Raw genomic sequence first — 264,313 nt, 5'->3', positions numbered from 1 at the left:
CGAAGGCAGAGACAAGACCAGAATACTTTCAGAGGATGGTTAAGTGGGGAAAGAGACATATAGAGTGCAGGGAAGTGGATACAATACAAAATCATAAACTTCTGTATAAAAAACTGGTGAGGAATGCTAACTACAACCAGGGGATAGTGAGTTCGGAAGTTTGGGAATACGCACAGGATAAGAGTTATAAGAATGTTTTGAAAGATTTTAATTGGATGCACCTACATAGGAAATTACCTGTAAGGACTACGATGTATGCACATAATTTGGGGAAGTTAAAAGAATGTCCGAGGGATAATTGCACAGAGGAAGAAACGATTGAACACGTCCTATGGGGGTGCAAATATGCAAAAAAGGTATGGGCTGGAATGAAGAGGAGGTATAAGGGACTAGAGGCTTTGACATATGAGGAAATAACTTATCTTAGGCCTAAGGATAAAAAGAAGGAGGAAAATAAAATACGTTGTATGTTGTTATCAATTACAAAACTTAAGATATGGAGGGCAAGACAGGGGTATATAAGGGGGGGGTATGAATGGAAAGAGATGGGAACAATAAAGGATATAGAGAGGGAATTTGAGGGGATATATCGGCATGAATTACAAAGATGGGGAATAGACACGATTAAGGACAGGTGGAAGGATTATTATGAATGATGTAAAAGATGCTTTTGTGAAATATGAAAAGTATTCAATGGAATGTTGAGCAAATGGAAATGTAAGATGGTGTTGTAAGTAAAAATAAAAAAGAAAAAAAAATCTGTTCTTATCAAGGCGAGAAGCAATGCAGGATGGCGGCGGCGTCGGCCAATTTTCATGAGAGAAATACATGGATGCAAGGTACAAGAAATACTTTGAGATTCGAGTTGATGGAGAAAGAGGACGAGATTCATGACAGAATTAACTTCGGACGAAGGATCCTTTACGAGGCTTTAAAGATAAAGCCTGAGGAAATCTACTGCCTCCAGCAGAGTACGGCAAGTAAACATTATGATGTAACCCTTTGCACGGGAGAATGTGCGGAGGAGGTGAGAAGGAGATTTCACGGAGAAGAAAACGAAGAACTAAAGAAATATACGGTAACTCCTTTGTACAGAAATGATTATAGGATTTTAACGATCCATATGTATAACCCTTGGGTTTCGGAAGAGACAATTAAGTACTTCTTAGGAAGGTACGTCACAGTACTACCAGGAGTGCGCAAAATAAAGGATGGCTTAGGACTATGGACCGGAAAAAGACAATTCCGAGTCAAATTAAATGTGGATACGTCTACCGAGGACGGATATTGCCATCCACCCGCGGTATTCTCCATAGGAGCAGATAGGGGTTTCCTAGTGTATGCTGGGCAGCCCCAAGCGTGCAGAAAATGTGGCAGTACCGGACATAATGCGGACAGGTGTGAACAAATGAGGTGCAGGAGTTGCGGGAAGATAGGCCACATAACTAAAGACTGTAAGGAACCTAGAAAATGTCATTTGTGCGATTCAGAGACCCATATGGCAAGAGACTGTACTAGGCCAAGGTCATATTCTGAAGCGGCAGGAAATGAACATTATAGAAAATCGGATGCAGAAGCTGATATCGGAAAAAGAACACAGGAGGCGTCAACGGCTGCCGAAGATCACCTTAATGAGGAGAGAGCTGGGAGCAAGGAAGGCGGAGTAGAGCAGAGGAATAAGGAGGAAGGAACATTACGTGAATCGGACGCCGAGAGAGAGAAACAAGCAGAGGACGGACAGGTGTGGGCAGTAGTAGCGAAGCCGCGGAGAAAATCAGCAAAGAGGCGGAGAAAGGTGAGCTCAGGTGCTTCTCCAGAAGAGACAAAAACGGAAAATAAAGAGGATAGGGAGGAACGGATCGAGCAGGTGGAAAATACGGAGGGACATGTTTTGAGGGGTACACAGACTGAATGCATGCATACCCCCTTAAGTGACTTCACTAGTGATGGGGATACGGGGGAAGAGGCTGAAAGCGAAGAAAAATCGGAAGATTCCTTTATTAAGAACTTATTGGCGCAGGTTAATATGAAGAGTTAAAAATGGGGATACTGAAATAAAACTCCTATGGTTTTGATTTGTTTTGGTTTTGTTTTTGAGACCCCTTTTTTTTTAATTTGATTTATGTTTTAAGACATGGGAAACTTTCGAATAATAACATTAAATGTAAGGGGACTTAGGAATGCTCGGAAAAGAAAAATGGTTTATGAATTTTTGTTGTATTATAATTTTGATGTCTGCTTGTTGCAGGAAGTACATTTAAAAGATGAGGGGGATGTTGACCTCTTTACGAAGGAATGGAGAGGAGGTGAATCGGTCTGGAGTATAGGGGGAGTACATGGGACTGGGGTAGGAGTGTTATGTGGGAATAAAAGTATACGAATAAAGGACAGTTATACTTTAATACAGGGAAGGGTTATGGTTGTAGATGTGGAAAAAAGTGGGACACAAAACCGTATAATAAATGTGTATGCATATGTGGATCCCAAATTAAGAAGAGAACTTCTTTCAAAAATGGACACTTGTTTTATGACAAGGAAAAATATTTTTGTGGGAGGGGATTTCAATTGTTCACTGGAGAAAATAAAAACTTCGCTCCCTTTTAAGACCTTTATAAAAAAAATACGGTTTAATAGATGTAATGGCCACACTACAAGGGAAAAGAGTGGGGTACACATGGAAGAACACAAGAGGGATGGAAAGTAGATTAGATTACATCTTGATAGAGAAAAAGTGTAAAATAAAACAAGGGAAAATAATACCGGCTTTGTTCACAGATCATCAAATGATAGTGGTGGATTTGGAGATAGAAGGAATAGATTATGGAAAAGGATACTGGAAACTGAATAACGAAGTACTTATGGAAAAAGAATATAAGGAAAGGTTTGCAGAGCTCTTCCCTTTATGGGAGGAGATGGAAAGCTTATATATAAATAAATTGGATTGGTGGGAGGATGTAAAAAACAAAATAAAAAAGTTCACGGTGGATTATTGTACGGAAAGGTCCAGTGTAAGGAAAGAGGAATTTCGTATATTGCAAAAAGAAATAGAATATACTTATACACTACAAAATGAAAAAGGAAACAACAAAAACATGGACGAGAAAATGGAAAGTTTAAGATTGAAGCAGGAAGAACTACTTGAAAGGAAGGCAAGGGCTGAAACATATAAGATAAAGCAGGAGGAGTATGAGGAGAACGAGAAATGTTCGGCCTTTTTCTTTAAAAAGATGAAAAGTAAGGAAAAAAAGGGAGTTATAATAAAATTAGAGAAGGATGGGAAAATGATAGAAGGGAAGGAAAATATGCTTAAAACGGCGAAGGAGTATTATGAGGTCTTGTTTAGAAAAGAAAAATTAGAGGGAGAAAAAGGGGGTTTTTTCTTAAAGAAAATAAAAAAGAGATTAACGGGAGAAGAAAGCGACAGTTTAGAAGGGGAAGTTACAATAGGGGAGGCATATAAAGTATTAAAAGGAATGAAGGCAAACAAAGTGCCAGGGATAGATGGATTAACAAAGGAATTTTACGAAACTTTCTGGGGAATGGTGGGGATACATTTGTTGGGAGTTTTTAAGGAAATCATGGAGGGAAAGGAGATGACAGAGAGTATGAAGACGGGTGTGGTTTCTATTCTATTCAAGAAAGGTAACCCACAACAACTTGATAATTATAGACCGTTAACTATGCTATGTGTGGATTATAAGATCCTGAGTAGGATATTGGCAAATAGACTCGCGGGAGTAATGATGCAAATAGTGGAGAAGGATCAGACGTGTGGGGTTAGGGGGAGGCAAATGTCTTGGAACGTGCAACTACACAGAGACATACTCACATACGTTAGAGATAGAAATTTGCCAGCACTATGTGTGAGCCTAGATCAACAAAAGGCCTTTGATAGGGTAGATTATGATTTTTTGTGGAGGGTAATGCAGTGTATGGGCTTGGGAGAGAAATTTAAAAAATGGGTAAAAAATTTATACAACGGCATAAGTCTGAAAATAAAAGTAAATGGATTCCTTATGAAGAAAATATAATCTGATCAAACATTATTCAGCTTTAAATATTGTTCAGCTTTAAAGTTACTGTGCAACTGTGTAATAAAAATGTGCTCACGACTTTGGCCTTGAGAGCGATAAGAAGCGATCGCCTCATCCTGCAGGTGAAAGATATCTGCAAGCGAAGAGACTAGAACACCCAAGGCCGATTTCCTTTTATGGAGTTGTTTTTCTGCTAATGCAGCACTTTCCTCACAACCCCCTCCTGTAAGTTTTAGAGAATATATACCCATCCTCACAGCAAATATTTGGAATCTCTTGATGTGAGCTGATTTGAGAAGTTGTCTCTGCCTCAATAAAAGTTCACTGATTCCCCATCTGCAGCAGGTGTCCGGTTGTCTTCATTCTCCGCCAGCCTGGTTAAGTCAATTCCTCCTTAACATCTAAAAGAACCTATTTAATGAAGGAAGACGGGTTCACTTTGTGTTTAATATTATTCTATTGCTGTTGTTGTTTTTTTTATATCCTTCAATTGGCGTCACGAACAGGATCCGCTCCAGGTCAAACTGGAACGGGAGGGAGGACATCGGCCGTGGTCTGAGTGAACGGAGTTTGGACAAAAGCTGTGTACACACAAAAAACAAGGTAAGCAGACCTTTTATTTCTGCTATATTGAACATTATAAAAATACTTAGTGTCCAAACTCCTAGTAATTCATAACCAAAATTGTCTGGCTTACTTAAGGCTTGTTGAGAATCAGACAAGTGAATAAGAGATAAGTGAATAAGAAATAAGTGAATAAGTGAATAAAGATAAGAGTGAACTGAGGTCTGACCACGGTTGCAGCCGACGGGTTTGCTCTCCGGTGTCGGATACATACCTCAGCAGGTCTGGGACCTTGAAAGGGTTTATTAGTAACGCCTTTCTAAACAAATTAAAAGGTTAAAGGCCTTGAGAATATTTTTTAGTAATATTCTCTAAACTACAGAAGGGTTAGGAAGGCCCAGAGGACTTTATTAGAAAAGATCCTCTAAAACTTAAAAAAGAGAAGTACTGGTTGGAGTCCATAGGAGGGGTCCCTTTGATCAATAGGAGAAAACGGATCTCTTCTTAAAACCCCGATGATTTTAGTGTTTTAAATGTTTTGATGTTCTGTTTGATATTGGACACACATAAATACACGCTGAATGCTTGCTGTGGAACACTGGGCAGGACAGTTTGGTTCTCCGTTGTTCACAGATTACACAATTAAAGGAACTAGGTTCCTCTTTTGGTTAAAATAATACACCACACATAGAATTTTTTTTTTTTACACATTTATTACATACATAAGGAGGGTAATGAGTGACTGCAGGTAATGTATGAAGTGTGAATGAGACGTGTGAACAAGGTGACAACCAACTAGCACCCCTATCAGGAAGCTCTAGGCAAGGTTACCCGCCAGACTCCGGTTTGGTAGAAGCTTGGTAACACCTGAAGGGATATTTCAGTGCTGACTCACCTTTAAAGCAGCGCCCCAGCTGATTAGTGCCTAACAGAGACAGAAACCCAGCTGGCCCAAATTCTCCTTTAAAATCAATAAAAGAACACTCCTCCATTGACAGTAAAATGGATGGAGAATTAGATCGAGAAACTAATGATGATGGTTGGGGTCCCGGTGTTATTCTTAGCACATTGGGAGAACAATTAACATGTGTTGAGACAGTCATCAACTCCACACACCAGCCTAAAGAAGCAAAAAGCAGAAAGAGTCATTGAGGAAAACAGCTGAAAGGTTAATGAAAGAAAAGGGAAAGGACGAGGGGAGTAGTGGTAACTGGGGAATAATTTGGCAGAATAAGGCTATGCAGGCAAAAGAGAAAGAGGAAGAAGCCAACTCAGCAGCAGCAGGTGCAGGTGTGATGAGCGGGGTGAGACACAGAAAGGAAGCAGTTTTAAAGTACTAGAACTTAGTAATGAGGCCGTTTTCAAGGCGGCGTACTTGAAACGGTAATTGATCAGCAAGGCTAGGCCTGGGCTATAGGTGCTTTTAAATTAGTCAAAAAGTTAGGGGTAACCTCTTCTGGCATATGTCTATGCGGGCCCGTGTGTAAATAGAACATAAATTACCGGTGTGTGTAAATAAAGTGTAAAATAGTGGTATAAACTGTCTGTTGAATTTCTCCTGAGTGTTGAAAAAAGGAAAAACTCTTTTCTGCTCTCTCTGAGAGAGGGGCTGTGTGTGTGAGACAGGAAGTGTGCATGCCCATAGAAGGAAAGAGATGAGGTAAACTCTGTGCAGATAGACCGAAGTAAAAAAAAAAAAAAAGGAAAAGGGTCTCTCTCTGTCTCTGTGAGAGAAAAAGGTGGGGGCCGAGTGAGCCCGCGGGGCCGAGCGGGTCCGCGGGAGCGAGCGTGTATGCTGTATGAGGAAGAAGGGAGTGAGAAGGAGCGAGTGAAAAGAGTAATCGAGTATTTGGTGATTTTTTTATTATTTCAGAGGCACTGGGTAAGAGTTTTGACTTTAGCTGTGAGAGTTGTGAAAAGGGCAGGTTTTTCTTTTGTGGTAGACTGTGAGTAATCGGTGTTTTTCTGCCTATTGTGCTGCGTGGAAGACACAGAAGTGTAGAAATGTTTGTGGTTTATCTTTGTTTGACGTTTTATATAGAGTTGGTTGATTCAGGGTGATTTCTCCCGTTTAAGGGAGGAGTTGCATTGTGGTTATGTTAAAGCTTTGCTGTAGGGGTATGTGTGTGATTTTGTGCTGGCTTCGCATGTTTAAATGGATGCATAGAAGTTTGTCAGTGAGAAATTGTTATGGTGGGGTTTTAAAGTTAGTAAAGAGTCAAACAACGCCCACTGTTTTAAAAAGGCCCAAAACATGATAAAAGACACCTAACATCCTGGCCACTCCCTGTTCGAACTGTTGCCCTAAGGCAGACGGTACAGGGCAATCAGAGCAAGGACTAATAGACTCAAACACAGCTGTTATCCAACTGCAATAACACATCTGAATACTACAAAAATGTCCACCATGCCACTCTTGTGTTAATCTATGCACGGTCTGAAGCATGACGGTGGGAATACTTAGTATTTTAAGTATTCTATCTATTTTATTGATTGAATTTTATTGTTTTTTATATTTGATATTACTAGGGATGATGCAATGATCGGGGACCATTCTTAATGTCGTCGGTCTCATGACGATGACAATAAAGTTTTTGATTTTGATTCTGATTCTGAAATACACCCTCCTCAAGAGTTCAATGATTTAGGCAGTTATGTTTATACAAATACTAAATGTATGTTTAGTGTCTTCATACAGGTGTTTTTTCTTAACCTGGAAGCCTGAGTACGGCAGCAGAAGACAGGCCAAGCTTTGGCTAAAATTCACGGCTGGACACCAGAGTTGTCCTCACCCCTCCCGGTAAAACAAAAAAGAGAGAATGTAGTTTGAGGCGGGTTTTTCTCGCTGAACTGCTCTGGGTGCTGTGTCCCTGAATCTCACCAGTGTTAACCTCTGGCGGAAGACATGGAGAAAAGGAAAAGATGTTCCTGGTAAATCACTGAAACAAATAAAACCACACACAACCAGAGAAAGATATGAGAAGGGTGAGGAACAGACACATGTGCGTGTTAGAGAAATGCCTCGTTTGAGAAAAACTTAAAGTAACCCATATACAGACGCACCCATACATGCAATGAAGAAACAGCTTACATACATGTGCACGTACATGCAAGGTTAAAGTAGCGACACTTAACATACACCTGTTTTTAAATGATATAGTTTATACATTACTGACAATTAAACGCTTTGGGTTGCAGGACAACAACGTAACGTCAAAAGACAAAGACACTGGTCTGAGGATTAAGTGAGGACACGACAAATTTAGTGGTTAAAAGGGTCGACTTGGGACATGTTTTTGTTGATTGTTTAAGACAAATGACTACTGAATGATAGGAAATTCCTTTTTAGGTTTCTAAACAGGATCTTAAGAATTTTAACACGTACCTGTGTTGTCCTGTCAACTTGAGGGGTTATGAGTTGATTATATGGTGAAAAAAAAAAAAAAAAAAAAAACAAAAACAAAAAAGGGGGGAGACGAGATCTCGTTGTTTCTCCCCTCTCGGGATAACACAGCCAACACAGCACAGCCAACACAACATCATTTTCCTGTTCGCCTGTTTTGTTTTGTTTTTGTTTTTTCTGAGAGCCGAAGCTGACCTGGACTCCTACCCTCCCCTCTACCATCGTTGCCCTCTCCGCGACCATCTTTGACCCTTTGACCCCTGAAGGCCACAGCAGCTGGACTCACAACAACAACTTGAGGATGTCAACAGTGCTGCAAAAGAGTGATCTCATGCAGCAGAGACGGAGAGCACTAAACCTAAAGCCCGTTTCACTACACGGGGGAAATTCCCAGGCTGCGTCAGCTGACAGAGCTGTGACGAGACGCGCATTAAGCCCGGAGGAAAAGGGACGGTGAGCAGAAGGATGCTGACCTCTGAGAAGAGCCGAACAGCAGAGCTGCAGAAGGCCGTGGAGCAAAGTAAGGACAACATAAACAGACCCAAAGAGGAGGGGAGGACCCTAGGCCATGCGTCAGGCCGCTGGTTTACCTAAACTACAGAACAGGAAGGTGATGAACACAAACATATACCAACACACGAACACACACTTCTGCATGCGCCTACTTAGAATGAAGGGAAACACACACATGAACACTTATGCACTTGTTGAGGGAGTAAAAACTGATACATACCCATGCACTAAAATCAAAATGTTGATTTAATTTACTAAGAAGTGACACACAATGCTCCAGCTGCTGCAATGAAGAATGCTTTACTGACAAAGGCTCAATGCTGCACACAACAAAGTCAAATACAGAATTTGCTATAATAATAAGCCCAGAGGGCATTTGTGTGGTCTGGGGAGCAGAGTCCGGAGCGGTTTGGTTATGAAAATGATGCCCGTGCGAGATATCTGGGGCTTAAGGCCTCGACTTAATTGTTTACTCTACACTAAAAAGAAAAGAAAACACTCTGAGCAGTGGTGCAGAGTGAAAACGAGGAATTAACAGTGTGAGTTTTATTTCAGAGCGCCACGTCATTGTGATGGAGATTTAATAAAGGAGGAACACACGGACAAAGAAGAAGAGAAGGGGGGGCAGCCCTTGAACGCGATTGCCTGAGGCATTAAAGTTCTGTACTAAATTCTGGTTTCCAGTGTGAGAAAAGTCACGCAGTGCCAGTAGTAGAGCTAGGTTGAGTGATGATTCTAAATTACTGTAAGTAAATCATCGTACACCGTTCAAGTTTCATGAAAACGGGGATCTAGACTTTGTTGAACCCTAGGCAATTTGAACAGGTAAAAGTCGAGTGACCAAGTAGCAGTTGAATAAAAGTCATTGAATAAGTGTTGAAATAAACTGGCAGAATTAAGAGAATTAAAACATTTCAAGAGCTCAACTTACTTAATGGTTCAATTTTGTTGCACGAACGCAAAACATATAGGTTTATGAATATGAAAAGGTTGAGGTGGTGTTGATTTGACTCTGTGTAGGTTTAGGTTGGTATTTTTATTGATGGGAAGAATATTCAGTGACAAGTCCTAAGACCCGGGCGTCTGCATTTTGTTTTTGTTATTTTTCATTTTATTTTGTTTTATATTTACTGATTTTTGTTGGTGAATCTTTTCTTTAAGCAGATCTGCACATCGGAAATTACAAGCATTACACGTCGGCGAGAAAATTGTTGTAAGTGAGTTTCTCCGCATTGAAATGGGTTCTGGAGGAAACACTTGTGGGGACAATTAGAAACGAGAGTCCCTGTTTAAAAAAGGATTCAGCGAGGTAATCCAAACTCAAGTTCTTGTTTCTTTTTGAGATGACGTCATTTTGCTGAGTGTGGAAACTAAATGCGACGACAGGTTTCACTATCAGCAAAGAACGGATGAATGGATGAAAGACTGGGAATAAAAACAAACGGACTGACTGGTAAAAGATGACAAGACTTGACCATGACTCAAGGTTAACCACCTCCACCTAGATAGGATAAAAGGGTGGATGAATTTATGTGGGTTTCTTTTACAGGAGTAGAAGGATGACAAAATATTCGAGGATGAGTGAACCTGTAAATGCCATTTTTGTGTCTTGTGTTGCTTACAGAGGTAACTGCGCAGCGTTACCATTTACATTTTCTTCCCTACAGGGTTACAGTTTTAATGTTTTTCTATTACAGGATTTCTGGGCGGATGTGTGAAGAAACGGTGTTTATGGGTTAGGAGTTGGGGATGCTATTACACTGTATTCTGGTGAGAGTGTTGGGGGAGACACACCCTGTCTTGAAAACTGTGATTCTTTTACAGGAAATGTTTTATAGCACCTATGGAATGAGGATGCCTGACTACGGTCAATGTGCTGCTAATGTTTGCTTTGCTTTGGTGAGAGGGGTGCAGTAGAAAACAGACAAGTGACATGAAAACAAGTAATAATAACAAATAACAAATTTGGGGACAGTTTGACCTAGAGCCCACTAACTGGCCATTAGGGGCTCTCGCTCTCTCTCTCTCTCGCTCTCTCTCTCTCTCTCTCTCTCTCTCTCTCTCTCTCTCTCTCTCTCTCTCTCTTGGAATAACATTGCCCAAAGGGTGAATAAAGCTAATTGTGGCAATAATAGTGATTTAATGATTGGAGAAACCTGAACATGATACTTGTCTGTTGAGCTGAATCGTTTATTACTCTTATGATTTTCCGGTGGGACTATGAAGATTTTTTGGTACAGATTGCAGGTTGTTGCTCTTTAACTCCTAGAACACGCCCTTGGCGAGGTGGGGGGAACTGGACCACCTTTCTCTGCCCCATCATCCTCTATTAGACGACATCCAAGCTAAGTAAACATGTCTTGGCCCTTTCCCCCTGAAATGACAGGCAGGCAAAGATGTTGCGTCTTTGTTTGCTTCCTGGCCCTGGGTCTCATTCCCATTGGCATAATCCTGATCTGTGAAGGGCCCCCGACACTTCTGACACCTTCAAGTTCAAAAGCTTCGCCCCCTTCTGACAGTCCCAATCTGACAAATGTAGCCCCTAGGGTCTTGCCCACCACTTCCTCTCCAGTTTTACCATATTCACTTTTGAATGTCCTTAGCAGTTACCGTTCTGAGTTTATTTTACGGTTGATTTATTCTTTCACATTTTCACGTTTATATCTCTCATTATTATAGTATACTCTGTACTCTCCACATTTTTATCATTACTTATGCTTTTTGGTTGCTGAGTTACAGGAACTGTTAATTTTGTGTCACTACCCTGGTTGCACTAACTCGTTGTACCCTTGTGTGCAGGACAGCTGTTACTGCTTTCATCGGGAACCGAGACTGCTTGCAGCCGACCCCTGGGCAGGGTGGTGCCTGGACTCTTTTCTCCTCATCTGCAATGACAGATAAAGACAAATGAAAAGACCCGAGGAGTTTTTCGAGCCAGGCTTCGACACGTCTCTGTGTTCCTTTGATTGTTACTTATTTTTGTGTGTTGACCCATTTAAGATGGGTCAAAAGGGGGATTTGAAGAAAATATAATCTGATCAAACATTATTCAGCTTTAAATATTGTTCAGCTTTAAAGTTACTGTGCAACTGTGTAATAAAAATGTGCTCACGACTTTGGCCTTGAGAGCGATAAGAAGCGATCGCCTCATCCTGCAGGTGAAAGATATCTGCAAGCGAAGAGACTAGAACACCCAAGGCCGATTTCCTTTTATGGAGTTGTTTTTCTGCTAATGCAGCACTTTCCTCACAACCCCCTCCTGTAAGTTTTAGAGAATATATACCCATCCTCACAGCAAATATTTGGAATCTCTTGATGTGAGCTGATTTGAGAAGTTGTCTCTGCCTCAATAAAAGTTCACTGATTCCCCATCTGCAGCAGGTGTCCGGTTGTCTTCATTCTCCGCCAGCCTGGTTAAGTCAATTCCTCCTTAACATCTAAAAGAACCTATTTAATGAAGGAAGACGGGTTCACTTTGTGTTTAATATTATTCTATTGCTGTTGTTGTTTTTTTTATATCCTTCACTTACAGAAAAAGTGTATCAAACAAAGGGTTTGAGGCAAGGATGTCCATTATCTGTTGTTCTTTATGTACTGTATGTTGAACCTTTGGCTTGCGCAATAAGGGAAAGCCAGAGAGTAAAAGGGATTCCGATGCCGCGGGGGGAAGTTTTAAAGATATCGCAGTATGCGGACGATACAGTATTATATCTGGCAGATGATGATAGTTTAAAGGGTGCGATAGAAATTTTAGATATTTATGAAAAAGCGACTGGATCAAAGATAAATAAAGAGAAGTCGATGTATAAATATTTGGGGACATGGGAGGGTAGAAGAGATAATATCTGTGATTTTACTTTGTGCCAAGGCCCAATGAATATTTTAGGAATCACCTTTGGAAATAAGGAAGGAGATGAGCTTAGCAATTGGAAAAAAAGGTTAAGTGCGGTAGAAAAGAAGCTAGGCCTTTGGAAAGCAAGGAAATTAACAATTACGGGGAAGGTTCTGATTATAAAGAGTGAGGTGGTGCCGAAGTTATTACATCTGGCCTATGTGTTTCCGATGCCTCAGATCTACAGAGCGCAAATAACCAGAGCGATATTTAAATTTATTTGGGGGGGTTATGAGTATGTCAAAAGAACGCAAATGTATCAAGAAATTGAAGATGGTGGGAAAGGGGTACCAAATGTCCCTTTGAAGTTAGATACAATGTTTTATGCAAATGTATGCAAGCTATTGAAACAGAACTATGTCCATAAATGTCAAATATTGTTATGGTTTTGGTTAGCGATTCCATACCGTTTTTTGATAGGGTGGGAAAATAAGGGACCAAAGGCGGAAACTAGACCAAAATATTTTCAGAGGATGCTGGGATGGGGAAAGAAACATGCTGAATGTAAAGAGGTGGATACCGTACTAAACCATAAACTTTTATATAAGAAAATGGTATGGAAAGCTAATTATAACCAGGTACCGGTGAGTCCAGAAGTGTGGAAATGTGCACAGGATAAGACCTTTAAAAATGTTTTGAAGGATTTTAATTGGATGCATTTACACAAAAGGTTACCCGTGAGGATCATCATGTATGCACATAACTTGGGAAAACAGAAAAAAGTGTCCGAGGGACAACTGCGTAGAAGAGGAAACAATAGAACACGTACTTTGGGGATGCGAATACGCAAAAAAGGTATGGGAAAGGGTAAAGGGGAAGTATAAAGGTTTGGGCACGGTGACTTATGAAGAGATTACCCTTTTCAGGGCTAACAGCATAGAAAAAGAGAGATACAAAATACGTTGTATGTTGTTAACAATTGTAAAAATGAAATTGTGGAAGGCAAGACAGAGTTGTATAACGGGAGGATATAAAGAGGGGGAAATAGGTACGACTAAAGCTGTAGAGAGGGAATTTGAAAAGACATACTGGCATGAACTACAAAAATGGGGAATAGACACGATCAAGGATAGATGGAAAGATTTCCCTTCCTTCTTTACTGCGAAGGCACCTAAAAAGTGGTGGTAGGTAAAGAGTAAGGAAGGGAGAAAGGGAAAAGGAGCAATGAAAAGCAATAAGTTATATGAATATGTTACATGAAAATGATTGGTTTGCGATGAATGAATGTGGGAAAGAAATGAAATGTAAATATGTCTTTGTAATGGAAATGGAAAAAGTTTTTTGAATTGTTGTGGAAAGAAAATAAAAGAAGTAAAAAAAAAAAAAAAATCTGTTCTTATCAGTGATAAGGCGAGAAGCAATGCAGGATGGCGGCATCATCGGCCAACTTCCATGAGAGGAATGCATGGATGCAAGGTACAAGAAATACTTTGAGATTCGAGCTGATGGAGAAAGATGAGGAAATCCATGACAGAATTAATTTTGGACGGAGGATCCTATACGAGGCTTTAAAGATACAGCCTGAGGAAATCTACTGCCTTCAGCAGAGCACGGCAAGTAAACATTACGATGTAACCTTTTGCACGGGAGAATGCGCGGAGGAGGTGAGAAGGAAGTGTATTGGAGAAGAAAACGAAGAATTGAGAAAATACATGGTAACCCCTATGTACAGAAATGATTATAGGATCCTAACTGTTCATATGTACAACCCATGGGTTTCTGAAGAGACTATTAAGTATTTCTTGGGAAGGTACGTTACAGTACTACCAGGAGTGCGGAAAATAAAGGATGGCTTAGGCCTATGGACCGGAAAAAGACAATTTCGAGTCAAATTAAATGTGGATATGGCCACCGAAGACGGGTATTGCCACCCGCCCGCGGTGTTCTCTATTGGAGCGGATAGGGGCTTCCTAGTGTATGCCGGGCAGCCCCAAGCGTGCAGAAAATGTGGTAGCACCGGACACAATGCGGACAGTTGCGAACAAATGAGGTGCAGGAGTTGCGGAAAGATAGGCCATATAACAAAAGACTGCAAGGAGCCTAGAAAATGTCACTTGTGTGATTCGGAGACGCACATGGCAAGAGACTGTACTAGGCCAAGGTCATATTCTGAAGCGGCAAAATCTGGAACTAAAGACGGATATCATAGAAAAATGGACACAGAAACTGATACTGAAAGGAGAGCACAGGAGGCGCCAACGGCTGACGAAGATCAGACTAATGAGGAGAGAGATGGGAGCAAGGAAGGTGGAGCAGAGCAGAGAAAGGAGGAGGGAGGAAATCCACGCGAACTGGATGCCGAGAGAGAGAAACAAGGGGAGGACGGACAGGTGTGGGAAGTAGTAGCGAAGCCTCGGAGAAAATCAGCTAAGAGGCGGAGAAAGGTGAGCTCGGGCGCTTCTTCAGAAGAGACTAAAATGAAAAGTAGAGAGGACAGAGAGGAACGGACCGAGGAGGTGGAAAATGTGGAGGGACATGTTCTGAGAGGTACACAGACTGAATGTATGCATACGCCTTTAAGTGACTTAACTAGTGATGGGGATACGGGGGAAGAGGCCGAAAGTGAAGAAAAGTCGGAAGATTCCTTTATAAAAAACTTGCTGGCGCAAGTTAATATGGAGAGTTAAAAATGGGGATTTCGGAATAAAAGAAGATTTTTTAGGTTACTTAATGCAGTTATTTAATTTTTTTTTCCTCCGGACTTTAATTATAAACGTATTCCCATGGTTTTGTTTGGTAATGATTTGGTTTTGTTGTTAAGATATGGGAAAATTCCGAATAATTACTTTAAATGTAAGGGGGCTTAAAAACGCCCGAAAGAGGAAAATGGTTTATGAATTTTTGTTACATTATAATTTTGATGTTTGCCTACTGCAAGAAGTACATCTAAAGGATGAGGGGGATATTGACCTTTTTACGGAGGAATGGAGAGGAGGTGAATCGGCTTGGAGTATAGGGGGGGTACACGGGACTGGGGTCGGAGTGTTATGTGGAAACAAAAGTATAAGGATAAAGGAAAGTTACACGTTAATACAGGGAAGGGTGATGGTTGTAGATGTGGAAAAAAGTGGAATGCAAAACCGGATAATAAACGTGTACGCACATGTGGATCCAAAGTTGAGAAGAGAACTACTCTTAAAAATGGATACCTGTTTTATGACAAAAAATATATATATATTCTGGTGGGAGGGGATTTCAACTGCACCTTGGAGAAGGAAAAATCCTCCCTCCCCTTCAAGACTTTCATAAAAAAATATGGTTTGATAGATGCAATGGCTACACTACAGGGGAAACAAGTGGGGCACACATGGAAGAATACAAGAGGGGTGGAAAGTAGATTAGATTATATATTGGTAGACAAAAAGTGCAAAATAAAGCAAGGAAAACTAATACCGGCACTGTTCACGGATCATCAAATGGTAGAGGTGGAAGTGGAGATAAAAGGAACAGATTATGGGAAAGGTTACTGGAAACTAAATAATGAAGTACTTATGGAAAAAGAATATAAGAAAAAAATTTGCAGAGCTCTTCCCCTTATGGGCAGAGACGGAGAAGTTATACATGAATAAACTGGATTGGTGGGAGGATGTAAAAAATAAAATAAAAAAGTTCACAGTGGATTATTGTACGGAAAGGTCAAGAGCTAGGAATGAGGAATTCCGCACGCTGCAAAAAGAAATAGAATATACTTACGCACTACAAACAAAAGAAAAAAATAAAAATAAGGACGAGAAAATAGAAATTTTAAGATCGAAACAGGAAGAATTACTTGAGAGGAAGGCAAGGGCTGAAACATATAAATTAAAACAGGAGGAGTATGAGGAGAACGAGAAATGTTCCGCTTTTTTCTTTAAAAAGATGAAAAGTAGGGAAAAAAGGGGAGTCATAACAAAATTGGAGAAGGATGGGAAAATGACGGAAGGGAAAGAAGATATGTTAAAGGTGGCGAAGGAATATTATGAGGAGCTGTTCAGCAAAGAAAATCTAGAGGGAGGGAAAGGGGATTTCTTCTTGCAGAAAATAAAGAAGAGACTAACGGGAGAAGAAAGGGAAAGGCTAGAGGGGGAAGTGACAATAGAGGAGGCATATAAAGTAATAAAAGGAATGAAGGCAAATAAAGTGCCGGGAATAGATGGTTTAACAAAGGAATTTTACGAAACCCTTTGGGGGGTGGTGGGGATACATTTGGTGGGAGTTTTTAAGGAAATCATGGAGGGAGAGGCGATGACAGAGAGTATGAAGATGGGTGTGGTTTCCGTATTATTTAAGAAAGGCAACCCACATCAACTTGATAACTATAGACCGTTAACCATGTTATGTGTGGATTATAAGATCTTGAGTAGGATATTTGCAAATAGACTTGCAGGAGTAATGTCGCACATAGTGGAGAAGGATCAAACGTGTGGGGTACGGGGGAGGCAAATTACCTGGAATGTGCAACTACACAGAGATATACTTACATATGTGAGGGATAGAAACTTGGCAGCAATATGTGTGAGCTTGGATCAGCAAAAGGCCTTTGATAGGGTAGATCACGAATTTTTGTGGAGGGTAATGGAGTATATGGGGCTGGGAGGGACCTTTATAAAATGGGTAAAGAATTTATATAAGGGCATAAACTCGAAAATAAAATTAAATGGATTTCTTACAGAAAAGGTGTACCAAACAAGGGGTTTGAGACAAGGATGTCCATTATCTGTTGTGCTTTATGTACTTTATGTTGAACCTTTGGCCTGTGCAATAAGGGAAAGCCAAAGAGTGAAAGGGATAATGATGCCACGGGGGGAATGTTTAAAAATATCACAATACGCGGACGACACGATATTATATTTGGCAGATGATGATAGTCTAAGGGATGTGATAGAAATTTTAAATGCTTATGAAAAAGCGACGGGATCTAGGATAAATAAAGAGAAGACAAAGTATAAATATTTGGGGATATGGGAGGGTAGAAGAGATAACATCTGTGATTTTACTTTGTGTGAAGGTCCAATGGATATTTTAGGAATCTCTTTTGGAAACAAGGAAGGCGATGAGCTTTGTAATTGGAGAGAAAAGATGAACGCGGTGGAAAAGAAGTTGGGTCTTTGGAAAGTAAGAAAATTATCAATCTCGGGGAAAGTTTTGGTTATAAAGAGTGAGGTAGTGCCGAAATTACTACATTTGGCCTACGTGTTCCCGATGCCACAGATATATAGAGCACAAATAATGAGGGGGATATTTAAATTCATATGGGGGGGTTACGAGTATGTAAAAAGACTACAAATGTATCAAGAAATAGAAGATGGTGGGAAGGGGGTACCAAATGTCCCGTTGAAGTTAGATACAATGTTTTATACAAATGTGTGTACATTATTGAAACAGACTTATGTGCATAAATGTCAAATATTGCTATGGTTTTGGTTGGCGATACCATACCGTTTTTTGATAGGGTGGGAAAATAAGGGACCTAAGGCGGAGTTTAGACCAAAATATTTTCAGAGGATGGTGGGATGGGGAAAGAAACATCCGGAATGCAAAGAGGTGGATACAGTATTAAACCATAAACTTCTATACAAGAAAATGGTACGGAAAGCCAACCAAAATCAGGTACCGGTGAGTCCAGAAGTGTGGAAACTCACACAGGATAAGAGTTTTAAAAATGTCATAAAGGATTTTAATTGGATGCATTTACATAAAAGGCTACCCGTGAGGGTTACTATGTACGCACATAATTTGGGAAAACAGAAAAAGTGTCCGAGGGACAATTGTGTAAAAGAAGAAACAATTGAACATGTACTATGGGGATGCGAATACGCAAAAAAGGTATGGGAAGGGGTAAAGGGGAAGTATAAAGGTTTGGGGACGGTGACTTATGAAGAGATCACCTTCTTTGGGACTAAAGGTACAGAAAAAGAGAGATATAAAATACGTTGCATGTTGTTATCAATTGTTAAACTTAAGTTGTGGAGGGCAAGACAGAGTTGTATAATGGGGGGATACAAAGAGGGGGAAATTGGGACGATCAAGGCTATAGAAAGGGAATTTGAAAAGATATATTGGCATGAACTACAAAAATGGGGAATAGACACAATTAAGGACAGATGGAAAGATTTCTCTCCTTTTTTTGCTCTGAAGGTACCCAAAAGGTGGTGGTAGGTAAAGTGTAAGGAAAGGAGGAAGGGAAAAGGAGTAATGATAAGCTATACGTCAATGAAAATGTCATATGAAAATGTTAATCAGTTTGTCATGAACGAATGTGGGGAAAAATGGAAATGTAAACTTGTCATTGTAAAGGAAATGGTAAAATGTTTTTGAATGATTGTGGAAAGAAAATAAAAAAAAAAGGAAAAAAAAAATCTGTTCTTATCAGTTTGGGCGAGAAGCAATGAAGGATGGCGGCATCGTCGGCCAATTTCTCTGAGAGGAACGCATGGACGTATGGAACAAGAAATACTTTGAGATTCGAACTTATGGAGAAAGATACGCAATTTCATGACAGAATAACCTTCGGACGAAGAATCCTTTTTGAAGCCCTAAAGATACAGCCGGAGGAGATCTTCTGCCTTCAACAGAGTGCTGCAAGCAAGCACTATGATGTGACCTTTTGTACTGGAGAGTATGCGGAAGAAGTGAGAAAGAAGAGTATCGTGGAAGAAGATGAGGAACTGCGGAAATATACGGTGACCCCTTTGTATCGGAACGATTATAGAATTTTAACGATACATATGTATAATCCTTGGGTCACGGAAGAGACTATCAAGTACTTCCTGGGGAGATACGTTACTGTCCTCCCAGGAGTACGGAAAATAAAGGACGGCCTCGGCCTATGGACTGGAAAGAGACAATTTCGCATCAAATTGAATGCGGATATGGACAGCGAGGATGGATATTGCCATCCGCCTGCAGTATTTTCCATTGGAGCGGATAGAGGCTTCCTAGTTTACGCAGGGCAGCCTCAAGCATGTAGGAAATGCGGAAGTACTGGACATAACGCGGACAAATGTGACCAGGTGAGGTGTAGGAGTTGTGGCAAGCTTGGTCATATAACAAAGGACTGTAAGGAGCCCAGAAGATGCCACCTATGTGACTCAGACGCACATATGGCGAGAGACTGCACTAAGCCCCGGCCATATTCGGCCGTGGTGAAGACTGGACTCGTTGAGGAAGATCGCAGCGAAGTGGAAATAGACTCTGACACCGGAGAAAGGCCACAGGAGCCGCCACCAGCTGCTGGAAATCAGGCAAACGAGGATAAAGCGGGGAGCGCGGAGGAGGGGACGGAGCGGCGAGAGGAGAAGGGGGAGAGGAGTCCCGAGCAAGACGGTGAGAAAGAGAAGCAGGGGGAGGATCCCCATTTGTGGGAAGTGGTCGCAAAGCCACGGAGAAAATCTGCAAAGAGGAGGAGAAAGGTGAGCCCGGCCGCCTCCTCGGAAGAGGTTAAGATAAGAGACCAGGAAGTTAGGGAGGAGGTTTTGGAGGAAGGTGGGAACGTGGAGGGGTATGTATGGAGAGGAACACAGACTGAGTGTATGCATACCCCGTTAAGTGACGGGGACATGGAAGAGGAAGGTGAGAGTGAAGAAAAGTCAGAGGACTCCTTTATAAAAAACTTATTGTTACATGTTAACATGGATAGATAAAGACTATGGGAGAAGAGCAAAAATTTATCAAGTGACTTATCGCAACCCTTTTTCTTTGTTTTTTTCTTCTTTTTTTTCTCATTCTTTTTTTGTTTAATCCTGCTCTTAGTGCTCTACTTGCCCTTCTGTTTATGGTATGGGGAAAATACGAATAATTACTTTGAATGTTAGGGGGCTAAAAAAACGCCCGAAAGAGGAAAATGGTCTACGAATTTTTACTATGTTATAATTTTGATATTTGTTTGGTACAAGAAGCCCATCTAAAGGATGAGGGGGATGTTGTTGTGTTTACTGAGGAATGGAGGGGAGGGGAAGCCTCTTGGAGCATCGGGGGGGGGGGGGTACAAGGAAGGGTAATGGTGGTGGATGTTGAAAAAAATGGGACCCAATGCCGGATAATAAATGTGTACGCACAGGTGGAGCACGGGCTACGTAGGGACCTCTTCCAAAAATTGGACACCTGTTTCTTGACTAAAAAGGACATTATTGTGGGAGGGGACTTTAACTGCTCTCTGGAAAAGGAAAAGTGCTCCCTCCCCTTTAAGACCTTTATTAAAAAATATGAATTAATAGATGTAATGGGGAAACTACAGGGAAAGCAGGTGGGGTACACATGGAAGAACTCAAGGGGGGCGAAAAGTAGGCTAGATTATATTCTTGTAGGAAAAAAAGTGTAAAATAATAAACGGAAAAACTATACCGGCTCTTTTTACAGACCACCAAGCTGTGGATGTGGAGCTTGAGATAGAAGGGCCTGACTTTGGAAAAGGGTACTGGAAGTTTAACAACGATGTGCTTGCTGAAAAATCCTACAGGGAAGGTTTTATAAAAATCTTCCCTTTATGGGTAGAGATGAAAAGCTTATACAGCAATGTTGTGTTTTGGTGGGAGGACAAAGAAAAAAATAAAAAAGTTCACGGTCGATTATTGCTCAGAGAGAGCAAAGTTTAGAAAGAAGGAGTTTGACATACTACAAAAAGAGATAGAACATATTTATGTTACGCAAAATAAGGGAAAGGAAAAAATAAAGGAAGGGTATTTGGAAAATTTAAAAATAAGACAGGAAGAATTGCTCGAGAGGAAAGCAAGGGCTGTAATATATAAACTAAAGCAGGAAGAGTATGAGGAAAATGAGAAATGCTCCTCATATTTTTTCAGAAAGATGAAGATAAGAGATAAGAGGGGGGTTATAAGGAAATTGGAGAAGGATGGAAATGTGATTAGGGGGAAGGAAAACATGTTAAAAATGGTGAAAGAATATTATGGAGAATTGTTCAAGAAGGAGAACTTGGATGAGGGAAAGGGGGAGTTTTTTATAAGATCCCTAAAGAGAAGGTTACTGGAAGATGAAAGAGGCAAGTTGGGGGGGGAATTGACAGTAGAAGAGGCACACAATGTGATAAAGGCAATGAAGGCTAATAAGGTGCCTGGTATAGACGGCCTAACAAAAGAATTTTATGTGGCTTTCTGGGATATGGTGGGGATACACCTTTTAGGGGTTTTTAAGGAAATCGTGGAGGGAGAAGAGATGTCAGATAGTATGAAAACGGGAGTGGTGTCCATACTGTTTAAGAAAGGAAATCCAAACCATCTAGATAATTATAGACCATTAACTATGTTGTGCGTGGACTATAAAATCTTGAGTAAGATTTTGGCAAACAGGCTAGCAGGAGTCATGTCACACATAGTAGAGATGGATCAAACTTGCGGGGTACAGGGGAGGCAGATCACATGGAACTTACATCTACATAGGGATGTACTCACATATGTAAAGGAGAGAAACATAGCGGCAATATGCGTTAGTTTGGACCAGCAAAAAGCGTTTGATAGAGTAGACCACGCTTTTTTGTGGAAGGTAATGGACGGATTGGGCCTAGGAGGGGTTTTTACAAAATGGGTAAAAGTCCTATATAAGGGCATAAATTCAAAAATAAAAATTAATGGTTACCTCACGGACAAAGTACAACAAACAAGAGGTTTGAGGCAAGGGTGTCCACTATCGGTGGTGCTCTTCGTGCTTTACGCTGAACCCCTGGCTTGTGCAATAAGGGAGAGTCTAGTCGTAAAGGGGATAACGCTGCCACGGGGCGAGAGCTTAAAAATATCTCAATACGCGGACGATACGATATTATACCTGGCAGACGACGAAAGTTTAAGGGGAGTGATAGAAATCTTAAATGATTACGAAAAAGCAACAGGATCGAAAATAAACAAAGAGAAGACGATGTATAAATATCTTGGGAAGTGGGAAGGGAGAAAGGATAACATTTGTGATTTTATGTTGTGTGAAGGTGCTATGGACATATTAGGAATTTCTTTTGGGAACAAGGAGGGAGACGCCTTATGCAACTGGAAAAAGAAGATGACTGCAGTAGATAGAAATTTGGGATTATGGAAAACAAGAAAACTCTCAATTTCAGGGAAAGCGTTGGTCATAAAGGCTGAGGTGTTGCCAAAGTTGCTACACTTGGCCTATGTTTTTCCGATGCCGCAGAAGTATAGAGCTCAATTAATGAGGGGGATATTTAAATTCATATGGGGGGGTTATGAATACGTAAAAAGGGTGCAAATGTACCAAGAAATAGCAGATGGTGGGAAGGGGGTGACAAACGTCCCATTGAAGTTGGATGCAATATTCTATGCAAGTGTTTGTACACTATTGAAAAAGATATATATGCACAAATGTCAAATCCTGTTATGGTTCTGGTTGTCGATACCATATCGGTTCTTAATAGGGTGGGACAACAAAGGCCCTAAAGCGGAGACTAGGCCGGAGTATTTCCAGCGAATGGTAAAGTGGGGGAGGAGACATACGGAATGTAATGAGGTGGATACAATTGTAAATCACAAGCTACTATACAAAAAATTGGTACAGAAATCTAATGTCAACTTAGTAATGGTGAGCTCAGAAGTGTGGGAACGGGCTCAGGATAAGAGTTTTAAGAACGGATTAAAGGATTTTAATTGGTTGCACCTGCATAGAAGACTACCAGTAAGAGTCACAATGTCAAGCTCTCTAAGTTTGTGCAGCTTCCCCGCTTGAAAGGGATTGATGCATCTACCACAGGTGTTTAACTGGGTTTCACTCAATGACCAGGCAGATCTTTTGTTTTCCTTTTCTTCAATCTTCTTTTCGGCCACAGTCAGCCATAGGTGAAAAACCTTTAAATACAAACCAAAAAACCAAAATACAAATTATGTTTGTTATCACACATCTGCAAATATTGTAAACAATCCCAAACACATTTTCTTTTTTAAACACATCAATGCAGTGCGCAAGCTTTGTAGTACAATATTTACTTGAGTATTTTTAAATGCTCAAATTATGTAATTCACTAGCAATTGTACATACACCTTGAGAAATACTGCTTTCTATTAAAGTGCTAAATTAAATAATCAATCTGCATTAGAACTTGAGCAATAACAATAGTATTTATAACCAGCTTCTCTTAACCATATGCAAGCATTAACAGTCTTCCATATGCAGACCAACAATAAACAATGGTGCTGCTCGTAAACAGGCGACCAACTCACGGCACAGTGCTAATGCTACGTAAGCTAGCGGCAGCCGCGATTCTTTAGCAACTCGCTTCAAAGTCTTTTACCATAGTCAGCAACCATTCCCTTACCGGCTGCCTCCCTGGCTTTGTAGATACTTCAGTTCCACACAATATTCATGTTGGCAACAACTTATTGAAAGAATTATGCTGGGCTTTTCCCGAAAGTGGCAACTTCCTGTTGCTCCCCAGTTCGCCTTCTTTTCCTTCCCGACAGAAACCCAGACACAAGATTAGTTCCGCCCTCCAGTCTGTCACGTTTACTTTTTTTCCTCAGGGCTCTCCACCTCCTACTCGGTTTGACTTGCCACCTCCCACTCGATCTTCCCTTGGAACACAGGAGATCGCCAAGTTCACAAGCAAACCGCAGTTTAACTCATCCCATTTAAGCATGACACTGACGACTTGGTCCCATTTTGCTCCTCCACAGGTAACAGAACAACTAGACGTCTGACGTCTCTATGAAGGATGGTAGCTTGAGCCACTGGAGTCGCTCCTCTTGAACTAGAGCTTAAGTCCTCCGCCCTCAAGGACTTAGCCACAGAACCACTGTAACTTGGGCATACCCGGACATTGACGTCCCTCACAATACCCTTTTTGTCTGGATTAGTGCTGACAACTATGCCCATTTTGAAGTGCCCTCTCAGCGCATTCTGATCACTTAACCAGACGACATCTCCAACAGTGACATTTCTGTGTGCAGTGTGCCACTTGCTCCTTACAAACAAATTAGGGCCAGCAAGTTGGCTCCAGGACCTCCAAAACTTGCTCACTTCTGCCTGGATTGCTTGAAGTCTCTTATAGGGGTAAACGGAAAAGTCAAACACCTTGAAGTCCCCACTTTGAGATGCTCGACCAAGCAAAAGACTGTTGGGTGTGACGTAATGAATGCAACCTTCCCGACTCTGTACTCTGGCATCAATCGGGCGCTCATTTGCAAGGTTAGCTGCCACATGAAGAGCTGTCTGGAACTCACTGTAACTTAGCCCAGACTCCCTTCCAAGACTCTGGAGTGCTCTCTTCACAATGCGCACAGCAGCCTCAGCAGCTCCATTTCTATGTGGGGAATCAGCCGGATTTACTTTCCACATCCACTCTGTTCCATTCTTTGCTGCAGTCTCCTCCAAGACAAACTTATTCTGACTTTCCAAGAATCCGTAAAGTTCCTTCAAGACAGACTTTGCTCCTACGAAATTAGTACCTGGGTCTGACCAGATCTTTCTTGGATGTCCTCTAATTGCTGTAAATCTCTGGTAAGCCATTAAGAAGCCTTCAGTCGACAAGGAATTTACTAACTCCGTGTGAATCGCTCTGCTGGCCATACAACAGAATACAACCCCCCAAACCTTTATCATGACTCTTTTCTTGATGTCATCCTTCACTTGGTAGGGTCCAAAGAGATCCACTGTTGTGAACTCAAAAGGTAAAGCAGGTTGAGTTCTTTCCGGAGGTAAGTCGCCCATTATTTGCCGGCAACTCTGTGCTTTTGCTTTCCGGCAAACCACACAACCATCCACAACTTTTTGAGCAATCCTTCTCCCTCTTATGACCCACACTTTCTTCCTCATTCTGAGCAGGGTCCCAGCAACTCCCTCATGACTCTCATTGTGGGCCTCCCGAGCCAACAGTGTAGAGATCCAAGCATCATAAGCCAAGATGGGAACACTAACCTGGTCTTTCTTAAAAGCTTGCACTCGGCCGCCACAAACAAAGAGCCCAGAGCTTGGGTTTTTGTATACAACCAGTCTATCTGTAGTAGTGCTTGGGAAGACAGCGCTGTCTTGTGCTGCAAGGAAGATGTCTCTTAGGGCATCTTCACGTTCCTTCACCGAAATTACTCCTGCCAACGGGACTGCCTCCCACTTTGGGTCATTTGCAGATGGATGTCCCCCAAGAAACTTTCTAGCTGCTCTCCAAGTCCAAGCAACTGATCTAACTAATCGAGTTAGGTCACTGAACCGCTTGACATCTAAAAGGTTCTTGATGACCGACCCTGCAGGTGGTCTTCGCTGCTCTCCCTGGGCCTCAGCAGCCCGACTTCGCTTTTCTTCTTGCCCTTTTATCTCGGCCCTTGTCAAGGCAGCGACAAACGCCTTTCTTTGCAGCTTATTGACGTTTTCTTTGGCAGTGGCGGCTAACTCTTTAGCTGACCTGACTGGCCACTCGCACACCGGCAAACTCAAGAACTTTGGACCATTTTGCCATTCTGAGTCTTCATCTAGATCCCTGGGACTAGCTCCTCTTGTGACTACATCCGCAATGTTCTGAGGGCCAGGAACCCACCACCAATCTTGAATCCTTGTGCTGCTCTGTATTTCTCCAATCCTATTTGCAAAAAAGGTCTGGTACCCATAGCTCTCCCGCTGTATTGCCCCAATGACGGTTTGGCTATCGACAAAGTGATACCACCTCTCAACCTGAATCCGGCTTTGCGCCTCAAAGTATTTCTTTAGGCGTGAGCCAAACACTGCCCCACACAACATCCCCTTTGTGGTCCAATGGTGTTAACTTAGCTTTGGACTCCACCAACCTGATGATTGGGCCCTGATCTGAATTCCACCTTAAGTACAACACTGCCCCATAGGCTTGCTCACTTCCATCGGAGAAAGTAATTGCCCAGGGTTCTTCGGTGAAGCACGGGGGAGTTAGCGCCCTTGCAAATGTGACTTTGCTGAGCTGGGCATACTCCTCAAAAAGCCTAATGGCGTCCTCCCTCAGGGCATCTGAGAGCGCCATATCCCAAGTGTCCTTGACCAAGCAGCTTTCTACTTTTGTCTCTTGGAATGCCCTGCGAACTAAGATTGCTCCTTTTTGCTTTGCAGGAGTGACCAAACCGACTGGGTCATACAACCCTGACACTTGGCTGAGAAGCTCTCTTCGCGTCAGTGGGTTTGGCGTGTGGGTCTTAATCTGCTCCTGGGCAAGGTCTTGGCCAACTCGCATCTTTTTCTTCCTCTTGGAGAAGTTGATTGCTACCATGACATGAAGCTTGTCTTCTTCCACTATGTAACCCAGACCAAGAGCTTTGTTTTCTTCGTCACGCATTTGGTTTGGTAGGACAATGGTTTTCATTCTTGTTTTCTCACCCTCGTCATTGCGCTTCCTCCTCCCACTTTGACCAGACAAGACCCAAGGTTTCAGCTCAAATCCTCCAGCCTTTAGGATCTGCTCAATGTTCTCCGTAATGACTTTTAGTTGGTTCATGTCATTGTGAGAGGTAAGGATGTCGTCGACATAGCTGTCTTGCTGGAGTACACGACGTTCCTCCTTGAGGTGGGAAAAGGTAGAAAGGCTGGCAGTTTCACGCATTGCCAGCTGTGCAATGCATCCTGCCGGTTTATCTCCAATGTTCACCCTTGTGATGGCATATTCCTCTAGCTCGTCATCCTCAGAGTCCCGCCAGAGGAACCTATGCAGATGCATCTCTTTGTCCTCTAACCAAACTGAATTGTACATCTTTTTTATGTCACCAAGGGCTCCGTACACTCCGCCCCTGAATCTGAGGAGAACTGCTCGAATCTGGTTGAGGACATCTGGACCCTTTATTAGCAGGTCGTTCAAGCTCACACCTCTAAACCTCTGGCTGCTATTCCACACAAGCCTCACTGGAGTTGTAACAGAGTGGGGATTCGGAGCAATGACGTGGCTCACGTACCACACTGGCCCATCCCAGTTACTGATCATGTCCTTGGACAACTTGACTGCGGCTCCACGCTCCACCATGTCATGCACCTGAGCGGCATAAGCAGCTTTCCATTCAGGCTCCTTGGCCAATTGTTTCTCTGTCCGGAGGAATGTGCTCTCAACTCCTTTTTTGTTATCTGGTAAGGATACTGAATCTTCAGCCCAAGGGTATCTGGTATGCCAGTGTGGCTCGTCGCTGTGGCCATCACCCGTGACATAGGTGAGTCCTTCTCTTATTATTCCAAGCTCTCTCTCCTCGGCCAGTGTCATTTCTTTCCCACCTGGCTGGCAATTTCCGCAACGACAACCCCCACACTTTGGCTCACATGCAGCACCAATACTATCCCACTTCCACCACTCTAAGAATCCTCGACTGGTGGTTGAGGTACTTGACCTCTGAAGCTTAGCAGGAACATGCTTCCTTGTTGAAGACTGGTCCGAGGCCTCGCCAATGAGCTCCTCATACTTGACAGCTGCTGCTCTCATTGACCTGGCAAAGTGTGTCTTGGACATGTGGGCAGAGACAGTAAGCTCCTCGAAGAGCTCAGGGTGAGTTCCCCCAACTGTCTTTCCAAGTGGCCCATCCCATAACACAAGGTCACCGATGACTCTGCTCCTCTGAGGCGCTAGCCGACCTTCTTTATGACTTATAAGCAGATGAATGTCTTTCGGTCTTACAAGATCGTTGAGTGGTATATCCGGAAAGAACCTTTGTAGCTGACTCGGTGTGACATGTTTGTGGACTTCTGCTATGCTGTCGAGTCCATAGCAGACCAGTTGGTGTGACCTAAGGGTGCCTCTAGGCGTTCTGACTCGGATCTTTAAAAGATACCGCCTTGTTCTCACGTGCGTTTTCATTGCCCCTACTCCATGAACAACCAGAGTGATTTCTTCACTTCTTAGGTTAAGACTGCTTGCAGCCCTGTGGGTTATATAGTTGGTGTCAGAAGCCAGGTCAATTAATGTCCCAATCTTTTGCCCAGCATTAGCTGTGACCTCAAGGAGCATCATGATTACTGGCAGCTCTCGAAGCCCACCTCCAAATAGGAGGCTTGGCTGCTCCTTGGTGGTGCTGCATGCCCTAGATGCAGTGTTTGAGAACGCATCCCTGCATTCTCTTTCCAGTTCAGGTGACAGTTTTCTGAGGAACTCCTCCTGATCCTCCGTACATTTCCTGCTGACCTTTCCTCCCTCTGGATCAGATCTATTTTGCTTCCCTGCTGCACTTCCCTTCCTCACCTCAGCATTAGGGCATAGGTAGTAATGGTGCTCCGCAGCGTGTGCTTCTTTGCAGCCTGGGTTTTTGCACAGATAAGTGGGTTTGCAGTATGACCCTTTGTCATGAACGTCGAGACAACTCCAGCATGCGCCTAGTTTCTTAATTGCGGCCTTCTTTTCTGCAAGCTTTAATGTCTTAAATTGCCTGCAGAAGTAGAGTTTCTTTTTATGCTTTCCATCACCGCAGACCACACACCCTTCATCACTACCTGATTTGGTGAATTTGGTTCTGGAATGTTTCAGCTCCACTCTTTCTCGCTTACTTGGCTCTTCCTCTCTCAGATGATCAAGCTGTTCATATATGGTTTCTTGCTCTTTGAGGAATTCCAGAAGACTATCAAATCGTTTTTCTGGGGTGACCGTGTTTCTACTGTCAGCAACATAAATAAGCCACTCCTTTTTGAGTGTTTCCGGAAGTTTACTTTCGATTGACTTTGTCACCAGTGGGTTTTTTATGGCCCCCGTGTCACCAAGGTCAACCAGGTCTTGAAGTGCCTTCTCCACAGCTTGAATTAATTCCACTATTTTTCTTGGCTGGTGGCTCTTGACAGCTGGCATTCTCTGTAACTCCTCCACTATTTCAATAGCAATTGATGTTTGATTGCCGAACCGATTCTCCAAAACACGAAAGATGTCGTCTGCAGTGTTGTAAGTGGTGAGTCGAAGTTCTCTCGTTATTTTCTCATCCACACTATCAAGTAGCTGAAACTTTTTGATCTCTTTCGAACCAGATGGCTCCGCCTGCCCCTGAAGAACCTCCCATTCCTTCTTCCATCTGTGGAAGTCTCGTTTATTTCCAAGAAACTTAGGAAGTGCTGTTGGTTTCAGCTTGATGATTGGCATGGGGCAGCTGGAGGTAACTGGCAATGATGACAGGTGATCAGCATCCTCCTTTATTCTCATCTCCAGAAAGTCAGCTTTTCTGGAAACCAGCCTGGGGACACAGAGTTCCAGCTTCTGTATATTGCTTTGAAGATCTCTCCGAATACCTGATGGGATCCAATGCTTCCACTTGCTATACCTCTCCTTTGCCACTCCCACCAGTTCTTTCAGGTGGCCAAGAATGAAATCATACACTTCATAATTACCGTCAGGCGCAATGGCAGCAACATGTTCACACTCAGCCTCTGCTGCCTGTAGTGCTGTGGACAATTCTGCACTTCCAAAGTTGGCCCAGAGAGCCTCTCTGACTAGGGTTTTTATTTCCTTCAGTTTTAACTCACATTCACTTGCAGTCTTTGCTAAGTCGGCTCTCGGCTGTTCTGTCAGCACAGCTGCTTCACTTGTGTCAGGCTTTGCCTCTAGCTCCGTGATGAAACCGGCCTCTAGATCATCATTGGCCTCCATGACTTTCTCTGCTTCCATTGTCAGTCTATTGAAACTGTCTTTGAGTTCTTCTTCAGTCATATCCTCATGCGTCCTCGTAATGCTATTAACCAGACGAGAGAATGATCTCTTGGCTGTTGCCCTCACTCCTTTGAGTTGTTCAACTGACTTTCCAGCAGCTTGGTCTGCCATTTTTGTGTGCTCAGCTTGAACTGGGGTTTATTTACTAATGGGAATGGCACATGCAACTTGAGGGATTCTCCGAATTTCCTCTTTGCACTAATTATTCCCTTATCCCAGGACTAAAGGTCATTTTTCCCAGATTTGATTTCCCGGTTTTTCACTGTCAAGCTCTCTAAGTTTGTGCAGCTTCCCCGCTTGAAAGGGATTGATGCATCTACCACAGGTGTTTAACTGGGTTTCACTCAATGACCAGGCAGATCTTTTGTTTTCCTTTTCTTTAATCTTCTTTTCGGCCACAGTCAGCCATAGGTGAAAAACCTTTAAATACAAACCAAAAAACCAAAATACAAATTATGTTTGTTATCACACATCTGCAAATATTGTAAACAATCCCAAACACATTTTCTTTTTTAAACACATCAATGCAGTGCGCAAGCTTTGTAGTACAATATTTACTTGAGTATTTTTAAATGCTCAAATTATGTAATTCACTAGCAATTGTACATACACCTTGAGAAATACTGCTTTCTATTAAAGTGCTAAATTAAATAATCAATCTGCATTAGAACTTGAGCAATAACAATAGTATTTATAACCAGCTTCTCTTAACCATATGCAAGCATTAACAGTCTTCCATATGCAGACCAACAATAAACAATGGTGCCGCTCGTAAACAGGCGACCAACTCACGGCACAGTGCTAATGCTACGTAAGCTAGCGGCAGCCGCGATTCTTTAGCAACTCGCTTCAAAGTCTTTTACCATAGTCAGCAACCATTCCCTTACCGGCTGCCTCCCTGGCTTTGTAGATACTTCAGTTCCACACAATATTCATGTTGGCAACAACTTATTGAAAGAATTATGCTGGGCTTTTCCCGAAAGTGGCAACTTCCTGTTGCTCCCCAGTTCGCCTTCTTTTCCTTCCCGACAGAAACCCAGACACAAGATTAGTTCCGCCCTCCAGTCTGTCACGTTTACTTTTTTTCCTCAGGGCTCTCCACCTCCTACTCGGTTTGACTTGACACACAATGTATGCCCACGATTTGGGGAAACAAAAAGTTTGTCCAAGGGAAAATTGTAAGGAAGATGAAACGATTGAACATGTATTATGGGGATGTGAATATGCAAAAAAGTGTGGGACGGGGTAAAAGGGAGTTATAAGTGCTTGGAAAACGTGACATATGATGAAATCACCTCGTTCGGGGTTAAGGGAGTGGGAAAAGAGCAATATAAAGTACTTTGTATGCTGTTATCAATTGTAAAGCTTAAATTATGGAAAGCAAGACAGGGTTTCATAACGGGGGTGTATAAATGGGGAGAAATTGGAACAGTTAAGGCAATAGAGAAAGAATTTGAAGGTATATATTGGCACGAACTAGAAAAGTGGGGAAGTGACACAATTAAGGATAGGTGGAAAGCTTTTTTCTTAAACCCACCCAAAAGAAGGTGGTAAGTGACAGGGAGCGAGATAGTAGGTATGTGTTGGTTGTTATTGTTTATCAAAATGTTCTTTGCTTCGTGTGTTGGAAATCGGATTTAGCTCGGGAGAATGCTCTTTGGGATGAAAAGAAATGAAGAAATGTAAATGTTGTGAAAAAAAAAAAAAAAGATGTTTGAGCTATTTGGAATATGAATGTAAAGTGTGGAGATACTTTGAAAAGAAAATAAAAAAAGGAAAAAAAAAATCTGTTCTTATCAGTTTAATATCTGATACGTCCCCTACCCGGGGACCATATATTAAATTGATTTTTGGAGCAGGGAGATGGAATAGGGGCTTGCTCCGTCCACTCCACACATCGACCTGGTATTGCAGTATTTCTAGGAATGGTGCACCCCCTGAAGCTGTGAAAAACAAATGTCATTTGACTCAACAGTTTGTGCAAAGAAATTTCTTATACGCTAGATATATGCGTGCGTCTGCATATCTGGACATTGTCTTCGTGTAATCTTCCAAGGTTAGTCAGACTGAAATGTTGCGACTTAATATTTGTGAATGAGTTACATTTAACTATTACCAGAATTACTAAATCCTGCCACTTGGACTGACACGTGGCTGGACACACACTTTCTATGGGAAATCAAAAAAATATGTCGTTTTGAACTGCAGTTACACTATTCTGGCTCCAATCCTGCAGTTACCTCTGTTGTCCACTAGAGACCAATAGAAGTCTTTAAAAACCGGAGGCTGCCATCTACAAGGACTCATGTTGATTATAGGTTTAACTCTTCTCTTTCTCTACATACTGCAGCTTTCTGTCCTCTGTGGCTGTAAATTACATCGTTTGAAGAAAAAAAAACACACAATTTTTTCTTGGCTTTTTAGCTAAGATCGTATTGTCTGTTGTTTCCATTTGTGGATGGTTAATAGTGCAGAAGATTGTTTTTCTGTTTTCAGGATTACATGAAAACATTTTGGAACAGATCATTTTTGTATATAATAAATCTTAGGATAGTATTGGTTTTGATGATTTATAAAACAGCTGTGTGCCGTAGCCCTGGTAGTTTGGATCCTTAGTGTGTAAAGAGTAGATATCTCATGTAATATGTGTGAATGAAAATCCATGGACTTTATAAGAGTCCTCCATTTATGGCTATGATCCTAACAAACAAGATTAATACGTTTCTTTCTCCTACCAATCTTCCTGTTTCCTAAAGGAACACGCATGCCGAGTGGTTAAGGCGTTGGACTTAAGCTCTAATGAGCGCATCCTCTCGTGGGTTCAAACCCCACTCCTGGTATAATTTGGAGCCTCATGACTGGTAAACTGGATGGAATCTATGAGAGCAACAGATGTGATTTTTAGGCATTTGATGTGAGCAATATCTTTCCCACAAAAAAGCTGTGATGCTGAACCCAAAGGGAAAATTGTTAAATGGTTAATGGAAAAACTCCAAGCTTTTGGATTAATTAGTAAAATTAATGGCTATAAAAAGAAGCTCACTGTTAATAAAATGAATACATTAAAATTGGGAGGGGTCACCTCTCTGAAAGGCAGTTACACTCTTTTCAACATAACATTGCAAAGAATTTGGGTATTTCATTATGTGTGTGTATGGAATTAAACAGAAAAAGACTAAATCAATTCTTACAAAGCAGCTTGAACTCAGCCGGGCTTGTTTTTGTTAGCTGGCTTGACAAATCCTAAAACTCAGTCAGAAGTGGTTCCTCAACGTTCTTTTTAAACAGTTTTCCTGCTTCCCACTCAGTGCACAATCAGAGGGGTTTTTCTGTATGTTTCGGGGTGCAATGTATAACTAATGTAGAGAAACTTAGCTTGCGTTAATGATACTAAATAAATCTAGTTACTTCATCCAGTCACATTACAAAGAAAGAAAAATAAAGATGCCACATAGTGATAAAAGAGACTATTTACCCTCAAATTATTTTCAATTTAAAATGCTTTAAAAGGGATTATATGACCTTCAATACACAATTGTATTATTTTGATTTACATTAGAAACAACATCCCAAAATTTTCAGAAGACAGTTTTAAATATTTTTAGACCAACTTTAATCCAAATATGGAAAAAAAAACCCTCAAAGTCACTGTTAAACAGCAAGCAGCTGTCAATTTATTTAACTTCGGATCCTTGCTCCTTTCATATCAATTATTAATAAGGGGGGGGAAAAAATGCTGCTGCCAACACGGTAGCTTTGATCTGCAATTTAAAGAAGGCAAAGAAAAAGAAAACATATTCTGGAACCTGTTATTAAAATGTATTTAAACTCCTTGAGCATTTTCACAGTAATCCACTGTAGTCTGCAGTTAAAACACTGCAAACATTTATCCAGAGATCATGAGCAGTCCATGGCCAAAAAGTAGCACTTCTCCTGACAGTTTGCGTTTATTTCTGTGTGATGGGGAATGAATTCTGGTCCATCAACTCTCCAACTCTCTCCTGGAGTGTTTGAACCACCTCTGCAAGAATGAACACGTGCGTGTCGTCAAGATCCTTGAGGATGAATTTCTTTCCCAAGGCCATCGTTTCATCCAGGTACAGGAGAAATTGTTTCATGGCAGGATCACTGCAGGAAGAGAAAGTTAAAGTTTCGGCTACTTAAAAACAGATTTCTGTGAAGCTAACTACAAATATTTCTTGGCAAAGTTACAACCTTACCATTCAACAAGGACACCTTTGTGCACGTTGACCATATTGACAGGTGCAGAGAAATGGACAGTCGAAGCTGATTAAAGAGCTGAACACCTGCAGCACAGTAAACAAACCGACAGCTGAAGGCCTCAGGTAGAAGCAGCTTTACGGCAGCTAAACCATTATTAAGCCACCAAACAGTCAGATAAACGCGTCACATGTTTTCGGACATTTTAATAATACTTTTATTACCATTACAACAAAGAAAATACTTGTAAACGTTCCAGTACAGCGTATGCTAGCTCTTTGTTTTAGCACCGGTTAGCATTTTGCTGCTACCACTAGCTCAAAATAGCATGGCCACAGGCATGTTCTGCTACATACCACGATCTTAAATATCTAAAAGAGCAAACTTCATGTACATACCTGTCTACAGTTAAGCGAAGGATTAACATAAAGCAACAAACAGCCGTTTATCTACCCGAGATCTCCAGCTGTTCCTGTTAAGTTTTCAAGGCATTGATGGGTTATGTAAGGTGTGCGCCAAGGGACAATCTTCTGATGTCCAAATATCGCGTTAGCGTGTTTTAAAAGTTTTTGCTGCTTCTGTGCTGCTTTTCTGTGCTTGGTAAAAGGTATCATATCAATACCGTGGGTTTAAAAAACTACGCTGTGTATAGATGAGTGAGTATTATGAAAAAAATAATGCAACATTCGTACCCAAGTGCATAAAATCCATTACAAAAACTGCATCATGACATTGATGCAAAATGTAAGTTAAGATCCAGTATAAAATACAGTACTGTGCCATTTCCCTCCTTCTGTCACTAACAGGAAAACTATGACAACTTGATACATATATATATATATATATATATATATATATATATATATATATATATATATATATATATATATATATATATATATATATTACACAAACACTCAGAACCACTTATAAGGTACAACTGCTCTGCTGCTCCTTAAGGCAAATATCCAATCAGCCAGTCACGTGAAGTATTTTAGTGCACTTAAGCGTGTAGACATGACAACCAAGATGACCTGCTGAGGTTTAAACTGAGCATCAGAATGGAGAAGAAAGGTGATTTAGGTGACTTTGAATGTGGGCTGATTGTCGAGTACTTCAGAAATTGCTGGTCACTTGAGCTACAACCATCTCTAGGATTTATAGAGACTGATCCAAAAAGAGAGAAAATATCCAGTGAGCAGGAGTTCTCTGGGTAAAAATGCCTCAGAGGAGAATGGTCAGACTGTTTTGAGCTGACAGGAAGACAACAGTAACTCAGATAATCACTTTTTTATATTCAATGTATGCAGAAGAGCATCTATGACTGAACAAAACTTTGAACCTTGAAGCAGATGGGCTACAGCAGCAGAAGAATAAGGTAAGAATAGGAAACTAAGGTTTCCGAGGCTGGTTTAATGGTGTAGGAAATGTTTTCCTGGCACAATTTAGGCCCCTTAGTTCAACCCATTTATTGTTCTGGACCATGTCCATCCTTTTATGATAACAGTGTACCCATCTTGTGATGGCCACTTCCAGCAGGATAAGACATCATGTCACAAAGCTCATATCATGTCATACTGGTTTCTTGTAGGTGGCAATGAGTTCACTGAACTCAAATGACCTCCAGTGACCAGATGTTAATCCTCTTGAGCACCTTTGGGATGTGGTATATTCCTATCATGGATATTCAGCTGACAAATCTGCAGCACCTGTGTGATGGTATCATGTCAATATGGGCCAAAATCCCAGAGGAATGTTTCAAGTACTTTGTTGTATTTTGTACTTTGTATATAGAAATGCATAGACTCATAAACCCTCAAACGTTACACATTTATTCATTTCATTGCCAGCATTTAGGACTGCTAGTGGCAGTGGGGGCTGCAAACACATGTATTAAAATTAATTTGCTTGATCGGTCCCATACAACTGCATGTGCAATCTGAACTAAATGTATGAACTCAGGTCCACTTGAGGTAAGGCTTGGGAAAGAGTATGTTTTGGCACATAAGATGATAATCACACTATAGTTAGAGTAAAACAAATACATATAAAAATAAAGTCTTAAACCTTTGCTCTGGTCAAAAGTCGAGTTGCATGAGTAGCAACAAAATGTCAGTGCATTTTTAAGTAAATACAGTAGATAATGAGCATTGTGTATCCCATGATTAGCTGGTAATAAATCTAAAATAAAAGGAAATCTAGATAAAATTTCAATGTGCTTAATTTACTTGTAAACATAAGTTATTTTCTTTATAACTTAGCTGATGTAGCATTAAGAGACCTATCTCAGTGGATGACTTAAAAAACCCCAACAACAAAAAACGCACCCTGCTATCGTTATCACAACTGACAGGTTTCCACAAATTAGCTATACTGCAATCGCATTTGTGGTGCTTTATGTGAATGTGCAGTTATTTCTCTGTTTGGTTTGGAGTGTAGTATACATTTCAAGTATACAGCAGGTGGTCTCAGTGTCATTGTTTTCATAGATTTCTGTCAGTGGGCGATGTAGCTCTGCAGAGCGTCCAGGATGAACTGGAGGCTGCGTTTGTATAGAAACGAGTCCTTCCTCTCTGGTTTGCAGATGTTTAGGTGATCTACGTCCACTTCAATGAGCTCACCAATCCCGAGATCTGAAACCACAACACGATGAGACGCAAGACACTGCTTCAACTATGTGTTGTTTTTTTTTTAATATTTAAGCTGTACATTTCAGACATTACAGTATTTGGAGTTACATACTTGCTGACTGCGTTGGTACCACAAGTATCTTGATCATGGGTCCAATGTTTGTCGGTAGAGTCTCTGCAAAGCTCAGCACCTTGAAATCCTTTTCTTTGGCCAGGTTCAAGAAGTTGTCATTCAGGCTGCGCAGAGCTGGTGAATCTTAAAACACACACATCAATTCACATTAGATGCTGAAAGAGTTCCATAGACCGCAGAATTCATCATATTCACTGACCTTTACAGAGTTCTCTGACTTCTATGGAGGGGAAGAGAAGATATCTAACATTGACAGAGTACTCTGCCATGAAGGTGCCGTAGTGAGGAACACTATAAAACATAATCCCTTTGGTGTTCTGTAATAACCCATGCATGTCTGGGTCCTGTAAGGCATCCAGCAGCATTTTCTTTACAAGCAGTCCTGCAAGAGAAACCAAATGCAAGAGGATAGATTAGTAATTTTTGTTTTTCAAATTGGATTCAAGGGATCTGCATAAAAGTCCGACATGCTTGTGGAAGGAAAGATGTGGGAGAAATACCTCCCATACTGTGGGCTACCCAGACCACAGGCCTTTCTCCAACTCCCGCCAGCTTTAACTTCTTTAGCAGCTCCTGACTTCTGTAGGCTAGAGACTTCCTGGAGAGACAGATAGTCAACCCTTTTTAATCTGTTGGAGTAATTAATCCAAGGGTACCCGACTTTGCAAAAATATTCTATTTTACCAAGAATAGCACCTTAATCACATGTAGACCTATAAAGAAACTACAGACTTATAGTTGTTGTTTTTTTTACCTCTGATTCTCAGCAGGACACTGGGCCATCCAGTCACTTAGATGACTGTCATACTCCACCGACAGCACTCTAAGATTTGGACAGTCAGCAGCCAACCATGACTGACAATAAACAGTGATAAAACAACACGGAAGAACACTGAGATAAATCTTAAGCTGTGTGAGACCTCAGAAACACTGGAAAACACTGAAACAATCCATTAATGTAATGAGAGGAATTAGGTGCCTTTGTTACCTTTGGCCAGCACTCTGTATAGTCATCTTCGCGTTTGGCTGCCTCCTCTTCCTCTAATGCATTGCGGTCCTTCTGCCTCCACGTCTTAAAAGCTGCCCCTAGAATCCCGTGGATGAACAGCACGTCTGCTTTGATTGGCTGACTGGAAATTGAAAACATTGTCAAAGATGACGGTTGGGTTATAACAATAAAATAATATGACGTTAATGCATTATGTAATAACTGAATTTGTTTTCCTACTTGCTACGTGTTTGTGGGTGCAGGATATAGACGCCATCTGGGTATTTCTCTTTTACTGTCTCCCTGTCCAGGTTTGCAAGAGCGCGAGCTGCGTGAGACGCCTGCATGATGTGAGGGCACTGCATCATCTCAGCCAGGACAGACACCCAGCCTGCAAGTGTTTTATGGGTAAAGTAGGGGGAAAAAAACAGGAAAGTGTGAGGAGTACGATAAAATTTATAAGTTGGGGTGGATAACTATAAAAGTAAACACATTTTTTGTGATGGTGAAAATCGAATCTCTAATTGAAACAAGCACAACATATATTTTAGACCTTACTTTCATAACATCTTTAGCGCACCCAGTCAGGATTACACATAATCAGAGCTGTCTCCAGTTTATTCAGATTAGTTACAGACTTACCGGACTGGGCTATGGCCTGATGGGCACCTTCATTGAGAGCCAGGTTTCCGATGATGCGAACAATGTTCCTCTGAATCTTCATAGAGTCTGTTCTGAGCTGATAAACCCTCTGGAGAAGCTGTAGACCTCCGTTGGCAACTATGTGGTCACAGTGGCTCCTTACCTGCAGATCACAAAGTATTAACCACAAGGCAACATCCAGACAGCGGGCGCATAGAATTGACCTTAATACACTGCTACAATGACCACAATGAGTAGTAAGTAAATAATCAAGCCACCGACTCCAGACTAAATCACCTTTGGATGCACAATGATGATGATTACCTTTGAGTGCTGTACCAGTGCCTGCAGACAGAAGGACTCCACCTTCTCAGAAGGAACAGAGGTAAGGCTCTGGGCATAAGGCAGCCCATTGCCACCAAAACTCCACAGACCACCCTGAACAATGAAGCGCACGTGTTAATGACAGGATATAGAAACTAGCTTCTTCTTTTTTTCTTTATCACATCCCAGTGACTGTTTTTAGTTTTAGACCTGGCCTTCCTAATGACTGTACATGTATGTGTACATCTGTGATTGTTACCCTTTGTGCTGCCAAGGACTGAGTGCTCTCTCTCAGGGCCAGTGAGGTAAAGTACCGAACACATTTGTCCACCTCAGTTTGAGGCAGAGATGCCAAAAGCTGCCTCAGTCCGTCCTCCGCTGACAAACCCTGAGAAGATCACAGCACATCTGTGAGGTAGGCATTCAAATGGTAACTATCCTAAAAAGTAGATTTGAGTACCTCCTCCAAATCAGGCAGTGCAGGTGGGTGACGGAAAAACCTCAGGTCTACCTGAGGCATCCGGGCCAAGCCCACTGCTGTCCGATGGTCTATAACCTGGGCTGCCGTCTGGTACTGGTAATCTGGATTATTCAAAACAGGTGTGATCTAAGACCAGAGCAGGTCTCTGTTGTGTATCAAATTAACGTGACAGGAAACTTTTAGGGTCCTTTACCATGCCAGTGGTGATTGTCTGCAAGCTCCTGAACAGCCTCTAGTCTGATGGCTTTGTTAGCTGACTGTGTCTTCTTCAGCAGGACCCACAATGCCACCTCATGTGGGTCAGCATCCACATGACTGAAGTGCTCTAAGACACAAAATTACGGAACAAACTGACCGTCTGAACATTTACAAAATAAAAGTGGAGACGTGTTCTACTAATTCCTCTAACTGGACCTTTTAGCAATTCTAACTACAACTAAAAGGTTAACTACTAGTGTCTACTGCACCACCTTTTAGATTACTACAAGAGCTAATGAGCTACAGTACAAACCTTGCAGGAGTGAAACTTGTGTCATCAATTTGGCAGCTATTAATTTGTAAAAGGTTAAAGTAAACAAAAGTGAATGTAACTTTTTGTCTGCGGATTTAAAACTACAGGTGGCTAAAAGCAAAACAAAAAATCTCAGACTTGTTTATTCCACTCACTTTTACAAGATCCACACCACTGTAAAAGCTATGTGGCATTCAAAACAGGATGTGCATGTGCAAAGGCAGGTGTTTCCTTTGGTCTCTGTGCACATATGTCACATAAAATTGACTAAATGACTACAGTTTTCTGAGCATAAACACTTGCCCTGCTATTGGCAATAATACTTTTCAGTTCAAGAAATATTAGGGGCATTATCGTGTATCTGTCTATGTTATTGGTGAATTGGTGTTTGTTAGTTTCTTACCATCGAGTGATTGCAGTAAAAGCCTCGAGGATATTTCCACAAACCGTCTTGCTGCTTTATGAAGTTCCCTCCTTGCTTTGTGTGTAAGTCCTGGAAGAGATGCAGAAAAAAACAACTAGCCACTACTCTCTTGACAAAATTTAGAACTGCATTTCTATAACATTATAAAGACAACAGAAACCATTTAGAAATGCTTCCCTGTAGAGGTGGCTAATTAATCAAATTTGAGTCAGATTAATTTATATTTCCATTTTTATAATAAAGATTCTGTTTTTTATCTTTCACTATAAATCCATCTCATCCTTATAGCATTTGCACCTCCCCGAAAGCCTAAACACATTCCCTGCTATACTGTTGTGTGTTAAGTTCACATGTATTTATTTTAAGTTAAAAGTGAAGTAGCGCATTATGAGTGATTACTGCTTAAAATGATCATGATCATATGTTTCGGCATAGTCAAGCCGCTTATATTTGAGTTTATAAGTTGATTGTGAAAGCTTCCACTAAAAAGGTCGAGGAAGTAAAATCACCCAACACCAAATGGCCCAAAGTCCTGGCAGGAAAGGGAAGACAGGAAGAATGAAGGCAGATGTCACTGCCCCACTGAACATAAAAAACTCAACAACACTTTCTCATACAAGAACAAAATGGGGCCACTCAGCATATTTGTCAGATAATGCCCTCCCACAGTAGGGAAGAAGGAACATGTCCAAAACCCAGTAAATTTAAATTAAAAATCTAAACAGGTCTTACTACATTTATAGGCTAGTGGAAATATATAAATAATTTATACAGCAAAAGAGGTTAAAATGACAGATTTAGTACAAGAAGAAATACTGCAATGCCAAATGGGAGATGCTACATTTGACCTTGTGTATTTTCACAACAAAACGTGTAATTCGTCCCAAAATACGTCCGACACTAGATGGAGGTATGTAGAAACAGAATGTGAATATTTTGATGCAGTGAGAAAATGTAGAACTACAAACACAGTCGTACAACAGGCAAAAACATCAAATATGAGACTCTGTGATGCATTTATAAATGTACTGTTTATTCTGGGATTGTCCTACAAACACCAGCCAGGGTTTGGTGAAAAGTTGTGACTGAGTCCAGCAACAAAAGATATATAATGTGTCATGTTACCCATGAGGTTGTTTAGGATAGCATTAATTACCTCCAGTTAGGTTGTCTTTTTCATCTGAAGGAGTGGCCCTCAGATAGATGTACGACTTGTTCTTCTCCTGAAGAATTGCACTAGTGTCAATGGTCACAGCTCTATCCAAGGCTATCACCTCATAAGTAATAAAAAGACAGCCCCTGCAGAAAGGAGCATGTTTAATAAGCTATGGGACAGAGATCATTCTTCTCTCACACGCTGCATAAATCATTCTTTTAATAATGTAACTTACCCCAAGACAACTGCGCCAGTTACTTTAGCAACTTTCCCTAAATGCCAGCGAAGAGGAAGATCTTTATTTTCAACGTGTTTATTGAAATTTATTGTACAAGATTGCTGATTTGTCTAATAACTTACTTAAATCTTTCCACTGAAGCACTTTCTTCACACTAGGCGGCCCAGCTGTGCTCAGCCTCCGACAACGGATCCAGCGCAGAGCGGCTGCGGACATCCTTCCCCTGTGTGCCCTCCCAGATGTGCGTGTGTTAACCAGACTGCTGTCCAACCTATCTGACCAAGTCACAGACGTGAGGACAGTGTCTGATAAGGCACATAACGGTATGTCAACGCAAAAACGACCCGATAATTACATTTAATGTTATCATGTCAGTTTAAACACTTAGCAGTGCTAACATTTAACTCGTGACAGTGCTAATGGTGAACTAATCTAAAGCATTAATATAATCAAAGACCATTAGCTAAACGTTAGCTAGCCACACAGATGGGTGTAACTGACAGCTGGGCTAAAATTACTTGAGTAAATAACATAAACACCGGTAAGTCTCCGCCATAAAGCCAAAGCTGGCATGAACACCCAAACGTAATCCGGGTGAAGCTAAATGAAGCCTTAGCTGCCACTAACTTGGTGGAGATTAGTTAGCATTTGGCTATGATTGTTCTAGCTCTGTGCAAGGCACCCAAACGGCTAATGGAGTAACCCGGTGGACATGTAGTGGATTAATGTCCATTTCTGATAAGCGAGTTTACCGTATTTATCGATGGACACGTTTTAAAAGAACTACGATAACGTCCTCCAAGACTGCAGCCGGTGTAAATAAACACAACATAAATTTGTCCCACAAATAATACGTCATCCACTGCAACAGTTTTTTTTTTATTGACCGCTTTAGAGGTTCGGTGTGTGAACTGCAAGATTACGCAAAAACGACAGTGTAAAAAGTAAATATGTCACGGGGGGAAAGAGGAGGGGCGAGAGTAAGAGAGGCATCAAATAAAGACGGTAATACTGTTACAATGCGATATTATAAAATCAAAAATGTTTATAGCCTTCTTGTTGCGGGAAGGATAAATTGTGGTCACATAAAGTTTAATTTCCATTCATGAAAATAGGGAAATGTGGCTTCTTATTGGAGAACTGCAATTTATGGATGTGAAATTTGGCAATATCAGCAAACTGATAAGAATAGATGGGTTAGAGGAGGGGTGTCAAATATAAGGCACAGGGGCCAGAAATAAGCTGATGAACACTCCAATCGGGCCTCACTGGACAGCTTTAGGAAATGCGAAGAGAGTCTGTTTTAGTTTGACTTTTAATATAATTTTGTATCACAGATTTATCTTTACTGCTAAATACCTCCTATGTGGCCACACCTAAGTAATTAGGTAACAGATAATAAAAAAAATATATCAGAAAAGTTCCTTTTCTTCACTACAGAAATTAATGGGTTTTTTTTAACAATGGATACAAATAAAGGACGTGTTCTGTGAATAAACAAAAACTTTGTGTTTTGTAATCACAGGATTGACAAAGATATAGCTACCAGAACCTTTTCTGTAATTTTACACGTTTATTTCTTACAATTTAATTCTCATACATATAGATTTCTTTCATTCACTACAGCAGTGGATGAATCTTTATTATGTAGAAAAAAACTGAGATGTTCTGTTGAAATTGTGCTTCTTTGTCAAATATTAAGATAATATTCAATAATCGAATAACCCATTATGAACGGACAGAAAGAAGAGTTTCATTGGTCTGGCCCACTTAAGATCAAAGTGTGCTGTATCTGGCTCACAGTTTAAAATGAGTTTGACCTCCTTTCTCTTTCTCAGTCAAATATGTACCAGATTTATTTAAAGTGAAAATTTGACAAAATGTTATTAGAACTAAAACCAGTAATGTCTTTTCTACAACTCTTTTCCATAAGTACAAGACAAAAATATATATAGGAGGACATCTGTGGGAAGGTCTGACAAAAAGAGCAAAATATATCTATCTAAACAGAAGTGTATTTTTTACATGCAGTAACATATTTGTTATTACATGTTTTTTACATTTTATTTGCATTTTTAACATATCATAAAACTTTTAAAAACTTAAACACAACTCAAAACATTGTTCTTTCTTCTCAAAACTGATTTCTTTAACCAAAACAACACGCACATACCTTTACATTCCTACAGAACATCAAAAACCAAATTCAGAAATTCAGGAAACTACTATAAAAATTATTTGTGTATTTTTGGCCATGAAGCTACATATTTAAATCCATGCAAATGTGTAAGAGTAAGTTTATTTTTTCTTGTTCTGGTGAAGTGTAGGGAGTTTTGTCCAAATATAGCATTTACAGTTCTACATATATCTCAACACCAGTGTTACCTGTTTCATGTAGTATATGGCAAAACTCAGTAATTCCACCATGTAATGTTAGTACAGTGAGAAACATTGCCAAGAAAATCAGTGCAGAGATACAAAAAGGTAACAAAAGAAGTATTTATTGGTTACTATAATACAAAATGTCCCACTGAGCAGCTGCACACATTTCACTGGAAATATTGGCATGGCTGAGCCTTCCTCTTCCTCCTCGTCCACGATGGCCTCCGCTGCCTGCTAGTCTTCCTCTTCTACACTTGAGGCCTCTTTTATACTCTGACACATGACTGAATTGTTCTTCTAGTTGAGTTTGAGGAGGTGCATGACGAGTGAGAGGAACTGGTAATGATTGTGTTGCCTTTTGAAGGCCAGTGTTTTGTAGGTGAAAAAAGCGTGTTGAATAATGGATTTGTGTGTCAGAAATGTGCAAATCTTGGATTTATAATGATATTTGAGTGAGACCAGTAAAATTGTGCTAAGAGTTTGGCATTTTGGAGTCATGTTTTTAGATTTGGTTGTATAGTTCTTTTTTGTGTGTATTAAATGTGGTAAACTAATTAATTTAGTTTCCATAGTAGGTTTGTTTGTTTCGGTTTAGTTTTTAGTTTGCATTGTTTAAAAATTTTAAGTTTTAGGTTAGCTTTTATTATTATTTTTCTGTCTGGCTTTAGTCAGCTGTAAATACCTTAGCGATTATGTGTTTTGCCATTACGAGTGCTGCTCATCGTTTGGTCCTGTAAAGTTTAAGAGCTCTGTAGGGATTGTGTCCTTCACCTTTCAAACTTTACTGTTGTACACAAGTTCCTTCTTCAGGAAACAACAGTTAGGACAGTAATAAAAATGACAGCACAGCTGCACTGTAAATATAGCAGTCTAACACAGCTATTACTATTATTGTATTCTGGCTTTTTTTTGCTCTAGAGTGCATTACTGTGGAACAACACTATAGTCTTGAACTGTTGGTAGCTCATATTTGAGTGAGTGCTAGGTTGAACTGCATTGTAAGGTGACTACCTTGACTTTTATGAAGTGTGCTGGAGAGGTTTCATGAAAATCAACATAGTAGCAGTTCATAGTACAATGGTTCAGACATTTGCTTGCCATGCAAAAGGTCACTGGTTCAGTTTTAGCTGGAGATTAAAAGCCCATTTGTGCTTGTACCAAGGGAGCAGCTGAAAGTAGCTATAGGTGGAGTGGTAAAGGACAGAACCCATTACATTTTGAGATTGCTCAGTATCCTTTCTTTATACCCAGAGGCCTTATTGGAAGAATTATTCACTTTTTTTTATATATTTTGTGTCAGCTTATGTGAAGAAATGGTTGTCCTGCCGAGTCCCTCCAGACCTGTTGCAGACCAAAATGTCTGCACTGAAAAGCCTTTTTGAGTCTTGCTTTATTGCATTAACTTAAGAGCAGAGTCCAGTAAAATACATTCAAAACATACAGAACAAAAATTCTTATACCTAATGCCCACATTTTCTCACATGTCACATTCGCAAGTGCTGTTCATGCAAACACATAAACAAAATCATCTTGAATATGTGATTCAGAAAATAAAAAACATCAGGTCCATTTAACCAAGTTTTCATCATGAATTTGATAAAACATCAAATAGTCTAATGCACTTTATTAACTACAGGCTTACACACACTTTTTATTTATCTTTTAAGCTTCACGTGTACAATCATTACATCTTTTCTTGCATAGTTATTATACGACCTGCACGGAGAAAGCATATGTCTTGCCTTACATTATAAATAATCACCATTGACAGGATGCAACACCATTCAAATAACTTTTTACAATTTCTTTTTTTGTATAAAAGTATCTAATGATGAAAGGCAAATATGTTTATAAATATATAGCAGATTTGCTAAAAATTATGTAATTTCAGGAAGTTATTGTGTTAAGCAGGGCACTTAGCTGAGCTTGGCCTCTTTGTTTTCTCCACTCCAGCTCCACCTGATCATAAAAATCATTATAGATTTAGTCCAGTTTGGAAATCCATTCATCTCCCAATTAGTATCAGCCAGTGCTGCTTTCACTCCTCTTAGGTTCGGGTTTCCTGATAAGCTCTGATTATGCTCTCATAAGCTGGAGGTGGGGTCTGCGTAGCATGAAGACCTCTGACACTGTTCCCCCAAAATGACTCTGGTCTTGGTGGGGTGGCAGCTGGCTGGGCTACGCTTTGAGCTGATCCAGTTGATGTAGTCAGAGGTGGTGTACGTGGCAGTGTGGTTTGGCTCCCCTCCTCTGCCTCTCTTGCAATTTGGCTGCACTGGAGGAGCGGGTGGAAGGTGGAGCCCCTGAAGCTGGATTTATGCGCCATTGCGTCAAAGTGATCTTGAGAGGAAGTCTGGCGGTGAAAGGTGAAAGCAGCTGTCACTAAGCTGTTGTTGCTTCGCCGGTCATAGCTGCTGCTGCGGTTAAAGCCTGGACGATGGCGGGAAGAAGTGTGCGAGCGGCGATGCGGGCGGCGGGTGATGCTGGCAGAGCCTGCTTTGTGTCGGGAAAACCAAGTAAGCATCACATAAACTAGGGCGCCCAAGAGAAGGCCCACTGCCACAGAAGCACAGAAAGCTATAATCAGGTGGTCTGTGAAGAGAGAAGCATACCATTTAAAAAAGGATCATTATAAAATGATCTGTGCTGTAGTATCTTTTTTATATCGCAAATATTCCCATTACAAGTCTGTGAAAAAGTGTTTGCTCCCTTTCCTGCTTTCTTCTTTGTTTATATGCTTTAAATCATTAAATGAAATTGTAATATTAGACAAAGATAACCTGAGTAAGTATAAAATGCAGTTTTAAATTATGGTTTAATTTATTAAACCATCATTTTGTTATTAATCAGTTAATTCATGATTCCCTGTGTGAAATCATGAATGAACTGTGATTAGCCAAATTTTTTCAGAAGTTCACTTCAGTTTCACAAGCCACTCTTAGGTTTGATTACTGCCAGACCTGTTGTATCAAAGAATTACTTAAATAGAACCTGCCTGACAAAGTGAAGCAGGCTAAAAGATTTCAGAAGACAGCACATCGTGCCAAGATCTAAAGAAACAGCTGAGAATCAAAGTCATTGATATCTATCAGTCTGGAAAGGGTTATAAAGCCATTTCTAAAGCTTTAAGGCTGGGAATCTGAACTTGGAACAGCGGTGAACCTTCCTATGAGTGTCCGGCCTACCGAAATTAGTCCAAGCGCACATACATAACTTATGGAAGGAGGTCAGAAAATAACCAGGACAAAATCTAAAGAGCTGCAGGGTTCACATGTCTCAGTTACACTTAGAATTCATGACTTGGCAAAAATGGCATCCAAGAGAGAGTTCCAAGGAGAAAACCACTGGTGACCAAAAAGAACACAAAGGCTTGTCTTGCACTGCCAAAAAACATCTTGGTGATCCCCAAGATTTCTTGAAGGCTTGAGTACCTTTACATCTGGCATACAACTAACACATCATTTCATAAAAAGATCACCACACCAACAGTAAAATAAAATTCTAAAGGAGAATGTCTGGCCATCAGTTCATGCCCTAAAGCTCAAGTACACTTGGGCTATGCAGCAGAACAGTGATCTAAAACACATCAGCAGGCCCACCTCTGAACAGACAAAAACAAAAATGTAGGCTTTGGAGTGGCCTGGTCAAAGTCTTGACTTAAATCCCATTGAGTCTTTTTTGACATGACCTTAAAAAGGCCATTGATGCTGGAAAATCCTCCACTGTGGCTGAATTAAAACAATTCTGCAAAGAAGAGTTTGCCAAAATTCCACCACAGTGATGTGAAAGACTGATTACCAGGTATCACAAATACTTGCTTGCAGTTCTGTGTGGCAAGTGTGGAACAACCAGTTAATATTTCTACAAATGCATATAAAATTGACAAAAAGATACATTTAGATACATTTTTTGATGCTCTCAATACAACATCAGAAATTAATTTGGATCTAAATATCCTTCTGGATCCACACAGTCAATTAATGCACAGGTTGGAGGGTTTTTCAGCTTTGGTGAAGTTATACATCCTCACTGCTCTTATGCACATGCAGTGCATCTAAATATCCGTTATGGTCTTTTTTTTAATAATCCACTGTGAATGCAAGGGATTTAATGTGTGCTAGGAAGAAACTGAGAATTGCCAGACGTGTCTTGAAATATGGTGGCCCTTGACAAAATAATAATAGGCTTTCCTCTGCCTGTGTTTAACAGATTGAGCGTCTTGGAGAAAACAAACCAACTGAGTTTCATTTCCACACACGCACACACAGACAAAAAATGAAAAGCTGTTGACATATTCTTGCTCTGTGCTACTTTGCCTTGGATAAAGCCAACTGAGCATGCTTGAGAGAAGGAAGAGAATGTAGCAGATGAGACAAATACCACTGGACTTATGCCAGGAAAAGAAATCGGGTTCCCCTCAATAAAATGTTCAAAAAGTTTGAACCTGCTTTGTTACTAGACCACATTTCCACAAGTTTTTTTTCTCTAATTTTGGAAAATGGAGGGCAGACGCTAGTAAAAAGTCATCTGGAAATACCATTAGGGAAAACTGAAAAAAAGAAAACATCAGCAGCAAGTATGTCTGTGTAGGTTCTCAGTCATCCAGGTTATGGTAATCTAAGGAGCTTAGAAAGAAAAGTGACTGGATTGACATTAACATTGATTCAGTAGGTCACATGATAGGGTGAGGTTTCACCTTAAAACTCAGATAATGACCTACACCTTTGTTCATTTGATGAGGCACCTGATCAATAGTGGGTCAAGTACCCTCTTAAGGGAAAACTCCCACTAGGGCTTAAATACCTGGGACTCTCCACCATTTGGTTTTAGAACAGAAGAAGATTCTCGGATGAAAGGTGAAACGTCCTCAAGAAACTTAAAGAAGTCCAGTCGCTTTTCTTTCCACGCTCCTTAGATGAGCACCAAACAGATCGAGCATTCTTAGAAGTCTGAAAAGGTTTCTTTGAATATTCAAATTTGGATGATAAAGCTTGGTTCAAAAAGGCACCAGGCCCGCATATTACATCTATTCTAGGAGGCGATCCAAGCTTGAATTCCTGAAGGCACCAATCAGAGCAACCACATGAAACACACCAGCTAAAAGAGAAAGAAAACTCAGAAAACTCAGAAAACTCACCAACGTCGGCAGGCTGAAGCATTTCCAGAAGGAAATTTGTGTTGTTCGCAGCCATGACTTAATCTGCTTTGTCAAAGGAGAGGAAGAGAGACTGAAGCTCAGTTCAGTCTGTCTGTTCCTCGTCTTCTCCCTTCTCTCCTGTCAATTCTTTCCTGTCCTTTTTTATGATGGGTTTTCCTGTCTTTCTGTCCCGTCTCTTTTCCTGTTCCCCCTACTTTCTCCCTCTTCTCCTTTGCTCACTTTCCCTGTCAGTAACGTCCGACTTCCTCAAAAGGAGACTCAGCCCAGACGCTCGCAGGGCTGGCAGCTAACTCTGACAGTCAGCTTGTTTATGGAAGCGGAAAACTACACTGTCACATTTCCTGCTTTTCTGCTGGAAATTAGCAACAGGAGGGGCTTATCTACTCAGGACAGAGATCCTGGAGGTATAGAGACGGGGTGTTTCTGTAATCACTTCCTCTCTCATCATTTCCTTCAGGTTGATTAAAGTAGAAGAAGGATCACCACCGCAGGAGTTAGTCCTTCAGCTGTTACCATATGAGAGTCTATTACAATCACAAATATTTTTCTTCCTTTCAGAAATGATAAATATTTCAATCTCTTCTTTTTTTTCTTCCGTCACAGAGACCCCAGGCGACAAGCCACCACCTTGCACCAGAAGTTACATTTCTGGGGCTGTAAGGGGCATTGAAAGGCAAATCTCCAACTGAAAATGGTGATTGTAATTTTGCACGTGTCTTTAACTGCAGCATTTGTATTGGTAAACTCAGTGTTTCTTCGGTGCCTCTCTCTCTATCAAAACCAAAGTTGCCTGAATTTGAGAGATTCATTAAAAAAATGTAATTTGATAAGAAAGAAGAGCTGCTCAGCTGCTCTTTTGATACACCAACATTTTTATTTCAAGTTCTTTTTTACCGCCTTCTCTCAACAAATCAGGATATAATGCACTGAAATGAATCTCTGTGTTTTTGATCCCACGCTAAACTAAGGAAAAAGAATAGCAGTCAAATCTGCTGCAAATTCATCAATTCAGTCAGGAAGAACGATGCCAGTAGTCACATTGGTATGCCTCTGAGGTAGACCGGCCCCTTTGCTCCAACAGCAGCTTTTTATTTTACTTCTCCGAGTTGACCCCTGATCTCAGCTTTCTCTAAACATTCACTGAGTCAATGGTTTTTTGTTTTTGTTTTTAAAATACACAATTATGAGCATTTTACTCAAAAATCTCTGAGAGTTTATTGTGTTAAGAGAGCTTTAACCTTCTTACTGGCAAAGAGAGAGTAAGGGAGAGAGACTATCCCAACCAAAGCTTGAACTTCCTTTAATTGTTGGCTCGGCTGTATGACCTGTTGAAAATAGTATGTCAGGCCATTGTTTTCTGATATAGAGAAGCTGAAGGCCAATAAACCAATATGTTGATATGTGGCGGAGACATTCTTTAAGCTTTTATAGCTTTTGTTCATGGCATTTATCAAGTGTAGCAGGGCGGAGTGGTGGGAAATAACTGTGCAGTCCTTAATGTCTTAATGTCTAAAGTAAAGAAATACACATCCAGAAGTACTTCAAAGATTTAGGTAGCAAGGAAAAATGCAGATTTTACAGATTTTTAAAAATTAATATTTTATAAACCTTCAAAGCTGTGGCTTGTATCAATGTGCTTTTCTGGAGCATGTATAAAATTAGTAAAATAAAAATAAACAGGTGATACTGTTTTGTTTTAAAGACATTGCATTGGTTAGAAATTAATGCACCAGGGAGCTACTCTCTGTGTTTCTTCTGTCCCCGCTTTGATCAGTAGATGGAGCAATACTCCAGGGTAACTTCATATCTCTTTATGTGATCTGAAAGTCAGAGAGCATGTCTGCTGCCACCCTGTAAACATTAAACATCTGTAAACATTAAACATCAGTCAAAATGGGGGGAAAGAGTTAGAAAAACATCTCTGTTAGCTAATTAGCAGACACAAATGATAAAAGGGCTGAGGTTATTTATCTTTAATATTTGCACTGTACTTTTGAATGTGTGATGCAGTCTGTTTGCAGACCTCCACATAATGATTATTCAACAGTATTGCACTCAAAAAAAGCCATGCTTTCTGCATCTTAATTAATAATGGGTGGCAGCCCTTTAAGGCAAGTACATTTTTACACAATTTTCATGAATTAATTACATAAATAATTGTGTCCTTTTTGCTACAGAAAAACATGTAAAAGGCTTCTGAGTTGAATACATAACATACATCAGTATAACTGGAAAGATTCACTCATGTTTCAAACATGTTTCGTGGTAAACAACTTTTCAGATACAATAATTCAGGACCCATAATAGATTTGCAGAACAGCGTTTCTCTCTTAGCATGTTGATTTTTGCCATGCATACAGCAAACTTTCTAATGAGATTTCAGAAAACTGCTGACTATGCATGAAAGAGATTACCATGCTAGCAGTCTTGCTCCCAGCTCTCTGGCTGTGCAATGATTAGATAAGAAAACGGATCTTAAAAGGGTTACTCTTGGATGGTTTCCTATTGACCTGAGTGTTTTGTCTCTGCTCTCCTCTGCTGCAGCATTGTCGACTTTCTCTTTCGCTGAATCTGTTTTGGTCCACAGGGGCGCTGAACGGTAGAGGTCACCTCGAGCTGAGCTATGTAAAAATGTAGGAATCAGCAGTCCATTCCTGCTGCAGAGCAGCCGGCCAATCCAGCGAAATCCCACAACATTTCAGTGCACTGACGAGTCAAACGGCTGATTCTGACACATGTACATTTATTGGGAAGGAGTTCCTGTATAGCTGATACTGAATTCACCAAGGTAAATCTTTTGCCCCATATTTTCTATGGCAGTAGCAATGGCAGGCCTGTAATTTGAATGGATTTTTGTTTTGTTTTTGCCTTGTCTTACACTGTGGTTTAGAACATTTTTTAGTAGGTTTACCAGTAAAACACCAATTCATCTTGTTTGGGGGAGTTATTTTGAGGATTTCATGTTCTTCCACATCTTCTCTCCACAGCTTTTTGGCTGAAAGACAAATATTTCCCCCCAGTAAATATTATTTTTACACAGTCACTGCAGAAAACAAACAAAACAACAGCACGCAACAAAAGCTTCAAAAAGGCTGCCGAGATGTTGCAGAAATCTAGACATCCAGACCTGCAGATATACTGTGGAAGGCAAATCCTCATCCTTAAAATCAGCCCTTTTCACCTGCTGCCAATCATTTAGTGAAATCAAAGAAGCTTCAGTCGATCATTTATTAGTTTTTCTGTTTTCAAGGCGTCCTCATCTGTGTCTGCCTTTGTGGAATGACGCTCTGGACGGAGCTCTGTAGCTCCCTCTTTTAGTTTTCTAAGAGCTCTCCTGAGATGATGATGAAAGGACTTGTCTAATGGGATTACACATCGCAATAAGTGCTCAGAGCCCAGTGGTTCATCGCACCTCCCTCTTGCATTTCAAAGAGTGGCATTGATCTGTTGTTGGGTAGTATATCTTGGACATTGTGTTTTAAGGGAGATGCTTTATTGCTTGATTCACAGAGGTTTGTTCTTAATGTTCTTTGTCATTCCAGCCCCAAAATATATGTGTGATTCCTTTAAAACTACACTTAAAATGAAATGTCCTTTGGTTAGGATCCAGCTCGCTTATTTTCAAGGATTTGATCTGCAAAAGACACCAATCCCCCCCACCGCCACCCGCACCCCATCCAACCTTTAACCTGAGCACACTGTAAAGGTGATGTCATGGGATAATTCACAAAGCAATGAATTAAGTAGCAACTGAAACTTCTAGTTTATATTGAAATCAAGCAGCATTATGTCATACTTTTGCACACGTGTGCACATGTTCTCTGTATGCTTATGTATATTTAGATTTTATCACGCTAGAGATGGTCTACCTCTATTAATACCAGTGAAATAACAATTTTTCTGTTAGGAAAAATGATTAATAACAGGGTTCCAGTGTATTCCTTTAAGTAAGGAGAAAAATATAGACAATATATGATCATCTAGTCATTGTATTATTTTATTTATTACAATGACTTCATATTAAAAAACTGTATTTTTAAGGTGCAACCCAACCCAAATGTGATTTATACAACAGGTTGGAGCTTGAAATTCTTTCCTTAACCATCAAACAAAGCCAACAAATTATTATACTTTCTGGATTTTTAAGTGGTAGAGCCATTTAGCTCATTTTCAAAACAACATGCTTTCAAATATGTAAGTGATTTTGTTTTCTATGCATCATTAACGCTAATTGTTTTAATCCATTTTGCTTCCATTTTATCTTCAGTAATTTAAGAGCAGTTAATCTTGGTAAATAGCATCCATTTTCCACCACTAATAAAGCAAATACATCAGTCCTTCTGTCTGGCTGAAGGCGTAGTTATCACTCTGGAGTGAGTGCACAAGTTTGGCTTTAACCATTTCAACAAATTAATGCTCAAACCAATATTACCCTCAAATTGAGTCTGATAAATTTTCAGTATCCTTAACATGTATTGGTGCTGACAGGTTTGATTCTTTAATGTCAGCCCTTTTTAAAGTGGGATTTATCTTCCATCGCACATTTTCTGTGACTCATTCTGTTTTTTCTTGTTTCTTTCTTTTGCCACTCTGCAGACACGCACATTTGCCCAGCTGAAGCCAACTTCCCATGTGGAAGAACCAGAAGGCAGGAGAAGAAGCCCTATCCTGAGGTCTGAGATGGAAGCGTATTCCTTTTGGTTGGACAGCAGGTGGCAGTACATGCAGACCACAAAGCTATACAGTCTGCAGGAGTAAAAGGCTCAGGGAAGGGAGGGGGGCCTCTAAGATGTTCAGTGCACAGACACACATGCATGCATGCTCGCATACACATCCAGTTTGCACTTACATCATCATTACCAGGGGAGGAGCTCTGCAGAATGTGAGGATTGCAGACAGCTACTGTAACAGGGATGACTTCAAAAGAAACAGCAACATTGGCATGATTCAGTCTTGACACACTGCGGTCAGTGTGAAGACTCTAAACTGCTGCAGTCCTGGTCAGAGCATGAGGATCTTGCCAGGGTGATTCACAGGAGCTGGGACGTGACTTTAGTGACCTCAGCACAGCAGCATGGCATCACCCAGGCACTACGGACACTCTGCTCGGGATATTACCAACGTGATGCAGAAGCTGCAAGGTAGGAGCCAAATGCTTACTCACAATGCTCTAACTTGGTTTTGCAGAGTGTTTAGAGGTGACCTAGAGCTTGGTATGACACAGCAGAGCAGAATGAGGTAGAGACAGCGTGGAAAAAATCTGTCTTCCATCTCATCCTCATGACATGAATGTCCTGATGTGTAATGCTGGAATTCAAGTTCATATGGCTGATAAATGTTTGGTATGAGAAGGGCATAAATCAGTGGAATGTGCAATGTCACTGCATGCAGTGTAAGAAGTACAGTAGAAATTTGGGGTTATAATCAGTTCTGTTTTATCTCACCTTCAGGCCCTATCAGTGCTTTGGTTTATTTTAAATGCTCTGAATCTTTTTTTTAAATCAAGATGGAGAAACCTGCAGCAGTTAGAGCTTATTATTTGACATATAATTTTTCTTTTTCATTGGGAAAAAAACTTGATCAAATGGTAATGAGTAAATGTGTGAGAGACAGCATTATTGCCCCATTCTTGTTTGTGTTTTGTGTTTGTTTTAATTGCCTGCTTGCTCGCTGTGTGTTTGGTCTATCTGTGTTAGTGATTGCACACATGGAGTGCAGTGTGTGTGTGTGTTTGTGTGTATATATATGTTTCTGTATGTTGATTGACAGGGAAGCAGACAATAGCAAAGCTAATCCTCAGAGAAGCTGACAGGATGAAGTCTATTCCTCAGCCTAACTCGGCTGTAGTAGCAGGACTCCTCATAATGGACAGTTATATCCTCAGCTTGCTGGCACAGTTACATCCAACCTGGCTAATTTAAAATAATCAGCTTAAAGTATTTTTTTTAAATCTTCTCTAACCTCTAACTTTTATTTCTTCTTTAAAATTTTATTCTCTATTCTTTAAAATTTTATTTTATTGTATTTTTTGGAGCAGATAACTAGCATTTATTCCCATTTGCTAATAATGAAACAGCATGGCTTTAACAGTTTCACAAGCTTCCAGTGGGAAACGGTGTATCTCAGTGTGCCGGGATCATGTATCCTTTGCTGACAGGATCAGATTGATGACGCTTGCAAAGTAGTCAGGTGACACTAGAGCTGAGATCCAATATGGCTGCTCACTGTAAGGCTTCTGAGGTGGCAGTTTCTGTGAAAGCCGAGAACAGCATCAGCAGCCACGTGGTTCCCCTGCATCACTGTGTGCAGGTGTGGATGCACACTTTGAATCTCAATTGTACGCTGATGGATCTAATTTTAGAAGCCTCCCCTCGAGCCGTCTCTCCAGTGCAAAGACGGATTGATGCAGACATGCATTGAGTGCGCATTTAACCATTTGCAACAATGAAAGGGTGTCATATGATCCCATTATTTATTCATACTTCTTAGAATTAAAACAAATTAATCCGCAGGGAGACACCCCGATTTCAAAGAGGTGGATAATGTTTCATCGGCATCTAAATGGTGGTGTTTCTAGATATCTGGCAAGCTTCTACTACTTATAGGTATAGGATTCTTATTGAATGCTGTAAGGATGTAAATAACATGACAGTGGTTTGTTCCAGCCACAGACTTCTGACTGGATCCTACTTTTTTTGGCAGTGTGTCAGCTCCAGTTAGTGAAACTTTTATCTCATTTTAGCAAACGGCCCTTTTACCAACTGTTGCTTTAATGGTTTCACAAATTGTAAGCATTTCAGATAAAATTGTTTCTGTTGCTGTGGGTGTCTTTACAAATGGAAAGACTGAGGGTTTGTGGGAACAATGCTGCTCTAATGTAGCCGCAGTAGCCGTTACCACAAAAATACAACGCGTAGATCATCTTTGATTCTGCTGAATTTAGTATGTGCCTATTATATTCGAGTCTGATATATTGCCTGTGGTTGGAATATGCATCGTTCTTACTAAATGTGTTGAAAAAGCAAAATCTGTACTTGATCTACATTCACCGGCCACTTTATTAGCTACACCTGTTCAGCTGCTTAACATAAATGTCTAATTTATCAAACATGGCGGCAACTAAAAGGATTTAGGCATGCAGACATGATCAGAACGACTTGCTAATGTTTAAACTGAGGATCAGAATGGGAAAGAACGGTGATTTGAGTATCTTTGAACGCAGCATGGTTGTTGGTGGCTGATTAAAAAATGGCTGATCTGAGTTCTTCAGAAAATGCTGACCTACTGAGAATTTCCCCACAAAACCATCTCAGGGGCTTACAGAGACTGGTCCAAAAAAATAGAAACTATCCAATGACTAGCAGGAGAAAATATCTTGCTGATGGCAGAGGTCAGAGGAGAAGACAGTAACTGAATACAAACAAGATATGCAGAAGAGGATTTCTGAACACCACGTTGAAGCACATGGGCTACAGCCACAGAAGAACCCAAGAGAAGCTGCTCCTATCAGCTAAGAACAGGAAGTTAAGGCAACAATTCAAACAGGCTCACTAGAATTAGACAACATATGATTGGAAAACATTACCTAGTGTGATGAACTCTGATTTCTGCTGTGATATTCAGAGGGTAGGGTCAGAATTTGGAGAAACAACACGATAGCATGGCTCCATCCTGCCTTTTACCACTGATTCAAAGTACTCTTAATATTATAATAGTGTTGGGGGATATTTTCTTGGCACTCTTTGGGGCCCTTAGTACCAACACAGAATTGTTTGAATGCTACAGCCTACCTGAGTATTGATCCGGATCATGTCTATGCCTTTATGTGTACACATCTTCTCATGCACCGTGTCACACTGCTCGATCACATCAAGTTAGTTTCTTGAATATAACAATGAGTACAATGTACTCAAATGGCCTCCACGGTCACATTTTCTCTATCAAGATGAGGGCCTTTACTGTGTGGTGGAACATACACATGCACATGCTTGCATGTGCAGCACACATATCTGCAGCAACTGTGTGATAATCAATTCAATATGGACCAAAATCTCTCAATACTAGCAAGGTATACCTAATGAAGTGGCCGGTCCCCTTTACAGTTGCCTCTGTACATGTACTTTCTCCAGATATTTAGGTTTAGTCCAAATTTAAATCAGGAGTATTGTCTTTCCTTTATAATGGGTTGAGTCATGGAACTTTTTGATTGTACTCTGTAGTTTTTTTTATTCTTTCTTTTTTCATAACATGTAGCTCTCATGTATCTCATATGTTCTCGCCTCTGAGTACAGCATCAAATTAGCTTGTTGACAGCGGGCAAGCAGAATCTAATTTCATTTGTTTGATGTGTTCTGGTTGCCGTTCATCTCCTGGGAGGCGAGAGCTAAACCTGTGATAATATAATCAAGATGTTTTGTAGGAATCAAAGAGGAGCACTTTTCTTTTTTTTTCATTAATCTGCAGATGAAAGTGAAACACAACATAAAAATGTGTTCTTTCCAGTATTATATAGTTCTGAGCTTGTACCCTAAGACAGCTGTAGATGAAATGTATGGAGCCTTTGTTCATGACAATGTGACTCTACTGGGATAATTGTTATGTTCACATGTGTTTGAGGGAAGAAAACTCGGTTAGTTGTATAAATATATCTAATCTAATGTCACTTGCATATCTTGTAAACCGCGATTAGTTTAACATATTTCCTCATCATCTCGAGGGAATATAACAATCTTAAATCGCCATGTTTTAAACCGTTCTCCCTCAAGGCTCAATTTGGCGACCGCTTGAGAAGAAAGAAACGGCTCAATGCAACATCAAAACAATCAAAACTTTTGCCCCAGTTTTGGGCTTGTGTTTTTCTCCCTTTAACCAGCTCTTTTGGTGCACCTCTCTGTCGCATACAAAAGGGAAAAAACCCCAAAAACATCGCAATTAGTGACACCATATGGCAGAGAACGGCAAGGCCGCTTTGAACACCTCCCAGCCTGAACTCATCCATATGCTGTGGAATTTGCCTGTTTGTTGTCTCTCATTAACGAGAAAAGCGATGCGCTGTTTTTGCTATTACAATTTCTCACCTGTTTTCTCTGTCGTGGGCGGAAGAGGGGTACGTCCACGCTGCCGTCTGCCGGCCCATCAAGTGGACAAGTTTGCTAAATCTCATTGAGGTGGGTGTGCACACCTGCATGAGTTTTCTCTGCATTGTGTAATTTTGGTAAAGGAAGATGCTTAGCAGGGGGAAAAAAGGCTGAGAGGGTAAAGTGCATAGGCAACAGAGAGGCAGCACATCTGGAAGATATGAGCCCCATACTGAGAGTTTCAGATGGATGAAATGGGAATGAGAGCGACAGCGGGAAAAGCAGGAAAATGAGGACTGGACCAGCAGAGTTGTTGGGGGGGGGGGGGGGGGGGGGGGGTGGAGAGAGAGAGCGAGCCCACACACCAGCTTTTAAGCTCCTAGTTGCTAGTGGGCCTGGCACAGATCCTTGGGTTGGCACAGGGCCAGCTTGACATCCTGTTGCCAGGGGCGACATTATGATGCGGCCGCAGCCAAGGAAGGCCCGAGCAGACGGTCACCTTGAGCCATGCCAGCCTCCTGTTTAGCTGTGACACCACTATTTGTCGTCTGTGGCTCTGCACACCGTGGCTTCACACACACACACACACGTGTCCACATTTACATAGACACCGAAATAATCGCTGTGTTAAAAATAGCTCTAGTGCAACGTTTTATTTTTGTAATTTTTTATAAGACTGGGTGTCAGCAGTTTAACTGAGCGGTTAAACAGACCCAGAGGAAGTCTTCAAGGCCACCAGAGCAGAACTGTGGCAGAGCGTCTGCTCGGGAACAACGCTGTAGCGTGAGTTGTTGTTTGTTCTGCTGCTTCTTCTTCTCCTTGTACTTCCAGATTGTGTTTGTGACTCGTTGCCATAAACGGCAGTCGCATGACAGCCAGCACAGGGCTTTTTTTTCTCTTTTTCACCCTGTGGGCTTATGGGGCATGTCTGGTTCAGGCTCTGCTTCTGTAACAGCACGTTATGCTTGATAAAAAGGTGTGTGTGTATGTTTGTCCCTGCACTAATGGGTATCTGTGTTCAGACCATGCAAGCTTCCCAGTGGCAGCTTCTATTGCAGATCAGATCATAATCTCTTTTAACCTGACAGTCAGTGAGGTTTTGAGTGACGTATCACAAGATTAGGTCACTGAGGGTCCCTCCTGTACAATATGTACGGTGGGTCACACTCATCCACTCTAGACGCTCTTTTAAATGTCACTCTTTCACGAAGGTCAGAGTGTATTCCTGCGTTATTTAAGTGAAGAAGAAGAATTACAATATAAAAATCTTTCTCTAACTCTAACATTTTATGCAACACAGGCAGCATTAAGTGACTCTAAAGATATAATGAAAGGAGTATTTATGTTATCTCAAACTATTAGGTGCTGTAGCATGGGGCAAAATCACAGCTTTAGGCCACACCGATTCCACGATACAGTATCTTCTTTGATGCTGTCTGTCAGATTGAAGCTTCAGATAGTTTTGATGGACGTGCCAAACAATGTCTTAACAGATAAAATCCTGACACCTGAGCTTTTGACCCCGAGACACATTCAGCCTCTTTCTGTAATACTCTAAGTCTCATGCAGGCTCTTATCTCTCACCCACAGACACCTCTGTCCCCCTTTTCCCTCCATCTCATTGTGATTGGATAGTAGAAACTTTTGCCTCTGGCGGTAAATTTAGCGCTTTTAAATAGAGGTCAGATAGTGAATCCTTGACCTAGTAAAGGTCAGTCAGGCAGATAATGTGGTAATAAGTAAGTAATTTCCAAGTTTTCCTGTTTTCTGTGTCGCTCACAGAAAATTATGAAAATAAAAACACCTCAGTTTGTTTTTAAGAAACAGACGCAACTCTGCCATCTGACACAACAAGCCCTTTTTGCCTGTTGCAAGAATGCGTAATAAGGAAAAAAAACAACAAAATTCAGGTGAAAGTAGAAGGAAATTAAATGTAATACCTTTACAGATATGCACTGTGAATGGGACAGATGGTTTTAGTGAAGTAAAAGGCGCTCGGACATCTGCCAGATGCAAAAAAGAATTGGTTTAGGTTCACTTTTAATAACAAAGAAAATTTGCCCAGCTGGATGGGCATAAATGCGCTCAAGTGGATATGTGCAACAGGATTTTGCAGATGATTCTGGCTCTGTGCCAGGCAGCATTTTTATTTCACAGCAAAGACGAGCATTATAACTGAATTTACTGCTCTGGCCACAGTGATTTATTTAGTGTGCTGACGCTAGTCCTTTCACTTTACTCGTCCCTGTAATGTGCGGCGAGCCACTGAACCTGGATAAAGAGCTTAGACTGTCTGACCCACTCCCGCACTCTCACACACACACACACACACACACACACACACACACACACACACACACACACACACACACACACACACACACACACACACACAATCATCACATACATTCATGGAGAGCAGCAGAGAAACATCAAGCAGAAAATATTTTTTCAAAGCCAAATTGAGTCTTTCTAATGCTCTTAGTGCTGCTGAATGGTGTTTTGATACGACCCCCTGTGCCTCCAGTGGAATAGATGCTTTGTATTAGCCGCTTGTTTAGTCTGATTGTGTGTGTGATGTTAAAATTTTGTTGTGTTCACCTAAATGTATTTCGCTGTGATAAAGGCCTTGATAAAACAAGACAGAAGGCTGTAGCTCACGGACTAACACTGATTCGCTGCAGGATGTGTCTGATATTTTGCAGCTCCTCTGTCAGAAATGAATCAAATTAATATCTGAAACAAATATACTGTCTACGCTAAGAGAGATGACCTGTTTAGACTTTTTTGTCTCATTTGATTTTTACATATTTCTTTTTTAAATTCCTTTAGTTTGTTTTGCTGTATTGCATTTGCATTCTGATCTGCCTTCATTGCTGTTGTGTGTGTGTGTGTATGTGTGTGCGTCAGTACCGCAGGTGCTAAAATTGCTGAAATTACTGTATCAGTGGCCTGGCTTTAATGAACACTGTGATATTTGGACATTTTTGTCAAACGACAAAGTGCCTTCTCTGCACATCTGCTACTGAAAAGGGAGTGATGGTGCTTGAAAGAGGCAAGGGGTTGTTTTGATAATCACTTTGACTTGTTCCCCCCTTCTTAGTCCTTTTAATGTGGTATCATTATTACTGAAATGTAATTAGGTATGCTAATTGGCTGACATTTGGACTTCCGTCTCAGCACTTACGTCGAGTCTGGTAAAAATGTGTTGTAAATGAAGTGGGATGGCGAATGGAGAGGCTGAATGGACGTGAGGGTTGAGTGGAGGTGCTGAGAGCGTGATAGATGGTGTTATTGAGTGCTCGGGCTGAAGTACTCCAGCGGAAGTGCAGAGAAGGTTTTTTTTTTTTTTTTTATAAATTAGGAATTGTTGGGGTGAAAGAGAAGAGCTGGAGTCAGGAAGTGGATAAATAAGCTGTTGGAAGAAGCAGGGGTAGAAAAGCCTCTAAACCCTGTGAAATCAGTGCAGTGGGATGGGTGTGCGTGCAAGTGTTGCAAAATAGGTTGTGTGTGTGTGAGAAAGAGTGTGTGAAGCAATTATAGGGTACCTCTGCGGCGTACAACAAAGCCATCCATTTAGTGCACGATGGTGTTCACAGGCACGATCCATTAATGTTGTGCTGCAAGACGCACTATTTTCAGAAATCTAAAAAAGCCTCATCATATACACACACATTCATAGTGACTGTCGTTTAAGCAATTAATCCAGGTTGGTATGCAGCTGTTAGATGAATTTAAATGTCCACCAGCTTGAATAATATGAAGATAATATGATTAAATCAATGTATTACTACATTAATACTTGACATCAGAGTGTGTGACCTTGTACAGTAAGTATGTGGAGTGCCCGTCCATATGTGATCGGCCATAATCATGGCTGGTGAGTTGTGGAGTCATTAATAGATTAAAAGAGATCAGAAATGCTTTGAGTGCAGAGCGGGGTCATCTGAGAGGCTGAGGTTTAAAGCTGAGCTTGTTCTTTCTGTCCTCTTCTCTTGCTTTCTTTTGTCTGTACGTTGCCTTTTGGGTAATATGCATTCATAAGAAAAAAAACCCCATCAACTTCAAATACCTAAAGCTTTACTTATCCACAAGGTGGCGCTGTGTCTCTGTACAGTCATGAAGGGCTAAATAAGAAGTCTTGTTTGCTCAGAGAGAAAACCCAAATATCCTTAGGGTGAATGCATTATATGATGAGCAGACACGGCGTTATTCCACCTTCCAGGGGGGCGTTTGTTTTTCCTTTAATGGCTGAAAAGAGACGGTTCCTCCTCTCCTCAGGAAGCAGCGCACCCTGCAGGCATACCTGTGTGAGCGCTGGGCGCTGACCCACGTCCAACCTCCACAACCTCAGTGAAGGATCTGGTATTTTCTGGGGCTGCCAGGGGCTCCAACAGGGATCCAGACCAGCTGAGGTTCAGGCTGTTTCAACCCCCCCACTATCATCTTTTTTTTTTCCTCTTGGAAAGACTGAAACACTCCTGAGATCTGCAGCCTAAAGGAGTCTGTTGGTTTATTCTTGTACATACAGTATATGTGAAAGTGATTGTCTCCATTCAGCTTATTCTGTTCAACATGTGTGTGTGAGCCTGTGTGCACCTGCTCACCCTGTGGTTCTCTCAGCTCCCGTGGTGAAGTCTAATAAGTCCCATGAATCCTCACCATGTTGTTTTGGTTTTTGCCCTGGGGTTGTTTTTCTTAACAGTTTAGTTCACCAGAGAAGTTCTGCTTCCACATTTTTCACTGTTAAAAAGGAAGAATTATCTAAAAAAAACAAAACAAAACAAAAAAAACTAGAAATACTGAGCTCAAAAGACTTGGACTTTCAGCGTGGCTATAGCTGGTCATTATTTAGTGCTGGCTCTTTGTAAATTTACTGCTTTAAAGTGGATTAAAAATTGCATTAATTCTCGTTGATTGATTCTTTTTGGCGGGTTCAGCACCTCGGATAGTTCCCTCACACTTCTGAGTTCGGGTGTAGCTGTTTAGCAGCACCTTGAACTTGGCATAGAGGCTGGAGTAAATGGAAACACACTGTGCATCGGTCAATATATTCTGTTTTATTATTTACATCATTGATAATGCGTGGGCTCTCTAGAACAATAGATCTTTGCCTGGTTGCAGCGCAGCATGGGCCAAAGGATTTTCTTGCAGTAATGTTATTGAATTGGGATTGCGAGTTTGTGCAGAGTGAAACCCCCAATGGATTTTGCTTTCCACTGGCATAAATCATCTTTTCATAGTTTAGAGAAAGCTGGTAAAGGCAATGCAAATGTAAATATGAAAAAAAAAAAAACAGGACTGCATGAATATTTCTTTGAACTGTCGTTTGAGCTAAAATGCCTGCACAGTCCGTCACACATACACAGCTCTCCAACTGTATGTTCAGAAATGTAAAGCGCGGCTTGACAGACACTCGTTTCAAAGAGTCATCCAGAGGGATAGGCTCACGTTATGACGGCCAGTTCCAGGGCTGTTAGAGGGAGGAGTGTCAGCGGTGTGATTATCAGCAGACAGATAGCGGATGACAGCTGCCATCGGTTATTGATGACTTTTTTAATTAAAATCCCTTATGGGGGGAACCCAAAGAACAAAAAGGGAAAATCATACAAATGATGAATGGTCCTTTCATCTTTAAGGCTGATATAAGATGCACCGGGCTCTTCAGCATGAATATTGCTTTCCAGGAAACTCTCTGAATATGGTTTCAAAAGGAGCTCTGCAATTTTAATTTTGCCAGAGCTCACACTGGCTGTATGTTTTTGTGTCTGTGTGTGCGCGTGTATGCCTGTGGTTGTTGGAGGAGATGGGGAACAAACAGAAAAGGCTGAATGCAGGAGAGCAGAGGTCAGGCAGAAACTGAGATAGGAATCAGAGTGTGAAAGAAGAAGGGGTCAACATACACTGGGGACATGCACACCCAGCTTTATGCAACATCATGAGAAGATGTTAAACCATAGGGAATGGCACAAGTTAGCTTTTTGTTTAATTCCCAGTATCGTCTTGGGATTTCTCGCACTCAGGGAACATGCCTTTGTAAAATGAACTCTCAGTAGTTGGACAAACAGTGCACCCATTGTCTAATGTTTTCTTGTTGCCTTGTTTAGCAGTAAAAGTTTTACCAGCAGCAGCAGCAGTGCAGTTTCCACAGCATGACTGAATCAGAATGAAAGTGGTGGTCTTCTTTGTTCTGGACTTCGCTATATTGTTCTTGTCCGAGACGCTTTGTGGACTGTGTACATTTCATGTTGTATGACAATCCAAACCTCGTCCCAGATATTACATCCTCCTGTATTGTTTTCCACTCCTGTTCGGTAGTCGCTTACCCAGAGAGAAAACAAACAGACTGTTTGTGACTGTGGTTGAGATGAAAGTGGCTCTTTTCTTTTTTTCTTTTTTTGAAGGGAGTACAGTAGGAGATCAGACAGGATGACTGTCAGTGATAGTCTGCTCCCCTGAAGGCTCTATGGAGTAAAGAAGCAGCGTGCCTCAGAGCACCGCATGGTATCTGTATGGATGACAGAGGGGAGAGCGAGGAGGGGAATTAAGAGTGCCAGCAGCACATAGGGAATTCCTGCACGTCTGTCCCCGCGTTGCTTTAGTGTTTGTGTGTTTGTGTGTGTGGTGCTGTCACAGAAGAGCTCCCGCTTTTCCCCTGCTAACCTGCTAAATGGTCTCCTTTAACCCACCCACCACCGCTAAGTCCTCCCTTTCCACATGCGGATGGGGCTACTGTGACATCACTCATTCCCACGCACTCTGATTGGCTAGCCATTGGAGGGAAGTAATTTTTTTTCCTGCAGCCTATAGCAAAAAATTGAGAGAGAGAGAGAGAAAACGTGGGAGGGAAGGACACAGGTAGAGAGGATATGAGAGGGGAAGAGAGAGAGGGAGACTAAGCAAAAAAATATTGATGCTGAGGCAAGCCGGCACTGCGCAGCACTCTCTCACACACATACACACACAAACAGTCATTGCATCACGCGTACTCTCGCATCACACTCCCAAGCTGCTTAACAGGCAGGAAAACCACTGAGTCTGACTGAGTCTGCAGCCCGCTACTGCAGGACAGGACAGAGGACGGCAAAACGTAAAGGGCGACAGGCGAAACAAGAGGGTGGTTCTTTCCTCCCTGTTTTACCTCAGCGCAACAGTTCCACTGCTGTCATCCCAGGAGGTCCGGTGCTTCAGGGAGCTCTTTAAAGACACCTCCCCCCGAAAAAAAGGGGGGTGGGCAACAAGGGCAGGAGCAAGGGCAAGTGTTACCTCTCCCAGAGGTGGTCGTTGATGTCCTCTCAGTGCCCCCATGAAACAAGCACAAATTGAGGCATAATCTGGGTTACAAGATGGCACGGCAAGTAGGGGGCGAAGCCTCCCCGAAAAAGAACACATCCCTCAACCTGGTGGCGGGCTTCTACCAATACCTCCGGGGTAAGTGGGGCAGTTTGTGTGCGCGGCTGTGTGCATGTGTGTGTCCTGCTGAGACAGATAGAGACTCCAAAAAGAAAGCAAGTGCACAAAATGTGTATTTTTGCATGTGTGTAGGGTGTGTGATTTAGAACGGCACTGCAGCATGGACCGTACGTGCCTGCTGGACATATGTGTATGTGTGTGTGCATAACTATGAATGATTGTGTGCATTTTGCAGTGCAGTTTTCTTCCAAAGAGTTCCCTGAAGGATGCTTTTGTTTTTTTGTCAAAGCTGTGAGTGTGTGAATAAAGTGAAATGGGCAGACGTCTGAAGGGGGCGTTTCCACACTGGCGGAGTCAGCGAGTGAGCCTGTGTGTGTGTGTGTGTGTGTGTGTGTGTGTGTGTGTGTGTGTGTGTGTGTGTGTGTGTGTGTGTGTGTGTGTGTGTGTGTGTGGAGGTCTACAGCTGGTGAAACAAGCATACCCAGCAGACAAGTAACAACTCACTGCAGGTGTCACAGCACAGAGGGCTGACTGTCAAAATGCTTGATTCCTTATCTCTCTGTCTGACCCTGTGGCTATCTGCCTCTCTGCTCATTTGGATATCACATATTCAGCATTCTGTCTGCCAGCTTGTCTCTGGATAAATCACATTATCAGTCTATACTGTTGAGAAGAAAGGAAATACTCTGAGATGTCTGACAACTGGTCTCTTTGTTTGCACCAAGTTTGCATTCTTTTCCTTGACTATATCAATGATAATTTGTTAAGGTGATCTTCGCTGTGAGAAATCAGGGACTGTGTATGAGACAAGTGATACAGAAGGTAATCAAGTGTGTTAAAATGCTGCTGCAAAGGATGGCTGTTTCCCATTGTTATATTGAAAGAAGATGAGCGTGTGTGCTTAAGAGTGACTGCGTTTGTGCGGCAGGTTCAAAGTCACCTCGTCCCTGAGACTGAGAGGCTGGCACCACGCACATGCAGGCCTGTTCTCCGTCACGCATGTTCCTGCTCAAGAATGTGGAGGGAGGGAACATCTTTCCCCATTCTCATCCAATATTACCGCCCATCAATATTTGATTACTCTTGGACCCAATCAAAAGATTAATTTGTAGAGCAGGAAGCTGCTCAGTGGCACGTATGACTATGTGTGAGTGTATATGCATTATGTATGAAAGGTACCTTCCCTCAGACACAGACACACCTCTTCCCTTTAGCGTCTGTCCACAGCACCCAGTGACACACTAACCAACTTGAGTGCAATCAAGGCGTCAGCATATTTCATTAAGGTAGAGGAAGGCACTGTGTCAGACGTCCTTTCTCGCTGATAACGTGCTTATCTCAAGGATATTGCTCTGCAGCAAAGACGGGACACACAAAAACATCAGTTGCATGCGCGTGATGGGATGCTTTGAATCCCAGGTAGTGTGGTTTTGTACACTCTAATGGTATAAGTGTAGCAGCTGCACATTAATTTCTCTGAGATAACCTCATTCATGTTCAATTTTTTTAATACATGGGTTGCACATAACATTGAATTTTGCTGACACAAGATATCACGAAGAATAAACTATACATTAGTTGGTAAAAATCCAGCAGAACACACACACTTTCATACTATAAATGCACAGAAAATTGTATATATGCTTGATTTATTAGGTTTTCTCATTCAGGTTAAGTGCCTTTTTAGGGGACATTGTCAGCAGACATGTATACTATTGATTGGGTCTTTCCAAAAGGGCCTTCATTACGTTAGCTGCCATAAACAAGACCAATGCATTTGGGGTAATGTCGCGTTTGTGTATTTTGATCACAGCCCTGAACAGAGCACCAGATTTCATGTTTAAACTGTACTCAGAAATGACTAGAACATGGCAGATAAGAGGGAGAACCACCGGCCTCCTATCATTTAAAGGGCATTTTCGAGAGCACAATTTTCTGTCCTCAGCAAGAGGAGTTCAGATAATGAAAATGCCATCTGTAAATGTCAAATGCCTTCTCTTTGTACATTAGTGTAAGGTATGATTTGGTGTGACTGACACATTAGAGAGACAGGAAGATTATCAGAGATAACAAGAGGCAGCCATCCAGCATCAGAAACCCAAGCGACTCTCACAATAAACAATGAGAAGATTGTGTTTTTAATCCTTTCTTTGTTTATTATTGCGCGTGACTAATAGTGATGCTCTGTGCTCTGATTTACAGATGAGCAGGAAGCAGTGCAGAAAAGGACATTCACAAAATGGATCAACTCCCACTTGGCAAAGGTAAGAAAGTCTGGTTGTGTTTCCCTGCTAGTGCCAGCATTGTGTTATCTATTTACACAAAAGCTGGTGCTGGTGTTTGTTTTAAAACTCCCCGATCTCCATGTTTTTCCACTGTGAGTGACTTTACTACATCCTGTGTGCATGCGCTGACATTTTCCAAGAGCTGGTCATGGGACTGCTTGTTCCAGCTCAGACCACACACGGTCCTTCATTCTTGCATGATTTTTTTGCTCCTTGTTATTCTGTCAGTTTCATATAGCTACTAGCAAGGATTTACTCTCACTCTAATTATCTATTTCATATTACAGCATTTAATACACTGTATGTCTTTTTCCCCTGCAAGCTAGAGTCATTAATTTACATTTTAGTAATCTCGCTATCTCAATATGGGCCAATTTAGATTGTTTAGGATAAGAGTTTTTCATTAAAGCATGCTCTTCATTTGTCCACTCAGTGGACAATATGTCTTTGCCTTATAGTAAACAAACACATTTGATGCTACTGCATGCTGAGGGGCCTGTAATTATTGCATTATACTACGTTAGGCTCATCAGTTTCGCTCATTAATGCTTAAATGGTATGTCAGGAATGGGCAGACAAGGCAAATATGGCACAGTGCAACACAATTAAGTGTTACTCCAATCAGTGACGCTCCTCTCAAGGTTCCCTATTTGATTACGACAGCTGTGGAGTTCTTGAACTGCGGTGACGTGGAGCTGAAAATTCATTTGAAGAGCACTCAGAAGGGAATAAACCGTGACGTAATATTAAATAAGCACGTCTCAGGACTGTGCCAGCAGAAAATTACACACACACAGCCCAATATTTAAATGCTGTGAATTTTTTATAAGATTCAAGGTATAACCACATACTTTATTTATCAAGCCTGCAGTTGACCAGAGCTGCAGTCCCTTTGTTATTTCATTGTGATTGAACATTTTGGAGAGGCATTCCCACGAAGCTTTGAGGGGGTAGTTCAACATTTTTTTGGTCAGATGAGTAAATTGAGAAAATGAACACATATCCCACATTTGCATTATAAATATGTAGATGAGTAGATCTAGTAGCTTATCTTCTTTTTTGGCTTCTCCTTTTATGGATCACCACAGATCATCTATCCTTTTTATCCTTTTCTGCCACACCAACCCTCTGCATGTCCTCCTTTACTATATCCATGAACTTTCTCTGAGGTTCCTCTTTTCCTCTTCTCTGCCAGCTCCATTCTCAGCATCCTTTGCTCAATATATCCACTATCCCTCCTCTTCAGACAGTAAAAAAAGTCCAGATATGTATCGATTCAGGGATGTGAAGCCTAGGAGACAGTGCCAAAGCAGCCAGTGTCTTAATTTTAATACATTTACAAACACAGTTAAACCAGGTGGTTTCTAAAATAAATAAATAAGTGGACGTAAAAAAAAAAACCTTAGCTGTCTAAAGCTGACCATTTTTAACACAGGAGTCCAGGGAGACTGACCTCTTTTTGCAGTTTCAAGTGGCCATTCACAGGGCTGTAATTTTTGACACTTCAGCAATGGGCTCATTTTTCATCCCCGAGGTTGTTGCTTTGTCCTACTTCTATATTTACTCTAAGAGCCAAAGATTGGCATTTATTTCCTCACATAGCTTTCAGCAAGAAGGCCGGATGTCTAACTAATCTTTTAACCTAAAGTGGAAAAAGATCATTTTTGCTATATCAACACTCATGCACTAAAAACTCAATGAACTGGTCCAACAAAGATCCCGGAGACTTCATTAAAATTCCATTTAAATTTGCCTTAATTAATGGATTCGGGTAATTAATAGATTAGTCATACCATCACACTTCCACTGGAAGAGAAAACCATATTTGTTCCTCATGCTTTTCCCTCTGCCGACTTGATCAAATTACGTATGTGATGTTCTCCTCGCTCATCACGAAGCTGCTTACACTTCCACCTGATGCCTGACGTTACCATAGTGATACTGATTGGCCTATATTTGTCTTAAAAATGTCTTGGCTGTCATAGCGGCTTGGTGAATTTTCAAAGAGCGTTGTGATGAGCAGGGGGTAAAGGTTCACCAACTTAAAGGTGGTGCAAAAAATAAAGAGAGCCATTTCTGGAAGTCATCATTCTGCAGACTAGTAGAGATTATGTGGTATCTTATGGACTCACTATCACAAGAATAGCTAATCATACGCAAAAAGTAGTGTGAAAGTGAGACAGGAGGATAGAAGACAGAGAAGCTTTAACAGTTGGTTTAGCTTTACTCTCACAGGGATAAATCCTGCCCTTGGCTATGCAGATGATTAGGCCACTCCAGTTATCACAGGTCTTTAATTCACCGCCTAAAGGTATGTGATTAATCGTTAGGTGAGTTGAGCCATAGCATGAGGGCTTCCTTTTGCTATCACCGCCCTCCCCCTCACTTTACTACTCCACAGGTATAACAAAAGAAGTCTTACGGGCTCCGACAAAGACTTTCTATGAGAGGGGATGTATTGGAGCTGGTAATTTATACAGAAGATGAATGACTCTCATTAGTTCACCAGATTAACTCGCCAAAGATATGAACTATAAGAGAGCTGCAAGGTAGTATTTTTCCAGGGGGTGCATTTCATTTAGATAAAGGTTGATGTCGTTTAGACCCACACAGCAGTCACACTCAACTTGCAAAATTGCTCTCCTCACAGTGTATTTTATGTTGCACCCGGTCGTGGAGTGACACATGTGGAGGGGTTTCAGTCAGCGGACCCCAAATTTCCACTCTGACAAATCCTTTCTGAGAAGGTTAAAGCTTAATTACAGAGTGGCCAGTGTGAACTGCGGAGGTCTCGCCGTCTTTCAGGCGTTTTCCCGGGAAAACAGCTTTAGTTCAGCCATCAGTGAAGCAAGTGTTCTTTGAGATTAAAGAAGGAAGAGAAATGAAGCTCCCAGCTCCTCTCTTGGTGTTTACTCTCGGGTTAGAGCGAGGGGAGAGGGTGATACATCCCGTGCACATGAAGTTCAGAGACAGCAAATCATGGCATGTGGCATGTGCTTCAGCTAACTAAGCTGCTGTTATGTTTTTCAAAGTATTAAAAATTTCAATCAGCTAACTCTGCTTGTGGTGTCCTCTTAAATTGTTAAGTTGTGTTTATTTTTATTTTTTTAACGGCAGTGTTGCTTTCTTTCATTTCATTTCATTTCATACTTGTGTTTAGGAGTCATACAAGCTTGTTTTACATTGTGGACCACATACAACCCATTTTGATTTTAAGTGGGTCAGACAGGTAAAAAAAACAACAACAATTTGTATCAGTGTAAAGATGTTTAACTACACATTTAATCCCTGAGATGTCTCAATATAAAAAAGTGTTATTTCAACAGTATCTCTGTTTTTCTTCATGATAAAGAAAACTGTTGTATTAAATGCAGGAAATGTGCCAGCATGACTCTTTGGGCTTAAACTCTAAGAAGTAAATATGTAAAATTACAGAAAAATTCTGGTAACTTATTGCCTAAATTGCCCTGTAATTATAAAGTGAATCGTTTTTATTATTTATTTTTCTGTTAACACATTAAAAAAACTCCAGGCATTTAAATTAAAAAGAGACATTAATTGTTTGTCTATTACATATTAGTATGAATGGTGAAGGATGAGGTCTTTATCTGCTCGACAAGTTGTAAATTCATGAAAATATATTTAAAAGTCCAAAATGTATGTTAGTCCTTCTTTTTAGTTGTCCCACTTCCTGTTTTATTTTTAGAGCTGTCCTTTGCTTAGTTTGTTTCCATCGTCTCGTCTACTGCGATTTAGTACAGCTGTGTCCCCAGCTGTTTCCACTTCCCCGATTGCTCTTCTGTGTGTATATAGACGCTCTCTCTCCTTGTCTTTGATCAGTGTCTGTTCTCCTTGCCCCAGTGTTGGTTCAACCTTTTGTTTCTGTAGTTTATTTTTTTGATGTTCCCCTTTTTGGATTATTGCAACCAGCCAATAAACAGTTCATTTAAGATTGCTCGGTTTGCCTCCACATTTCTGCATCCTGTAAGACTCCACATGGTCAGCAGCACAGTTGATAATGACAACAAGAAAGGCCCCAGCCAATGTATTTAGACCCACAACCCCGTCGCTGTGAGATGACAGTGCTGACTTTGCACAAGTCCTGCATGATTTTAATTGAAATGTTTCTACATGAGTGATTTTATGTGCCAATAATTCCCTGTCAGAATACCATCATCCTAAAAAGACTTTGCCAATAGGCTTCAAGTTTTTATTGTCCCTTCAAACTGGATGTATTGCAGCTCAAACTGAAACCTCTAAGTGTTCTCTTTGTTTCTGCCCCCTTCTGTGTCTTTCATGCTGTTGATCTTTTGGGATCCAGTCAAATGTACCAGGGGAATAACAAGAGAGCACAGACAGACGCACATCCTCAAACTCCTCTGCTCACAATCAATTACGACCCAGACGCTCATGTGTAATTAGCTCATTAAGTTCGTGATTTATTTTTTTTACCGCATGTTGCCGAGCAAAGGGAATGAATATTACTTTCTTTTTTTGTAATTAGTCTGAAATTTCCTCATTAGCTTTGGGATTATAATGAACAAATAGGTAAATTTGGCTTCAATTAGCTCATGGTATAATTTATCCCTCTGAATGGGATCTTTTTTAAGTGCTTCTTCTGTCAGGCTATGATACGGGCACAAGTGCTGTCTGAAAACCCTAATATCCAAAGCCATGAAACGACGTTAGAAGAGGAATTAGTGAGAAGCGCTGCTGCGTTTGCTAATTAAATTTGAAAGACGTGAGGTTAGTGTCCTGTCTCTCTCTGCCTCTGTCATGTTTTTCACTGCCACTCCTTCTACTCAATTAAACCCCTCTCTCATTTTCACTTTGTTGGGGTTGTACATATATTTTCACTCTGGCTGCACACACACTCTTGCGCACATCTCTACTTTTTGCCTTCCCTCTCTTCACTCACTCCCTTTGCTGCTAATCTCCCTGTGAATGGTTCGCTCGTCTGAAAGCTCCCCCTCCCCTCTAAAGCTCTCCTCAGCCCCAGCATGTGACTGTGCTTTAAGAGAAATCCTTGATGTGGCGGCGGCGAAAAACTGAGATATGTGGATTTCCTCAAGTCTGGAAGTCTGTGTCAGGTCAGGGAGGAAGTCAATGGGAAGGATACAGTTTGAAATCATCAGCATATTTTAGGATTTGAAGAAGCCGTTCAGAGTCCTCTGAGCCGGCGCTTATGGATGAATCCAGCTGTCAGTAATACACGGCACCACCAGACTCTGTTTGGGCTCCTAGCACAGTTTTTTTATGAAGATTTCCTTTATCCATGTCCCACAAGTTTAAATGAATGTCTTACAGTTTAACATATGTATTATGTTAGGGCTATGTATGCACTATGCAGCTTTGTGGGGGATAATGTGCAGAAAAATACTTCTTACCTCAAAGTTTTCTGTACATTGCTAGACCTATTAGCTCTGTAATCCTGACTCTTTGCATTCCAAGAAAACTGGGAAAGCTTTGTGTGACATGAAACACTTATGTAAACAGTGATCCCCCCCCCCCCCCCCTCTTTTTTTTTTTTTTTTTTTTGCACAAACAGTTACATAAATTCAGTCGCTTGTTTAGAAATATCTTGCCTGGAAAAATTGTGTTATTATAAAGTATGCACCTGCCTTCAGACGAGTGTTTTCAAGTCTTTCTCAATGTTAAAAACCACAATGTTTCTAGTTTAAGCATTGCACTTAAGTTTACTTATTTCATATGATGTGTGTGTTTTCTTCTGTAGCATGTCCCTCCCCTGGTGATGACCGATCTCTTTGAGGACATAAAAGATGGTGTGATGCTGCTGGCCTTGCTGGAAGTCCTTTCAGGACAAAAGCTGGTGAGCCTGTGGGTCATTTCTACATCATGGGATTTGGCTACAAGCTTCAAACACGTCCTCTCCTCTGATCTCTCTGGATTATATTTTCTACTTTCTCACACTGAACCGGCTCAGGCTGATGCAATAAAAGAGAAATACAATAATTTTTGAATGTTTGTTTGTCCAGTGGGCTGCAGACTTAATGCAGTGAATGTGAAATGAGCCAGAATTATATGGAAATGCCTATTGACTGACTTTTATTAGGATGTTTGAATTGAGTGGGAAAGCCCAGATTAACAAGGACAGATCAGAGTTCACAAACACAGACAAAGACACACACGGCTTGAGGATTACATTTGACCAATACTGCCTAAGGTCTAATCTGCCTCTGTCCTATTGATCCGTTTGTTTATAGTCTTTGATTGGAATTCTGAGTCTCATTATTTCAAAAACGTTTATGCTATATTTTTTTCATCTATGCTTTATTGTCTGTTTAAACTGTGCTAATTTCTTATACATGTACTGATACATTTTACCCTCCCGTTTTCTTTCCCTCTCAATATCTCTCTTGCTTCCTTTCCATATCCATTGTTCTCCCTTCTCCTTCCAGCCATGTGAACAGGGCAAGAAGCTAAAAAGGATCCACTGGGTCGCCAACATTGGTACAGCTCTTAAATTCCTTGAGGGTAGAAAGGTAAGAGTTCACCGCCTTCTTTTTATGTGTTTTTTTCTCTCTTTTTTTCTTAACCTTCCTGCTCCTCTCCCTGCTCATCTGGAGCCTTGTGGGCGCAAATATTGAATCTTGACCTCGTGTGACCCGCTTCTCTTTCCTTCTCGCCTCTCATTGTCTTCACATTCCCACATCCTTTGGGTATTCTGAAATTAGTAGATTCTCTCGATTTATATTTCCACAAAGACTTTGTTTGTTAAATGTAATTCTGTCTTAACTACTTCATTACATTTAATTGTTTGGCTCCCTCTAAGAGATGGAGAAGAATGTCTCTCTCTCTTCAGCTGATTACCACTACACCTACTGCACTCCATGTTATTAGCACTTAGCAAATTCCTTTTCTCTGCTTCATTGGCAGAATTGCATCAGAAAAAACGCTCAATATGGTTTTGAATGTAATCATCTAAATGCATCAACTGCCCCTCCATGAGATTAGTAAAACGTTCTCAAAGTGTCGCCTGGCTCGTCCTTGGATATACATAAATAAAGCCATGAGTATGAGCTGACGTCTGCGGGGACACTGACTTGTCTTCCTCGAGTGTGACAGGGTTAAAACTGTAAATCCTAAACCAGTAATCTGCTGTCTGGAGATGAGACATCAGTGGGCACTCTGCTGCGTAAATCGGAGAGATGAAAATTAAACGTAAATATGCTCTCTGTGTGGGAAGCTGATGTACACACAGAGCATATTTACATTTTGCTTTAGATTGCCCATGTCTGCTCCGCGATTGTGTCTCGTGTCTGTGTCATAGAAAGTAAGTGTTTGCTGGTGTAATGATGTTTACTGATGTTTGGAAACTGTTGAAACCCTGTGATGTAAAGCCTCCCTTCTGGGAAAGTAGAGAAGCTGTCTAAAATGTAAATGAAAACTGGATGCAAAATCAGACCCCAATCATCGGTGATGACCCTGAACCTATGACGATATTCCCTTCACTTCTTTTAAAACATTGTTCTTGACAGTCAGGGATAAAAAAACATATTTCTAACTGACACAGATTAGGCATTCAGATCATGTGATTAGGGTTAGTTAATAAAGTCTCTGGTTAGGGTTTAGTCATTGAAAGCTGTGGTTATGGTTAGGGAAAACGACTGGGTTGGGTTGCCAGATCCTGAAATTGTTATGTCGGCTGTAACTGTACATAGTACATACCACAGCCTGTAAGAAACTCTGAGATAGTTGCACAAGTCAGTGCATGACTCCCTTAAATTGAATTGTTAGAATGAAGAGTTAGGGTTTGGGGTCATCACTGATGGTGTAGTAAACACCACCATGGTCATTTTCTCATTTTGATTTCGATCCCAGCAACAAGTTTCACAAAACCTTGGACTGTGGCAACAAAATGCACATAGAAATAAGATTCTTAAAAAAATGTAGTAATAAATTATTATTTTAATGAGTAATAATTGGATGTAAACGAGTGCCACGGAGAGATTGAGACTTTCTAAAGTACAGACGGCGAGGAGTAAAAAAACTGAGTGTCAAATATTTAAACAATAAAAGAAGAACTCATAGTCAAATTATTAAAAAAATGGTTGAATTTGGTTTTCATGATTTAACATGTTGCCTTTGACGTGTTATTAATATAATAAATTTAGATGATTGGTTACCTGTGATGGACAGGTCACCGCTCCAGTGTTTACCCCACCTTGAATGCAAACATCTGGGGTAGGTTCCAGTTTACCTGACCCTGAACTGGATAAGCAACTTAGAAAATGGATGGATAGTTTGTTAGCGTTTTACGCAGCTTCACAACTTTTTAGTTTTGCTATTTAGAGTTTAGTACAATTTATCCAAAGAAACACAACTACTGCTACTGTATATGCTTACTGCTGTCATTTTATACTGGTGTGTTTTCAGTGTGGTCACGCTATACCTCTGTTAACCACTCCAGCCTTGCATTACTGTTTTGATTTGCCAGGATAACCTGCTGTGTTTTTTAATATAACACCATGTATTGCATATGTTCTTATCAGTCACTATCCCACGGTTCCCCACGTTGCCCTCGTCTGCCCCCAATCTCGTTTTTCATGCTTGTTCACATGTGTGGAGTGGCAGGTATTACCATTAGATGACCTGTTGTGCTGCGGCGCCTCAGTAATACAACCCTCTATGTGATAATATACAATACTTCATCATATCACAAGATACAGCCTCCTCTCTCTCTCGTTTCTTGCTCCACTCGGCCCCTTTCTCCCTTTCTCTGTGTCCATCTCTGCTGGATATAATCCCTGTTGCCTGTGTAGTAGTGATAGATCTCTCCTCTCAGCCAACCACTCAAGTTATCTCACCTCAGAGATGCTACAGTATCTGCCTTTTCACAGTCAATCAGGCGTTTGCTTTCAATCATCTCCAGTACTTATGAATTATCTTTCTCCCCCTCCTCCTCTTCCTGTTCCACCTCCATCTGCCTCCAGTCTGCGTACAGAGGATCTCCGGTCAGTATTCATAACATTGCTCTACTTTTTTCTTTGTGATGTTGATAAATTGTGTCAGAAACATCTGCATGCAGGAGTTCTGATGATTACATGTGATTTCTCTTAAAGATGCACTGAAATTAGCTTGAACCTGTGGCTGTTTTGTTCTCAATCTGGATGTTAAGTTCACCTGCTTTAATGTGTGTAACGTTAGTATTCGTGCAGCTTTTTATCTTTTACATCACTCTATTGAAAAAGAGATTCTCAATCGCAGTAGGACTTGAACATACTGCCTGGCCAAAAAGTCACGTGCTCTTTTATTTCATTTGACTTAATTGCTGTGGTATGGTTTAGATAATCTTATGAATGTCCTAATATTTATTTTTGTCCATAAATCCATTATGTTTGTGCCACGATCTTGTATTGATGTTAGAAGAGTCTGATCAGTTCTCCAGCACATCCCAAAGATTCTCAATGGGGTTAAGGTTTAAAGTGATCAACCCATGTGTGAAAATGATGCTCCCTGGACAACTCTTTCACACTGGTGCCCTCTTTGAATCCTGCCATTTTGATCTTTAAAAACATTTATCTGGTCATTAAGTAGATTCTGCTGACCCCATGTATTTTTTGGCCACATAACATTCCTGAACCAGACCAACTAAAGCAACCCCAAATCATAATACTTTTTCCATTGTTCCAGAGTTCAACCCGTTTGCTCCCAACTAAACTAAAGCTACTGATAAGTGGTTTTCTTTACCCTGCACAATTGTTTAGTCCTAATCCCATCAGTTTCCTTCACATTGTGTATAAGGAAAATCTTCTACTTTCACTAGTAGACTTATTTATTCATTATATTTGATTTCACCAAATATTTAAGTGATCTCTGACCACAAACAAGATTTTTTCCAGCTACATAATTTCTTTCTTGAGGATGAATGTTTAAGTCATGAGATAGGATATCGTTGTTTATGAAACAAGAAGCTAGTCGTAGCATCAGTTACACCCGAGCAATTGGACAGCAGAGAAAGAATGTAATTGTACAGAGAAATGCTTTTTCTTGGTACACATGACAATAAACGCTTTGAATCTTCTTAAATCCTATGGATGGCGCTTACTTTTTCGGTTGGTTAAATCCAGATGTTGAGCTTTTTTTTTTTGCTTTTTTTTTGGCTGGGCAGTGTTTGTACATTACACTCTTTATTGTTAACTTTCTGAATAAAATTAGCTTATTGGGGTAATAGTAAAAAATGATAGATTAGTCTGCGATCTGGAAATATCTAGACCTTCTAATAGTGTAGTTTAATGCTGCTGCGTTTGGACACAGATCAAGTTGGTGAACATCAACTCAACAGACATCGTGGATGGACGGCCATCTATTGTCCTGGGGTTGGTGTGGACCATCATTCTCTATTTCCAGGTAACTTTTTGCAGCATTAGTGCGATTAGATCATCAGATTCAATGCACATAATTCAGCATTATTTTTTGAAAAACAGTGAGAAGAAAAACATGATGTGAATATTACTACTTGCTCACCACAAGAACCTTAACCTGACAGCTAACATGGCTGAGAATATCCAGTTTGCAGAGAGAGCAGATGTGTATTTTTCTAGTTATATATATAAAAAAATGAGCAATTTAAGCTTAAGGGACATAAAAAATAAGTTGATCTTTAAAAGTACTTACACTCAAAATAAACAGCATCTGCCTCAGGTAATTCAGACATGCAGAGAATAAATCAGAACTTAATACTCCACTCTGGTAGCAGCATCAGTACACATAAATGCCTGCTACTCCATCAGACATAAGGATATTCAATAAAGGAAATGTAGTGCACTAGTAAATGTACACTTTCACTTACTGACATATTGATTTGTTTTATTTATGGATTTTCTGAGTCTGCTGACTTTAGGGAACAGAAACTGTGGCTCATCCGCAGGCCTGATAGGATATTATCAGACTGAGCTCCCAATATAATAATTTACATGCTTGCTTAAATATGTCCGTTGACTCTATTCGTACAGATTCACAATTTTTGCTTTGTTCAATAAATAAAGTATGATATAATGATACCACAGATAAAAAATAATATTTAAGTAAAATGCGGCTGATGTATACAAGGATTAAAGCCACAGCTAATTTGCAGACACGATTCCTTATAAGGTTGTTAGGAAAAGATTCTCACTCACAAGATCTAATAATTAAGCAAACAACTTGGAGCACACCTAAACTGGGAAAAACTAAGAACCAAAGTAACAAACCTGAAGGAGCCGGAGAGCAGAGCAACACAGGGCATGATAAACAGGGAGAAACGCAGTTGAATCACTAACTGTGGCTAAGCCTGACTTTAGTTGGTATTCTGTTGCTTCCAGATTGAGGAGTTAACCAGTAGCCTACCAGCACTCCATACCGTGTCCAGCAGCACCTCCTCACTGGACAGCTCCACCAGCAGCACTGAGATCACCAGCCCACCCGTCAAAAAGAAGACTCTTCCTCCTCTGCAGGGTGGAGCCAGAAAGGCATTACTGAGATGGGTCCAGCAGACAGCCACCAAGTATGAAGTCTGATTTGATGGTCAAGTGTTGCTGCAGGTTGTAGGTTATGTTTTGTTTTTTCTCTGCTGTGACCTTGTAATTTTCTGTCCTTTCTAGAAGTCTGAGCCTTGAGGTGAGGGACTTTGGCCCCAGCTGGCGTACTGGTTTAGCATTCTTCGCGGTAATCAATGCTCTCCGGCCTAATCTTGTCGACATGGAGCGAGTATGGGGAAGGCCCAATCGGGAAAATCTTCATGAAGCCTTCTTGTTGGCCGAGACTGAGCTAGGGATTCCACAGCTTCTTGAGCCAGAGGGTAAATAACATTTCCAGTAGCATTTCAGAGTGACTCTGTCATTAAGTTTATCAAAAGCAAACTTGAGCCTGACCAGCAACAAACCTACAAGTAGGAATAAAATTACTATGTATTTTATTTCTTTTTATTGTCTTAACAGGGCTCTAGACTAACTTTTTGCCATGGTTGCACTGGTGCGCCTACATTTTTTTCTTAGGCGCACCAGTGCAAAAGTTAGGCACACCCAAATTTTTCAACCGCTTCACTTAACACCGCAGTTTCACATGTGCACTTTTTTGGGGGGGGGGGCGGGATTGCTGTCCATACAGACAATATTGATTTGTAAATGATTAACTAATAATCTTGTGCTTGTGCTTAAAGTGCTTTGGCACTCTTTGGCAATATTGTAGACAATGTTAAACTTAATCATCACATCGGCCTCCTCTGACGACCAGCACCTGTTTGCTGCTGCCTGCCGCTGAAAGGCAATGGGGAGAGGGGACACTTGGGCAGTGCATTTATCACGATTTGAGATGGAAAACTGTTCTTGAAGTACATAGAGAGAGAGAGAGAGAGCTGTGCATGAAGTGTGATTTTTTTTTTATCGTGGTAGAGCAAAAAATAGCAAAAGTAAGAGAGAATTCATGACGATGTTTATCAAATGTGAAGCGTAGTTTGTTGATTCTTTTGCTGCTGGTTCAGTGAATTTTGGTTGGAGAGAGGCCGCTCAGAATCTAGTGCAGAAAAGACATAAACACAGCGCAGACCTGACACATCAGAATCAGTGAGCTGTCGGCTTTCAGCCCCGATGCCGTGTGGAGTCCGTTAACCTGCTCTCATTTGCTGTTTGGTGGTTGTTGAAATAGTTTTGTGAGCTTTAACCTGAGAAAATTACCTGGAAAAAGACATTTATATTTAAAAGTCGATTCAGGATTTAATGAATCGATATCGCTTTATTCAAGCTACTCACCTCTCTCTATCCACCTGCCCTGCACTTTCAAACATACACACGGACTACATGAATATCTGGACCACGATCAATCAGAGAGGTCCCGCCCCTGACTATCTTTGATTGGTTTAGACCACGATAGGGGCATAATGTGTGTCTGCTGTTGACCACACGGAGACGTTCGGAGTTGCAGAGTATTTATTTATTTTTTTGTTACTCAAACAGTTGGTCGCACCGGTGCAACCTAATATGTTTTTTAGTCGCACCATTAAAAAATTTGGTCGCGACCTAAAATAATATTTTAGGTCGCTGACTGGATTCTCTCTGCTACAAAATACAGATTAATGCAGTAAAGAGGCAGATAGGCAGTCCACTGAAGCCATGGTGCATTATACACCTACATATACCAAACACATCCTAAGCTGAAAAATGTCTTGTTTCTTCCTCTAACATGCTTCTTCCTCTGCTGCGTGGTGTTTCAATGTCACCACCACCCCGGCTTTCACCAGTACAAGGGGATGTTTACTCATTAAACCCAAATTTCTGTTACGATTTGCAGGAGAAGGACCCAAAAGTAGTCCTCCCCAAATGTCTAAAATATAAAACATATTCCTAAAAAGCTTCTTGAAAACAGACAGGGGGAACAGAAGGACAGGTAAACAAATGTTATGACAAAGACTAAGAAACCATACAGGACTATTTATACGCATGAAGGTAATCAAGGAGAGTAGAAACAGAAGGATACCAAAATACAGCTCAGTTAAATCAAGATGACGAGATAACAAGGGGGAAGTTAAACTAGACACAAGACTGAGGAGACAGTTGCCTACCATGGGGCATGAATACTGTCGGAAATGTTTGCAAGGCAAGTTTTAGAGAATAGAAATACTGTACAGTACTGGGTCAGTCCTTGCATCAGATGTGCATCTCACTTTCACTGCCAGACACCATCTGTTCCCCTTCATGCCTGCCCTTCAAAATGTACTCCAGCAAATCAAGCTTGACATCAGCATAATTAAGGTGCATTAGGCCATGAGATCCAGCATGGCGGAACCCCCAAACAAAACTTGGACACTGATCTGAAATGGTGAAAATTGATTTTATTTGAGATGCCCGCTTGTCTCCTTCAGTCAAGCTGATTCTTATCAGCGGCTGATATTTTTCTCTATGAGAAAACTTGAAGAATTTACAGCCAGCTTATTTGACTTCTGATTTTATTTATTTGGTTCCCGTCTCAGATGTCGACGTAGAAAAGCCAGATGAGAAATCTGTCATGACATATGTAGCCCAATTCCTGAAGCATCTTCCAGAACGAAAGCAGAGCGGCTCCGAGGGACAGCTACAAGTAGAGGTAACCGGCTGTCTCGGTCTCGATAGCCTGTCATTGTGATCATCTTCTCTCTTTCTGCATAGTGAATGTTTGTCTTTTGTATATGTATTTGTATGTTTGTATGTGTATTATTTATAATCATTTTGAGCTATCAAAGTGCAATGTTCAAGGTTCAGGGGGAAAAGAAAAATCTGCTTGTCTAATTTTATATTTAATTGATTCAGAATTTAGTTAAAATCTCTTATTTAATGACTTGAAGCTATCTAGTTTTTAAAGTAGGTTGAAACGAGCTGCTGCAGTGTCTTGTCTGTTCTGTGTTTCGTTTTTGTACATCTTTCTCTCTTTGTGTTGCTCTTTGTCTTCTTCTCTGGTGCGTTTGTATGGTGACTGCTTTCCTGTGGTTGTTGTGCTGGACTCTGTTCTGCAGCATGATCTTGCACCTCGGGATATAGAGGAAATGTTGGAGGTAGGTTATTTAGCCACTTCGGTTCCCAGGGGAGAGTTTTCAATAATTTCCTCCAACACAATGCAATTACCACCCATGATCATTCATGGTTTCCATATAAATTTGATTAAAGCACATTTTTCTGCCTCCTCTATTGGATTGCTGTATCAGTCCCTACTGTACTTTGTAAGAATGGGATTAAACACTGATTTTTCATGTCAAAATAAAGCCTGTATCCTAATATTGGCTCTTTATCTAACCTGATGTGATATTCGGGCCGCGGGGTTTCTAAGCCATGATAACGGAAGGAAGTCCAATATAATAAGATGTGATATTACCATTTATGAATGCTACCACTGAGCGCTTTGGCTCTCGGTCCCATTAGCATGACAATGAAGGCCTCTGGCATCGGCAGTGTGCACTGATACAGCATATTTGATGGAAAGCTTGTGAATAGAGGTTGGCCTTTTTTATTGTTTGCTGTGTCCAGATGTATGTCACACCGTGTTTTGCTGTTTTACAGCACCGATAGGGTTTTTTGTTCTTCCTTACTGCCTGGTGTTTGCACGGGAGATTAATTAGCTGTGACAAAGCGTGAATTTAAAAAATAAACAGAAGCATAAACACTTGGGTAGAAAATATTTAGAGAATGATGGTGAGTAAAATATGGCAGACTGTTTCCTTTTAGAATTAACTTGATCTACTTCCATGTTCTGAGCTGTCATAGAGAATAAAGTTGGGGCTTCCTTCAGGAGGGGTGGTACAAGTGAATAGATTCAGACTGAACAGCTCTCAAACGGAATGGTCTATCGCACAAGCTTTTTAGCAGCATCGCATTATCGTCATGCTTATTTAAAATCCAATGAAATGTTCGTAGGGGGTCTTAGACAAAGTACCCTGTCTAAGCTGAGTGTTGTTGGCAGCTGTGGGTTTTTGACGTTTTGTCCTGCAGGGAGACACAGAGGATTAGGGGAACACATGTTTAACCGTGCATGCTCTGCTTTCTTGTTCCCTTCTTTCCTCTTTTCATCCCGGTCAATCACTTTTTCCACTCTGTCTTCTTTTCTTTCCTCCTTTTTTTGGGTGCACTGTCCTCTTTTCTTTTATTTCCCAATCTCCTACTCGTTCACTCTGCCACTCCTGCATGATCCCGGCCACCTAGAGAGAGCAGCGAAAGAGCCTGAGGGAGCTCAGGATGTGGCTCGACCAGCTGGAGAGAGATGCAATACAGGCTCAGGAGACTGAGGGCAGTCTTGCTCAGCAGTACCAGGTTAGTGTGAGTGTGTGTGTGTCTGTGGCGGGGTGTGTTTAAACTGGGCACACTGGGCACAGACGCTCCTATTATTAGCTTAATCAGTGGTATTAGACTGTGGGGATCAGGCAGCAGCCGTCATATTTTCAGTCAATCTGGCTTATTCCACCAAGCCTCGGGATACATTCCATATTCAGCAGCATGTGGGATATCCTCATTGTCATTGCATAGCTCGGAAAGTCTAAAGCCAGATAGAGGGACAGTTTTTAAAGGTAGAACATATGAGGATCTGATAAGATGCAAATGGGAAAAGGGTATGACCTGTGAGGGAGAGAACACTCATTATCATCCTTTTATCGAGGATAAAGAGCTGTGAGTCAATGATTTTTGCTTTTCAGCTGTTCAAAAGTCTGCGTGTCCAGTTGGAGATGAGGAGGAAGCAGGTGGAGGGAGCTTTGCAGTCTACTCAGAGGGATGGGATGTTGACTGTGGATCAGGCTCTGGTCAAACAGGCCTGGGAAAGGATCTCCAAAAGGGTGAGAGCAGCGGGATTACCCACTCGCCTCCTGTTCAGAATTGTACACAGAGCATTTTTTTTCCATTCAGAAAAAGTGATATCTAAAGATATTTAAAGCTACTCCTGGAGGTCGATGGAGTGTTTACAATGTTCTAATTCATACATAAGGACTTCAGAAGGCATAATTTGAATTTATTTTGTGCTTTGCCAGCAACTCTGAGAATCAGCCATTTTTTAAGCTTGTATGATGATTTATCGTTTAAGGTTATTTCCTTTTACCTTATTTGGGCTAACACAAGTTGTGTTTTTTATAAAGAGCTGATGACTTAGTGTCTCCTTCTTTTTTTTTATAGAAATTAAAAATTAAATTATTTGTGTGATGAGGTCATTATTTCAGGAGACATCGTCTGTTTTTATCCATCTTAGTTACTGGACTGGCATCTTCAGCTGGATAGGTCTCTGCCAGCTCCTCTGGACACAGTGGGAGCATGGCTGCATGAGGCCGAGGAAGCTCTGCGGCAGGAGATAACCATCCAGCAGGCACATGATATCACAGCCAGCACTGTGCATAGAGCTCTGGAGCAGCACAAGGTTAGTGCAGAGCCATACATAGCACAATAGAGTGTGAGAATCAAACATACTATTAGAATGAACACAGAATGTATAAATACATTTTTATGTCTGTTTTCATATCTTTACTCGGTGTACTCTGCACAGGATGTGTTGAAGAGCCTGGAAAGTCACCAGCAGGTCTTTCAGAGAATCCATAAAGACAGAAGTGTTGATGGAGTGCCTGTTCCCCCAGACCAGCTCCAAGACATGGCTGAGAGGTAAACAAAACTCCTGCTAGTCTCTCTTGAAAGTGCAGAATACAAAATTAATGTTCTTCGTGGTAATGTTTTTCTGATAAGAACAGATTATTTGAAAGAAATTTGGCACCTCAGTCGGTGTGTTTTTTTTCCACAACCTTGCTTTTTGGGAAAGCAGCAGTATGAGAAGGTCGAGGTATAGGTCTGATGTCCCTGTATGAACTGTGTCTTTTTTAGGATGAACTTTATCTCTACATCTTCTAGCATCCACTTAGCAAAAATGGAATTTCTGGAGAACAAACATCACATGCAGGCCTTCCTCAGTCTGGCTGAGTCCAAACTAAAGTCCTGGATCATCAAATATGGTCAACAGGAATCTGTGGAACTGATGCTTCACAGCTATATCGTAAGCTCAGTCTCTGATTTGTGTAGTTTGATCTTCAGGGTTCACCTGCATGCTTATGTGGAAAGGATTTTTAATTTTGAATTAATTTTTGTATATTGTATAATAATTATTGGTTGATGAAGGATAGTTACCATTACATAGCACATGTATAAGATATTTAGTTCTGTTTCTGTGTATCTGTTAAGATGCTTTTCACATCTAATAACATTTTCTTTTGGAATCTGTCTTCATCAGTCATTTGTGGAGAAGCAGCGTTTCTTTGAAAACTATGAGATGTTGTTCCAGTCTCTGAAACTGTCTGCAGAGGCCTATGTGAGTGCTGACAGCTCAGGTGAGTAGCTCAAGGTGTAATATTTACTATATGTATATATAAGCATTTATTATCCTATCACTTTCTTATAATAAAGTAATTCAGTAATTCTCCCGGGAAGTCTGGGAAATGTTTATCAATATCCTGCCAGACAGTAATCTGAAAGGCGCTTTATTGCGATGATGTCAGAATCACATAAAATGTCCAACAATGCATTAAAGCAGTCCTGCTCATTGATTGGGAACATCATTATTATGTCACATTTCCAATGCATTCTCATCCTTTTAATGGAACTTTAATCTGAAATTGATCTGATACTTCCAGTGTATCCTGGCTGAGATCAGTATCTCTCAATTGTTCACTATATTTCAACTTTATTTCCCTTTTCAACAACTCACTAACCAATGAGGCTTTCCCTGCCAGCAGCTCAGTTTGCCCCTGACTGGTTTCACAATTTGATAGAGGAGGAGAGTCTGCAGGCTACAGCTAAATGAGGTTCCTCCACTCTCTGCTCTCAGTGGGGAATACGACCCCATTTGCTAGTTGGGGGGCTGCTCCACTTCTGCAGGTCTCTGGGCGCAAACTGAGCTAGCTTGCTGGTTTCATTAGGTTTCAGGGTTGCATTGCTTTAGGGTATGCAGAGCAGAGAAGTGAGGTGTGGTGAGAAATCAGGACATCTGAGGTTTGATTGGTCGACCCCACAAATGAAATGCAGCAGGTCCTGCTGGTACTGTAGTTAGCATCGTGGTTTCTGATTGGCTGCCTGAGAAAAATAAGGAAAAGGGTTAGGGTACTGATCTGTTTTTTGTCTCCCATTTTAGAAGCATTGCGTTTATCTGATGTGCGTCTTTATGCCATTGTTTTGCACATACTCTAACAACTAGAGAGTTTGCATCTAAGAATGTAGCACAAGCACAGATGATACATCTCCTTGTAGTGAGTTTTTGGGGTCAGGGAGTTTTCTGCAAAAGCGTGTGCCTCCTTTTGCTTTATCGAGTGTTCCCCTGCCTTTGCCAAAGTGTGGTGATGTGAAACAAAGCAGTGAAAGTCATCAGGCACACACAGACATAAAAGGTACAGCTGCAGCTTCAAAACAGCTGCTTCAGTGCTTCATTTTCCATTTGACTCTTGTGAATAAGTGACATTATTAGCGGCAGCAGAATCAGAGGTAATGGTGGTGTTATCGGTAGCTGTCATTCTTGTTAAACTTTACCTCTCTTCCAGTGGATGAAGGCGAGATGGGAGTGCGCAGGTTTATGCGGGAGGTGGTGACTCAGTGGAGGAGTCTGTCCATGGAAGTGCGCAGCGTGAGGAGCATGCTGGAGGAAGTGCTGTCCAACTGGGAGAGGTACACCTCCACTGTGGCCTCTTTGCAGGCCTGGCTGGAAGATGCAGAGGAAGCCCTGAGCCAGCCAGAAAACACAAAACGGGTATGAGATTAGATCTTAATACTGTCTGAGCCTTTGATTTTTTTACTTTATTTTTTCTGTGAACAGATTAGGAGCCTGTTCATACACCCATTTATTTGATGGACTCAGATTTAATTGTAGCAATCAAGCCATTTTGAAGAATTTAGTTTTTTTATGTGGAAGCTTATTAGGAGTCTCCACTCAAGTATCAAATGATCCTTCAACAAGCCGCTGAGGATATTCCTGTTGTTGCATTGCCATGGTTACACAGACTCACATCTCCGTCTAGGATTAGACATCTAATTACCCCACTTTTTTATTGTCCTTCCTTTGTTTCTTTCTTTGAATCACTTTCTTTGTTCCTTTTTTGATTAGCTTTCTTCATCTCTTTCTTTGACACTCGCTCTTTGTTTCTCTTAATTTCTTTGTCTTCCAGGAGTTTTTCAGGGATCTCAGCCACTGGATGGATCAGCATGCGGCCATGAACGATGCAGGGAATTTTCTTATTGAAACGTGTGACGAGACAGTGTCACTTGATCTCAAGCAGCAGCTACTCATTTTAAACGGGCGATGGAGAGACCTCTTCCTCAAAGTCAAACAAGTAATGAATGAAAACATCTAAAAATACTGCCTGTCAGACAAAGACAGAATTGGGTCAAAACATATGTGCTGGCTCTGTTTGATTCATTTCTCAGTGTAAAGTGTAATTAGCTTCTTTTTTGCTGCAGTATGCCCATTCAGATGAGTTGGAGAAGTGGAGAAAAGAACACTTGAAGGCTATTTGGGCCCTGAAAGAGCTGCTGGACACTGCCGAAGCCAAACTCAATGCTCCTGTTCAAGTCTCTTTCCTCAGTGTTAGGGCTTTTCTTCAGGATGTGGAGGTGAGGAAAGCAAACTGTCAGTTTAACTATCAAATGTAAAAGATAATATAGCCTGACAGTAAAAATACAACCTGTCAGTAATGTTTTTTTAAGCTGGTGGCATTGCAGCATCATGATACTTTAGATTTTCAATGGGCACCTACACTTACATACATACAGTGGGGCAAAAAAGTATTTAGTCAGCCACCGATTGTGCAAATTCCCCCACTTAAAATGATGACAGAGGTCAGTAATTTGCACCAGAGGTACACTTCAACTGTGAGAGACAGAATGTGGAAAAAAAAATCCATGAATTCACATGGTAGGATTTGTAAACAATTTATTCGTAAATTAGGGTGGAAAATAAGTATTTGGTCACCTCAAACAAGGAAAATCTCTGGCTCTCACAGACCTGTAACGTCTTCTGTAAGAGGCTTTTCTGTCCCCCACTCGTTACCTGTATGAATGGCACCTGTTTGAACTCATCATCTGTATAAAAGACACCTGTCCACAGCCTCAAACAGTCAGACTCCAAACTCTGCCATGGCCAAGACCAAAGAGCTTTCGAAGGACACCAGGAAAAGTATTGTAGACCTGCACCAGACTGGGAAGAGTGAATCTACAATAGGCAAGCAGCTTGGTGTGAAAAAATCAACTGTGGGAGCAATCATCAGAAAATGGAAGACATACAAGACCACTGATAATCTCCCTCGATCTGGGGCTCCACGCAAGATCTCATCCTGTGGGGTCAAAATGATCATGAAAACGGTGAGCAAAGATCCCAGAACCACACGGGGGGACCTGGTGAATGACCTGCAGAGAGCTGGGACCAAAGTAACAAAGGTCACCATCAGTAACACACTACAACGGCAGGGAATCAAATCCTGCAGTGCCAGACGTGTTCCGCTGCTGAAGCCAGTGCATGTCCAGGCCCGTCTGAAGTTTGCCAGAGAGCACATGGATGATACAGCAGAGGATTGGGAGAATGTCATGTGGTCAGATGAAACCAAAGTAGAACTTTTTGGTATAAACTCAACTCGTCGTGTTTGGAGGAAGAAGAATACTGAGTTGCATCCCAAGAACACCATACCTACTGTGAAGCATGGGGGTGGAAACATCATGCTATGGGGCTGTTTTTCTGCCAAGGGGACAGGACGACTGATCCGTGTTAAGGACAGAATGAATGGGGCCATGTATCGTGAGATTTTGAGCCAAAACTTCCTTCCATCAGTGAGAACTTTGAAGATGAAACGAGGCTGGGTCTTCCAACATGACAATGATCCAAAACACACCGCCCGGGCAACAAAGGAGTGGCTCCGTAAGAAGCATTTGAAAGTCCTGGAGTGGCCTAGCCAGTCTCCAGACCTCAACCCCATAGAAAATCTGTGGCGGGAGTTGAAAGTCCGTGTTGCTCGGCGACAGCCCCAAAACATCACTGCTCTCGAGAAGATCTGCATGGAGGAATGGGCCAAAATACCAGCTACTGTGTGTGCAAACCTGGTAAAGACCTATAGTAAACGTTTGACCTCTGTTATTGCCAACAAAGGTTATTTTACAAAGTATTGAGTTGTATTTTTGTTATTGACCAAATACTTATTTTCCACCCTGATTTACGAATAAATTCTTTACAAATCCTACCATGTGGATTCATGGATTTTTTTTTCACATTCTGTCTCTCACAGTTGAAGTGTACCTCTGGTGCAAATTACTGACCTCTGTCATCATTTTAAGTGGGGGAACTTGCACAATCGGTGGCTGACTAAATACTTTTTTGCCCCACTGTACTTTATATTAGACCATCCCTGATCACATCGCTTAGAGTTTGTTTCAAATCTGTTCTTTCTTAAGCTGGTCGAGAATGACAAGCCTGACTCTGAAGTGGACCTAATATGCATTTTCTTTTCTTTCTTTCTTTTCCTGTTGTGTTTATTTGCTGTTACTCATGGTGGATACTCATGTTAAACATGGCCAAAGTTTCAAATATGGAACTAGATGGAGTTTTTTTTTTTTACTCTTAGCTTTATGTGATTTCAAAGAGAATGGTCATCACAGCTCTTTTTAGGAACACAGCTGCCCCACACACCAACAGCAGGTGAAACGTAACTGTTTCAAGTCCTTCCAAGCCATTTTCAGACATGTAAACTCTCTTTTCCATGTTAAAGAGGGACTTTTAACAGGACTCTGTGTCATCCTGTTATAAGCTAACTTTAGCAGCAATAAATTGAAGTAATTGTTTGTGGTGTGTATTTGTCGGTACACCTTTTAAGGTCCCAACACGGCATTTCAGTGGGGTTGTGTTCTGTTCCTTGGGCCATTAGAACAGTTTCTTTTTCAGTCCTTTTATTTTAGATTTGTTGCTGTGCTTGGGGATCATTGTCCTGTTGCATGAGCCAAGAATGTGTTACTCAGAGGAATTCAGGGTTGACTTAATGGCTATAAGGTGCCCAGATCCTGTGGCTGTAAAATGCACGCCCAAATCATTCCTCTTCCACCACACTTAATAGCTGGTGTCAGGTGTTTTGCTTGCAAATAAGCTGTGTTTTATGACAAACTATCTCCACTCTGGTCTCATCTGTCCAAAGCACATTGTTCATATGTAACTTTGCAAGCCTAAGCGATCCCGCCATGTTCTTTTTTAAAAGAGAACAAGCTTTCCCCTGGCAACCCATGCAAACTTGTTCATTCTCTTTCTAACTGTACTGTCATGAACTTTAACGTTTCACATGCTAACTGAAGCTTGTAGAGACTTAGAAGCTGCTCTTGAGTTTTTCCTGTTGATATTCTTCCTTTTTGACATGACTGTATTTCAGACTTTGTCTGAGAATTAGTTACATACAACAGACCATAGTCTATTTTAGATGCATTCCCACTATGCTGGCAATGCTGTCCTTGGTCTTGGCAATGGTACTATCTGGGTAGAGCATACAGAAGTAAGCTTGTGTGACGCCCACTCACTGCGAAATTCGGATAATTTTCTTCTCTGTACTCTAATGCATGGCACCAGATATCTGTCAGACTTTGTGGTGGTTAAAGGCAGCTAAAGATCTGATCTGAGAGCGTCCAGAATTTATGTCCCATAAATGCAGTTTCATCAGTTAATGCTTAGAAATGTTCATGACTGCAGTAAATAATGTCACTGGCTCAGGTCAACATGAATTGAAGCTCGAGCTCTCTTCCTCGCCTGAGACAAATCAGATAAAGTCACGCTTGAATCACGATAAAGTGAGATTTCACATCTGCACTCAATGTGCGAAAACGGCTTTACTCTCATACGTTTTTGATAAGGTGTTACTAAAAGCTGCAAGTCACTGCTTTATTGATGTCAACATTTTTATTACTAAAACAGCTTTGATGGCAGTGCATTCACTTTAAGAACGTATGAAATGACCCTTTACCCTTGCACGTCACATCGCAGAATACCAAGCAAAAGGTTGTCGCTATGGAGACACAATACAAGTTGGCTGCCCGCAGCGCTCAGCTCCTTGCCAAGGATGCTCCACAGGATGAGGCAACCAGGGTCATGGCAACTATGGCAACAGTCAAAGGTCAACTAAGCAAGGTGAGTCTCATTTGAGGGTAAACACAAAGCCTTTTAAGTTAATACATTTTTTCACTGTTAAGCGGTCCGTTTTGTATCTGTTCAGGTGAGAGAGCGGTGCCCATCTCTGATGCGGGAGTGTCATGCCTTTCTGCCGCTGTTGGAGGAGATGGAGAAACACATCAACACTTTTTACCAGGCCTTGGAGCGAGCGAGTCGCATCACTTCTGCTGCGAGAGACCCAGAGTCACAGGCACAAGCCCAGCAAAAATACAAGTGGCAGGTCAGACACGAACACGTTAAATTTACAATAAGTGCTTACTAGATATGTTTTTATTCTTTTTTCAGTTTATTTTTATTTTTTCACAGTTATTATGGATATGAGCTGCCAGCTCCATAAGCAGTGATCTGCATTTATAACACTATAGTCCTGTTGCTGTATCTTTTATGTATTATTGTTCCCTTCTTTTATATTCAAATCTGATGCACGCTGACAGAAAATAATAACTCCCCTCAAACGTCTTCAAAGCAATGAGCCTCTTATGAAAATTCAAGGAGTAGAAAGAAGAGATATTTGTGTTGAAATGTTGCTTACTTAAAATATGTGCTTACTTTACTCTGAGGAGCATTATTGTGTCATTTCTAGATGCAGTTTTCTGCAGTGAACCACTTCCCATCTTTACTTCTGGGGAACTCTGCATCTCTAAGATGCTCTTTCTATACTCAGTAATGTTACTGACCTGTTTCCAGTTAACCTAATTATAGCAAAGTGTTTCTCCAGCTGTTTCTTTTTTAACACCACTTACTTTTGTCACCCCCTTTCCCAACTTTTTTGAGATGCGTTGCTGCCATCAAATTAAAATGAGCTCATATTTTTCATGGAATGATAACATTATCTCAGGTTAAACTAATATTTTCTGTGTCCCATTGTGAATAAAATATGAGTCTATGACATTTGCAAGTCATTGCATTTTGTTTTTATTTACAATTTACACTGTGTCCAAACTTGTAAAAGTCTATCCATCCGTTTTCTTCCACTCATCCAGTTCAGGGACTGTCGGCTTGTCCAGTGTGCACGCTGCCTCGCTAAATTGGATAGCTAGATAAGAAAATGGATGGACAGATGGATGGATATTGGAAACACAAGTAATTTTTTTAAACTTCTTGTCTCCCCTTTTGTGACAGGATTTGTTAAACCATCAGCAAAGCTGTAAACGATGTTTATCGGTGATTGAGAGGAACCACCACTCTCTGCAGAGGGCGCTCTCCACCAGTAAGGTGCTCAGGAACTTCGACATATCGTTGCTGCAAAAGAGAGTTGTTGAAATTCAGGGCTCGGCACAGGTTAGTATTACAGTTATGCATTACATGCATTTGCATACCAGAATGCCAGTCAGAAACCACAATACTGATTATACTATAGAGATTACACAGACATCAGAAAAACACAAGGGATTCGTGCAGATTAGATTTACCCACCATGTGTGTTACTGTTCATTTGTTTGTAGGACAAATAATGTAATTACACTGTATTACTACTATCTAACCTCTCAGGCTTTGCTAAAGGAGGTTGGAGAATGGAGAAGGCAGGAAGAGGCCAACAACTCCCTGAGGAGGAGATTTGAGGAATCACGACAAGAGCTGGAGAGAGTGCTGAAGAAAGCTCAGGGCTGCTTGAGAGAGACTGGAGATGCTGAGGAATTATTAAAGAAACACACTGTAAGATTAAATCTCTAACCTCTAAGCATGTCTGTGAAAGCTGCGGCTAATCTGCAGAGGCATTTCTATTTTCTAATTACATTTTTAAGTGGAAACGGGTAGAGTGTTAACATTCTTGACTTAACTTTTACTCTGTCTTGTGTCGTGTTTACTCTTATTTTATTTTACATTACAGGATTTCTTTGGACAACTGGACCAGCGGGTGCTGAGCGTGTTTTTGAAAGCGTGTGATGAGCTCACGGACATCCTGCCACAGGAGGAGCAACAGGGGCTGCAGGAAACTGTCCGCAGGCTGCACAAACTCTGGAAGGTCAGAGGTCACCATGGTTTACCACTCTCACTAATTACTGTACACCTCTTGAGGCGCATAAGCACTACTTCATTAACTTAACCAGGAAAACCTTTGGCTTCAATAGAGTCCCTCCAGTCTGGTTCCAATTAACCTGGTTAGATAAAAATGCAACCCTCTCTGTGTTTATTTGCAGCCACTCCAGGGAACTTTTGATCAGTGACAGATACAATGTGACACTTAAGGGTAGCTTTCAGGTCTGCTATGTTTTGTCTCATCTCCATCTTTTTTACAGGACATGCAGAGCGAGGTACCATCTCACCTACTCCGTCTCAAGGTGGATGTGGAGCGAAGCCGAGTTGCTGTGATCCTGCAAGACTGCAGAGCAGAGCTGCACAGAGAAATGCAAGCCCTGTCTGGCACCTGCACCAGCGAGCGAGTGATCAAAGAGCACAGAGTGAGTCTCGGATTTAGTGGAAAATTGAAACAGATAGAACTGAAAATCAGAGAAAGACAAAATCACTTAATGTTGTTATCACTGACATTCGGGAGCCTCTCATATCTTAATTTTCTTTTTTTTTCTTCTTCCTCAGACTTTCTTCAGGGAACGCAAACCTTTAATTCAGAGCGAGAGGAGGATTAGAAACATGGAGGATCTGTGTTACAAGTTGCCTGACAACGACCAAGCTTATCGAATGCTTGACTGCACTAGAAGGGCCGTAGAAGAGGTTACAGAGCAGATAAAGAGCACCCACCTCAAGCTGGAGCAGCACCCTGATAAATGGAAAGAGTGGAATGAGAGGTAAAGATGGGCAAAAAGCACAGATTTAAAGTGATTTAAAGCAAATGCAGAACTCAGTGGTCCATTTTTATTTTAGGTTCTGCGAGCTTTCTGATTGGCTCTCATCTCAAAAAAGGCAAATGAGGCTCTTAAGAGGAACAGCAATAACTTCCCGTCATCAGGAGCAACTTGATGCTGCTGTTCAGGTGAGCTAGTGGGCTACATTTGCTGCTTTAGGCACTGAGATTAGGCTATACTTCAACTTCAGTTAACATCTAGTGCTTCCATCAATTCCAGGCACTACAGGAAGCAGTGGATACTCGAGAGGAGAGTCTGCTGTGGCTCAAGAGCCGCCTTGCTGTGCTGTCTGAAGTTAGCTCTGAAGTGGAAGTCCAAAGGCAAAGAGCAGCCTTGGCTAAACTCTCAACTGACCTGCGGGCAGTTTACTCTTCACTCTGTCAGGTATTCCAGGATAAGTGCTGAATATTCTCTTCCGTACTGAAAATTTTCATCAAAAAATAATCCAATGACCTTTTTGCCACAGCTGGGTGATGAGGGCTCTGCCATGTTCCAGTATGAGGAGCTGAGGGACGAGATTCATGGTGCTCTGGAGGAGGTTCTGAGGGCCCGAAAAGAGGCTGAGGAGCAGATAGGCAGAATCCTGGATGCTGAGGGTTTGGAGGAAGCCAAACAACTTTACCTTATTCACCAGGTATTTGTTTAGTACAAATGCACTTGTAACAACTTGGTTTCCATGTTTGAAAGTCTCTTTTGTATTTAATTTAACTGTTTAACAGTTTACATTATGAATGGTTTGAGCAAGGCAAAGCAAAATCAAGGTTGCTCACAAAATAGCATGTTGTTTTTGTGTCTGTGTGTTATAGCAACACCTAAAGCACCTGCATGCTAACAGGAGAGAGGCAGAGCTTCTGGTGTCCCACTGCCGCCAGCTGCAGAAAGGGGAGGGGCTCAGTCAATCTCTACGGGAGCTGGAAGGAGCTTTCAGTGAGGCTGACCACAAATCAGGGGCAAAGGAGCAAAGTCTGCAGGTAGGCAGAGCCAAGATTTTTCTCATGTCGGCGCCCTGGTGTTTGCACGTGTGAGTGTCATTGATCATCCACACACATTCCCGCTGTGATAATTGATTAGCCTATTGCTGACTGTTATCCTGCACGTTAATTTTGTTTGTTACTTTGTGATTTCTTTGTACACTTGTCGTTATCCGTGAATTGATCAGAAAATTAAAAGTAAATGTCGGTGTATTTTAAGACAGCAGATCATCTGCTGTCGTAAAATACCCTATGCTTACAGATGAAATCAGGAGAATGGCAGTAAATATTACAGTGCCCATCTCCTTTGTGTAAATAGTGCATGTTATCATCAGGTCTGAATTTGTACCTACTAACGTTACTCTTTCATTTCTTTGTCACTTCAAGGCAACGCTGAGCTCCTGGGAAAGTTTCGAAGCAGAAAGAGAAACAGTTTGGAGGTTCATCAGCAATACTGACAATGAATTGCACAAGGAACTCCTTTTCAACTGCTTGGACAGCCTGAAAATTGAACTGAAGCATAACAAGGTGTGTATGTGCAAAACGTGCATGCATTCATATTCTGATTTATTAGCCTGTATTTGGTCATGTTGTGTAACTGCTTGTTTTTCGGTCTATAGGAACTCTTCACGGAGGTCGAGGAGTACTCTATACGAGCAGATCTCCTCTCAGAGAAAGCAGAAGACATTCAGCTTGGTCCGAAGACTCAGACTCTTCTCCTGCAGCAGGCGCAGTCCACCAGAGAAGCAATCGCACAACTTCAAGACCACCTCAACAAGAAGTATGTCTGACTATTTTCTTCTATTACATGCAATAAAGATCTGAAATGTGGTACGGGCCTTAACCGGCAGTTTTACGAGTGCCCAATAATGAGCTTTAAGTGTAAAAACTAACTTGTGATATTAGTCTGAAAAAACCTAAAGTATCAAAATGTGAAATTGTATTTTGCCAACATATGATGTCTGTCTGGCATTCACCTGCAAATTGCATCCATGCTATTGTCTGGTTGTTTGTTTTCATTCCAATATTCTGACCTTGGGCTGTTGCCTAATCTCATGTGTCCCAGTGTTGTCCAGCTGGAGATGATATTTGTGTGGTGGGAGCGCTTCAGCAGTGAATCAGCGGCCTTCTTTCTTTGGATCAATCAGAAACAGAAGGAGCTGGACGCTGTCAACATTTTCTCCTCCTCTGATCCTTTAGACAAACACATCAGCGCTGTAGAGGTTTGTGCAGGTCTATATTTCTATCACAGCATTACATTGTATACCTGATCACAAGGTTTCCAATTGGAGGTCAGTCAAAGGTGAGGCAGTTCACTGCACACTTTTTACACAACTCCTTAAATATTTTTTATATCTTCACAAGTAAATACTCATCATATTTTTTGGTTGCTTCAGTTAAACTGGAGTCACATTGCTGTCTGGTCTTGTGTCTGTAGTTTACAGTATCACTGTGGCCCAAAATGATTAAGATTATGATGAAATGAGATTAAATTTTAATCTAACCCCAAGGGAAATTGGGTCAGTGCTGTAGCAGAGGCTGGAATTTAAAGGAAATAAATTGATCATATTTAATAAAATATAATCTTGGCATGCCTAATCCCAGACTTGTCACTCTCATGATGGTTTTTAGAAAAAAAAAAAAGGATACTGCCATCATCTGCCTTTTTTTTCTTCTCAGTTTGAAAATAAATTTCTTCTTGAAAGAGCGATCTTTTATCGTCGTAATTTCCTGTATGCTTTCCCTCGTTGAATTCCTCTCTTATTGCATCTCTCCAGGCCGTGGGGGAAGCTTTAGAGGAGAGAAAGGCGGTTCTTGTCCTCATGGAGGCCGACTGCGAGGCTCTGTCCAGGTTTGTGACTTCTGGAGAGGCCGGTAGCATCCGGGCGCAACTTAACCAGACGAGACAATACTGGGAAGAGCTGAAGGGGAGAGCAGAGCAGCTTGGCGTGCAGCTCAACCAGAGCGCCTCCTACAGGCAGAGATGCAATGATAACCTTGAACAGGTTTAGAGCATCACACAATTTATGACTTTTATTAAAGGTATTTTATTACACAATACAAACAGACTTTTTTATTTTTATTATCAGGTTAAGAAAACAGTTAGTGATCTGAATGAAAAACTGGACTGTCTGATCACATGCTGCGTATCATCATTAGAGACCTACAAAGCCCTCCAGGATCACATTGTAAGAGCACAACTTGGCACCTCTTTGATACATGAATAAGTATCACTGGCTTCCTTTTCAGAGTGGCACCATGTTATTATGTTGTATTTTCAAGGGTTTACTTAATGTGCAGTTGATAACAAGTATTTTTGTGTTTATCCCAGGAGGTCTGCCAGACTGTTGAGCTTCTGAAGCCCAGGCTTATGGCCCTGTGTTCGGCCACAAAAAGGCTTGGAGAGGGCAGCCAGCTGGAGGAAGAAGTGGCTAACCTCCAGAAGCAGCAGAGAGAGTTAATGGAAAAGGCTTCAGAAAAGAAATCTATGTTAGAGAGCCTTCTAGCTCTGTGGCAGAGGTACAATAAACTGCAAAATGTGGTTGCTTTTGTCCTAGACCAGGGATGTCAAGCTCATTTTGTCTGGAGGGCCACATCAACTTTGTGTTAGTGTAAAGTTGATTAACTACACATTTATTTCCCTTTTATATATTAATAAAAGATAAAGAAGTGCAATTTCAACAGCATATCTTAGTTTTTCTACACGATAAAGTTTTCTGTCATTTGCTTGTTTATCTATTACTGAATATGAATGGTAATAAAAATCACTGTGGGGAGGTCTTTAACAGCAGGAAAAGCTGCAAAACATCTAAAAATACAGTTAAAAGTCTAAAAATATATCATCTCCTTCATGTTTTCCAAAGCTGTCCCAGCAGGCCAGATTGGAGAAATTGCCGGGCCAATTCTGGCCCCGGGCTCTTATGTTGATACCAGTGTCCTAGACCTTTTGGAAAAATAGCATTAGTACAGGAAAAAGTCAGTGTTTGTCTGGGATAGAAGAGACAAATGCTAGACAATGAGAAAATAGTGTTAATTGTTAAACTGAAGGCATGAGTCACTGTTCACTGTAATGTGTGAAGATTTATCCATTTAGTTTAGTGTTTAGAGTTTATTGTGCTTTGGTATGGCCCAAAGCAGGGTTTCGGGTGTATGTGTCCCTTCAACACTTTTGTATTACTGTAGGGTCTTTACATTACAATATAAAGCGCCTTGAGGCAACTGTTGTCGTGATTTGGTGCCGTATAGATAAACACCTACAACAGGCCTGTTTGAATATTTCAGATTTTGCCACATTGAAAAAAAAAACCATAAAATCAAAAAGTACATTTATAAAAATGGAGAAATATGTTATAAGTCATTTTTTGAGAAACATCTGTAGTCTCCATTAGCACACACCTGCAGTTGAATAAGCAAATGCCATTTTCCCTTCTATTGTGCATGTGCTGTTTCTGCTTCTCTCTGTGCCAGTTTCCTCTTTATTCCTCTGAATCTGTCTCTCATCTTAGTGTGATGTGGAAGAGCGAGATCTTGTCTGTCCCCCTGTCAGCCAGTGCATTTCTATTCTAATTATATGCTTTCTTATCGCTTTCTTTTGTCACACAATAGTCCTTCACCGGAGTGATTGTTTCTTTTCTGTTTAAGCGTGAGGAGAAAATAATGATCTAGCCACATGCTGGCTGTTTAAATTGCCCAAGCTTTAGCGCTTCCTTTTATTTACCCAGCCGGTGACTCTTTTTGAAATGAACTCAATTATGTTTTTGCCACTAAACTTCAGCAGAGTTTATGTGTGTCTGTTTGTGTGTGTGTTCGGCTTAGTGTCTCTGCAGTTAGCCTCATCCTGTATCCTGCAGGTATATGTATAAGGGATTACTTCCAGCACTGGGTGCACTGGGAAGATATGGTTGCCCCATTATGACCTTGTCACTGATACTAGGGTTTGGTCAGATTTAAGAAAAAAAAAAAGTGAACTTGTAATTGTGTGTGTCCTAAGGGGATGCAACTTATATTTTCCTTGATTTTAATACATGCAACATCTGCATCTACAGATATGAAAAGGAAAATTTGTCCATGAAAAGCTGGCTGGACAGGTGTGAGTCTGTGTGCTGCCCAGACACCGAACTGCTCTCTGCAGATAAAGTAAAGCTTAGGAATGAATTACAAAATGTGCAGGTAAAATCTTTTTACTTTTCTGTATTTGTTTCTACAAGAAAGTTTTGTTATTTTATCTAATTTGCATTGATGATATGCCTATCCAGGAAATGCAGGTAGAGACGGTGTCACACGAGACTCTCCTTCAGGGTCTCGTGAATCTCGGCCTTTGCTTGTACCCCACGGCACCCGAAGCTCGTATCCAGGAGCTCAGTGATGATCTCACACAACTACAGGAGAGATGCGCTTCTGTGAAGAACAGCATATTACGCAGGTATTTTTTAGGGTGATTGATTATGATATAGCTTATTTACATCTGGGTTACAGTATGTGAATGGATCCTAGCATTTTTTTTAAATTTACATTTAAAACAGTCACTTCCATATTCTCAGTCCATGCTTTTCCCACCCTCACTTTTAGGATAAAGCGGTTGAAGCTGCAGTTGGAGCACTTGGAGCAGTTTGATCAGGCACTGCTGCCCCTTACCCAGTGGAGTGAAAACTTCCTGTCTCTCTTGAGAAGCTCTTCCCAGGTTGATATTGCTGATCTTGAGGCTGTGTTTATTAAGCTGAAGGTGAGAGATCAATAACTTGCTGTCAGCACTGATGTCCTTTATAGGCTGTATGTATATTGGAGCAGTTTTAGTAAACAAGTTTGCATCAATTGCTGTTGGAGCTCACATAAATGTGTCTAATTGAACAATCGTGTTGCAGGAGCATGAGGCACAGCTACAGGAGAATGCATCACTGAGAGAGACTCTCCATAAAAAAGAGTCCTTCCTGCTTTGCTCTTCCACCCCAGAGGCCCAAGAGCAGCTCCAGGCATGGAGAGAGGACTGCCTGCAACCTCTCAGTGAATCCCAACGTCTCCTGCTGCTTCGTAAAGAGTGCCTGACCGAGTTAAACACTTTCCTCGAGAAGCATAAAATGGCTGCTAAGGCCGTGCGTCGCCTTCATGAGGCTGTGGAGGGCAGAGGGAGCTGGGACCCTTCCAAAGCTGAAGAGCTGCATCGCGAAATAGGAGAGGTGGCTAAAGAAGTGGCCCGACTAGAGGCTGAAGCTGTCGGGTTAGATGGGCAGCTGAGCAAAGCACATCTGCACCTGTGTGGAGCAGAGTGGAGGGGATCTAAAGATGCCAGCCATCCTCAGGGAAGAACATCTTGCAGAGGACAGGCGGTGGCCCTGACAATGGCTCTGGAGGAGGTGCAGAGGGGTGTGGGGTGGAGACAAAGTGAAGCGGATGCTTTAGGGGCTTTGTGGAGCTCCTTCAGAGAGAGAAGAGAAGAAGTGATGAAGAATTTGAAGAAACTGTTGGACGATGCAAGACAGGAGGGCATCAGAGAGAGCTCTGTACAGGCCTTTCACAACAGGTTTGTTCATTTTAATTTTGACACTTCAGCCCAGTAAATATATCAGTATTCATAGTATCAGCACAGTTGGTAATGTCGGCTTTCAGTAGTAATAATGCTGTCAGTCCTTGCTTCATTCCTACTTTTTGCATTTCTACTGCCTACTATGAACCTTTGATTCAAAGATCTACTGTATGCCAGAGTCTATTGTCTATTACAGAAGCCAACATACAGGCAGACAAATTTAATCTCCTGGAAATTGAGATGTAATATGTTGGAAGCAGGCTACTAATCTCCATTGTTTTCTTCTGCATCTATTCTCCCAGGATGCGTTTCTTTGTCCAGCTGGAGGATGAGCTCCAGTCCCTGCAGCACTCGCAACGGTGGTTAGAAGAAAAGGGAAACCAGCTGGCCCAGAGAGACAGTGAGCTGGCAGGAGAAGCACTCAGGGAGGTAGCTCTGGTGAAGACAGCCTGGGATAACGTCAGGACGCTAATCATCAACAGGTAAGAGATTAATTTTCTCTCACCCATCTGTTTTTTTTTTTTCATCTTTTACCACCTGCTTTAAAAAAAATAATATATTTGACGTTTTCTGATTTGTTTTAACATGCAGTCAGGAACACAGTGGAGTTGTGTTAGATCTTCTTCGCCAGTTCCACCACCTGAAGTCGATCCTCACCACACTCATGGAGAGCGCTCAGGCCGTCGCTCACAATCTGCCCGACCACAACCACAGTGCTCAGGAAGCCAAAAGGACTTTCACGCAAGTCAGTAGTTTATGTTTATTCTCAGAAAAGTATTGAATTATTACATTTCTGTGCATCAGACTAAAAAAAATGACCATCACAGAATTGCTTGGGGAAAAATATACAAGGAAAAGTAATTTCTCTAAATAAATACAAAAGAAATAATTCAAGGGATGAGGGACATTTAAAAAATCCACTAACTAGAAAACTACTTGACCCAGGTGCTTCAATTTTTTATAGGTCTACCAATCTACTTTGTGATTAGGGATAGTTGCAAAGGCACCCAGCACACATGCTCTCTTCTTGGCCAGAAAAAAACTTGGCTGTGAAGGGTGGATAAATTGAATGAAAACATCTTGCTCTGCTTTCAAAACAGTCTTTGGCTGCTATACATAAAAATGAGTGCCTTATAAAACTCATAATGACAAAATGTGAAAAATGATCATCAGAAATTTGGGATATAATATATAATATTAAGAGAAATCTGCTTCTTCTAATTAAGTGAGTTTATATTTTGTACATGGTGTCATGGCTGAAGAAATTATACTGAAGTTGGGTCTAAATGTGGGTTTTTGTTTTGTGGTAGGGGTTTCATATTCGATCTGTAATCTCTGTAAAACCTTTCACCTGATTTGGACTGGGTTTTTTTTATTTTAAAAGATGTGCCCTGTATATGAGAAATTATCAACAAACATCAGTTCATCAACTCAAAATTATGATTTCCACAGATCTGGCATCGGGGATTGGAGTTACATCATTGTATGTTAGCTTAAGTTATCCTCATGTTCATAGAGCCATACTACCAGATACTTAATAACAATTGAATGCCATGCTTAAGTAGTTTTTTAATAGCACGATTTTTAAAAGGGCTACTAGGAAAAGCATTTGAAAAGATGTTTTTGAGAAGATCTATTGATTGGTGTGAGGGATTTGATGAGCTAACATGAAATGAACCTATTGTTAATTTTAAAGAATTTATACAGTAGTAATTTATATAGCAATCAAATTGGTAACTTTAATTGTGAGCCTTGTTATGGAGTCAAAAAGGACAGTATCCATTCCTCTCAAAGATTTTTTTTTTTCATTGTTATGACTTGTTGGAACTTTTGATGGTCGAAAGTGTTTATTCATTGTGATTTTACCTACTATAATGAGTTAAAATATCTACTACTGTTAAAACCGGATATGATAGATCCAAGTATGATTTTATTTTTTGTATGAAAACTTATGTAATAATGTTTTTATGAGCTAAGAAGAAAAATCAGCTTTAGTGTCATTTTCTGGTAATTCAATGAGTTTTAAGTGAGTAATAATCTGTTTTCATCAAGGAAATTAGTCTGAAAAGTTTCACAGCTTTCTCTGTGGTTTGACTGTTTTTATTGTATATTAGAAAAAAACAGGAGGTGGAGGAAGAAGAAACTTGTCTTATATTTATTTAGCAAACCAAATCTCAGAAACTTACCTCCCCACTGAACAGTATCTCTCCCTCCTGTTGCCATTTCCCTTGCTGTGTTCTCTTCAGCATAAAGCCATAAAAGATGAACTGAGAGAAAAACAGGAAGACATGGACCAGCTCATCAGGACGGTCGAGGACCTGCAGAGGGAGCTGGAGAAGGTTCCCAACTGTGAAATGTCCTCCATCCAGAGAGACACAGAGACACTTAGAGAGCAGTGGCTGGCGGTGAGTAGTCTTTAGTAAAGATAAATGCACAATACTGACTTTCTGTTATTTCAGGTGTTTTGAAGTGAAATATTTTTGTAACATCAAAAAGTTTCCCAGAATTTTCCACATCTAAATAAAAAACTGAAAAAAAATCCATAAACTATAAATGGTGTTTTCCCCGAGTCTGGGCCTGAAGTACAATAATAACTATGAAGGGTATGAACAAATCTGTGTGAGTATAAAAAAACATTCATCTCTGCTGAACACCTGCACCGTCACTTTTTTCAATTATATTTTTTCTCTGCTTTTTCTTTTCTTTTATCTACATTTTCTCCTCTTTTGAGTTGTTGTTGTCTGCTCAGCTGTCGAAATGAGACAGAGAAATAAATAAGTCTAGACAGGTTATCTGCATCTCTGTCTCTCTCTCTCGCTTCTCACTTGCACATCTGTCAGACTAATTAGGCAGCGATTTTCTTCCATCTCCCTGTAAAGCATACATCCCCTGTTACAGAGAGAAAGCCAAACACAAAGGAGGTGGGCCTTCCTCTCCTCTTGATTGAGATGCATTATTCTCTTACATACCTCACATAGTGTCCTGGTCTCTCTTTTTCTCTTTTAAGATCGCAGAGAAAATACAAACCAATACAGAAAGATTAGGCTACTGTGTGAAACTCTGGGATGACCTCAAGGCCGCAGAGCATGACATCAACCAGTGGACCAGTGGATCCATCGCTGATCTAACTGACGCTGTCGCCAGTCTCAGTGACAAGGAGAAGACAGAGGCCCAGCTTGCGTCCTTTCAGGTCAGAGTACGCTGCGTGAAAGTGTGCGCAAATGAATGTTTGCTCAGATGACGGTGAATGTTATTTCATTGTCTTGCACTTTGATTCATAGGAGGAGGTTGAAAAGAGGGAGCACATGCTGGATGTTTTGGAGGAGAGAGTGGCAGATTTGAAGGCTCGAGCCAAACTGCAGGAAATCCCATTACAAATGCAGGTAAATGTATAGGAGAAGAGAAAAATAATGCAAGGTATTATTCATCAAAGATTAAAACCACAATATGTGGAACCCAGACTTCTTCTCTGATCATGTGCAGATTTCGCGTATAGAATAAGTAGACACTGAAACATCCAGTGCTGACAACCTTTTTTTTGCGCCTTGGTTCAGTCTTCCTGCATCCAGTAACCCTCCTCCTCTCATCTACACCTGTTGCCACTGCTGTTGTGCTCTTGTTGTGTTACCAGTAAGAGCTTCAGAGGGACATTTGAGAGTGCTAAGCAGTTATAAACGTTAGACGGTGTGCAGAAGCTCAGTGCATTAATGTACATGCAGCAAAACCGGCAGGATTATGTGACAGAGACACATCAGGAGGATTAGGTGACAGCCGTGGCAGATAAAAGGAGGGGCCATTTAATTGCTGTAGCTAAGGGGCAGTACTAGTGTGTCAGTCAAGCTCTGCTGTGTGTGTTTAGAACATGTTTTGTAGTGGTGTAAACAGCATATTTACACCCATGTACGTTACAACACAATTTATTGACTTACCTATTTATTTTTAGCTTATGACACCTGTGGTTAAAATATTTTTTTTCTCAGTTTTTTCTTGTTTATAAATAACCGTTCTATTAATTCGGGGTCTCTTTCGTGGCCGTCTCTCCTTACCATAGTACAGCACATTACAGAAGCCACATTTATCTTCATTATTCTTCCAATTAATTTGCTATGCTATACTGCCTCTCCCTTCCACTTCCCTCAGTCCTCTGCAGGAGTACTAATTCCCCCTGTTGCTGGCTGCCTGGAAGAGTGCATCAGTTTTTTTCCCCATTTATAGGGCCAGGGCTTTGAACAAACAAAATAGTGATAAATCCCTCTGTGATCTTGGACAAAGCCATGGTCCTTGATCCCTGTGTAATTTACTTTCATCTGATTTATGTGGTTCATGCTTTACTCCTAGAATTTCTGCTCCAAATTGCCTCTTGATTGACTTAAACTTTACAAATAAGCGCTCTCAGTTGAGCTGAAGACAAATAAAGTATCTGTACCTTCTACTCAGGAGGAACTTATAGTCACAAATCTATGAAACCATAAATCAAATCTATGAAACCGTACTGGACCAATAATTAAACATACTCTTGTGTTGTTTAAATGTGACTAAAACTGATTCTCACACGTCAGGTCCTGCAATCAGATCTGAGGAAGAAAATGGCCCATGCTGAGGAGGTGTACAATCAGGCCAAGCACACTCTGACCTACTTCAGTTTCCAGAAAGAGCGACTGGAGGACCTCATGTCCCAGATGGCCCAGCGGCTGGAGGCAGTCGAGGGTTCCTTATCGGACCTCACCGAAACTACTTCCCCTGAAGACATTGGCACTGTTAAGGTATGGCATTATCAGTTCCTTCAGTAAGACAGAAAAACTCACAAAAAACTGTACAAAGTTTATTTTATTTACACACCTACAACTAGCTTATTACCTAATTAGTTAGAGGAACTAATCATAATGTGCTAATTATTGTTATTCTAGCAGGAAACTCCTCAAAAGTATTTCCCTAATAAAAATCTGAGCACCATAGGCGGTGTAGTAGGTGTTCTTTCCTTTAAGAAGGAAAGAAATGTTTACATCATAGAATTTTGATTCCTGAAGGAAAACGCCTGTCCTGATTAGTGATGCTTTTCTGGAGGACAGATGTCAAACCAGCAACCGATCAGCATCTGTTCTGCTAGAAGAGACTGTTGCCTTAGGACACATTTGCAGGATAGACACAGTACAACACATACAGAGCACATAGCTATAAACGTGCAGAATTATTTGCATAATTTCTCACTGTGGTCCATTTCCAGGACCTGCAGAGTGTCGTGCAGCAGCAGAGGGCAGACATGGACTCGGCTAGAGATGCCCTGACTGCTCTGTGCAGATCGCATCCCTCTGAGGAGCTGTCACGCCTCTCGTCTGATCTCACCTCCATTGCCAAACGAACCGAGACCGTTTCCCAACGCTGTGCCAAGACCAGAGGAAACCTGCAGGACGGTCTGCAGCTCCATTTCAACGGTAAGCGATCATCAGTTTTGCTCAGATTTTGTTTGTGGCGTTGATGATGTATCAGCTAATTTACAAAAGGTGCTTAATTCTTCTTCATTCTGATGCACCGAGCGATCTTATCTATCAGTAATAGTAAGTAGCCGCAATAACTTATTCCCTGATGAGGACAAATTAAAATTTTTAATAACACTTAAAATGCCATAATCACCCAATCAAACATTGCACTGTTACACGAAGCAGAGCCATTTGTTCGTGTTAGTAGTGCAACAGATTTGCTGTTGATTATCCTACATTTTCCCCAGAGCGCACTCAATCCGCCCACTACAGCCCACACTCCATTGACACACATGCTGTCAGGTACACTGGTGCACTCTCACTGCGCCGACACACACCTGTGCCTCGGAGAGTAATGTCGCTCTCGTCATATCTGCTCTCGAGGGACTCATTTTGGGCTTGTTGCCAAGGCAACCTAGCACTCCATAGCGTGGACACGCCCACACTTTCCATCTGCCTTAACACACTGCCTGCTCTCACACTTCTTCTTCAGGTTTCTTCACTTTAAAATGTTTTTTCTGCCATAATCTGCAACACATCCGTCTTCCTCGACTTGTCGCTGTATGTTTCTTCAGCTTTTAACTCATCTCTTCTTCCTGTTCCCTCAATCAGAGCTTGTCCAAGACTTCAAATCCTGGCTAGCGATTCTCAAGTTGGAGCTGAAAGAATGCTCTAACCCGTCAGGAGATGTTGTCCTCCTAGGAGCCAAGTTACAAAGGTTAAAGGTACGTTACTTGTTGCTCTTTTTCTCTGTGCAGATGTAAGGGCTATGAAGTGCATATTCCACTTAAAAGTTCTAAGGAGGTTGACTTTTTGATATGAGCATGCTACAGTATAAACAATTTGTATTTTTAGAAACATATATCTGTACCTTCCACATAATTTATTAGTATAAGTCATAAGTTACACTGGGCTTGTAAATAATAAACACTTTGAGTTGTTTAAATGGATGAAAACACACAAAAAAGTCCCGATCTGAAGATTTTGGCTCTTTATTTAGAGACGCATCCTATGTTCACAGGTATCACTTCAGCGGATTTCAGAGGGTGAGGAACGCCTCTCTCAGGTTTCTAAAGAGGCTGGGAAACTCCAGCTCCACCTACCTAAAGCTGGAGCAGTGCAGGTTCAAGAGAACCTCTCTGCCTGCCAGCGAGAGTGGAGGAGCTTTCTGGATGGTTGTTATCAGAGCAAGCTGGACTTGGAGGAGAGCGTTGGCCTTCTGAAAAAGTAACACCCTCATTTATGGTTATTTCTTGCTTTTATACAAACGAATTTGAATCAAATAGAAATATGGCTCTCATTAATTCTTTTTTTTTCTTCCTTCCCCTCTTTTCCCATAGTTTTGACGACTGCATGCAGGGTATAAGAGACTGGCTGAAGCAGATGGATCTCAGTCTTAAGGCTGAGCCAGTTCTTGGGGGAGAAAGCCAGCAAGGTGCCCCAGACACCACAGAAGAGCTGGAGAGGATGGAGCAACTCCATAAGGAACTGACAGAAAGAAGGTTTGTATATGAGGGTGTCTGTGGCCATATGCTATATATGTCACAGCATAAGTTACTGAATATTCAGAACAATAATATATCAATTTCTTTTGTAAGGGAATCTATTGAGCAACTCTGCCAGGAAGCCCAGGCTCTATCTGAGGCAGGCCGCGGGTCAGGAGGAGAGGTCAGAGTAACAGGCCAGCTACAGATGGAGCACCAGGCCCTACTGAAGGCAGCCAGGGAGAGGCTCAGAGGCTGCCAGGAGAGCCAGGCTTTTGGAGACACTCTCCAGGGGGTTTGGGCCTGGCTGGAGGAGATCCAGGAGCGACTGGGTACAGTCGACAGCACGATGGGGACCAAAGAGCAGTTAGAGCAAAGGCTGGAGACGGTGCAGGTGAGAGGACAACAAGACTACATCTGCATGTATTCTTTATTTAGGTAATTCACCTTTATTACAATCTAGTTTTTCCAGTGAACACAAGAGGGGGCTGTTTGCTTAAGATATATTTATATATTTTTTATTTTTATTTTTTACTCTGAATGTCTGTTTGCACAGGATATCCTGCTTTTGAAGGGAGAGGGTGAGGTCAAGTTAAATATGGCAATGGGTAAAGGTGAGCTCGCCCTGCGCAGCTATGGCGCCGCCGGACAGGAAGTGGTTCGCTCTCAGCTGCAGGAACTGGAGGACGCATGGGCTACACTGCTTGTGACAGCCATGAGTTGCCACAGGTACAACTACTCACTTTAACTATCACCTGCAATTTGTTATAAACTACAAATGATAATCTAATGAGTAAAGAAGCATTCCTACCTTTAACAAATTTTGCATGCAGTTATAGAATACATGTATGCTTTTGGATAAAGCACTTTGGTTAGCACGGTCACCTAACATCAAGAAGTTTCCACGTTTGAACCCTAACCGGGGCTTTTCTGTGTGGAGTTTGCATGTTCTCTCTGTGCGTGGGTGGGTTTCCTCTGAGTACTCCTCAAGGTATGCAAAAATATGCATGTTAGGCTAATTCCTGGTTCTAAATTGGCCATGGATGTGATGCAGATAAAGTGCTTAAAATTCAAAAAGCACTGTATGGATGTGTGGATAAATTTGGCTTGTAGAGTGAAGCACTTTGACTGGTCAGTGAGACTAGATGAGCTCAATATAAATGCCAGTCAATCCCCATTTCTCTGCCACTGAAACATTTGCCCATGAACATTTAAGAGAGGATGTTTCTGTTTGCCAAAAAAAAAAATTCTCTCTTAGGAACAGGTTATTTTCATCACCACAGATTGATGTGTCGGTGCTGTTAATTACCATTAGGTTAAATAAATAATGAGAAGTATGTGTCTCATTTTCCAACTGTGACTGATGTGTCTTAGTATGTGCTCTCGGGTGTGTTTGTGTGCGTGCGTGACGGCATGCATGTGCATCAGTTTGTGTGTGTATGTCTAATTGACCAATTATGGCCCCTCCTAGAAAAAAAATTGATCCCATTAGGGACTAAATGGTGGATGGCAAACAGTGGGTCACACGTGCGGTGTGTTTGTGTTGAAAGGGGAGAGGGATAACAGGAGGCGAGGGGTAGCAGGTGAATTAGAGGTGTGTGTGAGTATGTGGATATTGGCACTATTTGCACAGGCAGGGGTAACAGATGGCAAGGAAAATTATGGGTGTGTGTCTGTGTCCTTGTGTGTTTTGAACCTCCTGATAAAAGGGGAGAAAGGCTATAAGCCAGTATTACGCCAGTTTGTGCTTCTTCTGCAATGCTGCAAATGTACAGGAGAGTAAAAAGGTGAAAAGATTTTTATGCACCAAGATTTAAATTAAGCAGTCTACACATGTAGTTATAAAAGATTTCATGTGTTTGTTTTTTTCTTTTCTTTTTTTTTTTTTTTTTGCACCATTTGTAAAAGTGTATGAGAGATCTACTGTTCTGTCTCCAGTCGATTAGAGTGGACTGTGTCTCAGTGGGGAGGATACCTTGAGAGTGCCGCCCAACTGCGCTGCTGGATGGAGGTTGTGGAGCGGGAGGTGTGTGCCCCTCTCACCCCTCAGCCAGGACCTAGAGAAAAAGCTTCACAGCTGGAGAGACTCCGTGCTCTGCTGGCTGATCTAGAAGACCACCAGATGGCGCTGTCCACACTGGAGGAAAAAGCCAGAGAACTCTTCAAGAAGACTGGTGATGCCAGCTTTAACCATGGTGCTCGCACCCAGCTGCAGGTGCAGTTTGACAACCTCACAGCTTTGGTGGAGGTACAAAACATCTGCCTTTATTTATTAATTTACAATGTAGATGACCATCAACCTCTTTCACCTTGATCAAGGCTTTCGGTAATATAACGTGTACACATTTTGTGTTTCTTCTATAGGAGAGAGTACGTCTGGCACAGGCAGTGGTGTTGGAGCACCAGAACTACCTGGAGGCCGTTAGAGAGCTCACTGATTGGCTAATGACTGCAGGGGAGGAGCTACAGCACTGGTCTGACACATCAGGAGACTCCACATCCATCAAAAAGAAACTGTCAGAAGTTAGGGTAAGGAAGACAAACATTTGTTAGTCACCTCAAGCATTTCCATTCTGTGCTTACGGCCCTTTTTCGGGGACAAATCATAAAGAGTTGCAGATTATTTCAGCCCACATAAATTAAGTGATAAAACTGTAGGGAAAACACAAGTACACGGATGCTAAAACAGTATCAGCTAAACAATCTAAAATTTATTTGACATAATCTGAAATCTCTTGAGCCACTCCATGTTAACAGCATGCGGTACATGTTGGTTAAATTGTCTTTTAGTTATAAACTTAGATTATTTGAGAATTAAAACTTGGCTGGACATCTTGTAGGAATTTGTTGGGATAATTGATGTGTAACAGGCACTAATTACACATCTATTAAAGAAGGATTAACTCTTTAAACCCAATATAGACATAATGATTCTCAGTGCAGTATCAGCGACTCTTGTGTGGAAGCAATGTTTAACTTATTTAAGAATACTTTGTCTTTGGCTCTTCTGCATGCTTGAAATGTGTGTGCTGTTCTTTGTTTTGTTTTGTTTTTTTTAATCCACACCCAATTCTTGCGAAGATAACTGATTGCTGAATTATCTGAACCCATTTGATGAATACATTCTCACTATGAAGGAGAGCAAATTATGCGGGGAATTGGAATTGGTTCTCAGCTTGTTCCCATATCAGAGCCAAATATCTCAATCTCTCATGATGCATTTTACTGCCAATGCAGTATAATATGGTTTATGGTTGTGTGTAAAAGGAAAAAAGAAAAGGAGCAATGAATTTAATGCTAAATCTTTCCCTGCTCGATAACTCTGTGATTACAGAGGAGAGAAAATATGTGAGGAAAAATTGATTTGCATTTAAATTTTACACATGGGTACTAATTATCACATTATAAATGTGTGTCAGCAGAGCTATGCTGTGTGAAGCATTACAGTAGAAGAGGAGATATGATGTCTTGTGTACACAAGCTAGTTTTCATTTTTTATTTAGTGTCAAGGTTGATCTTCATAGCCATCTTCTCCCTTTTTAATCCCTCTATCAGCTCACTGCTATCGCATCACACTCAAGTGTTTTTCACATCATCTGCCTGGCTTTCCCTTAGAGAGTAAGAGGTGAAGATGGAAGGAGAGGGAAAAAAAATCACTAACAGAGCGATATTACTGATATGGAAATTAAAAATACAGCAAATCAGAATAACTGGTGCACTGACAGAATCAAAGAAGTAGATATAAACATGTAAGGTGATGAAGCAGGGGACATCTGATGAAAACACTATACGGCAGCTTTAAATAGACACCAGCACAGCCAGAGATTGCGGTTTCCTTAGCCACAGTTTCCGTAGCAACTTTGTCTCTTACCTACCTACCCTCTTTATCTCTCCAGGAGCGTGTGGAGTGTCGACTTCTGGAGGGCCGCGACCGCCTCAGCCGGGTACGTCGCAGCGCGGCGTCCACAGCGGAGCACACGGCAGCGGGAGGCTGCGAGGCCATGGATCGACAGCTGGGGGCGCTGTCCCACGCTCTGGAGCAATGGGAAGGGGCCGCTCTGAGGGCCCGGGATAGCTTGGAGGGGGCCCTGTCCGCTGCCGCGGCTTCCGAAGAGGAATATAACCGTCTGACCGCCCAGTTGGAGGAAGAGTTAAAAGTGTTTGATGGACGTCTGAGGGGGTGGAGCCAGGAGCTGGTTAAAGCTGAAGGGCAGAGTAACGGCGAGGAGGCCGTGGAGGGATGGCAGCTGGCTAAGGTACTATAGAATTTAAATAAACATAATGACAAGAGAGCCTGAATTATTATCTGTTCATTTTCTCACAATGGTGCATTTAAAAAAACAGCATCAATAATAAAAACTCGCTGGGGTGGGTGAAAGCTGACAGCGGCTATGCTGCCGTCCTATGATTAGCATTGTTTAATACAAAGTACACACACAGACACACACAGGACCCTCTGCAATTAGCCCTGCTTTCTCTGTCAGTAATTATCCATTCTATTTGTAAATCCTAAAAACAGATTAGTTTGTAAATCAGCTTTACTGGAATGATGAACAAGTGACAGCCACAATCCCATCACTTCCCCTGGTTTCCTGCTCATTCTGTCTTCCGTGCTGTCCCCTCTACCCCTCCCCGCTTTGTCTTTTTTAACCATTATTTTCCACTATCTCTCCCTCCCAAACATTCCCTCATTGTTTCTCCTGCCTATACTCCAACTTGGTTGAACTGAAGTGTGCTGAGATGTCCTTCTTGGCTGCAGGGGTTCTTTCTTAGATGCTTGTGCTCCTCACCTCCCCTGCTGCTCTGTTTCTAACCTCCACAGGATGTTTACAGTGTGACAATTTCTCTGTATTGTCAAGGCCGTGCCAACACGTTCAGCCCTATATTTCCCCTCCGGGCTTCTTCAGCCATGCCTTTCTCCGGTTTTCCTCAATTTGGGGCTGTTAAAGAACAGAGGAGGAGTTGGGTTTTTTTTCTTTCCCCTCCTCCGCTTCTCGTTCTCCTCCTTCTCCAGCCTGTTTCCTGTGTCCGGCCTTGTTTTCGTTACGCGCTTGTTTGTGTGCGTTTGAACCAATTCTACATCTGTGAGGGCTGACAGCTGAATTCCACAGGGAGAGAGCGTGAGAGAGTCATCGGGAGGAAAAATGTGTGCGAGGGAATAAGTGGAGGGAGTGGGAGGAGGGAGAGAGAAAGAGGAGAGAGCGAGAGAGTGGGCTAGAGAAAGAAGTAGAACCGCCGTAGGAGGAGGGAGCGAGGAAAGGAAAGGAGAAGAGGGAGACGGGAGCAGCGAGTCCACAGGAGCAGGGAGGGAGGGTTGTTTTAATCGTCATACGTCAGAGAGTGAGTGAGAGTCACACAGCGAGAGAGAGAGAGCTTGTACATATTTCATGGGACAGGATTTCATGACTGTGTGAGTGCAGAATGTGAGGCACGCTGAGGCGAGCTGGAGACCGTTATCCACAGCTCCTTCCTGCCACACTCCGCCAGGAACAGCAATGCTTTTGTACAGGCAGCACTGTGAGTATGTGTTTGAGCGTCTGTGTGCGCGGTTTGAATGTGAGAAGAGCGAAAACGACTGAGGCAGGGTGTGAATAGGAATGCGAGCGGACTTATTGGAGGGTGTCATGCAGATCCGTTGGGTGCTTGTGTTTCCTTGTCACACACACACTGAGCTGGTGTCTGATTTGTGCCGTTTAGGATATACTGGAGGGCTTGCAGAGCGCCGAGCCGATGGCGGAGAAGTTGAAAGGCCAACTGAATGACCTGGTGCGATACTCCAGAGACCTCGGCTCACAGTCAGACCGGGTCACGGCGCTAATCAAACAGCACAACAGGTGAGAGGAACATTTCTGCTGTAGTGATGTGATGTGGGTGAGCGAGAATTACTCCTTGGAGTGTTTGTGGATGTAAAACGAAACACTGACTGATTAACTATAGTTTATTCATGATGCCTTTTGCTTCAAGTCTGTATGATGAGGCCAAAAGCTGCTTTTTTCAAATGTAGATAGAAATGGCCCCAACTTGAACTTCCTAACCTAAAAGCCAACAAAGTTATCCAAACAAATGCTCAAGGAAAGGAAATTCAGAGTCACACTGGAGATGAAGTAAAAGGTTTTCTCAAAAGGGAAGACGTTATCACACAGATTATATGAAAACTGTGGTTTAATATAGAACAAAAATATAAATTAGAGGAAGAACCTGGAGATACTTTGGACCAGAGATGAGAAACAATGGATACCAAATTTAATAACAGCACTGTGTACAGTAAAAAAAGATGGGAATTTTATGAGTTTTCAGGAGATGGAACAAAATTTAACATTATGCAACCATTCTCCAACCATAGTAGGAATCTACAATTTAAAGAAATATAGAGTAATATCTGCATAGTACCAACAGAGGAAAGGAAATACAGCACATTATGTTAAAGCGAAATGGGCAAAAAAGAACTAGGTGTGTATATTTCTCAAGATAAATGGCTGCCTGTATGGAGAACACAGCAATCTACTACATCATCATGTAGCTTGAGAGAAAACTGTTGGAAGGGTTGAATAAAATTCTCTGTCACCCCCAATATTAAACATAAATTTCTAGTGTTCTCTAACAAAGCCATATTGAAGCCAATGTGATAAATGTAAACCATTCTCATGTCTTTTGGATCTGCCCTGGCATTGTGCAGTTTTGGGAGAGTGTTCATTTATTTATTGTTAAAATATATACAGGATCATCTCTGGTGTTGCATTTTGGTGATATAGCAGGAAATATTGTGTTGAGAGAAGACAGATGTTTGTTTAAAATCTTGGTAGGAGCCTGTGAAAAAGCCTTCCTGGAGAGATGGTACGACCCAGACCCACTATAACAAGACGAATGGCTGTAAATAGTGAGTGTAATATATGTTATGGAGTAACCGACTCATAAGATCAGACAGTGTTGAGAGATATGGACCATGTTTACACATCAATGACAGGGTGAGGACTGAAATATTAATGTCACAGGAACAAACTAGAGACAATCATTTCGGGATTTTTGTTATTTTGCTTTGTTTCACTTCTTTCTTTTGTGTATACCTGAAATGGAAAGGTGGTAACAATGTGTTTAAAAGTTAACTGATCAAAAAAAAAATGTTTTTGGAGGTTTTTTTTCAGCTAGGATGTTCAAATCAACCTCTATTGACCAATATGCTATATACATTTTAAGTAAAAAAAAATAAAATAACATAAGACAAACAAATAAACAGGAAATAATCGAAATATGTTGAGGAAATTGAATAAAAATGAATTTCATTTGTTTAATTATAGTATGCTAAAAGCAATAAGTGCAAACAAAGGCCATTGAAAAGGCATACTCTCCTTGACCCACTTGGATAGTGGAACAGTTAAAAGCAGTTGTTTTGGGGATCTGAGACCTACTGCTTGGGTAGAGGACATTAGGTTCTGAAAATCAATCTGACAGGTGGCCAGTACAGGGATTTTAGTACTGGTGTAATGTGTTTTCATTATCTGCTACCAGTTAGTCTCACTGCAGGATTCTGCAACTGCTGCATGATGAGATGAGGGCTGGTGCAGTAAAGGGTCAAAAATCCATCCTCGAGGAGAATAAACTGTTTGTAACACTCTTTATATGAGTGAGAGAAGGGATGCTTAGCTATGTCTGTCTGCCTAGTTTGCCTTTATGGGTAGCTCCCTGTGTACATAACAGACCTGGTGAGACCTTATTCAAGCAGTTGGCCTCTCTAATCATCTGATCCGAGTTTTTTGATAGACATGGCCACACTTTTTAAGCTCTTGAACTTTAGAACTACGTTCTGCAGTGGAGGCATGCATGTATGATTACGTTGAGTAAAACCAAGACACTTCCAATGTTAAAGAAATTGTGTTTTGCCTAAAAAGTCTGCATTTTCTTCTGTAGCTATCTGTTTATAGAGAACGGAAGTGAATTAATTCGATTTAGGTTTAAGTGCAAGGTCAAAGGTGATACCAAGACTTTTGCTATGGGCTTAAAGGTTTAGTGCTAATGGTCCTAAATGGCTAGCTAAAAATGATCACAGCTGTCTGTGTGTCATTTAGATGAAGACAGTTTTTCTGTAGAAATACACATCCTAAAATATTTGTGTGACATTGGATTATCATTTGAAAGATGCATTGTACTTGTGAAAAATAAAGCCTAACGGACACATAATGCAAAAAGGGACCTAAAATCAAATCCTGAGGTACTCCATAATTGATTGAGGCATTGGAGAAAGAGAAGCTTTATTAGCTATTAGTCAACAACCTAGCCAACCTTATCCTTTAGACAGTTTTTATTAAAAGCCTGTGATTAATACAGATGATCAAGTGATTATGATGCAACGTGCAACATAACGTATAAACAAGTTATTTGCTATTTATTACTGTACAAGTATGTGATTCTGCAGATACCTGACATACTTTTTAACTGGCATATTATATAAAAATGTGTCATTTTAATGATTCAATTAAACCTGTCCTCATAATTATTGTTGATGTCACACATTATTCCATATAACAGTCTTAAAAACAGCTGTTCCATAACACAATAACAAGAGCGGGAAAGGAAATTTCTCCTTAATTACAGCTCAAAAGCCAGGGCTATGTTTTATAAGCTCTTTTGTGTGTGTGTGTGTGTGTGTGTGTGTGTGTGTGTGTGTGTGTGTGTGTGTGTGTGTGTGTGTGTGTGTGTGTGTGTGTGTGTGTAATAACACACAGAGGTCTGACGTCCGTATCAGCCAGGTGAAGGTGGAAAGGTGACGGACAACAACAGAGTCACCAGTTGCTAAGCGACATTTAACCGTCTTCCCTCACTTCCACTTATTGACTATGTTTGTGTCCTTCCCCAGTTTAATTTTATGCAACGCCGAGTGTAATTTTTTAGGGAAATTACAATTTTTTGGAAGGTCTTTTTCTTCACACTGATACCCACTTTAGTCTCTTTACTGAGCTCTAATTGCCTGCTTTAAACCCTCAAGTGAGCCCGTGTTCAATGAGCACCACTTGTTTGTGAACGCACCGTGCAGTGCCTTTTCAAAAGAACAACAGTGCATACAAAAGAGCATGCACACACACAGCCATGCACATTCAACGCATTCATGTACAAGTATAAACTTCTACCGTAGCGCAAATGATCTCCTTTATTTGCTGCTTCTCTGAAGATTTACTGGCAGACAATCTAAGTGAGGTCAGCTTTTTGGAAATGCTTTGGCAGCTAATTGGCGTAGACTGCTGATTGGCAAAACACCACCTTTCCTTATTCGTTTGGCTGTTTAGTCTGTAATAGACTTGGCCTGTGCGCTCTTTGCACCTGTCCTGCATTTAAGCGCTGCAGAAAGAAGAGTGCACAGACAGAATGAAAAAAAAAAAGGAGTCAGAGGAGAGGAGGAAAAGGCAATAACTCCCCTCCGCCCCACCTCCTCTTTATACCGCATGCCAGATTTTGTCTGTCACAGCAGAAAAAGTGCTTCTTTTACACCCGTGCTATCCCCACTGTGTTACCCTTTCATGCCCTCATCACACCGTTAAAGCTCAAGAGTGTCTGTGCCTGACTTTAATGCGTGTTTCAGTGCATTGAGATGCTACATGAGGACAATGTGTTTTTTGCCATGTTTTTCATACCTCTATTTCTGATAAGTAACCTTATTTCCCTGCTGTCATCCACGTCTCCCCCTTCCTCCTTTAACCTTCACACACTCCCCACAATGTGTGAAATCCAGTAATTGTTTTTCTTTTTTTTGTCTTACATCATGTTTAAATCTATTTTGAATGAAACTACATGTACATAGATTTTTTTTCTTTATCCCAGAGTTGAAAGAAAATAATTCTGCTGGTTGTACATATAGCTTATCCATATATGAACTTGTATCTATGTTGGTCATAACACACCTCACAATTTGGTTATGTAAATTTAGTGCCAGGGAGCACTGAGCAGAAGTGTGTGAAGGAGTATGGAGGTCAAGAAGACGGGTGGTTGTGTAGTGCGTCATGCTGGAGATTTGAATCTGAAATAAATTTTTTGTTGTTGCCATTTTATACTTTTAAATTGCCTAATATGGTAAAATACCTGAATTGTGTCTGGTTATAAAAACACATAACTGATTGTTGGTCTCATGATGTACTCAAAGCACCATTAACAAATTTAAAAAAATAAAAAATCTCATTGCCGATCATTTTGTAGCTGACAGCTGGTCTCCCACCCCCTCATGTGCCAATCAACAACATCCGCTCCCACTGGGCTGGTACTTTTGCTGCTGGGTCTTTTCTACTCTAAATCAACACACCAAGGCTCATTCACACATTCATAAAGATCTTTATTTTGTACCCTTAAGTGCTTTCTGACTATCATGCACACACTTAGACTGCAGTCGATGGATTGGGAGAAATTTTGGGGTTCAGTATCTTGCCCGTGGACACTTAAGCACAATTACTACAGGGGCTAGGGATCAAACCACCAACCTTCCAGTTAGTAGACGACCCAATCTACCTCCTGAGCTGCTGTAAATTTATTATCACGCTCCGTAAAGTTAGGAGTTGTCATTAAATTTCGCTGACATTTTCATTTTGTGTGTTCTGTTTGTGCATCCCTTTAGATTATTATGGTTTCTTGTGTTTTTAGCTATCCTTTAAAGCTTCAAATCTCAGTCTCATTCAACAAGTGATTTTATTATGCTTCAGTTACATACCTGCTGTACCTTGTGGTTAATATATTAATAGCAGAAAAATTCCTCTGGATGAAAAGCTTCATTCTCCTAAAATCCAAATTTGAAAGTGTACCTTTGATATTCTGTCAAGCCTCGCTGTGACCGCTTCCTCACATATCTCCTCCATCTCATCTCTTTCTTATAGCATCAAGCTGTCGTGCCTCGTTCCCTCCATCTTGTCACCCATGTGAACTCTTGCCCCAGTCATATGTTGCCTCTCAACCCCCCTCCCACACAGTGCCCCTTAGCGCCATCCCCCCGCTCTCCCTCTTTGCCCCAGCGCTCATTCCTTCCACTTCACCCACTTTGCCATTTCTCCACCTTCTCCCTGGCTCATCCTCCATGACGTGAGTACAGTCTGGACAGTATCAGAGCATCAGCACGTGTCTCCTTTGTTTTGATGGACACATGGGCAGTAAACACTTCCTCTGTTTGTAGCTTCGTTCTTTCTTTGTTCATTTCTCACGGGAGATTTCAACCCATGAACAACAACTTAAATGAGGCCTTTTCTTTCTTTTCTTCTTCTTTCCTGCAGTCTGAGTCTTCGTGCATCCAGGGAATGTCAAAATAAGGAGCGCTTGTTGGAGCAAAGGTTTCGTGCAGCCCTTAGAGACTTCCAGCAGTGGCTGGTCAATGCCAAAATCAGCACTGCCAAATGCTTTGATGTGCCACAGACTGTCACAGAGGCCTCCTCTGCTTTGCAAAGGATTCAGGTAAGGGATATAATTTGCAAAACCCTTATGTACAGCTAAAAAAAAAATTATTCTTCCTGTGTGTGTGTGTGTGTGTGTGTGTATGCGCATGTGTTTTTTAAGGGGACATATAACTGTAGTAAAATTGAAGTTCATTGTCTTCTTTGCACAGGTGTTTTTCCAAGACAGACTTACCTGATGCAGGAATTAATCACAGATTTAATCACATTTTTGTCATATTATTCCAGGGCAGACTGAAGTAATACCAGCATATCAAGCAGTTTTTTGGAGATGGAAACGTAACTAAATATTACTGTAGTCAAGTCTTTTGAGAAATAACATTTTCAATAACTTGTTTTGTGCTCATTCATATTGATGTCTCGGAGCTGCCAGCCAGTGTGGCCGTATGATATTTTTTCTACAGGCAGATTGCTTCTGTGAGTGTCTGTTGATAGTAGAGGTAGGGAGTGTCATTTATTCACTTACATAAACCAGACTTTTCCTGCCTCTCGGGGTGATGATATTAACAAGCTTCTTGTCATAAAAGCCATTTGTCTGCTCCTTGAGAAGCTGCAACCTTGCATCAGTTTGAGTCCACTTAAATCCACTCTTGCTAATTACAGACTGGTTCTCGCTTTTTATTTTGTTTCCATAGAGGCAGGCTAAGCAACAATATGGTACTACAAAGAAAAGCAAAAGATGTAGTAGTTAAACAATCAATCCTCTTTCATTGGATGTTTGCTCAAAGGGAAGCGTGTGTGAACATGCCCACTGTTGAGTGTCTGCTGGTGGGCTTGTTGGAGTGATGGGACCTGCAGTAGCCTGGATAAGCTAGAAATGGGCTCATAGCCAAAAGAGATAAGAGAAAGCTCCACAGTGGGGTCTCTCAGCCTTTCTCTTCAAAATATCTGTGTGTCTCTCTTTCTGAGAAGTCTCTGAAATTCTGGCAGGTCTGGCAGCCTCTTCAGAGCACCGCAGGGTTCTGGCTAATAGTCAGCTGCTTGTCTGTGAAGGTGGACATCCCCACATCCATGCACCGCATTACTATCAAGCAATGTGCTATTATTTCTAAACTCTGCATTCTCAGACCATATTTTGGAGCTCTTAGATGATCGACGAAGCAGTGAATCAACAGTTAGGTGGTCAGGGAGAGTGAGTTCAAAATGGCAAAGCAACGTGTGGTTATTTGACAAAATAATTTGCTGGAAATCCTCTGCAGGGGTTTAGCAAAGTCTGCTCCTTTAGAAGTTTCTAGTTTTTTGGATGAGAGGGATTTTCATACTTTCTGACTAGAGAGGCAATCATGTTTTATTTATTATTGACTTGGTGAGGAATGTGGAACAATGTTTCCACATGGCTGACCTCCAGGAGGGCTAGCGTGGGAGGGGCTGGGGTATCCATTGTGTCATGCTTAATTGGTGGTATACGGTTACACTGGCAGGGTGAGAAAGACAGCAAGTGTGGAAAAGAAAAAGAGCGAGCAAGTAAATGAATGTAGAACACAGAGAGCGAAACGGTGAGAGACGCAGACTTTCTTTTCTTGAGTGTGCCTTTTACTTTACCAAGTGTGTGTGTGTGTGTGTGTGTGTGTGTGTGTGTGTGTGTGTGTTTTGAGGAGGCTGAAGCTAGATAGTGTGTGTAAGTGATGTGCTGACTGCACAGATGGTGGAGTGGTCCCTGCTGCGCTACTGTCATCGGCTCAGCTCAGAGGGAGGGGTGTCTGTGTGTGTGCATGCTGCATATGCGTGTTTATCCTAATATGTGTGTGTACATTGCCGGTGGGTGTGTATGAAGGCGCTTTGTAAAAAAGAAAAAAAAAAGCAGACACATTTCAGGCTCATTGACTTCCCTTATCTGTTATTGCGTCTGTGGGTCAGGCCACTTCTTCATATGCATGTAGAATTAGTAATGACTTCATCTAATGTAATTACTGCTTTTCACAATGTAGGGTCACATTCTGGGACCTTGAGAGAAAATTTGTTGACAATGTAGAGAATGGCTTTGTTACCCGTCAGGCACTGCAGCAAAAGGCAAAAAAAGAAGAAGTTTGGGATAGTCATTCAGTCTTTTTTTCCCCTCCTTTCACACCCTTCTCCCTTTGTGTGCGTGCTTCAGTTAAATAGTCACTGCTCCTTTGTCTTTGTCTGTGTACTGTATCCCCTTAGGAGTTCTTGAGTGACAGGGAGAATGGCCAGGCCAGGCTTAGTACAGTAGGAGCCAGTGGGGAGCTGCTGATGGCTGTAGTGTCCAAGGACAGGGTGGAGGGAATCAAGGCCAAGGTGGCAAATGCGAGAGAAGACTGGAAGAGCCTGATGAATAACCTGCAAATGAGAGAAGATGCTCTCAAGGTTGGTGCATTGTTTTCCGTGCTTAGCAGATGGCTGCAAAATTACATCAATGTGTATTTAATGTGCAAGAAAGCAAGCAATCATTAGTTTCATTTTTTTATCAGAGTGCTCACTTTCTCTGATATTTGTACAGTTTGTGCAAATTCAGAACCTCAAAAGGTGTATTTAACAAGTTACTTCACATTTGCAGAACCTGCAGGCCCAGATGACAGAGTTTGAGGCCAGTGCTGAGCCTCTGCAGGAATGGCTGAACAGCACAGAGGTCAGAGTTCAGGAGAGCAGTGCTCGCCTACATGACCTTCCAGCCAAGAAGCAGGAGCTCAGCAAACTACAGGTACTGTGAAGCCCACAGTCGTGCTCATGATTCTCCCTGGACATTACAGTCCTCTTACAATGACATTACTTCTGCGGTTATTGTGGCTGATGAAGGGTCAATCTGTTAGTCCACCCCTGTAGCAGTACATCAGGACATTTTAATCAATACTGTAGGGTCCATTTACTGTTAAATTGCATTACGTTAGTGAGGCTGCCCCTTTTACATTTCTCTTCTCAGCTGCTCTCACTGATGTTTTCTAATTTCCTCTCTTCACTCAAATAAACCTTGTCATTACACCGCAAATTGAATATTAAGTAGATTTTCCAAGGATACTAAATAGTCAGCTCTCCATCAGATATGGATCCCTGAAGTACAATTTCAATTCACTGGGGAGAAGAGAAGGACCTAATTACATTTTTCGAGCACCACTGGATCAAAATAGAGCTGCGTCTTGACACAATAGTCAGAAGAAAAGTCCAGAAATCTAATTAATTCTCCTTCTGTCAAAGCTGAAGCACTGCGTGGCTAAAAGGCCTTTTTCAGGATGCGATAACAGCCTCTGCCACGTCTGGCAGAGACAAAAAGGGAAGACAGGCATGAAGCGTTAAAAAAGATAAAACTGACAAAGGAAAAAAAAAAAATCAAACCCATCTCAAAGCTCTGCTCGTATCATTGTTGCTATTTTTATATTTATTCTGTCCCCCACTGTAGCACTTCTCGTCATTGCCTTTTGTCTGGTCCCTGCAAGCAATTACATTTCTTCCCACAGCACCTGAAGTACAATAAAACACACAGGCTTCAGTCTCTGAACTCATGTAGGGAAAATCCTCCTTACCCTTTAACATGTATACAACCCGTCTTTGGATTACGTTATCAGCCGTGTCTCCTGTGCCTCTTCTTTGCTGTGGTGTCTAACCTAATAACAGCATTTATATGTAAAAGTGAACATCAGGAGAAATACTGCTGATGCTCGTGTTCCTCTGTTTTTATCCATGTATTTTGATGTGCTCTAGTGTGTACTTGTGACATGTTAATCCCATATCCCTCCTCCTCTGCGCTTCTTGTGCCTCGTGTCTCTGCTGTCATGAAAAATGTTATGTTTTCTGTTGTTTCATTTTCACCTCTAATGGTGCTCACACACAACCATACTTTCCAACCCATCACTTTTTCTGTACCCTGCGCTCACCAACATCCAATTGCTCCGTCTCTGTTTTTCCACCACTTGCCTGCTTCACATCGGCTTAGTGTGTGCTGGAGGAGATGGCGTGTCAGGAGGTAGAGCTGGGCAGGCTGAGGGAAAGAGCTCATCGACTCTGGGAGGGACAAGCAGCCGGAAAGGGCTTCGTCCACAGAGTATCTCAGCTGTCAGCACAATACCTAGCCCTCAGCAACTTAACCAAGGTAACACCGCTCACGCCTTGTAACCTTATTTCTAGCCTTTCCTCTCTTTATGCTCTGCTTCTATCACAGACTGCTACAGTGTGCTGAAATGTGCCTTGCTTAACCCATGTGCTCTTGATAAACACTAAAGAGCTTTCTGTCCAGCTGTGGTGTTCGCTGTTTTGTTGTATGATCTGCCGTGTCATGGACTGCTGCCCCCTTGCACATTAGTCATGTCTCCAAGGGAAGACCTGGTTCCCAGAGTAATTTACCTGAGCTCAGTAATCTCTCTTACCTCTAAAACGCCCTTGTGCTTGCAGCCTCATCAGCATAAAAGGGCCAAGACTGTGCAGCGTACCTTTATCCACTAAAGCACTTCTGAAATGTCACAGCTGAAATGTGTCACTGCTTGAGAAGCTGACCTTTGTGGAGCTCTCATTAAAGTGGTCGCACTCGTATGATTAATTTGATACATCACAGAACAAAATATTACGCTGACCACAGAGCACCATTCTGTTACCTCGGGACAATGAGAGTACCCCGGCGATGATGAATGGGATTTATTTACTTTGCTGGCCAGCCAGTGAAGTGCTATTTTTAGGTCCTCTTCCATCCTAGACGTGGAAACAGGAATGAAAACACTTCAAAAATTGCCACCAGTTATTGAAGCTTTTACTTTCTGCGCTTTGCAGATCCACAGATGTTGCAGATGTATGAGTGATGACTGAAAACACAATGCGTTTTTTTTTCTTGTGCTATAACATGTGGGTGGGAGAGTCTCTAGAGATGTCTATCTGGGAAAACAAGGCTGTAATTTCAAACACGAACACAGAAAAATATGAAGAAACTGTTGTTGTTCACTGGAAACACGTGTAATGTTAAACTCTTTGGTAAGGAAAGACTTGAGGAATATAGTCACATTACTCTACTTTAATATCTAACAGGACAAGGCATCCAGGATTGAGCGCATTGTAGGGGAACACCGCCTTTTCTCTGAAGGACTGAAAGAGCTCCAGGACTGGGTGTGTGAGGCTCAGCGGGTCCTCAACACCTGCATCTCCACCACTACAGACAAGGGCTTGTTGGAGGACCGGATGTTACAACTTGAAGTAAGGAAGGAAGACATGGATGGAGTTCTTTAAAGGGATACACAAAAAGTCCATTCATGCACATTTTCCTAGCAAGACTTTTCTTTGCTGGCCGCTAGGAACAAAAATGAGTATTCCCTATTAAGTTGGCGTGTGGTTGCTGTAGCTTGATTAAATTTGTTGCGGAGAGCTGTACAGATTGCTGTGGTCCCCTGCATGTTGCACACAAGATACCAAATTACCAGCAAACAGCTGCAACCAACAACCAAGCAGCAGTGTAATTAAAAAAAAAACAATAAGCCGTGAAAGTAATGCCTTACCGTTGAAACCAAGACAAGGTTCTCCATTTCTTGTTTGCGTCACAGACTTCACAATTTCACAGCCACCTACCAAGAAGTTGTAGAGTGCTGGCAGATAAGTCAGTTTCCATGCAAGAAACGGAGGATTGCAGCAATCTGTTAGTGACCAAAGCAATCACAAGAAGGTTATCAGTCAGCACCGTCTTTACAAGTGATTTCACCCAGCGACAGCAGGAAACCTCCAGCTTCCACCGACTAGAATAGAGACTGGTGTTGCCCTGTTGCCGACCAGTCTCTAGGCCTGTGTGACTGAGCCCTCCCTGTAACTGAGATATTGTGTTTAAAATTTTCAGAAGTAAACATTACACAGGCTTATTTTACAAACCATACAACTGCAGATTTCTGACTTGACACAAGTTTTATCTGTAGATATGTTGCATCTATTTTAATGGTTTAGAAAGAAACAGGGCGAGATGCATTTTACCCTTTAGAGAGTTATTTTCTGTCTGTGTGTTCACCTCTATCTGTAGGCCTTACTAACTGCCCGTCAGGAGAGGGAGATCCAGCTAAAAATGCTCTTGACGCGGGGAGAGGCAGTCCAGAGGAACACTTCAGCTGAGGGAGTCCCGGTGATTCGCAAACAGATCCAAGACCTCAAAGACTCGTGGGACTCACTGCTGTCTGCCTCAATCCAGTGTAAAAGGTGAGCATGGGGCAATTAATCTGTCAGTCTTTGATAAATGGGACTGGGAACTGCCTAGTTTCCCTTGATGGATTTCTGCTAGTTGAAAGGTTAAAGGGATTATTAGATTTAGCTGTTCAGAATCTTGTTTGTTCCCTCTGTGCTAACTTTGCCTTATTTATGGTCACAGTCAGCTGGAAGGTGCTCTGTCGCAGTGGACCAGCTATCAAGAGGATGTGGGTCAGTTTATGCAGTGGATGGATCGGGTTGAAGAGACGCTTAGCTGCTCAGACAGACAGTACTCTGAGATGAGAGACAAGACTGCTAACCTGGGAAAGACCAAGGTATCAAATGCCACTGTAGACTATCCAAACTCTGTATTTAGATTAGCCTGACTGTAATTTTAATTTAATTAAAATTTTAGCCATTTATCCGCTTTAGATTCATGCAGTTACATTTATACCTCAGAGCATCCCAGTTGCAATGATCTATGGGTTCTCCTTTCTTTCCAGCTTCTCTATGAGGAAGTACTGAGTCATAGCAGTCCTCTGGAGACTATTGCCACAAAGGGTTCCAATATGACTGAACACCACACGACACAGCAGGAGGTGCAGCAGCTGCAGTGTAGATACAACTCCCTCAAAGAAAAGGCTAAGGTGCTTACTCAGAACATACGGCTTCATTTTTTCCTCTGCAGGCATTTGAATAATAACCGAATAGTTTGAGTGTATTTCTTTAAAAGCTTGCTTCATGCTTTTTCAGAAATTAATTATTATTAATTATATTCCCCAAAATACTGAAGGGCATGAACTTGTTGAAAATTTTACTGACTTGCCTAATAATTATTGTAAAATCATTACACATATTTCTCTTTGAGCTTGAACTGCTTTCATCCATTAATGTTTGCGTCTTGTTTATTTTTTGCAGAATGCAGTCAGCAAGGCCAAGGAGCTGGTGCTGGTGCATCAAGAGTATCAAAGGGGGTTACATGTGTTTGAGGACTGGCTGGAGAAGGAGCAGGCCTCTCTGGCCTCATTGTCCCATCCAGAGGGAAACGTGGATACACTTGAGAATACACTGCAGCAGCTACAGGTAGAAACACTGTGGAGTTTTATGTCAACTCTATATGGTTATGATCAGAGAAGAGAATAGCTGCAAACTTTTAACCCTGCCTACGCATAGTCGTATTTTTCAAAAGTAAAGCACCTAACACCTAACCCTTTCTAAATGTTTTAAGTCTTCAGTGACCTCCAGTATTTACTTTGTTCTTGACTCTTCATTTTCTTCACAGAACCTGCAGGAGCACTGTTCAAATGGCCAAGCCTTACTCTCCGCTGTGCTCACCAGCAGAGAGAGAGTAATCCCCTGGGGTATACCTCAGATCGAGGACCGAGCCCTGGACACCGCTCAGCGAGAGTGGGCGGCCTATCAGAGCCGTCTAAAGGAGACTCAAGGCCAGCTGCACTCAATGCTGACCCGACTGAGGCAGATGGGACATAAATTCCTGAGCCTGGCACAGTGGCTGGAGGAGATGGAGAGGGTAGCTAATATCAGAAGTAATCGGAGGTCAGACGCAACCACCAAGCAGATTCAGCTGAAGAAACTCCAGGTGAGAAAGAGGCCTGATTGCTGCAGTCCATATAAGATACAGGCCCTTGATATTTCATGCAACTGTCAACACTGTAAAGCTCAAAAGGGAACAACATACTGTCTTATTAGAAGAATTTATTTTTGGGGGCCAGGATGTAGAGACTTCAGGAAGCTACTTCCCCCAGCCAGGAAATTGTTTAGCGATACCCATCCATCTATTTTCTTCTGCTAATCCAATTCAGGGTCGCTGGAGGGGCTGGAGCCCATCCCAGCCACCATATGGAATACCATAGTTTAATAATATTTCAACAAATGTTTTTTTTTATTTCACTGGTCACTTCAGTCAGAGGTACCTTCTGGTTATACTGAAAACCAAACAGAAGAATATCAAGCTCACAGTTTCGTGATTTACATTTCAGGACACAGAAGAAGCAAACTAACCTAAAAACACAGCCACACATGCAGTAAGCTGTGAAGCATTGTGTCACTTTATACTACAGCGCATCACTTTGTCATGTTTCAAATAAAACAGCAGTATTTCCCATACTTGGTCTCCTCCCTCTGGAGCATGCTTCCTGCCACTGTCAGGATGCCAAAGAGTCTCAGTATTTTCCTTCCTTGCATTTACACACACACACACACACACACACACACACACACACACACACACACACACACACACACACACACACACACACACACACACACGTTGGGGATTCATATCTTGTGGGACATAATGCTTTCCCTAGCCACTTACCCTAACCATCAAAAAAGAAAGTCTAAACCTAACTCTTACCCTAAACCTGACCTTAACCCAATTGCAACCCTGACACTAAGTGTCCACTAACTCCATTTTTGAGTCTCAAAAATGCCTTCAAAGTTGTGGGGACTGGGATTTTGGTCCCCATAAGGGCTGTCGGTCCCCACAAGTGTAGTAAAATTCCAATTTTTGGTCCCCATACACACACACACACACACCCTTCTGTCCTTCTAGGCCCTATATTGTTTTGCTTGTAATGCGTTTTCTGACACCTGGCTTTTAAATGAACTTTGCTGACATATAAATCATCTATAGCTTTGGCAGTATGTAACTAAAATATTAAAACTTATGTGTCCCTTGTGATCAGGGGTGTCTGGAGGCAGTGCTCACACGGCAGAGTGAAGTCGATGGACTTTCATCTTTAGCCCAGGAGGTTCTGGAGGAAACTTACATCAGCAGTCGTATCAGTGTTACGGCCACTCAGCTCACTGCCCGCTACCACTCCCTGCTGCTCAACATACAGGTTTGGCGCTCTTGATTATCTGCAGTTTAATATAATAATATTGCCTTTATATTCAGTTAATGGTGCTTTGCATTTTCAGAGATCCTTTATCTATTTAACAGTGAGCCACATGAGGGGTTTGTTGTGGTGTTTTCAGCATTTGTGGTGTTGCTAACCCAGTTGTTCCTCTGTTGCTCCAAATGTACTCAGGAACAGTGTGATGTCACAGTTGTTTGTTTGTTTTTATTTAACACCATTTCACAAACACAGTCCCCTCAAGATGTTTTATATTGTAATGTAAAGGCCCTACATTCCTGCATGTATTTATATTTCTGCCTTTGGGCGCACTTTGCCAGTTCATGCATTTCTTCACTCACAGATTCTGCTTCCATCTCGGTTTCACCTGATTTACCCCGACCACTTAAGCTCCCAGCACGGTACTGCTTTTGTAGCGTGCAGGTGTTACACTGAGCTTTGCAACCCACATCAGTATGTTGTAGATGTGTGCTGTCACTTGAGGGCAGTGTAGAAAAATCAGCGTACTACAATGTGGACTGCTTTTGTTCATGTTTGTGCTAAAGTTGTTCCTTCAGTGTCGCCCTTGCAGCCATGAAATCAGAAGTCATAATAGTCAAAGAAGTTCTTTGCAGTGAACTAAAACTGAGCATCAGAAGCAACCATTGTCTGTGCTTCCATTCAGATGTTTATTACTCTGGGTTTATTATTATCACTGCCTTTCCTGTTCAAGCAGAGTTTGAACCAATCAGCATTCTGTCTACACATAGCTTCATTACCGCTGCAGAAGTATAAATCACAAATGTCTCACCTGTTCCTGTTTTCCTTATTTGTTCAATATTCATAAAGGCTCAATTTCAGCTGCTCTTTTCTCAGAGCCACCATGCCTGGTGACTGTATCTGTTACATTGCTTACCTCTAATTCTCCATTGTCATCACAGCTTTTTAAAACACTTCACCAGATTTTCTTACCTGCTTCTTTGGATCCACCCTATTGCCTACACTGCCAGCCTTGATATGTAAATGTGTAAACAAGACCTAGGTGTCATTGTGAGTTTAATAAATAAAAAGAATTAAAAACAAGCTGGCTGCAGGTTAAAAAAAAATTTGCGTTACCATCTCAATCATATATTTTAGAAAATGTGAATTTTTCATGCATTGCCTCTGGGGTCTCTTCCCACAGTGTGTTTTTCACACATGATTGTTCTCCCTCACTGTGGAATTTACTCCTGGGAGAGTTTTGACTTTGTTTCTGTAACACCCCATTGAAGTAGCTTTGAGAGTTATCCGTGTTACCCCTGCCGGGGTTGTTCTGTATACTCAGATCCAGCCTCTCTATTTGTCTTCTCCTCTGGGTTGAGGGGGGGGGGGACTAAAGGAAAATCAATGGGGCTCTGCTGGTCTGGAGCTAAGGCTGTAATTAAACGCTACAGAAAGCAATCTCACACCCTGCACCAGGAGTGGAAAAGCTTTGCCTGCACTGCATTGATTTTTTTTTACACCTTCAGTAACACATCTGAGTGTGCGTATGTGCGCATTTGTCCCCCTTTACTCCCTCACTTTTGTTTCTCCACCTCCGTACAGCCCACACCCTTCCTTTCCTGCTAAAATTGTCTCACATATGCATATACTTTACAGTCGTGCCTACACACATATGCAAACACATAACATCCCTCTCAAACTGTGGATGCCTGTAATTATACCGTGTGAAGTGTGGGCCATATGGGCTTGAGGTGGGAAGCTGTTACCTCTGGCTAGTCAGAAAAGGTGTGCACTCAGCACTATCAGCTAATTGGAGCTCCTCACCACAGGATTTGCAAGTTGAGTGAATAATGTGTCAAAACCTGCAAGAAACCCTCTCCATCCTCACGGTGTTATCGACTCAGAATATCAGTCAAGTGGATAATGCGTCAAAAGCATAAAAACCCACTCCTCCTTGTAGTGAAGCTATTGACACTGAGCAGATGAAAGAGTAGAGGGGAAACGGATATTTTCTGTTTTGATGGCTGATCAGAGAGCTTGTGGTCCTTGGTGACTAATGTTAGACTGCTGCTGGGGCAAAAATCACACCTTCAAAAGGAAAGGATACAGGCAGTGTTTTCTAGAATTACCCCAAAGAAATATAATGTTAGACTTTGAAGAGTCTCACCAATAATTCTGACATATGAAACACGAAATCTGTTTTGTTTGTGTTTTTGTCATTTATCCTCAATTTATATTTGACCTACAGCAGTCGACTTAATATTTCCGGGAAGGACTAATGTTGTTTATGAAAGAAAGGGAGGTTTAAGACATTTATATGAAGAAAATGGGTGGTTTTAGCCTGTTGCTTGCCATGTATAATTCAACTTTTTGGGATATAAATTAGATGTTCCAATAGGATGCTTTCATAAGGTTTTAAGTCAATAAAGACTAAAAAACAGGTAATTAAAAGCCATCCATAATTCACCTTTTGTGGATATAGGGTAGATGCTGTGGTAAAAAAAAGAAAGAAGAAGAAACATACTTTAACATAACGTTATAGGTGCATGAATGGAAAAAATAGGTATTTTTAGCCCATTGCTAGGCAACATGATGGATATCATAGTATCTGATTTCGATAAGTCCCTTCAGGGGTTTCAGATCTATGTGTGTGCCAAGTTTGGTTGCTCATCTCCTGATCGTCTAGACAGAGTTTTCAGGCAGACAGAGCTTTTATGTATCATAGTAAGATATTTATCCTCCTTAAAAATCCAAACTTAACATTTCTGGAACTTTTTTCTTCTGACCTTCGATTTAATCTACTTTCAGGACACCATCAAACAGCTACAAGAGGAGCTGAGGAGCATTGAAGAGACAGAGAATCTTTGCAAGTCCTTCACCGAGTGGCTTGGCTCGACTCTGAAAAGCTTCACAGCATTAACTGACACTTCTGAACCTCTAGACCAGGCGGCCATGGAGAAGAAGATGAAAAAACTAGAGGTATGTTTATTTAGTTTCACTGTTACATTTCTAAACCTCCACGGTTTAGACCCAAAGTGATGCATTTGGATAGAAGGTGCAGCGGTGCACCTAATGCACCTCCCTGAACTGTTTATGTCAAAGAATTTGAGCACAAACTCATATGAATCCAATTTCACAAGCCAGCAAACAAATCCTTTGTGCAGTTTTCTTTGGCAGCTGCAAAATGGCCGGTAAAATATGCATAGGCTTCCTGTAAAACTTGAAAAGCGTTCATTGTTCGTATAATATTTGGACAGCGCTCTCACCTAAGAGAAAATGACTGCAGCACTTTCTCTTATGTTCATTTCATCAAATTGGCTTTTGAGGGAGGTAGCCCTGCTCAGAAATGCACACACTGTAAAAAGAGAATCACCACTATAGTTTGCCTGGCATAGTTCAAATCGAGTGTGTAGAGGATTGGGTGAGAATGTGTGTATCGATCGGCTCTTTATGAAGACAAAGCGGGTGCTGCTTTAGAGGAAGCGTGGTAGCAGGGGGAGACCTCCCACTGTGTGTAAGAGGATGAAGAAGCGCCGGTGTCAGGAGCCTGCTGGCACAGACACTGTAATTGATGCAGTGCCCTTACTGCTTCAATACACACACACACACACACACACACACACACACACACACACACACACACTTCTCTCCTCAAACACTCGTTTCATATCATAAAACCCATCCAAAGTGCTAACTAACAAGCTGCAGCAAACCTATGAGTCCTCGCGCATTTTTTTTACTTCTCCATCGCTATATCTCATTTCTCTTTGTCTTCTTCACATACATCCAGAACAGCCTTAACACACACACACACCCGCACACCAAACATAGATGTTTACAATAGATCATCTGGTGCAGTCTTTGCAGTAATCCGTGTCTGGGATCGATGCTCTGTCTCTGCGTATGCACTGAAGACATGCTGCCACCACATGTGTCCTTCCAGCACTGCATATAACACACGAGCGCTTGCTCATCTCCTGCAGTGAGAGCTACAGGGCTGTTCAGTGAGCAGGGATGATTATGCATCGACACAAAGACCAGTAATCAATAGTTGTGTCAAGGGCCATTAGTTGGATTTGGACTTTATTTGATACTGTCAAAGTGTGAGTCATACAGTAATGATGGACTACCTCAGTTGTAAATGTGCTGTGAATTCATTGTACATATCGTGATCATGTAGAATGTAACATATAATTTAATTTGTCCCCTTCAACTGAAGCGTCTCTGTAGTTTTCTTTGACAAGATTTATTTTGAAATGACTGGCTCGTACAAACATGTAAACAAGGCAAAATGCAAAATAGAAAAGGGTTGGTTCTCATTAATAAGCACCCCCCCCCCCCCCTTTCTCCTCCCTCCATAATTTTTAATTTCATTCGCATTTCATAAATGTTCAAGGTCATATCCTCCCCAGAGTCCCTGATGGTTTCTGATGCACACAGTCAGAGTTTTTTCCCCAAAGGTAAAGGTAAATCGCCCCATTTTTTAATTCCATATTTGTAACTGGGAATAATGAATGCATTTAGTTTAGCACAGAAATTGACATATGCTTCTTAATTAATTTGAACAAAATTTTGAGCTATGCAGAATTAAACATGCTCCTTCTGTTCTGTGGTTTCGCTGCTTTTCATGCACTGACGGCAGAGACTGCTAAACTGCTTAAAGGGTCATTTTTGTAATGTCCTTCCCCTTCTAGTAGGTAATGTAACTGCTAAACATGGTTGGCAGATCCATAGTAGATGCAGTGCAGTAGATAAAAGAGCCCAGGCACTGATGCAGAATCACCAGTTACAGCAGGTGGACAAGGAACTTGACTGGGATAATTGGGTTGACGTGCTATAAGACAGCTACAGCAGAAAGGGCATGATGTCTTTAAGACCTGATATACATTGTTCACAAGACTGTACTGCCTTATGCTATATGGAAGCCGTAGAATTATTAAATTATATGAGCCTATGCAAGTTTAAAACCTTACGCTGATAACTTATTTGATGCAAAGACAGATTGTGAGCACCAAATTCTGATCATTCTCTTAAGTGAAGTCACTGATTATTTCAGATTCTGGAAGAACAAAATCTTGCAACTTTAATTCAACATGTAAACAACCACCGCTGCTGCTAAGATGGAAAACTGATATCAGGTGTGAGATGAAGAGGCAATAATGAGTTTTTCAGCACTAAAACTAAAGTGCTGTAACTGCAATTACTGCAGATTTCTTCTTTTAGCTCTTGGTAAACACAGAGAACTATATGAAATTGAAATGTAGTCAGTGTCGCTCATTAAAGCCATAAAGCGTGAACGCCATTACTCGAGTGACGAGCGAGCCTGGAGCATCACATTAAGCGGGAAGCATGGACGTGTGCAGACAGACGCGGCTCTTGTTATATTATATTACCAACAGCCATAGCTGGAGATCCGGGATTGCTGAAGTGAAGGCAATAACAGACTGATGATGAAAGCTAGATGGCATCCCATAGAGTGGAGGTGTGAGTGTGTGTGTGTGTGGCATGTTATGGTTGCCCTGGAAACCCTGCAGCTACTTGTGCCTGTTAAGGGCCTGTTATAATTGGGTCCTCCTTTCATATTATTCACTGTGGTTTCTCCCCAACATGACCTCCCAGTCCTCTCCACATCGCACCATGCAGGTGTCAGCCTACCCGATGAGTTCAAAGCTTTTCAAATGCACTGTAAGGCTTGTCTGGGTGACTGGGACAGCACCGGAGGTGAAGGACAAGGGAATCAGTGATCTTGTATTGAATGCCAGCCTCAAAGTCAGTGAAGCTATGATATAAATCTATTTTATCCAAGAGGATGATTTACTCTTTTCTTTCATTCAGTAGTGTGTAAACTGCCTTGGCTGAAGGTCAGTTAGTAACAAGCAATGGTGATAACACAGTAGCAGGACCCATGGTGAGCTCTATTCATGCTTTCTCTTTCTCCCAGAGTCTCCAGTCTGAGCTCCAGCACGGTCACAGCTTCCTGAAATCACTTAGGGAGCGAGCAGAACAGGCGGCAGGCTTCCTGAATGAATCTGCAGCTGAAAGTTTAGGAGGAGAAGTAGAGGCGCGTCTTTCCCAGCTGGAGGAGTTAGCCGGAGGCCTCAGGCAGGAGCGCAGCTTCCTTGAGCGGGCATTACTGCTAGCTAAGGAGTTCCAGGACCGGTACAAGGCTCAGGCTCAGTGGCTGGTGGAAACCAAGGCTTTGCTTCGTACGCCAGTGGAGCCCAAGGCTGAGCTGTATCAACGCAGAGCACAGCTGACTAAGTATAAGGTATAGTATAAAAAAAGTGAGGGGGACATCTGGATTAATTTTACACTAAGTGATTTTTTTCTCTTTGGCGAATTCAGCAAGACTAATATTAGCATAATGAACCACATGAGTGACCTTGCATGTCTGAAAATTAACTTTAAAAGTAGATTTGCTTTAAATAATTGCTGACCATTTTCCAGAGTCATAATGACAGATGCTTATTGGCTGCTTTAACAGCAGTTGGCATTAATAAGTAAACCCTATTAATAGTAAACTAGATTAAAAAAAAAGCTTAACATCTAACGCCACATAGCATACCCTATTGTGCGGAAGATACTGAAGATAAAGCTTGTCTGTTTGTGTGTTTTAGGCTCTGTTGCAGATGGTTCAGTCCCATGATGGAGCCATCAAGTCAGTGCTGGAAAAGGGCGACGCTCTACTTTCCTCTGTCCACTACCCCTCCATTCGAGATAAAATAAGCAAACTACAAAAGGACTACACTGGACTTTGTAATACTGCCTTGGTGAGAAGCTGTACACAGATGACAGTAGTTCTTTTTGAAAAAGAGGACAAACTAATGTACTTTCCATGCAGGCAGAGCAGCAACTTTGGAATCAGCTTCACATAAATTAAGTGCATGTGGATGTTTCTAAAAAGTTGTGTAAAACTAGCTTCTGATAAAAAACAAAACACTGTTGCTTCTCAGTGTCAAAGAAGCTTTCCTGCCCAGCTGTTGCATATGCATTGTCATCAGTATAGTTTGTCTGTGAACTGTGTGGCCCAGGCTCATGTGGAGAATTTGGAAGGCCAGGTGAAGGAACAGGAAGCTTACCACAACGAACTCCAGGAAGTGGAGCGCTGGTTGCTGCAGATGTCCAGCAGGATGGTGACCCCTGATCCCAGTATTAGCGGCAGCCTGGAGGCAGCCACTCAACAGCTGGCCAGACACAAGGTACCCAAATAAAATATTTCACTTTTGCTGTTTTTGGATTTATTGGTTGTATTTAATGACAAATCGCCTTAATTGGGGGACAAAAATGATCCCCTGTGGCCTGTACTACTACTTGATGTTTGTTTTATTTGATGTTAGTGTCATCATCATTTGAAAGGGTTTTGTTGCATATAGGATGCCAGGGTTACTGTCTTCTCAATAAATTTTACTTATGCCTCTTTTACACATGGGCACATACATATACATATACATATATATATAATTCCCTTCTTACCCCAGCGGGCAGTCTTTATCCTTGAAGCTTGGGTCCTCTGCCAGAGGCCTGGGAGCTTGAGGTTCCTAGGTCTGCGCTCTTCTGGACAGAGATCTCAGACGTTGTTCCTGGGATCTGCTCAAGCCGCTTGCCTAGCTTGGAAATCACTGCACCTAGTGCTCCAATTACCACTGGGACCACTGTTGCTTTCCCCCCTACACATCTGGTCCCTTCTGGGGATCCTTGGGGTTCCCCGGATGGGACTAGTCCCTTCTGGGGAACGTCCGGCTATCCCAGTGTCTCCCATCGATATACTGCTCAGACCTCATTTTGCTGGGCATAAGTGATTGGCATGGTGTTTGGGTTTGGCAATAATAGTGAATTTTACGACAATTAATTTGGAAAAATATCAGACTTTTGCTTTGGACATGAAACCATAAGTAATATATTAATAATGAAATGTTTTCTTTTAGTAGGTTCAGTCTAAATGTTTAACAGATGCTGGATTTAGTCATCATTTAATCCAGACAGTTTAATAGCTCTTTGTGGTCACTCTGCTCAAATCACAAATGTACAAGCTCATCTGCTATTATATCTCCACTGGAGATTCTCTCATAAAATCCTACGTGGTTACTTTATCCTCCACAGGCCATCATGGAGGAAATTGCAGGGTTTGAGGATCGCTTGGCAGGCCTGAAAGAGCGAGGAGACCACCTGATGGAAGGCTGCAGTGACCGTGTGCAGAGCAGGCTGAGACAGCAGGTCCAGGCACACCAGCAAGGCACCAGAGACAGCTACTCTGCCATCTGCAGCACAGCGCAGAGAGTGAGTGAGGAGGAGATGGAGAGATGGAGGGAGGGAGGGAGGGAACGTGGAGGAGAAGGGAGGGAGTTGTGGGAAGCTGAGAAAGACAGATAGTCTGTCTGTCTATGGAGCAGTGAAATGGTTAATACACATTCATGAAGTAATTCTTGGATGTCCTTTGGACGAGACGTGCATGCACAGAAACGCATGGTTTAGATATCAGTTCCGTTAATATTCCAACAGATTAGACAGCAACTTAATCCTAAATCATTCTGACACTTAAACCCATCTCTTAAGACAGCCCTTTACTGCCAGCGTAGAGGGCACAACCAATTAGGGCTGCCAAAGTGGAGCTCAACAGCAGCCGTATGCGGACAGACCCCACCGGCCAAAATCACTAACTCAATCTCGCCATATTAATCTCCGTGTATCCCCTGTCAGCTCCACTTTTTCATGCTTGAGCCAAAAATGATCACACACCACCATTCAGCGAATCTGGCGAGCCCCCATAATCCAGCCCCACTCTGTCATTTTGGCATCGTCTGTTCTGTCATCATAGCTCACCTCCCAAGACACTACCTCTACCACCACTCACACATCCAATCTGGCATTGTGTGATCCAGCCACACTTTATCACTACACTGCTGGCTTCTCTACAACTGCGCCTCAAGTGTTACGATGGCTGCCAACTGTGTCCCAGCGCAGCACAGCTCTAATATCCTGCCTGCCACTTGCCACCATGCCAGCCTTCTAGCCTTTGCCAAATACATTGGGCATTTTGCCAGTAGTTGCCCCCCGTTATTCCTCTCTTTCGGGTTCTCATATTAACACTGTCAATCAGACCTTGCTGTTCCGCTCTCCCCTGGAAGGCATGGACGCCTCCACATTCAACACCTGTTAAATATAACAATGAAAAACTGCCTAATCATTTGGGTTTTAATCTGTCATTGTGTTTGGCCATAGGTTTTGACTTCAAAGCATTGTAGCACTGTGTCGTCTACCAACAGTTCGTTGTTTTCACTCCGTGTTCTTGCATGTGTTTATTCTGCTACTGTTGGTAAAACAGAAAACATTTAAATGGTTTGCCATGCAGAGGTGCGTCAATAGGAGCACTTATATTTAGCTTCTTCTGTATTACAGGTGTATCAGAGTCTGGATCATGAGTTACAGAGACATGTGAGTCTGCAGGACACACTGCAGCAGTGCCAGACGTGGTTGAACTCTGTGTCAGAAGAGCCAGAGCCTCCTACACATCCTTCTTTCAGCCTCGAGGAGGCTTTACAGCAGGTTAGTAACCATACATACATAAAGTAAGTATTAGGGATGGGTATTGATAAGATTTTCACGATTTCGATTCCATCTTCGATTCTGTTTAACGATTCGATTCTTTATCGATTCTTATTTTTAAAAAAGGAGAACACTAAGGTCGATTAGCTTAGAACTTTGTTTTATATCTTCTCTTTGAACAAGATAGAAATTTAGGAGTAACATGGCCTTACAAACCCAACCGTGAGATCTTAAGAGATCCAGCCTACGGCTCTTCAATGGGGTGTCACAGGGTCCCCAGGAAAAAAAAATGTAAATGTAAAATAATAAAATAAATATTCTTCTGTAGCAATAACAAAGTATAATATAAATTATTCTGTAACAATTACACAAGAATATCCAGTAATGTCCCTGCCTACAATTAAACACATTCACTTACCGAAAATCGGAGCATCTGCTGTGCAAGCCTTTTACCACAAACTTAGTCACTGCTCGTGACATTCGTCTATCCTGACCTGAAAGGAGACGCTACCGGTAGACTGCAGCGAGAACTGCCAGCATCTGAGCCAGACTCTGTCTGTCTCTCTCATCATGGTCACCTAAATGCACAGTAATGGCAGGTTTTGTAATAAGGCAGATCGCGCTAACATAATATGCACTGTTAGTTGATTATTTACCTGCCGCATTAACAGGAGAGGACGTGCAAACGTTACTGCTGCTGCTGGGTTGAGATTCACGAGTCCGGAGCGGAATTAAAAACATGACATTCATTATCTACTTTGCAAGTATTGCAAGTTGTTTGCAAGTATTGCAAGTTGCCCGGTTGTCATCCGTTCCCGTAAAGTATAATCAAACTTTTGAGCGTTTGAGCCGCTTCGGCGCCGTGTTTCCTGCCAGGTAAATGACGCTCCGCAACGTGGTGAGAGAGGATGTAGTGAGGATATAATATGCCCAACCAGTAAAATCAATAAAATTAATAGACAGCTATATACAAACAGGTGAAGCAGGAGCGGGCTCTGCAGGAGCAGGCTGGCACTTACCTCCAGCTTGTGTGCGCCACGTGTGACCTGTGTGAGCCGAGGGTGAGGGAGACCGCAGCAGCTATCCAACAGGTCAAACTGCAGGTCAGTTCACTTTAAGAAGCTTTTAAGCAAAAGAGTACAAGTTTCAGCATGCATGTTTATAGCTCATATACCCATCGTGAAATGACTGCACTTTATTGTTGTGTCTAGATTGAGGAGCGTATGCTGCTTTGTGAAGAGGTAGCCGACAGCTGGAGAGACATCGAGGAGCAGAAGGCAGATCTGGAGACCCAGCTAATAGAGACAGAGCAGCAGCTTCAGAACCTCACCAGGAGACCTGCAGAGCTGGAGCCTAAGATTGCACAGAACCAGCTGGACAAGGCCCAGGTTAGATTTTACTATTTTACTTTTTTTACATTTTTTTTTTTACATTTTTTTACATTTACATTTTTCAAAGAGTTTTCTTTTAGCTAAAATCATACAATTTGAGTTGCTGCTCAGAATAATCCCAGAAACCAACTCTTATCTTTCTTCCAGGAGTTCCTGCAGCAGATTAAGGAGAAACAATCTGAGGTAACACGTCTGCATGAAGCCATCGGCAGGTTGATGGACGGACAGGTCTCTCCTGCCCTGGAGGAGATAAGGAGACTGAAGAAAAGCTGGATGGACCTGGGCCAGCGGGCTGAAGAGCTGGAAGCCCTGCGGGGGGAGGACATGCAGCGAAGTGGAGAGTACCAGGAGAGTGTTGTTGCTGTAGAGGAACTTTTCCATCAAGTATCCAGGGAATGGGACTACCTTGCTAGGTATCAGACTTTTTTGTTTTTATCAAGGCTGTAATGTCATTCTCTGCATGGCATCCACTTATGTATATACAGAAATAGCTATATATATGAATACACAACATAGTTTCATTAGTCTTTCTACCGCAATAGAGACAAAAGTTTACATTTTTATTACTATATCCCTGATGTCCCTTAACTCATGTATATATGTTACTAGGGCTGACACAGAGAGTACAAGTGAGCATCTAGAAGCACTCAGGAAGCTCGCCAGTGACCTAGAGGAGCAAAGAGAAACTCTGGAAGACTTGAGGGACCAGAGACAAGCTATCCTGCCTCGACTTAGCCTGCTAGACAAGGAGCTGGTCAAACAACAGGTGAGGACATTATTTTTTTCTATAACTGTATGTGTCCAGCAATATGCTAATGTGATCACACAGTCGAAGTAATATTGACACATTTTCTGGAAATATTGTATTTCATCAGGTGGGTCATCTGGAGCAGCGCTGGGCACAGCTGGAATCGCTGATTCAGCAGAAGATCCAGGACTCTGCGCAGATGCTAGAGGATCTTGCCCGAGTGGAAAATCAGCTGAGAGATGCCAGAGAGTGGGTGGAGGAGCAGCGGCCTGCCCTCACCTCTGCCCTGAAAACCAGCCCACCCCCCGATCTGGCCCAGAGTTTCCTGTTTGACCACCTGAGCGTATGTGTAGAGCTGGAGGCCCGTCAGCAGCTGCTCGGTCAGGCAGTGAAGGAAGCTCAAGCTGTGGCTTCCAGGCTGGGACTGAGTGAAAAGAGACGCCTGCAGGAGCTCGTTGAACAAGCCCAGACTGAAGTGGAGGCTCTCGGGGCTCGGGTTGCCCAAAGGAGGAAGTACCTTAGTAAGGTAACAGCTGGACTTATGATTTAGATTGAAAATAACATTTTAATTATGCCTTAAAGGGGCTAATTATATCCTGAGCTATTAGTCTGGTGAAAGAAAAAAAAGACCCAAAGAAAAACCAGGTAGTCCAAGAAATAAATTCTGCTTATCCTGCCAAAGTCCATTTGTAAATAAATTGTGATGTTTCTGTCTTCCTCTCAGGCCTTCACAGAGAGGACACAGTTCCTTCAAGGCCTGGGGAGAGCATTATCTTGGATACAGCAACAGGAGAGGAAGGCCTTGATAGATGACCACATAGCACTTCTTCCTGAGGACCTGGCAAAGCAGGTTGCTGGATGTCGAGGTGTTCAGAGCAGCTTACGAGCTTATCAGAGGGAGCTGGCATCTCTCTGGGTACAAGGCCGCGATCTGGAGAGAGATGCCACTGACAAAGAGAGAGCAGAAACGCTGGCAAGACTTGAGGAGCTACAGTCTGCTTTTGAAACTGCTCTCCAGAGGACTACCCAGCGTCTTGCAGCCTTAGAGAAAGCCTTGACCTCCAGGAAGTACTTCCAGGTTGACCTAGACAAGACTTGTCAGTGGCTGAGACAAGCAGATGACATAACATTTCCGGAAATCAATTTAAGCACTGCTGATGATAGCTCGGATTTGCAGTCACAGCTTTCCAATTATCAAAATGTCCTAGAACAAGCTTCCGAGTATGAGAACCTCCTTCTTATTGTCCAAAGAATAGGTCAGGAGATCCTCCCTACTCTGAATGAGATCGACCATTGCTACCTGGATGAGCGGCTCAATGCCCTGCCACAGCAGTACAATGCCATCCTAGCTCTAGCCAAAGAGAAGAAAGACAGGGTCCAACAGATTATCCTAGAACGGAAAGAGTTCTGCACTTTCTTTGATATTACTCGTAATGCACTGGAGGAGCTTCAGGAGCAGTTTGACAATCTGGAGAAGCAGACTATCAGTATTGAAGAGGAGGAAGTTGTTAGTTTAGTTAATGAATACAGAAATATAAATGAAAGTTTAGTCCATATTAGCCCTGCTGTTAGAGAACTGCACGGGAAAAATGAGGGTTTCCTCAGTAAAGGTCAGCACTACAGAGCTGAGGAGACACAGCAGCTTGTGAGTCTCCACAACACACTGAAAAGGAGAATTGATCAGAAGATCAAACACTTACATGATTGCTTGGAAATACTATCTAAACACAAAGTAGTTTTTTCCAAGTTAGACTCAGAGTTACAGTCTGCTAAAGAGGAGCTGGTGAAATTGAAATCAGACAAAGAAGTAAGTGCCATAGATAAAATCTCAAGTCTTTATTTACTGCTGGAAAATCTGGATGGAGTGAACTCTCAGGCTGAAGAATGCAACCAACAGATGCAAAACCTTTGTCTTACGACTGATGCTGCTGCCTTTCAGGAAACTAGTCTGCAGCTCCAGTCGCTGCAGTCTTTACGATGTGACGCTAAGCGTTTCGTTGAAGAAAGCGAAACGACAGTCGCAAAAAATGAAGACTTCACAAGAGCTGTTGAGAAAGTGTTCGAGTGGTTGAGGATGGTTAAAGACAAAACGAAGGATCCTTTGACCTTTTCAGAGGTCAAAATTGAGAGGATACACGAGGAAGTGCGGAAACTGAAAATCAAGGAGGAAGAAGTGAAAAGTAGACTGAGGGTCGTTGATGTCTTGGGTGCACGAGAAAAGCAAAAGTACAAAAGCAGGAAAGCAACCGTTCCTTCCCATGTAGAAGAGAAACTGCAGGAGCTGGGAAGGCTGGGAGATGAAGTCCAACAAGGAATTTGTGCAAAACAAGTATGTAATTATGTTTGTTGATTGCTTTAATTCACCTTATAGCTATTTTCTGATAGTATTGTGACGTTGCACTAAATGTAATTGATATACATCTGGAAATGACTGCCTCAGTTATTGTCCACAGTATTCCTGAGCCATCATTCATGGTTTAAAGTTCTAAATGTTACTTTCAGTGTCATGTCCTCCCTCACTGTTAATATTAATCAACTTGGGGAGGTTAAAACATTTCAAATATATCCTTAGCATCTTCTTCTATAAAAACAAGACTACTGGTAAGTTTAAAAACAGGACATTTTTACACATTAACAGCAAAAATGTGGTTTAATGTTTAAACTGTGCCCTTCTCTATCAACTCATTTACATAGATAAAATCTTGTGGGAGGCCAGAAAAAGAAGTTAATTAAATCACCTTTTGCATATTCTAGCTGGCTGTGGATCAAGCGCTTTCCTTGGTCCAGAGGCACCACTTATCTCTGCAGTCCATGCAGAAATGGCTAGACTCCGCTGCGGCTTTGCTTCAGAGGGCCACCGCAGGGGTGGAGCTCGAAAACCAAGCAGACTGTGCACAGGATCTGGAAGAAATTTTAGCTAAGGAAAAAAACTTCAAAACTGGTTTACAGGAGTTCGGGACTTTAGATCCCTTGCTGGTGGATTTTCTGGAGGCAGGAGTGATGAGTGGGCTCAGAGAAAAAGTAAACACAATGCAGCTAAGAAGCACCGAAGTCAAACAGCAAGTGGATACTTACAGAGAAGTGTTGGAGAGGTGTGTGCTATATCAAGTATACATATACAGTTTATATTTATTCCATATACCTAAAATGATGTTGTGCATAGTTTCTTTATTATGTCACCCATCATTGATGTTCAATCTGAATGTTTCTTAGATGTGCAGCTCTGTGGAGCTCCTTCCAACGTGAGAAAGAGACCGTGGTTGAGCAAATGAATGATTCAGAGGGCAGGATGGCCATGTTCACTACAGCTAAAGCTGTAAGCGCCCACCAAGCAGAAGACAAGTGTCAAAGATACAAGGTGGGTCACTGTGTCAGAGAAAAAGAGATTCTGTATTAGAAATTACAGAAATGATCTAGCCTTTCCCAGGGGTTGTATCTTTTAGTTTTGCATGATATGTTTGAGGAGAACATATTTATTAAACAGCTTTGTGTCGTATCTCTTATAACCTTTTGGTTCTAGTCACTGGTGGCGCATGTTGACCTGCTGGAAATGCCTCTGAATGCTTTGAAAGAAAGAGCAGCAGAGCTGGAGCAATTAATCTCTGAATCCAGCAAAGCTATCACCAGTCACGTTGTGTCGTCGCTATGGCAACGGTGGACCCATCTCCGCAGTGTGGCCCGAGCCCAGGAGAGGGCACTGGAGGACACTGCTAGAGAGTGGAGGAACTTCAATGAGAAAGTAAGAGACAGTTTACCCGTGGGTTTTTGTGCATGTTATTGGTGTGGTGGTCCTCACGTATTGGCCTGCTTTCTGGGGAATAAAGAGCAGGTCCCCACACTGTAAATCGCTGAAGTAAACCTTTAGGGAAAAGGTTTACTTTAAGGTCCCAAATCATGAAAATGTGTTTTTATTAGCTTGAAGATGTAAAAAGTATAAATTTCCTTGTCACCGTAATTTTTCTAGCACTCTCCACAACTAGACCACCTTCTAGTTTTATAAACCACTGAAAACTGGATGATCAATGATTATAGACATATAGCTAATAAATGCAACACATCCTACTCTCTGACTGCTCGGTTTCTTTTAGGTGAATGTGAAAGTCCTAGTTAAGCACGCAACTCAGACTCTTTTTAAGTGTGGCTGTATCAGAACCTTGTGCACGGTCGATTTATTAGCTTTAGTGGATGATAGTTTGTACTTTGCCAGGTTGGTGAAGCAGACAGGAGTAGCAAGGAAACTAACTGGATCATATAAAAAATATTATTTTCAGAGTGGGCTGTGTTTATTTTATTACTTCTTTGCTTTACGTGATATGTGATGGCCTTTGCTAAGAGAAGACTTGTTTTATTCTGCTGTCAAAGGCACCAGACTCCACTGATAAAAACACTCATACTTTGCCCAACACAGAAGAGGCTGATCTGCCTCAGCTTGATCAGTTAGGTTATTTCTGTTATTGTGTGGCTTTTATGTTGAATCACCAGAGTCCCACTCTGACGGTCCGGAAACTTGCAGAGAATATGGGACATTTTAGGTTTGGATAAAGGTTCAGGTAAGACAAGCATTAGCTATGGCTGAAGCAAAAGTCAGACCCGAGTACGTCACAAGTCTTCAGTCTGTCCCTGTGTGGTCTCTATAATCAACCCTTCACTGGCGTCCAGTTAAGTCCCTGTTTATTTTAAGAATGCTGTGGTCCACCCACTTTTTCACTTTTTGTTTTGATGTTTTAGTGTTTTGTTTTATTTATAAAGGTGCTTTGTAAATAAAATATGACTTTACTTACTAACCTTCTGCAAAAATGCGTCTGCAAATTTGGGTCAAACACAGTAACCGCTGAACACCAGTTGGTGTGCAGTGATGTAACTCCAGGCTTTAGGCCAGTTGTTTCCTTCTGCCAAAACACTGTGTCATGGAGTGTTTTCCCGCCTTTTGACCTAATTTGTGTTTGAACGCTCTCTGTTTCCCATAAATACCCACAAGACACTCTTCCTAAAAAAGGAAATGAAGTCATATTGTAAGTAACTGTCACTTCCTCATATGTGGCACATTCCTGCTGTCCACTGTTTTTCTGTGGCCCCTTTGTTCAACTGGGCATGATGTCATCCTCTTTGTCCACTGATTCCTTTGACTATCACAAAGTCTTGTCCCACATAAAGTAGACTGGCAGCAATCACAAGTGAAAACAGACAAAAATGTTAGTAATTATGTCTCCCAGCCCCTTTATTAAACCCACAAGCTCTACATGAAGCTGAATGTGGAGAATAATTCTGTAAATAAACATCTGTCCCTCAGATGGAGAAGGTACGATCGGTGTCCATAGACCTCCACGGTCGTGTCCCAGACAGCACGGTTGAGAAAGCAGCCACCAGGGCGGCGCTTCAGAGTCTCCTGGAGTACCATGACTCCTTCAGTCTGGAAGTGGAGAGGGAGCAGTCCATACTGGCTCTGCTGGGGCAACAAAGTTGCAGTCTTAGGGGAGAGGATGACAAGGTGGAAGTGATGGAGAAAAGCACTGAGAACGGACACAAGGAGACGCCGTGCTCACAGGAGATCCAGAGCATGCAGGCGCAGTATGACAGGTGAGATGACTGCTGCTGGGGCTGCTGACAGCCACTTTATACTCATAATGATTATTGCTATAATTGTTCAACTTAGGTAGGTGGATATTTAAGTTGTTTTACAGCCTCCTAGTACAAGGATAATGGGGCTACTTTTCAGTTTATCTTCATTTTTAAAAAGAGTTTCTGCTTTTTACCACTTAAATTTGTTTATAGTAAATGTAATAAATATCCCATTCAGACCGAAATGTGTTTGTTTATTTTGATCTTTTTCTTCCTTGTCTTGTCAGCCTTGTGTTGCAGGTGCGGGCTAGCAGGACTCAGGTGCATCAGGAATTGAGGGAGAGAGAGGAGGTTGAGAAAGAGCTAGGCTTAGTCAAAGGCTGGATCCAGGACACCCGAGGTTTATTGCTGAGTCCCACTGCAGACCTGGATTCACTGCTGCAAGAGCTAGAGGTAAAGGACTTACTAGTCTCACACATAAAGCAAACATAGTCTGACTTCAGTGGTGTTTTTTTTCTTGTTTAGACACAAATACAATGTATTAACATAATTAACAGATGTGATTATGTTTGAATGTGTGAGAGTAAAGCTATGGATTTACTTGTTTATCTATGTTCCTACCCTCACCTGTGGCAGCAAGCTGTTAGTAGTCATCAAAACAATGAGATAGTACATGGAAGTGGTAAAAATGAATGTCCTCTGAAGGGTCTCTGGGCTCTTCCTTAAAGTAAAAACAGTGGTCATTTGGAAGGGGCTCACAGTAGAGTCACTACTCTCCCAATTGAAAGGAGCCTGTTGAGGTGGTTCAGACATCTGAATAGGATTCCTCCTGGGCATATCCTACTAGAAGGAGGCCTCAAGGCAGACCAGGGACGTGCAGAGAGGTTTAAAGGGGCGGGTGCTCAAAGTTAAAAAGGGGCACATTGAACCATGCTGAATAACAACAACACACATTCATCAAGAATCTAATATGGGAAGGGCAGGGCTGTGTTGATCTGAGACTGTAGACATTAAAAAGTCCACAGGAGAGATGGTAGCTGATTAAACAAGTTTCATGAGATAATAACAAAATGCAAAGATTGGTGACAGCGCTTGGAACCATAAGGCAACGAAAAACTGTGACATAAACTCGGCTTTGCCTGTGAATCACTCTTTGCTTCTCTTCTTCCTTCCTTCCCATCATTTCATATATCACTCTCCACTTGCTGTCTATCTGAGAACAAGGCACAACTTGCTATTGCAATAAACTATAATCTAATTATCCACACCTAACAACTCTTGCACTTAATCTATAATAAAATGATGACAGCAAAATGTTATAGCCCTGCCTTTAGTAGCCTCATACAGCTCCTACTGTTTCCTCCTCATGTCCTTACCAGCCATGTCTGCACAATGTTATATCATGAGTAATATTTTTTTAAATCCAGCTAAATAAAACACACACATGCACACACAGTGACATTTTAGACCTTCTTCAGAATACTGTATATACTATGGGCATCCTTACATTATTATTTATTACTAGAGCTACAATAATAAAGCAATGAGGAGGGGGAAGTAATAAATATGAAATAATGTATTTATGATGATTCCATTTGTTTCACTATCCACTCTGTGCAGGGCAAAGCTTATTACATTTTTAAACTGTAGAGATACAATCATTTTACTGCTGTAAAATCCAACTTTTGTCTTATTTAAAATATAAATCTAATATAATCTGCTTCTTAATGTATGTTCTTTAAAATACAGCGTGTGTTTTTTAATATATTATAATTATAATAATTATTATGTGGACATGCATATTAGATCGTTTTTTAGTGAAATATAATCCCTCCAGAAAGGCAGGAAATGCCCAGAAACTTACTTTAAAACTAAATATGTTCCCTAAAACGGTGACAGAGCTACAGACCCATGACAGCCTTACACAGGTAGCCAGCAGCTATGACCAGCACTACTTGTGCAGTTAATAAAAGGACAGGTAATGTTTGTCACGCTGTTGCACACACAGCACGCTCGTTTGTTTCAGTTCGTCAGTTGCAACAAGACAGCTTACCAACGTGTATGTAATAAGCTAATACTCCTGTGTGCTACACACTACAGTGTGCGCTGTACACCTACTTACTGGGTTTGTCGCATCAGTCTGTGTCTCTGAGTTAACTTGTGTTTCTCCTACAGCTCCGGACCGCAACAAATGCGCGTGCTCTTTGTGAGCTCGTTCCCGGCTCGTAACCAGCGCGTTCTGCCGTCGAGGGCGATCATTGGTTAAATGTGATCATGTGACTGATGCAAGCCAGATCCTTTTATTTAGCAAAACTATGATTAATAGTTAAATATTATTGTTGAGGGGCACAGACAGGACTCCGCACGCACACACACATAAAATAAATAAATAAATAAATAAAAAAAATTTAAAAGTTGCCTCAACAAAAGGGCACTTTGGGCACTCATCAGGAAAGGGGCGGGTGCTCAAGCCCCTCTAGCCCCCCCCCCTCTGCACGTCCCTGGTCTCTATCCATCTAGTATTAAATCTTTCTGGGAAACAAGTATGTATATTATGCACACACACAAACACACATGCAGCTATTACCTATTTCTTGTTTTTATACCTAAGATGAATTATTGTTGAATGAAGACATTTTTCAAACAAATGTAAAATGTGGGCAATTGTGTTTATTGGGTAAAGGAAAAGGCAGAAGGGGGGGAAAGGATAGAAAGAATGAAAGAGAGAGATGAGAGAAAACCCCAACAATCCCCTCTGAGCAAGCAGCAGGCGACAGTGGATAGGAAAAACTCCTTTTAAAGTGAAAGACACCTAAAGGAGAAACCTATGGCAGAACCAGGCTCAGGAGGGGGCAGTCAACTGCCGGGACTGGTCGGGGGGTGAGGGTGAAAAAAAAAAAAGGAGGGAGGGGAAGGGGGGAAATGAAGATGGAATAGAGGTGGAGGAAGACGAGGTTACATCAGGTGAGAAGCAGCAGTGCCCCTCCTCCAGAACCAGTGGAAGCGTTTTTTCTTCTTTTTCAGATACTCTTCCACCAGCACTTTTTTCTCAATGATGAGGGTTTTCAGCTCATCGATTGTTTCTGCGTTTTCTTTCTCAAGTTTGTTGCATCTTTTCACCATGTCTTCTAATTGTTCTTGTTTTTCTTTAAGCTTGTCTTTCAGTTCTTTAACTGTTGCCTCCTCTATTCGCTTTGCCTTGTGCACATCTGTGTGCATGTCTTCCAGCTGCTGGTTTCTCTTCTGGATTTCTTGAAGTCTACACTGCAGGTCTTTATGTGTTTTCTGTTGTTCTTGCTTTTGCGCCTGGATTTCAGTGTTTTTGTACTTCAAGGTCTTAGAAAGTTCCTCAAGTTCGGTATTTTTTCTCAGCATCTCATTGATGCTACTCTGCATCGCTGAGCATTGTTTTTCCAGCTTTTTCTTTTCTTCTTCCAGTACAGTTGATTTGTACTTTGTTTCGTTATACAATTCTTGGAGTGCTTGATTTTTCCTCTGGAGATGAAGTTTTTCTTCTTCCTGTTGTATTTTCTGTTGGTCTTTTTCTTGAAGAAGCTCTTTATTTCCGTGCACTTTTTTATCAAGCCTGATTTGGAGCGATCGGTGTTTTTCCTCCATCTCGTCAAGCTTGGAGTCCATTTCTTTCTGTTTCATTTCCAGTTTCTTCTTGTCTTGAAGCAACTGTTGACTTTTGTGCAGAGTTTTGTCATGTTTCACCTGCAGCGCTTTGTATTTTTCCTCCATGGCTTGGAGTTTGCTCTGCAGGTCTCTCTGCTCTACGGGCTCTTGTTTCTTTTCTTGGAGGTTCTCCTTATTTCTCTCCAGAGCTTCATCAAGCATTACTCGCAAGCCTTCATTTTGCTTCTCAATGTTCCTCAGCTTGCAATCCATTTCTTCCTTTTTTATTTTCTGTTGGTCTATCTTGTGAAGAAACTCTTTATTTCTCTCCAGAGCTTCATCAAGCATCACTTGCAAGCCTTCATTCTGTTTCTTGATGTGCCTCAGCTTGCAATCCATTTCTTCCTTTTTTATTTTCTGTTGGTCTTTCTCGTGCAGAAACTCTTTATTTCTCTCCAGAGCTTCATCAAGCATCACTTGCAAGCCTTCATTTTGTTTCTCGATGTTCCTCAGCTTGCAATCCATTTCTTCCTGATGTATTTTCTGTTGGTCTTTTTCTTGAAGCAGCTCTTTATTTTTGAGCAGTGTTTCCTCAAGAGTTAGTTGCAGCATTTTCAGTTTTTCCTCCAAGACTTCAAGCTGGGAGTCTGTTTCTTTCTCCAGCATTTCTTGTTGCTCTCTCTCTTGAATGAACTCTTTATTTCTGTGCACTGTTTTCTCAAGCTTGATTTGGAGCGATCTGTGTTTTTCCTCCATCTCGTCAAGCTTGGAGTCCATTTCCTTCTGTTTCATTTCCATTTGCTTCTTGTCTTGAAGCAACTGTTGACTTTTGTGCAGAGTTTTGTCATGTTTCACCTGCAGCGCTTTGTATTTTTCCTCCATGGCTTGGAGTTTGCTCTGCAGGTCTCTCTGCTGTGTGGACTGTTGCTTCTCTTCTTGGTGGATTTCCTTCAGTTTTTCCAGAGCTTCGTCAAGCTTCTCTTGGAGCTCCTGGTTCTTCTTGACCATGTTTTCCTGTTTTATGCTCTCTTTTTTCTCCTTTTGGAGCAGATCTTTAATTTTTTCTAGAGCTTCATCAAGCTTTTCTTGGAGCTCGTGATTCTTCTTATCTTGGAGAGCCCATTGTTTCTCCTCAATAATACCTTCCCTTTCCTGAAGCTGGTAGGATAATTTTTCTAATTCAGCGCTCTTTCTCTCATTTTCTTCTGTCAGGATCTTAATCTTTTCTCTGTTCATGAGATTTTCCTTCTCCATTTCTTCCAATCGCTTTTCCTCTAATTCCACCTGTTCATCCCAAGGAAGAGAGCTGATGTAAGGGTCTAGGGACTCATACCATGGAATAGAGCTGGGGTCAGCTTCTTGTCTTTCTTGCTCTTTCTGAGACATGTTGGAGTCTGTATACCGTGAGTACGAAAAGTATCCAGATGTTTGAAAATGCTTTACTGGTGAACGTTTGAATGCTGCTAACATAAGTGCTGCAAATAACGGACTGAAAGTTGTACCTCCTCACCCCTATTTATGGATTCAGAAGCCTGTGACATCACAATTCCATAAGCCAATGAGGTTGTCACATGACATTCTAGAATGAGGTCATGTTTTTGTATGAATTTTTTAAATAACATCAACATTCCGTAAGCCAATGAGGTTCTTACATGACTTTTGAATGAGGATAATTATTTTGTGTTAATCGACATAGCCTGCTGCAGCTCAGAGCTCATGAGCTCAAACGATCCTCCAACCTCAGCCTCCCGGTAGCTTGGATTACAGGCATGCGCCACCGCACCCGGCGAGAAGCAGCTACGTTAACAGGGCTTTTAACTATGTCTGAGGTGACATCATGACACTAACCTGCTGCCCATCATTAGCAAAGTTGTAATGATGGGCAGCAAAGATGAGGAATGAATGGTGCACAATTGTTATATGCAAGTTTTTAGAAAGCTCGTGGTTAACCCAAGAGTATTTTGTCACAATATCAAGAAGAGTAAAGCTTCAATGTCAAGAATAGATAGGAATATAGGGAATTATATATTTTTATTTAAAGACAGGACTCACATGTTTTCATTTCTAGTCTTTAAAACCTGTCTCTATCAGGGACGTGCAGAGAGGTTTAAAGGGGCGGGTGCTCAAAGTTAAAAAGGGGCACATTGAACCATGCTGAATAACAACAACACACATTCATCAAGAATCTAATATGGGAAGGGCAGGGCTGTGTTGATCTGAGACTGTAGACATTAAAAAGTCCACAGGAGAGATGGTAGCTGATTAAACAAGTTTCATGAGATAATAACAAAATGCAAAGATTGGTGACAGCGCTTGGAACCATAAGGCAACGAAAAACTGTGACATAAACTCGGCTCTGCCTGTGAATCACTCTTTGCTTCTCTTCTTCCTTCCTTCCCATCATTTCATATATCACTCTCCACTTGCTGTCTATCTGAGAACAAGGCACAACTTGCTATTGCAATAAACTATAATCTAATTATCCACACCTAACAACTCTTGCACTTAATCTATAATAAAATGATGACAGCAAAATGTTATAGCCCTGCCTTTAGTAGCCTCATACAGCTCCTACTGTTTCCTCCTCATGTCCTTACCAGCCATGTCTGCACAATGTTATATCATGAGTAATATTTTTTTAAATCCAGCTAAATAAAACACACACATGCACACACAGTGACATTTTAGACCTTCTTCAGAATACTGTATATACTATGGGCATCCTTACATTATTATTTATTACTAGAGCTACAATAATAAAGCAATGAGGAGGGGGAAGTAATAAATATGAAATAATGTATTTATGATGATTCCATTTGTTTCACTATCCACTCTGTGCAGGGCAAAGCTTATTACATTTTTAAACTGTAGAGATACAATCATTTTACTGCTGTAAAATCCAACTTTTGTCTTATTTAAAATATAAATCTAATATAATCTGCTTCTTAATGTATGTTCTTTAAAATACAGCGTGTGTTTTTTAATATATTATAATTATAATAATTATTATGTGGACATGCATATTAGATCGTTTTTTAGTGAAATATAATCCCTCCAGAAAGGCAGGAAATGCCCAGAAACTTACTTTAAAACTAAATATGTTCCCTAAAACGGTGACAGAGCTACAGACCCATGACAGCCTTACACAGGTAGCCAGCAGCTATGACCAGCACTACTTGTGCAGTTAATAAAAGGACAGGTAATGTTTGTCACGCTGTTGCACACACAGCACGCTCGTTTGTTTCAGTTCGTCAGTTGCAACAAGACAGCTTACCAACGTGTATGTAATAAGCTAATACTCCTGTGTGCTACACACTACAGTGTGCGCTGTACACCTACTTACTGGGTTTGTCGCATCAGTCTGTGTCTCTGAGTTAACTTGTGTTTCTCCTACAGCTCCGGACCGCAACAAATGCGCGTGCTCTTTGTGAGCTCGTTCCCGGCTCGTAACCAGCGCGTTCTGCCGTCGAGGGCGATCATTGGTTAAATGTGATCATGTGACTGATGCAAGCCAGATCCTTTTATTTAGCAAAACTATGATTAATAGTTAAATATTATTGTTGAGGGGCACAGACAGGACTCCGCACGCACGCACACACACATAAAATAAATAAATAAATAAATAAAAAAAATTTAAAAGTTGCCTCAACAAAAGGGCACTTTGGGCACTCATCAGGAAAGGGGCGGGTGCTCAAGCCCCTCTAGCCCCCCCCCTCTGCACGTCCCTGAGGCAGACCCATGACAAGTTAGAAAGGTTATTCCTCTCAGCTGGCTTGAGGATGCCTTGGTGTCCTGCGGGGGAGCTGGAAGAGCTTAGTCTGCTACCTTGTGACCAAGAGCCAGATAAGTGGTGAAAAATAGATAGATTAATGGAAAAATGATAAAAAGGGATTTGTAGTCATTCATGTAATAATTACAAATTTAAAAAAACACCCAAACAATTTCTAAAGTGAAATCACCAATAATGAAATGTTGCTATTGGTGGATCACTGCTTTGTCTCCATGAAGTTAGTTTAACTCCCTGACAAAGATTTATACACTTAAATGAGTTAGTTAAGTTAAACAAGACCAAGCTATAACGGGAGTTTAATTTTTGATTAATTGTTGATCATTCAGCTTGATTATAACCATGTATATTTCATCAAGTGCAGCTTCTCGTATGTTACATTCATGTCATACACTTTGCCTTGTAGACGGCACACGGTGAGGTGATCAGCAGACGTCAGAGTGTGGAGCGGATGACAGAGCTGCAGCAATCAAAGTACCAGGACCTCCAAGCTGGCCTGCCCTCTGAACTCAGCATGCAGCTAGCTGAGGTGGCGCTGGCTCTCGGATCTGCTGAGGATCAGGTAAGCTCATTTTACTTATTGTATTATTTGACTCTAATAATGATGCATGTATGAATATTATCAATGAAATATGACACTGATTTGTTTAACATTCATTTAGTCTTGTCAAGAGGTTTATGTTAGTATTTGACCTATGTTTTTTTAACTGTGTATTTCTAAGGTATTATGTGGTCTAATTGTTAAGGCTCTATTACACAATCACAAAAGTTCTGTGTTGGATGTTGTCTGCAACTCTTTCTTCACACATATTCTATCTGTAACTTCTCTGCCACTAACAAAAAGCCAAAAAGGGATGTTAAACAAACATTGTGTGTGTTTCTGATATCCACTTCAGGTGCAGGCAAGGGAAAGGGAGGTGCAGCAGACCAGAGATGTGAAAGAGGACTTCAGCTCCCGACTGCAGGACATCGAGGCAAAGCTGAAGACCATTGCTCTAAAATTGGAAGACAAGGGTGCCGACCTGGAGGAGGCCAAAGAAGACACCAAAGTAATCAAACAGACAGATTGACTAATTAGCAAGCAATTAACCCCTGTTAAATCGGCTATTCATTTTGCAGATGTTGAGGTTAATGAGTGAATTGAGTTCTGGCTTCAACAGTGACCCACTTTTGAGAGGAGTATTCCAGATGGGAGTTTGAGCCCCTTGCCTCCTGTTCTTCTTCTTGTCTCCCCAGCATGTTTCTTCCCTCACTCATTTGTAGAAAAAAAACTTTGGAGTTAAAATTCATTTAAAGGAGCAGTTTGAGCACATCCCACATGCCTCTGGTTTAGTAATTAATCACTGCTCCTCGCCAGGAAAGCTATAAAACCACAACTTGTCATTCATACGCTTTTAAAGCTGTGGGTCACAATTAAGTAGTTACTGCTTTTAGGATGAGAGTGTTACTTGAAATGTATCCTGACTGTGTTCAAAATAAACTCTAAATCTAGTTTTACCTCGCTCATGAACTCCCTTTCTTTAATCTCTGCCCTCCTTACACCTCCTTTCTCCTCCGTTTTTTTTCACCCCCTCCTCTCCTCCCTTCTCCAGGCTCTTTCTGAGGAGTGTGAATCCTGCGGTTGCTCTCTGGCAGAGTTGGGAGTGGCTGTGCAGGAGTTTGGGGAGCAGAACCCTCTCCTGTGTAAGCAGCTGGGTGATGCTGTAGCCAAACTGACAGAGGTGCAGCACCACACCTCGCAGCAGGTCCAGGATAGAGCCAACAGACTGAAGAAGGTGTGGGGGGGGGGGGGGCAGTCAGTTCAGTGTGCCATCCAAATGATTTGTTTCATATAATTCTCTTAAATATTATTATATTAAATGTAGTTTTTGTATTATTTGCTCTGACTTTGTGGTCTTCTGTTGAGCAGGCAGAAAGACAGGTGGAGGAATATCAGGGCATGAAGGCATTCATTTTGAGCTGGACAAAGAAAGCTGAGGCTCTGGTCACCGGTAATATCATTTGGAGCTCTGCGTCCCAGCTGCAGGAGCAAATTCGAGCACACCAGGTGAGCTTTAATGGCGCTGCCAGCAGGGATTGTGAATAGCTATAAGTTTTCCTAAAGCTGCTGTTGTGTAAGATGAATGGGTTCTATTAAAATCCATGTTTATTCTTCCTCCAAAATATTAATCCTGGAGCTGTGGATACCCCACAAAGTTGAAGCTAATTAGATGCACCGAGTTTTTAAAATTCCGGTGAAACGTCATGCTCTACACTATGTCGACCGGCCTTAATTAGTATAACTGCACACCCGAGAAGACTCCTCTCCTTGACTTATAATTTGCGTTCATTTGGTGGCAGGCCTTACTGCGTGAGTGTCGAGGTCTCCATGGTGACTTGGAGGCCATGGGGGAGAGGGAGGTGCAGCTGGCGGATGTGTTGCAGACAGAGGGGTGGAGCCAGCGGGTGAAACACCTCAGCAGACGCACAGAAGAGCTGCAGCAAACTGCCAAGACTCGCCTCCAGAGTCTGCAGGATGCAGCTAAGGTACATGACACTTTTAAGAAAGCATTACAGGAGTTATGCAGTACCCCCCTGCCTCAGTCTTCCCGTGATCACATCATCTCCATTGCTGCCAAAAAAACTGTGGCTATTCCCATTTTATAATTCCACACACTCTGTTGCATAAGAGCATGTGCACATCCTTTCAAATTGAGTCAATTATAATTTAGCCACAACTCAACAGTGCCCCCTTATGGTCATTCACGACAGATTACTCCATCATAATGGAAGGCACTGTTTCATTTAGCGTGTGCAGCAGTAATCTGTTACGCTAATCTGATTGCCATGCAGCTGCTTCCCAGACGACAGTCTGTTGCTGATTGTTGCTAATAACACTGTGCATTGGAAATCTGTTTACAACTCCTCTTGTGAGTTAGATTTTTTTTCTGGGTCTAGATTGCAGAGCACGAGTTTAATTTGTAGCGACTTGTAATTTAGTTTCTTTCCAATGATGCACATTAAGGTCAGTTAGAATTTGCAAATGAATACATTTTAAAGCGAGAGGCACCACTATCTTCATCATTCAAACTGCACTGAGGGAAAAAAAACATTTGCTGCATTAGATATCCACAAAGGAGCTTTGATACTTTTAAAAATCTGTTTTCATGTGGGTTTGATTACTGCTGTGTACAGAAGCTACATTCTATCTTGTATCTTTGCCCACATATACTTTCCCTTGATTTGTTATGTCTGTATCTCTCCTCAGGACATGTTGCGTCTGGAAGCGGAGGTCAAGAGCCTCCATGCTGCTGTAGATCAGATACAGGCCACACTTGCTTCCCCTGAACTTAACAAGCTCAGTCTCAGAGAGCAGTTGACACAGAGACAGGTAAACACAAACATAATACTGGCAAACAGCTTGTGTCCAGTCAGTCTGCAGATGTCATTTAAATTAGCGTCCATTGATATACATCTAGCATTTCTATCTCCCGTCTTATTATCAACCTCTTTGCTTTTCAATAAGCGTCTGCTGGTGGAAATGGAGGGCTTTAAGCAGCAAGTAGCTGCTGTTCAGCAGTGTCAGAGCGCCCTCCGGCTGCCAGAGGAGGTAGTGGCCAGTCTGCCTATCTGCCGCACAGCTCAGACTCTGCAGCAAGAAGCCAGCCAAGTGCAACACACCACAATCCAGCAGTGCAACATCCTGCAGGTAAAAGGCAGCCCGAGTATTATGAAGGCTGTTGATGAGCTGTTAGATATAAAGTCATAGTGACAGAGACAAGAAACACTACATTATCAGCCTTTGTGATAAGAACCCTACTATCAAAATTATATATTTTTTCAGTTGCATTGTTTTTGTTAGTATTTTATCGCTTAAAAGTAGCACTGAAATTTCAGCTGATGAGAAGAGTTATTGCTTTGAAGAGTGGATGCTCTGAAACCTGGGCTCTGTAGTGTTTCAACAAGCCTTCTCAGGAATGTCTGTGTTTTCTTTAAGCCCCCATCAGAGGCCAACTGTAGTGAAGATTAGCCCTGAGGACGAAGCAAGTGACTGTCAGCCAATAAATCAGTCAATCCATTTGAACCAAATACATCATGTTTAACAAGAACTGAAACAGTTCATCTCCCATGTGGGCACATTGTTCTGGCTCAAGGTCAAATTTGTGACAGGCTGTCTAAAACATTTTGATACACAGACCTTCTGATTCGGTCATCTACTAATCGGAAGGTTGGTTCTTCAGTCCCTGGCTGATCCAGTCCAAATATCCATGAGAAAGATACTAACCCCAAGTTGCTAGATAGATAGAAAGCACATAACTAGAAAAAACATAGAAAAAAGTGCATGTGTGAATGAGGCAAGTTGTATAAAGTGATTTGAGTGCACAGATAGAGTAGAAAAATGCTATATGAGAACCAGTCCATTTACCATTTACATTCACATCTATCTTTGTAATCACAATATTCTAATCGTGGTAATTTAGCTCTCACACACCTGCATTATTTCAATATCAGCAAATGAAAAATACAGATTATTCTGTCTAATAAGAGCTTACCAACAATATAATGAGCATGCTCAGTACCAGTTATTGCGTATGGATATGAGAGTCAACGTAAAAGTTTAGAACTTGACTTCCTGCGAAGATTGGGAAGGGAAAATATAATTTCCTTCAGGGATCTATATAGTAAATACAGTTTCATTCATCTCATTTTACCTTAACGCCCTGACAGGAGGCCGTGGTGCAGTATGAGCAGTATGAACAGGAAGTGAAGAACCTCCAGAGATTAATTGAAGAAGCTCATCGGATCATTCAGGACCGGCCCGTTTCCACTAATAATATACAGGAACTTCAGGCTCAGATACACCACCACGAGGTATGAGGGTCTCCTTACTTTCTGTCATTTATCTGTTCGGTTTATTAGAACAGCAGTGTGTAGGTGATAAACATGTAACCCCCAAATCATCAACATTATCAATAAAATGCAGCTTTATGATTGTCTTATCCAAGGTTGTCAAAAATAAGGCCAGAATTGGCCCTGCAAAGATTCCCATCCGAATGGCTTTGGAAAATGTAAAGTAGAATAGAAATTTTGGCTTTTTAATATTTATATATTTCTCAGGGATTGTGTGGTTAAACTTCTGTACAGTGGTTTCACTGGCCCTCCCTACAAGATTTGCTCCTAGAACAACATTTTAGTCTTCTGCCGTAAACCAAATTGAGTGTGACTCTTAAAAAATTAGTTGATGCCTCAGACATTCAGACATTTCTATTGAGGTCAGTATTTTTAACATCAAAGAGTTAAGTGAAAGAAACAGAGAACTTGAGTCATTATGTTTCCTGTCCTATGTTTCAATGCACAGAGGCAAAAAGCAGAAGTTGTGGCACCAGTGAATGTATCATATATCTTAAATTAGCCTTAGGAAAGCCTGACTAAAATGACTCAAACTATAATTCTATCATTTCATTGCATCATTCAGTATAAGCAAAAGCTGCTTCTATAGAGCCCTGAAATTGTTGAGTAAATCTAGTGTGAGAACACAAATGTCAAAGTGGTTAGGTTGGACATGAATTGTTCTTTAATCTTCCAGCTCTTCAGTACAAATGCTTGTCTGTCTTATTACACCTGTTTGAGAATGGCACAGAGGTGTGTAGTCCAGGGAATTCACAGCATGCACATGTGCTTCCTTCTGTACGCTCCACCCAGGCAATTCCCTCAGCTAAACCAAACAGACAGGCCAGGCAGTCGACAATGCTCACATAAACACCTACAGTCAATTTAGACCAATCCTAACATGCATGTTTTTGGACTGTGGGAGTTAGATGCAAGTCAATCTGCACATTCAAACCCAAAACCTCCTTGCTGTCAGCCATCAAGGGACCCTGGTTAAAAATAAATGGTCAATTAATACCCCTTTCCATCATTCCCCCTAAATCCCAGTTTAAAAACATCTGATTTAATCTCCCTTTTAACATGATCAAAGCATGCATTTTCCCAAACAGCAATCCAGAGAAAATGTTGTGTGGTGCTTTTACAAGCCCAACTCACGCACATTCCTAGTTTTATCTGATGGTGCATGTAAATATAATCTGCATAGACAGATGCCAGAGTTAGATGGTTTTCACCTGAGCGATTTGAGCCTCTGCTGCAGTTTCACTTTGCTGAGTATGTTAGATCTCCCATGCCGAGAAGGAGATTGTGAAGGGGGAGTGCAGATGCAAAGACCTGCAGAGAAACATCGTGTCTCCCCACAGGCAACATTTTTTTCTTTTATTACGTTTTAATTTCTGCTGCACGGTTCAGGCAGATTTATATCTTACTCCAATGTTTGACTGCCTGGAAAATATTAACCCAGGTGTTGCAGATATTTGCAGATATTTTCTCAACCCTGTAATCACTTTTGTCGCAGCAGAGCAGCCTGGCATGCCAGCACTTTTATGTCTAAGTTAAATCTCTAAGCTCAGCAGAGAGTTGCAACTCCACTGTCCCCTTTAGTCACATGACCTGATTATCAGTGCAATGACCATCTGTGGGACAGAGGGTGAAAAGAGGGGTGGAGGAGGAAGGCAGAGATGGGCTGGCCCGCTGGCACATTAGCGTACTTGTAATTTGACACCGTTTCTGTCACTCTTCCTCCAGACGCCCTCCCTCTCTCCTTCAGCTCCCTTTTGTTAGAAGTAATCTGCCCAAGGGATTGGCTGAGAACGACAGTAGCAGGCAAGGGAGGGGGAGGGTACAGCTCGGTGAGATCACTTCCTGTTTTTCCTTGCCATTTGTGTATGTGTAGCAGAGGGAGTGTCTGAGGGATTTTGAAGTATTTCTGCTATGGTCTCTGCTTCAACCAAACATCCTGTCTTAGCTTCAGCGCTGATCTGAGTCACCCGCCTCTGTGCTGCTCCGATTGGCTCAGAGATACAGAGGAGAGAGAGAGTGAGAAAGACAGAGAGGAAAAAAGGAGAGTGAGGCGGTGCTATTCTCTTTCTACACTTACACCAAAGACAGCCAAAGAGAATGCGTCTGCTCCGCTTACTCCTCTCAGACCGGCACCACATTCAAGGCTGATCCAACTCAGCCACCCACTTTCACAGGATCCTATTTAAACAGGAACTATTGATCTTGTGGTGTGGACTCAGCCACACTCTCCTGATCCTGGGGGTGGTGTTTTCTGTTTGCTTGGAATGTTTTGACAGGAGTTAGCCCAGAAGATCCGTGGCTACCAGGAGCAGATCGCCTCGCTCCACTCCAAGTGCAAGATGCTGACGGTGAAGGCCAAACACGCCACTATGCTGCTGACGGTCAGCGAGGTGGAGGGCTTTTCAGACGGCATGGATGAACTGAGTGACGAGGAGCTTCCCAGCGCTGTGACAGACACCACCACAGCTGACGCCAAGCAGCTTCCAGCACACCCCTCTGTAGTCATGGTGAGTGGGAAAACCTCTGGTTTTTGGGGGAGATATACAGTCATAGACCTGTAGACATTACAAGGATGTGTGTGCATGTGTGCATAAGTTGTAGCATCTCTCCCTTTCTGCACATACCACTGACTGCCAAAGTGACTCCAAGGATCCCAGTGGGGCCTTTAAGGTTTCTATGTGCTTCATTTAACAAAACTCCAGTTAGGTTAGTTACCCTTGACTTATACCACATTAATGCATGTCTGATAATATCACTTAAGATTAGATTTTTTAGATCTGCAAACCTTTTCTTCTCCACTATTAAGGTCACGGTAACAGTTATGACTGTGCAGTTCATTTACAAGATAATAATGAGCCACACAGAAGTAGCTGAACAGCAGGCCCTCCCTCACGTGCAGCTGTTCAGGCCTACGTAACAGCTGGATAAGGATACAGTGCTACGCAACATGTTTTAAACTAGTGGCATGAATATTTTTAGTCACCAATTATGTTTTAATTCAAAGTTCAAGTTCAAAGGTCGTTGGGGCGGGTGTAAAACCTTGCCTTTTAAAACAGCACCACTTCTTGCTGGTACACTTGCACCCAGGTGGGTTCTTCCCTTATGAAGATGTTTCCACACCTGCTCTGTGGATTTAGGCTCTTTCTTCGTGTAATCCTGGAGTCACTGATGTTGAGCTCAGGGCCCTGTGAGGGCATTGCCATCTGTTGCTGACTCCTTCTTCTTGTAGGTGAAAATAGTTCTTTATAAATCCGGCCGTGTGTGGGAAGTTTTTGTCCCACTACAGCAAAGAAGTAGTACTGTAAAAGGTTTTGAATAGGTTTTTTTTATTTTTTATTAATTCTGTATGTTATTTAGGTTCCTCTGGTGTGTCACTGGTACCTTGTTTGTCACTTAATGTTAGCCTGAGCCTGTCTGTCGCCCTCATCTTAATCATTTATTTTTCATACAGTTAGCACTAGTAACCACCCCACTTCCTTTCAGTCTGTTTCTGAATCAGGTTTCTGAGCCTTCCCGGTGTACTACTGTTGTTTGTGGTGTGTTTCGTCTCAGCAGGCCAGGAAACAGGATATTACTGCGTGTGTGTGTGTGTGTGTGTGTGTGTGTGTGTGTGTTTTTGTGTGTATGTTTAAACGTTGTCATTTTCCGTGTATGGTAACTGTCACACATGGATTACTGATATTTTTAAAATTGCACGTTGTCATTGTTACAGCAGTGGTTTTACCAAGCGAACCTCACAATGTAAAACCAAACAGTTTCCCACACATACTGGTGTGCTAATGCTCTTAGTTGCCTTGCATTGCATCATAAAGCCCGCGAAACAGTCCTCCGAAGGTCCTGAGTCAGTAGACTAAGGTCTGCATCGCATTGCCAAAAAGCAGCCCAGTAGGGTTTGGCTCGCATTTCAGCTCTGCCTCTGCTGAAGCATGCAAGCACACTGACAACAGTGCTACTTCTAGGACAGCTGCTGCTGTATTCACCAGTCCCTGTCTCTGTTAGCTATCTCATGCTAACAGAGATGCTAGCCATGCTTTGTTCGAGTCTGAGCTTTGATACTGCTGGATTTTTCTGTCAGAGACCTTATTCTTACTGTCTGTAGGACTACTTTAACCTTTTCCTGTTGTATATGTGTGTACTAACTCTACAGCATGTATGGGTTCATGTGTGATGTGAGCAATCACTGTCTGTGTACATTGTGTGTGTGTGATTTCTCAGCTTCCTGGTGAGGGCCATTCCTTTATCCTGATGTATCCTGTAAAGAATCCAAGCAACTACTTCACTGCCAGTGGAATCTAATGTTTGTCCATTTGCTCACACAGCAAAGACTTTTACCTCTGCAATGCTCTTTAATGTTGTGTTACGGCAGAAGAATTTCAGTGAGGCATATCAGTGTCATTAATGTGAGCTAATGGGTCTCCTTTCTGTGTTATTTGATTACTCACTATGTAATTAATCAAGCAGTATGTGTTGCCACTTCAATCTGGCTAACCTGCACTTCCCCATTAATTTTTATGCTTTTTCTTCTTCTTCTCCCTCCTCATTTTTCCCTCTCTGTCTCCTCTCCCCTTTGATCTGGTTGTTTTCTTTTTTGGCTCCCCCTCCTTTTTTCTTTCACCTGCTTCTTTTGATGTGTGCGTTTCATTTCTTTGCGGCGTGTATGTGTGGTCAGATGACAGCCGGCCGCTGCCACACACTCCTCTCCCCTGTGACAGAGGAGTCAGGGGAGGAGGGTACCAACAGCGAGGTCTCCTCTCCCCCTGCCTGCCGCTCCCCCTCTCCGGGGGCTAACGCTGAAGCTGCTCTTAACCAGGTATTGCAAATCCCACCCTGGAAAACTCCAAACCGACCAGTATTACCTGATGGTCTCAACTTCCCTATTGCCACTTTGTGTTTTGCACCTTTAAACGTTCAGTCATCACCATCATTGTTAGAAGATAACACTTTAATCTTTAAAGCTTCAAATGTTGCAAAATGCAAAAGCTAAAAAATATTGAATATGTGGCAAAATTTTGACGTAAGGTAAATACATCCCCTTCTCTTCACCATCACCACCATAACAAACCAACTTACCACCCTACAGTGACCACCCCACCATCATCACTGTTAACACAGTATGTTTGAGAGAGCTGGAGATTTGCTGCGCTTATTTTACCCGCTTTTCCTTTTTTTTTTTAAAAAATTGGCCTCCTGTTTGCATATTTACTTTGCTGATGGAAGTTTTGTTTGCCATTCCCATTTTTGTACACACAACTGAGGTGTCATCAAGTAGCTTTTTGTGCTGTCTGTGACCGCGAATGATGTAGAAGTGAAACAGAAACACTCGTTGTGCTGGGAGAAACAGCAAAGGTCAAATTTTTTATTTTAGCTGTAAAATCTAAAATGCTGTTTTAGTGGCCTGTTATGTGCCTCTACACTTAAATATTGAAAGAAAAAACAAGTTCAAAGACAGCTGGGAAATATGTGGGAATTTAAACTAACTGTTGCTGTGGGGGAAATGCAGCAGCAGATCTAAGTTAATCTGCCTTAGGATTGACCCATGCCCACTGTGTGGCAGGATATGATTATGGGGGCAGCCTAATTTTAAAATTAAAGAGAACTACTATTACTGTTAACTCATGACATATTGACTTCAGTTATATAATAGAATAAAAACAACCATGATCAGTGTGTTTCATACTGGGTCGAAAGCCAAAGGGTATAAATGTGTTTTAAGATGAGTTCTGAAAATGGACAATGTAGGTGACTGTTTAACATGTAAAGTCAATTTATGAGAATACATAGAACACATAAGAGACATATTTCATACAACAAATGTAATTATTTGAAATTCATCTTTTGCTATGTATAACGCACATAAATTCTCCTGTGCTAGAAAGGCGTTAATGTTGAACTTATATATGACATAAACTAAATGCTTCTCTCTTGTTGTGAGAGAGTAACATGAGAAAGGAGGGATTTTATTCTGTTCTCCCAGCAAGAACAGAAAGTAACGTCAGCTGTATCAGCAAGAGACACCCGACTCAAGGTCAACCAGTTTTATTTGCAATGTTGAATTGCATTTTAGTAGGTAAAGTAGTATCAAGTTATAACATTTAGCTGCCTCTTTTTAAGCACGTCTGGGAAAAAAACATTTTAAAAGTAAGTTTTTGTAAAACTTTCAGATTCTTAGGCCAAGTGTGCCACTAGGCTTTTTATAGACTTTATGCTGTAAATGTAAGCCCAAAGGTTTCCCAAAGAACTATTCCCATCAATAGCGTACATCACTCTGACACACTAATGAAGCCCACACTTACTTTTTCCTCGTTTCACAGGGTCGAGGTACACTAAGCCGAGTACCTCTTCAGGAACTGTACGACCCATCTATGGAAAGCAGTGCTGCTAACTTGGATGACCTGCAGAGATCCTGGGAAACGCTAAAGAATGTGGTATGTCACATCTTCACTTTAATTCAACACATTTATTTATTTTTATTGTTTGTGTTACTGTTAGACAAACACAATAACAAACTCAGGATTAGTTTGTCTCCTAGCATACTGAGCGAGGCACGAGTTGTCCCAAATTCCGGCCTGAAGCTTTAGTGACCTCAGACCGACACTGCCATGTCTGACAGCTTGACTTTGTCATCATATTTTCAGATCAGTGAGAAACAGAAGAGCTTATATGAGGCTCTGGAGCGGCAGCAACACTATCAGGAGTCCCTCCAATCTATTTCCATTAAGATGGAGTCCATCGAGGGGGCGCTGAATGAGGGCTTAGAGCCCAACAAGACTCCAGAGAGCCAGATGGCTGCACACCAGGTGAGAGCTGAGTGGGGGGGTGGTATTAGGGGAAATGTGCTCATGTGTGTTCTAAAGGGATAAAGGAACCATAATGTAGTGCAGATAAAGAGTGTAAAAGTAGTAGTGTAATACATGAAGTGTAATCTGTAAGGCTCATGGGAGACATCCTCACAAAGATGGTATAGACCAGCAAGCTCTTGGGAAACAGAGTACGACTCGGGGGTTTAATATTGCACGGGGCAAGGCAATGGTTGGACAGACTGCATGGCACTGTTCTTCGTTGCTATGCCAACATCACGGCTTTAAGAGAAACAGTTTGCTTTTGCAACACTACTGTCAAGAGGTTTCTGCACACCCTCTTTCACTGCTGGCACACCATCTTCTATTCAGCCTCTTCTTCTCATTTCATTTCATTCATTTCATTTATTTATTCATTTTCAGGCACAACAAATACCTATATTGAACATAAAATACACAAAACAAAAAACAAAAATTGCCTGAAAAAGGAGTGGGACGAAGAAAACTTATTAAATCCCACCCCTATACTCACTCATCAACAAAAAAAACAATAAACTTCCCGCAGCTACGCCCATCATTGCATACAGACCCATCAACAGCTCCGGGCACATACAAGCATCTAAGCGGCAGCTCGCAACCAACAATTAGAGCCTTCATAACTGAATACAGAATATATAAATTATAAATTGCATTACCACAGGTAACAGGCAGTAATAACTACAAGTAACAAACACACATACATATACATACATATATATCTACACACACAAGTACATATATGTACATACATACGCACACTTTATTTTATTTTTTTTTATTTATTTGGAATCCATACCAGCAATGGTAAGAGAACAGACATTACAGAGCACACTAAAACCCATCATTGAGTATACTGTGACCAGACCAACTGTTTGTAGAGAAATTTAAATCTATGAATATTTTTGCATTGTTTCAATTGTAAACTCAGACTGTTCCAGATTTTCACACCACATACAGACACGCAAAAGCCTTTACGGGTTGTTCGAGTTCTGGGTAATTTGAATTCTCCAAAGCCTCTCACATTATAAACCTTTTCTCGAATTTCAAATCTAGTTTGTAAATTTGCCGGTAAAAGTTTAGTAAAAGCTTTATACAAAATTATGGATGTATTGTAATTAACCAGATCCTGGAATTTAAGTAACTTTGCCTGAAGAAAGAATTTGTGAGTATGATCTAGATAACCAGCCTTGTGAATAATACGCAGTGCTCGTTTCTGTACTGTGACTAATGGATTAGTTGTATTTTTATATGTGTTTCCCCACACTTCCACACAATATGTAAGATATGGAAGAACCAGGGTACAGTACAGAGTACGAAGTGCATCTTTATCAAGGAATTGTTTCACTTTGTTCAAAACTGCGAGGCTTCTAGAAATTTTGGTTTTTATGTGTCTGACGTGGGGTTTCCATGAAATTTTATTATCAATTACGACTCCCAAAAATTTGTTTTCACTCACATTATCAATTGGTACACCTTCAATGATAATTGGTAATTCTATATTATATTTTAAATTACCAAAAAACATTGCTTTAGTTTTATTTATATTTAATGATAATTTATTTATGTCCATCCATTTTTTTATTAATTGTAGCTCCCTGTTTACGGTCATTACAAGATCAGTATAATCATCGCTACTGAAAAATATGTTGGTGTCATCGGCGAACAGTATGAGTTTAAGTACTTGAGAAACATCAAAAATATCATTTATGTATACATTGAAAAGTTTTGGTCCCAACACTGACCCTTGGGGAACACCACATGTAATACCAAGTTTCTCTGAATGGTAATGCCCTATGCTAACATATTGTTCCCGACCCGTTAGGTAACTTTTTAACCAGTTACCAGCTTTCCCTCGAATACCATATCTTTCCAATTTATCCAGTAAAATTGAGTGATTGATTGTGTCGAAGGCCTTTTTGAGATCAACAAAAATACCAACTGCATATTTATTTTTATCCAGTGTATCAGTAATTTCTTCTACTGCCTCAATTATCGCCATTGAAGTGGTTCTTTGCGTTCTGAAACCATACTGACCAACATTTATTATTTGATGTTTTTCAAGGAATTTTTCTAATCTTGAATTAAAAAGTTTTTCTAGAACTTTTGAGAATTGAGGCAGTAGAGAAATAGGCCTATAATTGGTAAAACTGTGTTTGTCATTACTTTTATATAGTGGTATTACTTTCGCAATTTTCATTTTTTTTGGAAAACAACCGGACTGAAATGATAAATTACAGATATATGTTAATTAATTCCCATTGGCTCTTTTTTTCTTGTATATTCTCATTTTAATCCTCACACACGTCTTATTGCCGTTTATTCAGGCTTTGATGGATGAGATCCTGATGCTGCAGGATGAGATTGGTGAGCTACAGATGTGCTTCTCTGAGGAGCTGGCAGAGAGTGATGGGGATGCTGGGGAACAGCTGGCCCTGCAGTCTACTCTCACTGTACTGGGAGAAAGGATGGCCACCATTCGAATGAAGGCTTCGGGGAAACGGCAGCTGCTGGAGGTGATTTACCAAGACCTCATACTTTTTCTAGTTTATCATGTGCTTGTATATGTTATGTCTGCTCCTTATCTTTATAATTCTGGTGAGCTCACCTGAGAATTTAAGATATGCGTCGCATTGATCTCTACAGGAGAAACTAAGTGAACAACTGGAGGAGCAGCGACAGGAGCAGGCGCTGCAGCGATACCACAGCGAGGCCGAGGAGCTCGACAATTGGCTGCTCAGCACTCGCGCCACTCTCAGCTCTGCCCTTCAGCCCCAAAATGAAGACATGGACATGGAGGAGCAGCTCATCGACTGTCAGGTGAGAAGCCAAATCTGCTCTAAAGAAACAAAATTGGGGATGACAGCTTGTATGCTGCTGTGTTTTTATCAAAGGCTGAAGTATCTGGCTGCTTCACTGTCCTAGAAATGGTACTTTTTCTTGGACTCTCTGATCTTCATGCTTGCATTCACTTTCATTTCTATAGAAAAAAAAATGCATTGTTTTTGTGTTTTTGGAGTCTTTTTATGGAAAATTGATTCAATTGGGGAAGGTGCTAACAAACCATAACTGCACTTGAGCTTAATTAATTATATATATGTATATTTTTGCAATATTATCATATGTTTATAATTAACATCATATGAGCATTTGAATTTTACGGTACCACTGTGATTAAATAATTTAAAACTAAAATCTTAGTGTCCATTATTATTAAAGGTGTATATATATAAGTGATATATTCGTACTTAGAGTTTAAAAATAATTGTTTTTAACTTCTGTCTACATGTTGTCGTACTATATCAAATATCTCAAACATTTCATCCAATATTTCCTCCATCCTGTTGCCCTGGAGATCTTCTAGCTTTTCAATCTTTTAGTTTAAATTTATAATTCATGGTTCTTTCTTATTTGTCACCATTAGATACTCTGTCCTACTTGATTTGCCCCCTGGGAATTTTCTGCATGTCAGGCTCATGATTTAATTTTTGTGGGGAGGGGAGTTATTATGTTAAAAATACTGTCACATCTAACTCCCTGCTGTGTCAAACTCAATATTTTCTTGTGGGGATTTACGGCAGAGCCTAGATGCTAAAATATTCATGTTGCACATATTCTACATTCATATTACATGTGAGCTGTGAGATGTTTACATATTTGCCTTGTGATGCTCCATAATAGGCTTCTTAGAAGTTATAATACTCGCTCTGTCCCCCAGGCAGAGAGTCAGTGTTTTAAAGAGTGTGTCTGTAGCAGCTGGGAGACAGTAAGCTGATTAAACTGTAGTTCACATATGCTTTGTGTGGTCTGCACATATAAAGGTCTGGACCATGCTGAGCTTCATGTCCAGATTAAATAATGATAAAAAATTGTGTCTTAAAATTTCAGTTTTCTGGTTAATCGTCTTTTAAATGTGGTATGATATGCAGAGACCTTAGGAAAGTATTTTGTTGAACTTACTTAACCCACTCTGTTTATTTAAATGCCTGCACACCACAATGTAAGCAGCTTAAAAACTACTCACATATAATATGTCTTCAGTCTGTTCTCAGTCGAATGCTTTCCTAACTTTAAACTTTGAGCTTTAATTGCGTCATCATAGCAGTTTCTATTATGTTGTTTACTCGGTCTGTTCATCAAAAGAAAAAAACCTGCAAAACTTTGTAACTGGTGTTTGAGAATTTTAATTAAAATGCACTATGGAGGTTTTTGCAGAAGTGGAGATAAACCAGTTTCTTTGCCTGCCTCCTGAATGACAGAGTGACGCTACAAACTAAGGGATAAGAGGCGCACTGTATTGTTGTGGAAAATTCTCTGCACATGATCACCTCCCATCTCTACTGAGGGCCCTTCTTTCCCTGTGTGAAAGAAGAGAATACAAGCTTAGAGAATACAAACTACCGCCTCTCTTCACTTCATTACAATTGTTGGCCTTTTCAAGCTCTCTCTGGACTTTTAGTCTAAAAGGGAAGACTCTTTAAAACTGTTTCTATTAAGAAACTAATCTGGGAGCTGAGGAGAGCAGCTTAAACCTATGAGAAATGCTAATGCGTGATCAACTGTAATCCTGTTTTTTTAATAGAATATGCTGTATGAGATCGAACAGAAGGTGTCGTACCTATCAGAGCTATCCGTCCATAGCGAGAGCTTGTTGTTGGAGGGCCGGGCTGAAACCAAAGGTGAGGCGGAGCAGCTCACCCTGAAACTGCGCTCCCTCAAAGACAGCCTGCTAGAGCTGCAGCAGATGCTGCAGGACAAACAAGTTGACATACAGGTGAGATCAGCAGTCATATGTTATTTCTTTACTGTCTCAACATTCATGGCTGCATCAACCCTCCACACCCCAGTGTATTTTCACTTCCCAGCTTTCCTTCCTCCATGCTTCTTTGTCTTTTCTTTTGCTCTGCTGCATTATGTTGAATTGGCCTGCGACGTCAATGCTAGCATTGTGCAAAAAGTACTAAAGGCTAATTCATGCGCTTTCATAAAAGTCCACTGTTTTCCACTGTGAAACAGCAACAGCTGTGTGTCTCACAATGGCGCTTAGACAAAAGGATGCTGACTCATCAGATGTAAACACTAAATGTATTCGATCAGGTGCGTTTCTGAGGACACAACATGAAAGTTTCACTTTGCATTTTCGCTCCTGGTCTCCTTTAACATGCCCTTTTGGTTGTTCACATTAATCCTCAGATATTTAATCACTGTATAATAAATCAGAAGGCTAGTGAAGCTTTCTAGGTACATGCTTGCAGCAATCTCTGATGAATAAATATTAGTTCATCTTTACCATTCTCAAAATAATTTAATGATAAATATCATAGATATGTGTTAGGCTGTTGGGCATATTTATTTCTGCTTACTAAAAATTGGCTTAAAAATTGGCAGCTGTTAAATACTCTTATTCCAAAATTACATCTTATACCTAATGTCCATCTTTGTCCCAGGGTTCACTGCAAGAGCAGGAGGACAGTGAGCCAGATTCGTCTCTGTCCCAGAGTCCTAACGTTCAGGACTGGCTCTCTCAGGCCCGGTCAACACGCACGCAGCAGCAACACGACAACCTGCGTCGACAGAAGGTAAGAGGAAGCTCTTTTATACTCTAATATATATTTGAAAGACCTAAGCTGACTGTCTCATATGCAATTTGTAATTATTACTCCCCTTTTATTAGAATCCACTGCAAAAAGAAAGTGCATATTTCATATAGATAAAATCGAACACAAGTGTAATATATTTTGTAGGAGCTTCAGGAGCACGTCGCTGAACAGAGGAAGCTGCTCAAGTCTGTAGCCAGCGTTGGAGAGGAGTTACTCGGCCAACAAACCACACCCAATGGGGACAGGTATTTTATCAAAGATCTTGAAAAATAATTTCCGTCCTTAAAACATTTAAAAATTGTGAGTATTTTGTTTTTTCCAGTCGGGATTTTGACCACGACACAGCTTTTGCGTTGCCTTGCTCTCTAATGACGTCCTCTCCTTCCTGCAGTGAGGTGTCTGTGCCTGGTGGAGTGCTGCTGGAGAATGAGACCTTGTCTCCTCTGGAGCAGTTGAGACAGAGATGGGAAAACCTAAATAATGATCAGAACACAAAGCTGCAGCTCTCCTTGAACTCCCTGGAGCAAGACCAGCTTAGCCCGGTATACATGCCAGAAACTGTGCATTTTTATTTTATGCATTAAATGGTTTTAAAAATCTTTAAATAAATGTGCTTACTAGAAGCTAGAAGTTTGTGTTCATACTGTTTCTTCCACTGATGAAATTTCACACTTGTATTGTTATGCATGCTGCCAGTGTGACCTTGAGCTTTCTCATATTTCGTTCTTTGTGTGCAGGTCCTCCACCGGTCCCGTCTGTCCAGTCCCAGCGTGGTGTTCAGAGGTGAGGCTACCAGCCAGGACTCTTGCTCTCCTAGAGCTTCGTTTGAGGCCTGCAGCCAGACTTTAGAAAGAATCACAGAGGAGGTGAAGCAAACATTTTCTCATGTTAATCTCTCTTTTGTGTTTCTCAAAATAAAAAATGTTTTTAACCAGTAATACAAAACAATTTTTAGTCATGCCTTTCAAAATATCAAGTGCATAATCTTTTTGCCCCTCACAGGCAGCGGGCAGTGAGAGTAAGCTTGCAGCATCTTTAGGGGGGGCAACAATCCAGCAGGACCTGTATGCTGCAGTATCAGCTGCCTCGTCCTGGTTAGATGCTGCTGAGAATCAGCTGCTCGCTGGTCCTGTGCTGCTCTCTGAGGACACAGAGACACAGCTCACACATTTGGAGGTAGGAGAAGACAAACAGCAATAAAGATGTTAAATAGTCTGACATATAAATCGCAGCAGGAGGAAAAGTACTAGCTGTTCTCGAGCATTAACAAAAAGCTTTTGTCTTACTTGAGTTCAAGGTTTTAATATAAAATAATACTAACTGAGTTTGGCTCCCCTGTATAGGGTTTGAATAAACAGCTGAAGGAGATGACCAGAGAAGTGAAAAATTGCAGAGATCTGCTGGGTGGTGGATTGGACAGGCTGTGTGGAGGTGAAGAGCGAGCTCTGATGGAAGACACGCTAGAGGGCCTGCAGGAGAGGATGGGCCTGCTGGACTCTGCATTGGAACAGCACTGTGACGCCATGAGGGACAGGCTGCAGGAACATTCAGCTTTCCAGGTGTTAAAGCTGAATAGTTTTACTGGAAACTTGGGTTGTGAAGCATCTTGTTGATGTTACAACATCATTGTTCTTATTCCCCGACTTTGTTTGTGTTATTTTTGCCAGAATGAACTGCGGTTGCTGTTCACAGCCCTGACTGAAAGCAAACACCAGTTGCTACATAAGATGGCCGGAACTGCAGACAGACCTGCATCCAAACAGATAGAGGTATGTATGCGCACCAGCAGCAAATACACAAGAATTAGATGCATATTTAAGATGCAGATTTAATATGCTAAAGGGAGTTTTTACAAACAGATTTTATAGTAAATATGTTGCATTTTCTACAGACATTATCAGAAGTGGAAGACAGCCTGAAGGAATTTGAGCAGAAAGTTACTGAGCTGAAGACGAAAGCAGAGGGACTCCAATCAGACTCATCATCCAATCAGGAGCTACTCAAACTACAAGTAATACTTTCATTCTGTTACACTGTGATCATAATGCTCCAGCACTGTAACAGGGACTGTGTCACATATTAATTTGTCTTTTTAGGATGCATACGAGGAGTTGGTGCTCATGGTGGGCTCCAGACGGAGTAGTTTGAACCATGGTTTGTCTCTGAAGGCTCAGTATGAAGCTGCACTGCACGACCTTAATGACCTGGTGGACACCGCTCAGGACAAGATGGCTGCTGACCAAAAGATGACAGTGGCTTCAGTCATAGAGGTTCAGATGTTACTAGACAAACACAAAGTAAGGAGGGGGCTTTGATTTTGTAACTTTTTAATTGGTTTTAGTTATCTTTTCTACTGTACAATCGGATTTAAAATGTTGTTTTTTTCTTTTTAATACAGGAGTTTTTCCAGGGTCTGGAATGCCATATGATACTCACCCAGACATTTTTCAGTAAAGTGTCTGGTTTGGTGTCTCAGAGGGAAAGTCAAACCCTGGAAGAGACCATGGCTTTAGCCCACAGTGTGCTCAAACAGGCCCATAGAAGAGGAGTGGAGCTGGAGGGGATTCTGGAGGTAGGAATAATAATGAGCTATTGGTTAAAAGTAACTGCAGTCTTATTCAGTTTAATCCCAAAGAGCAGTGGTTTGTGGTTTAGAAAATGAAAATAAATAGCATACACTTTCCTTTCGCTCTCACAGTCATGGAGCAGACTCGTGGAGGACTATCAGGCTCTGTGCAGACAGCTGGAGGCGGTGGAGTGTAGCATCCCCACTGTGGGTCTGGTAGAGGAAACGGAAGAGAGGCTAACCGAAAGGATCAGCCTCTACCAGGTGAATGTCTTTGCACACTTTACAGAAAGCTGTAGTCAGATATGCTTTTTTAAATAAACTGATTATTTATCTGTTCCATCCTCTTTCTTAAAGCGACTTAAAGCCAGCCTGACTGAGCACCAGCCCCAACTCTATCAGGTACTAGAGGAGGGCAAGAAGCTTTTTCTGTCTGTTGGTTGCTCAGACTTGGAGAACCAGCTGACACAGCTGGGAGAGCACTGGCTCTCCTCCACCACTAAGGTCAACAAGGAGCTGCACCGCCTTGATTCGACACTCAAACACTGGACCAGGTAAGGGTCTGTGGTTACAGTCCTCGCTCTTGGTCTCTCAGCAACCCTGTTTGTGACACTTAGAGCCTGAATGATGTTGAAAGTATCCTCTAAGTCTGTGTGTTTGTAAATCTCAGGTACCAGAGTGAGTCAGCAGAGCTGAGCCACTGGCTGCAGTCGGCCCTGGACAGACTGGAGTTCTGGACGACCCAGTCGGTGACCGTTCCTCAGGAGCTGGAGACTGTCAGAGACCACCTCTGTGCCTTCCTGGTTAGTTGTGGTTTTATTAGGGCTGTCAACATTAACTCAGGTCCTCCATCCTGACAGCAGTCAAACTGTTTAATACTAACACCCTGTTTAAAAATACATGCATATACATTATTATTCCCACTGTAATTTATGTACATATAAAAAAAATCTGTGCATTTTACTGTAAATAGTGACCATTTTTACATACTATAGTGTTTGGGGGGGGGGTTTTGTACACTATTTGTCTTATTTTTATTTTTCTGATGTATCTCTATTTTACTTTTTCTTCCCATCCCTTGTGCTGCTGTAAAAAGAATAATTAATAATGCTTATGTCTACATCAGCAGCAAAAATGTGTCACACACCTATTAATGACGTAAAGTTAACAAATGTGTGAAATCCAACTCCTGTTTTTCTCTTTCTTGTAGGAGTTTTCCAAAGAGGTGGACGCTAAGTCGTCTTTGCGCTCATCAGTGCTGAGCACAGGTAACCAGCTTCTGAGACTAAAAAGGGTGGACACGGCTGGCCTGAGGACAGCGCTGGGCCAAGTCGACACTCAGTGGGCTGAGCTGCTGACTCGTATCCCTGTAGTACAAGAGAAGCTCCACCAGGTTTGAGAAAAGCAGCTGTTACAAAGTCAATATTTATCATAACTTTTTGGACATCTCTAACTTCTTTTCTTCTTTCTCTTTTCCTCAGCTGCAGATGGAGAAGTTAGCATCACGGCATGCCATCACAGAGCTGATGAGCTGGATCTCGCTCATGGAGAACATCATAGAGGAAGATCAGGACAAGATCATGGCAGCTGTGGGCTCAGCGGTGGTACAGGACTACTTACAGAAGTATAAGGTACAAAGGTTTTCATGCCACCGGTCCTTGGATTGATATTTTTGCTCCCCATCATCTGTCTCATGATGCGTCTTCTTAATTTCACAGGGCTTTCGTATAGATCTGACGTGTAAGCAGCTGACTGTGGACTTTGTAAACCAGTCAGTGCTGCAGATCAGCAGTCAGGATGTGGAGGGAAAGCGCAGTGACAAAACGGACTTTGCTGAGAAGCTAGGAGCTATGAACAGAAGATGGCAGATACTGCAGGGGCTCATTGCGGAAAAGGTAGCCCTCAACGTGTACTTAAAAGCTGCTCTTCACCATTTTCGAGTCACTTAACCATTCCACAATGTTCTGTATTTTAGATTCAGCTTTTAGAAGGACTTGTGGAAGGTTGGTTGGAGCATGAAAATGGAGTTCAAGCACTGAAAACCTGGCTCACAGTACAGGAGGAGAAATTGAAGAAGAGACAGAGGATAGAGGATGTAGCATCGGTGCAGAGTGCACTCAAAGACTGTCAGGTAGGACCACACTCACGCAAAAATCTGTTTGTTTGGTTTTGTTTTTGTTCTTTAAATAATGAGCTTAAAATAAATAAAGTTGTTTTCACAGGAGTTGGAAGAATTAGTGAAGGAAAAAGAGAAGGATCTAGAGAAAGCGGAGGAACGAGGAAATGCTCTCATCCAGGATAAGAAAGGAGCAGCTTGCTGTGTTGTAAAGGAAACTCTTAAAGGACTAAACCAGTCCTGGGCTCATTTGGACCACATGGTGAGCTTCTCACATCTCTGATGTCACTTTTAGATGGTTTCTGAATTTTCCCACACTTACGTATTTCGTCTCCCACTTTTCCTATCAGATAAGTCAGATGAAAGTGAGCCTGCGGTCGGTGCTGGAGCAGTGGACGTTGTACCGGCGAGCTTCAGAGGAGATAAATGGCTACCTGATGGAGGGGCGTTATTCTGTGTCCAGGCTACGTCTCCTTAATGGGTCTCTGGAGGCCGTGCAGCAGCAGGTGGAGAGTCTAGAGGTGAGAAGTGCAGAAAATAAACCGCACGCTGTTATTTGTGGCTAGTTTTTATTCATTGTGGGTACCTGTGCCATTTAGAGCCTTCAGGAGGAGATGGATAAACAGGAAAGTAGTTTGAGGAAGTTTGGCTCCATAACTCACCAGCTGCTAACGGAGTGCCACCCGTCGGTGGCAGAAACGCTCAACAAAGCTCTCCGGGACGTCAACATCAGGTAACAAACAACTCATCTCTGAGTGACTTCAGTCTTAAATATCAACTATACCCTCAGTTGATTTCAGAATATAACACTTTTTAAAATTTTCTCCCTCAGGTGGAATCTTCTGCTAGAGCAGATCTCAGAGCAGCTAAGGACCAGTAAGTCCTTGCTCGGACTGTGGCAGCGCTACAGGTCACTGTACAGCCAGTGCGTGACTGCAGTCCACAAACAGGAAGAACGTGCTGATCGACTTCTGAGGAGCGCCACTGACAGGGAGATAACTGAAGACGAAAGCAGTGCCTGGATTAAGGACTGCAATGTAAGCAGAGATGAGACACTGGAGCACGACATGTTAAACATTCTCTTCTGTAGTTATCGTCCAATGCCTGAGCTTAGTATTAGGTTAATACTGCATCCACATATTCTGTGGCTTAGAATATATCAGAGGATTCCTCCTGCTATCCCTCAATCTCCTTTCTGAGGAATTTGGGAATAAGCTCCTAAACTGCTTGTCAGCTCACTGTGACGGCTCACAAAGCTTCTATCAGCACTGCAGAATACCACCCTGTCCTTTTGTCCGCTTGAATGTAGATTCATGACACAACTAACAAAAGCCTTTTCAAAGGAGACTGCAAAGGGAAAGACAGGCCCCTGATTTACACTACAGGGGTCTCCCCCGGTGTCATGCTGGGTTTGTAGGACCGTACTGGGGCATGTCTAGAGACACACAGTCTTAATACTGTAAGCCGACTGTTTTTATTTTTTACTGCGGATCACTGATGCAAACCACTGCCAGACAAAGTTAAGAATTCAGAGCTGCTTACACTCTGTTTAAGAGTTTCTTCACTTTTATTGCTCACTCAAACTTGTTGTAGTCAGTGGCAAATGATACTTTAGTTTCCAAAAATTCCAATCCTTACAAATACCACAAATAAAAACCCAACACATTACCAGTTTTGGTTATAAATTCTTGTATGCCTGATGTGTGTGCGCAGGCATTCAGTGATTCCTAGCTTCTTTCTCTCTCTTCCTGAAAATTATTCCTGAATTATTGCAGGATTGCCTTTGTGACCAAGACGCGGTGCAGCAGTCCCTCCAGCAGCTGCAAGCACTGGGAGAACAACTGAGGAGCCAAGTCGACTCCTCCTCTGCGGCATCCCTTCAGTCCGACCATTTGTCGCTCACTCATCGCCTAGCAGCACTAGAGCACGCCCTGCACAGGCAACAGGATGTATTGCAGGTAGGGTTGTGGGAACTAGAAGAAAAAAGACACCTTAAAGAAAGGTATGCGATTGGTAATCCATTGAGTTTGTATTTACACGGTATCACCTGTCTGTCTCTAGTGTGGATCTGTGACGTGTGGGGTTTTCAGAGAGCAGCTAGACAAGCTGATCTGCATGGCTGAGGAGGCTGAGGAAGTGTTGAAGGATTCGGACCCAGTGGGTTCACCCGACCTTAATGTGGTCCAGACGCGTATAGAAAAACTCAAGGTATTAAGAATGGTCCACATTAGAAGATTTGTTTTTAATGTGTTATTTAACATTATATTTTTATGTGTCACGTGTCCTCTAACTTACATAATACTTTTCCAGGGTCACCTGTTGAAGCTGAGCAGTCTATCTCCAGACTTGGAACGTGTTAATGAGATGGTGTACAGAATACCAGTCAGTGACAGAGACATTAAACGGCTTCAAAGTCTCAACAGAGCCTGGGCCACTCACTCTGCTCACCTCACCGAGAGGTTCAGGTACCAAAAATCCCCCTTTGGTTGCCTCAGGAAGGGACTCCAATTTAAACCTCTGCCAAATCAAACTACCTGCTGTGGGGGATCCTTTTTTATACAGTACAACTTCAGTGGGAAACCCCTAACATGGCTGAGCTCATCAGTGTCTTACTGAAAGCATTTTGGCATTTGTCTTTTTAGGTTCATGCTTCTTTGATATGAACTCTGATACATACAAAATATTTGCCACTGGGCATAAAATACAAGGGGTCAGAACTTCATTCTTACAGCATGGCAGACGGATACAAGTGTGCTAGAGTGTTTTTTCTCATGTTATTGCATTCTGGGCATTCTGAGACATGTGACACGTGCATGCTGTTTAAAGTGATCTGTAAATGTAGAACCAACCTGATGAGTTTGCTCTCAAAAGTGACCAGAGCGAGCATTTAGACATGACGCCAACCAGTTCAAACAAAGTCATATTATCGAAAGGAGTGCATGTTTGAAGGGGACGTAACAAACATGGGCGAAGTCTTTTTATTCAGACTGTTGAACTTGAGATGTTTATACTGTCTGACTTCACAGTTAGTCATTTATTAAGTGTTTATTTAAGTCTTTAACTAGTCACTTAGTCATTATTAAATAAGTGGCTGACCTGGAAAACATCTGAAATCCATAATAATGTTGATTCATGGAACAAAAGGTCCCAAAAGTCATACACTTTTAATAAAGAAGCTGATAAAAAGGAAACGATGCTACACTGACACTGATAGAGATGTGTCCTTCACTTATGCTAGATTACAACCTGCCATATCATAAAAAATCAATAGAAAACTGTAAATGTTTGATGAATTTAATAGTAGAAACATGCAGAGTTGTGACTACACAGTGCTATAGTGATCTTCTTTGTGGTGATGTAAATGTCTCTAATGAGGGCTCTATTCGTCTCCAGTAAACTGCAGTCGGTGTTGCTCCAGCAGCAGAGTTTCCTTGAGAAGTGTGAGGCCTGGATGGATTTCCTGACTCAGACTGAGAAGAAGCTAGGTGCTGAGATCTCAGGCAACTACCAGAGTCTGCTGGAGCAACAGAGAGACCATGAGGTCAGTGGTTGTCTGTATATATCAGCTTATTTGTGTTACATTAAAGGATTGCTGCTATGCTGTTTAGTGTTTTCTTTGATTGCGTGCAGTGTTTTATTGATTCATATGTGTGCATGTGCAGTTGTTCCAGGCAGAAATGTTCAGCAGACAGCAGATTCTTTACTCCATCATAAGTGACGGGCATCGTTTGTTGGACCAAGGACAAGTTGATAAGAGGTAAAAGCACGCAGACAATTGCTAAATCTCTTTAGGAGTTTCAGGGAAATTAAGGCCAGAGGGACGCTAACACGCTTTTCTTTCTCTTGCCATGCTAACAGTTACGACTTCAGTGTAAAATTGGCTTTGCTGAGCAATCAGTGGCAAGGTGTGGTGAGGCGGGCACAACAGCGGCGAGGCATCATCGATAGTCTGGTTCGGCAGTGGCAGAACTACCGGGAGATGGCAGAGAAGCTGCTCCGATGGCTACAGGAAGTGACCCGTGATCCAGATGTGCATCAGCCAGGAGAACCAGTGGCTCTGCAGCAGGCCAGAAACCTGCTAGATCAGATACAGGTAAGCTTCAGCAAGACATTTACAGCCTCATTACTTAAATCTTCTCTTTTGCTTTTTATACTAACTTTGTACTGATATTTTAAAATTTTCTTTTGAAATCTGTAAAAAAAAAAAAAAAGACTGTAAAAACAAACTTTATAGCCTGAGCCTTTCACTCTTCAAACTGCAAAACTTAATTGAGCACTAAATTAACCTAAAAACATCAAAATCCTGATCTGATAACAAAACTCTCTGCCTCATGTCTGCTCCTTCAGCTGAGGGAGCGAGTGCTTCAGCGGCAGCAAGGAGGCTACATCCTCACCGTAGAGGCCGGCAGGAGTCTGCTGCTGTCAGCGGACGCCAAGGCGGAGTCCACACTGCAGACTGAGCTGATGGAGATTCAGGAGAGGTGGAGGCATGCCCACCATCGCCTGGACCAGCAGAGGAGGCAGCTGCAGGGCTTACTGAAGGTCAGACGCCAGCTTCGAGAATAACTAATCTTCATAAAGTATACTTTTCTTTTCCTGCTCTCGTGATTGCTAGCACCATCTGGTTCATGTTTTCCTGAGTGTTATTGTTACAGTGATTTTACAGCAGTTAGTTTTTTACAACGTCAAGTCTTTCTTGTACGTAGGCTAAGCCATGTTTCCCACATACTGCAGTGTAGAAAGGTGCTGTGAAGGGTGCTGAAGGGCATTGGCCCGTCTGAGCCTTTATTGAGCATGCCCAGTTGTACATATAGGACAGTGGAGCCAGGTTGTCACATTAATTATGCAGCGTTGCACCTTAAGGCCTGAAAAGAAGCGAAGTGCAGAGATGGAGCACTCTTCTGTCCTTATATAAATAGCTGAGCCTCTCTGCTCACACACTCAGGCTCAAGCACCACAAAATGGCACCAAGATTTAAAAAAAAAAAAAGTGCCAGCCCAGGGCAAACACAGACACACACATACAGGCACGCACACAGACTGCAGACACTGCAGTGAGCTGTAATGATTTGAACCCAGCGAGGTGGATTTTAGAAGCTGTGATAGTGCCCTGTTTAAAACGGGACTAAGTGACGCAGTTTAAAGACACATCCGGGGTTTTGGCTCTTTCATTGAAGGTCTTCGTCATACACTCTTTCCCCTGTGATCTGTGTTGTCTTCCCTGGTTTGCTCTTAATCAGCTGCTGTAGCATTTCTAGTCTTGTTTTGGCTCTTCTCTTACTGTGACTCTTGCTTCAGGTATGCTGCCTTTCTCCACTGCTTACCAAATACTGTAATGTTTTATCCTAAACTGGACTGCCGTTTAGTCTCTAAAAATAGCTGTAATCCACGTCCTCTGGAGCAGAACCTCCCTGTTTTTTGTTAGAGAGCTGTTTATGCTGTATCACTCTTTCTCGAGCTGCTACTTGAGAGCTTCAGAGCTAAGTTGGCCATTTGTAAGTGATGGGGTCTGACTTCAGCCTTGTGATGTGTGTCCTTGTTAGTCTGTAATTGTGTATTCTGCATTTTACTGCTTGCGATGCCATTGCTATGGCTGCAAGAAGAACACACAGCAACTTCCCTGCAAATGGGAAGGTCTGCAGTTGGTGTGTGTGTGTTATGTGTGTGTCGGGGGGGGGGGGGTGTTTTCTGCTCTAATTCTTACTGTGCGTGTGCTTGCATAGAACTGGGAGCGATGTGAGAAGGGCATAGATGTGTCTTTGGAGAAGCTGAGGGCCTTCAAGAGAAAGCTGTCTGTGCCTCTGCCTGACCACCATGAGGAGCTGCACTCAGAGCAAATCAGATGCAAGGTGAGGAGAATATGATACTTTCTCTCTTTCTCGCACACACATACACACTCTTTTAAATATTCTTCATTTTTCTGTTTTAGCTTAATGCTTTACTGAAAGTGTTGATATGTAGATCCTCTCCACTCTCCATCCTACTGGCTGTTTCTCATCAGTCACATCCCCCCTCTCTCTCTCTGTCTAAACATTCACACATCAACAAACTCGGGCATGTCCTCTCGTTACCTCTTTAATCTATCTGCGGGGATAAACGGACAAACAGACGGAGCAGGAACAAAAAAAAGAAAAAAGAAACAGAAAAAACGCCCTTTTCTATCAGTCTGCTGTCTGATTGCGTGACCTTGTGTGCGGTAGTCAGGGTAGCTTTATTTTCCTTTGACATGTCATTTACGAAACTTTTTTTTGTTTTGTTTTGTTGTTTTTTTTAAGTGACCCTTTATCAATTTAAATACTTTTTTAATTTGACCCAGGCCCTATCTTTCTTTTTTTTTCTTTTTTCTTTTACTTCATCTCCACCCAATAGTGTATGCAGTCATGTTTCATGCATCACACGTCCTCGGCTGCTCCTCGGGGGAGGAGGTGGAGGAGGAGGAGGACCGTGTGAGTAGCTGCACATAGAATCAGCTGAGGAGAAAGGGGGTGGGGAAAGAGAACGGGAGAGAGAGAGAGAGAGAGAGGGTGCGTGCGCATGAGACAGAGAGAGAGCATCCCTGTGTGTGTGTGTGCGTGTGTGTGTGTGTGTGTGTGTGTGTGCTTCCTTTTTGTGTGTGTGTGAGTTGCGTAATGGAGACATGCTCTGGGTCTGCAAATGATTACAGCACAGCAAAACCGTCACAATGACGGAGGAGGAGATGCAAGGTTGGATGCCTCTGTTACCTTATCTGCTATTAGCCTTGAATGTAGCTGTTTTTTGCATTGAATATAATGCGCTGCTGTTATTTTAGGGATTTACAGTAAACCAATGTCGAATCATAGCATTTGGCACCACGCCTTCCTCTAACATTCATTGTCACTTTGCTGTTTTGCATTTTCTTAGTGTTTCGGGGGATGCAGGTGCTGCAGCTCAGCTTCAGCAGGCATGCTCTGTGGTTTTTCCTGCTTTAATCAACCCTCTCGACATGCTCTCTCCTGTCTTTGCATTTGAACGTGGGGACTGCTTGCCTTGCTTCTTTTTTCCTACTTAATTTCTCGTTGTCATGGATGCAGGAGCTGGAGAGCAGCGTGGAGGGTTGGACCGATGACCTTACTTCCTTATTCCTGCTGAGAGACTCTTTGGAGGGCGTGGTGAGTGCTGATGACATCACAGTTCTACAAGAACGCCTCCAGCTGCTACAGCGCCAGTGGGAGGAGGTCTGCCACCAGGTACATCCACGCAAACACACACATTGTTGTGTCTGCCATTTTTTTGTGTCTTTTTTTTTAAGGACTTTGCTCCAGTCTGGTTTCTGTTTTTAAAATCCTATTAATTTCTATTTAATTCATCTTCCACCAGTTATATTCTTTCTCTTGATATGCTCACTTTTGATACTGCTTTTGTCACATATTCTCACTCTCACCCCTTCTCTTGTCCCTGTCTCCACCCGTGTCCCCTCAGCTTTCCCTGCGCAGGCAGCAGGTGAGCGAGAAGTTGAATGAGTGGGCTGTGTTCAATGAGAAGAATAAGGAACTGTGTGAGTGGCTCACACAGATGGAGAGCAAAGTCTCTCAGAATGGGGACATCAGTATCGATGAGATGATTGAAAAGCTGCGCAAGGTAATTTCAAAACAGTCTAATGCACTTGTAAAGAAACTACTAAAGAGTATGCTTTGATACAGAAGTATCGAGTACAGACAAATGAAAGAGTTGAGTCTGGCTTGTTTTGAAGTCTGAAAATGGCCAGTCTTGACTTACTAAAATACAGCTAAACTACAGCACTGAACCGCTGTAGTCCTCACTGTGTTAACCTCATGTATGTTTGCACACCAGGACTACCAGGAGGAGATCAGTGTCGCTCAGGAGAACAAGCAGCAGCTGCAGGTTATGGGTGAGCGTCTGGCCAGGGCCAGCCAAGACAGCAAGGCGACGGAAATCCAGCACAAACTCAACAAAGTCAGCGAGCGCTGGCAACACCTGCTGGATCTCATTGCAGCCAGGTGGGTGTACGAGACTTGAAAGGAAGGGTCCATGTCCAAATCACAAAGTTAAATAGTAAAGGTTTCCCAAGCTGTCTTAAAGTTTGAACAGTTTTCAGTGTCAGGACAATACCAGGACATTATGTTGAATTAAATGTTTTTTAATGCTGATAAGAAGCAGGCCGGATTTACTAAATGGGGCAAACTAGCATGTGAGTACAGTCCCTAAATAGCACCCATAGGTGTGGTTAGTTTTATTGGTGATTTATAGAAGTTGTGCTGTTGTCATTTCAATATCAATTGCAAAAAAAGACATGCTTTTTTTTTTTAAATATCAGTGCAATTAGTAAATTGCAAAAGTGTTACAAATGTTAGTAAATCAGTTTGCATGATTTATATGTTCTCCTTCCTATATTTTGCCCCTAAAGAAAGGAAGTCCTAAAAATACATGCAACAGGATCAGTTCCCATTGCTTTCACTCAAGCTTGTCATGTGTTTTTTGTGTAAATACCAAAAGTACAGTTTTTATGCCAAAACCCAGTTTAATGCTGTGGTAAATCTGGCCCCTAGTGGGAACAAGGAGGTACTAGTTGAACTGGAGCCTGTGGGGAATTAATTTTCCCACAGTGCTGCTGAGGAATTTCCTTACCAGCATCAGTGGGGCATTCATTTAGTGAAGCTGAGAGAGAGGTCACATTCCTCATCACTCCTCCACTATGTTTCAGTGCTGATATGAAAGGTACTAAAAAATGCACGCTGAAACTAGAACTGTAAGCAACGTAGGATTAGTGAATTGAAAGTGACCTGGCCCAAACTTTGCCTCTAGCTGCCCCGGTCTGCTGTCTTCCGGCAGTTCCCCTCTGGGACTGTACTGGGGGAGGGAGGAAAAGGAGAACTCTTTCTAACCTCACACAGACAGCTGCAGACTCTTTGTTTCTTATATCCTTCCTTTGCTAAAACAAAACACGAAGAGTGACCTTGTTCCTCTCACAGACTGAGCAGAATGTGTTGTAAGTTAACATTTTCATAGTCTTTGGATTTTGTCTTTTCAGTGGAAGCCATGTTTTATTACTATTGTCCTATTGTCCATCGAGTTGCGTGTACAAGCGCAAAGTTTACAGTCCTTACTGCTGTTCACACTCCCTCTGTGTGTCTGATATTCCAGCACAGTCCAGCTCTGCAGCACATGCCTCTGACTATAAGTCTCTTTTTAGAAACAGCAGCACTTGTCACTCCACTCGCACTTGAGCACACACACACATATCTGTTGGAGCTTCTCTTTTTTTAACCTTGGAGAGCAACAGTTGATAAGTCACAGTTGTGCCACCCTGCCACTACCTGCTGGCCCTCCCACTCTGTACACACAGAGTTGAGAGAAAGTCCCATGTGCTGCTCAGAGACGAAACAGAGCGTTTGGACTGACACTTCCTAAGGTTAAGATTGTCTTTAGGAATCCCGCACCCCCATGGTTTTGGATTTGGGTACGGATAATATGGAAGGATGCACGAGCGAGGAGGATTTGCTGGATTGCGACTGCGATGTCAGCAGGCAGGATGACCTTAAGAATTTATATTGCAATTTATATTTTATATTTATATTTTTTTTCAAAAATGTTGTTTTCTCTTGTAAATCATATGCATTATGTTGCATTTTTAACATACTCCTGCTACCATTTGTAGAAGTGCATATAAATAATATTTTAATTAGGTCATTAGTGCCTAATATAGAGGTTTTTGTTGCCCCAAGTATTTTAGCTTCATGAGTGCACATCTGGTTTAATTTGTGCTAATAATATTTTTTAAGTCTTAGCTACTTGGTATTTTTCAGGAGGAGGCTAAAAACAAAAAGACAGTTGTGTGTTGGTGTTCATGTGAGAGCAGCATCATTTGTTGGCTCACATCTTATCTGGGCCGAATGGAAGCAGTGAAGCTGTGCAAACACATACAAAAAGCAAGTTAAACAAATGTTTACCTATTTGAATTATTTGCAGTCTGTCATTGATGAGGGTTACTTGTAAAGCTCTTCACTTTATTTCCCTGTGATGTAAAAAGTCAAGCTGTTTTATCCTATAGTATTTCAAGTGTGACGGTAGGTTTAGGAAGTGGAGATGTGGTGTGCAACTGATATCATGCAGCACCCCATGCAAAGCAAAATCCAGCTGCAGGTTGCATACCCCAGTGCAGCCAGTCGTGTAATGATGGACTTTATATGAGGTGGAGGAGACTTGCTAAATGCATCTATTTTTAGAACATTATGGGCCTCGGTATGTTTATGCAACAAAGAGCGGCCGCTCGTTCTTACTGCGTCCGTGTGGTGACATACAGACAGGGTTGCATTGCTTTGCAGGGCGAGGTGCTGAATGTTGCACTTGCTGAACAAAACTTGTAGTTGGATGCCACCTAATAAACAGCACTAGATTGCAGGGGTCAGTGTTTGAAAATGTCTGGAACTTACAGATCCAAAATGGTCCCCAGCTGTCATATGGGCTTCGAATCTGCTCACATGTGAAATAACACTCGATTTAGTCTATTATGCTAAGGTTGGTTAGTTCCTTCTTTAAAGCCTGCTTGTGTAATTTACCACCATATTCCTTTATATTCAGTTTTTTTAAATTATTTATATTATATGCTGTCACCCACCTGAGCAAACCGTTAGATTTCCCTTATTTACAGTTTACAGTCGTACCAGTACTGACACTGACTTCTTCTCTGACTTTGTTCCAGGGTGAAGAAGCTGAGGGAAACCCTGGTGGCGGTACAGCAGTTGGATAAAAACATGAGCAGCCTTCGGTCATGGCTCGCTCACATTGAGACCGAGCTGTCCAAGCCCATCGTCTACACCACCTGTGATGACCAGGAGATTCAGAGGAAGCTCAACCAACAGCAGGTGGGAACCAGACACACACGCGTAAATTTTACTAGGCTAATTTACTGATGTGTTCACGGGCCTTTTAGGTAATAAAAAAAACAGAATAAAGAAAACAAGTGCTCATCCTTTGTTTGAATTTACAGAACTTGGCCAGCATGTGGTAGGCATTGGTCATCCAAACCTACAGTGCAATGCTCAGATGTATAAGCACCTTTGCAAACACATAGAAGCAGATATGTATAATGTGTGTCTTTTTCTGCAAAGTCTTAATTATAGCAGGACCGTATGACTCAAAGCAAGTTGGTGGAAAATGACACAGAAGCACATGAGGAAATCAAAGCATGACTCTAGCTGTTTGTTTACGTTCAGTGCTCTGTAGGTGTCAATAGACTTCCTCCTGCCAAGACGCTTCTCTAAATCTGGTCTGGATTCTGGGACCCCACTAACCTCGTTCCTCTTCCAGAGACGTACTTATCTTACACATGGATTTACTGTAGTTTGCCTGGAGGGCTGATTCTTATCTGAATGAATTTATGGTGCCAGAGGAGCTTGCTTTCTCTCAGAAAACTTTATGAGATGGGTCCTGAAAATCAAGTAATTATTCTGAATGTTCTCCAGGAGCTGCAAAGGGACATAGAGAAACACAGCACAGGCGTGGCGTCGGTGCTGAACCTGTGCGAAGTCCTGCTGCACGACTGCGATGCTTGCTCGACTGAGACTGAGTGCGACTCCATCCAGCAGGCCACCAGAGGGCTGGACCGACGCTGGAGGAACATCTGCGCCATGTCCATGGAGAGGAGGCTCAAGTCAGTGCATCTTCTGCCTAATTTGCAACAAGATTCTGCACTGGTGTTGAAATTCAAACAAATCCTCAATCAGCTTCAGAATCATGACAATTTGCTATCACCTCTGATACAAGTAATACAGTGACAAATATTGATTTCAGAACATTTAGTGAGCTCGTTCAACCTCCCTCATACTGTAACTTGTTTCTCTGCAGGATTGAAGAAACTTGGAGGTTGTGGCAGAAGTTCCTGGATGATTACAGCAGGTTTGAGGATTGGCTCAAGACCTCAGAAAAAACAGCAGCCCTGCCTAATTCCTCTGGAGTTCTCTATACCGTCGCTAAAGAGGAGCTCAAGAAGTTTGAGGTTTGCATATTTAACATTTATTCACACAACAAAGAGTAAAGGTCAGCCTCGGCTGCACAAGTTGCATGTGTTTATACAGTTAAAATACAGTGATAGATGTGAGAAGATCGAGACAGAAGTAAGAAGAGTGTCACATTGCAGAAACTCGTTTGCTCTGGTCTGCTCAGCTGCTGCTGTCTGTCACTGTGCACGTGCACATTCCTGCTAGCTGACTCGCCTGAGCCTTCGCCAACTGTCCTACTTGTGGCTGAACAGAGAATTCATTGTAGTAGAATTGTAAAATTTTAGGATTTTAATTAGATTTGACATGTAAGAGCCTAATTAGACATAATTTCACATTTTTTAAGGATTTTGATTCAAAGTTTATTTTTGAATCAAGTCTTTAGCCGACTGCAGCGACTTTCACTTTTCAGAGTTGTTATTTTCGATATGTCATCTGAACTTAATCCATATATAACCATTATAACCATCTGTAATCTTTGTGTATTTGTGTAGTGTAATATATATCCGTTTTCCTCTGGACTTATGTGTGTTGCAGGCTTTCCAGCGTCAGGTGCAGGAGTTCCTGACCCAGCTAGAGCTCATCAACAAGCAGTATCGTCGTCTGGCCCGGGAAAACCGCACAGACTCCTCCTGCCGTCTCAGGGAAATGGTCCACGATGGGAACAGGCGATGGGACAACCTGCAGAAGAGGGTGGCTGCAGTCATACGCAGGCTAAAGGTAGCTTTCTTTGAGGACAGTGAGATTTTTGAAATCACCCTTGCCATTGAGCTTATTTCTTTTCTTTCTCTGGGCACTGGCTTTATTGAAAACAAATATCCAAAATCTGAAATCATAAAGCATGGCTGTTGGTCTGTCACAGCACTTCATCAGCCAGAGGGAGGAGTTTGAGACTGCACGTGACAGCATCCTGGTGTGGCTGACTGAGATGGACCTACAGCTCACCAACATAGAGCACTTCTCCGAGTGTGACGTACAGGCCAAAATCAAACAGCTCAGGGTAAGACGATTTTTTGAGTGCATGGCAGCATACTATTGTCTTTTCTCTCTTGTTTGTTGAAATCACAATACTTGAGAACTGCTTTTGACAGGTCTAGTTAATTTTGGGTAAATTAAAAAAAAACAAAACGTGTTTCTCAACAGGCGTTTCAGCAGGAGATCTACCTGAACACGGGGAAGATCGAGCTGGTGTTCAGGCAGGGTGATGCTCTGATTGAGAAGAGTGAACCTCTGGATGCAGCTGTCATCGAGGAGGAGCTGGAGGAGCTGCAAAGATACTGTCAGGAGGTCTTCGGACGAGTGGACAGATACTACAAGAAACTCACACGACTCCCTGTAAGTAAAAATAAGAAAGCTAGCCTGCCGAATTTCTGAATATCATCTAACGACAATATTTAGGAGCAGGTTAAGAATTTTCTACCCCACATGCAGAAAGCTTTCAGGGCAGATTTGAGTCAAAGGGTACGCGGCAAACAGTCTGAATGAAAGTGCAAGCAGATGTGTTTTTGTGAAGCAAATTCTGATTAATGTGAAAAACATGTCCTATTGAAATGTCAGAAATGAAGCATGAACTCTCATTGCAGTGGCAACTTCCTTTGTTTTTAGTTTTCTTGTATTTACAAGTTGCACTTCTGCTTATTTCCAGGACCTGAAGATGTTAAAATAAACACATCTTCACACTCCTGACATGGTGTAAACATGCCGGACAAAGACACTGAGCATGATTATTAGGATGTCAACATTTCAATACACATGCTCACCTACCTAGTCCTTAGAAACTGCACTCTGTCATGTTTTAGTTTGAAATTGCAACATTAACTATATCTCTCGTCTCGCCTGTCTCACTCAGCTTGCAGACGATGAGCTCGACGGTTCAGACAGAGAGCTGGACATGGAGGATGGAGGAGACCTCTCTGAAATGCAGTGGAGCGACTCCTCTTTGCCCCGGACATCAGCGCGTCCAGCCTCGGGCACTGTGGCTCTCGTCCGGGCCGACCGCTCAGGCAGAGACACCCCGGCCAGCGTGGACTCCATCCCGTTAGAGTGGGACCACGACTACGATCTGAGCAGAGGCCTGGAGAGCCCCTCAGGACGAGGCAATGGGGAAAGAAGCCAAGGGCAAGAGGACGAGGATGAGTATATGAGGACGGCTGCCACAGCACTATCAGGTTGGTCTGATGGATGATTAGCTTGATTTAACATTTCCCAGAAATAAACAGTTTTGATGGACTTGCTTAAGTACATATATACACATATACATATAATAGGATAGGATAGGACTTTAATAGAATAAATAGTTTAAAGTTTTGCAGTAGCAGCATGGATGACATCACACATTTGCCCTGTCAGCAGAGGGGTGGATGTGAAAAATTAATAAAGATTCAATTATGTCAATTAAATTCAGTGTAATAAAAATAAATAAATATCTAGAAAGTACCATGTTTTTTTTTTTTTACAGCAGAGCAGCTTAACATGTGACATTTGTCTGCAGGCAAGAACACAACCTATAATATTTTTTATAAATAAGAAAAGCACAAAATGAGCTCACACGTAAACACTTGTCATTGGAATCACTACAAATTCATTGTTAAATAGTTAAAGACTTAATTCAATCGAAGACAGAGATCCCTCAGAGATCCCTCAGAGATCCCTCAGAGTCGTGTGTGCATTGTAAGTAGTGTCTGTTGTATGTCTCTTCCCAGATGTAGTTATCCCAGAGAGCCCAGAGGCCTATATAAAACTGACAGAGAAAACACTGAAATCATCCTCTGGTAGGAAACAGCACGAGTTAGAAGCGCATGCCGTCAACTAAATCACGTTTGTTTTTGTTTTTTAAACAGGCTGGATGTCCAACCATCTAGATAAATCTTTGTATAGTTGCATGCAGGCATGAGTTTTCACTCACTGAATAACCACCGCATTTTTAGTAGTGTGCGTCCACATTTGTGTCACATCTAATATCATAAAACTGAGCTCTTGTTTGCGATGGCTTGCCGGTATGTTGCGTTTCAGACTAATGCATGCCATTTCAGCCCCATTCAACACCACAAGCATGCTAATAAAGATTTGTGTTATTGAAACTTTTACTTCTCTGTTTATGTAGATCTGCTTGTGCTTTTTGTGCAGGTGAGCCAGGCCAGCTGGAGGCCAGTCTCAGGCAGCTGGACCAGGCTTTGGACGCAGGGCGGTATCACCTCCAGCAGAGAGAAGCCACTGCCAACCGGGTCAGCCCCGATGTGGACTCCACTTACATGGGCTACGTGAGTCTTCCTTGTGTTTGTTTGATGTCTTAAAGCAACATAAATGATGAATAGCAGCAGTAGTAGCTTCTTTCAGCTGCTCCCTTGTTTAAAGGGGGTCACAGCAGCAGATGGGTGTGCAGACTTTTGCACTGACACAAAGCCTCCCAGGGATTTGTGTTCCCTTCTGCTCTCAAAGCAGGGATCTTCTGCACATTAGGGAAATAGTTTAACCACTAGACTGACACAAACAATGAATGGTAAAAACTATAACATTGTCATATGAAGGTTTAGATCATACATTTGGATCTTAATGATAGATTAAATGCCCTAAAAAACCCAACTAAAGTCCAGTAGTGATGTAATAGTTAATCATGATCAGTGTTACTTTAAAATGGATTGCATCTTGCTACATGCAGGATTTTTATCCCTAATTCTCTTCTTATTCTTAAACAAAGGTTTTTAAAGCGTGATGTAAATGCAGTAAATGCCATGTGGCTCATGTTCTCCTCACAGATGCGTCTGATGGGAGAGTGTCGCAGCAGCATAGACGCAGTGAAGAGAGCAGAAGGAGAGCTGACCGAAGATGAGGATGAGATGCCGGGACTCACCAACCCTACCAACACAGACACACAGAGCGCCGGTCAGTAAACACAAACACACACATACACACTGCAGATACTGTGTGGGCTGTGGTTCCATCATTTGTTTTCCCTCCAGGTGTGATTGAGCGCTGGGAGCTGATCGAGGCTCAGTCTCTAAGTGAGAAGCACAAACACAAACAGAACCTGCAGCAGTGGCAGCAGCTGATCTCAGATCTGCAGACCTTGAGGGCTTGGCTCGGTCACTCGGAGGCTGAACTCAGCCAACTGCGAGGCCTCGATCTCAGCACTGACATACACACCATCCAGCAGAGAATCAAGAAGCTCAAGGTGGGTGCATGCAGAGTGCAGCGTTGCAGAAAGTCCAACAAATCTGCGGTTATTTAGTCACCTGTCAAACTTCCAGTGCAGTATGCTGACATTTTCCTCCTTCCCCAAACACTCACATTTAGGTATTTCCACTAGTTTTCGATTACTAGAAAGCAGCATGTCACTGTGCTATAAATACATCTTTCTCAGCTTCCTCTCTCTGATGCCTGGCTCATTGCTCCAGCACTCTATAATTAATCACCTCTCTTCCATACAGGAGCTGCAGAAGGGGATGGATGCTCACAAGGCAGAGGTCCTGTCCATCAACCTGAGCAGTGCTGACTTCCTCCAATCAGAGCCCGACTCTGAGGAGGCGTGGGAGCTGAGGGACAGGCTGAAGGAGATGAATTCGCGCTGGGACCGGCTCGGCGCCTCACTGGAGGACTGGAGGGAGGAGCTGCAGAGGGCACTGATGCAGTGCCAGGTATTAAAAGCACACACTAACTTTGGCAGCCCACTTTTAAGCTCTACAAATTTACAGCAGTAAAAATATCCGGTGCTACAGCGGTTGAGCAGGGAGCCACGTGTCTTAGAGCCAACTGCAGGAGCCTGGGTTCAATTCTGACCCGCTGCCTGTTCTGCCAATCTCTTTTCACCTGGAAGCCTATCGCTTCTTCAATGACCTATCCAACAAATTCAAGACTCCCCCCCCCCCCCCCCCCCCCCCCCACATATATTCACTGTGTGTACAGTGAATATATAACACACATATATTAAATATATTAAAAAATATATAAATACCAATTATCTTGTTATTGAAAAGTCTTTTATTTCCTCCTTTTGCGAAACTGGGCATGAGAGACAGCCTTAACCAAAACAACTGTTTATATTTGTCAGGAGTTCCATGAGATGAGTCACGGTCTGCTGCTATGGTTGGAGAACATTGACCGCAGGAGGAACGAGGTGGTTCCCATCCCCCAAAAAGCAAATCGCGAAACGTTACGAGCTCATCATAAAACACTTATGGTATGTCTCTCTTAAAACCGCCTCTGTGTGTAGTAGACTAACCTGGTGTGAGTTTCATACGACTGTTTTACCTTTTTACACTGATCAGTGTTACTTCACAAAGTGGGCACACGTGACTCCGTGTCTTGGTCGATTTGTTCAGACTTGTAGCACCTTTCGTGCAGATGCCCCCAAATTTTTTATATAACACAGTCAGAGGAGACAGAAAACTAGAAGTTGTCTGATTTTTTTTTTTAAATAACAAGTTGAGGATGCACAATAGGTCTTAATTTCTTCCTAATGTGTGGGTGACTCCTCTGTCCGCTTTATTGTTCTGCAGCAAATCAAGTGCGAGCTGCTGGACTCGCAGCAGAAGGTGTCGTCCCTTCAGGAGCTGTCAGCTCAGCTGCTGGTCAACATTAAACCTCAGAGTCTGGCCCAGACCTCAGAGCGGACCCAGGCTCAGGGCAACGAGTGTCTGGAGGCCCAGGAGAAGGTTCACGTGATCTGGAACAGGCTAAGGCTGCTCCAGAGGGAGGTCAACTCAGATCTGGAGGGGCTGGAGAGGAGACTGGGGGCCATGGATGCAGAGCAGGTCAGATATATATTATTGCAAATATGCCTTGTACTTGTGACATTTGGAATGACAATAAAGTTGAATTCTATTCTATGATACTGAGTGCTCATTAGTTCTTTAGTGGCATTAGTTTGTTGTAGATCTGAACATCAGAGCGAATGTTGTTGTTTTGGTGTTTTCAGGATTGCTCGCCATTGCCTGTTAGCAGATCTACAGCACCTGGTTCAGATGTGACCAGCCAGACCCGCAAACGATTGGTAATGTCTCTCTTCATAATGTCCAGAAGGGAGAGGGCTGAGCTCACATTACCTTCCACTTGTTTCTTTTGCTCTGCTAACATGTTTGTGGAAGAAAATGTAGTTGACCCCTCCCACCTCCCTTTTTTTGAGATGTTTTTGCTGCCCCACATCATAATGATCTGCAAAAAAACTCACAAGAAAACCTGGCTTTTCGTTTCTGTAATTTTTAATTTATGTGTAAATACCTGAATATTAACTTTTATTGTAAATGACAGCTAAAACATTTAATCGTGTGAGGTTTTTTTTGGGCTTGACCTTTCTGGATTTAGTTTTGAGAAGCCAGATTTCTTGGTTCTAAAAGTCAATCACCGTCATTGATTATGCTGCTGCTCTTTGGTTATTGATGATGATTTCTCTAGCAATGTTATGGCTCTCTTTATGTTGTTTTTATTCTCATCTGAGGCTTTGTCTTTATTTGCCTTTGACTGAAACATTGTTTTCTTTCTTTTACCCCTCCCTGCTCATTATCTGGTTCAGCCCCGAGGCAAAAGTAGTCAGGCCCACCCAGGACACCCTGAGAGCAGCCCGCGCCACAGGTACCTCTCTCCTGGACTCTAGAAACTTGGGATGATGGTGGAACCAAACCTTTCCAACAAGCATGATTTTTATTAACTCAGTTAGGCACAATCACCTCGTCAAAGATGTGGCAGATTTATCATATTATTTCGATTGCAGCGTTTGTGATCCGCTGCTTTGAGGTTTAAACCCGGCGTTCCATGATCTTCCCTTATTCTCGAGACCATGTTGTCGGCTCTTAAACGAGAGGGGAATCGCCTCCATCAGGCCGCTCCCCTTCTCCTTTAAATGTTTTTTTTTCCACTGCTTCTCTTTGCCCTGCTGCTTTTTGAATGGCATCATGAAGTATTGCCTTCACACATTTTGCTTCTTCTGACTTTGTAGTACGCTCCTCGCCCACTAGATGGCACTCTCTGAGCCCCACTGTCCCCACCTACCCACCCACACCCCAGCGGTCATGCCTTTAGCTCTGTTTTTCTTTTTTGTTTTCCTTCCTCTTTCATTCCCTTCATAGTTTTCCAACAGGATATGATGCATTAACTCCTGGTCTTCCTTCCACGTTAACTCCCATTTTCTCCTCCGTTTCCTTTCCAGACCTCTTTAAACCCACCCCCTTTACACCACATAGTCTCCTAAACTCCTGAACTAATCTTCCCATGAGGGTTGTAGAGAAACTAAATGTGCTTTTTCCCCTCACAGTTTCTTTATGTTGTACATTTGAGATTTTCCAAGTAGAAATTCAGCAGAGGAGAAGGCATTGCCTGGCCAAATAATTTGAAGCACACATGCGCAGCGTGCACATGCCTACTCACAGCTGCATCACTGTATGATGGAGGTCAATGAAACTGGGATGTCAGCTTGTCTGACCCTCTGTCTCCATGATGACGGGTCGCAGTAAGAACATGCTGTTCTTCCCTTAGAGTTTTTGCTCTGTCAGTGGAAATCTCCAGAGAGGCTTTTGGCATTTCTCCTGCTTCTGTTTGAAAAGATATGTGGCATTGAACTTTCACATAGTGAGCTCTGAAGCCAGAATCCCCCCCCCCCAAAAAAGCAAAACACACACACACATACACACAGTGATACGGTGAGACGCAGTCCATTATCTGTGAATGCTGTCTTACACGTGCAAGTGAGTGCCTGTTTTGTGTGTTTGCAAATTTCTACATGAGTGTGACTCTTTTTGTATCCTTTCTTATTTTTCCGTTCAACATAATTTTGTTTTCATGCTCTAAATGTCAGATTTACAAACTATAAAATGTAAAAAACCAGTGAAAAATGCCCGCCACAGTTCCCCCGATGTCTTGTTTTCTCTAAAAGCCTTTCAGCTAGCAACTAAAAGCTAAAAATCGACACGAGTAGAGTGTTTGACAGATGAACAGCTTAACGAGACAATTTCCTACCATAATCTGCAATATTATTCATTAATTCATAGTCTCATGAAGTCGGAGCATTTTTCACTATAAAGCAGTTTTAGCACAAATTTTTTTTAAAAAAAAACAACAACTAGTGATCTGAGCCCCACTCTCTGCAGTGTTTAATTTTTGTCTGGGTCTTCCTGCAGCCGGAGCAGATCACCAGGCGCCGCTGGCTGCGTTTCCTCCCGTTCTGACCTCTCAGACGTCACTTCATCAGCTTCCTCCTCCTCCTCAAAGGATAAGTCCTTCCTGCTGCGGGTCCTCAGGGCAGCGCTCCCCGTCCACTTGCTCCTCCTGCTCCTCATCGGCCTGGCCTGTCTGGTTCCCATGACGGAGGAGGACTACAGCTGCCACCACGCCAACAACTTCGCTCGCTCCTTCCATCCCATGCTGCGCTACACCAACGGACCTCCACCCATATGAGGAGCAGCTGATTTTTGTATTTATTTTTTTTAAATCTACCTACTGCTTTGCCAAGGACTCCACTGACTCATGTGAATGTTTCCTATTCACCCTGTGCCCTAAAGGAACAAACTCTTCCCCCTTGCTGGGGATGTATTATGAAGTATTTCAGAGGTGACATGAAGACTGATGTCACAAAACATTGCACACCCACCCACTCACCTGAGTCACCTCAACCCTTTAAAAAAACAAACAAACAACAAAAACACTCTGGATACCCCCCCCCCCCCCAGAAAAAAAAAAGAGAAAAAATTCATGTCGTTTTAACTTAAATAAGTATTTTATTTTTAAGGTTTCTGGAGAAACCTGCGAAATCGTTGAAAAACAAAGCACTATTTATATACTGTATGTTGGGAGCCAAAGTCGACTGTGCATTTTTGTCCATTATATCAAGTGCTGCTACTATTTATTTAGTGTTCAATCTGTTACTAGATTGTTAGCATTGATTAAGCTGAAGCCCCACTGTGAGTGGGGGGGATATTGTAAATTTTAAGAGCAGGCCTGCCGTCAGAGTAGCAGATTATTTACAGCCTTGGGTCTGAAGAGATTAGTTTCAGACTCACGTTTGAACATCGACTGAGGAAAAAAAAGACCAAAACCGCACAGAATCAGGTCAGCAGAAGTATTTTTCCCCAGGATGACTCGTTTCAGAAGGACCTGCCTGTCAATTTGGAAATGAAGTCTAAAACCTGCACGTAAAGCACTGACACGAGCACTGTCTGAAGGTACTGCACTGATGCCCTCCAGCCAAGATGGCAGACTTCTTTCTCCAAAAGCCAAGGCTTGTACTTTTTTCTTTTTTTTTTTTAAATTTTAGTATTTTATCAACTGGGACAAAAATGAAAAAAAAAAAAAGAGGATGAGCTCTCATTTGTATATCATTGTTTGAAATGCCTTTGAGTACAGGCAGTTATTTTTTTATCTTTCAGTTTGAGCATGCACTTGAAAGTCTCTCGCTTTTATGAAGGCCAAACAATCACTGGTAGTTTTAGTAGACGGCTGTGACATGAAATAGTGTGCTTTGTAATAACTGCGATTATTATTCTGCGGTGATGAGACATCTGAATCTGTTTAAAAAAAAATTAAATATGAAAATGGTTATTTATGTATGTACAGTTTGCTAATGCCAACTTCATGGAGAATACCCTCTTTGCAAGTAATAAAACATGAAATATTTACTTCTGTGGATTTTGATTTGGAGAAAATCGAGTCAGGAGAAAGGCGGTGATGAACAATGCTTGTTGTTTTTATTTGTATGCACAGTAAACAAACGACAGTCAAGGCAGGTTTGGCTGGATTTACACTTCCAAATCTGATGTTTTGATCCTGTGTGGAGGCTTTCCACACGTCTCTCAAATGACACAAATCTGCAGCTGCCTCTTTTTTTAATGCTTCTCCCGTGGCAACATAAATTATAATTGCCTGCAGTTTCCACTCATCACAGGTTGCAGGTAATTTCATGTTTGGGCTGGCAGCATTTTGCATTGAAAGCACGCAGAATAGCAGCCAGACTCGTATCTATCGCTACAGAAGCTGTGTTTTGATCCCAGATTCAGTTGCTTTATTTATTTATTTATTTTTTTCTGGAGTCAGCTTGGCTCCTGTGTTAAAGTACTTATTTTTTGCATCAACAAACTAAAGGCTGGGTAAAAACATTTAATGTCCCCCAAATGCAACTGGATTAATAAAACAATTAGTTAAAAACGCAACTAGCAAACCATCAGTTGAGCAAAAGGTGTCAAATACGGACTCATCCCTGCTTCCCAAGTGTGACTGTGTGCAGTTAATCAGATGCCGTGTGACTGCAAACAAAATTAAGAGAAAGGTACACCTAGTGAGCAGAGTGCTGTGTGCATCGGCTTTATTAACGTAGAGAGAAAAAGAGGAAGGAAGGAAGCAGGCAGAGCCGGGGCCTCATACACTGAAACAGCCAATGATGGTGCAAACAAGAAGTCACTAAAACCTCATTTGAAAAATCGTATCTCATTGTGTTTAAAAAAAAATGTGTTGACCTGAGTTCCAGGGCATCCAAGACATTTTTACACTAATCTACAGTGTACACAAGTATTATATATATTTTGCTTCCAAGGAGCCAAACCTCCTTGTAATTTCAGTTTTCTGACCTTTCTGAAGGTCTTTCGGTTTTTCTTTGGACATTGGTTCTTTCACACCATATTTTTTTCTTTAACACTAACCCATAAATCAATTAAGCATAAAAAAAAGGCACCTAACTCAAGAGATGGACCAGTGCTGTGTCTAAACAGTACAGACAATTTAGCAAAGCAGCACTTTTAAACTCCCCTGAGCTTTGTTGCTAGCATCCTGTTGCAAAGATTTAATCATCATTTGTTCCCATTTCTTTTGCCAAATATATCAAAAATACCAAGAATACCACAGTTTGGCAGGCAGACAATAGTATTTTGGCAACAACAAGGTGATTCCGAAAGAGCTATTTCCCAAAAACGTATCCCAGCGTATCCCAACAGGGTTTGCAAAATTCCGGAAACTTAAAAGCTGGAGGACAAAAGAAGAAGTAATATTTCTGATTAGCAGATGAACAGTAAGGGAAAGTGAAGTCCTTCTGATAAAAGAGCTGATAAACCCAAACTTTAAACTTTTGGTTCAATTCATTTTAAATATGTGCAGAGAAGGTCAGGAGAGAGGAACAACAGAGAGTGTGAGTGGACGTTCTGTCAGGGTTTTGGGGCTGCATTTCAGCCAGTGGGGTTGGAGATCTTCTCAAAATTGAAGGAATTGTGAATGCACAAAAGTAGCATAAGGGATTGATACTATCTGGAAAGCGTCTCTCCCTGAGCCCGGACCTTAATTATCAAAACAGTGTGGGGTCGTCTTCATAGACAAGAGAACAAAAAGCAGCCAACATTCAAAGAAGAGTTTTGAATGTCCTTTAATGAGCCTAGAGAACTATTCCTGAAGACTACTTAAAGAAATCACAAGAAAGTTTGCCTAAGCCAGTTAAGGCTGCTTTAAAAAATAAACGTGGTTAGAGCAAATCTTGACTTTCAAGCTCATTACATCTGTACAAACTCTGTTTTTACCTTATATACTGTATTTTTATGCTTGTTTTCACAGGTTCCAACAAATCCCTGCATCTATTTCTCATTTTCCTAGAAAAATAAAAACAAACGAGGGTCGAATCAAGACTTTTGCACAGTGCAACCAATATGTAACGTATATTGGTATACTCTATGCAGTCCAAAATGTGCATTTAATCTGATGCAAGATTTTAAGCCTAAAACATTGAGTGGCATGTTGTAGCAAATTATTCAGAGGCTAAACAACCCCCAGGCTGACTGCACTGTTGCAGCTAATCTAAAGTTGGCAAGCTGGCTGTTAAATTTGTCCTCACTGTGTGTTGAAACCATTTCAGGCTGTTAGTCAGACCCAAAAACAGTTTGAATACGTGACCTCAGGAATTTGTAAGCCAACTAAAAGAGAAAAAAAATCTGATAAACTTCCTTTTAGGTGTTTCATTTCTTCAGCTGCATCAAATTCTGCAATTTAAACAGAAATTAGGTTGACATATATTCATTTTGGAGACTTCCTTTTTAACACCGTTATTACCTGTTTCAGCGTGTAGTCTCTCTGCTAACCACACACGTGCACAGTGAACACGGACGGCCACATAAGAGAGTAAGGAAAAAGGATTTGACGTAGGTTAGCACAGAGAACAATCCTCCTGTACACAGACGTTACCCAACAAACAGCCAACTGATATTTAGGACTCGATCGCACAATTTCTGCCAACTTAAAATTCAACAGATACATCCTCTCCCACTCCTCACTTCAAAATTGCCATCACTAAAATATTTTTTCTCAGATATATCTGAGAGAAAATTGGGTGCGCTCACCCACATTACCTGATATCTATTTTTTAACAATACCGGCATCTAAGCACAACGAATTCCACGTTCATTTGAACTAGTTTTACCATCATTTCCTGCGTAATTCTTTCTCTTTTATTTCCTTTATATGAAAAAATAATGCCCATCAGCCTCTTAAATCACAGAGGAAGTGCACTTTGGTCGAGGCGAATAAACAGAAAGATTAGCTGCTCATTGTTTGAAATCACCGTAGCTAACAGAGCACCACATTAAACATCTGCTGTTTTGGAAATGATAAGCGGTACTGGAAAGCTGATTGAAAATCACAGGTATCATTAAAGGCAGTGTACAAGGCTGACAGCACTGAAATTCAGACTGCTGTGCAATTCCAATGAGAAGGTTCTCACTAAACAGCTATAAAAATCACCTCATTTATAAATATTCTCTCATGCAAACTCGACTATAACCACCATCTTTAATTCACCAACCCCTTTTTTTAAAATTCTCTGCACAAACCATCCATAAAAATGACTTTAAACCTTCATAGGATGCGGGTGCAGTCGGAATGGGACCCCCTGTACTGCAGGACACCTGGACCTGTGGGCGCTCTGCTCAGGTTCTCACGCCTCGGGCTCTCGTGGTTGCCTTGAGGTCCTGAACTGGAACCAGCCGAGGAGGTGCCTTCATCATCGCCACCACCCCCGCCGCTGCTGCTGGTGCTGCTGGTGTTGGGAGAGTCTCTGTCACCCTGGGACCAGGACTGAGATGGTTTGACTGGGCGATGGATGCGTTGAGCATCCAGCATCTCCAGCAGCAGGTCGTACAGAGGCACTTTGTTCTTACACTTCATGCTGTAGAGGTGCTCCATGCCTTTGTTGCTGCAGGGAGTGTAACCAAAGAGAGATGGTGACCTCACCTGCTTTCTAACACTGCATTCTGCAACCTAGAGTCTCTGTTAGATTTTACAATGTGTTTAAAACCTTCCTCACACTGTTACCGTCATCACATTAGGGCGACTGAAACTAGAAATTTTCTCACAGTGTTTTGAGTTCTACCTCATGTGCCTGATGTGGGAGAGCAGCAGGAGCAGCTGGGCCTGTCTTCTTGACTGGTGCTGAGCCGAGCACCCCAATTGGCTGATATGAAATATGAGCGCATCGGTAATGGTGTCCAGCATGTGTTGCACTGCCGCGCTGTCGTGAAGGGGCTCCATTGTGCCAGTGCAGAAAGAAAAGGCACCTAAGAGACCAAGACATCATCAGCTCACTGCCAACTTTCTGTCTAAAGCTCGTTTTTTCTCTTGAACTAATCTTTTCAAACATGTTTTTCTTGCAATATTCACAAAAAAACACAAAAGTTTAAATAAGGATGTCACTGTAAGCTTAAATGCCCCGTTTTAGAGGTTTCGTTTTTTCTACTGTTCATTCCGTATGATGTCATCAGTGAGACAAGATATTTCTGGTCATCTCAGGCACACAGCTTTGTTTGTCTTTATCTTACAATATAAAGCACCTTAAAAGGCAACTGTTGTTGTGATTTGGCTTGATATAAATAAAACTGAATTGAAAGATAATTGCTGTGTTACCACAAACAGATTGCATATCATCGCCGACTCAACCCCATTCGGTAGCAAACTGATAGCAGACTGACTGCGTGTTGTTGAGGTTTTATTGCCGCCTTAAAAGCGACACGTCAACATCTACGAGTGGTCCAGGATCTGGACCCCAACCATTTCAAAGCCGACAAAATCATGACATCATTGCACGCCGCCACAATAATTTTGGTTACTGTGCTGCAGTCTTCATCCGCTGTTTTCCCCAGTGTGCCTGCAGCATTAAAGGAAGGTGCGCTAAAACAGCTCGTTTCAGATCAAGGCGTGGCTCCTCTAGTTGAGTCCGAGAAGAAAATTATGGAGCTTCCTTAACAATACTCAGCTTTCTTACAATGAAGAAACGTCTAAATTTTTATTTGAAAAAGGATCTGATCCACATGCTTAAGATGACGCACGGCAATCTCAGTAATCTAAAGTTCATCCCGCTCCAGCAGCTGAGCCAGTAGTGTCATTTCACTGGTATTTCAGACTTCTCTTATAGAATACCTCAATCTCCGGGGCAAACACAGCCCTCTGTGCTGTCTCATGTTGTCATGGGAACAGCTATTGGTTATTGACGGTACAGATCTCTCCAGAACGCTCTGTTCGCCTAATCTGTCTGCGCAGCACTGAGAGCTTTACCTCTGTGGGTGTAGTTTGACACTGTTCAATATTTACTCTCAGGAGCAGATACACAAACCTTTGGTGTGGCGTTCTTGTGAACAAACGGAGTGGATATTAGAAAATAAATAAATAAATGAACTAGGGAGCGGATCCTTTTATTTGTGAAGTGTCCTTCGATGTTTTCAGGTATCAGTTTGGTCTCTCTCTCTCTTTGAAATGCTTTCACAAGGAGGTCACGTTAACACGGTGTCTTACCAGAGTTTAGCAAAATGATAGCTTTGAGACAGACAAACTCCTCAGGTTTGAGCTTGAGCATCCGGAAGCGGGACGCTGTGGCCAGCAGCATGTCGAAGATCTCGGCCATTCCCTCGACGCATGTGCCTTCAGTCCTGGACAGCAGAATGAATTAATGTGTCATGCAGGAAGAAAAACAATATCAAGATCACACAAGTTACCCAAAAAGTCACATTTTAACAAAAGCAGATCACCGCTTTAGTGCAGAAGGAGAAGAGCACCATCAAACTATCAAACAAGCAACCAGATAAACAACTAATGGACTGAATGGCTGCAAGGCTCCATTTGTCCACACAGTTGAAAGGTGATGGAAAGATGGATAATGTGGCTGGAGTGCAAGTTAAAGTTGGATGGCACAGAGCTGAGGGAATTTGCCAACCCTGGTCCAACAGCATTTTAGTCATCAAGTCCAATTGGAGAGGACACTCATACCGGGACCAGGTTTTAGAGATAATACTCTCTAATACACTTTTGAATCAAATGGGACCATCAGGCACATCAGAGGGTAAAAGCTCTGTCTGCCCGCAAGTCTCCCTCATCCCTCGATCTGTCTCTGCCTCTCTCTTTTTCTCTGAGGTAGATACTGTGCTTTGGCCAGCTTGTTTACTCTTAACATGGCGGGAAATGGAGGGAACAGGCTGTGCCTGCAAAGCAGAAAACAGCCGTGTCTCCCCCGTATCTCTATTTTCTCGTCCTCTCTGTTCATCATTTAGCTCTATCTCTCTCTCACTGTCATCTCTCACTCCATCTTTCTTCATTTTCCATCATTCCTTGTATTGAGGGTTTGATTAAATCTCTTTCCTGGCTGCAAGCTCAGCACTGTAATGATGACGGGGTATTTCAGGTAGGAAAGAGGCTGCTCTCCTCTCCATGGGGAACATGTAATTAGTCTTTCACCGTGTGACAGACATGTTGGGATGGCACAATGCCTGGCAAAGTGTGAGATGGAAAATTTACAATGCTGATGTATCACCCTTAAGATGTGTCTGAGATAGAGAAAGAAAGAGAAATAGGTTGGAATAGCAGGGACAGCGAGATGAGAAAGGATACCAAGGTGAAAATTAGGGAAGTATCCCTCGCTACCTGTCCAGGATGAGGTCCTGTGCGAAGATGAGTTTGCCAGGACAGTGGATGGACCTCCAAATGAGCCCGATCATCAGCACCTCCAGCCACGAGCTCTCCAGCAGCAGCACCTGATCGTGAAGAGACAGCTGCAGAAAACCTAGAAACACAAAATACAAAGCATGTCGTGATGATAATTTTTGATGCCATGCAGGCAATCTCAACCACACCCAGCAGATTTAACAATTCTGAGCATTTGAAGCATCCGTCCTGAAACAAAATAAGGCCTTTAGCCAGAAGACTCACAGATAAAAGCAAAATAAAAATCTTCACTACAAATATTAGCCATTAGTAGTTTCAGCCATTATTCTGTACTCAGAAATTAAAAACAAAAAAAGTAGATAAGTCTACTCAGAATATCTGTGCTTTTTAACCAGGACAAGTAATAGAATATTAATGTCTCCTGCTCACCTTCAACCCACTCAAAAATGACTAAAACATCCACACTCTTGTTTTAAGCCAGAGAAAATCTACTTGAATATATCATCTGCAATCTCTGCTCACAAAAGAAGCTTTATTGCTGGCAATCAGCTGGGTTAAATTCATATATAATTACAGCCAATCTCCCCCATTGTGCCCCCTGTACAATGTTTGGAACCTCTTGCAATTAAAGTTGGGTATCTTTGGGCTTTTAGTGACACACAAGGTTGTAATGCCTCAAAATCTGGGTTTTAAACCTCCCTGCCAGGTTTGTGTGTGTGTGAGAGCACATGTAAAAAGGGTGATGTGTCTTATACTGCATTTAGGCTCTATGGGGTGCCTGCAGATTGACCAAACAATCCTCTCAAAGGTGATGACTGTAACTACTATTTCTGTAATGGCTCTGTATTCGTGTGGGGGGCTTATGTGTACTTTTACTACAGAGGTCTCCCATCTCTTCGCTGTTTCCTAAGAAGTCAAATTGACAACAACACACACACGACTGCAACTTCACACATTACGTCTGTGCACGATTAAGGGATTTTTTTCCAAGATTTTTTATTAGATGTCACGATGCTCCAAAGAAATGGCGCACATAATTTGCATGTGACCTCACATTTATGCACATGTTGTAGACTGATGCGCTATAACTATTTAACAATAAACAATAGGATACTGTAGCACTTGCATGATTACTGGAAACATTTTATTAAAATAGATCGTAAAGGCATCACTTTGCCATACACATACAACTAAACCTGATCATTTTATGTGTGGTCATTTGTCATTTTGTGATGTAAGCCACAGTTTCAGGGCCTGTTAGACATTTAATCTATAAATTATTACAGTGCTGTAATATTTTTTCTTCGTCTTACAGAGAGGATTTTTGTTGATGAACATCACCAGATCCTTGGAATATCCTAAAGAGTCAAAGAAGACTTCAGGCTAAGATGTATCTGGTAAACTAACACAGCCATTCTATGAACACCCTCTGGATACTGTCTATTGCTGCTCTTGTCTTAATGTTTAATTGTTGCTTCTTTAAATTCTTCTTTGCTATACTTTAGATTAATTCCTACCTGGAAGCTTCTTGGCCCATGCGATCATGTGAACCAGCTCCTTGTCGGCCATGCTGGTGAGTAGGGTCATCATGGTGACCTCCGTGTAGGGTTGGTTCATCTTCTGACGAGAGCACAGGGTTGGAGGCTCAGCACCCTGGAGCAGGAGGAGCACCTGGATGACAATCAAAATTTCCCCCTAAATCAATAAAACCTGATAGTGGACTTTCATAAAAACCTGCTGTAGATGCTCACTATTTCCTCACCTGATCAGGAGGTATGCTATTTAAAGAGGATCTTCCTCCTCCACCACTTGTACTGCTGCTGCTCGTTGCATGCTTCCTTCCATCATGAGGGGGCGCCTTTGTGTGTGGCAGGTCTTTGGCTGGTTTGTCTCTGTCGCAGGCCCGTCGTTTTTCACGCCGCAAAACACGTCCGCGGTCCTTACGCATACCTTGAGGACAGACCAAGGATGAAATAACATCATGATACAAAAAAAGAGGGAAAAAACAAACAAGTAGTCACGGGTGTGTAGATAAATCACTTCACTCTTTCCCCCACATTGTTCAAAAATAACTTCATGTTTTGCCACGTCTTACCACAGATGCGCAGATTCTTTTGGACTACTGAGTGATTCAGGAAGTATGAAAACAAAAATGTGACTGAGCAGTTGTACTCCTTAAGAGGAAATCTCTTCAAGGTCATGTTAAAGTTAGTCTCAAGCTTATCTGGATCCAACAGCAGCCTCATGTTTGTGCCAAGTTTTTCCACAGCAAGACAATCAGTTTTTAAATTTATAAAGAAGAGTGTAATTTTTGTTAAAAAAAATTATTAATAGAATTTCTTTACACGATTTTACAAAAAATTAAAACGTGCAAAAGGTGGAGAATCTTTCTTCTGCTGGTGTTCACCCTCACCTCCTTTCATCATGCCCACTTCGTAGCACTTCCTAAGACGGCAAGCCTGGCAGCTCTTCCTCCGATTCTTGTCAATGGTGCACTGATTTGTCGCTGGGCACATATAGTCATTGTGACCTGAGATGAAAGAAAATCTATTACTTTCAGCTACCCACTTCAGTGTGCAGTTCAGATTTAGGTTATTTAGTAGCCAGGTGCACTCTATTCCCCATTCTAAATGAATCTGAGATGGAGCAAATTAAAACGTGGCATCTTGGCTTTGTCATTGCCATGGAGACAATTGGTTTCTTCTTGAGTGCTCTTTCATTGCACGACTTTGCATCAATGCACAAACCGCATCAAATCATAAACATGACGCAGACACCAAGCACACTGAGTTTTGGTTTGCACACACAGGGGCAACAGCACAAAGAGTTTGGAAAACAGTTGATGTCTCACAAATGAAAATAAATAAATGGACTGAAACCTAAATTGTCTCTCAGTTTCACAATGTCCACTTTCTGACATGCGTCCTCCCTCCGTCTCCTCCTTTAACCCAACAGTATTCAACTCCAATTAGGCTGCTTATTTTTCTGTAAACATTACAGGTCGTTCACTTCTGTAAAATGAGCCAACAACATCCAAACTTCCTGTCAGGAATGTTCTTTAGATTTCCCCATGTCATAAATTAACCCATATTTAATGTCTTTGGCTGAAGGACAGGACACTATGTCTTTTCTGCTTGATAGCACTCAAAGTTAAGAAGCCAATTACTTTAGTGCACTGTGTTCTTCAATACTGTTATTTTCTATGACAGACACAATAAAGCCCATGATTTAGACAGTTTCCTAATTTAATCAACTGTAGTTGATCTGTAGTGTTTCTTAAAATATAGCGCAATCCTTTTATATCTACTGATGACAAACAGATAAAGCAGACAGACTACCTACCCTGGATGCTCCTCTTGAAGAAGGCCTTGCAGCCCTCACAAGACCACACCCCATAGTGGTATCCAGACGCGTAGTCACTGCACACAGCGCAGAAACGCGTCTCTTTGGTCATTTCAAACCCCCCAGCTCCAGCTCCCAACTCGCCCACGCCGTATGCCTCATCACGGGTACCACACTGGTCGTCTCTGGGAACCGGCTGATGGCTGGACCTGCAACACGCCATGAATTTTAATTTGGTAATTTCTTTTGTTTTCATAAAGATAAAGCTCAGTTGCAGAGTTAATCAAATAATACATCTGGATATTTTTGCCAAAAAATGGAACATTTTCTTTTCCCTGAAAATGTTAGGCAAGTCACTTAGTGATTAATCAAATCTTATCAGAACGACTTTAATACGACAGCAGCTGACAGGAGGAGCGGAGTTTTATTTTTCACCTGAGGCAGGAAACAAACTGTGTGTGTGCGTCTGTTGTTCTTACGTATTGTTCCCTTTTCAAGGTCCTTAACAAAGTCCTTAATCTCTGGAATTAGAGACCAGGACAAAGCTTGATCCTTTCCTCAGAGATAATAGTTATGTTTTGTATAAAGCAAGAGAATAAAAACAATGTGGTTATATAATTGTTCTGTTATAACGGCATTTACAGGACCCAACTGAATGTCACTGCCATAATTCACTAATTACAAATTCTGAATTTAGTTTTCCAGTAATATTTTGTTCTACTGTCCCCTGGTAGAACACACCAATTAAATAAATAAATGCCAGAAAACACCGGGCTTAATTCTTTTCTTTATGGTATAGTCACCTAAAATTTATAATGAAGACATGATAGAGGCAGCTACAGCTGTCGCAATGAAGCAGCATACCTGATGAACTGGTTTTGACTGTACTTATCATGTTACGCTTGCATAATCACCAAACTTTTGCACAAACACAACTGCCAAACAATCAAAACCAAGCCCTGGATGTGCCATTGCCAGACAAATAATTAAATGTGTCAGAAGGGGGTAATAATTCCATTCACTTTTTTCCTGTCACTTTTCTCCACCAGAAAAAAAAACTGCATTTCCTCACCTGTAGACGGGTGTTGAAGTGGTTTCCAGATAGTGGTGGCTGGGCGGGTGCATAAAGGGGCTCAGCCGTGGGCTGGAGGGCACAAACACAAGTGGACTGGTTGTCCCACTGCCCAGGGACTGAAGACTGCCATCGGACGGTGGTCCGTGAGCGTCCAGAGGAGCCGAGTAGCAGCCAGTGGTGGAGTGGCTGTAAAGAGGAGTCGGGGCAGGGGTGGGGGCGGCATAGTCATAAGACCCTTCCAGGAAGTCCACAGTGGCTACCCCTCCAGACCCCCGGCTCTCTTCGGGGTACATGTCGTAGAGGGGGGCACGCAGCGATGGCGAGACGCGAGTTGGAGAGTGGGGCTCCAGCTCTGAGGAGGCTGGGCTGTCCCTGGGTCTGAGTACTGGTCCGCACGGCTGTCTGCTCTGCGCTGGGCTCTGCCTGAGCAACATCACAGCACAACAGCAGTGATAAGCAACATGATTTAGACTGGCTCTCCCATTTGTTGGGAGGGGGAGTGGAGAGGAGTGTTGCTCTCCCTCTCTTTATTTTTTCCCCCTCACTTGCTCTCTGGGTCTCTTCTCTCCAACAAAGCTTGTCAGACAACTTGAAAGCTCCACTGTTATTCAGCTTTTTTGTGTCTGCCTTCAGCTTCTGGTCACTAAGCTCCAAAAGAACAAAATAAAAAGAGTTTTAAACAACTCTTCCTGTATTTTATTTATTTTTTGTCAGCAAAGCACCTCCTTCTTTTCTAATACATCTTCACCAAAGTGTGAGAGGGAGAAAGGCTGGTGGGACAGAGGGAGGAAAAAATAGTCATTCACAAACAACTCGTGTCTTCTCATGCGTGCCACAGTTCCCACTCGTCATTTGTGTAATATGGAAGAATTGTCACTGGTTGCACCTGTTTTGCTGAGAAAAGTTGACTGCTTATTCATTATTTGCTCAGCCGATAGCAGCACAGGACAGATGTGATGTACTGCCAGTCTATTTGCAGTGAGATTTAAAGAAATCACTGTGGACAGTTTACAACAACAACAGCAGAGGCTGAAAGAAAACCACAATCTACCATTACTACTACTATACTACTACTCACCACTTACAAACGAAGCATCCTCCTATGTGCTGTACAATGTACTGGCTCTGCTTGCCTCACAGGCATTTAGTTGAGCTCATTGGACACAATGGGAACAGTGGAAAGGTTTGAAAAAAAGGATAAACAAATTAAAGATACAGCCAAATCGATAACCGTGGTGCGTTTAAGTGCCAGGTCACCATAACACAGCAAACAAAGCAGGAGGTCAAATCTCTTTCTGACAGCGAGTAATTACACAATCAATCCCCAATGAAGAGATTGATAATCATTTTTATGCTTCACATTTATTTCTTCTCGTTAAAAATTGCAATAAATCTGAGAGAAATTTTAAAAGATACCTTCTGAGTCACATTCCATTAAGGGAAGGTTGATATAAGTTACAGATCCACAGCATGGATCAGTTAATCATCACTTTATCCGTTCAAATCACGGGCGAAGCAGAACACTATGTGTACAAAAACAAAGCCAAGGGACCGACCAACCACTGTTGATAAAAATCAAATGTAAAAAATAACTGTTTACAGATTTCGGAGTCAATGACAGAAAGACGCACAAAAATTATTTGGGCCATTTGAATTCACGTCTTCTTGCTACTCAAGTGAGACATGTTGTAATTTATGTGAGAAATTTATAAAGTCAAACATGTTCTCATGCAATAATTAATGGCTACCACCAAGTGGGGGAGAAAACTTGACACGGAGCCCTAATTTTCCTTTCTCTGTGGTACATCTTTCTTGTGTAAACAGCCCAATTTTCAGGACATGTCAGGTCAAGTGGAAAACAAGTGGCCCTGATGATTTTTTCTATTTTCCCTAGAGTAAAATGAAGACATTGTTACACCAGGGGAAAAGAAAATGAAGGGTGAGAAATGAAACAGCTAAATCACCTAAATGATTCAAGATAAGATGCTTCCTGCAGTAATAAGGCCTCATTTTCATAAGGTACCACATTCACAAAGCATCAGAGCAGCCTAAATTATGCCAGTGTTGTTACAGCTCATTCTGAATTGTAATGCACATACTGCAGCATTTCCAGCTGTTTTGTTGGCCATTTTTCTTGGTCCAACCCGACCTGAGTAAATGAAAGGTCATCAGGAAAACACTCTTATAAATACAGACTAAAGTCACAACCCTGGTGAACCGACTACCTTATAAGAGATTGTGTGTTTACAAATGTATTTGTTCATTGTTTTAACATTAAGGTTAACTGGGTCTTTATATTTTGCTGTGTATACATGTAAATTAAACTCTCCTGTTACACTGTTACATGCAAGACCAAAAATACAGGTCAAATTTAAGATCAAATCACAACAGCAGTCACCTCAAGGTGCTTCACACTGTAAGGTAAAGGACCCTATAATAATGGTAAAGTCCTTACAATAATGTAGAGTTTAGGCAGCTACTCTGCACTGTGTTGGCACGTGGTATTCAAGAAGGTTACAGTGGAGGAATTATATCCTTAAATTTAGTTATAGCACTTTCAGAAATGCATTCATTTCAATATGGACAAATTTACAAAATAGCTATTAGTATACAAAAAAAACCAAAAAACATTTTTCTTGCTTGTAAAGTACGACAAAAGGAAAAAGAGCAGAGTCATAGTAGTGATTTATTAAATCAAAACAAATGATCAAAATAACATTTTCACCCAGCAGCACTATGGGATCCAGTTAACATCACCTGTTGATTACTAAAAGTGACAAACGACATGACAATGTGCAAAGAGACATCCACTTTTATCTATGGAGATAGAGGTCCAGGTTCCCATTTTAAGCAAAACAAGCACATGCCACTTATTGTTACACTGCTCCAACAACAATGTAATTTTCAAAAAATGTTATGATCTGCTTTTGGTGAACTTAACTCGCTGTAATCACACGGAGTAAAACAACCTGAGCTGAATAAAAAAAAAAGATTAAAAAAAAGAAAGAAAAACAACAACAACAACAACAAAAAAACCCAAACAAACTATAAGTTAGATTTACATCATTCTCACAACTGCATGCAAAACTGTTTCTGCTATAGAATTCATACTCAATTTTTTCTCAGTAATTGTTCACAGCATTAACCTGTAAACAGTATGACTAAATTCATGGTTTACTACACATGTAGGATAAAATGTAGGAGGTGAAATTTTGATATGAGATGGCTTTTTATGAAATTATTACTGAGTATTAATTATTGTGCGCGTTCCTGAATCAAACTTGATGAAGTGCTAGTAAACAACATTTAACAATTCCCCTAACTTAAGTGTCTAGTGGTTTAAAGGTATCGCCTGCTTATGAAGCTTCTTTTTAAACCCATGTCATCAAAGTGAGTTCCTGATTTGAACCTTACTATTCTGACTTTGGATTGTGGAACTGAATCACAGCGTACTTGCCGCTAGTCATCCAGCTTGGATCTTGGGAGGTAAGCTTCTCCCCTTGTCCCGGTTGCAGACCAACCTGAATGTTAGCCTTGAGAGTCCTCAGGCTGCACAGCGTTGCAGGCCCAAAGCCTCGCAGTGCAGTTTCAAAGCTTACTGTGTGCTCCCAGTCCCTGTCTCCAGTCAGCTTCCTGTAGTTGAGATCGCCTTTAAACAGCACCAGGTCTGCTCCCTGCAGGGTTGTATACAGGTCAGGAGCATCGGCTGCCATGTCGCAGAACTCATGGGGCTGTGTCCAGAAAGGATGATCATGATAGCACCACATTCCCTCTTTCAAGTACCTCTGCCACTGAACACCACATTTGGAAACCCACTTGTGATTGGTTGCCATGGCCTGCCGAATGGTCCACTGAAAATCTTTAGCTGTGACGTCAGAGACAAACCACGGGATGGATTTGCCATGAAAATGAATCTGACGTGCAAGGCCAGAGGAAACCAGGAAGTCGGCTAAGACCAAGTCAGTGACCAACTCGAAGCCAGCATTGTCTAGAACAATGTCCACTCTGTCTGCATTGTTTTTCCCTGACTCCCTTGGCCTCTGCGCAGAAATAAGAGCTGACCATACCCTTTTGGTGTCATCCACCAGGATGAAGGGCAGGAGGCTGTAGAGGGAATCTAGTGGACTGGTCTTCTGGGAGTTCTCTTGGCCAGCAGATATTGACAGATCACACTTGTTTCCCCACAGAGATACCTTAAAAGAGTCACAAAATGTATTCAATAAATAGTAACTGAATACTGTAAAACATAAAATCTCCAAGAACTAATGCACCACATTTATTGCAGTTATGAAGGTCTAATCCCACTGGTATTAGTGGGTTCATTTTAAATTAGGCTACCAATCACAACAAGGATTCACAAGAGGACCATTCATCTCAGGTGTAGCCAGAATCACTCACTTTTAAATACTAAAAAGCAAAGTTTTAAATAAATAAATAAATAATTTAAATAAATACAAATGGAAAATTGAAAAAAAAGAATAGTAACTTACATACTGAGAATCTTGTAAATGTATAGCTTTAAGGACATAAATTGAACTGACCTGCATTAGTTTGCTGAAATGCTCAAACAGCGGATTCTTAGACAGCTCGTCTATGTTGTTCTTGATGCCCTCCAAGTACGTACACAAGGACATCACAGCCTGTGAAGACTCAGTAAAGCTCTGAGTCTTTCCCTCATTAAAGACATCAAAGTCACTGATGGGAGGACTGAAATAAAAGAAGAAATAAAATCATAACAGAAATCATAACAAAAACTAAACAAACACAATCTAAAAAGAAATGAGAAGGGGAATTGGAGAGCATATCCTCTGCCAAAGATAGAGCTCAGATTTTCAAAGCAACTGATCTGGATTTACACAACAACTAAGTGGATGCTTCCTTGTCTTCTATTGTACCTTTGCATAAAGTTTCATGAAATTCAGTTGTGTTAATTTTTGTCTAACCTGGCTAACAAACAAAGAGATAAATACAAGCCTTGGCAGAGGAACATATTTACTGAAGGTCCACCGGTTGTGAAACTCAAGGTTGATGTTGATGGTCAAAATCATTTATCCACTAACCAATGCCACTGTGTTTTTGTTTTTCTATGCACCACTATATCAGTCAGTACCAAGGTTTTGTCAGTATATAAAAGTATCCCTCAGTAATATACTAAAAGTTATTACAAAATTCCAGGGTTTACATCTACAGTAGCTTCCATTGTAACATATAAATGCTTCTCACTTGAGCAAGAGCGCCTCGTGTATCCTACGGTACATGTAGCACTCCACGTAAAGCCAGGGAGACTTGAACCAGCTGACAGGCTCCTGGTCACCTTGCAGTCTCTGCTGCCTCTCTAGGTATTGGTTCCAGGAATCTGTGTCCGGTAGGCCGTCTGTCAGTGCTAGCACTGGCTTGTCAGTTTGCAGCTCATTCCTCAGCTTAGATAGCAGAGATATAGCTTGCTTCTCTGCCTGGATACCCACCTGGTTGAAAATAAAGGGGAAGCACCGGCAAAATCCAACGCAAGTCTTAACGTGAACCTCATAACTGCCTCAATTGAATGAACGTGGTCTTACCTCTCCGTATTCCTCAAAAAACTTGTTTTTATTGCGATGAATTGTGTCAACAACTTTGGTCAGGATGGTGGGTAGTCTGTCTCTAACGGTCAAATAAGCAAATGACCTGCAGAGAAAACATATAACCAAGAATATCTCCCTTTTATACTGCAGCACTGATTTGCAAGTTAACTAGCTAATAAGCCATCTGTAAGCTTAACTTTTTCTTTGTGGAATACAAAAAGTATACTCCCTGGAGTGATATTACCTTCGCATGCTTATCTTTGTTTACCCATAAAATTTCTGGTTTGACCTAAACAACGTCCTGTGCTTGAATATCTACACACCATCACTGCCAACTTACAGCTAGCAGGAAGCTAATGCTATTGCTAGTCTGGACTCTACCGTCCCAACGTTACGAGACCATTTTCATAAGGAAACATAAATCCCCAGGTTATTAAAAATTCTGCGATAAAGTCAAGTAATCAGCTGTCAACCTACCCAACCACTCTGGCAGACAATGAAGGGGGAACTCCGTGCATAGTTTGATCCGTCGCCATGATGTTAGCAGGGGTTCAAATTCAAACTTTATCAATAAAAGCACTGGGACAGCAATAAAGTTTCTTGAATAGCTAGGAGGTTAAAGGTGACGTCTGCTTTTCTGCAGAAGTCACGTGTTGAGATAGGTTGCCCCAGGGTTCACTTCTTATTTTTGCTAAGAATATTTTTACATTTGTAAAAAATACATTTCTTCCCACTTGCGCTTTGTGCTTTTAGTGAGGGACACGATACTACCATCTAACGGTTAACACGTAAACTACAGTGCTGACAACCTGTCAAACTGTTACCGAGACTGCATTTTCAAGTCGTATCAACTGTTTCAGCAATACATATTACCTTAAATATCAAAGGTCTCAAAGCTGGTGTTATCTCAGGTGGCTCTAAGGTTGGTACGCCTGCCGCGTTGCATTGAGCTGCTGAGGTAGCACGCTGAGCATCACTTGTTGTCCAGGGAAACTATTGTCATGGAGACATTCATTCATCCTATTAGAAAAGGCCAAAGGGTTTTTGGCGGCAAAAGGGGAGGAGAAGTGGGCGGGGTTGGGTACTGCGGTTTCCATTGACTTCCTGTTTCTGACCCTTGTCAAATGTGGAAGAATAACAATGCATACAAGTGTCGTTTTTTATGTGTAATATGTTTGCTTATATTAGTAAATATAGAATGTGGGCAAAAGGAGTTATGAATGGGTTATGTTATATATTAATATGTTATATATGTTGTTTCTTCTTCCTTCTTAAAACCTTTACTAAATTCTACATCAATAACAACTAGCTGTGTTTTTCATTAGTTTGCCGGCCAACATGTGAAACAAAAACACGCACATGTAAAACATCGAATCTTTTTTGGCAACTGCTACATTTCCTTTATTTAACCAGGTAAAAAACAAAACGTAATCCTTGCTCTTACAAGATAAAACTTGTTTATTTTTTTTTTAAAGTTTAAGTCTGAACATGAAACAATTCAACTTAATATTTTTATATGAGATGGCGTAAATGTAAAAATTTATTTTTCAAGACAGATCTGGCCAAGAAGGCAGAGGAAATTGTACAGTTCTATGAGCATACTTTAATGACCAAAAATAACTTGATTGATTATAATGTGCACAGTAACACAGAGTCGGTGTCAAATGCAGAGACTTTATTTTATCTATGTAATATCTATCTAAATCACATTCACTACGGTGTATTTACTAATGTAAATAAAGATACTAACACATGATCACATGGAAAAAATCGGAAATCACTTTTCGGCAGACAAGCATTGACCGAAAAGTTTAGAGAAAAGTTGACCTACTGACACCCTTTTTAACGACTCCTTCATGTATAGCCAAGAAGGTTACGAAAATCAACCAATCAATGATTAACGAAAATGGAAAATGTAATTGGCAAGTAACAGAAGAGCAGTCAAACTAACAGCTAAAGAATACAAAATCTAATACGTTATTTTTTAGCTTGTGATACACATGACTCTGGTATACCAAAAATAACAGGGTAACATGCACTGTATATGTCGTGTTTGATCAGCTCCAGGAAAAAATACAACAAAATAAAACAAACAAAACATGGCAACAGAGTAGGCCTAATGACGTAAATTCGCGGTCGGTCCGTTTTTCTTTCTTTTTTTTGTGGGGTGGGGGGTGGGGGGGATCCGGGCTTCGCCTTTTATGAGAAACATGGCCAACTGACTCTGCTATCACGATTACTGGCCTGGAGAGATGCGCATATCAATTAATTCAGGCGGTGCTTTCCCTTCTCTCAGATCATTCCCGCGGTCACTATGGGAACACGACCGGGCGGTTGTCAGGATGTCGGGGTCCTTGGGAGTGGGAGTCCAGCTGCGTCCACCTCCGCTGTTCATCTATCGCCGGCTTCCCATCCCCCCGCCGGGCCCCAGCCTGGCCGGATCTGTTTTTCTAAACCGAGAGAGCAGTGACTCACCACTCCGGTTTCAAAACAGGCCAAGGACGGGGGCAGGGCGGCAGTTAACGTTAAAGGCCTTGTTCAGCTGGGTGTTTCAGCTCCCCACACGCAGTCACGCCATGCATTACTTAACAGCAGGATTTCGTTTGTGCGACAAGCCCCTATAAACTGCAGGGACAGGCACAAATCTCACCATTCTCGTGTTAAAAGATACGTTATTGCAGCGCAGATGAATTAACCGGTAATAACTGCAAAGAATAAGTTGTTCTGAGAAAATTTAAGACAGATTAAGTCCATATAAACAAACGTGGGAAGGAGTACATTTATCCTAATGACACAGAATAAAGCTTGAATGTATTGATCCTCATTGTAAACAGTAACAGTGATCCAGTGGTTTACAGTTTATCTACTACATTCAGTACATCCCTGCCGTGCATCTTTCAGTAATCAAATATGCTTTTGTTCTTGACGTCCTCGTGGTCTTCATCCATGTTTTGCTTGTTAAATATTTTGAACCATCCATAAATCTACATTTTTATTAACCGAGTAGCTTAAGTAATGTTATGGCCAAGATTGTTTCTCCTTTTTTTTTTAACAGGACAAAGACTTAAAAGCCCTTACGTCCCACCTAATAGCCATTTTATCCCCTCCTTTGAATAGACTCCACCCAGCCTCCTGCAAAGCAAGCATTTTCAAAGAGCCACAACTTGCTTAGGTTCATCCTCCCTTGTGAACCCTGTGTCCTTAAATGTAGCTCAGTAATGGCAGGCCTTGGAAAAAAAAAAAGGTGTTTACACTGGGACAACATCCAGCAACTTGCTGATGACAACATCTGATGACAAAATATTGACATGACTCCAAAGTACACTCGTGAAAAGCTCCGCCTATACTTTCTGTGTCTCTGGTTTTGGTTAAAATTCAACTGAAACTACTTCCCCTTCACAAAACTTTTCAGAATAAGACTTCCAACATTTTGAGTTTCCCAATGCATTTGTTTTTTTTTTTCTTTTCTTTTTTTTGAGCTCACAAAGTAACAGCTGTAACTTAAAGCCCCCTCCTGAACTCTATACAAATTGATGCATTTTCAGAGTTTTCACATCACATAGTTGTAGGTGGAAAGTGTCTCGCCTATAACACGAGTTTAAGGTGCACACCGGTGAGCATGTCTGGTGACATCACAACCAAACCTGTTCCAAGAAGTAACTCTGCAACATATTTTTTAGCTTGCTTTGCTGGGCAACTTTCACTGATGTAGGGGACATCTTTTTATTGAGGAATTAAACTTTTGAAAATAAAAGAAACAGAAATGTTATAGTTGGTGTCCAAGTGATTGGGTGATACAAAGTTAATGAAATATTAGACCTTAACTGTGTTTGCAACTAGGAATTTACACATATAACACTGCCAAGGCAAGTTACCACTACAGAATACAGAGTACAGCGTTGGTTTCTTTGCTACTATTTGTACTCTTTTACAGATGTGGCAGGAAATTACTTTAGTTCCACAAATAAAAAAGAAGTGACAATAAATAGCCAGAATACTGATAAAATATCTAAATATAACATTACCCAAACATGTGACATGATATAGTCATATAGGAACCAAGTAGTTACCATAAAAAGAGAGTGTAGACTTTTAAGTTGTGTTACAGATCTACTTAACGTGATTCTTGAATTCTGAAATTCTGTTTTGCTGAAAGATAAAGGGATTTGTTTAAGAAACTGGAACCAAAACAGACCAACAGTGATCACAATCAGAATCAGCTTTATCGATCAAGTATATGATCTAACAGACAAGAACATACAAGAACTAACAGACTTAAAAACTCCTTTGTCCCACACGCCATCAGACTGTTTAACTCCTCTCTGGAGGGGAGAGGGAGGGGAAACAGGAGGACAAAGGAGGGAACAACTAAGCTGTAGTGCCTCTTCACCTCACTGTGCAATACTTTTGTAAATAGTCAACGGTGCAATAGACTCAATACTTGAAATGTGCAATTCACTTGTATTTTTATTTTTATTCCTATTTATTCTATTTATCCCCTTCGTATATTTTATTTATATTGTCTCTGTATTTATATATATGTGTGTGTGTGTGTGTGTATATATATATATATATGTGTGTGTGTATAACTCTGTAACTTCTGTCGGTGCTGTGCTTTTTTGGAAATCGAATTTCCCAGAGGAACCCACCCGAGGGATTAATAAAGTTCTATCTTATCTCTCTTATCTCTTATCTTATATGAAATCAAACAAGGATTTGTGCTGTTCTTTTTTCTCTTTGTTCTCAATGTACTTAACAGAATAGACAAAAAGACAACAGCAACGTAACACAAACAATAACAACGTGTACAGTGTGTTTAGATTTATATTTGCAATGCAATGGTGCAGAGTGCAATAAATTGTGGAACAAATAACAGATGGATCACTAGTTATATATACAGTATATGCATGGAATATTGACAGTATTATGTATAATATAGACATGCACAGCAAAACAATATATACACCATGCTTTAGTTCAGCAGCAGGATTGTGGATGTTTGAGTTATATATAATTCATCATCATACAGTTAGGTTTTCAACTGCAATATAATTATTACTCGATTATAATCTAAACAGGTATATTAAGTATGGTGTCTTCTTCATAAAAGCGACCACTTTTCTTATTCCAAAGAACAATGCAATCTTTTAATAATCAGTGTGAATACATTTAATATTCTTATCTGATTTAAGAAATACTATAAAAATTATTTAAGTGTTAAAGTTGTAAATAAAAATAAACAAATTAGTATTTCTCCCCTAATTATTATTACTGTTAAAAACAAAAGTAAAATCATAATGACCATTTAAACCTAGATATCTTAATTCGTCTTTTGAACCGTTATTTGATGTCTGCAACAGCCCCCGACATGCACGGTTGCGTTAGCCTAGCTTAAGTATCTCTATACTGCCCTTTAACTTGTTGAAAATCTACTTTAACCTTATATGCAAACATGAGACGACTGTGAGTAACGCAGTTTGTAATGTGGCCAAAAAGTCATGGCCAACACACAGAGACACTCACTGCCACAGTTTGGTTTTATGTTTACGTGTCGTTAACGGCAGCGGCACAATTATTAACTCGCAGACTGCGTGGAGCTGCTGGCTGTTTGTGTTCAACCTCTTCGGCCGACTGTCAAAAAAAAAAAGAAAGCTGGCAAGCGGGGGTTGATCTCGCGGCGGTTACACAGTGCGGGAAATTAACGTTAACTCAAACGCCCCCTGCTCAACGGATTTTACAACGGCTGTTTTTGGCTGGCTTTTACCCACAGTCATGTGATTGTAACGTAAAACCCCTAACCGGAAAACACCGACGGACGACCCTCTCCGCTGCCAACGAATGCAGCGTTTACAAGGAACAGTTGAAGCTGCTGCGAGCCCAGAGGACGGACGAGTCTCCGGTAACAAACAAACAACGGCGACACGGCAAACTCCGCCAATTTAAGGAGCGCGCAGGTACGGTTATTTTTAGCGACATACCAGCCAGTTCGTTTACTTGTATTGTAAAATTAGTGCGCTACTCGTGTGTGCTTCGGCTAATACTGTAATTGTCACGGGGAAGTTAAAAGAAACGCGTTCGTGACCAGCCCCATCCCCCTTGCGTCGCTCGCTCTCCTTCCTCGTATGTGTGTGTTGGCCGCGCGCGAGCGCGCACGTCCGTTTTCTCGCGCTAGCAATAGCAACCGAGAGAGACCTGAGGCAGGGGCAGGACTCAGTCCAAGCGCGCTTGTGTTGTACGCTCCGTCTGGGCTTCTTTATGTACTCGACGTATAATTTTCTGTTCTCTGTAATGAAATGCTTTATTTCTGTAGCGTGTTTACCTTCCTCGCATGCTTCCCTCATGGGCACTTGTACGGTGTATTTTTTTTGGAGAATCTCACTACGGAAGTAACTGTTCCACGTGTCTACATCACAGCGGGGGCGGTGCAACATTGTTACGAACAACTTAGTATTGATTAAGACGTACTCTATTGGCTTTCGAGTTGCTCGATTGCGGTTAAATAGTACTGTTATCTTACAAAATCGCGTAAGTGAAGCCCCAAATTAGACTGCTTTAAGAAAATAGGCGGATTCGGAGGCTCACCGCGATTTCTGGTGTTGCAGAAACCCGCAGCATATAGAAATAAATACTTTTGCAGTATCTATCTATCTATCTATCTATCTATCTATCTATCTAAGTGAAAAGGTTATTTATTAAGAAAGAGCAGTCAATTAATGACTGAAGATTCTGATACATTAATGATTTCTGGTTCTCTTGTGGGTTTAGCAGCTATTAAGGACAACATTTGCTTCTGTCGTGTTGCTTTTAGTTTTCCTGTGCTGCTTTGTAAACCGAAAACTAGTGAACATAAAATTAGATATATAACATACATGATGCATGTCACTGTACTCAAAAAGCAACTATGATGTTGTGATAGAGTAGGTACCCAGGATCAGGGCAACTATTAATAAGACCATTCATTGATTGTTAGGTATATAGCAGTGCTGTAAAGAGGACACGCAGCTATAGCACACCTAGATAAAAATAACCTAGCAGTAAAATCATAAAAATTAGGATGTTCATTTTTTTCTCCATTTATTTTAGAGACATGGTTTGGAGATGATGGCGGTTTGGAATTGTGAGGTATTCTGAATAAAAAGCACAGATCGTCACTGACATAGATGGTGTAATATTGTGAGGTTAGATATTTAAGGTAGTGGGGCCCATCTTTACAGAGAAGAGCAGAAGAAATATAAACTGGAACCACAGATTGTTCTGTACTGTTATTTTAGCTTGTTAATGTCTAATGTATGATGACCAAATTAGGGCAAAATACTTTTTAAGAAAAGTTATTATTGATTGATTGATTGAGTGATCATTCATTTCACCTGTAATTGACTGTAAGCTGTCTGTTGTGAATGAAGAAAAGTGAGCAATTTAGCATTGGTGGAGGTTGGATTTAGTGCTGAATTGTAATTCTAGCAAGGTGTATCTACCTAGTGTATATTAATATTACGTGTGACAGAATCAAAGGTGGTCTATATTATGATTTAGTCTTCTGAGCCTTCTGTGCCAGTTTTTATTGCAGAAACTCTAGCATGTTCCTGGTGTGCTGCAATGCCAGATTCTTTGCACTCTGACCTCTGAAGCAGATGTGCGGAGGGCTTTTGAATGCTTTTTTGTGGTGCTACACATTCTGATCTGTATGAGAAGTTAAGTGGTGAGGTGTCCCTTATTGTCTGCTTGCGTGATGTGGAGAACTGTTGTAGCAAGGAGATCCACATGGTTATCTACTGAACAGGGCTAGAACCAGTTTGTCTTAGGAATGTGTGTCGACACCCATAACCCTGGTCATGTGATCGCCCAAAGCCCTCTCAGTCCTCCGGTGACCTAGGGTCAGCAAAAGCTCATCTCATTGGTTAGGTGAAGCCGCAGAGCTCAGAAATGCTCCTTGAGTTTGAATTCCCAGGACTTACCCAGAACTGAGTGCTTCAAAAAGTTAATTGTACACAGACAAGAGCTGCAGATATAGTATATAACAGTTAGTGCACTTTCACCGTAGGACACAGTTTTTAAAAGAGCTCAAATGTGTTATTCAGACCTGAAAATTATATGTGGTTGTCTCCTCCAACTTTTAAAGGCTCAAACATCGTGGAAAACATAACATTAATTTAAAAAGCATGCAATTTCTACCTACCAGGATGTCATTTGAGGCCCTTTGACTAAATTTTTTTGTGTCAATGTTTGTTTGTAGTATGGTGATATAATTTTTAATTTCTCCATTAAATATTCTGAGTGGAAACCTTTTTCAGAATTATGTATTAATTAAAAAAAGGTTTTTGTATATGTTCCTCTCTCACACATCTAGTAGATGAGTTTCCTGTTATAGGAATTTAAATGCAATTTAAAGGTGTATTTTTGTTAAAATATACCTGGATATATATATCCATCACCATAGAAACACAGCCTTTGTTAGACATTTTGCAATTTTCATGATTAGGTTTTGTTGTTTTCTCATCAGCTCAGGGTAGCGTTTTTGAGACTGCCATTAGAAGTCAGTTAGGGACTCTTGAGTACAAAGCTAGTTTGAAAACTTCAAAGGCAGCCAGTCAGTCTGGATAAAATTGATTAAAAGTGTCTGGTCTCTGAAGTTCATTCAGAACAAGAATATTTTTTCCATGCGTCTGATGTTCTGGATGAAATTTAAATAAGAAGCCGACTTGTTTTTCCCACGTCTACCAATGTACAACACTCAATATCCACAGGAGTTCAATACAGTTAGCCAATCAGATTAAGATGTTTGGATTTGCTAAATCATACCTTTGATAAGCATGCGTTTCTGTGAATTATTGCTTGAGAAATGATCTCCAGTGTCACTAAATGATTCTTTATGGTTGCGTCAAGTTAGCCTTTACAGGGTCGTTAGATCTCCACCGTCAGCCTAACTCTTTGTGGTCACAATACACTCTGGTCTGCTTCCAGACAGGAAACTTACTGTCGCTTGTGTCTGTGTGTGTTTTTGTGCGTCTTTGTGCAGGTTGAAGAATGGAGTTGGCCAACCATGGTCTTATCCTGCTGCAGCAGCTTAACGCTCAGAGAGAGTTTGGCTTCCTGTGCGATTGCACCGTGGCTATAGGAGATGTCTTCTTCAAAGCCCACAAAGCTGTCCTCGCTGCCTTCTCCAACTACTTTAGAATGCTCTTCATTCACCAAGACAGGTATAGCGGGAGAGTACTAATAGTTGTATCAGAGAAATAGCTCAGAAGTCCCTCAGTGATGACAATTTGCATTCAAACAGAATAATGCAGATGTAAAATGAAAAAACAACAACAACAAAAAAGTGATAAACAACTTGTTACAGGTTTTTAATTATTCAGACATCAGGAGTCTTTCCTGCTGAAAACTGAAACTTGTTGCAGCATTTTGCTGTTGCTTTTTTTTTTTTTTTTTTAAATCTCAGGTATCATTTGATGTTAACTGACCATATTCTGTATGTATTTTAGTGACTGTGTGCGTCTTAAGGCTACGGACATACAACCAGATATCTTCAGCTACCTCCTCAACCTGATGTACACAGGCAAACTTGCCCCACAGCTCATAGACCCTGCACGACTGGAGCAGGGGGTCAGATTCCTGCACGCCTATCCACTCCTGCAGGAGGCAAGCCAGTCTGTGTATTCCCACCCCGAGCAAAGCATCAACCTCTCAACCTCTCTCTATGGCATCCAGATCTCTGACCAACAGGTTGCGCTGTCGGCCAGACTGCCCAGTCGGCAGAATCTCTCTTCACCCTTTGATACCGAGCAGGGGAGCTCAGAAGGAAAGTATCCAGCCACGCCGCCTACTAGTTCATACACAAATTCCTTACCACCAAAGCAAGCTTCCTCACCCCCAGATATGGAGGCTTCAACTAGTGGTGCAAAGCCTATGGTTGAGGACGGGGTAATGGATATCCTAAGTCCGGACGGTTCGTCAGCAGGTGCCATCCTCCATGTAAAGCCCAGCATAATGAAGCGGAGTTCCTCCTTTAGGAAGCATTACTCCTGCCATCTCTGCAGGAGTCGATTTACCCAGAGAAGTCTCCTGCGAGAGCACCTCCTGCAGCACACACAGGCTCTTCAGCAGACCTCGACTGAGCCCAGCAATTCACTCTCACTTGTCATAACTAAAGAGCACGGCTTACCAGCTGAGGGAGTTCTAAAGGGAAACAAGGCTGGGTCAAGTGGCTCGGTTGCACCGACAGCGGTCGAGATCATTAGCGACAGTGAGCAAACCCCTGTTTCAGGTACCAATTCAGACTCTCCTCGAGCAGAGGTGTCCACTTCCAGCTGGGGAGTGGGAGGGTTAAATTCTCAGGCCGATACGCCTCCTCCTTCAGATATCGCAGACATCGACAACCTGGAGAACACAGACGTGGACCGGGAAGTGAAGCGACGGAAGTACGAGTGCTCCACTTGTGGCCGCAAGTTTATTCAGAAGAGCCACTGGCGCGAACACATGTACATCCACACAGGAAAGCCTTTCAAATGCAGCACTTGTGGCAAGAGCTTTTGCCGTGCCAACCAGGCAGCCCGGCACGTGTGCTTAAACCAGGGGGCCGACACATACACCATGGTGGACCGGCAGAGTATGGAGCTGTGCGCTGCAGGTGACGACAGCAACCAGATGGAGGCGATGTTTATGGGCTCATCGAAGCCTTACAAGTGTAACATTTGTGCAACTACGTTCTCTAGCCCGAATGAGGTGATCAGACATCTGTGTTTCACCCAAGGGGGATTAGTGGGGCTGCAGGGAAACTCAGGTGCAGGTGCGCTGCTCCCACGTGAAGAATTTTCCAAAGATGAAGGCTCAGATTTGTCCAACTCTGTTACCCCACTAGAACCCATAAAGACTGAGGAAATCCTCGTAGAATAGTGCCAAGGCTTGTGCTTCTGTCCTGTTTTTGAAAAAACAAACAAACAAGTGTGTTATCTAAATTATGTTCAATAGGTAAGCTAAAGGTGAAGATAGTCAGGTGACGTATGTTTGAGGCTCTCTTAAACTTTATTTTTTTAAAGGTGCAGTGTTTAGGCTCGATAAAACAATGTTTAAAGTAAATACGCTTGCTCTGTTTGGAAGAAAATCAAATACGTGACATTTGGCTTGAGGCTCGACTACCACTGTTTTGTGTTATCATTTAATTGTTAGCGCACATTGGTATTATATCTGACATGTTAGGGTGTACCACACTCTCATGAGCTACTATTGTGGTGAGGCAGTTTCTTCTCTATAAAAGGAAGAGGAAGCCGAGGCAGTTCCGGAGGAGACAGCATGTTGCAAGATGAGTTGCCTGTGCTAAATTTGTGAGAGGTGCAAAGTTCTAACAATTCCTCTGGACGTGCACAGTAGAGTCGCTTCTACATGTCCATAAATGAGAGGCTGATTTCACAGATCAGGCATAAGAATTTCCGGCTAAAAGCACACAAACCTGAGACAATCTGCGCTCTTATTTGAGTAGATTCTTAATATGCATCAAACTACATTTGTCTTCCATTAGTCTACTTGTGAGGGCTCGGCAGATTGAACACCTCGACATGTAATCATTAATTCTCAGCAACGATTTAGTTTCCTTTCTGTTCTGCGGAGTGTGGTTGAGGTTCCTGCGTCAGTCCTGTCACGCCACATTAAAGCACAATTTCTTTTCGTAATACGTGTTTGGCCACTGAGGAAAAAGTCACAGGGAACACATTTCATCTGTCTACAGTTGTGCTGCTTTGATTCGACTCATCTTTCTTGCTGTGTGTGAGTGTGTGAGGCATTGTATAACTTTTTAATAACTAGGTTCTGATTTGAAGAAGCAATATGATCCATTCAGACACGCATACCTAGATGGAAGGCTGTCCTGTACAATATTTTACATCTTGTCTTTACAGTTAGCCTGGGTCATCTTCTAAAAATCCTTATAATATTTGTTTGTAACGCTTTTATTATTATTTTATATACTCTGCTATACTTACAAAGACTACATTGTATTGAAAAGATTTATGTATACTAGTTGAAAAATCGCTTTTCAAAAACACACACATAAGGATGACCGTGATAAATATCTTTCTCCAAAAATTAGGCTGTGATTTAAAAATTAGGTTTTAAGCCTCCTTAACTTGCCAACTTAGTGCTCACTGTTGATATATTTTAAAAATCATTTTGTGAAAAGGGAATTTATTTGGGAAGTTGAAGGGTTGTTTTGTTTTTTAGTTGTTTGTTTTCTATTCTTTAGTTCTGTCCACATTAGAAAAAAGTAGTGGCACCAGCAATTGTGATTCATAGAAAAACTTTGGGCTTGTTCAAGCTGACAGTGGGATATAGGAAGAGTTTTGATTAACATGAAGTTTGCAAGATATACGAAGTAACAGGGTTATGTAATTATATGGAATTATAAAATGTGCTTTTCACCAATTCTTTGGGATATCCAAACACTTTGTATGTACTACTGATGACTGGAACTTGTGAGACATCTTTTGAATAAGTGTGGAATAAATGTGAAGCTAGGAAAAGTTTTTACTCCTTACATAATTTCTCATCCTCGAATATAATAAGCTCCACTGCTGTAAATTAAATGATAAAGTTGTTAACAAGCGTATATTTTCATTTCTCTATTTCAGAACTGAACTTTATTTTAACTGTGATTAAAAATCTACTCGTAGAAATATCTTTAATTTGTTCTTCTTTTTTTTTTTTTTTTAAGTATTGCAATGAAGTCAGTGCAGGGCGACGTGTAAACATCTCTCCAAGAGGAAATTACTTGTTACAAAATTGCGTTTTTTACTTTACTTTTAATAGAATCTGTGCTTCCAAATTTCTCCAGTTTACTCCAGTTTTTCCCGTATTCTCTTTTAAAGTATTTCCATACCATTTCTCAAGAGGGTACAAAAACAGAAGCATACTGCACGTACTGTTATCTTGCTCCATGACACAGTATAGTTGTTGTGGTAGTAGAGATGAATTTAACAATTTAGAAATATGGGGAGAAACTACAACTGCCAACTAAGGCACACAAAAGTTACACTGCCCGTGTTGTAAATGCATTATTTTAGTAATTAATGAAAATGCTAAAAATGCTCATCTCTAGTGTGTTTAACATGCTTAATCTGTTGATAGAGCAGTTTTCTTTTACCCCCAGCTTAAAATTTGCTTCCATCTGTTTTTCCTTCCTGAGTAGCAGAAAGCAGTTGTTGCTTTGATGCAGTTAGCCCACCCATGAGCTAGATGGAGCTGTTTCTCCTTGCTCAGCCTGAATGAAGGGGAACGCTTTCAAACTTAAACAGTTAATTTATACCGATCTGACTGTGTGGTTGCCAATGACATAAACGACCTATTTTGCCAGGAGTTGTCTTCATGTCAAGTTTAGTTATCATAAAAGCACAAATGTCTGTGAATATGTACTAGTGCAAATGTTCAGTCTTCTAACAGGGAGCGGTTCTTGCATGACTGTCTCAAGGGAGGCAGTTGAAATGCTGTACTACTGACTTTTATTTCTCTGAGCTACATTGATGTACAGAAAAATGCACAGCTTAAAAAAAAGGAGAAAAAAAGATTAACCCTCCCCAAGGTTGAAATTGTGCTTTAGACACATCGGTCTTGTAACTGAATGGATGTGTTTGTGTGTCTCAGGAAGATGAAATTTTTTGTCTTTTCCGTTTGCTGGTTTTGAGATGATAATTTCACTGAGGACTCCCCCCAACCTAACCCATGAAACCTGACTGCAAACAATGTTAGTCCCCCCCAGTGCCCATCAGACATCTACTGTGATCAATCTGTATTCTCAGGAATGTGAGTAACTTTTCTGTATAAACTTTTTTTTTTTCTGTGAAGAAAGAACAATAAAAACATTTCTTTTTGATGATTTTGTCTTGTTTTCCCCACCAGCAGAACTTCTGGATGACACATTTTATGTCACTACTACTGATTTACCAGAAATGCATAATCATCCAAGTCCCAAGAAAGGATGTGTCATTTTCAGAGAGAAACGCTTTGTGAAACATCCAAGTGATAAAACATGTCGCTCGCTGAAAACGCCACATCCAGATGAACAGAATGAACTTTCTGTGGTTCCATTGTAGAAGATTTGAATAAGAATTTTTAACTGTAGACTTGTTACCACTGATTTTAAGTCCAGTTCTTGTGTAATTTGAAACCCAGAAATTACTGTGGCGCCTCTATCAGTGCGCCCCAGGGCAGCTGTGGCTACAATGTAGCTGCCATCACCAGTGTGTGAATGTGTGTGTGAATGGGTGACTGACTGAATGTAGTGTAAAGCGCTTTGGGGTCCTTAGGGACTAGAAAAGCGCTATACAAATGCAGGCCATTTGATTTGAATACTTCAGTCTTTTCTCCCAGTTTTCCTTCAAAAAGGGCTTCATGCCAGCCACCTTTTTACTAAGATCACTTCTGATAAGGCTTCAATGAACATTAGAGGGATCAACTGAAGAGCCAGATGCATGTCTCAGTCGTCTAGTTTTTATATGTAGTCTTCTTTAGTCCTCTGCTTGTCAAACATCCTCATTTTTTTAAGGACATTCTGCACACCATGCTGAGATATACCACAGTTTAGCTTATAGCTCTTTGGGAATCACCTTGTTTGTGCAAACATGCTGTTTTATGTCTGTCAAACTGTGTTATATCTGGTATTTTTCACAGATTCGGGTAAAGAAATTAGACTAAAGTGTGTGGTTTTGTGACAGGCTGCTAGTAAAGTGTCTAAAGATGGAGTTTAAACTTGGTTCTTTGCCAAGTTGTCTGTTATGCCCCTTTATGATTGAATGATTGGTGGTTACTGTAAGTGGTTTGCTTAACAAACTAACTAAACCTGTGGACCTAGAATCCAGTGATCTGAATTCAAAAATTGGTGAGACCTGCTTTTTGGAGGTGAAACCATTTGGCATGTCTTCTCTGGCACACCAGAACTGTGCTACAATTGTGTTTTCAGTGAGAGGTGTATAAAATCAAGCAGATAACCATGACCTCTACTTATTTCAGAATATCCCTCTACCAGTACCTGTAGGTCTTTTTCTTAACTTAAAGAAAATTATTACCAATTTTATTTGGCAAAATCATCGCCATCGGCTTCGGTTAACTTTATTATATCTGCCATTTGACAGGGATGGGCTTAAGGGTCCTAACTTTCAGTGGTACTATTGGGCTGCACAATTGCGCATGAGGATATACTATTTCTCATCTGATCCACCTCCGGCATGGGTTTAGATGGAACCAGTCTTACTTAATTCAGAATAGTTTTTGGCAGGTTGCCACGACCTGACAGTATGAACACTACAGCAGGGGTTCCATGGTGTAATGGTTAGCACTCTGGACTCTGAATCCAGCGATCCGAGTTCAAATCTCGGTGGGACCTGATATTTGCGAGGTGAAACCATACTACATGTCTTCTCTGGCACTTTGAATTTCTGTATGAATTGTGTTTTCAGTGAACGCCGTATAAAATCAAGCAGCTAACCATGACGTCTGCCTTTACAAAACACTTGTCAATCACTAAAGAGTAGTACTAAAGAGCTGTGTGAAATTCAGTTGCACACCACACAAAGTTACAGAGTAAAAGTCAACAACTGTACAGCACTAAACCTCCTCTGTCTTTAACATCAAAAAACAAACAAACATGAGCATCGTGGTATGGGTTTCCATGGCTTTTGGTTTTGTGAAGTATAATATTTATGTCTTCCAAAGTAAAGTTTTAAGCCCCACTTGTTTTAAATCTGTAACATGTGTAACAGCAGCATGCCATGAAAATTTGATGATAACACGTGCATGTTTATGGTCGCCAAACAATTATGTATGTAAACAACACTTATCTGACTAAACTACGTTGAGCTAATGCAGATTTTATTCTTATTTTATTGGTGAGGAGAGAGGATGGAACCAAAAATGCATTTATCCCCGTGTTCTGTGTTGATGAAAATCACCCAACAGGAAAGCAGCTGGGCATTCATTTGAAACCAGTTCACAGGTTGGGCTGTGGTTCCCCCTCTAGCGTCTCTGCTTGAACTTTCAACTGTGAACCTCTTAGATCCAACCTTCCCAACTGCTCATCTCGCAAAAGACAAAATGGAAGAACCCAGAATGTCTTTTTATACCTGATCACGCTTTTTCACGCTTCCCTCACAGGACGTCACATTTCACACTTTGGCCATCCAATCAAGTTGTTGACATCTAATCATTCCTGTCCACCCACACCTGATCTTTCTATTTCGATCTGACTTACAACATTTAACACAAACTTTTAAATCAATATATTTTCTTTGTAATTATTTTTTATTTGTTTTTGTTTATTACATGCACTTAACATACAAGTATATCGAATGGAAATCAGCAACTGCACGGGATTATTCAACTAGTGGGCTGTCACAATGTGTTAGGATGGCCGAGCGGTCTAAGGCGCTGCGTTCAGGTTGCAGTCTCACCTGGAGGCCTGGGTTTGAATCCCACTTCTGACAATTGTTTCTTTGCACTTCTTTCTTACTGATACTCATGGGTCTTTGATCAGTGGTTGTTGATCAATGGTCATGAGAATTTGCATAATCATGATGAAGGAACTGACCTCCAAGCCCACTGTTCCTTCAGGGGACTGCTTTCAGTCATTATGCAAATATACAAGTTAATATATAAGTTTATAAGATTGGGGAAACCTGCAGTCAGCAGAGACTGAAGAAGTCACTTGGATGAGTGACGAGACGTTTCTCCCACTGAAAACGCTACATCCAGATGAACAGAATCAACCTTTGGAGACTTCTTACTGTTGTGACAAAATACACTTGAAACTGGCAACTATGAGAGTTGTGCACTGTTCATCCCTGACAGCAGTGGATTTTGTAATCATGCAGAATGTAACAACATTCTAGATAATTGTAATAAAATTCACTAGAGGGTGGATTTGTTCACACTGACACTGATGTGCTAAAAACCAGATTTTGTGAAGTCATAACTTTCAGCAAGTTGAAACAATCTTTATCTTTTACTCCAACTATCCCAAAATAAGGACTGGTCCTTCCCATGTGATGGTATGAAAATATGAAAGGCTGTCATCATTTCAGATGTTTACTGTGTAAATGTTTGTTTGTTTGAATGTTTTTTTGTCTCTCTTTTTTTTTGTTTTTTTACCTTGCCTTGCTTGGTATCATTCTTTTCAGCACAACCTCACGTGTCTGAATTTACAGTTATTTTTTCATTGACATACTGTATTAACACAACTGATCTGAAATCACACAAAAACATAAAATCCTAGTAGTAGTTATATTTTCTTCTTACTGTAAAAACCACAGACATGTGACATTAAAAATTCCAAACAGCACCTGATATCATCTTATACATTCAATTCATGTTGTTGTCACAGAATTGATATGTCAGGTATACCTGACTCTACATCCCACAGAAGCCTCATCAGCCCTTCTTTGTCTTTTTCATTCACTTCAAATATTACATTTCTGCCATAACCTCGATAACAGCAGCTGTCTGGAATTTTTACCGTCACCACAATGCAACTTGGCAAGAGTTAGGATGGCTGAGCGGACTAAGGTGCTATGATTAGGACACAGTTTCTCCTGGAGGCGTGTTTTCGAGTCCCACTTCTGTTCCGTTTCACAAGTAGGCAGTATTCACTTCTGAGGTTGCACCTTATGTGAGACACCCTTATTAGTGTATCCACAGACGTGCTTGTAGCACACTCCTTATCCGTGCACTCTGCCGGCTTCTGTAATGATGGAAAGAATTGGTCTAGCCCCTCTCTTGTATTAGAGCCTACAGGGATGACATGACGATCATTACAACAACAAAACCATGTACTAGGCCATTGCTACAGAAGCTCCAGGAAAACATCGAATAGGCAAGAATGGAGTTTAAGCGAAGTAAATCTCGCAGCATCTCCATCCTAAAAGGAAAACTGACAGCCGAGCAATTCTATATCAGTGGAGAACCAATTCCAACAGTCTAAGAGACGTCCAACAAGAGCCTGGGACGGTGGTATAATGTAGACCTCAATGATACCTGGCAACTGGGCTAATGACCTCAAGCGGATTAACAACACTGCACTCCTTGAGTGAGGCTTGAGATGTCACTCAAGGACTCCCGGGACCCCATAGTGAGGGTCGCTGCTCCCACCCTAGCAACAGGGAGGAAGTGGACCCCAGCCACGTCTGTGCTACAGGCCAAATCGGCTCTGAGCCATAATGACGTGGTGGATCGCGTCCAACAGGGCAGAGAAGGATTTGGTCTTGGCAACAGGCATCTGTAACTGAACGTCAAAAATTGGTGGTGGAGGAGGTGTGTCGAAAGGAGGAAACAGTAAGACATGCCAGAGCCATATCGCTGGCCAAGCAGGGTCACTGGATGAATTGGGAGAGTGTTGAAAAGAGGAAACTCTTATGGAGTGAAATCGGTGGGACCTGATTTTTGGGGGGTGAAACCATACTGCATGTCTTCTCTGGCACATTGAATTTCTGTATGACTTGTGTTTTCTGTGAGAGCTTTATAAAATAAAGCAGCTAACCATGACGTCTGCCTTTACAAAACACTTGTCAATCACTAAAGAGTTCCTTCACTTGTCAGTCACTATGTGGTACTAAAGAGCTGTTTGAAATTCAGTTACAACCCACACAAAGTTACAGATTGGAGTATCTGAGTGCTGAGGTGCGCTTGTGTGCAAAAGTCACAAACACTCTGCTGACTCACAGCTCCAAACCTCTTCCGACCTCAAAGTCAGCACAGAAAGTGGGCGCCACGAGCTTCGGAGTATGTATTTACATGGCTGAAGAGCTGCTATATTCGAACAAACGCCTCCAGAGGAGACTGCGACCTGAACGCAGTGCCTTAGACCGCTTGGTGACCAAAAACATGAACAAGTTATCATTATGTGACATGCAGTATGGCTTCACCTCCCAAAAAGCAGGTCCCACCGAGACTTGAACTCAGATCGCTGCATTCAAAGTCCAGAGTGCTAACCACTACACCATGGAACCAATGTGAAAACGTGAGAACTGTCAGGTCATGGCAACCTGCCAAAAAGTATTCAGCCAAATGATCAGTATGGATGACATTGTAGATTATTCGCACTACGTTTCCATGGCTGAACAGCTGCTATATGTGTTATGAGAAGGATAATGTTTGTTTCTTCCAAAGTATCTAACAGTGGTAACCTCCACCAAACTGACACTGCAATGTCAGAATGGCTGAGTGGTCTAAGGTGCTGCGTTTAGGTTGCACTCTCCTGTGGAGGCGTGGGCTTGAATCCCACTTCTCACAGTGAAGCTTTACTCTTCTTGATATTGTGACAAAATACTCTTGGGTTAACCACGAGCTTTCTAAAAACTTGCATATAACAATTGTGCACCATTCATTCCTCATCTTTGCTGCCCATCATTACAACTTTGCTAATGATGGGCAGCAGGTTAGTGTCATGATGTCACCTCAGACATAGTTAAAAGCCCTGTTAAAAGCCCTGATGCCGTCATTCACCTCCTACATCGTTCCCTCGCTCACCTGGAGACCGCTGGAAGCACTGTGAGAATCATGTTCTTTGATTTCTCCAGTGCCTTCAACACCATTCTTCCCTCGGTTCTAAAGGACAAGCTGGTGAACTCTGGAGTGGACCATCACCTCACTACCTGGATCCTGGACTACCTCACCGACCAACCACAGTATGTGAGGACTCAGGGCTGTGTGTCGGACAGGGTCGTCTGCAGTACGGGGGCCCCACAGGGAACGGTTCTGGCTCCGTTCCTCTTCACCATCTACACTGCAGACTTCTCCCACAATTCCACCCAGTGCTTCCTGCAGAAGTTCTCTGATGACTCTGCAATAGTCGGCCTCATCACTGATGGGGACGACAAGGAGTACAGAGGTCTGACCCAAGACTTTGTGGACTGGTGCCAGCTGAACTACCTCCAGATCAACGCCAGTAAAACCAAGGAACTGGTGGTAGACTTCCGCAGGCACAAGCATTCTCCACTGCAACCACTGAACATCCAAGGTATGGACATTGAGGCTGTGGACAGCTACAGGTACCTTGGTGTTCATCTGAACAATAGACTGGACTGGACTCATAACTCAGACGCCCTCTACAGGAAAGGGCAGAGCAGGCTGTACCTGCTGCGGAGACGCAGGTCGTTTGGAGTGGAGGGCCCACTCCTGAAGAAATTCTATGACTCTGTTGTGGCTTCTGCTATCTTTTATGGCGTGGTCTGCTGGGGCGGCAGCATCTCTGCTGGGGACAGGAAGAGACTGAACAGGGTGATCCGAAGGGCCAGCTCTGTTCTAGGATGCCCTCTGGACCCAGTGGAGGTGGTGAGTGACATGCAGGAGAACGGCGGCTAAGCTGTCATCCCTGATGGACAACATCTCCCACCCCATGCAGCAGACTGTGACAGCACTGAGCAGCTCCTTCAGTGGGAGACTGCGGCACCCACGGTGTGGGACGGAGAGATTTCGCAGGTCTTTCCTCCCCACTGCTGTCAGACTCCATAATAAAGACTTTAACTGATCAAGCACACACATCCATACATATGCAATAATACTAAGTGCAATAATCCTTTCTGTCATCGTTGTATTTTTACTCAGTTGTATATAGTATTTGTATTTGTATTCTATTTTTATCTTATTGTATATTTATTTTATTTTATTCTACTGTATATAGTATTTTATTTTATTCTATTCTGTACAGTTGTGTACTGTATTTATTCTTATTGTATTCTAATTTTTGCCTCATAACTTTTGCACTGTCCACTTCCTGCTGTGACAAAACAAATTTCCCACGTGTGGGACTAATAAAGGTTATCTTATCTTATCTTATCTTAACGTAGCTGCTTCTCGCCGGGTGCGGTGGCGCGTGCCTGTAATCCAAGCTACCGGGAAGCTGAGGTTGGAGGATCGTTTGAGCTCACGAGCTCTGAGCTGCAGCAGGCTATGTCGATTAACACAAAATAATTATCCTCATTCAAAAGTCATGTAAGAACCTCATTGGCTTACGGAATGTTGATGTTATTTAAAAAATTCATACAAAAACATGACCTCATTCTAGAATGTCATGTGACAACCTCATTGGCTTATGGAATTGTGATGTCACAGGCTTCTGAATCCATAAATAGGGGTGAGGAGGTACAACTTTCAGTCCGTTATTTGCAGCACTTATGTTAGCAGCATTCAAACGTTCACCAGTAAAGCATTTTCAAACATCTGGATACTTTTCGTACTCACGGTATACAGACTCCAACATGTCTCAGAAAGAGCAAGAAAGACAAGAAGCTGACCCCAGCTCTATTCCATGGTATGAGTCCCTAGACCCTTACATCAGCTCTCTTCCTTGGGATGAACAGGTGGAATTAGAGGAAAAGCGATTGGAAGAAATGGAGAAGGAAAATCTCATGAACAGAGAAAAGATTAAGATCCTGACAGAAGAAAATGAGAGAAAGAGCGCTGAATTAGAAAAATTATCCTACCAGCTTCAGGAAAGGGAAGGTATTATTGAGGAGAAACAATGGGCTCTCCAAGATAAGAAGAATCACGAGCTCCAAGAAAAGCTTGATGAAGCTCTAGAAAAAATTCAAGATCTGCTCCAAAATGAGAAAAAAGAGAGCATTAAAGGGGATAAAATGCTCAAGAAGAATCAGGAGCTCCAAGAACAGCTTGATGGAGCTCTGGAAAAACTGAAGGAAATCCACCAAGAAGAGAAGCAACAGTCCACACAGCAGAGAGACATGCAGAGCAAACTCCAAGCCATGGAGGAAAAATACAAAGCGCTGCAGGTGAAACATGACAAAACTCTGCACAAAAGTCAACAGTTGCTTCAAGACAAGAAGCAAATGGAAATGAAACAGAAGGAAATGGACTCCAAGCTTGACGAGATGGAGGAAAAACACAGATCGCTCCAAATCAAGCTTGAGAAAACAGTGCACAGAAATAAAGAGTTCATTCAAGAGAGAGAGCAACAAGAAATGCTGGAGAAAGAAACAGACTCCCAGCTTGAAGTCTTGGAGGAAAAACTGAAAATGCTGCAACTAACTCTTGAGGAAACACTGCTCAAAAATAAAGAGCTGCTTCAAGAAAAAGACCAACAGAAAATACATCAGGAAGAAATGGATTGCAAGCTGAGGAACATCGAGAAACAAAATGAAGGCTTGCGAGTAATGCTTGATGAAGCTCTGGAGAGAAATAAAGAGTTTCTGCACGAGAAAGACCAACAGAAAATAAAAAAGGAAGAAATGGATTGCAAGCTGAGGCACATCAAGAAACAGAATGAAGGCTTGCAAGTGATGCTTGATGAAGCTCTGGAGAGAAATAAAGAGTTTCTTCACAAGATAGACCAACAGAAAATAAAAAAGGAAGAAATGGATTGCAAGCTGAGGAACATTGAGAAACAAAATGAAGGCTTGCGAGTAATGCTTGATGAAGCTCTGGAGAGAAATAAGGAGATCCTCCAAGAAAAGAAACAAGAGCCCGTAGAGCAGAGAGACCTGCAGAGCAAACTCCAAGCCATGGAGGAAAAATACAAAGCGCTGCAGGTGAAACATGACAAAACTCTGCACAAAAGTCAACAGTTGCTTCAAGAGAAGAAGAAACTGGAAATAAAACAGAAGGAAATGGACTCCAAGCTTGACGAGATGGAGGAAAAACACCGATCGCTCCAAATCAGGCTTGATAAAAAAGTGCACGGAAATAAAGAGCTTCTTCAAGAAAAAGACCAACAGAAAATACAACAGGAAGAAGAAAAACTTCATCTCCAGAGGAAAAATCAAGCACTCCAAGAATTGTATAACGAAACAAAGTACAAATCAACTGTACTGGAAGAAGAAAAGAAAAAGCTGGAAAAACAATGCTCAGCGATGCAGAGTAGCATCAATGAGATGCTGAGAAAAAATACCGAACTTGAGGAACTTTCTAAGACCTTGAAGTACAAAAACACTGAAATCCAGGCGCAAAAGCAAGAACAACAGAAAACACATAAAGACCTGCAGTGTAGACTTCAAGAAATCCAGAAGAGAAACCAGCAGCTGGAAGACATGCACACAGATGTGCACAAGGCAAAGCGAATAGAGGAGGCAACAGTTAAAGAACTGAAAGACAAGCTTAAAGAAAAACAAGAACAATTAGAAGACATGGTGAAAAGATGCAACAAACTTGAGAAAGAAAACGCAGAAACAATCGATGAGCTGAAAACCCTCATCATTGAGAAAAAAGTGCTGGTGGAAGAGTATCTGAAAAAGAAGAAAAAACGCTTCCACTGGTTCTGGAGGAGGGGCACTGCTGCTTCTCACCTGATGTAACCTCGTCTTCCTCCACCTCTATTCCATCTTCATTTCCCCCCTTCCCCTCCCTCCTTTTTCTTTTTTCACCCTCACCCCCCGACCAGTCCCGGCAGTTGACTGCCCCCTCCTGAGCCTGGTTCTGCCATAGGTTTCTCCTTTAGGTGTCTTTCACTTTAAAAGGAGTTTTTCCTATCCACTGTCGCCTGCTGCTTGCTCAGAGGAGATTGTTGGGGTTTTCTCTCATCTCTCTCTTTCATTCTTTCTATCCTTTCCCCCCCTTCTGCCTTTTCCTTTACCCAATAAACACAATTGCCCACATTTTACATTTGTTTGAAAAATGTCTTCATTCAACAATAATTCATCTTAGGTATAAAAACAAGAAATAGGTAATAGCTGCATGTGTGTTTGTGTGTGTGCATAATATACATACTTGTTTCCCAGAAAGATTTAATACTAGATGGATAGAGACCAGGGACGTGCAGAGGGGGGGGGGCTAGAGGGGCTTGAGCACCCGCCCCTTTCCTGATGAGTGCCCAAAGTGCCCTTTTGTTGAGGCAACTTTTAAATTTTTTTTATTTATTTATTTATTTATTTATTTTATGTGTGTGTGCGTGCGGAGTCCTGTCTGTGCCCCTCAACAATAATATTTAACTATTAATCATAGTTTTGCTAAATAAAAGGATCTGGCTTGCATCAGTCACATGATCACATTTAACCAATGATCGCCCTCGACGGCAGAACGCGCTGGTTACGAGCCGGGAACGAGCTCACAAAGAGCACGCGCATTTGTTGCGGTCCGGAGCTGTAGGAGAAACACAAGTTAACTCAGAGACACAGACTGATGTGACAAACCCAGTAAGTAGGTGTACAGCGTACACTGTAGTGTGTAGCACACAGGAGTATTAGCTTATTACATACACGTTGGTAAGCTGTCTTGTTGCAACTGACGAACTGAAACAAACGAGCGTGCTGTGTGTGCAACAGCGTGACAAACATTACCTGTCCTTTTATTAACTGCACATGTAGTGCTGGTCATAGCTGCTGGCTACCTGTGTAAGGCTGTCATGGGTCTGTAGCTCTGTCACCGTTTTAGGGAACATATTTAGTTTTAAAGTAAGTTTCTGGGCATTTCCTGCCTTTCTGGAGGGATTATATTTCACTAAAAAACGATCTAATATGCATGTCCACATAATAATTATTATAATTATAATATATTAAAAAACACACGCTGTATTTTAAAGAACATACATTAAGAAGCAGATTATATTAGATTTATATTTTAAATAAGACAAAAGTTGGATTTTACAGCAGTAAAATGATTGTATCTCTACAGTTTAAAAATGTAATAAGCTTTGCCCTGCACAGAGTGGATAGTGAAACAAATGGAATCATCATAAATACATTATTTCATATTTATTACTTCCCCCTCCTCATTGCTTTATTATTGTAGCTCTAGTAATAAATAATAATGTAAGGATGCCCATAGTATATACAGTATTCTGAAGAAGGTCTAAAATGTCACTGTGTGTGCATGTGTGTGTTTTATTTAGCTGGATTTAAAAAAATATTACTCATGATATAACATTGTGCAGACATGGCTGGTAAGGACATGAGGAGGAAACAGTAGGAGCTGTATGAGGCTACTAAAGGCAGGGCTATAACATTTTGCTGTCATCATTTTATTATAGATTAAGTGCAAGAGTTGTTAGGTGTGGATAATTAGATTATAGTTTATTGCAATAGCAAGTTGTGCCTTGTTCTCAGATAGACAGCAAGTGGAGAGTGATATATGAAATGATGGGAAGGAAGGAAGAAGAGAAGCAAAGAGTGATTCACAGGCAGAGCCGAGTTTATGTCACAGTTTTTCGTTGCCTTATGGTTCCAAGCGCTGTCACCAATCTTTGCATTTTGTTATTATCTCATGAAACTTGTTTAATCAGCTACCATCTCTCCTGTGGACTTTTTAATGTCTACAGTCTCAGATCAACACAGCCCTGCCCTTCCCATATTAGATTCTTGATGAATGTGTGTTGTTGTTATTCAGCATGGTTCAATGTGCCCCTTTTTAACTTTGAGCACCCGCCCCTTTAAACCTCTCTGCACGTCCCTGATAGAGACAGGTTTTAAAGACTAGAAATGAAAACATGTGAGTCCTGTCTTTAAATAAAAATATATAATTCCCTATATTCCTATCTATTCTTGACATTGAAGCTTTACTCTTCTTGATATTGTGACAAAATACTCTTGGGTTAACCACGAGCTTTCTAAAAACTTGCATATAACAATTGTGCACCATTCATTCCTCATCTTTGCTGCCCATCATTACAACTTTGCTAATGATGGGCAGCAGGTTAGTGTCATGATGTCACCTCAGACATAGTTAAAAGCCCTGTTAACGTAGCTGCTTCTCGCCGGGTGCGGTGGCGCGTGCCTGTAATCCAAGCTACCGGGAGGCTGAGGTTGGAGGATCGTTTGAGCTCATGAGCTCTGAGCTGCAGCAGGCTATGTCGATTAACACAAAATAATTATCCTCATTCAAAAGTCATGTAAGAACCTCATTGGCTTACGGAATGTTGATGTTATTTAAAAAATTCATACAAAAACATGACCTCATTCTAGAATGTCATGTGACAACCTCATTGGCTTATGGAATTGTGATGTCACAGGCTTCTGAATCCATAAATAGGGGTGAGGAGGTACAACTTTCAGTCCGTTATTTGCAGCACTTATGTTAGCAGCATTCAAACGTTCACCAGTAAAGCATTTTCAAACATCTGGATACTTTTCGTACTCACGGTATACAGACTCCAACATGTCTCAGAAAGAGCAAGAAAGACAAGAAGCTGACCCCAGCTCTATTCCATGGTATGAGTCCCTAGACCCTTACATCAGCTCTCTTCCTTGGGATGAACAGGTGGAATTAGAGGAAAAGCGATTGGAAGAAATGGAGAAGGAAAATCTCATGAACAGAGAAAAGATTAAGATCCTGACAGAAGAAAATGAGAGAAAGAGCGCTGAATTAGAAAAATTATCCTACCAGCTTCAGGAAAGGGAAGGTATTATTGAGGAGAAACAATGGGCTCTCCAAGATAAGAAGAATCACGAGCTCCAAGAAAAGCTTGATGAAGCTCTAGAAAAAATTCAAGATCTGCTCCAAAATGAGAAAAAAGAGAGCATTAAAGGGGATAAAATGCTCAAGAAGAATCAGGAGCTCCAAGAAAAGCTTGATGGAGCTCTGGAAAAACTGAAGGAAATCCACCAAGAAGAGAAGCAACAGTCCACACAGCAGAGAGACATGCAGAGCAAACTCCAAGCCATGGAGGAAAAATACAAAGCACTGCAGGTGAAACATGACAAAACTCTGCACAAAAGTCAACAGTTGCTTCAAGACAAGAAGCAAATGGAAATGAAACAGAAGGAAATTGACTCCAAGCTTGACGAGATGGAGGAAAAACACAGATCGCTCCAAATCAAGCTTGAGAAAACAGTGCACAGAAATAAAGAGTTCATTCAAGAGAGAGAGCAACAAGAAATGCTGGAGAAAGAAACAGACTCCCAGCTTGAAGTCTTGGAGGAAAAACTGAAAATGCTGCAACTAACTCTTGAGGAAACACTGCTCAAAAATAAAGAGCTGCTTCAAGAAAAAGACCAACAGAAAATACATCAGGAAGAAATGGATTGCAAGCTGAGGAACATCGAGAAACAAAATGAAGGCTTGCGAGTAATGCTTGATGAAGCTCTGGAGAGAAATAAAGAGTTTCTGCACGAGAAAGACCAACAGAAAATAAAAAAGGAAGAAATGGATTGCAAGCTGAGGCACATCAAGAAACAGAATGAAGGCTTGCAAGTGATGCTTGATGAAGCTCTGGAGAGAAATAAAGAGTTTCTTCACAAGATAGACCAACAGAAAATAAAAAAGGAAGAAATGGATTGCAAGCTGAGGAACATTGAGAAACAAAATGAAGGCTTGCGAGTAATGCTTGATGAAGCTCTGGAGAGAAATAAGGAGATCCTCCAAGAAAAGAAACAAGAGCCCGTAGAGCAGAGAGACCTGCAGAGCAAACTCCAAGCCATGGAGGAAAAATACAAAGCGCTGCAGGTGAAACATGACAAAACTCTGCACAAAAGTCAACAGTTGCTTCAAGAGAAGAAGAAACTGGAAATAAAACAGAAGGAAATGGACTCCAAGCTTGACGAGATGGAGGAAAAACACCGATCGCTCCAAATCAGGCTTGATAAAAAAGTGCACGGAAATAAAGAGCTTCTTCAAGAAAAAGACCAACAGAAAATACAACAGGAAGAAGAAAAACTTCATCTCCAGAGGAAAAATCAAGCACTCCAAGAATTGTATAACGAAACAAAGTACAAATCAACTGTACTGGAAGAAGAAAAGAAAAAGCTGGAAAAACAATGCTCAGCGATGCAGAGTAGCATCAATGAGATGCTGAGAAAAAATACCGAACTTGAGGAACTTTCTAAGACCTTGAAGTACAAAAACACTGAAATCCAGGCGCAAAAGCAAGAACAACAGAAAACACATAAAGACCTGCAGTGTAGACTTCAAGAAATCCAGAAGAGAAACCAGCAGCTGGAAGACATGCACACAGATGTGCACAAGGCAAAGCGAATAGAGGAGGCAACAGTTAAAGAACTGAAAGACAAGCTTAAAGAAAAACAAGAACAATTAGAAGACATGGTGAAAAGATGCAACAAACTTGAGAAAGAAAACGCAGAAACAATCGATGAGCTGAAAACCCTCATCATTGAGAAAAAAGTGCTGGTGGAAGAGTATCTGAAAAAGAAGAAAAAACGCTTCCACTGGTTCTGGAGGAGGGGCACTGCTGCTTCTCACCTGATGTAACCTCGTCTTCCTCCACCTCTATTCCATCTTCATTTCCCCCCTTCCCCTCCCTCCTTTTTCTTTTTTCACCCTCACCCCCCGACCAGTCCCGGCAGTTGACTGCCCCCTCCTGAGCCTGGTTCTGCCATAGGTTTCTCCTTTAGGTGTCTTTCACTTTAAAAGGAGTTTTTCCTATCCACTGTCGCCTGCTGCTTGCTCAGAGGGGATTGTTGGGGTTTTCTCTCATCTCTCTCTTTCATTCTTTCTATCCTTTCCCCCCCTTCTGCCTTTTCCTTTACCCAATAAACACAATTGCCCACATTTTACATTTGTTTGAAAAATGTCTTCATTCAACAATAATTCATCTTAGGTATAAAAACAAGAAATAGGTAATAGCTGCATGTGTGTTTGTGTGTGTGCATAATATACATACTTGTTTCCCAGAAAGATTTAATACTAGATGGATAGAGACAGGTTTTAAAGACTAGAAATGAAAACATGTGAGTCCTGTCTTTAAATAAAAATATATAATTCCCTATATTCCTATCTATTCTTGACATTGAAGCTTTACTCTTCTTGATATTGTGACAAAATACTCTTGGGTTAACCACGAGCTTTCTAAAAACTTGCATATAACAATTGTGCACCATTCATTCCTCATCTTTGCTGCCCATCATTACAACTTTGCTAATGATGGGCAGCAGGTTAGTGTCATGATGTCACCTCAGACATAGTTAAAAGCCCTGTTAAAAGCCCTGATGCCGTCATTCACCTCCTACATCGTTCCCTCGCTCACCTGGAGACCGCTGGAAGCACTGTGAGAATCATGTTCTTTGATTTCTCCAGTGCCTTCAACACCATTCTTCCCTCGGTTCTAAAGGACAAGCTGGTGAACTCTGGAGTGGACCATCACCTCACTACCTGGATCCTGGACTACCTCACCGACCAACCACAGTATGTGAGGACTCAGGGCTGTGTGTCGGACAGGGTCGTCTGCAGTACGGGGGCCCCACAGGGAACGGTTCTGGCTCCGTTCCTCTTCACCATCTACACTGCAGACTTCTCCCACAATTCCACCCAGTGCTTCCTGCAGAAGTTCTCTGATGACTCTGCAATAGTCGGCCTCATCACTGATGGGGACGACAAGGAGTACAGAGGTCTGACCCAAGACTTTGTGGACTGGTGCCAGCTGAACTACCTCCAGATCAACGCCAGTAAAACCAAGGAACTGGTGGTAGACTTCCGCAGGCACAAGCATTCTCCACTGCAACCACTGAACATCCAAGGTATGGACATTGAGGCTGTGGACAGCTACAGGTACCTTGGTGTTCATCTGAACAATAGACTGGACTGGACTGGACTCATAACTCAGACGCCCTCTACAGGAAAGGGCAGAGCAGGCTGTACCTGCTGCGGAGACGCAGGTCGTTTGGAGTGGAGGGCCCACTCCTGAAGAAATTCTATGACTCTGTTGTGGCTTCTGCTATCTTTTATGGCGTGGTCTGCTGGGGCGGCAGCATCTCTGCTGGGGACAGGAAGAGACTGAACAGGGTGATCCGAAGGGCCAGCTCTGTTCTAGGATGCCCTCTGGACCCAGTGGAGGTGGTGAGTGACATGCAGGAGAACGGCGGCTAAGCTGTCATCCCTGATGGACAACATCTCCCACCCCATGCAGCAGACTGTGACAGCACTGAGCAGCTCCTTCAGTGGGAGACTGCGGCACCCACGGTGTGGGACGGAGAGATTTCGCAGGTCTTTCCTCCCCACTGCTGTCAGACTCCATAATAAAGACTTTAACTGATCAAGCACACACATCCATACATATGCAATAATACTAAGTGCAATAATCCTTTCTGTCATCGTTGTATTTTTACTCAGTTGTATATAGTATTTGTATTTGTATTCTATTTTTATCTTATTGTATATTTATTTTATTTTATTCTACTGTATATAGTATTTTATTTTATTCTATTCTGTACAGTTGTGTACTGTATTTATTCTTATTGTATTCTAATTTTTGCCTCATAACTTTTGCACTGTCCACTTCCTGCTGTGACAAAACAAATTTCCCACGTGTGGGACTAATAAAGGTTATCTTATCTTATCTTATCTTAACGTAGCTGCTTCTCGCCGGGTGCGGTGGCGCGTGCCTGTAATCCAAGCTACCGGGAAGCTGAGGTTGGAGGATCGTTTGAGCTCACGAGCTCTGAGCTGCAGCAGGCTATGTCGATTAACACAAAATAATTATCCTCATTCAAAAGTCATGTAAGAACCTCATTGGCTTACGGAATGTTGATGTTATTTAAAAAATTCATACAAAAACATGACCTCATTCTAGAATGTCATGTGACAACCTCATTGGCTTATGGAATTGTGATGTCACAGGCTTCTGAATCCATAAATAGGGGTGAGGAGGTACAACTTTCAGTCCGTTATTTGCAGCACTTATGTTAGCAGCATTCAAACGTTCACCAGTAAAGCATTTTCAAACATCTGGATACTTTTCGTACTCACGGTATACAGACTCCAACATGTCTCAGAAAGAGCAAGAAAGACAAGAAGCTGACCCCAGCTCTATTCCATGGTATGAGTCCCTAGACCCTTACATCAGCTCTCTTCCTTGGGATGAACAGGTGGAATTAGAGGAAAAGCGATTGGAAGAAATGGAGAAGGAAAATCTCATGAACAGAGAAAAGATTAAGATCCTGACAGAAGAAAATGAGAGAAAGAGCGCTGAATTAGAAAAATTATCCTACCAGCTTCAGGAAAGGGAAGGTATTATTGAGGAGAAACAATGGGCTCTCCAAGATAAGAAGAATCACGAGCTCCAAGAAAAGCTTGATGAAGCTCTAGAAAAAATTCAAGATCTGCTCCAAAATGAGAAAAAAGAGAGCATTAAAGGGGATAAAATGCTCAAGAAGAATCAGGAGCTCCAAGAAAAGCTTGATGGAGCTCTGGAAAAACTGAAGGAAATCCACCAAGAAGAGAAGCAACAGTCCACACAGCAGAGAGACATGCAGAGCAAACTCCAAGCCATGGAGGAAAAATACAAAGCGCTGCAGGTGAAACATGACAAAACTCTGCACAAAAGTCAACAGTTGCTTCAAGACAAGAAGCAAATGGAAATGAAACAGAAGGAAATGGACTCCAAGCTTGACGAGATGGAGGAAAAACACAGATCGCTCCAAATCAAGCTTGAGAAAACAGTGCACAGAAATAAAGAGTTCATTCAAGAGAGAGAGCAACAAGAAATGCTGGAGAAAGAAACAGACTCCCAGCTTGAAGTCTTGGAGGAAAAACTGAAAATGCTGCAACTAACTCTTGAGGAAACACTGCTCAAAAATAAAGAGCTGCTTCAAGAAAAAGACCAACAGAAAATACATCAGGAAGAAATGGATTGCAAGCTGAGGAACATCGAGAAACAAAATGAAGGCTTGCGAGTAATGCTTGATGAAGCTCTGGAGAGAAATAAAGAGTTTCTGCACGAGAAAGACCAACAGAAAATAAAAAAGGAAGAAATGGATTGCAAGCTGAGGCACATCAAGAAACAGAATGAAGGCTTGCAAGTGATGCTTGATGAAGCTCTGGAGAGAAATAAAGAGTTTCTTCACAAGATAGACCAACAGAAAATAAAAAAGGAAGAAATGGATTGCAAGCTGAGGAACATTGAGAAACAAAATGAAGGCTTGCGAGTAATGCTTGATGAAGCTCTGGAGAGAAATAAGGAGATCCTCCAAGAAAAGAAACAAGAGCCCGTAGAGCAGAGAGACCTGCAGAGCAAACTCCAAGCCATGGAGGAAAAATACAAAGCGCTGCAGGTGAAACATGACAAAACTCTGCACAAAAGTCAACAGTTGCTTCAAGAGAAGAAGAAACTGGAAATAAAACAGAAGGAAATGGACTCCAAGCTTGACGAGATGGAGGAAAAACACCGATCGCTCCAAATCAGGCTTGATAAAAAAGTGCACGGAAATAAAGAGCTTCTTCAAGAAAAAGACCAACAGAAAATACAACAGGAAGAAGAAAAACTTCATCTCCAGAGGAAAAATCAAGCACTCCAAGAATTGTATAACGAAACAAAGTACAAATCAACTGTACTGGAAGAAGAAAAGAAAAAGCTGGAAAAACAATGCTCAGCGATGCAGAGTAGCATCAATGAGATGCTGAGAAAAAATACCGAACTTGAGGAACTTTCTAAGACCTTGAAGTACAAAAACACTGAAATCCAGGCGCAAAAGCAAGAACAACAGAAAACACATAAAGACCTGCAGTGTAGACTTCAAGAAATCCAGAAGAGAAACCAGCAGCTGGAAGACATGCACACAGATGTGCACAAGGCAAAGCGAATAGAGGAGGCAACAGTTAAAGAACTGAAAGACAAGCTTAAAGAAAAACAAGAACAATTAGAAGACATGGTGAAAAGATGCAACAAACTTGAGAAAGAAAACGCAGAAACAATCGATGAGCTGAAAACCCTCATCATTGAGAAAAAAGTGCTGGTGGAAGAGTATCTGAAAAAGAAGAAAAAACGCTTCCACTGGTTCTGGAGGAGGGGCACTGCTGCTTCTCACCTGATGTAACCTCGTCTTCCTCCACCTCTATTCCATCTTCATTTCCCCCCTTCCCCTCCCTCCTTTTTCTTTTTTCACCCTCACCCCCCGACCAGTCCCGGCAGTTGACTGCCCCCTCCTGAGCCTGGTTCTGCCATAGGTTTCTCCTTTAGGTGTCTTTCACTTTAAAAGGAGTTTTTCCTATCCACTGTCGCCTGGTGCTTGCTCAGAGGGGATTGTTGGGGTTTTCTCTCATCTCTCTCTTTCATTCTTTCTATCCTTTCCCCCCCTTCTGCCTTTTCCTTTACCCAATAAACACAATTGCCCACATTTTACATTTGTTTGAAAAATGTCTTCATTCAACAATAATTCATCTTAGGTATAAAAACAAGAAATAGGTAATAGCTGCATGTGTGTTTGTGTGTGTGCATAATATACATACTTGTTTCCCAGAAAGATTTAATACTAGATGGATAGAGACAGGTTTTAAAGACTAGAAATGAAAACATGTGAGTCCTGTCTTTAAATAAAAATATATAATTCCCTATATTCCTATCTATTCTTGACATTGAAGCTTTACTCTTCTTGATATTGTGACAAAATACTCTTGGGTTAACCACGAGCTTTCTAAAAACTTGCATATAACAATTGTGCACCATTCATTCCTCATCTTTGCTGCCCATCATTACAACTTTGCTAATGATGGGCAGCAGGTTAGTGTCATGATGTCACCTCAGACATAGTTAAAAGCCCTGTTAAAAGCCCTGATGCCGTCATTCACCTCCTACATCGTTCCCTCGCTCACCTGGAGACCGCTGGAAGCACTGTGAGAATCATGTTCTTTGATTTCTCCAGTGCCTTCAACACCATTCTTCCCTCGGTTCTAAAGGACAAGCTGGTGAACTCTGGAGTGGACCATCACCTCACTACCTGGATCCTGGACTACCTCACCGACCAACCACAGTATGTGAGGACTCAGGGCTGTGTGTCGGACAGGGTCGTCTGCAGTACGGGGGCCCCACAGGGAACGGTTCTGGCTCCGTTCCTCTTCACCATCTACACTGCAGACTTCTCCCACAATTCCACCCAGTGCTTCCTGCAGAAGTTCTCTGATGACTCTGCAATAGTCGGCCTCATTACTGATGGGGACGACAAGGAGTACAGAGGTCTGACCCAAGACTTTGTGGACTGGTGCCAGCTGAACTACCTCCAGATCAACGCCAGTAAAACCAAGGAACTGGTGGTAGACTTCCGCAGGCACAAGCATTCTCCACTGCAACCACTGAACATCCAAGGTATGGACATTGAGGCTGTGGACAGCTACAGGTACCTTGGTGTTCATCTGAACAATAGACTGGACTGGACTCATAACTCAGACGCCCTCTACAGGAAAGGGCAGAGCAGGCTGTACCTGCTGCGGAGACGCAGGTCGTTTGGAGTGGAGGGCCCACTCCTGAAGAAATTCTATGACTCTGTTGTGGCTTCTGCTATCTTTTATGGCGTGGTCTGCTGGGGCGGCAGCATCTCTGCTGGGGACAGGAAGAGACTGAACAGGGTGATCCGAAGGGCCAGCTCTGTTCTAGGATGCCCTCTGGACCCAGTGGAGGTGGTGAGTGACATGCAGGAGAACGGCGGCTAAGCTGTCATCCCTGATGGACAACATCTCCCACCCCATGCAGCAGACTGTGACAGCACTGAGCAGCTCCTTCAGTGGGAGACTGCGGCACCCACGGTGTGGGACGGAGAGATTTCGCAGGTCTTTCCTCCCCACTGCTGTCAGACTCCATAATAAAGACTTTAACTGATCAAGCACACACATCCATACATATGCAATAATACTAAGTGCAATAATCCTTTCTGTCATCGTTGTATTTTTACTCAGTTGTATATAGTATTTGTATTTGTATTCTATTTTTATCTTATTGTATATTTATTTTATTTTATTCTACTGTATATAGTATTTTATTTTATTCTATTCTGTACAGTTGTGTACTGTATTTATTCTTATTGTATTCTAATTTTTGCCTCATAACTTTTGCACTGTCCACTTCCTGCTGTGACAAAACAAATTTCCCACGTGTGGGACTAATAAAGGTTATCTTATCTTATCTTATCTTAACGTAGCTGCTTCTCGCCGGGTGCGGTGGCGCGTGCCTGTAATCCAAGCTACCGGGAAGCTGAGGTTGGAGGATCGTTTGAGCTCACGAGCTCTGAGCTGCAGCAGGCTATGTCGATTAACACAAAATAATTATCCTCATTCAAAAGTCATGTAAGAACCTCATTGGCTTACGGAATGTTGATGTTATTTAAAAAATTCATACAAAAACATGACCTCATTCTAGAATGTCATGTGACAACCTCATTGGCTTATGGAATTGTGATGTCACAGGCTTCTGAATCCATAAATAGGGGTGAGGAGGTACAACTTTCAGTCCGTTATTTGCAGCACTTATGTTAGCAGCATTCAAACGTTCACCAGTAAAGCATTTTCAAACATCTGGATACTTTTCGTACTCACGGTATACAGACTCCAACATGTCTCAGAAAGAGCAAGAAAGACAAGAAGCTGACCCCAGCTCTATTCCATGGTATGAGTCCCTAGACCCTTACATCAGCTCTCTTCCTTGGGATGAACAGGTGGAATTAGAGGAAAAGCGATTGGAAGAAATGGAGAAGGAAAATCTCATGAACAGAGAAAAGATTAAGATCCTGACAGAAGAAAATGAGAGAAAGAGCGCTGAATTAGAAAAATTATCCTACCAGCTTCAGGAAAGGGAAGGTATTATTGAGGAGAAACAATGGGCTCTCCAAGATAAGAAGAATCACGAGCTCCAAGAAAAGCTTGATGAAGCTCTAGAAAAAATTCAAGATCTGCTCCAAAATGAGAAAAAAGAGAGCATTAAAGGGGATAAAATGCTCAAGAAGAATCAGGAGCTCCAAGAACAGCTTGATGGAGCTCTGGAAAAACTGAAGGAAATCCACCAAGAAGAGAAGCAACAGTCCACACAGCAGAGAGACATGCAGAGCAAACTCCAAGCCATGGAGGAAAAATACAAAGCGCTGCAGGTGAAACATGACAAAACTCTGCACAAAAGTCAACAGTTGCTTCAAGACAAGAAGCAAATGGAAATGAAACAGAAGGAAATGGACTCCAAGCTTGACGAGATGGAGGAAAAACACAGATCGCTCCAAATCAAGCTTGAGAAAACAGTGCACAGAAATAAAGAGTTCATTCAAGAGAGAGAGCAACAAGAAATGCTGGAGAAAGAAACAGACTCCCAGCTTGAAGTCTTGGAGGAAAAACTGAAAATGCTGCAACTAACTCTTGAGGAAACACTGCTCAAAAATAAAGAGCTGCTTCAAGAAAAAGACCAACAGAAAATACATCAGGAAGAAATGGATTGCAAGCTGAGGAACATCGAGAAACAAAATGAAGGCTTGCGAGTAATGCTTGATGAAGCTCTGGAGAGAAATAAAGAGTTTCTGCACGAGAAAGACCAACAGAAAATAAAAAAGGAAGAAATGGATTGCAAGCTGAGGCACATCAAGAAACAGAATGAAGGCTTGCAAGTGATGCTTGATGAAGCTCTGGAGAGAAATAAAGAGTTTCTTCACAAGATAGACCAACAGAAAATAAAAAAGGAAGAAATGGATTGCAAGCTGAGGAACATTGAGAAACAAAATGAAGGCTTGCGAGTAATGCTTGATGAAGCTCTGGAGAGAAATAAGGAGATCCTCCAAGAAAAGAAACAAGAGCCCGTAGAGCAGAGAGACCTGCAGAGCAAACTCCAAGCCATGGAGGAAAAATACAAAGCGCTGCAGGTGAAACATGACAAAACTCTGCACAAAAGTCAACAGTTGCTTCAAGAGAAGAAGAAACTGGAAATAAAACAGAAGGAAATGGACTCCAAGCTTGACGAGATGGAGGAAAAACACCGATCGCTCCAAATCAGGCTTGATAAAAAAGTGCACGGAAATAAAGAGCTTCTTCAAGAAAAAGACCAACAGAAAATACAACAGGAAGAAGAAAAACTTCATCTCCAGAGGAAAAATCAAGCACTCCAAGAATTGTATAACGAAACAAAGTACAAATCAACTGTACTGGAAGAAGAAAAGAAAAAGCTGGAAAAACAATGCTCAGCGATGCAGAGTAGCATCAATGAGATGCTGAGAAAAAATACCGAACTTGAGGAACTTTCTAAGACCTTGAAGTACAAAAACACTGAAATCCAGGCGCAAAAGCAAGAACAACAGAAAACACATAAAGACCTGCAGTGTAGACTTCAAGAAATCCAGAAGAGAAACCAGCAGCTGGAAGACATGCACACAGATGTGCACAAGGCAAAGCGAATAGAGGAGGCAACAGTTAAAGAACTGAAAGACAAGCTTAAAGAAAAACAAGAACAATTAGAAGACATGGTGAAAAGATGCAACAAACTTGAGAAAGAAAACGCAGAAACAATCGATGAGCTGAAAACCCTCATCATTGAGAAAAAAGTGCTGGTGGAAGAGTATCTGAAAAAGAAGAAAAAACGCTTCCACTGGTTCTGGAGGAGGGGCACTGCTGCTTCTCACCTGATGTAACCTCGTCTTCCTCCACCTCTATTCCATCTTCATTTCCCCCCTTCCCCTCCCTCCTTTTTCTTTTTTCACCCTCACCCCCCGACCAGTCCCGGCAGTTGACTGCCCCCTCCTGAGCCTGGTTCTGCCATAGGTTTCTCCTTTAGGTGTCTTTCACTTTAAAAGGAGTTTTTCCTATCCACTGTCGCCTGCTGCTTGCTCAGAGGAGATTGTTGGGGTTTTCTCTCATCTCTCTCTTTCATTCTTTCTATCCTTTCCCCCCCTTCTGCCTTTTCCTTTACCCAATAAACACAATTGCCCACATTTTACATTTGTTTGAAAAATGTCTTCATTCAACAATAATTCATCTTAGGTATAAAAACAAGAAATAGGTAATAGCTGCATGTGTGTTTGTGTGTGTGCATAATATACATACTTGTTTCCCAGAAAGATTTAATACTAGATGGATAGAGACAGGTTTTAAAGACTAGAAATGAAAACATGTGAGTCCTGTCTTTAAATAAAAATATATAATTCCCTATATTCCTATCTATTCTTGACATTGAAGCTTTACTCTTCTTGATATTGTGACAAAATACTCTTGGGTTAACCACGAGCTTTCTAAAAACTTGCATATAACAATTGTGCACCATTCATTCCTCATCTTTGCTGCCCATCATTACAACTTTGCTAATGATGGGCAGCAGGTTAGTGTCATGATGTCACCTCAGACATAGTTAAAAGCCCTGTTAAAAGCCCTGATGCCGTCATTCACCTCCTACATCGTTCCCTCGCTCACCTGGAGACCGCTGGAAGCACTGTGAGAATCATGTTCTTTGATTTCTCCAGTGCCTTCAACACCATTCTTCCCTCGGTTCTAAAGGACAAGCTGGTGAACTCTGGAGTGGACCATCACCTCACTACCTGGATCCTGGACTACCTCACCGACCAACCACAGTATGTGAGGACTCAGGGCTGTGTGTCGGACAGGGTCGTCTGCAGTACGGGGGCCCCACAGGGAACGGTTCTGGCTCCGTTCCTCTTCACCATCTACACTGCAGACTTCTCCCACAATTCCACCCAGTGCTTCCTGCAGAAGTTCTCTGATGACTCTGCAATAGTCGGCCTCATCACTGATGGGGACGACAAGGAGTACAGAGGTCTGACCCAAGACTTTGTGGACTGGTGCCAGCTGAACTACCTCCAGATCAACGCCAGTAAAACCAAGGAACTGGTGGTAGACTTCCGCAGGCACAAGCATTCTCCACTGCAACCACTGAACATCCAAGGTATGGACATTGAGGCTGTGGACAGCTACAGGTACCTTGGTGTTCATCTGAACAATAGACTGGACTGGACTCATAACTCAGACGCCCTCTACAGGAAAGGGCAGAGCAGGCTGTACCTGCTGCGGAGACGCAGGTCGTTTGGAGTGGAGGGCCCACTCCTGAAGAAATTCTATGACTCTGTTGTGGCTTCTGCTATCTTTTATGGCGTGGTCTGCTGGGGCGGCAGCATCTCTGCTGGGGACAGGAAGAGACTGAACAGGGTGATCCGAAGGGCCAGCTCTGTTCTAGGATGCCCTCTGGACCCAGTGGAGGTGGTGAGTGACATGCAGGAGAACGGCGGCTAAGCTGTCATCCCTGATGGACAACATCTCCCACCCCATGCAGCAGACTGTGACAGCACTGAGCAGCTCCTTCAGTGGGAGACTGCGGCACCCACGGTGTGGGACGGAGAGATTTCGCAGGTCTTTCCTCCCCACTGCTGTCAGACTCCATAATAAAGACTTTAACTGATCAAGCACACACATCCATACATATGCAATAATACTAAGTGCAATAATCCTTTCTGTCATCGTTGTATTTTTACTCAGTTGTATATAGTATTTGTATTTGTATTCTATTTTTATCTTATTGTATATTTATTTTATTTTATTCTACTGTATATAGTATTTTATTTTATTCTATTCTGTACAGTTGTGTACTGTATTTATTCTTATTGTATTCTAATTTTTGCCTCATAACTTTTGCACTGTCCACTTCCTGCTGTGACAAAACAAATTTCCCACGTGTGGGACTAATAAAGGTTATCTTATCTTATCTTATCTTAACGTAGCTGCTTCTCGCCGGGTGCGGTGGCGCGTGCCTGTAATCCAAGCTACCGGGAAGCTGAGGTTGGAGGATCGTTTGAGCTCACGAGCTCTGAGCTGCAGCAGGCTATGTCGATTAACACAAAATAATTATCCTCATTCAAAAGTCATGTAAGAACCTCATTGGCTTACGGAATGTTGATGTTATTTAAAAAATTCATACAAAAACATGACCTCATTCTAGAATGTCATGTGACAACCTCATTGGCTTATGGAATTGTGATGTCACAGGCTTCTGAATCCATAAATAGGGGTGAGGAGGTACAACTTTCAGTCCGTTATTTGCAGCACTTATGTTAGCAGCATTCAAACGTTCACCAGTAAAGCATTTTCAAACATCTGGATACTTTTCGTACTCACGGTATACAGACTCCAACATGTCTCAGAAAGAGCAAGAAAGACAAGAAGCTGACCCCAGCTCTATTCCATGGTATGAGTCCCTAGACCCTTACATCAGCTCTCTTCCTTGGGATGAACAGGTGGAATTAGAGGAAAAGCGATTGGAAGAAATGGAGAAGGAAAATCTCATGAACAGAGAAAAGATTAAGATCCTGACAGAAGAAAATGAGAGAAAGAGCGCTGAATTAGAAAAATTATCCTACCAGCTTCAGGAAAGGGAAGGTATTATTGAGGAGAAACAATGGGCTCTCCAAGATAAGAAGAATCACGAGCTCCAAGAAAAGCTTGATGAAGCTCTAGAAAAAATTCAAGATCTGCTCCAAAATGAGAAAAAAGAGAGCATTAAAGGGGATAAAATGCTCAAGAAGAATCAGGAGCTCCAAGAACAGCTTGATGGAGCTCTGGAAAAACTGAAGGAAATCCACCAAGAAGAGAAGCAACAGTCCACACAGCAGAGAGACATGCAGAGCAAACTCCAAGCCATGGAGGAAAAATACAAAGCGCTGCAGGTGAAACATGACAAAACTCTGCACAAAAGTCAACAGTTGCTTCAAGACAAGAAGCAAATGGAAATGAAACAGAAGGAAATGGACTCCAAGCTTGACGAGATGGAGGAAAAACACAGATCGCTCCAAATCAAGCTTGAGAAAACAGTGCACAGAAATAAAGAGTTCATTCAAGAGAGAGAGCAACAAGAAATGCTGGAGAAAGAAACAGACTCCCAGCTTGAAGTCTTGGAGGAAAAACTGAAAATGCTGCAACTAACTCTTGAGGAAACACTGCTCAAAAATAAAGAGCTGCTTCAAGAAAAAGACCAACAGAAAATACATCAGGAAGAAATGGATTGCAAGCTGAGGAACATCGAGAAACAAAATGAAGGCTTGCGAGTAATGCTTGATGAAGCTCTGGAGAGAAATAAAGAGTTTCTGCACGAGAAAGACCAACAGAAAATAAAAAAGGAAGAAATGGATTGCAAGCTGAGGCACATCAAGAAACAGAATGAAGGCTTGCAAGTGATGCTTGATGAAGCTCTGGAGAGAAATAAAGAGTTTCTTCACAAGATAGACCAACAGAAAATAAAAAAGGAAGAAATGGATTGCAAGCTGAGGAACATTGAGAAACAAAATGAAGGCTTGCGAGTAATGCTTGATGAAGCTCTGGAGAGAAATAAGGAGATCCTCCAAGAAAAGAAACAAGAGCCCGTAGAGCAGAGAGACCTGCAGAGCAAACTCCAAGCCATGGAGGAAAAATACAAAGCGCTGCAGGTGAAACATGACAAAACTCTGCACAAAAGTCAACAGTTGCTTCAAGAGAAGAAGAAACTGGAAATAAAACAGAAGGAAATGGACTCCAAGCTTGACGAGATGGAGGAAAAACACCGATCGCTCCAAATCAGGCTTGATAAAAAAGTGCACGGAAATAAAGAGCTTCTTCAAGAAAAAGACCAACAGAAAATACAACAGGAAGAAGAAAAACTTCATCTCCAGAGGAAAAATCAAGCACTCCAAGAATTGTATAACGAAACAAAGTACAAATCAACTGTACTGGAAGAAGAAAAGAAAAAGCTGGAAAAACAATGCTCAGCGATGCAGAGTAGCATCAATGAGATGCTGAGAAAAAATACCGAACTTGAGGAACTTTCTAAGACCTTGAAGTACAAAAACACTGAAATCCAGGCGCAAAAGCAAGAACAACAGAAAACACATAAAGACCTGCAGTGTAGACTTCAAGAAATCCAGAAGAGAAACCAGCAGCTGGAAGACATGCACACAGATGTGCACAAGGCAAAGCGAATAGAGGAGGCAACAGTTAAAGAACTGAAAGACAAGCTTAAAGAAAAACAAGAACAATTAGAAGACATGGTGAAAAGATGCAACAAACTTGAGAAAGAAAACGCAGAAACAATCGATGAGCTGAAAACCCTCATCATTGAGAAAAAAGTGCTGGTGGAAGAGTATCTGAAAAAGAAGAAAAAACGCTTCCACTGGTTCTGGAGGAGGGGCACTGCTGCTTCTCACCTGATGTAACCTCGTCTTCCTCCACCTCTATTCCATCTTCATTTCCCCCCTTCCCCTCCCTCCTTTTTCTTTTTTCACCCTCACCCCCCGACCAGTCCCGGCAGTTGACTGCCCCCTCCTGAGCCTGGTTCTGCCATAGGTTTCTCCTTTAGGTGTCTTTCACTTTAAAAGGAGTTTTTCCTATCCACTGTCGCCTGCTGCTTGCTCAGAGGGGATTGTTGGGGTTTTCTCTCATCTCTCTCTTTCATTCTTTCTATCCTTTCCCCCCCTTCTGCCTTTTCCTTTACCCAATAAACACAATTGCCCACATTTTACATTTGTTTGAAAAATGTCTTCATTCAACAATAATTCATCTTAGGTATAAAAACAAGAAATAGGTAATAGCTGCATGTGTGTTTGTGTGTGTGCATAATATACATACTTGTTTCCCAGAAAGATTTAATACTAGATGGATAGAGACAGGTTTTAAAGACTAGAAATGAAAACATGTGAGTCCTGTCTTTAAATAAAAATATATAATTCCCTATATTCCTATCTATTCTTGACATTGAAGCTTTACTCTTCTTGATATTGTGACAAAATACTCTTGGGTTAACCACGAGCTTTCTAAAAACTTGCATATAACAATTGTGCACCATTCATTCCTCATCTTTGCTGCCCATCATTACAACTTTGCTAATGATGGGCAGCAGGTTAGTGTCATGATGTCACCTCAGACATAGTTAAAAGCCCTGTTAAAAGCCCTGATGCCGTCATTCACCTCCTACATCGTTCCCTCGCTCACCTGGAGACCGCTGGAAGCACTGTGAGAATCATGTTCTTTGATTTCTCCAGTGCCTTCAACACCATTCTTCCCTCGGTTCTAAAGGACAAGCTGGTGAACTCTGGAGTGGACCATCACCTCACTACCTGGATCCTGGACTACCTCACCGACCAACCACAGTATGTGAGGACTCAGGGCTGTGTGTCGGACAGGGTCGTCTGCAGTACGGGGGCCCCACAGGGAACGGTTCTGGCTCCGTTCCTCTTCACCATCTACACTGCAGACTTCTCCCACAATTCCACCCAGTGCTTCCTGCAGAAGTTCTCTGATGACTCTGCAATAGTCGGCCTCATCACTGATGGGGACGACAAGGAGTACAGAGGTCTGACCCAAGACTTTGTGGACTGGTGCCAGCTGAACTACCTCCAGATCAACGCCAGTAAAACCAAGGAACTGGTGGTAGACTTCCGCAGGCACAAGCATTCTCCACTGCAACCACTGAACATCCAAGGTATGGACATTGAGGCTGTGGACAGCTACAGGTACCTTGGTGTTCATCTGAACAATAGACTGGACTGGACTCATAACTCAGACGCCCTCTACAGGAAAGGGCAGAGCAGGCTGTACCTGCTGCGGAGACGCAGGTCGTTTGGAGTGGAGGGCCCACTCCTGAAGAAATTCTATGACTCTGTTGTGGCTTCTGCTATCTTTTATGGCGTGGTCTGCTGGGGCGGCAGCATCTCTGCTGGGGACAGGAAGAGACTGAACAGGGTGATCCGAAGGGCCAGCTCTGTTCTAGGATGCCCTCTGGACCCAGTGGAGGTGGTGAGTGACATGCAGGAGAACGGCGGCTAAGCTGTCATCCCTGATGGACAACATCTCCCACCCCATGCAGCAGACTGTGACAGCACTGAGCAGCTCCTTCAGTGGGAGACTGCGGCACCCACGGTGTGGGACGGAGAGATTTCGCAGGTCTTTCCTCCCCACTGCTGTCAGACTCCATAATAAAGACTTTAACTGATCAAGCACACACATCCATACATATGCAATAATACTAAGTGCAATAATCCTTTCTGTCATCGTTGTATTTTTACTCAGTTGTATATAGTATTTGTATTTGTATTCTATTTTTATCTTATTGTATATTTATTTTATTTTATTCTACTGTATATAGTATTTTATTTTATTCTATTCTGTACAGTTGTGTACTGTATTTATTCTTATTGTATTCTAATTTTTGCCTCATAACTTTTGCACTGTCCACTTCCTGCTGTGACAAAACAAATTTCCCACGTGTGGGACTAATAAAGGTTATCTTATCTTATCTTATCTTAACGTAGCTGCTTCTCGCCGGGTGCGGTGGCGCGTGCCTGTAATCCAAGCTACCGGGAAGCTGAGGTTGGAGGATCGTTTGAGCTCACGAGCTCTGAGCTGCAGCAGGCTATGTCGATTAACACAAAATAATTATCCTCATTCAAAAGTCATGTAAGAACCTCATTGGCTTACGGAATGTTGATGTTATTTAAAAAATTCATACAAAAACATGACCTCATTCTAGAATGTCATGTGACAACCTCATTGGCTTATGGAATTGTGATGTCACAGGCTTCTGAATCCATAAATAGGGGTGAGGAGGTACAACTTTCAGTCCGTTATTTGCAGCACTTATGTTAGCAGCATTCAAACGTTCACCAGTAAAGCATTTTCAAACATCTGGATACTTTTCGTACTCACGGTATACAGACTCCAACATGTCTCAGAAAGAGCAAGAAAGACAAGAAGCTGACCCCAGCTCTATTCCATGGTATGAGTCCCTAGACCCTTACATCAGCTCTCTTCCTTGGGATGAACAGGTGGAATTAGAGGAAAAGCGATTGGAAGAAATGGAGAAGGAAAATCTCATGAACAGAGAAAAGATTAAGATCCTGACAGAAGAAAATGAGAGAAAGAGCGCTGAATTAGAAAAATTATCCTACCAGCTTCAGGAAAGGGAAGGTATTATTGAGGAGAAACAATGGGCTCTCCAAGATAAGAAGAATCACGAGCTCCAAGAAAAGCTTGATGAAGCTCTAGAAAAAATTCAAGATCTGCTCCAAAATGAGAAAAAAGAGAGCATTAAAGGGGATAAAATGCTCAAGAAGAATCAGGAGCTCCAAGAACAGCTTGATGGAGCTCTGGAAAAACTGAAGGAAATCCACCAAGAAGAGAAGCAACAGTCCACACAGCAGAGAGACATGCAGAGCAAACTCCAAGCCATGGAGGAAAAATACAAAGCGCTGCAGGTGAAACATGACAAAACTCTGCACAAAAGTCAACAGTTGCTTCAAGACAAGAAGCAAATGGAAATGAAACAGAAGGAAATGGACTCCAAGCTTGACGAGATGGAGGAAAAACACAGATCGCTCCAAATCAAGCTTGAGAAAACAGTGCACAGAAATAAAGAGTTCATTCAAGAGAGAGAGCAACAAGAAATGCTGGAGAAAGAAACAGACTCCCAGCTTGAAGTCTTGGAGGAAAAACTGAAAATGCTGCAACTAACTCTTGAGGAAACACTGCTCAAAAATAAAGAGCTGCTTCAAGAAAAAGACCAACAGAAAATACATCAGGAAGAAATGGATTGCAAGCTGAGGAACATCGAGAAACAAAATGAAGGCTTGCGAGTAATGCTTGATGAAGCTCTGGAGAGAAATAAAGAGTTTCTGCACGAGAAAGACCAACAGAAAATAAAAAAGGAAGAAATGGATTGCAAGCTGAGGCACATCAAGAAACAGAATGAAGGCTTGCAAGTGATGCTTGATGAAGCTCTGGAGAGAAATAAAGAGTTTCTTCACAAGATAGACCAACAGAAAATAAAAAAGGAAGAAATGGATTGCAAGCTGAGGAACATTGAGAAACAAAATGAAGGCTTGCGAGTAATGCTTGATGAAGCTCTGGAGAGAAATAAGGAGATCCTCCAAGAAAAGAAACAAGAGCCCGTAGAGCAGAGAGACCTGCAGAGCAAACTCCAAGCCATGGAGGAAAAATACAAAGCGCTGCAGGTGAAACATGACAAAACTCTGCACAAAAGTCAACAGTTGCTTCAAGAGAAGAAGAAACTGGAAATAAAACAGAAGGAAATGGACTCCAAGCTTGACGAGATGGAGGAAAAACACCGATCGCTCCAAATCAGGCTTGATAAAAAAGTGCACGGAAATAAAGAGCTTCTTCAAGAAAAAGACCAACAGAAAATACAACAGGAAGAAGAAAAACTTCATCTCCAGAGGAAAAATCAAGCACTCCAAGAATTGTATAACGAAACAAAGTACAAATCAACTGTACTGGAAGAAGAAAAGAAAAAGCTGGAAAAACAATGCTCAGCGATGCAGAGTAGCATCAATGAGATGCTGAGAAAAAATACCGAACTTGAGGAACTTTCTAAGACCTTGAAGTACAAAAACACTGAAATCCAGGCGCAAAAGCAAGAACAACAGAAAACACATAAAGACCTGCAGTGTAGACTTCAAGAAATCCAGAAGAGAAACCAGCAGCTGGAAGACATGCACACAGATGTGCACAAGGCAAAGCGAATAGAGGAGGCAACAGTTAAAGAACTGAAAGACAAGCTTAAAGAAAAACAAGAACAATTAGAAGACATGGTGAAAAGATGCAACAAACTTGAGAAAGAAAACGCAGAAACAATCGATGAGCTGAAAACCCTCATCATTGAGAAAAAAGTGCTGGTGGAAGAGTATCTGAAAAAGAAGAAAAAACGCTTCCACTGGTTCTGGAGGAGGGGCACTGCTGCTTCTCACCTGATGTAACCTCGTCTTCCTCCACCTCTATTCCATCTTCATTTCCCCCCTTCCCCTCCCTCCTTTTTCTTTTTTCACCCTCACCCCCCGACCAGTCCCGGCAGTTGACTGCCCCCTCCTGAGCCTGGTTCTGCCATAGGTTTCTCCTTTAGGTGTCTTTCACTTTAAAAGGAGTTTTTCCTATCCACTGTCGCCTGCTGCTTGCTCAGAGGGGATTGTTGGGGTTTTCTCTCATCTCTCTCTTTCATTCTTTCTATCCTTTCCCCCCCTTCTGCCTTTTCCTTTACCCAATAAACACAATTGCCCACATTTTACATTTGTTTGAAAAATGTCTTCATTCAACAATAATTCATCTTAGGTATAAAAACAAGAAATAGGTAATAGCTGCATGTGTGTTTGTGTGTGTGCATAATATACATACTTGTTTCCCAGAAAGATTTAATACTAGATGGATAGAGACAGGTTTTAAAGACTAGAAATGAAAACATGTGAGTCCTGTCTTTAAATAAAAATATATAATTCCCTATATTCCTATCTATTCTTGACATTGAAGCTTTACTCTTCTTGATATTGTGACAAAATACTCTTGGGTTAACCACGAGCTTTCTAAAAACTTGCATATAACAATTGTGCACCATTCATTCCTCATCTTTGCTGCCCATCATTACAACTTTGCTAATGATGGGCAGCAGGTTAGTGTCATGATGTCACCTCAGACATAGTTAAAAGCCCTGTTAAAAGCCCTGATGCCGTCATTCACCTCCTACATCGTTCCCTCGCTCACCTGGAGACCGCTGGAAGCACTGTGAGAATCATGTTCTTTGATTTCTCCAGTGCCTTCAACACCATTCTTCCCTCGGTTCTAAAGGACAAGCTGGTGAACTCTGGAGTGGACCATCACCTCACTACCTGGATCCTGGACTACCTCACCGACCAACCACAGTATGTGAGGACTCAGGGCTGTGTGTCGGACAGGGTCGTCTGCAGTACGGGGGCCCCACAGGGAACGGTTCTGGCTCCGTTCCTCTTCACCATCTACACTGCAGACTTCTCCCACAATTCCACCCAGTGCTTCCTGCAGAAGTTCTCTGATGACTCTGCAATAGTCGGCCTCATCACTGATGGGGACGACAAGGAGTACAGAGGTCTGACCCAAGACTTTGTGGACTGGTGCCAGCTGAACTACCTCCAGATCAACGCCAGTAAAACCAAGGAACTGGTGGTAGACTTCCGCAGGCACAAGCATTCTCCACTGCAACCACTGAACATCCAAGGTATGGACATTGAGGCTGTGGACAGCTACAGGTACCTTGGTGTTCATCTGAACAATAGACTGGACTGGACTCATAACTCAGACGCCCTCTACAGGAAAGGGCAGAGCAGGCTGTACCTGCTGCGGAGACGCAGGTCGTTTGGAGTGGAGGGCCCACTCCTGAAGAAATTCTATGACTCTGTTGTGGCTTCTGCTATCTTTTATGGCGTGGTCTGCTGGGGCGGCAGCATCTCTGCTGGGGACAGGAAGAGACTGAACAGGGTGATCCGAAGGGCCAGCTCTGTTCTAGGATGCCCTCTGGACCCAGTGGAGGTGGTGAGTGACATGCAGGAGAACGGCGGCTAAGCTGTCATCCCTGATGGACAACATCTCCCACCCCATGCAGCAGACTGTGACAGCACTGAGCAGCTCCTTCAGTGGGAGACTGCGGCACCCACGGTGTGGGACGGAGAGATTTCGCAGGTCTTTCCTCCCCACTGCTGTCAGACTCCATAATAAAGACTTTAACTGATCAAGCACACACATCCATACATATGCAATAATACTAAGTGCAATAATCCTTTCTGTCATCGTTGTATTTTTACTCAGTTGTATATAGTATTTGTATTTGTATTCTATTTTTATCTTATTGTATATTTATTTTATTTTATTCTACTGTATATAGTATTTTATTTTATTCTATTCTGTACAGTTGTGTACTGTATTTATTCTTATTGTATTCTAATTTTTGCCTCATAACTTTTGCACTGTCCACTTCCTGCTGTGACAAAACAAATTTCCCACGTGTGGGACTAATAAAGGTTATCTTATCTTATCTTATCTTAACGTAGCTGCTTCTCGCCGGGTGCGGTGGCGCGTGCCTGTAATCCAAGCTACCGGGAAGCTGAGGTTGGAGGATCGTTTGAGCTCACGAGCTCTGAGCTGCAGCAGGCTATGTCGATTAACACAAAATAATTATCCTCATTCAAAAGTCATGTAAGAACCTCATTGGCTTACGGAATGTTGATGTTATTTAAAAAATTCATACAAAAACATGACCTCATTCTAGAATGTCATGTGACAACCTCATTGGCTTATGGAATTGTGATGTCACAGGCTTCTGAATCCATAAATAGGGGTGAGGAGGTACAACTTTCAGTCCGTTATTTGCAGCACTTATGTTAGCAGCATTCAAACGTTCACCAGTAAAGCATTTTCAAACATCTGGATACTTTTCGTACTCACGGTATACAGACTCCAACATGTCTCAGAAAGAGCAAGAAAGACAAGAAGCTGACCCCAGCTCTATTCCATGGTATGAGTCCCTAGACCCTTACATCAGCTCTCTTCCTTGGGATGAACAGGTGGAATTAGAGGAAAAGCGATTGGAAGAAATGGAGAAGGAAAATCTCATGAACAGAGAAAAGATTAAGATCCTGACAGAAGAAAATGAGAGAAAGAGCGCTGAATTAGAAAAATTATCCTACCAGCTTCAGGAAAGGGAAGGTATTATTGAGGAGAAACAATGGGCTCTCCAAGATAAGAAGAATCACGAGCTCCAAGAAAAGCTTGATGAAGCTCTAGAAAAAATTCAAGATCTGCTCCAAAATGAGAAAAAAGAGAGCATTAAAGGGGATAAAATGCTCAAGAAGAATCAGGAGCTCCAAGAACAGCTTGATGGAGCTCTGGAAAAACTGAAGGAAATCCACCAAGAAGAGAAGCAACAGTCCACACAGCAGAGAGACATGCAGAGCAAACTCCAAGCCATGGAGGAAAAATACAAAGCGCTGCAGGTGAAACATGACAAAACTCTGCACAAAAGTCAACAGTTGCTTCAAGACAAGAAGCAAATGGAAATGAAACAGAAGGAAATGGACTCCAAGCTTGACGAGATGGAGGAAAAACACAGATCGCTCCAAATCAAGCTTGAGAAAACAGTGCACAGAAATAAAGAGTTCATTCAAGAGAGAGAGCAACAAGAAATGCTGGAGAAAGAAACAGACTCCCAGCTTGAAGTCTTGGAGGAAAAACTGAAAATGCTGCAACTAACTCTTGAGGAAACACTGCTCAAAAATAAAGAGCTGCTTCAAGAAAAAGACCAACAGAAAATACATCAGGAAGAAATGGATTGCAAGCTGAGGAACATCGAGAAACAAAATGAAGGCTTGCGAGTAATGCTTGATGAAGCTCTGGAGAGAAATAAAGAGTTTCTGCACGAGAAAGACCAACAGAAAATAAAAAAGGAAGAAATGGATTGCAAGCTGAGGCACATCAAGAAACAGAATGAAGGCTTGCAAGTGATGCTTGATGAAGCTCTGGAGAGAAATAAAGAGTTTCTTCACAAGATAGACCAACAGAAAATAAAAAAGGAAGAAATGGATTGCAAGCTGAGGAACATTGAGAAACAAAATGAAGGCTTGCGAGTAATGCTTGATGAAGCTCTGGAGAGAAATAAGGAGATCCTCCAAGAAAAGAAACAAGAGCCCGTAGAGCAGAGAGACCTGCAGAGCAAACTCCAAGCCATGGAGGAAAAATACAAAGCGCTGCAGGTGAAACATGACAAAACTCTGCACAAAAGTCAACAGTTGCTTCAAGAGAAGAAGAAACTGGAAATAAAACAGAAGGAAATGGACTCCAAGCTTGACGAGATGGAGGAAAAACACCGATCGCTCCAAATCAGGCTTGATAAAAAAGTGCACGGAAATAAAGAGCTTCTTCAAGAAAAAGACCAACAGAAAATACAACAGGAAGAAGAAAAACTTCATCTCCAGAGGAAAAATCAAGCACTCCAAGAATTGTATAACGAAACAAAGTACAAATCAACTGTACTGGAAGAAGAAAAGAAAAAGCTGGAAAAACAATGCTCAGCGATGCAGAGTAGCATCAATGAGATGCTGAGAAAAAATACCGAACTTGAGGAACTTTCTAAGACCTTGAAGTACAAAAACACTGAAATCCAGGCGCAAAAGCAAGAACAACAGAAAACACATAAAGACCTGCAGTGTAGACTTCAAGAAATCCAGAAGAGAAACCAGCAGCTGGAAGACATGCACACAGATGTGCACAAGGCAAAGCGAATAGAGGAGGCAACAGTTAAAGAACTGAAAGACAAGCTTAAAGAAAAACAAGAACAATTAGAAGACATGGTGAAAAGATGCAACAAACTTGAGAAAGAAAACGCAGAAACAATCGATGAGCTGAAAACCCTCATCATTGAGAAAAAAGTGCTGGTGGAAGAGTATCTGAAAAAGAAGAAAAAACGCTTCCACTGGTTCTGGAGGAGGGGCACTGCTGCTTCTCACCTGATGTAACCTCGTCTTCCTCCACCTCTATTCCATCTTCATTTCCCCCCTTCCCCTCCCTCCTTTTTCTTTTTTCACCCTCACCCCCCGACCAGTCCCGGCAGTTGACTGCCCCCTCCTGAGCCTGGTTCTGCCATAGGTTTCTCCTTTAGGTGTCTTTCACTTTAAAAGGAGTTTTTCCTATCCACTGTCGCCTGCTGCTTGCTCAGAGGAGATTGTTGGGGTTTTCTCTCATCTCTCTCTTTCATTCTTTCTATCCTTTCCCCCCCTTCTGCCTTTTCCTTTACCCAATAAACACAATTGCCCACATTTTACATTTGTTTGAAAAATGTCTTCATTCAACAATAATTCATCTTAGGTATAAAAACAAGAAATAGGTAATAGCTGCATGTGTGTTTGTGTGTGTGCATAATATACATACTTGTTTCCCAGAAAGATTTAATACTAGATGGATAGAGACCAGGGACGTGCAGAGGGGGGGGGCTAGAGGGGCTTGAGCACCCGCCCCTTTCCTGATGAGTGCCCAAAGTGCCCTTTTGTTGAGGCAACTTTTAAATTTTTTTTATTTATTTATTTATTTATTTATTTTATGTGTGTGTGCGTGCGGAGTCCTGTCTGTGCCCCTCAACAATAATAT

The 264,313-nt window shown here is 41.7% G+C and overlaps 11 protein-coding genes, 1 long non-coding RNA gene, 3 other non-coding genes and 1 pseudogene across 23 annotated transcripts; 9 read left to right on the top strand and 7 right to left on the bottom strand.

The window, feature by feature from the left end:
* Positions 1–4,019: 4,019 nt before the first annotated feature.
* LOC147312642 (uncharacterized) lies at positions 4,020–11,891 on the top strand. Its single transcript, XR_015125044.1, has 2 exons — positions 4,020–4,411; positions 4,541–11,891. It is a non-coding gene; the product is annotated as an uncharacterized LOC147312642 (long non-coding RNA).
* A 19,812-nt stretch (positions 11,892–31,703) lies between these two features.
* Positions 31,704–31,893, top strand: LOC147312641 (U2 spliceosomal RNA). Its single transcript, XR_015125264.1, has one exon. It is a non-coding gene; the product is annotated as a U2 spliceosomal RNA (small nuclear RNA).
* Positions 31,894–33,550: 1,657 nt separating this feature from the next.
* Positions 33,551–34,728, bottom strand: gtf2h5 (general transcription factor IIH, polypeptide 5). Of its 2 annotated transcripts, none has more exons than XM_086263795.1 (3): positions 34,574–34,728; positions 34,175–34,261; positions 33,551–34,082 (listed from the first exon to the last, which is right to left on the bottom strand). In XM_086263795.1, exons 2-3 carry the CDS (start codon positions 34,207–34,209, stop codon positions 33,902–33,904), a joined length of 216 nt encoding a protein of 71 aa, XP_086119921.1. In that variant the 5' UTR covers positions 34,210–34,261; positions 34,574–34,728; the 3' UTR covers positions 33,551–33,901. The 2 variants fall into 2 exon arrangements, with proteins under 2 accessions (XP_086119921.1, XP_086119922.1); XM_086263796.1 differs by having other exon boundaries at positions 34,629–34,708.
* Positions 34,729–35,986: 1,258 nt separating this feature from the next.
* serac1 (serine active site containing 1) lies at positions 35,987–42,600 on the bottom strand. Of its 5 annotated transcripts, XM_086264380.1 has the most exons (18): positions 42,455–42,600; positions 41,825–41,973; positions 41,700–41,736; positions 41,465–41,607; positions 40,288–40,377; positions 39,885–39,920; positions 39,567–39,698; positions 39,353–39,474; positions 39,152–39,280; positions 38,893–39,006; positions 38,569–38,731; positions 38,167–38,317; positions 37,927–38,068; positions 37,693–37,793; positions 37,439–37,536; positions 37,138–37,320; positions 36,918–37,061; positions 35,987–36,808 (listed from the first exon to the last, which is right to left on the bottom strand). In XM_086264380.1, exons 2-18 carry the CDS (start codon positions 41,916–41,918, stop codon positions 36,672–36,674), a joined length of 2,016 nt encoding a protein of 671 aa, XP_086120506.1. In that variant the 5' UTR covers positions 41,919–41,973; positions 42,455–42,600; the 3' UTR covers positions 35,987–36,671. The 5 variants fall into 5 exon arrangements, with proteins under 5 accessions (XP_086120506.1, XP_086120507.1, XP_086120508.1 ...); XM_086264381.1 differs by lacking the exon at positions 39,885–39,920; XM_086264382.1 differs by lacking the exons at positions 41,465–41,607; positions 41,700–41,736.
* A 2,856-nt stretch (positions 42,601–45,456) lies between these two features.
* Positions 45,457–49,550, bottom strand: myct1a (myc target 1a). The gene is made up of 2 exons (XM_086264549.1): positions 49,222–49,550; positions 45,457–46,676 (listed from the first exon to the last, which is right to left on the bottom strand). The coding sequence occupies exons 1-2, from the start codon at positions 49,274–49,276 to the stop codon at positions 46,132–46,134; spliced, it is 600 nt and encodes a 199-aa protein (XP_086120675.1). The 5' UTR covers positions 49,277–49,550; the 3' UTR covers positions 45,457–46,131.
* Positions 49,551–65,298: 15,748 nt separating this feature from the next.
* syne1a (spectrin repeat containing, nuclear envelope 1a) lies at positions 65,299–196,530 on the top strand. Its single transcript, XM_086264230.1, has 148 exons — positions 65,299–65,750; positions 67,935–67,996; positions 73,752–73,847; positions 74,437–74,520; positions 76,972–76,992; positions 78,296–78,388; positions 79,342–79,523; positions 79,621–79,817; positions 81,984–82,096; positions 82,503–82,541; positions 83,683–83,790; positions 84,171–84,308; positions 84,716–84,880; positions 85,007–85,119; positions 85,336–85,504; positions 85,739–85,835; positions 87,039–87,244; positions 87,660–87,824; positions 87,952–88,104; positions 91,499–91,642; positions 91,728–91,904; positions 92,807–92,965; positions 93,176–93,340; positions 93,516–93,650; positions 93,925–94,086; positions 94,223–94,431; positions 94,508–94,616; positions 94,708–94,872; positions 94,955–95,122; positions 95,295–95,459; positions 95,847–95,987; positions 96,080–96,240; positions 96,526–96,682; positions 97,238–97,465; positions 97,550–97,648; positions 97,792–97,979; positions 99,506–99,629; positions 99,716–99,882; positions 100,029–100,182; positions 100,322–100,977; positions 101,283–101,462; positions 101,572–101,725; positions 103,227–103,385; positions 103,988–104,170; positions 104,262–104,363; positions 105,540–105,743; positions 106,205–106,412; positions 107,070–107,182; positions 107,479–107,684; positions 107,798–107,959; positions 108,056–108,335; positions 108,498–108,670; positions 109,880–110,189; positions 110,306–110,470; positions 111,838–112,197; positions 113,639–113,775; positions 119,182–119,359; positions 121,504–121,686; positions 121,877–122,020; positions 123,248–123,403; positions 124,327–124,491; positions 125,300–125,472; positions 125,642–125,795; positions 125,964–126,107; positions 126,379–126,543; positions 126,743–127,060; positions 128,169–128,324; positions 131,109–131,279; positions 134,242–134,568; positions 134,918–135,070; positions 135,332–135,499; positions 136,401–136,577; positions 137,697–137,843; positions 138,821–138,946; positions 139,055–139,231; positions 139,382–139,647; positions 139,844–140,000; positions 140,110–140,508; positions 140,707–142,311; positions 142,737–143,074; positions 143,196–143,340; positions 143,503–143,721; positions 145,273–145,559; positions 145,829–145,994; positions 153,353–153,508; positions 153,843–153,995; positions 154,539–154,721; positions 154,856–154,993; positions 155,287–155,472; positions 156,194–156,316; positions 156,452–156,634; positions 157,654–157,797; positions 160,113–160,343; positions 162,506–162,646; positions 164,148–164,261; positions 164,472–164,633; positions 166,997–167,185; positions 167,316–167,489; positions 169,252–169,443; positions 170,117–170,248; positions 170,414–170,514; positions 170,661–170,811; positions 171,007–171,135; positions 171,272–171,445; positions 171,613–171,828; positions 171,937–172,038; positions 172,161–172,280; positions 172,366–172,566; positions 172,668–172,841; positions 172,968–173,099; positions 173,193–173,389; positions 173,506–173,638; positions 174,046–174,228; positions 174,317–174,466; positions 174,554–174,730; positions 174,811–174,966; positions 175,058–175,213; positions 175,302–175,472; positions 175,551–175,684; positions 175,784–175,988; positions 176,727–176,909; positions 177,013–177,159; positions 177,262–177,416; positions 178,345–178,492; positions 178,614–178,708; positions 178,810–179,044; positions 179,299–179,493; positions 180,674–180,799; positions 182,003–182,158; positions 182,391–182,549; positions 182,763–182,929; positions 185,632–185,794; positions 186,395–186,582; positions 186,777–186,927; positions 187,466–187,648; positions 187,791–187,928; positions 188,072–188,263; positions 188,778–189,096; positions 189,631–189,699; positions 190,055–190,188; positions 190,684–190,810; positions 190,888–191,099; positions 191,356–191,562; positions 191,976–192,104; positions 192,424–192,678; positions 192,843–192,917; positions 193,437–193,495; positions 195,037–196,530. The coding sequence occupies exons 1-148, from the start codon at positions 65,666–65,668 to the stop codon at positions 195,311–195,313; spliced, it is 26,586 nt and encodes an 8,861-aa protein (XP_086120356.1). The 5' UTR covers positions 65,299–65,665; the 3' UTR covers positions 195,314–196,530.
* On the bottom strand, positions 148,192–150,855 carry LOC147312637 (uncharacterized). The gene has a single exon (XM_086264231.1). It carries the CDS (start codon positions 150,627–150,629, stop codon positions 148,497–148,499), a length of 2,133 nt encoding a protein of 710 aa, XP_086120357.1. The 5' UTR covers positions 150,630–150,855; the 3' UTR covers positions 148,192–148,496.
* Positions 196,531–196,916: 386 nt separating the features above from the next.
* esr1 (estrogen receptor 1) lies at positions 196,917–211,414 on the bottom strand. 4 transcript variants are annotated; one of them, XM_086264234.1, is made up of 12 exons: positions 211,295–211,414; positions 207,225–207,650; positions 206,153–206,361; positions 205,224–205,340; positions 204,573–204,760; positions 204,328–204,481; positions 202,790–202,928; positions 201,668–201,801; positions 200,253–200,436; positions 199,737–200,075; positions 198,938–198,961; positions 196,917–198,867 (listed from the first exon to the last, which is right to left on the bottom strand). In XM_086264234.1, the coding sequence occupies exons 1-10, from the start codon at positions 211,306–211,308 to the stop codon at positions 199,739–199,741; spliced, it is 1,902 nt and encodes a 633-aa protein (XP_086120360.1). In that variant the 5' UTR covers positions 211,309–211,414; the 3' UTR covers positions 196,917–198,867; positions 198,938–198,961; positions 199,737–199,738. The 4 variants fall into 4 exon arrangements, with proteins under 4 accessions (XP_086120360.1, XP_086120359.1, XP_086120358.1 ...); XM_086264233.1 differs by having other exon boundaries at positions 196,917–198,961; XM_086264232.1 differs by having other exon boundaries at positions 196,917–200,075.
* On the bottom strand, positions 209,896–213,629 carry dcph1 (damage control phosphatase 1). Its single transcript, XM_086264237.1, has 5 exons — positions 213,266–213,629; positions 212,786–212,891; positions 212,451–212,692; positions 211,769–211,934; positions 209,896–211,420 (listed from the first exon to the last, which is right to left on the bottom strand). Exons 1-5 carry the CDS (start codon positions 213,322–213,324, stop codon positions 210,641–210,643), a joined length of 1,353 nt encoding a protein of 450 aa, XP_086120363.1. The 5' UTR covers positions 213,325–213,629; the 3' UTR covers positions 209,896–210,640.
* A 4,695-nt stretch (positions 213,630–218,324) lies between these two features.
* zbtb2b (zinc finger and BTB domain containing 2b) lies at positions 218,325–226,646 on the top strand. Its single transcript, XM_086264236.1, has 3 exons — positions 218,325–218,742; positions 221,805–221,985; positions 222,271–226,646. Exons 2-3 carry the CDS (start codon positions 221,813–221,815, stop codon positions 223,679–223,681), a joined length of 1,584 nt encoding a protein of 527 aa, XP_086120362.1. The 5' UTR covers positions 218,325–218,742; positions 221,805–221,812; the 3' UTR covers positions 223,682–226,646.
* Positions 226,647–228,083: 1,437 nt separating this feature from the next.
* On the top strand, positions 228,084–228,155 carry trnaq-cug (transfer RNA glutamine (anticodon CUG)). Its single transcript has one exon. It is a non-coding gene; the product is annotated as a tRNA-Gln (tRNA).
* Positions 228,156–231,696: 3,541 nt separating this feature from the next.
* On the bottom strand, positions 231,697–231,768 carry trnaq-uug (transfer RNA glutamine (anticodon UUG)). Its single transcript has one exon. It is a non-coding gene; the product is annotated as a tRNA-Gln (tRNA).
* A 1,880-nt stretch (positions 231,769–233,648) lies between these two features.
* LOC147312630 (uncharacterized) lies at positions 233,649–236,432 on the top strand. Its single transcript, XM_086264335.1, has one exon. It carries the CDS (start codon positions 233,935–233,937, stop codon positions 236,065–236,067), a length of 2,133 nt encoding a protein of 710 aa, XP_086120461.1. The 5' UTR covers positions 233,649–233,934; the 3' UTR covers positions 236,068–236,432.
* Positions 236,433–238,518: 2,086 nt separating this feature from the next.
* On the top strand, positions 238,519–245,909 carry LOC147312629 (uncharacterized; annotated as a pseudogene).
* A 1,507-nt stretch (positions 245,910–247,416) lies between these two features.
* On the top strand, positions 247,417–254,882 carry LOC147312628 (uncharacterized). Its single transcript, XM_086264220.1, has 3 exons — positions 247,417–249,261; positions 253,060–253,429; positions 253,682–254,882. The coding sequence occupies exons 1-3, from the start codon at positions 247,891–247,893 to the stop codon at positions 254,575–254,577; spliced, it is 2,637 nt and encodes an 878-aa protein (XP_086120346.1). The 5' UTR covers positions 247,417–247,890; the 3' UTR covers positions 254,578–254,882.
* A 1,628-nt stretch (positions 254,883–256,510) lies between these two features.
* LOC147312627 (uncharacterized) lies at positions 256,511–264,110 on the top strand. Its single transcript, XM_086264219.1, has 3 exons — positions 256,511–258,369; positions 262,168–262,537; positions 262,790–264,110. Exons 1-3 carry the CDS (start codon positions 256,999–257,001, stop codon positions 263,683–263,685), a joined length of 2,637 nt encoding a protein of 878 aa, XP_086120345.1. The 5' UTR covers positions 256,511–256,998; the 3' UTR covers positions 263,686–264,110.
* The last annotated feature ends 203 nt before the right edge of the window (positions 264,111–264,313 follow it).

This window comes from Aulonocara sp. 'chitande type north' Nkhata Bay, linkage group LG15 (genome assembly GCF_057382095.1).
Source record: "Aulonocara sp. 'chitande type north' Nkhata Bay isolate Kocher_YH1m ecotype deep benthic linkage group LG15, A_spYH_male_GT1.1, whole genome shotgun sequence".
NCBI classification, from domain to species: Eukaryota; Metazoa; Chordata; class Actinopteri; order Cichliformes; family Cichlidae; genus Aulonocara; species Aulonocara sp. 'chitande type north' Nkhata Bay.
Note: the sequence above shows the minus strand (reverse complement) of the source record. Positions and strands in the feature narration are given on the sequence as shown.

Coding starts and splice junctions, on each gene's coding strand:
- zbtb2b (XM_086264236.1), top strand. CDS start 221,813: ATGGAGTTGGCCAACCATGGTCTTATCCTGCTGCAGCAGCTTAACGCT. Junction 221,986..222,270: donor CTCTTCATTCACCAAGACAG/GTATAGCGGGAG, acceptor TATGTATTTTAG/TGACTGTGTGCGTCTTAAGG.
- LOC147312637 (XM_086264231.1), bottom strand. CDS start 150,629: ATGTTAGCAGCATTCAAACGTTCACCAGTAAAGCATTTTCAAACATCT.
- dcph1 (XM_086264237.1), bottom strand. CDS start 213,324: ATGGCGACGGATCAAACTATGCACGGAGTTCCCCCTTCATTGTCTGCC. Junction 212,892..213,265: donor TTGTCTGCCAGAGTGGTTGG/GTAGGTTGACAG, acceptor TTTTCTCTGCAG/GTCATTTGCTTATTTGACCG. Junction 212,693..212,785: donor TTTTTGAGGAATACGGAGAG/GTAAGACCACGT, acceptor ATTTTCAACCAG/GTGGGTATCCAGGCAGAGAA.
- gtf2h5 (XM_086263795.1), bottom strand. CDS start 34,209: ATGGTCAACGTGCACAAAGGTGTCCTTGTTGAATG. Junction 34,083..34,174: donor AAAGGTGTCCTTGTTGAATG/GTAAGGTTGTAA, acceptor CTCTTCCTGCAG/TGATCCTGCCATGAAACAAT.
- myct1a (XM_086264549.1), bottom strand. CDS start 49,276: ATGGCTGCGAACAACACAAATTTCCTTCTGGAAATGCTTCAGCCTGCC. Junction 46,677..49,221: donor GCTTCAGCCTGCCGACGTTG/GTGAGTTTTCTG, acceptor CTCTCTTCACAG/ACCACCTGATTATAGCTTTC.
- LOC147312627 (XM_086264219.1), top strand. CDS start 256,999: ATGTTAGCAGCATTCAAACGTTCACCAGTAAAGCATTTTCAAACATCT. Junction 258,370..262,167: donor AAAAATACAAAGCGCTGCAG/GTGAAACATGAC, acceptor AAAGCGCTGCAG/GTGAAACATGACAAAACTCT. Junction 262,538..262,789: donor CATCGAGAAACAAAATGAAG/GCTTGCGAGTAA, acceptor AACAAAATGAAG/GCTTGCGAGTAATGCTTGAT.
- esr1 (XM_086264232.1), bottom strand. Junction 205,341..206,152: donor CTTCAAGAGGAGCATCCAGG/GTAGGTAGTCTG, acceptor CTTTCATCTCAG/GTCACAATGACTATATGTGC. Junction 200,076..200,252: donor TCCCACATCAGGCACATGAG/GTAGAACTCAAA, acceptor CACTCCCTGCAG/CAACAAAGGCATGGAGCACC.
- LOC147312630 (XM_086264335.1), top strand. CDS start 233,935: ATGTTAGCAGCATTCAAACGTTCACCAGTAAAGCATTTTCAAACATCT.
- syne1a (XM_086264230.1), top strand. CDS start 65,666: ATGGCACGGCAAGTAGGGGGCGAAGCCTCCCCGAAAAAGAACACATCC. Junction 88,105..91,498: donor CTTTTCTTCAGGATGTGGAG/GTGAGGAAAGCA, acceptor GTCACATCGCAG/AATACCAAGCAAAAGGTTGT. Junction 175,685..175,783: donor CTCCGGGACGTCAACATCAG/GTAACAAACAAC, acceptor TTTCTCCCTCAG/GTGGAATCTTCTGCTAGAGC.
- LOC147312628 (XM_086264220.1), top strand. CDS start 247,891: ATGTTAGCAGCATTCAAACGTTCACCAGTAAAGCATTTTCAAACATCT. Junction 249,262..253,059: donor AAAAATACAAAGCGCTGCAG/GTGAAACATGAC, acceptor AAAGCGCTGCAG/GTGAAACATGACAAAACTCT. Junction 253,430..253,681: donor CATCGAGAAACAAAATGAAG/GCTTGCGAGTAA, acceptor AACAAAATGAAG/GCTTGCGAGTAATGCTTGAT.
- serac1 (XM_086264380.1), bottom strand. CDS start 41,918: ATGTCCGCAGCCGCTCTGCGCTGGATCCGTTGTCGGAGGCTGAGCACA. Junction 37,794..37,926: donor ATACAGAGTGCTGGCCAAAG/GTAACAAAGGCA, acceptor GTTTATTGTCAG/TCATGGTTGGCTGCTGACTG. Junction 37,537..37,692: donor TGTCCTGCTGAGAATCAGAG/GTAAAAAAAACA, acceptor CTGTCTCTCCAG/GAAGTCTCTAGCCTACAGAA.